The sequence below is a fragment of the Chiloscyllium punctatum genome, chromosome 24 (assembly GCF_047496795.1).
Source record: "Chiloscyllium punctatum isolate Juve2018m chromosome 24, sChiPun1.3, whole genome shotgun sequence".
Classification (NCBI taxonomy): Eukaryota; Metazoa; Chordata; class Chondrichthyes; order Orectolobiformes; family Hemiscylliidae; genus Chiloscyllium; species Chiloscyllium punctatum.
In genome coordinates, this window is record NC_092762.1 from 86804164 (window position 1) to 87075463 (window position 271300).

Consider the following 271300-nt stretch of genomic DNA (forward strand, 5'->3'; position numbering starts at 1 on the left):
GACCAGATCTGGAGTTGTCACACCACACCTGTGTCCTCAGCAAATGGTCTAGCATAGCCCAGTTTGGAATAACATCACCAAGATTATGGTGCAGACTCCCCCAGGGTTGGATTCTGAAAAGAGAAAGATAGAAAGGGAAAGGGTAGGTTGTTGTGAAGTTTCTTTACATTGTGCTGAAGCAGCCAACAACAGTTTGCATTTGTTTAGGTAAATAAAACGAAGAACTGCAGATGCTGGAGATTTGAGTTCAAAACAGAAATTATTGGAGAAACTCAGCAGGTCTGGCAGCATCTATGGAGAGATTAACAGAGTTAACGTTTTGAGTCCAGTGTCCCTTCTTCCTAATAGTAAATATTCTAACAGGAATATACAGGGTTACTGCAGAAGGGATGTTCCCAATGACTGGGCAGTCCAGAACCAGAATATAATGTAGGCCAGTTAAGACTGAGAGGAGAAGTGTGCTCACCCAGGCTGTGATGAACCTGTGGAATTCTCTGCCACAGAAAGGGGTTACGGACAAAACACTGAATGTTTTTAAGGGGGAGGTGGAAATAGTTCTTAGGTGTAAAGGGATCAAAGGGTATGGGGGAGAAAGTGGAACCGGGGTACTGAGTTGGATGATAATGTTGAATGATAGAGCAGGCTTTAAGGGCCGAATGGCCACCTTCTGCTCCTATTTTCTAGATTTTCTGTATCTATCCATCTTAAGCCTTTTTTCAAATCAAAACATTGATGGAGTGGAAGCTAACGTCGGTAAGTTAACACTGGAAGTGATGGGTGAATAGTATTTGTTGCAAATTAGGAGATGAGCAGCAGAATTTCAGATAGATTAGTTTTAGGGAGATTTCAAATTGGGAGGGCAGCCACGAAATGCATGTAGAATAGTCAAGGGGAAACCAAGGCAGAGGTGAAGTTTTCAGCAGTTGAAGAGCTGAGGCCAGTGTAGAGTTGGCCACTGTGAGGGAGATGGGAATTAGTAGTCCAGGGGATAGAGAGGGTGTGGGGTAGGAGGCTGAGCTCTGAGTTGTTTAGGACACCTAGATGTCAAACAATCTGGTTCAGCCTGAGACATTTGCCAGGGAGAGGGGGTGGAAGTGATTAGTTTGTAGTGGAACCATTCCTTACATTACAATAAGCACTAGTCTCTAGTTTCTAATCACTTTGGGAGTGGCCAGTGCTGTGACATCATTGTTGGACTGATAGAGAAGCTAAGTTCAAATTAAATCAGGATCACTGAATTCAATCAAAAAAGTGAAATTTGGAAATGGACAGCTGGTCTTTGTAAAAATGACCGTGATGCTGTCAGATTGTCTTAAGAACCCAACTCATTCACTTTGGAGAAGGAAATCTGCCATCCTTTCCTACTCTGAGATTTTATGTAACTTTCCAGGTCCACAGAAACAGAGTTGGCACTGGACTACCTTCTGAAGGGGTGTACTATCAGACCCATATAATCAGAACTAGTCAGCCACCCGTAAAAGTGAATAACTTAAAAAAAGGATTCATTTTCAAACTAGATAATTCCCTGAAAACCAAGGTCCTCATATCAAGTCCCCTTGTGCATAATCTTCCAACAATTTTTATTATCCCACTGTCATAGTGGCAGGTAAGTGGTTAAAGCCACAACAATTAACATTGGTTTAGCTTTTAATTGTAAAATCACTAGAGGTTCGGAGAGTGACTGGCGTTGAGACCTCTGAAAGTGGTGTCCATGCACTGTGTAAAAATTGTGAAATTACCATTGAATGTACATTTTTTAATTGTTTGCTTGTTTTCTTGAGTTTTAACAAAGTTCAAAATAAAAATCTTTTTTTTTACTTATTTTCTTCAAAACGAACTGGGATCTTTGATGGATACAACATTTCTTCTTGAATATTCCAAGATAAATCCTGAAAATCTTGCCTTTTAAATTAGCAATAACATTAGCCATCCTTTATTTACTCATCTTACAGAATTTATCTTGCACCAAAAATCAAAAAAATGTTTCTCGGATTTTTACAAAACAGCAGCTAGACAGGGGTTGTGTGAAATATTAGCATCTGTTCATGAATTCCACCTTCCAGTCTATAACTTTCTCTGTTCAAGATTCATCTTATTTTATCTACATTCTTTTTCATTGTAGCCCTCTTGAATGTTCCTGCTCCATCTGAGTTTGAAAGCCTTTTCTGGGACTGGTTGGATTTATATTACAACCTTTAAACTGAGGAAAACATTTCATGGTTTTTCATGCAAGCTTTTACCAGACACGATTTCACACTGAGACAATTATCATTGCAGAGTTTAGTCAAGGAGCTAGGTTTTAAGATAAGGCTCACAGTAGGGCAAGGTTAAGGGAGACATTTATTTATTTCGTTCATGGATTTTGACGTGGCCGGCTCAGCATTTGTTACCCATTCCTAATTTCCCTAGATGTAATGGCGGAGAGCTGCCTCTTGAACAGCTGAAGTTCCTGTGGGTGTAGGTAAACACGCAATGCTCCAACGAAGGAAATTTCAGGCTGAAAGGAATGGTGATTATATTTCCAAGTCACAACAGTGAGTGGCTTGGAAGGCATCCTGTGGGGAATGTGTTCCCATATATCTACTGCCCTTGTCCTTCCAGATTGTTTTTATTCCCTCGTGGGATGTGGGTGTCTCTGTTTGAACCAGTGTTTATTAGCCCTCTCTAGTTGCCCTTGAGAAGGTGGGGGTGAGCTGCCTTCTTGAACCCACTGCTGTCCATGAACTGTAGGTAGACCCACAATGCCCTGAGGGAGAGAATTGCAGAATGAAGACCAGGTGACTGTGTAGTCGAGGTTGTGGGTTTGGATACTGTCCTAGTTTTCCTTAGAAAAGTTGCCTAAAACTATTCAGGCTCCTGTAGCTGTGGTCTGACTAGTACCCTTGTATAGTCTTAACCAGACTGTTCCATCATCATTGTCCATGCCCTTTGAAATAAAGACCAACATTCCATTTGCCTTCACTTTTACCTGCTCAACTTGAACGCGAGCTTTCAACATTCAAAGCCAAGTGCTTGGAAGTATGATTAGTGTGGATAGGGCAGCGCAGTCTCAATGAGCTGAGGGGCTCTATGACCTATGTCCCTATATACCCAGGCAGATGGTGAAGTTTGGAATAATGAAATCTGGATTTAAAAGCTAGACCGTGTAACCACTGTTGATTGTTATAGAAACGCATCTGGCTGCCTGTGTCTTTTCAGGAAGAAAATCTGCTCTCCTTACCTAGTCTGGCTGATGTGACTCCAGACATTATAGCAACATTCTTAGCTCTTAACTGCCCTCTTAACTGGCCTAGCCAGCCACTCAGTAGCATCAAATCTCGATAAATTCCAAGTAAAGAAATTTAACAACAATAGCAAAACCCAACCTGCCTACACCACCATTAGCTCCATCCCACCGGCAGGTCAGACCCAGCAGAGGGGGTGGCACAGTGGGATACAGTCAGGAGGGAGTTGCTCTGGGTGTCCTAAATATTGACTCTGGACCCCATGAAGCCTCATGGCTCCAGGACAAGAAAACCTCCTGTGGATTACCGCATGCTGAGCTGATGAACCAGTCTCTCCCTGTTGAGCATCTCTCGGAGGGAAGCACTGAAGATGGTAGAGGTGTAGTATGTATTGTCTGGGTGAAGGATTCAAATGTCCATCACCAAGAGTGGCTCGGCAGCAGCACTACTGATTGAGCTGGTCAAATCCCAAAGGACATTTCTGCTAGATTGGGTCTGAACTGATGGTAAGAGAACTAACAAGAGGGAAAAATATACTTAACCTCATCTTCACCAATCTCCCAGCTGCAGAAGCATCTGTCCATGACAGTATCAGTAAGAGTGATCACCGCACAGTCCTTATGGAGACAAAGTGTCAGCTCTGCACTGAGGATACCTTCCTTCTGTCTCAGTATATGCCCCACTCTATTATTACCAACAAACCAGGAGATCAATCCTAGCTCATTGAAATGTCAGGAGTTTATGATAGGGCAGCACCAAGCAAAAATAAAAACCTGGTGAAGCTACCAAACAGGACTGCTCATCAATCAGCATAAGCTGTAAGTGATAGACAGAGCTAAGCAATCCCAAAACCAATAGATTAGATCAAATCCCTGCAGTCCTGACACATCCATTATGAAAGGTGCTCTAGGTTTACAAGTTATTTTTTCATTTCCTGCCTGGGTTTCTAAATTGATCAGAATAGTTAGTGTTTAGCACAACCTTCTGATATACTGGGCCTTATCCTTCACTCAATCCAAATGGGACAGTGTAGAGAGAACTTTACTCTGTATCTAACCCTGTGCTGTTCCTGCCCTGGGATAATTTTCAAATGCTGCACTGGGTAATTCCTTCCACTATAGCCCCCACTCCACCTCTCACAGCATCTAACTGCAAGTTACTTGCCTCTCTCTTCCCCTTTTCCCACTTGTGTCCCCACCCCCACCCCAGGACCTCCCACCCACACTGCCCTCAATCACCTCACTGAGCGCACCTGCGCATATTCATTGGGTCATTCATTCTTTGAGAGTAGGAGATTTCTCAAGATGTCTGATTGCTCAGGGGAAATGAGGAGATTAATGGAAGCCATTGAAAAGCCATTTGCAAACAGACGTGTGCTAAATGGCTTTCTGCTCCAGCCTCTAATTCATAGCCTCTGTTCTTCAAAGAAGCTGTACAAGCAGAAAATTTCCTGACACTGCTTAATTTTCTGTGTGTGTGTGTCTGTCTGTCTGTCTGTGCAAAACAGTGTGTGTATGTGAGTATCTTGGAATGTAAATAGGTATCTGTGAGTCTGTGTGTGTACATATGAGTGACAGCGTGTGAGTGTGTGCCCTGTGAGTAAACGAGTGTATGTGTGTGTGTATATATACATGTGAGACCTTCCTTTGGCAGCCTGTGGACCAGCAGCTATACCCACTTAGGGGGATAATGGGAGAATACAAGAGAAACTATTTGAAGAAACATTCTCAGTGGGAGAGAGTGGGAAGTCTAGTTGTTGGGTTTACTCTGCAGTTCCATGGTATTAACGTGCACCCTTCACTACTCACAGCTGCTCAGAAATATTTTGGGCCAACTCCCCCTCTCTGCAATTTCTCTCTGTGTGAGTTAACCTGGTTTCTCCTAATTCTGTTACTTCTTAACATGTCAGGCTTGGCTTAAGCATACGCAATGCACTGGTCTCGATCAGAAGATTGTAACTCCAAACTTTAAGATGTGGAGCAGCACAGTGGCTTACAGCGCCAGGGACCTGGGTTTGATTGTAGCCTCAGGTGTCTGTTTGTGTAGAGGTGGTACATTCTCCCCTTCTCTGTGTGGGTTTTCACTGGGCACTCCAGTTTCCTCTTACAGACCAAAGTTCTGGTCTCCTTCCTATAGGAAGGATGTTGTGAAACTTGAAAGGGTTCAGAAAAGCTTTACAAGGATGTTGCCAGGGTTGGAGAGTTTGAGCTATAGGGAGAGGTTGAATAGGCTGGGGCTGTTTTCCTTGGAGTGTCAGAGGCTAAGGGGTGACCATATAGAGGTTTATAAAATCATGAGGGGCATGGATAGGGTAAATAGACAAAGTCTTTTCCCTGATTTGGAGGAGTCTAGAACTAGAGGGCATAGGTTTAGGGTGAGAGGGGAAAGATATAAATGAGTCCCAAGGGGCAACTTTTTCACACAGAGGGTGGTACGTGTATGGAATGAGCTGCCAGAGGAAGTGGTGGAGGCTGGTACAATTGCAATATTTAAAAGGCATTTGGATGGGTATATGAATAGGAAGGGTTTGGAAGGATATGGGCCGGGTGCTGGCAGGTGGGACTAGATTGGGTTGGGATATCTGGTCGGCATGGACAGCTTGGACCGAAGGATTTGTTTCTGTCCTGTCCACCTCTGTGACTCTGTGTGCAGGTTAAGTCGATTGACCATGCTAAATTATCCATAGCCTTCAGAGATATGTGTAGGCAGATTAGTCGTGGGAAATGCAAGATTACAGGTAAGGGGTGGGCCTGAGTGGGATGTTGTTTGGAGGGTCGGTGTGGACTCAGTGTACCAATTGGCCTGCTTCCACACTGTAGGGATTCTGTTCTGTGAGTGCACAGGAATGGAGGAATTGTGAAACAAAAAAAAACCACCAGGGTCCATTTTGTTTAGCTTGTACATTGGTCATCATCACATGATCCAGAAAGGGTCGGAAGTCACACGATACCAGCTTATAGTCCAACAGGTTTATTTGAAACCACAAGCTGCTCCTTCATCAGGTGAAGTGCACCTCCACATCATGATCCTGATATAACAGCGATATTGACATGGTAAGCTATTCAACCTCAGCTCATCTGATGCTGGATCCTCACCTGTATCTTTTTTACATTTATCAAGGCTTGACTATTTTAATACATTCTAGGATGATCTCCCTCCATAACTCTGAGGTCATCAAAAACTCTACTTTCTGTCTTCTATTCACAGTAAACCCTTGTACCTGTTAGCTCAGTGTGGACTGGCCAACAATGCCTGCATGGGAAACAATGCCTCAATGTTAACATTCCCATCCTTGCTTTCAAACTCCTGCATGACCCCACCCTCCTGTCTTATGTCGTCTCCTCCAGGCCTACAACACTATGTGATAACTGAGCTCCTCCAATTCTAGAAGCTTGTACAAAGCTGGTTTTAATTTTACCAACATCTGGAAGCTGTGCATTCAGCTGCCTGGATCCTAGGCAGTAGAATTCCCTTTGTAAATCTCTCGTCCTTTAAGACGCCCCTTCAAACCAAGCTTGAGTCAAGGTTTTGGTCCTAATTTCTGCTTTCATAGCTTGGTATCAAAATTTTGCTTTATAATCACTTTTGTGAAATGGGGCATTACATTTTAGTTTTAATTGTGGTCAGTCTCTATCAATTGGTCCTTATCAGTTGCAGACCAAGCCTCCAAGTGGGGGAGAACTTTGGGAAACATAAGGTCTAGAGTGACATGTTCCTTCCAAGCTCACCATACTGACAACATGTCATCTCACAAATTACTCACAAAGGTTAAACTGAGGCTTTGTGTTCCCTGTTGAATTCAAGTGTTCCTGTGTTACTATGATAAAGAGCTGCTGAACTCCACCCAGAGTGCTGGCCAATATTTATCTGTTGGTGAAGGCCACCAAAAGTGGATTATTTGAAACTTGTTGTATTGTTGATTGTGGGAGCTGGCTGTGTGCACATTGGCTTTCATGTTTGCTTACAACTATGAGGACCCTTTACAATCACAGAGTGCTCGGGAGAAACTCAGTAGGTCTGGTAGTGTCTGTGAGTGAGAAACTGAGTTAATGATTCGAGTCCAGTCTCACTCATCAGCAGTTGGGAGATGGTGTTAGATCAGTGTGGGTTGTCAATTCTGGACAAATTGGAGGGGAGGGCTGGTGCAGATGAGGTGAGGATTCAGTAAAATATCTACCCAGGAGCTTGAGCAGGATTTTAAAGCTCTTACCTTTTCTGGATAACTATTAAGCTTATGTGGGTCAGAACCTTTTGAAATCTCTGACTCCATCACAAGTTGGAGACTTTTTTGGAGGATTTCAGATGCTGGATAAGGTTCCCCAGGAGTCATTCTCACAAAGTAAACTGCACCAGGACTTTGACATGGTCCCAGCTCCAGGTTATGTGACTGCAACAACAGCCATCCTGTTGGAAAATCTGGACTTACACCTTGTTTACTATAAGAGGCTTCTTCTGGTTAGACCAGGTGTGGTTGCTAGCCCTCATCTGCACTAGACCAACTAAACCACAGGGAGATACTAGAAGGTCTAAGTCATCGAGTCATGAGTCATACATCATGGAAACAGACCTTCGGTCCAACTCGTCTATGCCTATCAGGTTCCCCAAAGTAAACTAGTTCCACTTGCCTGCATTGGCCACTGGCCCTCTAAACCTTTCCTCTCCATGTAACTGTCCAAATGTTTATTAAATGTTGTAACTCTACCTGCATCCATCACATCCTCTGGTAGTTCATTCCCTACACATACCACCCTCTGCATGAAGAGGTTATCCCTCAGGTCCCTTTAAAATCTTTCCCTCTCACCTTAAACCTAAGACCTCTAGTTTGGAACCCCCCTACCCTGGGGAAAAGATGTTGGCTATTCACCTTATCTATGCCCCTCATGATTTTATTAACCTCTTTAAGATCATCCCTCAGCCTCCTAGGCTCCAGGAAAAAAGGACCCAGCCTGTCCAGCCTCTCCTTAGATCTCAAACCACCAGTCTCAGTAAAATCCTTGTAAATCTTTCTGCACCTTTTCCAGTTTAATAAAATCCTTCGTGTAGAAGGATGACCGGAACTGTTTGCAGCGCTCCAAAAGTGGCCTCACCAATTGTGCAGCATAATCAGCAGGGTATTTGGCCTAACCATGCAACAGTGATCTCCCGTACCGTTTACTCTTTCCTGTCCAACACTACCTCTCTCCACGCTTTCTTTTTTATTTGCAATCTCTTTCAGAACTACAGAAAACCTGGAACAGGAGAACGCTATTCAGTCCCTTGATCCTATTCCACTAATGAGTTTGATCAAGATCGACCTGTATCTTAATTCCATTTTAACTCCCTTTGTTTCATATTCCTTAATCCCTTCATCCAACAAAAAACTCTAGCAAAAGTCTGGCTAGTTCTGAAGAAGGATCACTAGACTCAAAATGCTAACTCTGTTTTTCTCCTTCCACAGTTGCTGCCAGACTTGCTGAGTTTCTCCAGCAATTTCTGTTTTTGTTTCGGGTTTCCAGCATCCACAGTCCTTTGTTTTATTTTCAAGGTCGAGCAATCACAGTTTTGAAAATCTCCAGTGGTCCTGCTACAGATATTTCAGGGAGAGAGTTCCAGATTTCCACTCCTTTCTCTGTGAGGGTCTGCTTCCTGATACCATTCCTGAAAGGTCTGGCTCCAATTTTAAAGTTTTGCCCCATTGTCCTCAACTCTCCATCCCACTATAGAGAGAACATTTTTTCTTTGACAAAGGGTCAGTTAGACTTGAAACGTCAGCTCTTTTCTCTCCTTACAGATGCTGCCAGACCTGCTGAGGTTTTCCAGCATTTTCTGTTTTGGTTTCAGATTCCAGCGTCCGCAGTAATTTGCTTTTATTTTGAACATTTTTTCTGTCTATTGATCTTATCGGATTCTATTATCATTACCAACAGCGCAATCTTCCAAACTCAAGGACATGCATGATGGGTTTATGCATGCTGCACTTCTAATTTAACCCTTTCAGCCCTGAAATCATTCTGGTTTATCTGCACTGCACCCCTTTCCAAAGCCAAACTCTTTCCTAAGATGTGGCGTCCAGAACTGAACACTCCAGGTGGGAGTCTGAACAAGGTACTACACATCTGAAGCATTTGTAAGATGTTGACATTGTGATTCTGCTTGGAAACCTAATGAATGAAAACGCACATTAGCCCCCTCCCACTTGCCCCACAAACCTCCCGACCACCACCCTCACCCCCACCTTCAATGAGAAGCTTGTTAGAAACAGAAACAGTGGAATGAGAAATCGCAAAACAGGTGTTTGAGAGTTGAGACCTGATCACTAATGATGGGTTCATCATTCTTCATCTATCACTGGGAATGAAATAATTTAAAACTCTTTAAAAATTCATTATTTCAATAATGTCATGATCTTTTTAAGGCTGCACAGGCAAGGATCAAAATATCCATAGCAGGTAATTTTTGTTAATTCCAATTTTTCTCTCAAATTCCATGAAGTCATTGACTTTCTCTGGAGGATAATTTTGGTTCTCTGCTTCATAATTTAACCCTTTTGAATCCAGTTTCACCGAGTGACTCTGTTCTGCACTCTCTCCAAGAAGGGGTCCAGAACTGAATCCAGTTCCTCCAGGCAGTGTCTAACCAGAGCTCTGAACAATCTTAACCTTCTTGTGGTAAAGTCCAATATTCCACTCACCTCCTTATATAATTTCTATAGCTGTCCAATAGCGTTTAGTATTTCGAAACTTGCATTCATCAAATCTCTCTGCTCCTGACCTCTCCTAAGTCAGGACTCTCTGAGGACTAAGCTGGGTTTTTGCACATTTTCCATCATTGAATTTCATCTCCCAAAGTTCTGCACACACATTTTATCCATTGATGTCCTTAAGCAACTTGCAGCTCCCACCAACCCTACTTACTCATTTATCAAGATTTTGGGATCTCTATCCCTTTCCCCTTCTCACTGATAAATATGGTGAAAAGAAACTCCTGGGGAGCACCAAATTCTAGAGACATATAAGATGATCAGAGGATTTGATAGGGTAGACAGTGAAGGTCTTTTTCCTAGGATGATGACGTCAGTGTGTATGAGGGGGCATAACTACAGATTGAGGGGTGCTAGATTTAAGACAGTTGTCAGAGGCAAGTTCTTTACTCAGAGAGTGGTAAGGGCGTGGAATGCCCTACCTACCAATGTAGTTAACTCAGACACATTAGGGAGATTTAAACAAAACTTGGATAAGCACATGGATGATGATGGGATAATGTAGTGGGACGAGCTGACAGGTCGGCACAACATCGAGGGCCGAAGGGCCTGTTCTGCTCTGTATTGTTCTATGTTCTATGTTCTAAGCCATCAATGAGATGGTACGTGAGAAGAATGATTAAAATCAAATAACATACAGTACTGAAGTGGCCCTACAGCTTATAAAGTCAGTACTACCAAAAATACATAGCTATCTGCCCTAGTCCTACTTTCCTGCGTTATGACATTTCAAGTGCTCATCCAAGTACTTTTTAAACATAGTGAGGTTTCCTTTCTCAACTAGCCTCCGAGGCAGTACCTTCCAGACCCCCACCACTCTCTGGTTGAAAAGGGTTTTCCTTCAATCCTCTCTAAGCTGACTGACCTTCACCTTAAACATTTGCTCTCTTGTCAAAGGGGAAGAGTTGCTTTCTATTGGTTATCTTACTTGACTACTCATCCAGATATCAGAACAGAAAATATTGGCAGGTCTGACAGTATATGTGGTGAGAGAATCAGAATTAACTTTTTAGGTCTGAGACATTTTGTCCAATAGTAGGAGTCCAGAGCCCTGGGTGACTGCTTCAGAAACATGGGACTGAATTTGATCGCAGGGTTTGGGATCCTGAATTTGGGTGGAAAGTGGTTACTAAACCCACAGGTGCTGACAGGTTTGGCAATATTACCATAAACAGCACCCTCACTATTGCTGACTGGCCCATTATACAATTTAAAAAAAACAGAGAGGGCTGGAGAAGCTCAGCAGGTCTGGCAGCATCTGTGGAGAGAGGAACAGAGTTAATGATTAAAATCCAGTATGCCTCTTCTTCAGATGAAGAACCTGACTCAGAATGTTAACTCTTTTTCTCCACAGATACTGCTGAGTTTTTCCAGCATTCATAAAATCACTACAGTGTGAAAGCTGGCCGTTCAACCCATCAAGCCCACACTAACCTTCTGAAGACTATCCCACTCTAACCCCATCCCTGTAAACCTGCATTGCTCATCCACACAGCTACACATCCCGAAACACTATGGACAATTTCCCATGGCCAATCCACCCTAACCTGCATGTCTTTGGACTGTAGGACGAAACCCACACAGACACAGGGAGAATGTACAAACTCCACACAGACAGGCGCCCAAGGGTGGAATCTAACCTGAGTCCCTGGCGCTGTGAGGCAGCAGTGCTAACCCACTGATCCACAGGGCTGTCCAGGGCTCTGGGCTTGTTTCAGATTTTGCAGCATCCTCAGTATTTGGCATTTATTTCTCCAGTTAAAGACGCAGTCTGGCTCTGTGCAAAATCCAAGACAATCACAGGCTCTACAGTGACAATGAGCCGAGCTGAGAGACCAGAAACAAATCAGAGAACTAGTCAGGATGGGTTTGGCAATGGGGTGGGGTTGGGTTTGGGGTGAGGTGGAGTTGGGCTTTGGTATAGGGCTAGGAGTGGGGCTAGGGTGGTGGTGGGATGGGGGTGTAGGTGAGGGTGGGTGTTGGGATAGGGATGAGGTTGGGTGTGGGTTTCAAGGGTGGGATGGGAGTGTGGGTGAGGGTTGGAATACGGGGATGGTGTGGGTGAGGGTGAAAATTGGGATGGGGAGGGTGTGGGAGTTGGTGAGCTTGGGGATGGGGAGGGTGGGGTGTGGGTGGGTGGGTGAGGGTGAGGGTTGGGAGTGTGTGGGTGTGGGTGAGGGTGTGGGTGGGCATGTCGATGGTGGGGGTGTGGGTAGGGTTGAGGGTGAGGGTTGGGAGTGTGTGGGTGTAGGTGAGGGTGTGGGTGGGATGGAGATGGTGGGAGTGTGGGTAGGGTTGAGGGTGAGGGTTGGGAATGTGTGGGTGTGGGTGAGGGTGAGGGTGGGGATGGGGGTGAGGGTTGGGAGTGGGTGAGGGTCAGTGTGAGAGTTGGGATGGGAGGGTGGGAGTGTGGGTGTAGGTGAGGGTTGGGTGGGTGGGGATGGGATGGGTTGTGGGTTGAGATGGGAGGTGGTGGGTGTGTTAGGGAGGGTTGGGATGGGGTTGTGGGGTAGACTCAGACACCTATTTGCATGGAACATTCCGGGAGCTGTGGAGCAATTGCCTCTGCAAATGGAAAAGCCCCTCTGGGGGTCTTCTTGAAGCAGTTTTTATTCAGTGGGGTCTAGATGTGATGAGGTTCCCTGTGTGAGGTTCCCTGTGATGAGGTTCCCTGTGTGAGGTTCCCTGTGATGAGGTTCCCTGTGATGAGGTTCCCTGTGTGAGGTTCCCTGTGATGAGGTTCCCTGTGTGAGGTTCCCTGTGATGAGGTTCCCTGTGATGAGGTTCCCTGTGATGAGGTTCCCTGTGTGAGGTTCCCTGTGATGAGGTTCCCTGTGTGTATGGGAGCCCATACCCCATTGTAGGCCCATAGTCATATTCAAAAAGACAACTTACCCCCCATCATTCTCAGGGGGCATTGGGGGATCGGAAATAAATGCTGGCCTTACCAAGAAAATTGCCCATTCTCTGACACCGAGGGGTTAATTGATGACCCTATCCTGTCTATTAACTGGGCTATTGCTGAAGTCCAAGGGCAGATCTTCCAAAGTGACGATGAGCTTAATGTAGGACACCAGTTATTTTGATGAGATTAATCAGGAGTGAGGAAAGTAATCTGAAATTGAAATAAAGATTGAAGCCGGGGACTCGCAGTGTGAAACGTGAAGCAGGTCAGAGACTAATTTCAACACAGAAATGAGAAACCCATTTTCACTTTTACTCTGAAGTCCCCAGTCTGTTATTGACTCCGCTCCACCACAGCGCTGTTCCTGCATTCTCGCAGTCCCTGCTCACTATCTCCATGACCACAGATTTCTGGGTCAAATACCGACTTTGACAAGGGCAATTTCCTGCTTCATTATTCCAGCAGAATTCCCAAGGTAATAAAACAGCTATTTTGCCTCCTTTCCTCTGGGTGTTCGACTGAACTGTTCCATCTGCACTCATTTCGCTCTTCGTGAAATATTTTAATTTTGTCCTTGAAGCAAAACTGCAGAAATATCCACTTATTCTAATATTATATTTGACCAATGAATATTGCCCCCAACTGCCTGATTCAGAGGAATCAATTACACTGCAGAGGTATATGAAGCTCCCAACCCAGTCAGAGTCAGTATGTGTATAGGAGCCCATACCCCATTGAGAGTCAGTGTGTGTGTGTGGGACTGTCCCCCAGTGAGAGTCAGTCTGTGTGTGTGTGTGTGTGAGAGAGACCCTGTACCCCAGTGTGAGTCAGTGTGTGTGTGTGTGTGTGTGTGAGAGAGAGAGACCCTGTACCCCAGTGTGAGTCAGTGTGTGTGTGGACTTGTACCCCAGTGAGGGTCAGCATGTGTGGGACTGTGCCCCAGTGAGAGTCAGTGTGTGTGTGGGACTGTCCCCCAGTGAGGGTCGGTATGTGTGGGACTGTGCCCCAGTGAGAGTCAGTGTGCATGGGTCTGTACCCCACTGAATGCGGAGTAAATGAAAATCAGAGAGGAATACATTTTCCAGCATAATTGCCCAGGGTTCAATTAGAAGTCTCCTGAGGGGAGTCTGATTTTAAACTCTGTGATTTTATTTGGTGGGATTGAGCTTTGTGTGTTTGATGATGTTCTCAATCCCAGTTGTGTTTGCACACTGAGAAACACCGAGCTCTCAATGGGACTGTCACTGGGGAATCCCATCACTGGGATACACAATCTCCTCAGGAAATGAACCTTTGGATATTTTGTCCAAAAGTCACACCGGTGTGTGAGTGCCTCGGAGTTTATTGAAGTGAATCTGTTAATTCTCCGTGCTGTGAAGTAATAGGTTATCAACATTATTCAGGTACTTCTGCTGAGTCAGTGAAACAGGCAAGTAACAACTAATCAGCAGGGTAGTGAGAAACAGGAATACCAACACAGAAAGCAATCTCTGTGACACATGGAATTGGCTATCTAGAAGGTCCTCAGTGAGAAGAGGAGGCTCTGCCAGGAATTCTCTTACACTCCACACTTTTCCTTAGCCTATCCCTGAGGCTGCACTCACTGGTCACAATGCTGTCTCGCAGTCTGATGCTAAATTGAACTCCCCACCCTTTAGCAGCTCTATCACTAAGACTGACATTGTCACTATTGGAAGCACTAAAACAGTGATCACACTTTCAAAATCTCTTTATTGACTGTCAAGTGTTAGGGGATGTGGTGAGGCAGTGCAGAGTGCCATTGGAACGGTTGCTGTATGTCTGATTGAAGAGCACATGATGATATAACTCCCAGCGAGTCAATCCCACCAAGAGTTGGATCCTGGGCCAGAGGAGACCAATCCAGTAACGATTCAATAATTTTGAGACCTACAGGAAATCTTAGGCTCTTCCTGGTCTGGGTATTCTCACCATCAAACCCCTCCCCGGCACCATCAGGTTTATTCTTCTCTCTATTCAACTCGAAGAAGCTGGGAAAGGCCATTCAGCCTCGCTATCCTGTTCTCTAATTCAATTACATCACAGCTGATCTATATGTATCTGCATCTATCCTCCACATTTCCGAAACCCTTCATATCCTCCTAACATAAACAAAAACCAAAATAAAAACTGAAAGAACTGCAGATGTTGTAAATCAAAAACAAAATCAGAAATTGCTGGAAAACTCAGCAGGTCTGGCAGCATCCGTGGAGAGAAATCAGAGTTAATGTTTGGGTCGAGTGACCCTTGCTCAGAATCTAGCAATCGCAGTTTCTACAGTTTGAACTGTCCGATGTCAGTTTACTGTCATTGGGGTGTTTCCTGATGTCAGTTTACTGTCAGTGGGGTGTTTCCTGATGTCAGTTTCCTGTCATTGGGGTGTTTCCTGATGTCAGTTTACTGTCAGTGAGCTGTTTCCTGATGTCAGTTTACTGTCAGTGGGGTGTTTCCTGATGTCAGTTTCCTGTCATTGGGGTGTTTCCTGATGTCAGTTTACTGTCAGTGGGGTGTTTCCTGATGTCAGTTTCCTGTCATTGGGGTGTTTCCTGATGTTAGTTTACTGTCAGTGGGATGTTTCCTGATGTCAGTTTACTGTCAGTGGGGTGTTTCCTGATGTCAGTTTACTGTCAGTGAGCTGTTTCCTGATGTCAGTTTCCTGTCATTGGGGTGTTTCCTGATGTCAGTTTACTGTCAGTGGGCTGTTTCCTGATGTCAGTTTCCTGTCAGTGAACTGTTTCCTGATGTCAGTTTCCTGTCATTGGGGTGTTTCCTGATGTCAGTTTACTGTCATTGGGGTGTTTCCTGATGTCAGTTTCCTGTCATTGGGGTGTTTCCTGATGTCAGTTTACTGTCATTGGGGTGTTTCCTGATGTCAGTTTCCTGTCATTGGGGTGTTTCCTGATGTCAGTTTACTGTCAGTGGGCTGTTTCCTGATGTCAGTTTACTGTCAGTGGGCTGTTTCCTGATATCAGTTTACTGTCAGCGGGATGTTTCCTGATGTCAGTTTACTGTCAGCGGGATGTTTCCTGATGTCAGTTTACTGTCAGCGGGATGTTTCCTGATGTCAGTTTCCTGTCAGTGGGCTGTTTCCTGATGTCACTTTCCTGTCATTGGGGTGTTTCCTGATGTCAGTTTACTGTCAGTGGGCTTTTCCTGATGTCAGTTTACTGTCATTGGGCTGTTTCCTGATGTCAGTTTACTGTCAGTGGGGTGTTTCCTGATGTCAGTTTACTGTCAGTGGGATGTTGCCTGATGTTGGTTTACTGTCAGCGGGATGTTTCCTGATGTCAGTTTACTGTCAGCGGGATGTTGCCTGATGTCGGTTTACTGTCAGTGAGCTGTTTCCTGATGTCAGTTTACTGTCAGCGGGATGTTGCCTGATGTCAGTTTACTGTCAGTGGGATGTTGCCTGATGTCAGTTTACTGTCAGTGGGGTGTTTCCTGATGTCAGTTTACTGTCAGCGGGCTCTTTCCTGATGTCAGTTTACTGTCAGTGGGATGTTGCCTGATGTCGGTTTACTGTCAGCGGGATGTTTCCTGATGTCAGTTTACTGTCAGCGGGATGTTGCCTGATGTCGGTTTACTGTCAGTGAGCTGTTTCCTGATGTCAGTTTACTGTCAGCGGGATGTTTCCTGATGTCAGTTTACTGTCAGCGGGATGTTGCCTGATGTCGGTTTACTGTCAGTGAGCTGTTTCCTGATGTCAGTTTACTGTCAGCGGGATGTTTCCTGATGTCAGTTTACTGTCAGTGGGGTGTTTCCTGATGTCAGTTTACTGTCATTGGGGTGTTTCCTGATGTCAGTTTCCTGTCATTGGGGTGTTTCCTGATGTCAGTTTACTGTCAGTGGGCTGTTTCCTGATGTCAGTTTACTGTCAGCGAGGTGTTGCCTGATGTCAGTTTCCTGTCACTGGGGTGTTTCCTGATGTCACTTTCCTGTCATTGGGGTGTTTCCTGATGTCAGTTTACTGTCAGTGGGGTGTTTCCCGATGTCAGTTTACTGTCAGTGGGATGTTTTCTGATGTCAGTTTCCTGTCATTGGGGTGTTTCCTGATGTCAGTTTCCTGTCAGTGGGGTGTTTCCTGATGTCAGGATGCTCATGGCATCTCTCTAAGACAAGAGACTAGATTTCATTCCCATAGCATTCCAGACTCTGGCAGGTATTTATTACAGCAAGCTATCATCTACAATCGCATTACTCAGGCACATTAGTGTCTGAGCTCATATTAACAGAGGAGCATGCTTCCAATAGAGTGGCATGTCTGAAGTGATCTGACATAAGATGGAGTGTGAGACCTTGGGTTACCTGCTTTATTTATGATAATACTTTGCTAAAGTTTCTTAATGATGCAATAACTTACTGCCTATGATGCCTATCACAACATCCCATTTATTTAAAAGTTTAAAATTCTGCCAAACATATATACACAGTTGTATTAATTCAGTAATTACAAATTGTCTGTTTTGTAAGCCTTTTTTTACCTGCTTGTAATTGACGCATCTACATATCTGCCTGCGGTCATTATTTATCTTTGTAATAGGCAAACATTGTGTTATGTATCGCGCTTGTAATGTGTGGTGCTGGAAAAGCACAGCAGGTCAGGCAGTGTCTGAGGAGCAGGACAGTTGACATTTCGGACATAAACCCTTCACGATCAGGACTCAGTATCTGCATCATAAGATAGCATCTGACTTGAGGGTGCAAAGGTCAGAGACTTCTTACCGGAGATCACTTGAAGCATAGTTCTCTACTGGAAGTTTGTTCATCTGTTACAGTTTAACATTAGCCCAGACACTTCTGTGCCTGTAAATGTGCCCCGGCTGGGGGGTGGGGGGGGGGGGGGGGGGGGGGGGGGGGGTTGGGGGCAAGAGCTTTTCACTCTCCTGCCCCATGCTCTTTTTGCCTCACGCATGTACCCACGGCTTCTCTTAAATACACCAATGCTCTCTGCTCCAGCTGCTACAAGTGGCAATAAATTCCAGATTCTCACCTATTTCTTCACAGTCTCATTCTTTGTCCATTTTTAAAATTGGATCTCTAAACTCCTTGTTTTTTATCTCTTCTTTTTCTGCCTTAACCTGTTTGGTTCTTTCTCACTCTTGTCTCCTCCCATCTCACTATCTTTCTCTTATTTTCTGTCTCTATTTGTCTCTCTTCCTTTCTTTATCTTTCTCCTTTCACACTCTTTCTTCACTGTTGTCTGCTTTTCTCACTTTCTCTATGTCTATCTTTCTCCCTCCCTCTTGAATCTCTTTGTCTCATTCTATCTCTTATCTCGTTCTACCATTCACTCTTGTCTCTCTCTGTCTCATTGGTTTTTCCCACCTCTTCATCCTCTCTCTCTGATCACTCTTATCTTTCTCCCTCCCTCACTCTTGTCAGTTTCCCTCTCCTCTCTCTCTCTCTCTCTCTGCCACCTCCTCTCTGCCCCTATCTCTTCCTATCTTTCTCTATGTCTCTTATCTGTTCTTCTGTTAGTCTCATTCTTTTTGCTTTCTCTCTCCATCACTCTATCTTTCTGTTTTTCTCTCCATCTCATTTTCTCCCTCTATCATCTTTCTTTCTGTCTCTCTTCCTCCCTCTGTATGTCTCTCTCTCTGTCTTATTTTCTCTCTGTCTCTTTGTCCTTCTTGCACTTTCTAGTCAATTACATTTTTCCTATTCATCCATTATTTTTATCCCTCCATAAATTTTCCAGATTCAGAAATAACTGCTTCAATTTTATGGCCAATCTGCTGAAAGTGGTTTGTGAAATAAAGCGGAAAGTTCCTTAATGAAGAGATGAACTCTTCCTGATGCAGCCTGGCGGGATGGGAGTGGGAGTGTGGGCAGATACGCACTGTCAGCTCTGAGGGATGGCAGCTGGCAAACCATTCAACATCATGTGACAGCATCAACGGGTGATGGGAGGAGACTCCAGAGTGACAGACAGAGGAGAGAAACAAGCAAATAGAAACTGCACAATGCACAAAGGGACAGAGAGAAATATACAGGAATACATGGGGAGCATGGTAGATTCAGTGAGAAATAGTCAGGAAAAAGAGATCAAGGATAGAGAGAGCGATAGAGAGGTCATGGACAGAGAGAGACAGGATCAGAGTGAAACAGGATCAGAGAGAAAACGGGACAGAGAGAGACCGGAACAGAGAGAGAGACAGGGACAGAGTGAGACAGGGACGGAGTGAGAGGGACAGAGTGAGACAGGGACAGAGTGAGACAGGGACAGAGTGAGAAGGGACAGAGTGAGAGGGACAGAGTGAGCCAGGGACAGAGTGAGACAGGGACAGAGTGAGACAGGGACAGAGTGAGATAGGGACAGAGAGAGAGGGACAGAGTGAGAGGGACAGAGTGAGCCAGGGACAGAGTGAGACAGGGACAGAGTGAGACAGGGACAGAGAGAGAAGGGACAGAGAGACAGGGACAGAGTGAGCCAGGGACAGAGTGAGACAGGGACAGAGTGAGACAGGGACAGAGTGAGAGGGACAGAGTGAGACAGGGACAGAGAGACAGGGACAGAGTGAGACAGGGACAGAGTGAGAGGGACAGAGTGAGACAGGGACAGAGTGAGACAGGGTCAGAGACACAGGGCTGAAGATGTGTTGCTGGAAAAGCGCAGCAGGTCAGGCAGCATCCAAGGAGCAGGAGAATCGATGTTTTGGGCATGAGCCCTTCAGGACAGAGTGAGACAGGGACAGATTGAGACAGGCACAGAGTGAAACAGGGACAGAGAGACAGGGACAGAGAAAGACAGAGACAGGGACAGAGAGAGACAGAGACAGGGACAGAGAGAGACAGGGACAGAGTGAGACAAGGAGAGTGAGACAAGGACAGAGTGAAACAGGGACAGAGAGACAGGGACAGAGAGAGACAGAGACAGGGACAGAGAGAGACAGAGACAGGGACAGAGAGAGACAGGGACAGAGTGAGACAAGGAGAGTGAGACAAGGACAGAGTGAAACAGGGACAGAGAGACAGGGACAGAGACAGGGACAGAGAGAGACAGAGACAGGGACAGAGAGAGACAGAGACAGGGACAGAGAGAGACAGGGACAGAGTGAGACAAGGAGAGTGAGACAAGGACAGAGTGAAACAGGGACAGAGAGAGACAGGGACAGAGAGAGAGGGGCAGAGTGAGAAAGGACAGATTGAGACAGGGACAAACAGATAGGGACAGATTGATACAGGGACAGAGAGAGACAGGGACAGAGTGAGACAGGAACAGAGAGAGACAGGGTAAAAACAATAACTGCAGATGCTGGAAACCAAATACTGGATTAGTGGTGCTGGAAGAGCACAGCAGTTCAGGCAGCATCCAAGAATGATGAAGGGCTGCTCGTTGGATGCTGCCTGAATTGCTGTGCTCTTCCAGCACCACTAATCCAGTAGAGAGAGACAGGGACAGAGTGAGACAGGAACAGGGAGAGACAGGAACAGAGTGAGAAGGGACAGATTGAGACAGGGATAGAGTGAGAAGTGACAGAGAAAGACAGGGGCAGACGAGACAGTGACAGAGAGAAACAGGGGCTGTGAAAGACAGAGACAGAGAGGATCAGGGCAGAGAGAAACGAGGATAGAGAAAGATAGGAATGGGGAAATAGGGACACAGAGATTAGATTACTTACAGTGTGGAAACAGGTCCTTCACCCCAACAAGTCCACACCAACCCACCAAAGCTCAACCTACCAATTCCCCTACATTTACCCCTTTACCTAACACTATGGGCAATTTCCCATGGCCAATGCACCTAACCTGCACATCTTTGGACTGTGGGAGGAAACCGGAGCACCCGGAGGAAACCCACGCAGACACAGGGAGAACGTGCAAACTCCACACAGTCAGTCGCCTGAGTCAGGAATTGAACCCGGGTCTCTGGTGCTGTGAGGCAGCAGTGCTAACCACTGTGCCGCCATGCCACCCACAAAGAGATTGAGACACAGAAGAACAGGAACAGAGAGTCCGAGGGATGGATGGATACAAGGGTGGAAAGATACACAAGGGTAGAGAGAGAAGAATGAAGTGAGATATAGGGTTAGAGACTGCTACTGAAAGGTGAGGTGCAGGATGGATTCCTGCCTGCAGATAGATTCTCTAATGCTGTCATTTTTTCACTCTTGTGTAGGACAACTGCAGAAGCTGACCAATCATGAGTAAACATATGACACCAGCCAATTATGTGGAAGATTGGATGCGAGGGCTCACATCACTTCCAGTGTTGGCTCATTGGGAAGGAACTTCCTTCAAATCCAGTAGGTTGTGGGTTCAAGTCTCGGTCCAGATATCTGAGCACAAACTAAAGGCAGATGCTCCGAGGTGCTGCTTTCTGATGAATGAGGAGCCTGCTTTTTCTTGTGGATTTAAAGAATCCTACTGTGACTGTTTTGAAGAAGAGTAGGAGAATTCCCTCCAGTGTTCTGGTGAACAGTTATCCCTCAGACAAGATACACAATGTTTGTTTGTTTATTATTGATTATGGGATATTGTTGTGTTTAAATCAGTTGTACATTTCCTACATTGACTGCACTTCAAACACATTGCATTGGTTGTTGAACACTTGGGGATTTGTTGTTCCATTGTTAAAGCTGAAGGAGGTGAGTAGCTGGAGTGATCCAGTCACAGGGGTTGTGAGTGTGGTTATGAGCCAGTATAGGAGTTTTCCATCTGGTGCAGGCTCCTCAGATTCATCAACTCGGTGTTATCCAAAGGGGCTGAGGTAGTCAGGCCTCCTTCATCCAAACATGGTCCGGTGACATCAGCATTCATTGGGACTGGTTTCAGATCAGAACGGAACTTTTCTATGAGGCTTCCCTGGCGGCATATCCTGCTCAAACTAATCATGAACAAGGAACAGCCTCTGAAGAGCAACATCAGTGAGAGTATGGCATTCATTGAACTCTACCACAAGGATTAGCTTCAGGAGAAATTCCTCCTCATCTCAGTTCCAAAGGGTCATGCCTTCGGTCTGCAGCAGTGCCCTCGGGTCCTAGTCTCCCCTACTGATAGAAACATCTTCTCCACATCCACTCTATCCAGGCCTCTCAGTATTCTGTAAGCTTCAATCAGATCTCCCCTCATCCATCAAATGCAGACCCAGTGTCCTTAACCACTCCTCATATGAGGGAGCAGATTAATAAGGGCAGAAATCAACAAGCACTGAGTTTCATTTCTGAAAATCAGAGAAGTTATGTTAAACTTAAATCTTCCTGAAACCATACTTGGAGTGCTGGAGAACAATTGCGGGTGGCACAGTGGTTAGCACTGCTGCCTCACACCGCCAGAGACCCGGGTTCAATTCCTGCCTCAAGCGACTGACTGTGCAGAGTTTGCACATTCTCCCCGTGTCTGTGTGGGTTTACTCCGGTTTCCTCCCGCAATCCAAAAAAGTGCAGGTGAATTGGCCATGCTAAATTGCCCGTAGTGTTAGGTGAAGGGGTAAAATGTAGGGGGTCTGAGTGGGTTGCGCTTCAGTGGATCGGTGTGGACTTGTTGGGCCGAAGGGCCTGTTTCCACACCGTAAGTAATCTAATCTAATCAATTGTAGTCTCCATTTTCTAAAAAGGATACAGAGAAAAGATTGTCAAGGATGATTCCAGAGCTGTGAGATGATCAATATCAGGAAGGGATAACAGTCAGGGACTCTAAAATAAACAAAGAACAGCAGATGCTGAACATGTGAACCAAAATAAATCAGAAGGTGTTGGAGAAACTCAGCAAGTCTAACTGCCTCTGTGGAGAAAGAAACTGAGTTCATGTTGTGTGTCCACTGATCCTTTCTCAGAACGGTTCTGAAAAACAGTCATACTGGACTCAAAACGTTAACTTTGTTTCTCTCTCCACAGATGCTGGCAGACCTGCTGAATTTCTCCAGCACTTTCTGTGTATTGTTTGTTTCAGACTGGGACTTCCTTGTCTAGAAACTAGTGAGGTGGCGACCTGATAGAGATATTTCAAATTATGAAGGTATTTTTGAAATGGTACAGGTAAGGAAGATGGAAACATTCAAACTTCAGAGCCAAAACCAGAAATCGCTGGAAACAGTCAGCAGGTCTAGCAGCACCTGAGGAGAGAAATCAGAGATAATGTTTCAGTGACCTTTCTTCAGAACTGATGGTAGCTTGGAAAATGTTGTGTTTTATACAGAAGTTAGGGTGTTGGGGGGGGGATGGGGGGGGGGGGAAGAAGGAGTAAATGATGGGTGGAGATAGAGCCCAAAGAGAGGGAAGGACAGTAGGACAGACAAAGGTCTGGATAACAATGAGTCTGACTGGATGCGAATGGAGATTATTGGTGGCCTACGCTGGGTGGTGTGTGTAATAGCAGAGCATATCATAACGAGGCCTGGAGTGTGGGGGTTGGTTTAAGGCCATAGGAGAAGGTGCTTCAAGCCCTAAAATTATTGAATGCGATACTGAGTCTGGAAGGCAGGAGGGTTCCCAAGCGGAAAGTGAGATGTTGTTCTTCCAGCTTGTGCTGAGCTTTTCCTGGAGCACTGCAGCAAGCCGGAGACAGAGATGTTGGCCAGGGGACAGGGGGGTATGTTACCAACTGTCCTTCACTCTCTTTGGGCTCTATCCCCACCTATTGTTTACTCCTTATCCCTTCCCCTCATCCTACCTTCTGCACAAAAAAACAACTTTTTCCGAGCTACCGTCAGTTCTGAGGAAGGCTCACTGAACCCGAAACGTTAACTCTGATTTCTCTCCAAGGGTGCTGCCAGACCTGCTGAGCCTTTCCAGCATTTTCTAACTTTGTTTCTGATTTCCTGCATCTGCAGCTCTTTCAGTTTTTATTCAAAGTTAAGAGCATCAGTATAAGACAGCCCCTCAGAAATCTGATCGGGATGTCAGGGAAACTTTTGTATCCAGCTTGGTGAGAATGTGAAACTGGCTCCCACAGAGAGAGTTTGAGGTAAATGATGTAGATACGTTTAAGGTGAAGCTGGATAAGCACACAAAGGGGAAAGGATAAAGGGGCTTTGCTGAACAAGGCCGGTGCGGAGGATAAACACAGATAAGGAGACAGGCTGAATGACCTGTTTCTGTACATTCTATGTAACACCGGTGCAACAACTTGGGGAAATGAAGTAATTGCTGTTTCAAAGTGTGACTTGGCAAAGAGCTAGCATCACAAAAGCTTTCGGAAATAGTACCACTAATTATGTTTCAGGCCTGAAGGACTGAGCTCTGAGTGCAGTGAGCTGCAGGTCCAATTAATCAAAGTAACAGCAGGAACAAAGCTGCTGGACCCTGCTGAATGAGCAAGACCTCCCTCCATCTGTCACAAACAGAGGGCAATGCAACAAACTCACTGCAGAGGAGGACACGGCAGGAGTTTAATTGTTTACTCAAATTAGTGGATCAGTGAGAAATAATCAGTGTCACTACCTCAATCTGCTGCTAAAACTCTCAGCCATCCCTGCGATGCTGCCATTCTCAAATGCCCCAATGCTATCCCCCATTTACCACTTCCCTCTGTAAATATATCCAATCCTCTGGCCATGCCCTCACAAACACCACCCGCTGCTCCCCCATCTCTCTCGCCCTGTTCACTGACTGCCTGTCCAGCAGCTCCTCCATTTTAAAGTTCTTGCTCTAGTGTTACTCTCTATTACCCCGAACCCACCCACCACGTTCCTGTAGCCCATCACAAATCTCCAGGATTTCTAAACCGCTGCTCCCCCAACCCCATCAATTCCAGCCTCTTGCACATCCCCGATTTTAATGGCTGCACCATTGACAGCAATGCTATCAGCTCTGTCATCCCTTCCCTAAACCTGTCAGGCTCTCCCTTTAACTTTAAGATATACTTTGAGCAAGCTCGGAACCATGTTATATTGATTACTGTTAGTGAGTTTTGAGAAGATTTGTAGCTCAGGTTGAGGTTCTGGATGTAAGTTTGCTCACTGAGCTGGAAGGTTCATTTTCAAACGTTTCGTCACCATACTAGGTAACATCTTCAGTGAGCCTCCGGACAAAGCACTGATGATTACTGCTTTATATGTTTGGGTTTCTTTGGGCTGGTGATGTCATTTCCTGTGGTGAAGTCATTTCCTGTGGTGAAGTCATTTCCTGTTCTTTTTCTCAGGGAATGGTAAATGGGATCCAAGTCAATGTGTTTGTTGATAGAATTCCGGATGGAATGCCATGCTTCTAGGAATTCTTGTGCATGTATCTGTTTGGTTTGTTCTCGGATGGATGTGTTGTCCCAGTCAAAGTGGTGTCCTTCCTTATCTGTACGTAAGGATGCTAATGAGAGAGGGTCATGTCGTTTTGTGACTAGTTGATGTTCATGTATCCTGGTGGTTAGTTTTCTGCCTGTTTGCCCAATGTAGTGTTTATTATAGTCCTTGCACAGTATTTTGTAAATGACATTAGTTTTGCTTGTTGTTGCAATTTAGTATTTCATTTTGAAGTCAATTGGTGCTTCCTGTTGCTCTGGAGAAGAACCTGAGGGCAGTTTGAAGATGTTGAAGGTGCGATACACATGTATGTTTCTGTTGTTGTGCTGAACAGAACAACAGATTCTTTCTTGATCCCACTCCTAATACTGTACCAAGCTCACAGGATGTGACCCTCATTGGTCGGGCCAGCATTTTCTGCCTGTCCCCAATTGCAGAGAAAGTGGTGGTGATTTGCCTTCTTGAACTGCTGCAGGTCATATGATGTGCCACCCATAGTGCTGTTTGGGAAGGGAGTTCCAGGATTTTATCCTATAACACTGAAGGAACAACGACATATTTCTAAGCCAGGACCGTATGAGACTCAGTGGTAGTGTTTTGTGTATCATTTGCTCTCTCCTTCTAAGTGGAAGTGCTCATGGGTTTGTACAGTGCTAATGAATTTTGGTGAATTTCTGCAGAACATCTTGTGTGTTGCTGTAGAAGGAAGTGAAATTGAAAGTGATGGATGGGGTGCTAATCAAATGGCCTTGTGCCTTATCGATGATGGACAGGCTTTGGGGATTCAGGAGTTGAAGGAATAACTGCAGGATTCCTCGCCGTTGAGCCTTTGTTGTAGCCAAAGTCTTATATGACTAGTCCAGTTCAATTCCTGGTCAATTGACAGGGGGGGGATTCAGTGATAGCAATGCTATTGAATGTCAAGAGGTGGTGTTTAGTTTATATCTGTTGGATATGATCACTGCCTGGCATTTGTGTGGTACAAATGTTGTTTGAAATTTGTCATCCCAGCCTAGATATTGACCAGGATTTTCTGCATTTGAGCACAGACTGCTTCAGTACCTGAGGAGTCATGAATGGTGCTGAACATTGTGTAATCATCAGCAAATATCCCCACTTCTGACCTTATGATGGAGGGAAGGTCATTGATGAAGCAGCTGAAGATGGTTGCACCATGGACACTGCTCTGAGGGACTCCTGCAGAGATGTTCTGGAGCTGAGATGACTGACTTTCACAACCACAACCCTCTTCCTACAGATTGAAAATGACTCCAATTATCAGAGAGTGTTCCCCAATTTCATTGACTCCAGTTTTGTTAGGGCTCCTTGATGTCCCACTTGGTTGAATGTGGACTCAATGTCAAGGGCTGTCCCTCTCCACTCCCCTCTGGAATTCAGCTCCTTTGTCCATATTTGAACCAAGGATGTAATAAGGTCAGGAGCTGAGTGGTCCTGGCGGAACCCAAACTGGTCATTATTGGGGGGGTGATGACTGAGAAAGTTTTGTCTACATAAAGATAAACTGAATAAAATTAGCCAATCCAAATGCTTGTCCTGTAGCAGGCGATTCTCTGTAATTATAAACTGTAATGACTGGTCTGGGACGAGAGTATTCAGATCGTTGAGGGGGTTCAGAGCAGTGGTTGCTTGATTTATATAATCATCATTGGGCGAATGATAAGATTCTTGGTAGTATAGATGAGCAGAGAGATCTTGGTGTCCACGTACATAGATCCTTCAAAGTTGCCACCCAGGTTGATAGGGCTGTTAAGGCATACGGTGTGTTAGCTTTTATTGGTAGAGGGATTGAGTTTTGGAACCATGAGGTCATGATGCAGCTATACAAAACTCTGGTGCGGCCGCACATGGAGTATTGAGTACAGTTCTGGTCACTGCATTATAGGAAGGATGTGGAAGCTTTGGAAATGGTTCGAGGCAATTTATTAGGATGTTGCCTGGTATGGAGGAAAGATCTTACGAGGAAAGGTTGAGGGACTTGAGGCTGTTTTTGTTAGAGAGAAGAAGGTTGAGAGGCGACGTAACTGAGACATATAAGATAATCAGAGGGTTAGATCGGGTGGACAGGGAGAGCCTTTTCCCTCAGCTGATGATTGCTAACACGAGGGGACATAGCTTTAAATTGAGGGGTGATAAATATAGGACAGATGTCAGAGGTAGGTTCTTTACTCAGAGTAGTAGGGACATAGAATGCCCTGCCTGCAACAATAGTAGACTCGCCAACTTCAAGGGCATTTAAATGGTCATTGGATAAACATATGGAAGAGAATGGAACAGTATAGTTTAGATGGGCTTCAGATTGATTCCATGGCTCACGCAACATCGAGGGCCGAAGAGCTTGTACTGCGCTGTAATGTTCTATGTTCTATCACATTTCTGGTTAATTGTTGGAGCTTGGTGAACTGTCTGTGTCAGCTGTTCATTAATTACATGCTGAGCAATGATAATCCTGCACATTTACATTTGTTTGCTTTCATAGTTGAAAGCAGTTAAATCAAAGGTAAGACTAACCCCAAACTGGAACTAAAGGAACCAGCATCTGGTTCTGACACCTCCAGAACACCAAGCTCCCTAACTCCTGTTCCACTCTTCAATATCCTTACAGCATCAGACTCTGGTCAGCCACTGTTGGTGTCAAGTTTTGTTTTAAGAGCAATTTGGAAATAAAATCCTGACAACCTCATCAATCAAATCATGAACGGAAAAGCCCAGGAACACACTTTCCCCTCCACTGGGACATTAGTAAACAAAACAAAAGAGGTGGCGATTAATTTCAAGAATCTGTGCAACTGAGAGTCTCACACTGATGGTCAGTCTGACAGAGAGAGAGTGAGAGAGAGAGAGAGGGTGTTATAATGGAGAGTCTCACACTGATGGTCAGTGTGACAGAGAGAGAGAGAGGGTGTTATAATGGAGAGTCTCACACTGACGGTCAGTGTGACAGAGAGAGAGAGAAGGTGTTATAATGGAGAGTCTCACACTGACGGTCAGTGTGACAGAGAGAGAGAGAGGGTGTTATAATGGAGAGTCTCACACTGACGGTCAGTGTGACAGAGAGAGAGAGAGGGTGTTATAATGGAGAGTCTCACACTGACGGTCAGTGTGACAGAGAGAGAGAGAGGGTGTTATAATGGAGAGTCTCACACTGACGGTCAGTGTGACAGAGAGAGAGAGAGGGTGTTATAATGGAGAGTCTCACACTGACGGTCAGTGTGACAGAGAGAGAGAGAGGGTGTTATAATGGAGAGTCTCACACTGACGGTCAGTGTGACAGAGAGAGAGAGAGGGTGTTATAATGGAGAGTCTCACACTGACGGTCAGTGTGACAGACAGGGAGAGTGTTATAACGGAGACTCTCATACTAATGGTCAGTGTGACACAGAGACCGAGTGGTATAATGGAGCATCTCACACTGATGGTCAGTATGACAGAGAGAGAGTGTTACAACTGAGAGTCTCACTAATGTCCTTCAGGGAAGAAAATCTGCCATCCTTATCCAGTCTGGTCTACATGTGACTCCAGACCCACAGCAATGTGAATGACTCTCAACTGCTCTCTGAAATGGCCTGGCAAGGGACTCAGTTGTATCAATTGTTATGACATCTCAAGAAAGAAATGAACCCAGGTGGGTCGCATTGCATCAACCTAGACACCGGAAAAGACAATGGCAGAAACAGCCCTGTCGACCCTGCAAAGTCCTCCTTCCTAACATCTGGGGGTTAGTGCCAAAATTGGGAGAGCTGTCTGACAGACTGGTCAAGCAGCAGCCTGGCACAGTCATGCTCACATACCTTACTGATAATGTCCCAGACACCACCATCACTATCTCTGGATATCTCCTGTCCCACCAGCAGGACAGACCCAGCAGAGGTGGTGAAGCAATGGGATACAGTCAGGAGGGAGTTGCCCTGGGAGACTTCATGAAGTCTCATGGCTTCAGGGTTAAACATGACCAATGAAACCTCCTGCTGATTACCACGTCCCATCCTCCCTCGGCTGATAAATCAGTATCCCTCCATGTTGACCAACACTTGGAGGAAACACTGAGGGTTGCAAGGGCACAGAGTATACTCTGGGTGGGGGATTTCACTGTCTACCACCAAGAGTGGCTCAGCACCAGTACTACTGATCGAGCTAGTCGGGTCCGAAAGGATGTAGCTGCTAGATTGGGTCTGTGATAGGTCATGAGGGAACCAACAAGAGGGAAAAACATACTTAACCTCACCCTCACCAATTTACTGGCAGCAGATGTATCTGTCCATGACAGCATCAGAAAGAGTGACCACCGCATAGTTCCTGTGGAGACAAAGTCCCACCTTCACATTGAGAATACTCTCCATTGTGTTGTGTTGCACTATCATTATGTTAAATGGGACAGATGTCAAACAGATCTAACAGCTCAAGACTGGGCATCCATGAGGTGCTGTGGGCCATGACAGCAGCTGAATCACTGCACAAATATCCCCATCCTCAATGATGGAAATGTCAGTGCAAAAGATAAGGCTGAAATTTCACAGCAATCTTCAGCCAGAAGCACCAAGTGGATGATCCACCTTTGCCTCCTCCACTGATCCTCAGCCCCACAGACACCAGCCTTCAGCCAATTTGATTTACTCCAAGTGATATCAAGAAATGGTCGGAGACACTAGATGCTGCAAATGCTATGGGCCCTGACAATATTCCAGCAATTGTACTGAAGAGTTGTGCTCCAGAACTTGCTGCTCCCCCAACCAAGCTCTTCCAGTACAACATTGGCATCTACCCGACAATGTGGACAATTGCCCAGGTATGTCCTGTAAATAAAAAGCAGGACAAATCCAATCTGGTCAATTACCACAACATTAGTCTATTCATGATCGTCAGTAAAATGTTGGAAGGGGTCATCGACAATGCTATCAAGCAGCACCTGCTCAGCAATAACCTGCATTGTGACACCCCATTGGGTTTTGCCAGGGTCACTCAGATCCTGATCTCATTCCAGCCTTGGTTCAAACATGAACAAAAGAGTTGAATTCCAGAGGGAAGGGGAGAGTGACAGCCTTTGACATCAAGGCAGCATTAGATCAATGCCATGACATTAAGAAGCCCAAGAAAAACTGGAACCAAAGGGTATCAGAGGCAAACTCTCCACTGGTTGGAGTCATACCTGACACATCGGAAGATGGCTGTGGTTGTGGAGGGTCAGTCAGCTCAGCTCCAGGACATCTCTGCAGGAATTCTTCACAGTAGTGTCTTTGGCCCAACAATCTTCAGCTGCTTCATCAATGACCTTCCCTCCATCGTAAGGTCAGAAGTGGGGATGCTCATTGATGCTCACCGGTGATTGGACAATGTTCAGCACCATTCACAACTCCTCAGATACTGAAGCAGTCCATGTTCAAATGCAACAAATGTATAATATCAAGCCTTGTGATGCAAGCCACACAAATGCCAGGCTATGACCATCATCAATAAGAGACAATTTAACCACTGCCACTTGACATTCAATGGTGTTACCATCACTGAATTCCCCACTATCAACATCCGAGGGATTATTATTGATCAGAAACTCAACTGGACTCTCCACATAAACACAGTGACCACAAGAGCAGATCAGAGGCTAAAAATACTGCAGCGAGTAACTCACCACCTGACTCCCCGAAGCCTGTCCCCTATCTACAAGGCACAAGTCAGGAGTGGGATGGAATACTCCCCACTTGTCTGGATGGGTTCAGCTCCAACAACACTCAAGAAGCTTGATACCATTCAGGGCAAAGCAGCTGCTTGATTGGTACCACATCCACAAGTATCCACTCCCTCCAGCAGCGGTGCTCAGTAGCAGCAATGTGTACTATCTACAAGGCTCACTGCAGAAATTTACCAAACATCTTCTAAACCCACATCCACTTCTATCTAGAAGGACAAGGGCAGCAGATACATGAGAACACCACTCCACCTTCAAGTCCCCTCCAAGCCACTCACTATCCGGAAAAATATCACCATTCCTTCACTGTCACTGGGTCAAAATCCTGGAATTTCCACCCTGGGGCATTGTGGGTCTACCCACAGCACATGGACTGCAGCGGTTCAAGAAGGCAGCTCACCCCCACCTTCTCAAGGGGCAACTAGGGACAGGCAGTAAATGCTGCCCCAGCCAGTGATGCCCAAGTCCCACAAATGAATTTTAAACATCTATCACACTGGGGGTCAGTGTGACAGAGGGAGTGGGCTTTTCTTTTTGTGTGGCATCTTGCTCTGCCCAAAATGGCTGCCCCATTTCCTGTATCACAACAGTGATTACATTTGAAGATATTTTTTGCAAGCTATCCCAGCTCTATTATAATGTATTGTAGGGTATAATATCCAGAATTTGGATTGGTGGTGCTGGAAGAGCACAGCAGTTCGGGCAGCATCCGAGGAGCAGCAAAATCGACATTTCGGGCAAAAGCCCTTCATCAGGCTTTATCTAATATCCAGAAGACCTACACTGGACTGGGTTATCAACACATTCTTCCTCCGTCCCCAGTGATTACATTGCCCTCCTCTCTGTCTCAGGTTGCACCTCAGTGTCCTCTTTGTCCCTGACTTCTGACCCCATAACCTCCTTCGTACATCCATGAACATATACATCCACCTCCATAACATTGCCTCTCTGTCTCACTTCCTCAGCTTATCCACTGCAGAAACCCTCACCCTTACATTCCTGACCTTAGAATGAGACTGTGGCCTCTCATCTTCCACACTCTGCAGATTTGGGCTCATCTGAAATTCTGTTTCCCATTTCCTCACGCACACCAGCCCATTCACCAGTGTCCACTCCACCCCTACACCACTCACCCCCCTGCCCCAGCCACAGCCCTGCTCACTAACCTACAGTCCTGCACTGCTTCCATTTTTAAATTCTTATTATTGTTTTTTAACCCTTTATGGCCTCACCCCTCCCTGTCTCTGTTACCTCCTCCAGCCCCCTACACCCCCATCCTATCTCTGTCACCTCCTCCAGCCCCTACACCTCCTCCCTATCTCTGTCACCTCCTCCAACCCCTACACCCCTCTCTATCTCTGTCACCTCCTCCAGCCCCTATACCCCTCCCTATCTCTGTCACCTCCTCCAGCCCCCACACCTTCTCCCTATCTCTGTCACCTCCTCCAGCCCCTACACCCCCTCCCTATCTCTGTAACCCCCTCCAGCCTCCTACACCCCCTCTCTATCTCTGTCACCTCCTCCAGCCTCAATAACCCTCTAAGATTTCTCCCTCCTGTAGTTGTCTGAAGCATCACCATTTCAATGGCTGTACTCTGGGTGGCTGTAGCTGCCTGAAATCTGACCTTGGGAATTCCCTTGGGAATTCCCTCCCTTTGACTCTGGTCCTCACTCATTTTTTAAGATGCTGCTGAAACCTGACATCTGAGCCACTGGGAGATGGTGGCAACATTTCTCTGGGTCTTGCTGGGAAACCCCTGCCTGATCGCTCAGTGTGAATGGCCTGGCTGCATTAAAGGCACTACATAAATGCAAACTTAAGTCCATAACTTGTGCTTTATCAGTGTGTTGGTGGCTAGTGGATTGCTCAGCTGAAGGGACCATAAGAGAACTAACTCTGAGAGTTTAAACTGATCAATAACAGAATATCGATAACCTGGCCAACGCCATTCCAGCACCAGAGTGACAGGTACTCAATCTGCTGCGCACCAACTTCCCCTTTATCAGGCGAGTGACAAATGTAGAATGCTCCCTGGACAGGGGCAGAATCTTCAAAGAAAGTCTCAGATTTACCAAGAGATTAAAGGCCCCAAATCCTCAGGCCACAAAGTCGAGGAGATAGAGTCACAATTCGGCTCTGTGATACAGACGGATCTCAGTCACAGAAAGAGATGCAATGATACAGGGTGAGGGGTTGATGGGGAGGGATCAGTGAGAGGGAGGGTGCAGTGAGAGGGAGGGGGCAGTGATGGGAAGGGGGCGGTGTGTGGGAGGGGGTGTGAGAGGGAGGGGGCAGTGAGTGAGAGGGGGCGGTGATGGGGAGGGGACAGTGAGAGGGAGGAGCAAGTGAGTGAGGGGGCAGTGAGAGGGAAAGGGCGGTGATGGGGAGGGGCAGTGAGCGGGAGGGGACGGTGAAGGGGTGGGGTCAGTGATGGGAAGGGGGCGGTGTGTAGGAGGGGGTGTGAGAGGGAGGGGGCAGTGAGTGAGAGGGGGCGGTGATGGGGAGGGGACAGTGAGTGGGAGGAGGCAGTGAGAGGGAGGGGGCAGTGATGGGGAGGGGCGATGATGGGGTGTGGTCAGTGAGTCGGAGGGAGCAGTGAAAGGGAGAGGGCGGTGATGGGGAGGGGATGGTGATGGGGTGGGGTCAGTGAGGGGAGGGGGCAGTGAGTGGGAGGGAGCAGCGAGAGGGTGAGGGCGGTGATAGAGGAGGGGGCAGTGAGTTGGAGGGGACAGTGAGTGGGAGGTGTCGGTGACGGGGTGGGGGCAGTGAGAGGGAGGGGGCAGTGAGTGGGAGGGGGCAGTGATGGGCAGGGGCAGTGAGGGGGAGGGGGCAGTGAGCGGGTGGGGGCAGTGAGGGGGAGGGGGCAGTGAGCGGGTGGGGGCAGTGAGTGGGAGGGGCAGTGATGGGGAGGGGGCAGTGATGGGGAGAGGGCAGTGATGGGGAGAGGGCAGTGAGAGGGAGGGGGCAGTGAGTGGCGGGGGTGTGAGAGGTAGGGGGGCGGTGAGAGGGAGGGGCAGTGATGGGGAGGGGATGGTGATGGGAATGGGGCAGTGAGAGGGAGGGGGCAGTGAGAGGGAGGGGGCAGTGAGAGGGAGGGGGCAGTGAGAGGGAGGGGGCAGTGAGGGGGAGGGGGTGCGAGGGGGAGCGAGTTCAAAGACGCTGAGGGAAATTGCTGATGGAGGAGAGGGTCATACGTAGAGAGAGCTAACATCTAGGGACAGGGTGAGGAAATTTGTTATAATGGCATCACTAACTAGTTCCTGAGATTGAATGGAGTGGGAGTGACTGTCCAACAGCCCCATTCCCTCACACAATCCTCATCACTCCTTTTGTATTCCTCCAGTTCCTGTCGTTTTTAATTCCTCTATATTTCTTCTGCCATCACCTGATCATTCAGTCACCTTTTCTGGTTTTACTCCTCTACCTTTTCCCCCTTTCCCCAGCTGTATTCCCCACTCATTCGATTCTGATCTCTGCTTCCTTCCGTTTCTCTGTATTCCTTTCTCTGCCTCCTACTTTGCCAATCATTTTTTCAAATCTCCTTCTCTACATTTTTCTCTTCCTCTCAGGTTAGTTTTCAGCTAATGATTCTTAGCTCTTTCTGATTTATATCTTTATATCATGCATAATTTCCTCTCTCCATTACTCAAGCTGCTGTCTCATCTCCCATCGCTTCAACTTCTCTTTGCAATGGCTTAACGGTGTGTTTCTGCTCTCTCCTTCAGGCCTGTAAACTGACACCTCAGCACATTCAATCATTCCAGCTTTTGTCAAGGTGACTCCTTTAGTTCGTACCAAACAGCTTGTAGTGCCAGCTATGCCTCTCCTTCTCCCACATCACCCCAGCACCGTCTGTGCCATCATTAGTTGGTGCACACTGCCCTCTGGTGAGCACTACAGAGATGCCTGCCACATAATCCCAGGGTAACCCTCACTGAAGGGAGTGCAGCACTGTTGAAGGAGCCAATATGCATGATTGAGATTTTAAACTGGGGCCATGCGTGCCCTCTGATGTGACAGGGAAATATACCAGAACTATTTCGAAGAATAATCAGTGATTTCTCCACAATATCCTGGGCTAGTATTTATAGAGACTAGGAGAAAGTGAGGACTGCAGATGCTGGAGATCAGAGTCAAAATGTGTGGTGCTGGAAAAGCAGGACAAGTCAGGCAGCATCCGAGGAGCAGGAGAATTGATATTTCAGGCATAAGCCCTTTATCAGGAATGTAGGGATGGGAGGTGGAAGGGGGCTGAGAGATAAATAGGAGGCAGGTGGGACTGTGGGGAAGGTAGCTGGGAAGACGATAGATAGATGCAGGTGGGGGTGATGGTGATGGGCCAGAGCAGAGGGTGGAGTGGATAGATGGGAAGGAAGATGAGTGCAAGGATATGTGGGTAGGGCAGTTCGAGAGTGCAGTGCTGAGTTGGAGGATTGGGAAAAGGTGGGGGGAGAGGAGATGAGGAAATTGGTGAAATCGACATTGATTCCGTGTGGTCAGAGTGTCTCAAGGCAGAAAATGAGGCATTCTTCCTGCAGGTGTTTGATAGCAGAGGAGGTCCAGGGCCTGCATGTCCTTGGTGGAGTGGGAGGGGGAGTTGAAAAGTGGGGTTGTTTAATGTGTCCCAGAGATGTTCCCAGAAACATTCCGCAAGTTGGCATCCTATCTTCCCAAATGTAGAGGAGACCAAATAGAGAGGTACAGATAGTGTAGATTAGGTGTTTGGATATGCAGGAAAATCTCTGCCTGATGTGGAAGGATTCTTTGGGGTCTTAGATGGAGGTGACAGGGGAATCGTGGGTGCAGGTTTTACACCTCTTGTGGTTATGAAGGGCTATGCCCGAAATGTCAACTCTATTGTGGTTCTGTTCGCCGAGCTGGGAATTTGTGTTGCAGACATTTCGTCCCCTGTCTAGGTGACATCCTCAGTGCTTGGGAGCCTCCTGTGAAGTGCTTCTGTGATGTTTCCTCCGGCATTTATAGTGGTTTGAATCTGCTGCTTCCGGTTGTCAGTTCCAGCTGTCTGCTGCAGTGGCCAGACAGTAATATTGGGTCCAGGTCGATGTGCTTATTGATTGAATCTGTGGATGAGTGCCATGCCTCTAGGAATTCCCTGGCTGTTCTCTGTTTGGCTTGTCCTGTAATAGTAGTGTTGTCCCAGTCGGATTCATGTTGCTTCTCACAAATTTTGATGTCAACTTTCCTACTTCTCAAATGCTGCCTGACCTGCTGTACTTTCCCAGCACCACATTTTTCAACACTAGTATTTATAGAGTCGTAGAGATATACAGCATGGAAACAGCCCTTTTGATCCAACTTATCCATGTCGATCAGATATCCTAAATTAATCTCATCCTATTTGTCGGCATTTGGCCCATATCCTCAATCAATGTCATTGGGAGAGAAAAGATGACCTGGTAATGTCATATTGTTGTATTCCCTTCCTTACAACAATAGTTGATCCAGTGAGAGAGTCTTTCACAGGATGTAACACACTCTGGAAGGTGCTGAGGTGGAAATCAGGAATGCAAGTGCTTCTTTCCAGTTGTTGCTATTGTATTTATCTGTCATTGACCGATTTGTAAACTGTTTCTGATGGAAAATCAGCCAAACACATAGCAGCAAAATCACTATTATTTTACACCCTCTAAATAAATACAAGTCTGAAAATTGCTGGTTTATTTTACTGGACTAATATTGCAGTTCAAGTTCCATCAACTGTTTCTCCTTTATCACTCAATAATTAATTAGAAGCCAACCGACTGTTAATCAAGACATTGGAGTCAGATTGTAATTATGCTAGCAAAGAGCTAGCACCAACAAAGGGGCTGAGGGGCCTCTTTCGGCAATGTCAATTTTATAGTTCTCTAACTCAGGGTTGCCCAATAAAGTTTTGACACTTGCCAAACCCAGATCGCTATATTCACCACTGGATATAAAATGTCTGGGATTTGGGTGAACCAAAAGCACAATTTTTTGGTTGAATTTTAAGTTGTCAGCAATCGGGCTTCATTCTCATTTCCAGATCCAGGAAAACAACATCAATAGGGTTTTTACTATTGAACAGCTCTTGCTCTGCACCCTTTCTGGGTGGTGACAAACTACCTGAACTGCTCGTTTTCCAACAGGTTAGGTATTTTCTAATCAACCTGCTGAGTTATCACACACTATGGGGGAGGTGAGGCTTGAATGTAGACAGTGATGGGAAATAAAGGGCAACTGCATTGGGATAGCTCCCTGACATCAAAGGATTAGTACAAGGGGCATGTGGGACAGAGCTCCAGTTGGCCACATAACAGTGGCCAGGAACCAGTTACCATCAATGTGACTCCAAACAGAGGCTGTTTCACAGCTTCCTGGCATTTTATCCCACCCATCCCAGCTTAATGGAGCCAGGTTCCCGACAATAGTCTTGAGGGCACTTGTGTGTAGTGTCCCTACCTCTGATCCAGGAAGCCTAGCTTCAGATGCCACCTGCTCCAGAGGTGTGCAGTAACATCTCTAATCAGGTTGATTGGGAAATATGTTTCTGTTTTAGCAAAAATACATCTTATTCCTAAAAAAAAAATCCTTCCATACATTTAGTTACTGAAGCAGTTCTGTACAGTCTTTGCACATGAAGTAAATGAACACTGGAATTTGGCACTATGCGCAGGTTCCACAAAAACCCCAGGCATTTCCTACTGATATCAGACAACATTTACAAACATTGGGGGCACTGGGAGAGTCCAATAACTGAATGGACTCCCCATTATACTTTGACAGGAAGACCTCAGACAGCAGTCTTTCCCCAGTGTCCCCTAGCAATAGCTGCCCCAGGCTTTACTGCATCCCTCAGCATGTAGTCCTGGACCTTGGAATGAGCCAGTCTGCAACACTCGGTTGAGGTCAACTCCTTGCTCTGGAAGACCAACAAGTTTTGGGAGGACCAAATGGCATCTGTCACCAAGTTGATGGTCCTCCAGATGCAGTCGATGTTTGTCTCAATGTGTGTCCCAGGGAACAGACCATAGAGCACAGAATCCCGCATCCCGGAGCTGCTCAGGATGAACCTTGACACGAACCACTTCCAGACTCCTTTTCTAAAGGCACATTCCAGCAGGAGATGTCTAACAGTCTCTACATCCTCTTCACTGCTTCAAGGGCAGTGTCCAGTGGTGCAGACCGAGCTGTTGTACATGAAGGATCTGACAGGTAGTGCCCTTCTCACCAACAGCCGAGCGGTGTCTCAGAGCTTGTTGGAAAGTTCTGGTGATGGGGCATTCTGCCAAATGACTTGCTCAGGGACCCACGCAACAGGATCTGTCCTCTCCTTTCCCCGAAATTCTGCGTGTCAGATTTGAGAGATCAAACCAGAGCTGATCACAGCTTGAGTCATGTACTTGCAACGTACATTATCCCAGCTCCTTGTCAACCAAACTCTTTTCAAGTATTAAGGCTGGACAGCTGGTGAATTATAGTCACAATATCGGACATGTCAACCCCTCCAAATCCACTTAAAAGTGCTTCACAAAGTATTCCCAATGTATTAGCCTCCAGCCTGACCCTGTATGAGGAACCACTGATTGAGCCATTAACATGAATCTGCTTGTTATTGAGATTAATCCTCCTGTTCACCTTGCAGAGTGACACCTGGTCGATCAGTGAGTGTGTCTGAATGGGTAGCTGGTGTACCTGGAGAAACCTCCCCTGTTCCTCTTCACCTTGGCATACCTACTGTGTCACCGTGAGTGTGGCTGGGCATCTTGTCCACATCTCAACTGAAACCAGGAGCACTGCCACACTGGGACAGTCAGCCTGGACAGGGTAGGCCTTTCAGCCACTACTGTGGGGCTTTGAAAATAACCAGTGACAATGTTAATAATACTTTGGCCTCAGATTCCATCTGAATTCTTTCAATTCCCTTTGCTCCTCTCAAACACTCTGAAAACCTACCTCTGTTCCCAAGCTTTGAAAAGCCTGACCTAATATCTCCTTATGAGACTCATGGTCAAAATTTCTTCATCAATCACTTCTTAGTGCAATGGAGGAGGGGTTGGAGGGGGGGGGAGGAGTTGTTAAAGGCACTACAAAAATGCATGCCGTTCTTGTAGTTAATGTACCATTCCTCCTTCCTCCTCTCTATCATCTAACTCTCTTTATTTGATGTTGCTCTCTCTCTCTCTCTCTCTCTGGATAATAATCAGTTGGTTCTCGCCCTAGTTAATATCTAACTTGGTTTAACCGATGTTCTTGTGTCAGAGTTTCTCTCAGATTCTGCCGTCTGGAGTCAGAGCTGGGAGGAACAGACTCAAATCCCAACCAAGAGCCTTGAACTGGCCTGGGAAATCCAAGCACTCCAGATTCACATGGAGGGTAAATATTTCTCGGTCATTCATTAACAGTTCTCCGGGCACTGCTGGAAGGGCAGCACTGACGGACTCAGTTTAGTTTGGTTCTGTATAATTCTCTTTGAGCTTTCCTTATTTAAACTGAACGATCGGTTTAAATCCAGGTTTTTGTGGTTCCTAATTTTTCTCTGCCTTAACATTCTGTTTGGAAGCTGTGGATGTGAGACTGTCAGTGCATTCAGAACCACCCGGTTTGGGAAGGAGGGGTAATAACAGACTCCGGGATGAAATCGGAACATCAGCACTTACTGCAGTTACAGCATTAAACTGGGTAGGACTGAGAGCTGTAAGGGAAGGATGCAAGGAGGCTTCAAGGTGATTTAGCCAGGCCGAGTGAGTGGATAAACACATGGCAGATGCAGTAGGTCATGGATGGATGGGAAGTTCTACATTTTGGTGTGAAAAACAGAAAGGCAGAGTATGATTGAAATGGTGATCCATTGGGAACTGGGATGCACAAAGGGATCTTTTCACACCAGTCTATAAAAGTACAGGCAGGTGCAGCAAGCAATTAGCAAGGCAATTGGTACAATGGCCTTCATGGCAAGAGGATGAGAATTCAGAAGTAGGGAATTGGAGACACTAAGGACTGCAGATGCTGGAAGTCAGAGTCAATAGATGTGAAGCTGGAAAAACACAGCAGGTCAGACAGCATCCAAGGAGCGGGAAAGGCAATGTTTCAGGCCGATTCAGGTGCTACCTGACCTTGCTGTGTCTTCCCAGCTTCACATCCATTGTCTGAGAAGTAGGGAAGTCTTGCTGCAGTTGCACAGGGCCTTGGTGAGACCACACCTAGAGTACTGTGTATTGCTTTGGGTTTCCCTACCTAAGAAAGGGTGTATGTACCACAGAAGGAGCACAATGAAGGCTCACTCAGCTGATACCAGGCATGACAGGACTGTCCTGTGAAGGGAGATCGCTTTGACTGGGCTTGTATTCACTAGAATTTAGAAAGATGAGAGGGGAATCTGATTGAAAGCTGTAAAATTCAAACAGGTCTAGGCAGACGAGATGCAGGGAAGTTGTTTCCCCTTGGAGGGGGGAGTCTAGAACCAGGGGTCACAGTCTCAGGACTGAGATGAGGAAACCTTTTTTCACTCAAAGGGGAGTGTACCTGTGCAATTCTCTACCACAGAACGCTGTTGTGATCAACTCACTGGCTACATTCGAGAAAGACTCCGAGAACAGCGTTGCTGTTAAATGGGGAGGAAGCAGGAATAAGACACTGACATGGAGGGTCAGCCCTCATCATATTGAATGGCTCAAAGGGAAAAATGGCCTACTCCTGTTCCTAGTTTCTATGTGCAGTCAGAGACCATTCTGCCCATTGGTGCTATGCCAGAAGAGTTTCCAACAGTGGGAAGAATTGTATGGATCCAATGGGGTCTAAGACTGTATCCAACTAAACAATGGATTTGGACCAAGGTGGATTTGCGTCGAGATTTCAGTCATTGGATGGACTAACCCCAAAAGCCTCGAGGTTGCTAACCCTCTGGGATTGTCATCTTTGAGGCTTAACCTCCAGGGCACAGCTGTGAGTGACACAGAAGCAAACTCATAAGAGTGTGAACAAAACTGAGCTTTTTGCACTTTACTTGGCTATTATTTGACTGGGTTGGGCAGTTCAAAGAGGGGATCATGTGATGGAGCTGGCAGAAATCTGTTCAACTACTGATGGCTACAGGAACTGAGACTGTGATGCATTAAGGGAGAAGGCAAATGACCATCTGTAAACATTCCTGCAATGTGATTTAAACTGAGGCATCAGAAGTGGATTCACCAGGCGTTGGTGTAGGAATGCTAGGCTTGCTCAAAAGGCAAGCATTTATTAACCATTGTCAGTGACTCTTATCCAAACTGGACCCAATTTGCACACAGCAACCTCCAACAAACAGTAATGTGATAATGGCTAGATCATCATCCATTTTTATGGATGTTATTGATGGATAAATATTGGTCCCAGGACACTGGAGAGAAATCCCTGACCCTTAATCTTCTACTGACTGTGGAGGGTGTTTTGCATTTATCCAATAGGGGAGAAATTACTCTTAAGATACTCATGTGTGAAATTCTCAACAATAAATCCCTCCTTTCCAAAGCAGCCCTCACCATTCCAGTGTTCTCCACGTTCCCGCTCCATACCACTTCCACCGTGTTGAAAATTTTCATTAGGAGTCAGTGACTTATTCCTTATGGTCCCCACCAGTGACCCCACCAATGGCAAATATAGCCTTGTCCCATAACCCCTTGTTTAGCAACTACTGTTTTCAGGCCCTGGGTAGTAGCAGTGCAGAGAGGTGAGTGTGTGTGGGTGTGTGTGTGTATGCGGGGGGAGGGGAGGGGATTGTGTGTGTGTGAGTGTATGTTGGTGGATGGATGGGTGTTTGTGTGCGGGTCTGTGTGTGTGTGCGGTGTGTGTGTGTGTATGTGGGCGGGTGTGTGCACGTCTTGGTGCAGGGGCTGTATGATAGGGGCTTGATGTGTGTAATCTATGTGAATGGGTCTGTTGTGTATATGTTCAGGGCTGTATGTGTATTTTTTAATATAATATATTGTTCACAGAATGAAGACATTACTGGCAAGATTAACATTGCTTATCACTAATTGCCATTGAGATGGATGGTGTATTGTTTATAGGGGCTGTATGTGGCTGTGTTTGAAAGGGCCGTTTGTGTTTGGAGGGTACATCAGGATGAATAGTAGAATCCTCAAATCCCTTGAGAAATACCAGCCGTAATACCTCCCCACCATCTTGCAAATGCACCAGCAGGATAGGTGTTTGAATATCAGTGTTCTCTTTCAGGTCAACATCCCCAGTACTGGTTCTTGTCCATCAGCTGCGATGGGTGGGCCTCATTATCCCAATGCCTGACTCAGGAACATGGCAGGAAGTTATAAGGAGGGCGGAGGAAATGTTCCAAGGACTTCTTCAAGCCTCCCTTAAGAAATACAACATCCCACTGACTCCTGGGAATGTCTCACCAAACACCGCCCAAACTGGAGACAAGTCTACAAAAGTGCTGACAATCTCCGACAGGCACAGATGGAATCCTAGAGCAAAGAGGAACAAGCAATAACACGAATGTGCAACCACTGTCTCTTCAAACTCCACCTTCCAGCAGGGTTTGAAGAGCCAGCATCAAGCCAGTCAGCTCAGAGCCCACCATTCTGCAGGAGAAAGAAGCTGCTCTTTGTGTCAGGAGACCAATCAAAGAAAGCAGGAGTTTGCTTGGTGTGTCTCTGTGTTTATTGAGGGGGGGTTCTTTATCTGGGGAGGGAGAAGGAGCTGTTTTTATTATTCAGACTGTATGTATGTGCAAGTGTTTATTGGAGAGAGAGTGTGTGTATGTGAGAAAGAAGGTGGGTGTGTGTCTGTGAGAGTGTGTATGAGTGTGTCTGGGTGTATCTGTGAGAGTGTGTTTGGGTGTGTGTCTGTGAGAGTGTGTGTGAGTGTGAGAGTGTGTGGGGGTGTGTGTGGGTGTATCTGTGAGAGTGTGTTTGGGTGTGTGTCTGTGAGAGTGTGTGTGAGTGTGAGAGTGTGTGGGGGTGTGTGTGGGTGTATCTGTGAGAGTGTGTGTGGGTGTGTGTGTGTCTGTGAGAGTGTCTGTGTGTGGGGATGGTGTGTGAGTGTGGGTGAGTGGGTGAGTGGGTGTGTGTGTGTGTGTGTGTGTGTGTGTGGGTGGGTGGATGTGTGTGAGTGGGTGTGTGTGAGTACGGGTGGGTGGATTTGTTAGGGGGGTGTGTGTAGTGCACAGGGGGAAAGGGCAGGGGGTTGTGACATGTGCCTGTCTATCCTGTGAGGGGGTCAAGTGAAAGAAAAATAATCTGAAAAGTTTAAAAATGAAAGGAATGTTACCCTGCTTCTGTTTTGTTCAGGATTGTCGGTGGATTTCTGACACAGCACAATGGAACTGAAGTCATTGAGGGCATTGTGCCAACTTCAGTCTCAGGCCCAGCGTCAACGAAGTGGCGATTTACCGAGGTGACGTACTGAAGTGATAGAAGCCCCAGGAGATTTGTAAAACTCCAGGTGCTAAAGGGCGTACTTGAAGGTTTTATACTGAACTAACACTCACTGCCTTCAGTCAAAGTCTGTCCAATCTGGTTCAGCTGGAGCAGTCAAGCAGGGAGGTGAGGAATGATGTCTTTGGATTGGAGGACTGTAACCAACGGTTACGGCAGGGGCTGGATGGCAGCCAATGACCAAGAGACTGAGCATTCTGACCCAGAGAGGCAGACACTGCCCATGCATTCCAAGTCCAGCTCAGGGATTGGGCCCAGTAAGGAGGAGGAGAATATATTCACAGTATTGGATGAGCCACCCCCATTGCCCCTGCAGCCGCCAGTGGGTGAAGCAGAACTAGAGATGCCAGTGCCTGACATCAAACCAAAGAGAAAATTCATCCCTGACTCTTGGAAGAATTTCCTAAGGGGCCACCGTGGGCGTTCAAGACAGATATCCAACTTGTACCCAGTGTGGGGAGCAGAGCAGTGCTCACCTCCAGTGTCACCCCTTCTGAGCCGGCAGCGGACTGCATCTCTAGGCAGTGACAGCTCAGAGGAGGGCTCTCAGCAAACAGTCAAAGGTCCGCACCCAGGTATGGCAGACTGGGGAGCGAGACAGGGATCGGCAACCATATCTCAGAGTGATCCCACAGAGAAACAGCTCGAGTCAGCCCAGAGTTACACGGAGATGATCCACGTCTACCAACTCAAACACGCATACATGAAGTCTTGGCCAGGATTGCTGCGAGTACTGGGGGTGATGGAGCTGCTCTTTGGAGCAATGGTGTTCGCTTGTGTATGTGCATACATTCAGAAAGATAACCAATGGTACAATGTCCTTGGGGGATCTTTCCCCAGCCTTGGGCTTGGGGACAATTATTACTACAGTGGACCCAAAACCCCTTTTGTCCTGGTCATGGCTGGTCTCGCCTGGGTAGTGACAGTGGGCCTCCTCATCCTGGGACTCACACTGTATTACAGAACCATTCTCCTTGACTCCCATTGGTGGCCACTGACTGAATTCATTATAAACACTTGCCTTTTCTTTTTGTACATGGCAGCTGGCCTGGTCTACGTCACTGGTTTCAGTCTCGGGGGTCTGTGCTACACCATGATAGCCAACAGCCCCCTGTATTACCAGCTGTGCCGTGTGGAGAGCGGGCAAATTGCAGCAGCTGGCTTCCTGTTCATCGACATGCTCCTGTACCTGGTCAGCGCAGTCATATGTCTAAAGGTGTGGCGTCATGAACTGAGGAGAAAGGCAAGAGAAGCCTTTAGGAACAAGGTACACTCTGTAACATCAGCGGCTGAGTTGACACACACTCCATTAGTCATCGACAATATTGTAGAGGGACACTGTTAGATCTGAGCAGCTGGCTCTCGTAAAATGAACCAAACCTTTACAATAGTTTATTGGCAAAAGTGAAGATAAATATAGATACATGTTTGACACAGAAATGAAATCATTATTACCAAAGTCACAAATGAGTTTTTAAAAATATTGTAACTATGGTAAATGCTTCTCCTTATCCTTCTCAACTTGTCTGTTACCCTGCACATGGTGACAACACCCCCCTCTCTAATTTCACCCAACGCCAACCTCCTCCAATGTCACCCTCCTCCAACACCACCTTTCTCTAACACCACACTCCTCCAATACTGACTGCCTCCAACACCACCCTCCTCCAATGGCAGCCTAGTCCAATGCCAGCTTCCTCCAAAACCACCGTCTTCCAACACCACCCTCCTCCGAGGTCTCTCCGCTGTCAGCTAGCTGAGTATGACAGCTCTCTCCTTGTCCTGTTCTTATCCGTCCAATGGTAGGCAGAGAATCACCTGCAACAGCTTCTCTTCCTGCTCCCACACTATTACCTCTGGTGTCCCCAGTTTCCTTGTCCCTTCTCACTATCCCTCAGTGGTTTCATCTGAAAGCCCTGTTAGTTTTCATTGTAACCTGGTGTGGAGGAGCTCCCCTCATTTCCATCTCTCCAATCTGTCACATCAAAAATTATTGCATACAGCTATAATTTTCTCCAATTAAAATGTCATACCTTAGTCCAAAATCCAAGTCTTCTGGTGTTTTACAGTAAAGCTCCTTGAAATACAACCTGTTTATGTATTCTGTCTGTTGGCGATGTTTCAGTTCCAACATGTGAAGATTCTCCCAATGGTGAAAATCAGATAAAGGACGGGGTCTTTCTCTGGAGTTGAGATTTTGAGTGGTTTCATTGACTTGAGAAAAAAATGTTAATTTTAGTTCTGGACGTCTGTAGGTTAGTCTCATAGTGGTTTCATAAAACTTGGCCAAACTGTGTGGTCAGGTGATGTCTAAGGTCATTTTAGTTCTGTCTTTTCATCCATTTTAAAACCATTCAATTCATGAAGGTCCCAGGTATTAAATTGGACAAAAAGTGTTTCTGGAACATTAGCCAATATTTTATGTCATTATGACAATACTGATGACACCCAGCTCTAACTCAGCACCATCTCTCTCAGCTCCTCCAATGTTACTAAGTTATCAGGCAATTTATCCAACAATCATTACTGGATCAGTAGAAACTTCTTTCAATTAAATATTGGGAAAGTGAAACTATTACAATCAGACATCACTACAGATTCCATTCCATACCAAATCTACCTCTCGCTGGAAACGGTCTCTGAAACAGATTCATCACATGCTATTTTATTTGACCCAGAGCTGAGATTTTTTTTATCCATCCATAGGAGGTGGGTGTTGCTGTCTGGCCAGTGTTGGTAGCTGCATTACTGAACTGCTGCCAGTTCACTTCCATATCTTCCAAGTCACCTTCACCACTGCAATGTGCCCCAGCTGAACCCTTCACCAAGGCTTGTGTTATGGCCAGATTCAACCTCAGTGTTTATCCAGACACTCCCCAAAACACCCTCTTCACCCCTTAACTCCACAACCCCAGCACCCTTCCCTGCAACACCCTTCCTACGACACCCTCGCCCCCACACCCTTCTCCCCAGCACCTTCTCCACCAACACCCTCCCACAACCCTTCCCCATCACTCTTCCCCCATACACCCCCTACACCCTTCCCCCCCACATCCTTCCCCCAATACCTTCCTGCCCAATAACCCCCTCCCACACCTTCCCCAAACTCCCCCGCAACACCCCCTCCCAACACCCTCACCCCCAACACCCTTCCTACAATACCCTCCCCCCACACACTTCTCCCCAGCACCCTTTCCCCAACACTCTTCCCCCATACACCCCCAACACCGTCTCCCAAACACCCTCGCCCCCCAACACCCACCCCCCAAACTGTTCGCACCAAGACCCACTCCCCAACTCCCTGTCCACCAACACCCAACCCCCCCAATATCTCTTCCACATTCCTAATTCGGACAAAACCTCATTTCCTCATCATCTCCTGTGCTGACCCCCACTGTGCCTTAGCTCCCTTTCCAGCAGTACTCCTGTTTAAGATTCCTTACAGTTGTTTGGTCATACAGAACTGGAGTACTGCTAAATGAAAAAGTACATAGCGTTGATATTTTCCATCTCATATTCATCAAGACAATCTACAAACATACCAATTCCAGGGAAAGATCAATATTTATGCTGCAAGAGAGGAAAGTGCAGATGGGTTGGCAGGTGGACTCTGATTGTTACAGGAGTTGCCATGGAGAATTGTTGGCTTTCCCCTCGAATTGGTTTGCTTGCGAATTGTCGTGACAAGTGCAAGACAACAAGCTTTTCCAAAATGTATCTTTTATTCTTCAGAGCTCCTCTGATCCTTGTTTCAGACTCCCTGTGTGACATCACCACCTCCCTGTTGTATGTGTACCTCACCTTTAAGAGATCTCACTGTTAAGGGCTCCGTGTGCAGTGAGTATACAGTGTTTTGACTCTGTCTGTGGGTCTGCAAGCATGCTCACAGGAATCAGCTGACTGTGGTCAAGTCTGTTTGTAACTTGTAATGTGTTCCACTGTTTAAATCAACCAACCCATGATATGAATCAATCCGTGAGGAGGATTCAATTATTGGGCCATTAGTAAGACCATTCCCACATCCCTCCTCTAATTCTGACCTCGGTACATCCTTGATTTTCATCCTTGCACCATTGGTAACTTCATCTGCTTTGATCACATGCTGGAGAGTTTTTTCTCTAAATCTCTTCCACCCTGTCTGTTTCTGTAAGATTTTCCTTAAAAACTGTTTTCAGTTGTCTTATATTAGTCTACTTTTACCTGCGAGCTCTCCTATGAAGCACCTCAGAGTGCTTGTTCCATTAAAAGTGTTACATGAAGGCACACTGTGACTGTGTTTAAGGACAGTGAAGGATTTTGAGATAGAGTAGGTGAGGCAGTATGAGCCGAGCTTCCTCTTCCCAATCAGTCTCCAGAGACATGATGTGAGGATGAAACTCGTCAACACTTTGTTCGAATGAAGTTTAGGTTTTAGGTTTATTCAGCCTATCCAGCCCCCGAATCTCCTGTCTAATGTAAAACACAAGCTCGGCACTGTCAGCAGTGACTGGTCCGTCTAATTTGATGTTTTCTCTTGTAGTGTAAGACAGCTACAGTGATGATGGAACAGAAGCGGCCATTCTCATTCAAGCACATGCCTTTCAGGAGGAACACACCTCAGCCCCAGGAGGAGATGGCCATCAGAAATATCCAGCTCCGCTCCGGTGGTCCAGGGACCCTCAACAAATCCATTCCAGCTGGACATGTCCCAAAGCCCCTCATCATTCCTGATTATGTAACGTAAGGATATTTATTTGCATTTGGTACAATAGAGTTTGAGGGTTGCTGAAAAAAGACACTTTACATCAGGACAATTCACAAGAATACCAATTCAAGGCAGCTGCCAAAATCATAGAGTATAGAACATTACAGCGCAGTACATGCCCTTCGGCCCTCAATGCTGCACTGACCTGTGGAACCAATCTGAAGCCCATCTGATCTACACTATTCCATTCTCATCCATATGTTTATCCAATAACCATTTAAATGCCCTTAATGTTGGTGAGTTCACTACCATTGTAGGTAGTGCGTTCCATGCCCCTACTGCTCTTTGAGTAATCAAACTACCTCTGACATCTGTCCTATATCTTTCACCCCTCAATTTATAGTTATGTCCCTTCATGTTAGTCATCACCATCTAAGGAAAAAGGCTTTCACTGTCCACCCTATCTAACTCTCTGATTATCTTATTTGCCTCAATTAAGTTACCTCTCAACCTTCTTTCGTCTAACAAAAACAGCCTCAGGTCCCTCAGCCTTTCCTCATAAGACCTTCCCTCCATACCATCCTGGTAAATCTCCTCTCAACCCTTTCCGTAGCTTCCGCATCCTTCCTATAATGCAGTGACCAACCTGGGTGGCAACATGGACACCAAGATCCCGCTGCTCATCTACACTACCAAGAATCTTACCATTAGCCCAGAACTCTTTATTCCTATTACTCCTTCCAAAGTGAATCACCTCACACTTTTCTGCATTAAACTCCATTTGCCATCTCTCAGCCCAGCTCTGCAGGTCCCTCTGTAACCTGCAACCTCCTTCAGCACTATCCACAACTCTACCGACCTTAGCGTAGTCTACAAATTTACTAACCCATCCTTCTACATCCTCATCCAGGTCATTTATAAAAATCGCAAACAGCAGTGCCCTCAAAACAGATCCTTGCGGTACACCACTGGTAACTGCACTCCAGGATGAACATTTCCCATCAACCACTACCCTCTGTCTTCTTACAGCTAGCCAATTTCTGATCCAAAACACTAAATCACCCTCAATCCCACTACTCCATATTTTCTGCAAGTGCCTACCATAATGAACTTTATCAAATGCTTTACTGAAATCCATATACACCACATCAACCGCTTTACCCACATCCACCTGTTTGGTCACCTTCTCAATGAACTCAATAAAGTTTGAGGCACGACCTACCCTTCACAAAACCATGTTGACTATCCCTAATCAACCTATTCTTCTCTAGATGATTATAAATCCTATCTCTTATAACCCTTTCCAGTAATTTACTCACAACTGCAGCAAGGCTCACTGGTCTATAATTAAATCGATTTTATATGAGAGGAGAATGCTGATTGGTTAGTAAGGGGACTCTGGTAGAGACAATGCTGTGGTGAATGGAACAGTTACTGATGGTTGACAGTTAACTGCCAGGTTTGAATTTTATTTTAGCCTAAGCAGATTAATGCTGTTATATAAATACAAGTTGCTGTTGTTGATTATAACTGATCAATGCCTTCATCATTAATCATACAGAATCATTAATAATACCGTGAGATGTCACAGCACAATTGAGAGTGAGCTCACGCACTGATCATCGGTAAACTGCTCTTTGTTCTTGTGTAGCAAGTACCCAAAGATTGAGTCTGCAGAAGAACGGGAGCGATATAAAGGAGTGTTTAATGACCAATATGCAGAATACAGGGAACTACACACTGAGATACACTTGGCCAACAAGAAGTTCCAAGAGCTGAAGGTTCTCATTGAAAAACTGCCTCGCTACACCGAGAGTTCAGAGGTCAGTAAGTAACTGGGTCAGTAGTGGCACAGCAAAGTCACAGGTCAGCGGGTCAGTTCAAACACAAGCCACTTCCCTTTCCGGGTTCGGGTTACCAACCTTCCAGGTTTATCCTGAAGTTTCTACAAATCAGGGATCAATCTCGAGGACACGACAATGATCAGTAAGGGAGAAAAATCAGAGAGGTTACAATTGAATGTTTTCATTTCCTTTGATCACCTCTGCTTATTTGTTCTTTAAGAAAAAGATGTTTGATGAAACCTCCATGAAATGTGCTTAACCAGAGTTCAAATTCCAGGATGATTACGCCACAGAGAAAGGCCATTCAGCCCATTCTAACTGTGCTAGCTTCATCAAGGCGCAATTCGCCACATGCTACGCCCCAGTGTGCTCCTTAAGGCCCTGCACTCACAGTCACAGAGATATACAGCAGGGAAACAGACCGTTCAGTCAAACTCATTCATGTCGACCAGATAACCCAATCTAGTCTAGTCCCATTTGCCAGCACTTGGCCCATATACCTCCAAACCCTTCCTATTTATATACCCATCAAACGCCTTTTAAATGTTGTAATTGTACCAGCCTCCACCACATCCTCTGGCAGCTCATTCCATATACATACCACTCTCTGTGTGAAAAAGCTGCCCCTTAGGTCTCTTTTATACCTTCCCCCTCTCACCCGAAACCTATGCCCTCTAGTTGTGGACTGCCCCACCACAGGGAAAAGACCTGTCTATTTATCCTATCTGTGCCCATCATGATTTTATAAACCTCTATAACGTTACCCCTCAGCCTCTGGCGCTCCAGGGAAAACAGCCCCATTCAGCCTCTGCCTATAGCTCAAAACCATCTAACCTGGCAACATCCTTGTAAATCTTTTCTGAACCCTTTCAGGTTTCACAAAATATTCCCTTTTATGCTAATAATCCAATTCTCTCTTAAAAGCACTGACTGAATCTGCCTCAGGCGATACATTTCAGGCCCGAACCACTCACTTTCTGAAACAGTTCCTCCTCAAGTCTCCGTTGTTTCTTTTGCCACTATCTTAATTCTGTGCCCTTTGTTTCCAACCTTCCAGCAGTAGGAGCAGTCTTACCCTGACTATTCTATCCACACTCCCTCATGAACACCTCAATCAAATCTCTTCTCAACCTTCTCTACTCCAGAATGTCCCAAATTCTTCAGTCTGTCCATATAACTGAAGGTCAACCCTGTGAATCTTTTCTGCACTGTCCCTAGTGGCTTCACACCATTCTTAAAGTCTTGTCCCCAGTACTCTAGTTGCGATCAAATCAGTGGTTTATAAAATGTTAACATAACTCCCTTGTTATTGTATTCTATTTCCCAGGATGCTTAACACCACTATTCTGGAACAGAGCATAAACAACTAATTTTGATAGTTTCAATGACATACATTGTCTCATTTGTGCTTTGTCCATTGACTTACTTTTTCCTCTCCCTCCCCCTTTTTATTGCACTCTCCCTTTCTCTCTATCTTTCTCAGTCCCTTTCCCTTGTGCCAAGATCAGAGATCAATCAAATTCCAGTAAATGTGCTCTGACCTGACAGAATTGATCTTAAGATCAGAAAACAATAACTGCTATAGAGTCATAGAGATGTACAGCACGGAAACAGACCCTTCGGTCCAACTTGTTCATGCTGACCAGATATCCCAACCCAATCTAGTCCCACATGCCAGCACCTGGCACATATCCCTCCAAACCCTTCCTATTCACATACCCATCCAAATGCCTCTTAAATGTTGCAATTGTACCAGCCTCCACCACTTCCTCTGGCAGCTCATTCCTCACACGTACCACTCTCTTAGGTCTCTTTTATATCTTTCCCCTCTCACCCCAAACCTATGCCCTCTAGTTCTGGACTCCACCACTCCAGTGAAAAGATTTTGTCTATTTATCCTATCCATGCCCCTCATAATTTTGTAAACCTCTATAATGTCACCCCTCAGCCTCCAACGCTCCAGGGAAAACAGCCCTAGCCTTTTCAAACTCTCCCTATAGCTCAAATCATCCAACCCTGGCAACTTCCTTGTAAATCTTTTCTGAATCCTTTCAAGTTTCACAATATCTTTCCAATAGGAAGGAGACCAGAATTGCATGCATTATTCCAACAGTGGCCTAACCTTTGTCCTGTACAACTGCAATATGACCTCCCAACTCCTGTACTCAATACTCTGACCAATAAAGGAAAGCATACCAAACGCCTTCTTCACTATCCTATCTACCTGCGGCTCCACTTTCAAGGATCTATGAACCCGCACTCCAAGGTCTCCTTGTTCAGCAACACTCCTCAGGACCTTACCATTAAGTGTATAAGTCCTGCTAACATTTGCTTTCCCAAAATGCAGCACCTCGCATTTATCTGAATTAATCTCCATCTGCCACTTCTCAGCCCATTGGCCCATCTGATCAAGATCCTGTTGTAATCGGAGGTAACCTTCTTCGCTGTCCACTACAACTCCAATTTTGATGTCATCTGCAAACTTACTAACTATACCTCTTATATAAATGATTTGAATGCGAGCATAAATGATGAAAAGTAGAGGACCCAGCCCTGATCCTTGTGGGACTCCACTGGTCACAGGCCTCCAGTCTGAAAAACAACCCTCCACCACCACCCTCTGTCTTCTACTTTTGAGCCAGTTCTGTATCCAAATGGCTAGTTATCCCTATATTCCATGAGATCTAACCTTGCTCACCAGTGTCCCATGGGGAACATTGTCAAACACCTTACTGAAGTCCAGATAGATCACATCTACTGCTCTGCCCTCATCAATCCTCTTAATTACTTCTTCAAAAAACTCAGTCAAGTTTGTGAGACATGATTTCCTACGCATAAAGCCATGTTGACTATCCTGAATCAGTCCTTGCCTTTCCAAACATATGTACATCCTGTCCCTCAGAAATCCCCCCAACAACCTGCCCACCACCGACATCAGGCTCACTGTTCTATAGTTCCCGGACTTGTCCTTACCACCTTTCTTAAACAGTGGCACCAGGTTAGCCAACCACCAGTCTTCCAGCACCTCACCCGTGACTATCAATGATACAAATATCTCAGCAAGAAGCCCAGCAATCCCTTCCATAGCTTCCCTAGCTACCCTAGTTCTGGGGTACACCTGATCAGGTCCTGCAGATTTATCCACTTTTATGTGTTTCAAGACATCCAGCACTTCCTCCTCTGTTATATGGATATTTTTCAAGGTGTCACCATCTATTTCCCTCCATTCCATATCTTCCATGTCCTTTTCCACAGCAAATACTGATGCAAAATATTTGTTTAGTATCTGCCCCATCTCCTGCGGCCTTGATGATCTTTGAGGGGCCCTATTCTCTCCCTAGTTACCCTTTAATCCTTAATGTATTTGTAAAAACCCTTTTGGATTCTCCTTAACTCTATTTGCCAAAGCTATCTCATGTCCCCTTTTTGCCCTCCTGATTTCTCTCTTAAGATACCACACCAAGTTCAGTGAATTAATCATAATTTTGATCCTGCCATTATGTTCAGTGCATGTGGGGAATAGTAACAGCTCACCTGGTATCGATAGCCCTTCTCAACTCCCAGTGTCTGTGTGTAGAATCTGTGCATAACACCAAATTGCTGCATCACGTAAGCCAGATTTGTTGCACAGACACTTTCACTGAGCTGTAATCTCCAACAGGCTATCTGGAATTCCTCGTCACTCACATGATGGAGATATTGCAGGACCAACTGTTGAAAAGTCTGTGACTGTTTCAGATCAGTATTGTTGTTTTTAAACGTCTAAGTGTTGGGTGTAACTCATCAGAAGCCAGCAGTCCTGGAAGTTGTAAGAATAGATTGACTACAACAGCCTAGCCCTCGGACCTGCATCTCGTCCTGAGGGAAGCCTCCCATTCTAATTAGTTTCTTATTGTCTCAGTAGTTTGAAAACAAGAAAGTCTACAATTGGCCTCAGAATCGTGAGATACAGGGGGAAAGAATAATCTGGGGTTCCTGTTCCCAAAGCCAGCCACTAACACTGTCTGGAAATTATGGACAATTGTTAGGAGAGAGCAAAAAAGAAATTTGCATTTTGATCAATTTAGATTTAGGTTCTCTTGTCACGTGTCCTCAAATGCAAGATGCAAAGGTAAAGGTACAGTGAAATGTATATAATGGCACCACATGCAGCGCCATCTTAGGTACAAAGTACCCTGGTACAAAATCTTAGTTACTGAAGAGGAAAAATAAAAAATCAGTTTAAAAGTTCAGCACTACAGTCTTCTCAGTGTGAACATAGAAAAGTAAAGAAATAAAGTTAAAAAGTCAAACAGGACAGTGCCTTTCATGACCTTAGAGCATCCCAAAGCTCTTTACTACACATCAGGTCTAATCACCAGTGAACTCCAGGGAAATGCAGCAAACAATTAGTGCACAGAGAACTCCCACAATCAGCAAAAAATAACCAGATAACCTGTTGGTCAAGGGGTAAATACTGATAAGTGCAGTGGGGAAAATATTGATCAGGGCAGTGGGGAAATATTGATTGAGGTAAATACAGATTAGGGTGGCGGGATAACTATTGATCGGGATAGTGGGGAAAATATTGATCAGGGCAGTGGGGAAAATATTGATCGGGGCAGTGGGGTAAATATTGATCGGTGTATTGGGGAAAATATTGATCTGGGCAGTGGAGTAAATATTGATCAGGGCAGTGGTGTAAATATTGATCAGGGCATTGGGGAAAATATTGATGGGGCAGTGGGGAAAATATTGATCAATGCAGTGGGAAAGTATTGATCGATGCAGTGGGGAAAATATTGATCGGTGAATTGGGGAAAATATTGATTGGTGCATTGGGGAAAGTATTGATCGGGGCAGTGGGATAAATATTGATCGGGGCAATGGGGAAAATATTGATCGAGGCAATGGGGAAAATATTGATCGGGGTAAATATTGATCGGTGCATTGGGGAAAATATTGATCGGTGCATTGGGGAAAGTATTGATCGGTGCATTGGGGAAAATATTGATCGGGGCAGTGGGATAAATATTGATCGGGGCAGTGGGATAAATATTGATCGAGGCAATGGGATAAATATTGATCGAGGCTGTGGGGAAAATATTGATCAGGGCTGTGGGGAAACCTTGCTGCCCTTCTTCAAATAATGAACTTGGATTGTTTGCTTCCAAGATCCAGGTTGATACTTGAGGGCAGTCAGAGGTATTGAACTGAGGTGAGATGCTCAACGCAGTCTGTCTGCTTCAGGTAGATGTACATGATCTGTGGGCTTTAGTTTTGTGGACAAGCAGAGAGTTTCCCTCAGTTGCTGGCCAATGTTTATCCTTTGACCAGATGACATTATCTCTTGTCTATTCATGGGATTGGGTCTGTAATTAATTGGTTGTCATGTCTTTTGCTTAGTGTCAGTGGTGATATTTCCCAGGGTACCCCATTAGCTGTAAAGCACTTTGAGATTTTCCAAGGTTGTGTAATTCAGGATAGAACACACAGGACTCCTCTCGCCTTTCTGCTGTGTGCGCCAGAGAAAGACCCATGATGAGTCAGGACCTAATGTTTGTGCATCGAGCATGGGACTCACCCATACCATCTGTTAGCAGCAAATATTTAACAACTCTCTGCTTCTGTTTCTTGGTCTCGAAGCTGCTGATAAAGAGCTGATAAGGATTGAAAAATATTCCACTGGTTACCAAAAGCTCACAGTTGCTGTGAGTTTGAGAGTTTATTGAAGAATGCTGAGGAAGGGCTTTACTTAGCAGACTGCACAGTCCATGCCACAGCTGGTAGTGCCAATTCCTATTGAAGTGGAGTACCCAAACAGTGCCAACAATCACTTACAGCATCAATTGAAGCTGTGATTAATGGAACAATACTTGGTCTCAGATTACTGCCAGATTTAGCATCTGACATTTTGTTTAAAAATCAGTCATGGGATAGGCTAGGCCAACTCTAATTGCCCATTCTGAAATAGACAGAAGGCAGTTAAGAGTCAGTCACCATTATCATGGGCCTGGAGTCAGACCTGGTAAACATAGAACATAAAACATAGAACAATACAACACAGCCACAGGCCCCTCGGTCCACCATGTCTGTGCCAACCATGATGCCATTTTAAACTAATTCCCATCTGCCTGTATATGGTCTATCTCCATCTATTCCCTGCCTGTTCATGTTTCTGTCTAAATGCTTCTTAAACATTGCTATTGTATCTGCCTCTCCCATGTCCCCTGGCAGCATTCTAGGCACCTATCACCCTCTGTGTAAAATACTTTCCTCACACATCTCCTTTAAACTTTACGCCTCTCACCTTAAATCTATATCCCCAGTAATTGATATTTCACCCTGGGAAACAGATTTCAGTATCTCCCCCTATCCATTATTTTATCCATTTCTATCAGGTAGCTCCTCAACCTCCAGTGATTTAGTGAAACAATCCAGGTTAGTCTAACCTCCCCTTATATCTAATACATTCCAATCCAGGTAACATCTTGGTAAAACTCTTCTGCTCCCTCTCCAAAGCCTTCACATTCTTCCTAAGGTGTGGCGACCAGAACTATGCATAGTACTCCAAATGTGGCCTAGCTAAAGTCTTATACAGTTGTAACATGATTTACCAACTTTTATACTCAATGCCCCATCTGATGAAGACAAGTAAGCTATATGCCTTCTCTACCACCTTAATCACTTGCATTGCCACTTTCAGGGAGCTATGGACTTACAAAGGATGGAAATTTCCTTCCCTAAAGGGCATTGGTGAACTGGGTGTTTTTTTTAATAACAGCGGTTATATGGTCACTATTAGCATATTACATTCCAATTTCACCATTTATCACATGGCCCGGGTAGATTTGAAACCCTGCCTCCTGAGAATTAATGCAAATTCTGGATCACCAATCAAGTGTCATTACCACTATGCCACCACTTACCCCACAGCATCTGGAAAGGTTAACTGGATTAGAGCTCCTTGACTAACTCCTCTTCTGCTTCCTTGCTCCATCTCCAATCTGGGCCCTGAGGCCAAGGGCTGCTAACATCAATTATAACAGACCTACTAATATCCAGTCAGAGATCAACTGGCCTTCATCCCTAAATAACTTGTGAGGTATTGCATTTACCCACTGAACCCTCCCAGACAGTATTCTGATGGACAACAAAGAGAGAGAATACAATATCTATGCTGGAGAGAGAGAGAAACGATAAAGGGGCCGAAAAAAGGAGAAATCAAAAGGGCTTTCTCTCCAAATAAAAACTGCAAAAGCTGCTGTTAGTCAGAAACAAAAACTGAAATTGCTGGAAAAGCTCAGCAGGTCTGGCAGCATCTGTGGAGAGAAATCAAAGTTATCATTTCGGATTGAGTGACCCTTCCTCAGGTTTTCTCCCCAAGTATCCCACAGTGACAGGAATTAACTAAGAGAGTTAAAGTCACAGGGACACCCAGGCAGTTACACTCTGAGTACAGTTCAGGTTCACAAATGTGACTGAACCAAAGAATTATCCAGTGACACACCAGGTCGTGCTGTTAAAGGCCGATGCTGCCACCAACATATGAACCTTCTCATATTCTAACCCTATCCTCTCCCTTTCCAGGAACACAAACGAATAATGAAGATCCTTAAAGAATACAAGGAGAAAATCAATGTAAGCATTCACCGTCATACCAGCATGTTCACAAGATGGACAGAGAGTAATAACAGTAACAAATAGGACTGAGAATCTAGCTCCTCAGCCTGTTCCACCATTCAGTTATCTCATGGCCGATCTGTATCTAAACTCATTTTAGACTCAGCAGAAAATCAGATTCAAGAAGGTGATTAAAAAATGGAATGATGACGCCTTCTGTATTTGGATGTCTGGAATTGATTCTTATCTGATTGGTCACTGCTGGCAGTGTAGGCAATGATGTCAGTGATTTTTTTACTTTCATTAATGGGGTGTGGGCATTGATGGACTGATTCTATTGTTGTCACATGCATCGAGATACAGTGAAAAGTGTTGTTTTGTGTGCTATACAGGCAGATCATATCGTACAAATTGCGTCAGTGTAGCAAAACAGTGCAGAATACAGTGTTAGAGAGAGAGAGTGAGAGAGATTAATATATGAGAGGTCTGTTCAAAAGTCTGATAACAATGGGAAAGAAGATGAATTTGTTTATATGTGCATTCAAACTTTTATATCTTCTGCCCAACAGAAGAGGCTGTAAAAGAGTATAACTGGGGTGGGAGGGCTCTTTGATGATATTGGCTGCTTTCCTGAGACAGTGGGAAGGGTAGATGGAGTCAGTGGATGGAAGGCTGGTTTGTCTGATGGGCTGGGCTGTGTTCACAACTCTCTGTAGTTTCTTGTGGTCGTGGGTAGAGCAGTTGCCAAACCACGCTGTAATGCACCAGATAGGATGCTTTCAATCGTGCATTGATATAAATCGGTAATATTCCATGTAGATGTGCTGAATTTCCTTAGCCTTCTGAGGACGTTGAGACGTTGTTCTGCTTTCTTAACCATTGCATCGATGTCAGTGGGCCAGGACAGATTGTGGGTGATCATCACTCCCAGGAAGTTGTTGCTCTCGACCATCCCCACCTCAGCCCCATTGATACAGACAGGGCTGTGCCCTCCACCTTGCTTCCTGACATCAATGACCAGCTCTTTCCTTTTGCTGACATTAAGGGAGAGATTGTTATCTTTACACCACACCACCAGGCACTCACTCTCTTTCCTGTATTCTGTCTCACCTAATAAATGCTAGACAGCATTTCTTACCCATCCCTAATGGCCCAGAAGGCATTTGAAAGTCAACCACATTGCTGTGGATCTGAAGTCACATGTAGGCCAGACCAGGTAAAGATGGCAGTTCCCTTCCTTAAAGGACATTAATGAACCAGATTTTTTTTGCAACAATCAACAATAGTTTTCTGATCATCATTAGGCCTTTCTTTGCAGATTTTTATTGAATTCAAATTCCATCTGCCATGGTGAGATTCAAACTTGGACCTCCAGAACATTACCTGGGTCAGGGACTGATCAACCAGAAATTGTGCACTAGCTTTGTGTATTGGCCAGATCAAGGCTAAGAGAGACACATTATTAATCAGTAAGAGGAAGGCAGGATTTTGGAGAAAAGGCAGGAAAGTGAGGTGAGAATGATCAGATCAGCTGTCAGCCTCAGTGAATGGTAGGGCAGACTCAATGGGCTGAATGGTCTACTGCTGCTCCTAAGACCCAGCAGCCACTCTGCCCTTAGACAGAAGCTTTAAATTAATTGGAAAATACAAATGATTCAGGAACATTTGAGAGCTCAGGTTGTCTGTTGACTCTATCAGACAGTGAGCTATCTCTATCCCCTGCATTTGGGTTCATCCAGTTTGTGTTGTATCAGAGTTTCTTGGAAACATTGAAAATTTATAGAAACATAGAAGATAGGAGCAGGAGGAGGCCATTTGGCCCTTTGAGCCTGCTCCACCATTCATCACTATCATGGCTGATCGTCCAACTCAATAGCCTCATCCTGCATCCTCCCCATTACCTACGATCCCATTCACACCAGGTCCTATATGTTGAATACATATGGCACAGAGGAGGCCATTCAACCCATCACACTTCTGTAGGTCCAATCCAATACTTGCTCAGGACTGTGCTGACAGTGTTGACGATGGATTAGGATCTGAGACTAGGCTGCCCTGACACTCAGGAGAAAGTGAGGACTGCAGATGCTGGAGATCAGAGTCCAGAGTGTGGTGCTGGAAAAGCACAGCAGGTCAGGCAGCATCCGAGGAGCAAGAGAATTGACATTTCAGGCATAAGTCCTTCTTCAGGAATGAGGCTTGTGGGGCAAGGGGGCTGAGAGATAAATGGGAGGAGGTTGGAGCTGTGGGCCAAGGGGGCTGAGAGTGCAATAGGTAGATGAAGGTGGGGGTGAAGGTGATAAGTTGGAGAGGAGGGTGGAGTGGATAGATGGGAAGGAGTATGAACAGGTAGGACTGGTCAAGAAGGTGGTGCCAAGTTGGAAGGTTGGATCTAGAATATGGTGGGGGGAGGTGAAGTGAGGAAACTGGTGAAATCCACATTGATCCCGTGTGGTTGGAGGGTTCCAAGGCAGAAGATGAGGAGTTCCTCCTCCAGGTGTCAGGTGTTAATGGTTTGCCGGTGGAAGAGGCCCAGGATTTGCATGTCCTTGGCGGCGTGGGAGGGGGAGTTAAGGTGTTTAGCCATGGGGTGGTGGGGTTGTTTTGTGTGTGTCCCAAAGGTGTTCTCTGAAACTTTCCACAAGTAGTGTCCTGTCTCCCCAATGTAGAGAAGACCTTACACAGAAGTGAGAAAGTGTTGGCTACAGCTGACTCCATTTCTAATTCTAATTCCCTGTCTGAAAACGTTCACTGAGGCAGAAAGACTTATTTGAGCTGACTTCCCAATCCATTTGATAACTTTCCTTTCCTCTAACGAAAGTTTATTTTATGAAACAGGACCCTGCTTTTGTGGAGAAAAAAGACCGATGTACGTATTTGAAGAATAAACTCTCCTACATCAAACAGCGAATCCAAGAATATGATTCTGAATGGAGCTTCAAAGGCAATTACTGAAAGTCCAACTCAAAAACGTACAGAGGAAAATGGGAACATTTGCATTTAGACATCAATTTTTAGAACCACAAGCAATTATGAAGGGCTGAATGGCCTCTTCCTGCCCCATAACAATTCTGTGATTCCTGTGATTTTACTTTTAGTGGGTGTGATGTGCACAAACTCTGGGTTGCTACCAGAATCCCACTCAGTGGAGGCAGCTAGAGTGTTGATGAGCTGTCTCCGTAAGAAGGGAATGTGTGAGGTCCCCCTCGACTGCACTCCCACCCTCTCCAAAAACAGCAAGGACCATGTTCAGGAGTGTGTCTTGCAATTTCTGGCTACATGTTTTGGTAATTCTCCCATGGGATGTGAGCATCACTGACTGGACAAACATGTATTGCTCCTCTATTTTTCCTGCAGAGGGTGGGCTGTCTTCTTGATCTGCTGCAGTCCATGTGCTGGGTGGAGTCTACAATCCATGACCCGGCCACACTGAAGGAACAGTGATATATTTCCAAGTCAGGAATATGAATGACACTTTCAGCATCTAGCTTGCTGCTCCCAGTTATCCTGGAAATCTGAGCTGTAGTTTTTTTTCCATTCATTCACTGGATGAGGGTGTCGCTGGCTAGGCCAGTATTTATTGCCCATCCCTAATTGCCCAGAGAGCAGTTGAGAGTCAACCATATTGCTGTGGGTCTGGAGTCACATGTGGGCCAGACCAGGTAAGGATGGCAGTTTCCTTCCCTAAAGGAACATTAATGAACCAGACGGGTTTTTACAACAATCGACAATGGGTTCATGGTTATCATTAGTCTCTTATTTCCAGATTTTATTGAATTCAAATTCCATGGCAGGATTCAAACCCGTGTTCCTAGAACATTACCTTGGTCTCTTGATTAAAAGTCCAGCAATAACACACAAGTAGGCCATCACGTGCTATTAGTTCAGTGCATTCTGGATAACGTAAGTATGGTACAAGTCTTGGTCCAACAGTACTGGCCCATAACTCTTACTGAGATTCCCAGTGGCAGTACTGAGAAAGTGCGACACTGGGATATCAGGCTGGGGTCCAATCTGTACTCCATGGCATGACTTTGAAGAAGAATAGAGAGGCCCTCCTGGCACACCGGCCTACATTTTAATCCTTAACCATAGTCACAACAAAAAGATTATCTCCTCAGTGATGCCATTGCAGTCTATTGGATCTTGCTGTGCAAAGAAAAGGTCGCCACATTCCCCCCACTCCCCCACCATGTTACTACAGTGACTGCATTACAAACAGAACTTCATACTTACTATGAAACTCAGTGGGATGTCCTGTAATTATAAAAACTGTAATAGAAATGCAAGTTTTGCTTCTGTTTCTATAATATGCACATTGAAAATAAACTTTTTTGGAGATAAAGTTTCTTTGGAAATGATCTAGAAAATACTTTCTAATAAAAAAATCAAGTAATGTTACAGCAAGTACAGCACAGGGTTAGATACAGAACTTCTTCTTCTCTCTTAACTGAAAGTAAAGCTCCCTCTACTGTGTCCCCACCAAACACTCCCAGAACAGGGACAGCACAGGGTTAGATACAGAGTAAAGCTTCCTCTACACTGTCCCCATCAAACACTCCCAGGACAGGGACAGCACGGGGTTAGATACAGAGTAAAGCTTCCTCTGCACTGTCCCCATCAAACCCTCCCAGGGACAGAGATAGCACGGGGTTAGATACAGAGTAAAGCTTCCTCTACACTGTCCCCATCAAACACTCCCAGGACAGGGACAGCACAGGGTTAGATACAGAGTAAAGCTTCCTCTGCACTGTCCCCATCAAACCCTCCCAGGGACAGAGATAGCACGGGGTTAGATACAGAGTAAAGCTCCCTTAGCAATGAAAACAACAGGAGCAGAAACAGCTCTGTCAGGTCCGCAAGATCCTCCTCACTAACATTTGGGGGCTAGTGCCAAAATTTGGAAAGCTAAATCACAGATTATTCAAGCAAAAAGCTGACACAGTCATGCTCACAGAATCATACCTTATTGACAATGTCCCAGACACCATCATCACCATCCCTGGATATGTCCTGTCCTAGCAGCATGACAGATCCAGCAGAGGGGTACAGTTTGGGGGAGGGAGTCTTCAACATTGACTCAGAGCTCCCTGATCCCTCATGGCACCAGGTTTAAACATGGGCAAGGAAACCTCCTGCTGATTACCATGTACTGCATTCCCTTGGCTAATTAATTCATATATGCTCTGGTTGGGAATATCAATGACCACCACCAAGAGTGGCTTGGCAGCAGTACTACAGATCGAGCTGATCGGGTCCTGAAGGACATTGCTGCTAGACCAGGTCTGCGGCAGGTGGGGAGGGAATCAAAAAGAGGGAAAAACATCCAAAGATGTGCAGATTAGGTGAATTGGCCATGCTAAATTGCCCATAGTGTTTGGGAATGTGTATGTTAGGTGTATTTGTCAGCAGCAAATGTAGTGTAATAAGGTAGGGGAATGGGTCTGGGTGGGTTACTCTTCGGAGGGTCGGTGTGGACCTGTTAGACTGAATGGCCTGTTTCCACATTGTAGGGATTCTATGATGCTATGATAGAACTTCTTCCTCATCAATTTGCCGGCTGCAGATATATCTGACCATAACAGTATCGGTAAGAGTGACCATCACATAATCCTAGTGGAGACAAAGTCCCACCTTCACACTGAGCAAACCCTCCATCGTGTTGTGTGGCACTATCACCGTGCTAAATGGGACAGACTTCAAACAGTCCAGCAACTCAGGACTGAGCATCCATGAGGCACTGTGGGCCATCAACAGCAGCAGAATTGTACTCCAGCACAATCTGTAACCTCATGGCCCGGAATTTCCCCCACTTAACCATTACCAACCCTGGTCCAATGGAGAGTGCAGGAGGGCATGCCAGGAGCAGCACAAGGCATACCTGAAAATGAGGCGTTAACCTGGTGAAGCACCAAACAGGACCACTTGTGTGCCAAACAGTATAAACAAGTGATAGATAGAGGTAAGTGATCACCATAACCAATAGTTCAGATTTAAGCTCTGCAGTCCTGCCACTTCCAGTGAATGGTGGTGGATAATTAAGCAGCTCGCAAGAGGAGGTGGTTCAATAAATATTCCCGTCCTCAATGGTGGAACAGCCCCACCTCAGTATAAAAAGATAAGGCTGAAGCATTTGTAGCAATCTTCAGCCAAAAGTGCCAAGTGGTTGATCCATCTCAGTCTCCTCCAGTGGTATCCAACTTCACAGATACCAATTTGATTCCATGTGATATCAAGAAATGATTTGAAGCACTGGATACTGCAAAGGCTATAGGCCCTGACAACATCCCAGCAATGGTATTGAAGATGTGTGCTCCAGAACTAGCCACACCCCTAGCCAAGCTGTTCCAGTACAGTTACAAAACGGGCATCTACCTGACAATGTGGAAAATTGCCCAGTTATGTCCCATACATAAAAAAGCAGGACAAATCCAACCAACTAGTTGCCGCCCCATCAGTCTACTCTTCATCAGTAAAGTATTGGAAGGGCTCATTAACAGTGCTATCAAGCAGCACCTGCTCAGCAATAACCTGCTCAATGACGCCCAGTTTGGGTTCTGCCAGGGCCACTCAGCTCCTGACCTCATTACAGCCTTGTTTTAGACATTGATAAAAGAGCTGAATTCCAGAGGGGAACGTGACAGCCCTTGCTGTGTTCTTCCAGCCTCCTGCTTGTCTACCTTGACATCAAAGCCACTTTTGAAAGTGGCATGGAAGGAGCTCAAGCAAAACTGGAACCAATAGGTATCGGGGGTAAACTTTCCCCTGGTTGGAGTCATACCTGACTCATAGGAAGATGATTGTTGTTGTTGGAGGTCAATCATCTCAATGTCAGCAAAACAAATGAGCTGGTCATTGACTTCAGGAAGTGGAGTGGAGGACATGCCCCTGTGTGTATCAATGGAACTGATGGGGAGGTGGTCAAGAGCTTCAAATTCCTGGGAGTTAATATCACCAACAATTTGCCCTGGTCCATCCCCATTGAAGAAACCACATCAATTTATCTACTTCATCAGAAGGCTAGGGAAATTCGGCATTTCCACAATGACTCTCACTAATTTTCATAGATGCACCACAGAAAGCATTTTATCACAATATCACAGCTCAGTATGGCAACTGCTCTGCCCAAAACCACTAGAAATTTCAGAAGGTTTTGAATACTGCCGTGTCCATCACATAAACCAGCCTTCCATCCATCTGTACTTCCTGCTGCCTTGGGAAAGCAGCTAACATGGGCAGCATGGTGGCTCACTGCTGCCTCCCAGCACCAGGGACCTGGGTTCGATTCCAGCCTTGGACGACTGTCTGTGTGGAGTTTGCACATTCTCCCCACATCTGCGTGGGTTTCCTTTGGGTGCTCTGGTTTCCTCCCACAATCCAAAGATATACAGGTCAGATGAATCGGTCATGCCGAATTGCCCATAGTGTTAGATGCATTTGTCAAAGGGGAAATAGGTCTGGGTGGGTTACTCTTCAGAGGGTCAGTGTGGACTTGTTAGGCTGAACAGCCTGTTTCCACACTGTAGGGAATCTGATCTCAACATAATCAAAGACCTCTCCCATCTTCTTCCATCAGGCAGAACATATAGAAGTTTGAAACACCTGCCAACAGATTCAGGAACAGCTTCTTCCCAGCTGTTATCAGACTTTTGAACGAACCTCTCATATACTAGAGTTGATCTTTCTCTGCGTCTTCTCTGTAGCTGTGACACTATATTCTGCATTCTGTTCTATTACCCTGATACTTATATAAGGTATGATTTGCCTGGATCGTACACAAAACAATGTTTTTCACTGTTTTTGGTACACACAAACAATAATAAATCAAATCAAATCAAATCAGCTCCAGGACACTCTGCAAGAATTCCTTAGGGTCCTCAGCCCAACCACCTTCAGCTGCTTCATCAATGACCTTCCCTCCATCATAAGGCCTAATGTGGACACATTCACTGATGATTTTACAATGCTCAGACCTGTTGTGATTCCTCAAATGCTGAAATAATCCAAGGCCAAATGTAGCAAAGTTTGGTCAAGGTTAAGCTTGAGGTGACAAGTTCAAACAATATCCACACCATGCAATTATCAGGTAATGACCATCTCCAACAAGAGAAAATCTAACCATCCCCCCTTAACATTCAATGACATTACTATCACTGAATCCCCCACTATCAATATCCTGTGGTTTACCATTGATCAAAATTTGAATGGACTCACCATATATAGTAAATACAGTGACTACGAAAGCAGATAAAAGATGAGGAATACTGCAAGTAACTCACCTCTTGACTCCCCACAGCCTGTCCACCATCTACAAGACACAAGTCAGGACTGGGATGGAATACTCCCCACTTGCTTGGATGGGGGCAGCTCCAACAACACTCAAGAAGCTTGACAGCATCCTGACAAAACAGCCCACTTGATTAACAATGCATTCACAAGCATCTATTCCCTCTACCAACAATACTCAGTAGCAGCACACATGGGTGGTACGGTGGCTCAGTGGTTAGCACTGCTGCCTCACAGCACCAGGGTCGGGCGACTGGTTGTGTGGAGTTTGCACATTCTCCCCGTGTCTGCCTGGGTTTCCTCAGTTTTCTCTGGCTTCCTCCCACAGTCCAAAGATGTGCAAGTCAGCTAAATTGCCCATAGTGTTAGATGCATTAGTCAGAGGGAAGTGGGTCTGGGTGGGTAACTCTTAGGAGGGTCGGTGTGGACTGGTTGGGCCGAATGGCCTGTTTCCACACTGTAGGGAATCTAATCTAACCTAAGGTTCTAACTACAAGATGCAATGCCAAAATTCACTCATGCTCCCTAATCAGCGTGTTCCAAATCCATGGCCACTTCCATCCCGAAGGCCAAGTATAGCAGATACGTGGGAACACCACCTCCTGCATGTTCCCCTCCAAGTCATTCACCATCCTGAATTGGAAATATATTGCCATTCCATCAGTATTACTGGGTCAAAACCCAGGAATTCACTCCCTAAAGGTGCTGTGCTCTAATAGTTGAAGAAGACATCTCATCCTTATCTTCTCAAGGGCACTTAGGGACAGGCAATAAATGCTGGAGTAGCCAGTGATGCCCTTGTTCCACAAGGGAACAAAAAAAACAAAGAAAATTGCTTTCTTTCAAGGTTTCCTTTTCCATTGACATTCAAATTCACAAACTGGAAATTTGATGGAATTGTGAACTCACACTTTTTTGATTCTTACTCCACAAATACTCTCCCACCCTTGGAGACGGTTTCTGCAAATGCTTCCAATACAAATATGGTCAGATGCATTTTAATGGAACCAATTCTGAGCTGATTTAAATCTATCTTAGCGGGCAGAGGGTCTGTTATTGTACTCCACCCTGGAACCTTATGACCAGATTTATGAGATTGTCATTAAAGCAGTAATTACTTTAAAGGACAATTAAATAAACAATACAAAACATGTCTCTATTTGCACAAGGACTTCATCAAACATATTGACAATGCTGTGTATTTACCAGAGAGAGTGGCCTTGGGAAGGGTTCAGGAAAAGTCCTTGAAGTTCATTTTTTTCAATTAAAGGTCCTCAGCTATCAGGATTTGCCTAGCGCCGATGCTTTTTAGAGAAGGGGTGAAAAGGACAAAGCTAAGTTAATGAAATTCAATGAGGAACTTGGTCGCTGTCATAATACCCCAATAGCAGCTCTGGGACCATAGCAACTTTACACTTGACAGCACAAGAACTAAATTGCACACAGCAAGATTCCAAAACAGGAAATGGTGGGGGAGTCAGTACCTGAAGGAGAACTCCTCCGATCTTTCTCAAAACCGTGCCATAGAGTTTGTACATCCACCTGAGAGTCAGGCGGGACTTCAGGAGAAAATGAGGACTGCAGATGCTGGAGATCAGAGCCCAGAGTGTGCTGCTGGTAAAGCACAGCATCAAAGGAGCAGGAGAGTTCACGTTTCGGTCATCACCTCTTATGGGGTATGCCTGACCTGTTGTACTTTTCCAGCACCACACTCTCAGATCTCACTTTAGCACCTCAATGAAAAACCCAGCAGCTCCCATTGCAGTGGGAACACCTGGGTAGTATTGGGTTAAATAGCGATCAATAACTTCCTGCACCCAGGCGGAGACACATAGCTCACAGCCTCCCCCCCCCCCCCCCCCCCCCCAAATTCTGTCCATTTGCAGGAGAACAGTTTGTAAAATAATCATTTGATTTTGTTAGTTGTGGACATTAATTGCAGTTCTGAGGAAGCGCCACTGGACCCCAAACGTTAACTGGTTTCTCTCCACAGATGCTGGTCCAGTCATTTCTGCTTTTGTTTCTGATTTACGGTATCTTTCGGACTGTCCTACAAAGCCAAGTTGTCCTCAATAATCGAAACAGAAACTGCTGGAGAAACTCAGCAGGTCCGCCAGCATCTGTAGAGAGATGGAGAGAGTGTGTTGAGGCTTTGAGTCAAATGACTTCTTCTGAACTGAATAACCAATGCGGCTTTCTCTAGTTTGGCTTCTGTGTTTACTTTTGATTGAGTACTCCCTGGGTCAGTGAAGCCTCCCGGAATGTAGCTGTGGGCGAGGCTGCTCGATCCAGTGTTACAGGTGGAAGGATTTGGGTTTAAATTTCATTTCTGGCGGATTTACAGCACTTCACTCTGGATTCTTATCAATGAGTTACCGCTGGGAGGGGAAAGGAGTTCCGAATCCACCGATTCCCTGCAGGAAAGGCTGTTTGTAGCTGGGGGGGGCGGGGGGTTATTAAGTGAACCTGAACTTTCGCCTCCTCTCTGGCTGCAGTGTGTTTTTCTTGGGTCAATGATTAATCTCTTGTCGCTGCCATTTTCCTTTGCAGTAACAGATTGAACCTCTCGGAGTCGGAACGAGTCCCAGAGAGAGAGAGAGACAGCGACAGCCAGAAGTATAATCTTCGGGTGCCGACAATAAACTTCAGTCTTGGCTACAGCGGGAGGAGATTTACAAATTCCTTTCCGACTCAGGGAGAGCAAAAAGCTCCCCCTCCCCTCCTCCTTCAGTGGGATCAAAGGATACCAGTGGATGCTTTCATCAACCCCCCTCCCCCATCTCCAGAGGGACACTGGCTGAGAGTGGACAAGGTAAGGGCTAGAGGGAAATTACAAGCCGGAACTTCTGATATTTCAGCTTTCTGTCTTTTTTTTTGTCGCATGTTTGTGAGTGAAGATACAGTGAGACTAAGAGGAGGCGGCTGAACAGGTGAGTAACTGCGGGAGGAGGGAAAGTTGGGAACTGTAGTAATATGGGAATTTACAGAAACAGACTGAGTCCTATTCACTGGGAGTTGGCTAACTGTGATTGTCCGGGTTCCAAGTGCGTGCTGAAAGGATTGGACATTGTACTGAGAACCCTGGGAGGAAAGTTTATTCCGGTTTCTGGCGATTTGTGTCAATCCTGAGTACAGAAATTGAATTCTATTTAGTTACAGGCTTTTGGAGATTTGCTGTAGATTTGTGTGGTTTAATTAAATATGTCAAATGTAGTCTTTAAGAATTGAAGTCAGCTTGTGCATCATTCTGGGAAGGTTCGGATGAATAGTCCTGAGTAAGAGCCATAGTGTGTTTCAGTTATATGTTGGCTTTCCCTGCCTTCTCCCAGTTGCCCTGTAAACGGTTTCCATTTAAATCCATTTAGTTACCTCTTGAGAGACACAATTGAACCATTAGTCCTCAGACAGTGCGTTCCAGCCCCTCCCCACTCACTGTGTGAAATGGTTCCTTCTCACATCACGCTTTACTATTTTGCAGATCACTTTCAATCTGTGCCTTCCTGATCGAGATCCGAGAGTGTGTTCCTTTCAGTCCCGTTATCTCCAGACCCCTCGGGAATTTGGAGGTCTTAGCTCCGAAGAGCTGGGACGATTCTCCTTGATCTCCAAAGTTGACAATAACTCTCTGGGGGGAAAAAAAGTTACTACCAGTGGTTTCGGTCAGTTTCCAGTCCAGAATCAGGATCTGTTCTGGAGTACATAGATTGTGCAGTCCAGATTCCCAGAGCAGCCCCTGAGTGAGGGATCAGTATATGATTGAACCATCTCCTGTGTCAATGCAGTCAGGAATTTAACAGATTGGCATCTGACTAATTACCCTCACCAAGAGTTTTCCAAACTCATTCCCCAACCCCATCAGACAAATTGGGAATTCCTGTTTTTATTTGCTAACTGGATCTGGAGTCTGTCAGTCATTCTTGTTTCAGGTTAGGTTCTGGGCAGTTGGGGTGGGGTGTGGAATCAGCCCTGGCTTGGGTGGGGGGGGGGGGGTGCCAGAGCCTTTCTCTCTGTGAGTCCTGGGTTCAAACTCCTATCCTGGAGACTTGAGCCAACTGACAGCTTTTTGAAATCGGTTATGGCTGGATTTATTGTCGAGAGAGTGGTGCTGGAAAAGCATAGCAGGTCAGGCAGCATCCGAGAAGCAGGAGAATTGACATTCCGGGCATAAGCCCTTCATCTCCTGCTCCTCAGATGCTGCCTGATGTTTTCAGCACCACACTCTGGACTCTGAACTCCAGTATCTGCACTCCCCACTTTCTCCTGGCTGGATTTATTGCCTGTCTCTAGTCACCTTGAGAAGCTGTCCTCTAGAATGACGTGCAGCAACTCAGGGACTTGCTGTGCTTCTCAGAGGAGATCACCTCTGTGTTGGTTTGTGACTAGAGGCACATCTAAGTCTGGACTGGATAAGGGGTTCCTTACCTCAGCAAAATCATTGCAGGATAGATGAAAAAATATCACATTTTTCAACACCTTCAGCAGAAAGTAAAATTAACATAATGGATTCCAGTTTGATTATTCCCATACATTTAAAGGAAGATCCCAATGAATAATGTAGCTTTACTTTCAAATGGGGCTGCAGCATTAAAACTAAGGTTTAGGAAATAACTAACACATCTTTCTGCACAGATGCTGACTGATTGATTGGGTGAGTATTTTCAGCACTTTCTGATTCAACACAGCTAGGCTTGTAAGTAAGTAACAAGACTTGCAGTGCACTCGATGTAGCTGCTACTGATTTAAATCAAAGAACAGTACAGCACTGGAATAGGCCCTTTGGCCCATCAAGGCTGTGCTGATGCATGATGCCTTTCTAAACTAAGCACCTCTTGCCTCTATGCAGTCTCCATCCCTCTATTCCCTGTCTATTCATGTCTCTGTCAAGTTGCCTCTTAAACATTGTTATTGTATTTGCCTCCACCACCACCTCTGACTTGACTTGATTTATTGTCACATGTACCTAAGTACAGTGAAAAGCTTTGTCTGCAAGCAGTACAGGCAGATCATAGTAGGCAAGATGTACAGATCATATGGTGAAAAAAAAACTTGGACAGACTAAGGCATACAGGTTACATAGTGCAGTAGACAAGGTCACGTTAGCAAGATCAGTATTATTTGAACAAAAAGAGTCCATTTAGCAGTCTAATAACAGCAGGGAAGAAGCTGTTCCTGAACCTGCTGGAGTGTGTGTGTTTGTATGTGTGTGTGTTCAAACTTCTGTATCTTCTGCCTGACAGGAGAGGTTGTAGGAGAGCTTTACTGGGGTATGAAGAGTGTTTGAGGTTGGCAGTCTTTCCGTGGCAACGAAATGTATAAATTGGGTCCACAGATGGAGGTTTGGCTTCTGTGTTGGTCTAAGCTGTCCTCAAAACCTTCTGTACTTTCTTATGGTCAGAGCAATTGTCATACCAGGCCATTGTGCACCTGGACAGTATGCTCTCAACAGTGCATCTGTCGAAGTTGGTGAGGTAGCATTCCAGGCACTTACCAACCTTTTTTATTTTAAAAAAAAGCCTCTCACATTCTCCTTGAAACTCACTCCCTTTTACCTTCAACCCATGTGCCCCCTAATTGACATTTTTACCTTGGGAGAAAGACTCTGACTATCCATTCTATCCACGCCTCTCATAATTTTGTAAACCTCTATCAGGTTGCCCCTCCTCCTCCATTCAAGTGAAAACAAACCAAGTTTGTCTAATATCTCCTCAGAGCTAATACCCTCCAAACCAGGAAACATTTCTGGTAAGCTGTTTCTGCACCCTTCTCCAAAGCCTTCACATCCCTCTGGTAGTGTGGCAACCAGAACTGTACACCGTATTTCCTAATGTGTGACCTAACTAAAGTTCTATACAGCTGCAACATGATGACAATTTTTATAATTTACGCCGCGGACAACAAAGGCAAGGATTCTGAAAGGCTTCTTGACCGCCTTTATCTACTTGTGTTACCACTTTCAGGGAACTGAGGGTCTGAACACACAGATTCATCTGTAAGTTAATGTTTCTAAGAGTTCTGCCATTTACAGTTGGGGGTGGGGGGTGCAGTGTGGGGTGGCTTAGTGGTTAGACCTGCTGCCTCACAGCGCCAGGGACCCAGGATCGATTCCAGCCTAGGCTGACTGTCCGTACAGAGTTTGCACATTCTGTCTGTGTCTGCGTGTGTTCCAGTTTCCTCACATTGCCAATGCACCCAACCTGCACGTCTTTAGACAGTGCTAAATTGCCTAGGGATGTGTTGGTTGAGTGTACTAGCCTTGGGAAATGTGGGATGGGGAGGGGGAGAAATGCGGTGTGGGTCTGGGTCTGTGTGGGGTTCTATTTGAGGGTCTGTTTGGATGCAATTGGCTGAATGGCCTGCTTCCACACAATAGGAATTCTATGATTTATTTTATACTTCCCTCCTGCATTGGATCTTGCATTTGTCCAAATTAAACTCCATCTGCCATTTCTCCGCCCAACTCTCCAGCTATCTATATCCTACTGTATCCTCTGGCAATCCTTCTCACCACAAACTTTGTCATCTGAAACCTTACTAATCAGGCCACCTGCACTCTCCTCCAAATCATATATAAAATCATATACCTGTATATAACAAACAACAGGGGCCCCTGCACTAAACCCTGTGGAACACCACTGGTCACAGATCTCCGGTCAGAAAAACACCCTTCCACCGCTATTCTGTCTTTTATGACCAAGGCAGTTCTGTATCTAGCTCACCATGAATCCCATCTGATTTCACCTTCATTAGCCTGCCATGAGGGGCCTTGTTAAAGTCCACATCAACAACATCTCTGTCCTGTTGGCATCTATCATCTTTGTCACTTACTCAAAAATCTCAGTAAAGCTTGTGAGACACAACCTTCTCCACACAAAGCCATGCTGCTTATTAATAATAAGTCCATATTTTTCCAAGTGTGAATACATCCTATCTTTAAGAATCTTTTTCAATAATTTCCCCACCACAGATGTAAGACTCATCAGCCTGAAATTTTCCAGATTGTCCTTATTGTCATCTTAAAGAAAGGAACAGTGTCAGCTATTCTCCAGTCCTCTGGCACCTTGCCTGTGACTGAAGAGGAGATAAAGATTTTAAACAAGGCCCAAGAATTTCCTCATCTGCCTCCCTCAGCATTCTGGGATAGATCAGATTAACTAATTCAAATAAACTGGAACTTTAATTTTGACAGGTAATTAATCAGGGCTAAGTTAACAAGTTATTTTGGAAGGCACATAACAATACTAAACTCACTAAATAAGGTGGATAACCAGCTAAGCTAATACTAAGTTAAATTTGAAGAATTTAATCTTGATAAAATTTATTGTTACTCTATGACTAGTTTGTAAGGTGATGGAGGAAAAGTAGGTAAATGGAACTAATTTTGTAGTTTTGTTTTTTCAAAGTGCGAGCACAGACCCAAATGAGTTGAATTACCTCTTTCACTGCAAATGTTTCTATAATTCTCATCGGAAGCCAACTTACTCCTACCCAGTTTGAAAGTTCCTGATTGTTAATTGGTTAATTTTAAAGACATTTCACATTTGACTAATGTTGCTCTGGTCTGATCTCTTACCTAAGACCATAAGACATAGGAGTGGAAGTAAGGCCATTCGGCCCATCGAGTCCACTCCACCATTCAATCATGGCTGATGCGCATTTCAGCTCCACTTACCCGCATTCTCCCCGTAGCCCTTAATTCCTCTAGACAACAAGAATCTATCAATCTCGGCCTTGAAGACATTTAGCGTCCCGGCTTCCACTGCACTCCGTGGCAATGAATTCCACAGGCCCACCACTCTCTGGCTGAAGAAATGTCTCCGCATTTCTGTTCTGAAATGACCCCCTCTAATTCTAAGGCTGTGTCCACGGGTCCTAGTCTCCTCATCTAACGGAAACAATTTCCTAGCATCCACCTTTTCCAAGCCATGTATTATCTTGTATGTCTCTATTAAGTCTCCCCTTAATCTTCTAAACTCCAGTGAATACAATCCCAGTATCCTCAGCAGTTCCTCATGTGCTAGACCTGTCATTCCAGGGATCATCCGTGTGAATCTCCGCTGGACACGTTCTAGTGCCAGTATGTCCTTCCTGAGATGTGGGGACCAAAACTGGACACAGTACTCCAAATGGGGCCTAACCAGAGCTTTATAAAGTCTTAGTAGTACATCTCTGCTTTTATATTCCAACCCTCTTGAGATAAGAGACAACATTGCATTCGCTTTCTTAATCACAGACTCAACCTGCATGTTTACCTTTAGAGAATCCTCGACTAGCACTCCCAGATCCCTTTGTGCTTTGGCTTTATTAATTTTCTCACCATTTAGAAAGTAGTCCATGCTTTTATTCTTTTTGCCAAAGTGCAAGACCTCGCACTTGCTCACGTTAAATTCCATCAGCCATTTCCTGGACCACTCTCCCAACCTGTCTAGATCCTTCTGTAGCCTCCCCACTTCCTCAGTACTACCTGCCTGTCCACCTAACTTCGTATCATCGGCAAACTTCGCTAGAATGCCCCCGGTTCCCTCATCCAAATCATTAATATATAATGCGAATAGCTGTGGCCCCAGCACCGAACCCTGCGGGACACCGCTCGTCACCGGCTGCCATTCTGAACCTTTTATCCCAACTCTCTGCCTTCTGTTAGACAGCCAATCCTCAATTCATCCCAGCAGCTCACCTCGAACACCATGGGCCCTCACCTTGCTCAGCAGCCTCCCGTGTGGCACCTTATCAAAGGCCTTTTGAAAGTCTAGATAGACCACATCCACTGGGTTTCCCTGGTCTAACCTACTTGTTACCTCTTCAAAAAATTCCAACAGGTTTGTCAGGCATGACCTCCCTTTACTAAATCCATGTTGACTTGTTCTAATCAGACTCTGCTCTTCCAAGAATTTAGAAACCTCATCCTTAATGATGGATTCTAGAATTTTACCAACAACCGAGGTTAAGCTGATTGGCCTATAATTTTCCATCTTTTGCCTTGATCCTTTCTTGAACAAGGGGGTTACAACAGCCATCTTCCAATCATCCGGGACCTTTCCTGACTCCAGTGACTCTTGAAAGATCTCAACCAATGCCTCTGCTATTTCCTCAGCCACCTCTCTCAGAACTCTAGGGTGTATCCCATCGGGGCCAGGAGATTTATCAATTTTAAGACTTTTTAACTTTTCTAGCACTATCTCTTTCGTAATGGCAACCATACTCAACTCAGCCCCGTGACACCCTTTAATTTTTGGGATATTACTCATGTCTTCCACTGTGAAAACTGACGCAAAGTACTTATTAAGTTCTCCTGCTATTTCCTTATCTCCCATCACTAGGCTTCCTGCATCAGTTTGAAGTGGCCCAATGTCTACTTTTGCCTGTCGTTTGTTTCTTATGTACTGAAAGAAACTTTTACTATTATTTCTAATATTACTGGCTAGCCTACCTTCATATTTGATCCTCTCATTTCTTATTACACTCTTTGTTATCCTCTGTTTGCTTTTGTATCCTTCCCAATCTTCTGATTTCCCACTGTTCTTAGCCACTTTATAGGATCTCTCTTTTTCTTTAATACATTTCCTGACTTCCTTTGTCAGCCAAGGTTGTCTAATCCCTCCCCGGTTAATCTTTCTTTTCTTGGGAATGAACCTCTGTACAGTAACCTCTTCGGTATTAGCACAAAGCTGTCTACTAGTGTTCACTTGAGGCCATTCGCTCCCATTATTTGGGATAACTCCAAATCAAAATGTGGATCAAGTTGAAAGGGTGTGAGTGGCTGAGGAGTTTCAGTCCAAGCTGCTTGTTGAGTGTTTTGGTGTATGTTACACTGTCAATTATCTTTGAATGCAAGGAATCAGTCTCAGCCATTGCTCAAAACAGAGTTGTTAACTTGACTTACTGGTGAATGTTCCTTTTTTTTTTGTTTGTTTGATTCCAGGTCTTATCAACCACTGTGAAGTATTTGCCTGAGACATTCCATCACCATGTATGAGAACCGGCCCCTTGGGAGCCCCCCTGCCTACAGCCCGAGTAATTTCACCCAACCTTTCCCACACAGAGCCTCCGTGGGGACTTATGAATATGACATGCAATCCCCTCCACCAGGCTCATATTACATTGAGGACAAGCCGCAACACTTCTACAAATGGAGCTCCCCACCAGGAATCATCCGTATTTTAGAGGGCATTGTCATAATCCTTTGTCTGGTTATCTTTGCCTGCGTGGCATCAACGTTGCAATGGCAATATGGCTATGGTTATGGCATGAGTGGCATAGGAGGTGGGTACTACCCAGGAATGGGAGGAGGATATTTCCCCGGCATGGGGGGTAGTAGCTATTACCCAGGAATGGGAGGGTATGGCACTGGAGGCCACACTGACCCCAGAGCTGCCACTGGCTTCATGATTGCAATGGCGGCCATTTCCTTTATCGCTGTCTTGGCCTTCTTCATCGCCAGTGTCAGCAAGTCCCAAAACTCCAGAACTCGTAAGTTTTATCTGTTGTTACTGATATTCAGCGCTATCTTGGGAGGCTTGGAGCTGATTGCCAGTGTTGTATACATCATGGGAGTTAATCCAACAGCCGGGAGTGGAGGATCCTTGTACTATACCCAGATGAGAATGTTATGCGCCCAGTTTTATTCATCTGGAGCTGGCATGATGTTGACGAACGAGTATCTATATCACTATTGTATTGTGGATCCTCAAGAGGTGAGTCGTATTTTATTATTGCTGTGTTGTCTCAGGTTTTGATAAAGTGGAGATTCATTCTACCTTTGTGCAAGTTTATTGCTAAAATGTGACAGATTTTATGATTTCACAATGGCTCAATGTTTAAAACAAATCCTATGTTGTAAACTTCATGAATTGTTTTGGGTTCACCCAACTTGAAAAGATTTACAACAACGCTGCCAGGCTTGGAGGGTGTGATCTATAGAGAGAGGCTGAACAGGCTGGGGCTGTTTTCCCTGGGGTGTCTGAGGCTGAGGGGTGACCTCATAGAGGTTTATAAAATCATGAGGGGCACTGGTAAATAGACAAGGTCTTTTCCCTGGGGTGGGGGAGTCCAGATTTAGAGGGCATAGGTTTAGGGTGAGAGAGGAAAAATTTAAAAGGGACCAAAGGGGCAACATTTTTACGCAGAGGGTGGTTGTGTGTATGGAATGAGCTGCCAGAGAAGTGGTGGAGGCTGGCACAATTACAGCATTTAAAAGGCATCTGGATGGGTATATGACTAGGAAGGGTTTAGAGGGATATGGGCCAAGTGGTGGCAAATGGGATTAGATTGGGTTAGGATATCTAGTCGGTATGGGCGAGTTCGACCGAAGGGTCTGTTTCCATGCTGTACAACTGAATCTATTCTCTACATTAGCCAACTCAATGCTAGGAACAGAATATAAGCCAATGGCCAGTCTCTAATCTCTCCTATTGTTCATTTTTGTCCTGGCTGACCTGTGCCCTACTTACCCACCCATGCTCCATATTGTTTCTACTCTTACATAACAGTAGTGTATTGGACAGTCTACACACTTTTCAATCATCTTAGCTTTTTTTAGGCGAGAGTCTGAGATTGCCACTCCTCTTTGTTTCAGGAAGTGTCCTGAGCTCACCCCTGACTCCTCTTGTTCCAGACATTTTCCCCCACTTTCTCTACCCACCAACAATATAAAAACATAAGAAATAGTTTCTCTTCATCTACTGTATTAAATGTAGGTAAAGTTGCTATTGTTCCAGACAACAATATGGCTGCTCTCTGCTGGGGGAGAGAGAGATGACTAGTGATGGCTGAGGGTCACCATGCCTCAGGCAAAGGGAGAGATTGAGAAGGAGAGTCTTTCATAGTAACTGCAGCCAGTGTGACAGTTGAACCAGCACTGCTGCTGATATTCTCCAGTGCAAACCAGGCATTCAGCCAACTGAGCTAACCAACTTCAATGATCATAAATATCCCAATTACATCACTCCTTAACCATGAATACTGCAATCTACATAATTAGTCGTCATCATTTAACCCTTCTAACCCTGCTCTCACCAAGATGATCCTTGGGATGGAGGGATTGTCTTTTGAGCAAAGGCTGAACAGGTTGGGACCCAACTCATTTGGAGTTTAGAGGAATGAGAGGTGATCTCATTTAAACATATCAGGTATTTAAGGGGCTTGATAGGGTCAATGCTGAGAAGATGTTTATCTTCATGGGAGAGTCTAAGGCCAGAGGGTGCAGTCTGAGAATAAAGGGGCACCAATTTCAGACTGAGATGAGGAGTTTCTTCCCAGAGGGTTGTGGGTCTTTGGAGCTCCTTCTTACGGAGAGCCGTGAGAGACGGAAAAAACTGGAGACACTAGAATCCAAAATAGACAGGCAGGAGGCTGGAAGAACACAGCGAGCCAGGCAGCAGCAGGAGGTGGAGAAGTCAATGGTTTGGATGTAACCCTTCAGGAGGGTTACACTAGAGAGCTGTGAGGGCAGAGACCTTGTGTATATTCAAGTCTGAGAGAGAGAGATCCTTGATCAGTTGAGAATCAAGGAGTTATGGGGAAAAGGCAGGAAAGTGAATGTGAGGAATATTGGATCAATCATGATCCCATTGAGTGGTAGTGCAGGCTCAAGGGGCTGAATGCCTACTCTTGTTCCTATTTCTTCTGGTCTTATATTGGAGATGGGAAGAAATGCAGGTTGGCCAGTTCTTGACTCACCCTTTCCAATTGACTGAGGGAAGGTGGAGGATCATAGGCTAGCCTGTATCATGTGACCAATGGGTGGGGGCAGGGCATTTGGAGGCATGAGATCAAGTGATGAACCCAGCAGAAAACGACCAGCCTGAGTTGGTAACCCCATGCTGGGCTAATCGACAATGAAAATTGTGAAGAGGTGCAAAGGTATTCATCTTCAACGGGGACAGAAGTACATGATTAGATTACCTACAGCATGGAAACAGGTCCTTCGGCCCAACCAGTCCACCCCGACCCTCCAAACAGTAACCTACCCAGGCACATTTCCCTCTGACTAAGGCACCTAACACTATGGGCAATTTAGCATGGCCAATTCACCTGACTGCACACCTTCGGATTGTGGGAAGAGACCAGACCCAGAGGAAACCCACACAGACACAGGGAGAATGTGCAAACCCCACATGTAGTCGCCTAAGGCTGGAATCGAACCTGGGACCCTGGTGCTGTGAGGCAATAGTGCTAACCACTGAGCCACCGCACTGCTCCTATGGCTTGTGGATGCTCTTTGGTGGAAATGTAACTGGTCAGCCTTAAACGGTACCAAATCAGGGCTGACCTTTGAACTCTTAGATCCTAACACAATCCAGCCCAGGGAGATGACCTCTGTGATCTCAGTGGAATGATTGTTGATAGTCATCAACCAATGAACGTTCATTGGCTGAAGAGAGTATGAGCAGAATGTTCAGACACTGGTCAATGTAATTCCCTGAGGTGCTTTTGCTCATGTTACGGAGCACTTCAAACTCTTTAAGATAACTGAGGAAAGCAGCGAAGGCCTTAGTGATTTTTTTACATCAACATACAAGGCGAAAGTGAGTACTGTAGATACTGGAGGTTAGAAAAGCACAGTAGGTAGAGGAGGAGAACTTCTTCAAGGTAGGCACTGACATACGTCTGGAGCAGGTGGGACTTGAGCCTGGACCTTCGAACCCAGAGGTAGGGACACAACCCCTGCACCAAAAACACTTCGAGGTGATCACTTGACATACCGTGGTTTTCAGCCCAGATAGATAAAACTCAATTTTTAAAGTTCTGATCCTTAATTTCAAATCCCACCATGGACACATCATTCCCATTACTGTAAACACAGCCCTTTGAGGTCTCTGCCAATGTCTTCCTCGATTTTAATCACTTCATATCGGTGGCTTTCCTTTACCTGAGCTCAAGACTCTGGAGTTCCATCTGTAAACCTCTCTTTCCTCTTTAAACCCTTTCCACTTTAATTTACTCTGGGATGGTCAATGTGTTTCTATAGTGCTTTTCACCACCACCAGATGTGGACTTTTAAAGTATAGTCACTGTTGTACAGTAGGAAATATGGCATCCAATTTGTACACAGCAACTCTCTATTCTATAGTGACAAGAAAATCTGTTTTTCTGTATGTGTTACATACTGATTGTGGCATAACTATTGACCAAAACATTCCTGGATAACTTGCCTGTTCTTTGAAGTAGCACCATGGGATGATTTTCTCCAACCAAGCAGCTTTACGACAGAGTCAAGGCTACTCAGAATGTTAACTGTTTACCTCTCCATGGTTCCTGCCAGATCTGCTGAGTTTCTCCAGCACTTTTTATTTTAGATAGATGAGGCCTTAGTTCAGAGTCTCACCTGAAAGGCTATACCTTTGCAGCACTGCATGTATTTCTGTGATCAAACTCTGGAGTGGGGCTTGAATCTGGAACTTAACTATCCCCTGGGCAATTTCGGGATGAGCCCAGCCAGTGATACCAATATGCTGTGGGGAAAAGTGTTTGATCAGCTGTGCTAATATCTCCTTGTCACATTTGAATTAGGAGCCCCTTGTGAATAATTTTAAAATGCTTTGAAAGTACCATATAAATGCGCAAGGTGTTGTTGTCTCCTATTCATTTGAAAGTAATGAAAAAGAATGGTGGGGAAACTCTGAGAGGTAGAGCATAGAAAAAAGGAATAGGAAAAGATAAAGACTGGGAACAGAGAGGTGCAGATAGAGAGAACCAGGGTGAGATAAAAACAGACACAAGCAAAACAAGGTGGAGAGATGCAGAGAAAGGACCAAATAGAGAGCAATGGAGAGAAAATAACAAATTAAGAATGGACACACATCCACCAAACATACAGGCACCTAGAGAGAGAGGGAGAAACTGACTGAGGAAGAAGCAAAGATACCCAAAAATAAAGGGGACAGAGAGAGAGAGAGAGAGAGAGAAACCAAAAGGCACTGACCGACGGAGGGTACGAGTGAAAAGACGACAATGGTACTTGACTACAAACAGCGAGAGGGAGATGGAGACAGAAAAATGGACAGATGTACAGGACATGGAGAGGTATTGACAGAAGGATAGAGTTGGATATAGATATTAGAAGGAAAGAACTTCCAACACGTTTTACAAGTAAGAAAGTGACATGGACATAATTAAACAGAGAATTACAGGAAGTGCAAAGCAGCTGCAGCAGTGTTGTTAACCGTGTTGTGTGATGTGGAGTTGGTGTTTATCCCCCCCCTCCTGCTCTCTGCTGCTGCAGGCTGTGGCGATTGTCTGCGGATTCCTGGCGGCGCTGACGTTTTGTATCATTGCTTTCTTCGCTCAAAGAGTGCGGCAGAAAATCTGGAAATATGGGAAACCGAATATCCTGTGGGAAAAGGGCTTCGCTGATGAAGAGGTGGGGCCCAACGTGGAGGAATGGGTAAGTGAGTGTGTGGAGAGTTCCTGGTTCGATCCGCGGTCACTCCTGAGTTTCAGTGGAACCGTTTCAATTCACTCAGGGCAAACCCCATTTAAAAAAATTCACATGAGAGCCAAGTCCGTTTGAACTGGGTGTGTTGGTCAGCGCAGTCACACCAACACAGCACTGAATAAATATTCATGACAAATAAATGAACTGCGGATGCTGGAAATCAGAAACAAGGACAGAAATCCGGTCTAGCAGCATCTATGGAGAGACAGACAGAGTTACATGTTGCGTCCCTTCTGCAGAACTCAAATTGGACCTGAAACGTGAACTCTGATTTCTCTCTGCAGATGCTGCCAGACCTGCTGAGTTTTTCCAGCAATTTCTGTTTTTGTTTCACCTATTGAGGGTGGTTGGTGGAGACACCGATCAGCTGGTCTAAAGGATCACAATTTGAAGATTGTCAGCAGGAGAGATGAGGAGAAGCTTTATTGGGAGTTGTTAGGATTTGGAATGCACTGAGAGAGTGATGAGGGCGAATTCCATTTGAAGGTTTCAAAGGAGAGCTGGATATTAGTTGAAAGGGATGAAATAGAGGGATACTATTGGAAGCAAGGAGCAGAAAAGGGATGATCTTTGAGGGGAGGATTCACTATTACACAATTGGTAAATTTCTCCAGCCCCTCTTTAACCCTTTGAGAATCATAGATTACTTAGAATCATTGAAGTTTGCAGTATAGAAGGCCATTCGACCCATTGTGTATGTACTGGCTCCCAAAAAGCGATCAGCTAGTCCCATTCTCGAGTCTGATCTCCATTGCCCTCTAACTTCATCCCTTTTGAATATATATCCAGCTCTCCTTTTGAAACCACCAATGGAATCCGCCACTCGATGCATTCCAAATCCTAACAGCTCCGAATAAAGTTTCTCTTCATCTCATTCCTAGCTGTCCTGACAATCTTGAGGTTGTGACCCCCTAGTTACTGATGTACCAACCAGTGGAAACAAAATATCCTGCTTAACCTGGTCAAAATTGTTCATCACTTTGAACACCTCAATAAGGTCACCTCAATAAGGTCACCTCTTCATCTTCTCTGCTCCAAGAAGAATAAGCCCAATCTCTCTAATCTTTCCTTGTATCTAAAATCCTTCATTCCTGGCTACCTAGTATCATTCTAGTAAATCTCTTTTGAACTCACTCCCGGCTGTAACATCCTTTCTTAAGGTGCCCAGAACTGAACACCATGCTCTAAATGTGGTCTGACCAATGATTTGTAGAGGTGGAGCATCACTTCCTTGCTTTTAAACTGTATGCTTCTCTTTATAAACCCAGAGATCCTATACACAACCTTTAACAACAGTTTCAACTTGTCTGGCCACCTTCAGAGAATCATTCACATTAGCCCCAAGGTCCCTCTGCTCCTGTACTCCCCTAAGAGTTGTCCCATTGGGCCTGGATTGTCTCTCTGTGGTACTCAGCCAAAATGTATTCCCTCACATTTCTCTGCATTGAAATCCAACTGCCAGGTGTCTGTCCATTTGGCCAACCTGTCAAAGTCCCTCAGCATCATCTTCACAATCCCCTTTTTTTTTCTCCTTAGCTTAGTGTCACCTGCAAATTTAGAGCTTTTGCCCTCCACATCCATCTCCAAATATCATATAAATTAGTAAAAGCAAGGGTCCCAACACCAATCCCTGTGGAATACCTCTTTCAACTCCCCTCCATTCTGAAAAATGCCCATCTGACCTCAAACATTGTCCACCCAGCCATCTCTCCTCTGAAACAGAGTGAAGATGGGCTTTGGATGGAAGGGGATCGATAAGCCAATCGGACCTTTCTCAGTCCATGCTTTCTAAAGTTTTGTGAGGATTTATTGCCAGGAATGGATTGAGACCAACTCGTTCATTATTTAGATACCACACAATGGACAGGAGGAGGCAAACTCCACCTTGACCTTGTGATAAATTCTGAGTCAGGTCCAACTGAAAGAAGTGGCCCGCCCTTCACAATGGAATCGACTATACACAAGCAGAGACTCTTTATTGGTGCCCAGGCCTGCCTTGTCTCATGAAGACCCAGCAGAAATTGTCACTTGAGAACGTGCAGGAAGGTCAATAAACAAGATGATAGGAATCACTATCTGACTGTACACACAGACCGGTAGATTTAAATCTTACACAAGGACATGGTATCGTTTAGATAAAGCTTCACCTGACAGATTCCATTGCCAATGGGTTACAAAATAGGTTTGCACTTTTGAAGGTGGCCCATCCCTGAAACTGTACCTTTCCTTATAGTGTCTTTATAAAACAATGACTCATCGAAGGTGGACTCATTCGCAACATTTCATTGCCTAATATTTCTAAAGTCACTGAGGGACTATTCCACAGTCTGCAGCTGAACTCTCTGTATTTCACTGAGACGTCCCAGTGTGAGCCTAGCACCTAAGAGTATCTAACCCCCACCACAACTACAATCTACATCTCTATTAGCATGCTATGTTTAACACAGCAAAATCATAATAAGAGATGGAACAAAATTAGGCCATTCAGCCCATCGAGTCTGCTCTGCCATTCAACGTGAGCATGGCTGATCTGATCATTCTCAACTCCAGTTTCCTGCCTTTTCTTCAAAATCTTTGATTTCCCCTTACTGATTATAAATCTGTCCATCTTGGCCTTCAATATACTTAATGTTCCAGTCCAAACAGTCTTCTGCAGTAAAGAATTCCACAGATTCACTCTCCTTTTTAAGAGAAGAAATTCCTCCTCATCTCTGAGAGGAGACACCTTTTCCACCTCTACCTTGTCAAACCTGATAAGAACCTTGCGTGTTTCAATAAGATTGCCTGTCAATCTTCTAAACTCCAGTGAGTGGATTAGTGGTGCTGGAAGAGCACAGCAGTTCAGGCAGCATCCAACGAGCAGCGAAATCGACGTTTCGGGCAAAAGCCGAAGGGCTTTTGCCCGAAATGTCGATTTCGCTGCTCGTTGGATGCTGCCTGAACTGCTGTGCTCTTCCAGCACCACTAATCCAGTATTTGGTTTCCAGCATCTGCAGTCATTGGAGTTTAAAAGAGGTAAAAACAATGAGTACAGGCTCAACCTCTCCTCATTAGACAGTCTTTCCATACCCAGGATCAGCTGAGTGAACTTTCTCAGGACTGTCTGGGTTTTACAACCGCTTCAGTCACAGGTTCAGACATGAGGAAAAATAAAAAATATTGCAATTACTCAGCAGGTCAGTCAGACTCTGGGGGAGAGAAATTGAGTTAATCTTTCAGGTCAATGATGACCCTTCAATGGAAGGATTGAGGTACTGAGCCACATAAATAGGTGTTATGTCAGGTGACCAACATCTAGGTCAAAAAGACAGGTCTTAAGGAAGAGAGTGAGCCTGAGAGGTTTCAGGTGGGGAATTCTGCCCATCAATGCTATATATGTACATATTGTCTTCAGGAGCCAGCAGTGGGGGAAGTCCTGGACTGCTGAGATTAGTTGGAACAGTTAGAAGTGTCCATAATACCACCCAGTTTAACCAGGGTCTTCCCAGTCTCTCAGAAAACACTCAGGATGTGTCACTATCTCCTGGAGTAATTTTCCAAAATCTACCCCTCTATCCCCATCCCTGTTCACTGGGAAGAACCCAGTCAGAGCTAAACAGCACAATGCAGACGGGAATATTACCCACAAAAAGTGAAAAGGCGAGAGCAAGGGCCCCAACCCCACCACCACCATCGATACCAACGTCTTCCTGTTTACTGATTGGTGCCAGAGATGTTGAACAAGACCCGTGTTGGTGGAGTTTGTTCTTAGCGCTCAGCCTTATCAGGTTGTGGTGGTATGCCTGATGATTGCCTCATTACAAAGCAGAATTCTCTTTGCTTTTTGATAAGTTTGGTTTCAGTTGAATTACTCATTAACTCGATTGTTGTTTGGTTTCACTCACTGGGACTGATTACATCAATGCCTGCTCAGAAACCGAGCTGAACGGCAACTGAGCTTCAAGGCTTGACACGTGCTGTTGAAAAAGGTTGTGTCCAGGCCAACTTTGACCATAGGAGCTGTCTTTGTTACAAATGGTTAAGGCACATGAGACATTCAAGGGGTTGAACGGCAGGAGATTAATTACCTTGGGAAGTACTGATTTGGTGAAAAGTTTTGAAATGGGAAAGATTCAAGGAAGTGAAGAATGCTAAAGTTGAGAGAATTGTTGATTGGTCATAGCAGAGGGACCGGTTGTGTATAACCAGCTCTCTGCTGAAGCCCAATGCCACTCCCCATCCAGTTATGTTGTAAAACTCATTGACAACAATTTGCATTCGTAGGACACCTGTCGCTTTGTAAAATGCTGTGAAGTACTTGACAGGATCCATTGCCAAACAGAATTTGACATTGACTCCCATGGGGAGCTATCAAGGCAAGTGACAAACAGCTTGGTCAAAGTGGTTGGTTTTTAAGCAGTGTCATGAAGTAGGACAGAGGCAGAGGTTCAGGGAGGGAAATCCAGACCCTGGAGTTCAGGCAGCTGAAGGTGCAGTGGCCAGTGGTGGAGAGATTAAAATCAGAGTTGCTCAAAAATTGAGTTGGAGAAGCACTGAGATCTCCGAGCTCTGGGCTAGGGGAAGTTACAATGAAAGTAATAGGTAGGGCCGTGGACAGATTTTAACTTGGAAATATGAGAATTTAAAAATCAAACATTGTCGGACCAAGAGCCAGTGTAGGAGAAAGGTGTTTGGGGGTGGGGTGTGGCATGATGGGAGTTAGGACGCAGACAGCAGAGTTTTGGGTGATCTGGGAGTTAAGAAGCTGGAAGACGAGAGGCTGACCAGGAGAACATTGCACTAGTGGAGTTTAGCGAGAAGTGAAGCATGGATCAACATCCTGGTGGTTACTATTGACCAAGAACAGAATGGGACTCACCATGTGAATATAGTGGTGACAGAAGCACATCTGAGGTTCAGAAGACTAGAGGAGGAGGCAGCAACATTGAACTGCTAGTTGATGTTTTATTATATTAAAGTTGCTGTAATTATTGTTGTAGCATCCAATGGCCAATTAGGTGATGAACTAGAAAGAGATTGGATCATGTCCATCAATTCCTGGGACAGAAGAAAACCAGCAGCAGATCTGAGATTTTCTTGCTCCATTCAGTGTGTGTGAAGCTGTGAGCTCGGATAGTTCATGTTGAGATGTTCTATTTCAGTCTCTCTTCCTGTTTTGGTTTGGGCAGTCTAGCACCTCCCAGTTCATTTGGATCCCTCCAGCCCTTTCAAAAGCAAGCTAATGTTTTGAGGCCTAGATGGTTCTTCATCAGACTCATATCATTCTTGTAAACCTCTTCTGAACCCCTTCCAAAGCCAGCGCACACTTTCTTAAATACAGAGCCCAAAACTGCTCACAATATTCCAAATTCTGCCTGACCAGAATCTTATACAGCCTCAGCTATAAATCTCTACTCTTGTATTCTAGCCCTCTTGAAATGAATGCTATCATTGCATTTGCCTTTCTAGCTCCTAACTGAACCTGCTTGTTAACCTTAAGAGAATCCTGAACTAGGACTCCCGAGTCCCTTGTGCTTTAGATTTCTAAAGCCTTCTCCATTTAGAAAATTGTCTATGCCTCTTCCTACCAAAGTGCATAACTTCACACTTTTCCATTTTTTTAGATTAGATTCCCTACAGTGTGGAAACAGGCATTTCAGCCCAACAAATCCACACTGACCCTCTGAAGAGTAACCCACCCAGACCCATTTCCCTCTGACTAATGTATGTAACACTGTAGGCAATTTAGCACGGCCAATTCACCTCACGTTGTATTCCATCTGCTGCGTCTTTGCTCAATTTCCTGTCCAACTCCTTCTGCTCCCTCCTTCCCATCTCGTCAATGCTACCTGTCCCTCCACCTATGTTTCTCTCAGCTGCACAATTATCAACCATGCCTCAGTTCCTTTGTCCACATCGTTAGTGAATAAAATGAATAGTTGACTCAACACTGACTTCTGCGGAACTCCACTAGTGATAGGCTGCTGTCCTGAAAAAGATCATTTTATCCCCACTCTGCTTTCTGCCAGTCAGCCAATTCTTTATCAAAGTGTCCTAAACTCTCCAAAGTTTCTACCTTTCTATTCAGTTCTAATTCACTGCTCTCAATTATTTGTATTATCCACATTTAAGGATTCAGTTGCTCAAGTTTAAGATTCTGACCATGACTCAGTGAGTAATACCCTTGCCTCAGATTTGAAGATTCTGGGTTCACTTCAAAGACTTGAAAACTTTGCCCAGGCTAACACTCACAGTGTAGTACTGAGAGGAGGCTGCACTGTGGGAGATGTTGACTGTCGGTATGAGATGTGACATAAGACCTCACCCACACTGTTTGATAGTTGGTTGCATGGCTGGTTTGTAAATGCAGAGCAGCACCATCAGCGCAGATTCGATTCTCTCACTACCTGAGGTTACCTTCTCAACCACTCCCCTTCCCCTCCCCCTTGCCTGAGACATGATGATCCTCAGGTTTAACTCCACTTTACCTTTTACCTCAGTAGTGTGTGTAAGCATCCCATAGCACAGTTTTGAAGTAGTGCAGGGGAGCTTTCTCCTGTGTCCTGGCCAAGATTTATGTCCCTCAACTGCCATCATGAAAACTGGATTATCTGGTCATTATCACATTGCTGCTTGTGGGATCTTGCTTTGTGTAAAATGGCTGCACTACAGCAAAGACTACTCTCCAGAGTGTACGTCATTCCCATGTTATGCCTTCAGAGGCAGTATAGAAATGAAACTCCCATCAATCAGGACAATCGTTCACAATTCAAATTTGCCATCTTATAACCTCTTTAGTTCTAATCTAGCCCACACTGCTCAATTCTTTCTGAATTACTGCCACCCTATAAAACAACTAAATGTAATGACATTCAAGTTCACCTTGCTTTGAGCGACAGAGGCTGGCTGAGAGTTGGAAAGCTACTTTGTCTATCTTTCTAGCCACTCTCCGTGTGCTGGGGTGTTGACTTGTCTCTAGAATAACTATTTGCTTTGTTGAAGTGTGTCAACTCTTTTTGTATTGTTGAACACTACAGTGAAGAATTGGAATCTCACAGCTTCACATCCCAGACATTGAGGGCATAAAGGAGAAGCTTTCACATTAATTGTAGCTTAAACATGTGGAATTCACAAATTTAAAAGCTTGGAGCAGAAGGATATAAGATTGTGGGATATGGAGTGTTGTGGGAAGTAGGGTGATGTGGGGATTGCTGGGCTAGCGCAATATGAGGTGGGTGGATTGGTTTGTGTTAAGGGATATGGGGAACACTAATGCAAAATATTGCAGATATCAAAATGAAAATAAAACCTGCTGGAAAAATTCAACAGGATAGGCAAGAAGTGCAGCGAGAGAAACAAAGTTAAAATTTCAGGTTGAGTTGGCCTTTCATTGGGTCATCGTAACCTGAAACATTAAGTCCACTTCTGTCCACAGATGCTGCCTGATGTGCTGAGGAGTTGGGTGGAGATGAAGGATGTGATCAGAAGCCAGCTGTGGGTTAATGGGATCAGAAGATCAATATTGATCAAAATCTCAGAAAAAGCCAGTTTTGTTTTGACTCTCACAAAATAAAAACATATTACAGAATTCACTGAGTATCAACCATTCCCAGAACGGACCTAGATCCACACACCAATAAATAACACTATTATTCTAAATGAAGCCTGTGCAGTTCCTGTCAGCTCTGACTTTGATTAATGTTGGGACAGTCCCAGGTTAAACTGACTCATCTTGTATCAGCCATTGGGAGTTCATTCTGTAAACTGAGAAAGGACTGGCAGGTTTCCTGCTCCTGATTACCCACAGTGGCACTATGTCAACAGGTACGTGACCAATCACTCAGAATGTGCTGTATGTAATCAATTGCTGCTATCTCCCAGTATCACTGTGATTAAATTATTGTGGTTGACTGAGGGAAAAGTCTTGAACTGATTGCAGGACAGAGTCAGAAAGAGAGGAGAAGGAATTTGGCTTGAGGAGGTTAATATCTTGCCTTCAAATCCCTCCGTGGCCCATCCTTCCCCTTCTCTGTCACCCCTTCCAGTCCAATAAACATCTGCAATCTCCCATTACTCACCTCTTGTACAACCCCAATTCCCATTGCTGCACCATTGACTGCTGTGCCTTTTGCTGCCTGAGGTCTGACATTCTGTCCTAAACCTCTCTGCCCCTCTACCCCTCAATCCTTCTTTAAAACCTTCCTCATTAGCCAAGCATGATCCTAAATGACCTTTGTAGTTGGTGTGAAGGAATAATCTCCTAAAGGAGCTACTTTAATGCAAGGCGATGATTTCATTCAACATTTACTTTGTTCTGTTGACTGCAGTTCCCACTGTGAATTGGAAGGGTTTGGGGTTAAGCTTCAGTCCAGAGAATGGAGTCTATAATCCAGACCAACACTGAGTGCAGTGTCCAGTGAGTGCTACACTGTCAGAGGTGCCATCTTTTTAATTAAGTACCAAATTGGAGCTCCCTCTGCTTTTTCCAATGTCACCATCATTAAGTGATTCAGAGATACAGGAGAGACAAACAGCAGCACAGTCTCCTAGAATCTGGTCAATATCTAACCTGGTCATGGCAACGCTATTATAAACACATATACTGATCACTCCCGCTGTGTAAATTCTGGGTGCGGTCTGTATTGAGATGTGATGAGTTACTCTATAAATACAACAGACTTTCTGCAGATTAAAGGTTGCTTTGGATTAGAGAATGTTTCAGAACAACTAGAAACATGGTGCTTAGCTCACCTAATGAGTGCTGCTGCTGTTCTTCACAACCCACCCAGTCTATACTCGCTGTCCCTGGTGGTCTCCCTCCATAACTAGCCCACACTCTCTCACAATCCTCTTCCCCACTCCCCTCGACCAAACCTACGGTGGGTCAATTCTAAAGGCGCCATCATGAGGAATCAGTCTGTGGTAAAATGCTTTCCCATGTCACTCACTCCTTGCATCTTTCTGGTCTTTCAGGTGAAGACTGTTCCTGAAGGGGATCATGATGAAATCGATACAGTTCAATACTTTGATAAACCAGCCAATGGCATCAATACAATGAATACTAATGAGTATAATTCGCAGCCAATTGCGTACAGTGTGGAGAGTCACAATCAGTAAGTGACAATGTGACGAAATGATACAATTGATAATCCCAGAAGAAGGCCATTCATTCCATCAGGCCTGTGCTAGCTCTTTGCTCAAGCTGCTGAGTTAGTAACGCTGCATTGCACTTTTCTTGTACGTGATCTCTTCTCGGGTATATCTATCCAACTCCTCTTTCAAAAATATTATTGAAAATATTTTCACCTTCTTTGAAAATTGTAGCATTCACTGCAGAAAGAAAGTCCTCTGGTTTTGTCATTAGCTATTACAATTGAGTGGTATGGATGATGAGGGCAAGACTTTGTTATAAGGATGGAATTTTAACCTTTGCCATAACTGAAGGGGGTTACTTCTGTACCTGCTGCATTTTACTCTCCTACTGGAACACTTCATCCATGTTCACTCAATTGAAATTCCTCTTAATTTTGAGTGTCTTGATTTAAATCTTCTTCTTATCCTCATTGCTCCGGGAGCCATCCTAGTTTCTCCAGTCACCACTGAAGTCACTTGTCTCTGAACTATTGTAAAACGGCACCCCACCCTTCCTGGAGCCTTGGCATTTGTTTTTTTAAGAATGTGGGATCCTGAATTGTCCACACTATTCCAGCTGAAGCCCAGCACCTATGTGTTACAAAGGTTTAGCACAACTTGCTGCCCTTTGTACTTTACTCCTTCTTATTAATAAAGCCAAGGGTTCAGTGAGTTTGTTTTAACAGCCTTCTCAACCTTCTTTCCAGTTTCAAAGATCTATCAACGTACATGCCCAGGCTGTCTTTTAATTTTAAAAATATACTTTATTCATAAAAAAAATCTTTTATGTAATAGTCACAACTGCAGTTTGATTCTGTAGCGTGGTGTGCCAAGGAAACAAACACTGGAGTTTGACTCGTTCCAAACAAACTGAAGGCATCTCTTGTATAAGACTATATTTACATCGTTTTGAGGGCTGGAAGGGGTGGATGGGGTAGATGGGAAGGCATCTAACCAGCCTGCATGTAGCCTCCCAAAGTCTGTTACTAGCTTCCACATTGTTTACTACAATTCCCAGTTTTCTGAAAACTTTGAACTGAAGTCATTTTTAACTGAAGTCCAAATCATCATTAAACATGAGCAGGGAGCACAACACTGCCCCCTTGGGGGAGGTGTGGGCAGTTCACCAGACCCAGTTACAACTGATTCAATGCCTGGCATCTTCAAGTCTCTGAATGATCAGAGATCTGAAATACGGGATAAGATAGACATGCGGATCCATGGAAATCCAAGAATGCTGACCTCTGCGGGAATCACCCGGGAAGTTTGAACCTCTGGACAATTCCCCTCCTCCCTGCCACCTTCTGTAAAACTCTAACTTTGAACTAGAGTTGAAAAATTTGAACAGTTCCAGTTTACTTACCTGACTAATTACCCAAGAAACGTTAGACAGAAAAAATCCTTGTCTAACTCCCAGGGGACTACATAACTGACCTTTACACAAGTGTTATTGCCATGTAGGAGGCTATTTATAGACAATAGACAATAGACAATAGATGCAGGAGTAGGCCATTCTGCCCTTCGAGCCTGCACCGCCATTCAATATGATCATGGCTGATCATTCCTAATTAGTATCCTGTTCCAGCCTTATCTCCATACCCCTTGACTCCACTATCTTTAAGAGCTCTATCCAATTCTTTCTTAAAAGAATCCAGAGACTGGGCCTCCACTGCCCTCTGGGGCAGAGCATTCCACACAGCCACCACTCTCTGTGTGAAGTAGTTTCTCCTCATCTCTGTCCTAAATGGTCTACCCCGTATTTTTAAGTTGTGTCCTCTGGTTCGGCACTCCCCCATCAACGGAAATATGTTCCCTCCTGCCAGAGTGTCCAATCCTTTCATAAGCCTATACGTTTCAATCAGATCCCCTCTCAGTCTTCTAAACTCAAGGGTATACAAGCCCAGTCGCTTCAGTCTTTCCGTGTAAGGCAATCCTGCCATTCCAGGAATTGACCTCGTGAACCTACGCTGCACTCCCTCAATAGCCAGAATGTCTTTCCTCAAATTTGGAGACCATCCCCTATTTGTTCCATCACGCCTGTACTTACTCCTGAAATGAACATCATTACCCTAGTGCTTTCTCCCTGTATCCTCTCGCATTATTTCTGTTCAAATAATCATGTGGTGCCCCTCATGAATGCCTCGGTTGAACCAGCCTCGACCATGTTTCCAGGCTGTGCTATTCCACACCATGACCGTTCGTTTGTGAAAAAGGTTTTTCCTCACACTTGCTGCTTTTTGTGCCACAGTTTAAATCTATCCCCCTCTCCCCATCTACTCCATTCACACTTTCTATCCAGCCCTCAAGATTACTCACTGATGTCCCTTTGAACCCCCCCATCTATTCCCCCTAATTTCACCTAACTGGCCTCCCAATACAACCTGAATACCCTGTGACTACAGGAATCCTACCACATGCCTACCCTCCCAAACCCACCTGACCAGCCCCCAATCTGATCTGATTACCTCACCCCCTGACCTGCTTAATTTCTCACTCCGTCACCTCACCCCATCCTAGCCACTGACCCAATCAGCTGACCCTCATTTACCCATTCAATAGCATCGACACTGGATATTTAAACTCTCTCTAACAGCAGTCAGCACTTTGTGAAAAGGGGATAAGTCTGTCTTCCCCATGAAACTGGGAGTTGTCTGATGAATGCCATGTATTTCTTGAGAGGTTGGGCTCAGGAGACTGGGCAAGAAATGTAGATTGGCATTGAGGAGTTGAGTGGCAATTCAACGATGATTGCCACTCTGTGGGAGACCAAGACCATTGGCATCCCATTTGAGTGACACAATTTTGGATACATTATAGACAGCAATTCCAAGATACATTTTCCCCACTAGCTTCACCTCTTGCTGACCACAACAGGACACACAACGTAGAGGGAATGTTTTACATGTTTTGAGTTTGTGACTTAACATGAGGCAGACTTTCAGCTCTGTTTAAATCAGAAAGAAACAAAAATGTGTGCTTGTACAACACAGAGATGTAAATACAAACACACACTAATAGTTTTCTTGAGATGAAACGTATACTTTGGTCATGAACACAAGAAGCACATCACCTGTTTGAATTTATACCTTTAGGATATACGTGTGCAGCCTGACTGAGTTTTCTCTAAAGGCTCTTTGCATGGAAGTTGGAAGTCTGTGGGTTTCCAATGGTCATGGCTGAATTTCTATAAATTTCATCCACCTGCCACCCCTCCAATTTCAAAAGTCTGCATTCCATAAAATTTGTATCTTGAAAGTTGGAAACATGATATATTTACTGGATGTGGCAGATACAGAGAGATTCAAGGGCTCCTGGTGACCTCTGATCTAGTCTTATTGAGGTTTGAGTAAGCAGTCGAAATGACACAGCTGTAACCTCTGGAAAGAGTCCTTGCTATGTTAGTTTATTGGTGCCACTTCCTATGATATATTTAATAGAAGAGTTTACATTTTGTTATCTCATTGACTTAATGAAAATGACTAGACAGATGTAAAGGAAAGAAGTCTTTTCACCTGAGAGAGTGGTGGGAATTTGTAACTGTCCACCTGTCAGAGGGGTATAGGCAATACATTGGAGAAGTATCCAAATGCAATGCCAAAGCATACAAGACTATGGCGAACGTGAGGACTGCAGATGCTGGAGATCAGATTAGAGAGTGTGGTATTGGAAAAGCAGGTCAGGCAGCATCAGAGGAGCAGGAAAATCAATGTTTTGGGAAAAAGCACTTCATCAGGAAGGGAATTGGATTAGATTGGTTAGGTTTTTTTGACCAGTGCAGAATTGATGGGTCGAAGGGCCTTTTACCTGTGCTGTAGATCTGTAATTCTACAAGATGTGACAATGTTTGACATAATCTAGTTACAGAATATATAACGGTATCCCCTAATAACATCATCCAGGACAATGAGGATATAAGACAACTTTCAATACTTTCCTAACCAGCAATGGGACCCCACATTCAGGAGAGCAGAGCACTAGCAAGAGAATCTCTGTGATGGAACCTTTTCTGTAGAGTCTCAAAATAGGTATTATTAGATAGGACCAGCTAGGCAATGTTTCCACATAAAGATTCTACATTAAGATGATCGATGCCCATACTTTGTGTTTATTGCCAGGTACCTTTCCTCCTCTTACCCCTTGAGGAACATTAACTCAACTCCATCTGAAGATACAGCAAGGAAGCCTCCAGCTGGTCGAAAGAAGAAGTGGAGGAGACGTGGCAGATCAGAGGTGGAGGAATCTCAATATGAGACTGATTATACGACTGGGGCCGAATCTGGTGATGACATGGATGATGAGGAATGGGACAGGTTGGTATTCTCTCCACCTTTCCACTTGTTTAGGTATCCCAAAAATGGACTCTGAACCTGATCCATCACACAAATGCCAGGCAGTGACCGTCCCCAGCAAGTGAGAATCTAACCATCACTCCTTGATGTTCAATGGTATTACCAACACTAAATCCCCCACCATCAACAGCCTGGAATTACTATTGACCAGAATCCAAGTTGGTCTAGCTATATAAATGCTGTGGCTACAAGAACAGGTCAGAAGCTAGGAATCTTGCAATGAGAAACTCACCTCCTGACTCCCCAAAGTCATTTATGAGGCACTAGTCAGAAGTTATTTGGAATAGTCCTCCATTGCATCTCCAACAACACTCAAGAAGCTTTACACCATCCTGGACAAAGCAGCCCACTTGATTGGCATCATATCCATTACCTTCTACAGTAACTTACTAAGGGTCCTTAGACAGCACCTTCCAAACTTGTTACCTCTACAAGAGCAGCAGATATGTGGGAACACCACCCCCTGCAAGTTCCCCTCCAAACCACTCACCATTCCTTCACTGTCACTGGGTCAAAATCCTGGAATTCTCTCCCGAAGGGAATTGTGGGTCTACAGTGGTTCAAGAAGGCACCTCCATGCCATCTTGTCTACTGCAGTTGGGGGAATGGAGGGGTGGGATGTGGCAGAGACAGTCTCAGCAATGTCTCGATGGAACATATTCTAACCCCCATCTCTTGTCTTATCAGTTTGTACCCTCCCATAACCTCCGACCCCATTCGGCAGGAGTACAAGCGGGAGTTTGACAATGACCATCGGGAATATAAACAGCTTTGTGCTGAAATGGATGAAATTAACAATCAGATCAATTTCCTGAGCAAGCGGTTGGACGTCTTGACTGAGGATGACCCCAGCTATGAGGTAGGAACATTCCTGTCATTCTTGCATATCCAGAGCAAGTTGAGAGAAGGGAGCAGCAAGAACTCTAGTATTTTATTGATCAGTTGTACATCTCTGTAATTCAATCCCAATCCTGAAACAACCATCCCAATAGTATCCTGTGTTCCTTTCCTGGTGTTTCCTCCTTGTGGAATTTGTGGGTTTGGAAAAGGGATAATCTGAGGAGTTCTTTCAAAATGAGGTCATGGAGAAGTCCTCATTGTCAGCACCTGGGATCGAAGAATCACAGAATAGTTACAGCACAGGAGGAGACCATTCAGCCCATTGTGACTGCACTAGCTCTTCAAACAAATACCATTCCCTGATGCCAATCTCCTGCCTTTGCTCATACTTCTGCACATTATTTTTATTCAAGTACTCATTTGCTGTCCCTTTTAAATGTCTGTCTCAATTGAATCTGCCTCCCCCACATTTCTAGCCAGTGCATTTTAGACTCTAACTACTCACTGTCTGAAAAAGTTATTTTCTCACATCAAGTTTGTTCCTTTTACATTCACTTTCGATCTGTTTCCTCTCATTTTTGTTTCTGTAATGAGCAGGAACAGCTTCTCTCTATCTACTGTATGCAATCTAATAATGATTCTGATTTCCAATCTCCTCTCAGCCTCCTTCTCTCCAAGGAGAACCATACCAACTTCTTCAACCTCTCCCCACCATTGAAGTTTCTCGTTCTGGTAAATCGCCTCAGCACTCTCTCCAATTGATAAATACCGATCACTAGAGATTTCATCAGGCAATCCTCCAAGCCCATCATCTGATGGTCACCCCAGATCCCAGGCCTCTGGATCATTAGTACATCAACAGATTAATTGCATCATCTGCGTGTAATTCAATAATAGTCATTTTTTTGGGCATGTTTTAGGATTTGTTTTGCTTTGTTTTAGGGAGTTGCTGAGGAATACAACAGACTGAAAAACTACAAGAAGGTGAGTATGATTCCATTCAAGTCAGAACACAGAACATCAGGAAGGGCAGTGCTTGGTAATGGTTTATCACTGGACTAGTAACCCAGGGAGTGGGTTTGAGTGCCATCATGGTGAAATTTGAGTCAATGAAGATTTGGAATAAGAAGCTGGTCTGATTATGACCATTGTTGTAAAAGCGCCTCTAGTTCAGTAATATCTGCCATCCCTATCTGGTCTGGCCTACATGCGACTCCAACTGACTCTTAACTGCCCTCTGAAATGGTCAATTAAGACATTCTGTTCAAGGGCAATTATACAAAACAAAATATTACAGATGCTGAAAATCTGAACAAAAGTTGCTGAAAATACTCAGATCAGGCAGCATCTGTTGGGGGGAGAAACTGAATTAATTTTTCAGAAGGATTTAAATTTACCTGAAATGAGAATGGCTTTCTGAGGATAGGTTACTGATCTGAAATATTGAGCAGACTCTCATGGTGTCAGGGGTCTCACTGGCAGACAGAGAGCTGGTGTGCGACTGGTGCTGCCTCTTCTCAGGAGTCCCTGGGAACTAGTCAGCTGTGAGGCCTGGGGGGTGCCACACAGAAGGTGTTGGCTGCAGCTGAAAAGGACCCCATAGCACACGAGGTTTAAAGTGCGCCACAACAAATGTGGATGATGTGGGGTCAGTTCTCAGCATAGGGGTTACAAGCAGAAGGTAGCCAGTGGGGTCAGGGCAAGGGCAGGTGGGTTGTCTCCCAGCACGCACCCCTGCTGCACCTGAACCCACCCCCACCCCCCCAACTGATAAATGGTTCCTCTGCCCTCCCCACTTCTTAATCACATTCTACCCATTCAGTAGAAATAATGGAAACTGACATAAGTGTTCAAAGTGTCTTTGGTGTCCAAACCAATGTAACTATCCCTGAAAGTTTGGGTTCAGTGTATAGGAAGCTTTACTCTGTTCCTAATCCTGTCTGTGCCTGTCCTGGGGGTGTTTGATTGGGATAGTGTAGAGGAAGCTTTACTTTCAGTTTAAAAGAGTAGAGAAAGCTTTACTCTGTATCTAACCCTGTGCAATCACCATTGTAGGAGTGTTTGATAAGGTCACTACAAGCCACAAATAGAAAGATTCCATTTTCTGTCACTGACATTTCTTGAATGAATATTATGCCTCCTGTGTTCTCAAGGAAAGAGAAATATTGATAAGGAAACGTAAAGCTTTACACTTTTTGTTTGCTGTTTTCTCTGATTATTTCCAGACGTCCGAGTATCAGAGTAAACGACTGCAGAGCAAGCGCCTGAAGAGGAAGCTGTCCCACATTAAGAGGATGGTCAGCGAGTATGACCGCCAGCGAGATTGAGATTCAGAGAGGACACATCATTCTTCAACCCTTTCTGTCTTTTCTCCTTCTCCAATCTCCCAACCCCTATCCACAGCCTACAATGTGAAAACTCGGAAAATCCTGCACAGCTTGGTGTATATTCCAAACTCCCACCAGATACTGTTGGGGGAAAATGATCAGGACTGGGATGTGACAGTATTCACAGTGAGACAGAGCCAACACCAAACGTGCAGCAGGGGAAGGCTGATTAACACTGACTCCACTCCTACATCTTGTTTCTAGACAGCTTTGCTCTGAGTGGCTGAGAATCTATAATCTATAATCTATATCCAATACCTGGTCAATCGAAGAACTGGCAGTTGACATAAGACTGAAAGGAAACATGAAAGGGGCCTCCGGCAGCTTTAACCAGAGTGTTCAATCCAATGGAAGAAACAGCACATGGGCTATTCAATCCTTGCTGTGCAACAAGCATCAAAAAATTAAATTATGTTACATCTCTCCCCATCTGCACAACAACAGTATGCATTTATATAGTGCCTTTAACATCATAAACTGTCTTTGGTGGCCTCGCCAGACCACAGAAGGAGATATTTAAGAAGGGGGACGAAAAGCTCAGTCAAAGGGAGAGTTTTTAAGAGTTTTGTTTTTAAAGGTGGGGAGAGAGAGAGAGAGAGAGAGAGAGAGAGAGAGAGAGAGAGAGAGCACGAGCGAGCAGAATGGCATTTCAGAGCTTAGGCCCAGAGCAATGGAGCCTGGCCATGGATGGGGAAGTGGTGGGATTCGGGGATTGTCAGGGAACCAGAATTAAAGCAGTGAGAAACCTCAAAGGATTGTTGTGTTGGTGAGGTCAGGATGGAATTCAGAAATTAGTGAGACTTTTCAATTCAGATCATTGTTGGAGAAGGAGTCAGTGAATGTCAGAGAGCATGTATGATGGGTGAACAGGACATGCTGTTAAAGGTTAAAGTCATGAGCTCAAGTTTATACAGGGTGGAAGATGGTTATATAGGATAATAGGGTGGGGGGAATGGGTCAGGATGGGTTACCCTTCAGAAGGTTGGTATGGATGAGTTGGGCCAAAGGACCTGTTTCCACACTGTGGAGATTCTATGGGAGAATTTGAACAGTTATATCGAAAGGTGACAGGAGGTAGAAACAACTGCATCAGCAGGAGATGAGCTAAGAAATGTTGAATGTAAGCGATGAGGTGGAAGTTTTGACAATGGAGATTACCTGAGGAGGGGACAATGTGGATGGTCTCCTAGCAGGCGTCATTCAGATGTGGAAGTTCTGAACGACCTGACTTAACCACAGACAGACAGTATGGAAAGGGATGGAATCAGAGGAGAGGGAATGGAGTTTACGACAGGGACCAAGAACCATAGTTTTGGTTTTCCCAGTTGAATAAATGAGTGGTCCATTCCCCAGTGGTCAGGCCAAAGAGTTCCTATAGAAGCTGAACCCAGATGAATCTATGTAGATTGTGGACAGAATGATATCTGACTTGCACTAGAGTATCATCATTGTCCATGTTGGAAGCTGTTCCCTGAATCTTTACAATCAGAATAATTCCATCGATCTCTCGCCAGAGCTTTACTGCTGATGATATGGGACAATTATGTTGCATAGTTTTTATTGATTCTCCAGCTATTTTTTTGCTCTTGTATTATTTGCATTGCAATAAGTAACAAAAGCTAGAATTTTAGAAATAATTATAAATTTAATTCAATAACTGAATTGCATTGAGCTAGAATAAGGCCACCTTGGAGCCAAGACAAGTCAGTCCTTTTTCTATGTTTTTATATATACACTCACTGACTAATTCTGTATAAATCCCATGGAGTCTAAGCGGTTGGAAAGGGCAGTTCTTAGATTGTCTTATTGGTAATAAATCCCAAATCGAAACACTCCAATCATTTTGTGTTAGCAGATGAGCTAAGGAATTAATGGGAACAGGAGATTAAATTACACACATTGCTCCTGAAATTCCACGATATTAGTTTGGAAAATGTGGCCACTACCTAATGATTGATGGACACAAGCCATGCACTACATTTAGACTAAGTGACAGGCTTTCTATGGGGTTTTGCATTGGGATATGTTACAGAACAGAAAGAGTCCTGAGCTCTGTAAAGGCTTTTTTTATGAACAGAGCTAGCAACAATATGTCTCCTTAATCAATCTGACTGAAGAATTGTTAATGAACTGTACAGAGATTGAACCAGGAAGTGTCTGGTAAATTAAAATCTAATGCCATCATCCGTTCTGGAAAGTGAAATAAATAGAGGGAAAGAAAAGTAGGACTAAGAGACTGAAACAGATAAAGATTTTATTTCAAAACATTTTCTTAAAATCACCAAAAAATGATCTAAATCTGAAGGAATGAGACTTCACATGTAAAGTTAGATTTCTCTTTAACAGTAGACAGCACAGATCCTCTTAACTGTTTCGCTGTACAGAATATGACCCAATTTTCAGATGTTAGCCCATTTTAATGCTCAGTTCCATATTTGTTGTGTTGTGAGTTTAAGACTCAAGAACACTTGAAGACATGCCCAATGATTTATTGCAATGCTTTGATTATCTACAACGTTTGTACAGCAAACACTCCCAATTATTGTAAAGTCATGTTTTAATCCATTTCTGCATATTATGAAATTCTTAAGTCTTTTGTATTTTTGAATGAATTGTATCATAAATGTTTTAACACTAATCTCACTCCAAAGCAGTATCTGTGTTTGAGGGTTCAGTCAATTTCTTTAATCAAAAACACAGGAGGAGGTACTTAGCCCATCAAGTCTGTCATAACTCTTTTCAAAAAGAAATCCAAATTTCCCAATCTCTTTTGCTTTGCTCATAGATCTGCAGTTTTCTCCTTTTATGTATTTATATAAATTCCCCTTGGAAAGTTATTATTACACCTCCCTTTAAGGCAGTACACTCTGGATCCCAGCCCAGCATCACGCTGTGTAAAACACAATCCTCCAACATGTGGGCTTTTTTATTGCCACTTACATTAAATCTATGATCTTTGGTCATCAACCTTCTGCCAGTGGAAATATTTTCACTTTATTTATTATATCAAAGCACCTCTTAATTTTAGTAAATCTCTACTTCCACTAAAAAGCACCTTAATCTTTTGAGCTGGATCAAACATCTAATGACACCAGGTTACAGTCCAACAGGTTTATTTGAAATTGCAAACTTTCAGAGTTCAGCGCCTTCCTCAGGCATGGTATGATAGAGAGGAATAAGACACAGCATTTACAAGCAACAAGTTAACAAATTTAAAACTTGCTACCCTTGTTGAATTCTTTAATCAGTTAGGAGGTAGACTGTTGATTTAAAATGTAAAATCCAAATTCCTTTCGTTTGATTTTTTTTTGTCCTTGTCCATCCCAGTACAACTCTGGCATCTCCACATCATGGTCTTTTGAGCTGGGCATAGAACAAACTTAGTTTCTTAATTGTCTCCTTGTAACTGAGATCTCTCACCCCAGAAACCATTCCAGTAAATCTCCTCTCCATTGCAAAGGCCTTTACCTTCCTAAAGTGTCATGCTCAGCATTTGGCACAGTGTTCCAGCTGAGACCTAACCAGTATTGTATAAAAACTAAACTTGAAATAAGTAAAGGACAGTCTCTATTTAGTTCCCAGGATGGACCAACATGCCCATGTACTGTCCTGAAGAGAGATACAGAGGAATCATATTACAGAATTCCCGAACTGTGCAGTCTAGAGGCAAATGGATAACGTCTGGTGGTCTGTACTCCGACACTCTGCATCTGACAACTGCTCCATACAACTGGATGGCATTGTGGTCAGTCCAGAAGGAGGGTTGTATGATTCTAAGGTCTAACCTATTCTGGATGGCTTGATTTTGAATTAATGAAAGCGGACAGGTATTTTAGGTCCAAATTTATTACCTTGTAAAAGAAAATATTACGGAAACTCAATTCCAGTGCTCAGAGCTGGAAATGTCTGATATAAAACAGAACTTAAAACTTTTTTTTAAAGATACACAAGGAAACAACGTGACCCACAGAGCTCACTTTGGCATATCATCATTGTCATATAGACAAGCACAAGGAGAGGTTCATGAACTGGTGGGTGTGTGTGGGGGTTGGTATGTATATAGTGTTTGTGTGAGTATCTGTGTGTGTGGGTGTATGTGTATGGGGTGGGGGAGGCGGGGGGGGGGGGGGGGGGGGGGAAACAGAATCCACCTTGTCAGCGAGCGAATTGTTTGAGAAAATCTCCCCCTTGCTCTCCGGAAGCTTCTTTTAGTGGTTGCCATCTTGAGTTTGGTGTATTCCTGGAGGTTCCATCCTACAATCTCCCAACTCTGACTGCCCCTCCCCCAGAAACCTCCGCTATTAGCTGTCCAACATGCCAACCCTCAGGGCCATACTGTGCCTATAGCCAACTGCGAGTGAAAAGACTCCATGACTGATGGTGAAGAATCCTCTGATTGGTTCCCAAATAGCTTCCTCTGCGGTCCTTGCCCCATTGCCAATTTATTTTTTGACTAATTAACAAAGATGATTAAAGAGAATGAAAAACATAACATTTTAATATGATTCCCCTCCTTGGTGTTGCTCACTGCAGTGTCCTGTGAATTAATTTTAAATCTGAAGAGCCCTGGGCATTTGTGGAGAGTTGGTAACCGTATCCCACTGGAGTACAACTTTCACCGGTGATAGAGAAATGTCCATTACTTCATCCAGGTGTAATTTCTAATCTTGACCACCAGTTGGCACTCTTCAATGAGTTGGTGTAGACCCTTCACCTGCCTTGTCATGGCCTCCACTGTTTGAATCTCATACATGATTTGGATGGATTGAGATGAAGAGCCAGATGTTTCTCTCCCTTCTCGGGCCTTGGTTCAGGGATAGTGAGCCCACTGCAGCAGCGTAGTTACTCTGCCATATGAGCAAGGTCCTATTGACCACGATGATAAGTTTCAATGTTCTGGATTGAATCAGGATCCCATGTGATCTATAGCCAGAAGATAAACAGCTGGATATTTTGGGAATATGTCCATTCTTCATCCCATGACATCCTTAACTCCAAGAATCATAAACCAAATCAGCTCATCAGAAGCACAAAGACACAGTCTCCCTTCATAGGAACAGGAGGAGGCCATTCATTTTCTTCAGGATGTCCCATCATTCAATTAGCTCTTAGCTGCTTTGTACCTTCATATCATCTAGTCATCTTCATTCTGCAATCCTTAATAGAATATAGAATACTACAGTACAGGCCCTTCAGCCCTCGATGTTGTGCCAACCTTTTATTCCACTTTTAAGATCAAACAAATCGATATACCCTTCATTTTTACTATCATCCAAGTGCCCATCTAAGAATTGCTTAAATGTGCCTAATGTATCTGACTCTACTACCATTGTTGGCAGTGCATTCCACTTTGTGTAAAGAACCGACCTCTGACATCTCCCCTAATCCTTCCTCCAATCACCTTAAAATTATGCCCCCTTGTGATAGTCATTTCTGCCCTGGGAAAAAGTCTCTGACTATTCACTCTATGCTTCTTATCATCGTGCTCACTTCTATAAAGTCACAGGGACCCACAGAACCCACGGCCAGTGACATTGAATATCCTAGGTGGGCAATCATACATGTTACCAAATTATTGCCACTGACAACTGTTGGCCTGGAATTACAAATGGCTCAGACCAGGTAAAAGGAATTCAGATAACCGTCCCTTCAAGGACAGTGAAGTGGATGGTATCAATGATAGTTGAAATGGTCACCATTAATGTACAAGCTTTTATGTTGCAAATTTATTAACTGAATTCAAATTCTATCAGCTACTGTAGCAAGATTTGATCCCATATCCTCAGAACATAAGCCTGGATCTCTACTAACTCATTTTTTGACAGTGAGTTTAGGAGAAGGATGACTGGACTTGAAATGTTAACTCTTCTCTCCAAAGTTGTTGCCAAACCTGCTGAGCTTCTTCAGCAAGTTCTGTTTTTGCTCCAGGTTTCTAACATCCACAATTCCTTTTAGTCCAGGAACATTACCATTTAGCCACTGTTTCCCAAAAACTTGTCCATTATCTACAAGGCACCGGTCAGGAGTGTGATGGATACCACCATCTGCGCAATTCTCTCCGCGCAACATTAATACACCAATCCAAACAAAACCTATCAAGCTCAAGTCAGTTTTGAGATTTCCATCCTCTAGCCTTTTGGTCTCAGAGTTCAGATTTTCACTCCCTTCCATGTGATTTACCACTTTCTGACAACATTCCTGAATAGAATACCATACCTTTCAACATTGATTGGAAGTCTTGAGGATTATTCTCCAGAAAACAGTAGCATGCAACACCCGGACAAAATTCATAGTAGTGCTAAAAACATAGTGTTCTTTTTTCAAATTGTTCTTTGAACAAATTCATTCATGAATTATAAAGTTGTTGGAAGTTTGGGAGAAGATTTGTAGCTCGGGTGCTCGTTGTTGTGGTTCTGTTCGCCGAGCTGGGAATTTGTCTTGCAAACGTTTCATCCCCTGTCTAGGTGACATCCTCAGTGCTTGGGAGCCTCCTGTGAAGCGCTTCTGTGCTGTTTCCTCTGGCATTTATAGTGTCCTGTCTCTGCCGCTTCCGGTTGTCAGTTCAAGCTGTCCGCTGTAGTGGCCGGTATATTGGGTCCAGGTCGATGTGTTTGTTGATAGAGTCTGTGGACTCATCTACAGACTCCATCAACAAACACATCGACCTGGACCCAATATACTGGCCACTACAGCGGACAGCTCGAACTGACAACCGGAAGCAGCAGAGACAGGACACTATAAATGCCAAAGGAAACAGCACAGAAGCGCTTCACAGGAGGATCCTAAGCACTGAGGATGTCACCTAGACAGGGGACGAAACGTCTGCAAGACAAATTCCCAGCTCGGCGAACAGAACCACAACAAAGTTGTTGGAGATGAGGAGCAAATCTGGTCTGGCTGCATGCAGGCAATTTGGAGGATGGACAGTGATTTCTCCAAGAATGTCTGCAGCTGGAGCTGCTAACTCAACCCCTGAATGGCCTCACTCTAATGTCAAGGTTGACACTCACTAACCTCTTGTACTGCCCTTCCAAGTCATTCAGGATTCCATCCATCAGGATGTCCAGTAGTTCATTATAGTACAACTCTATCATGAGGTCAAGCCAACAAGAGGTCACAGATGTTTTATGAAAGGGATGGGGTTGGGGTTGGTTTCAGAGAAATAAGAAGTTGTGTGAAATTCAACTTTGGAATACAAAGGCTAATTGAAGTGGGGGAAATTCATTGCACACACACACATGAAACAGAATGGACAACTGGATACAGTGCATAAAATAATCAGATGAAAGATTATCAGGGAATGTCAAGTTGAGGTTGAAATCTGGTCAACCATGGTCTTATTGAATGGCAGAGCAGGGTCAAAGGGCCGAGTGGCCTCCTCTTGTTTCCTGTTTGTATGTAAATGAAAGAACTTGCAATTATGTAGCACCTTGCATAACCACAGAATGTTCCAAAGTACTTTACAGTCAATTAATTTTGTTTTTGACGCATAATCATTGTTGTAATGTGGGAAATGTAACAGCAAATTTATACACAGCACAAAGAACAATGTGATACGACCAAAAAACTATTTTGGTGTTGTCAATTGAGGGGTAACTATTGGTTAGGACACTAGGGATAACTCCCTCACCTTCCTTCAAAAGAGTAATCATGTAATCTTTTCTCTCCACTTGAGGGGGCAGAAAGGGCCTTGGTTGAACAGCTCAACTCCCTCTGCACTGCACAGGAGGGTCTGTCTCCATTATGTGGGGTGTGTCTGCGGTGGGGTTTTGATGCATAACATTCTGGTTCAGAGATGAGGGTGCTATCCAGCAAGTTATGGTTGACACCTCATTTAACATCACTTTAAGGGACCAACTATTACAATTCACTGCCTCTTAATGTGACCCACTTGGCCTGTCCCTTTAGTTGATTTTCTTCTCCAGCTCGTTGATATTTCTGGGTATTTCCCTCAGGAAGAAGCTAGAGAAAGTTATACAGCGAAATGCCAAGAGCTGAGCGCCAACAGCGAAGAGGATGTTGGTGTAGAGGAAGGACGAGATCTCATTCTGGGGTACTCGGTAGATAAGGGAAGTACGAGTGTGTAAGGAAGCGCCAATGTGAGAAAACTGAGCCTGGAGGAGAAGGAAGGAGAGAATGAGAAACAGATTAAAATATGTACAATGTGAAGGCTTTCCTCAGACTGATCAATACCCTGTCTTTTTATAATGGCTTCAACTTAGTTAAAAGTTGAAGTTAGTTCCACGTTATGTTCATGGGGGGGGTGAACAAATAAAATGGACATTGAGTCCCATCGGAAGATAGGACGAGAGTAAACCTAAAGCTTACTCAAAAAAAGTGGTTTTTAGGCATTGGAGGGAAAAGACATTAGGAAGTGGAGAGGTTTATGAAGGCTGTTCCAGAGCTTCGGTCCCAGGTAGCAGAACACACATCCATCAATGGGGTGGCAAAGCAAAATGGGGGGGGGGTTTAGGTACTGGAGGGGGTGTAGGGACTGGAGGGGTGACAGAGAGGGAGGTGTAGGGATTAGAGGAGGTGACAGAGAGAGGGGAGTGTGTAGAGACTGGAGGAGGTGACAGAGAGAGGTGGTGGGTGTAGGGACTGGAGGATGTTACAGCGACATGGAGGGGTGTAGGGGCAGGAGAAGGTGACAGAGATAGGGAGGGATGTAGGGGCTAGAGGAGGTGACAAAAGACGGGGAGGAATGTAGGGACTGGAGGAGGTGACAGAGATAGGGAGGCGGTGTAGGGGTTGGAGGAGGTGACAGAGACGGGGAGGGATATAGGGGCTGGAGGAGGTGACAGAGATAGGGAGGAGGCCAAGCTGTGGAAAGATTTGAAAAAGGAATGGGGATTTTGGAATTGAGGCATTTCCAGATTAGGAGTCAGCGCTGATGAGCTAGCACAAGCTGAGAGATGCTGTGGGGGTGTGATTTATGGAAGTTAGGACATGGTCTCAGTGGACGTTCAGAGCTTAGGTTTCTGTTAGCTGCAGAAGGGAGGCTGGGCAGATGTAGGTGAGTTTTGAGATAACAAAGGGATGAAAAAGGAGATGATCTCGATAATGGATTGGAAGCTCTGCTCAGAGACAATAGGAAATCCCAAGAACTGTTTCAGCAATTTATTAGAAAGGCCCATTTCATCTCTGTTCATCAGCTTGTCTTCAAAATAACAATATTGACTTTCACTTTCTAATTTTATCAGTCAGGGACCAGGTTTTTCTCTCAATTGTTTCTTTCCTAATCAGTCAGAACTAGGCCCTAGATTTCATCCTGTTCTGAAGCTTCACAACGGTGCTGATTAACAGACACAACTCCCGTGACTTACTTGGGCTATGGCTCCTGCAAACACCACGGTCAGATCAGGCATCCATTCACAGCCGGGTTCCAACAGGCCGTAAAGAGCCAGGCCAAAGAATGGCACAAGGTAGAACATGTTGACCAACATCTGAAAGAGAGCAGTCAATGTCAATGCTAAATGTTAACTAACTTCCAGCTAACACGCACACACCACTCCACACCCTCCTCTCCATATACACACACAAAACCATGCCCCACCCCACATACACACAAACACACACACACATGCCACCCCCACACACGCACCCCACCCCATATCCTCCTCCCCATACACACGCACACAATTAAGGTATCAGCAAGGTATGAATGTGAAAGGGTGTGAAACAGAATGAGTGAGAGTGTGTTTGTGTTTGAGTTTGAGTGTGTGTATCTATCAGCATCGGTGTGCATGACAGAGATTGAGAGTGTGAGAGAGGGCTGGAGCATGAATGTGTGTGTGTTCATACATGTGAGAGAGGACATGATGTGTGTGTATGTGTTTATGGATGTGTATTTGACTGTGTGATTGTGTGTGTGCGCACGCGAATGGCACACATGAGTGTGCAAGTGTTTGTGTGTAAGTGCATGAATGTGTGCAAGCGGTTTGTTTTGGTGTACGAGTATGAGTCTGTGAGTGTGCATGTGCTTGTGAGTGTGTGTGTGTGTGTACAATTATGTAAGAGTCCAAATGGTGGAAGTGAGGACTGCAGATGCTGGAGATCAGAGTTGAAAAATGTGTTGCTGGAAAAGCGCAGCAGGTCAGGCAGCATCCAAGGAGCAGGAGAATCGACGTTTCGGGCATGAGCCCTTCTTCAGGAAGGGCTGAAGAAGGGCTCATGCCCGAAACATCGATTCTCCTGCTCCTTGGATGCTGCCATACCTGCTGTGCTTTTCCAGCAACACATTTTCAGCAAATGGTGGAAGTGTCAAATGGACAGTAAGCACAGAGGAGCAGGTATACAACTACAACTAGCATTTATATAACATTTTTAATGTAAGAAAATATCCTGAGGCACTTCACAGGAGGGATTACCAAAGCTCTGATGTGGAGGTGCCAGTGTTGGACTGGGGTGGACAAAGTTAAAAATCACAAAGGAGTAGCGCTCCAAAAGCTCATACTTCCAAATAAACCTGTTGGACTATAACTCAACCAAAGTTCACCATTGAGTCACAGAAGGAGTTACTGGGACAGCTGACCAAAAGCCTCAGAGGTTTTAATGACTGTCTTCAAAGGGGAGATAAAGGAGAAATGGGAGAGGTTTAAGGAGGGAATTAGGGTCCCAGACAGGAAAAGGCAAGACACCAGCAGTAAAGGAGGGTAAAATCAGGGAAACTCAAGAAGCCAGACATAGAGAAACATGAAGACTTTGCTAACCATGGGACTAGAAGATGTTTATAAAGTTTAGGAGGGGTGAGGCCATGGAGGGATTTAAACATTAGAGAAGAAATGTTATAATCGTAGCATTTTAATACTATCAAGTCCACCCAGTTAAAGACTCTACCACCCATTCAGACTTGCCCCACATCCCATGTTCATTCCACCCTGTAGCCACTTACCTGGATCTTGGGATACATCACTGGGTCCAACAGGTAGGGCTCCTGATCGTATGCATACCTTACACAGGTATCAAAGGGACACTCGAGGGCAATCTAGGTCAGACAATTACAGATCACAACCAAGTCCTGAATGCACTAAATATACTCACGTGGTGGGGGAGCTTGAATTTGACTCACTCCTGGGAACACCCGTGAGGCAGGTTTTTCCTTCTGCCCAATATTGCTCTCTGCTGCTTGCAATAGAATGAGATATCACATGGGACATAACACTAGTATTATGTGAATCTGTCAGTTTCCCAGGATCATTTATGATAAAAACAGTTTCTGCAATTTGTCAGAAAATGGGGTGAAATAACTAATGTGTAATATTGTGATGGAAGGCATATGGTTTATATAAATATCATTTTTATTCAGAGTTAAGATGTCAAACTAGTGGCAAATGGATTTCTTTTTGTGAAGGGGTTTGGTATTTAACTAGGTCAGTCTTTGGACAGCCATAAATTTACCCCAGCATGCATCACACAGCAGATGACATCTGGTTTCCTGAAGTGTTAATGGACATTTGTTTGTGTCGTGGGGTTTCACAACAGGAGAGGGAAACAATTGAAACACATTGCTTTCGGGATTAGAACAATCAAGGATTGGTTTCAGAAACGCCAGAGATGGGCAAGCGTTTGGTCAGTTGAAATCAGATGTATGAGTAATTTCTTCGAGAAAATGGAGTTTGTTTGGAGCAGTTGAGACCAGAAGACGTAGAACCAGAAGTAGGCCATTCAGTCCATTGAGTCCTCTCCATCATTCAATGAGGTCATGGCTGTTCTGACAGTCCTAAACTCCATTTTCCCGCCTTCTCTCCATAACCATTTATGGCAACACAGTGGCTCAGTGGTTAACACTGCAACCTCACAGCACCAGGGTCCCAGGTTTGATTCCAGCCTCAGGCGACTGTCTGTGTGGAGTTTGCACATTCTCCACGTCTGTGTGGGTTTCCTCCAGGTGCTCTGGTTTCCTCCAACAGTCCAAAAATGTTCAGATCAGGTGAATTGGCCATGCTAAATTGCCCAAAGTGTTAGGTGCATTAGTCAGAGGGAAATGGGTCTGAGTGGGTTACTCTTCGGCGGGTCGGTGTGGACTGGTTGGGCCAAAGGGCCTGTTTCCACACTGTAGGAAATCTAATCTAATCTTAAAAAAAACCTTGAGTTCCCCCCTTCCTGATTCCCAACCTGTCTGACTCAGTCCTGACCCAGCCTCAACTGCCCTCTTGTGGTAAAGAATTCTACAGATTCACTACCTTCAGAGAGAAGAAATGCATCATCCTTAAATGGGCGACCCCTTACTCTGAGATTATGCCTTCTAGTCCTAGATTCTCCCATAAGGGGAAACAAACTTGTCGTATCTATCTTGTCAAGTTCCCTAAGAACGGTGTATGTTTCAATAAAGTCACCTCTCATTCTTCTAAACTCTAAAGAGCATAAGCCCAACCTGTTCACCCTCTCCTCCTAAAGGAGTCCCTCCATATCTAGGATCAGGATGGTGAACCTTCCCTGCATTGCCTCAGCTGCCAGAATATCTTTCCTTAAAGAGGGAGACCAGAATTGTTCACAGTGGTCCAGCTGTATTCTGACTTTAGCAAAACTTCCCTACTTTTGTACTCCATTCCGTCCAAAATAAAGACCAACGTTCCACTTGCCTTCCCTATTACCCACTGAACTTGGATGCTCGCTTTTTATGATTCATACACGAGGACTCCCCAATCTTTCTGTTCAATAGTTTTCTAGCAATAAGTTACCTTAGTGTAAGGATATCAGTTGTGTGAGAGAAAAAAAAAGATTTCATAGCTCACAGGACAGGAAATGAGGAGGAAAAAACAAGTTAGATCAAGGTTACAGGTTGGGTAGGCAAAGAACATCTCTTCTTTTTGAGAAATTAATTGTAAAGTGATGGTGTTAAAGAGTAAATGAGATTTTGTTTTGCTGTGTGTTTAAATATCTTTTAAACTGTGTTACATGTAAATCGTTTGATTTATTTTATACTATTTTTCTATCTTTTGTATAATAAAGTTCTGTTTTATTGTTAAAACCAAATCTGCCACATTGTGATGTTTATGTTTCAGTGAAAGACCACTGCATTAAATTAGTTTAAAAAGATGATCCATCAAGTCAGACTTCTTTGTGGAATGTGACTTGTCCAGTAGTAGCATCAGCTGGGATCACACTTTAACAACAGGATAATTACTTCAAGAAGCACAAAATAAATTCTGTTTTTAACAATTCGGATGTTTGGGCTAATGCTGTGGGAACATGGGTTTAGATCTCATCACAGCAGCTGGTGGGATTTAAATTCAATTAAATTCAATTCTCAGTGACGGTAACGGCAAAACTGACATCGATTGTCATAAAAACCCATCTGGTTCACTAATGTCCCTTAATGAAGGAAATCTACTATCCTGGCCTGATCTGGCCTACACATGTCTGTAAGCTTAGAGTAATGTGGTTAACACTTATAACGACTCTCTGGAATAGCCTGGAGACCTACTCAGCTCAAGGGGCAATGAGTAGGAGCTTGCTTTGCCAGTGAATCCCACATCCCATCAAAGGTGGATTTAAAAAAAATCAACCACACACCCCACACCCCTCAATCCCACTCCAAGATCCCAATTTTTCCCTTCCTTGCTGATGCTCCCACTTGTTTGTGCAATAATTTTCCACGTGACAGCCTGGAAAGTGAGAATGGCAAATCTGCTGCACGTTCACCAAAATCCATTTCCCAGGAATAGGCATTGGAGAGAGATGAGGAAGAGAAGCTTTCTCTGACTGAGGCTGACAGCTGAAGTCACTCTCAGTGCACTAGCAATGAATCTGATTGGCTTTTTAAAACTATCATTGTCAAAGCCAAGGTAAGTATTTCATTGGAAAATAAATGAGATCACAGAACAATGCATCGAACTAGTCTTAAAGAAAATTATAACATCCTCTCACAACATCAGGTCAGATTCATCATTCTTTGCTGCTAGTGGTTCAGAGGCACAAGGAGATTCAGCACCTATTCTTTCCCCAATAAGATCATAAAACTTTTAAGATCTACCTGGAGGAGTAGATGTGCTTTGGCTGAATTTTGAATCCAAACGATGATACCTCAGACAGTGCAGCACTCACTCAGTATTGACCCTCTGACAGTGCAGCACATCCTCAGCACTGACCCTCCGACAGTGCGGCGCACCCTCAGCACTAACCCTCCAACAATGTGGCACTCCCTCAGCACTGACCCTCCAATAGTGCAGCACACCTTCAGCACCGACCCTCCGATAGTGCTGTACTCCCTCAGCACTGATCCTCCAACTGTTGAGCATCCCCTTAGCACTGACCCTCTGACAGTGTGGTACTTCCTCAGCACTGACCCTCTGTCAGTACGGCACTACCTCAGCACTGACCCTCTGACATTGTGGCATTCTCTCATACTGATCTGGATTCACTAGTTTACAAATTATTCTCAAGCAACCTTAATGGGACTCGGAGCCACCATCCTTTGAATGGATGTGAGGGTGAGAATTGGCCAAGTGAAGAGCTGGATGGACAAAGTGTTCTTTGCCTTTGAGGACACTTCCTGAGAAGCTGAAAACGTGAGATAGCTCTGTGGGAGATTGCAATAGTAACGAGAAGGTGAGCTGTAAAGGGGTGAATTAAACAGTGTCCATCAAATCAGCCAAACATACCCACTCCCCGAGCTGTCAATGGTCAATACTCACAAAGCCCCGGAAGACTGTGTAAGCAGCAGCAAACAGCAGATATATTACAAAGCAGACATCGAGAGGCCTCCGATACAACCACTTTCCCTGTTCTGTGGCAACCTGTGGGAATGGCAGACGCACAGTCGGACAGAACCAAGCAGTTCAGATTAACAACTGATCAATAACCAATCATTTATATCAGACCACAACAAACAGAAAACCTGATCATCAATGGCCAGAAAGGATGAATTGATAACTAACTAATAATCAAATAATAATTAAATTAATAATTAAACTATAACCCTGGCAAATAATAAGCTACAAATCCTCATTAACAGTTTATTTTATGGATTTTCAATATATTATAATTTTGATAGTATACAGAATAAAGTTTTCTCTACGCTGTCTCCATCGATCACTCCCGGAACAAGTACAGCACAGGATTAGATACAGAGTAAAAATCACTTTACTCTTTTAAACAGAAAGTAAAGCTCCTTCTATACTGTCCACCTCAAACACTCCCAGGATAGGGACAACACAGGGTTAGATACAGAGTAAAGCTATTTCTCTGTAAATCGGGCATTATTAACTGTCACAGCAATGACCACTAAGTTATGTCCAGGTTATTGCAAGTGCTTCTTACCTGATCTGCTGTCACCTTTGGCAATGCTCTGGGAATCCCATAGATTTTCTTCCCAGCCCAAATTGGGATCAACACATACGGAAAATTCAGCAGGAAAGCAGGACGGATTTCAGTTCCATATTTACCTTCATGAATTGCGACTAAAATTAGCAGTCGAGATATAGGAAAACACTAAATCTTTCACATTTGATCCTTTTATAAATCATTGCCTAATGTTTTATCGATGAAATATAATGTGCAACATGATGTTACGTGGAGATTTCCACTGTTTTAATCCACTTTGTGAACAGAACACCAGGAAAGGGACAGCATGGGGTTAGATAGAGTAAAGCTTCCTCTACATTATCCTCATCAAACACTCCCAGGACAGGGACAGCACGGGGTTAGACACAGAGTAATTCCCACTCTACACTGTCCCCATCAAACACTTCCAGGACAAGTACAGCAGGGGGTTAGGTACTGAGTAAAGCTCCACCTACTTTGTTTCAGTGAGTAATTTCTGATAGGAATATGCCTTTTCAGGATGAAGATTATCATATATCTCTATCTTTTGCCTTTCTTTTAAGAAGCTCTTAAAAAATCTATCTTTTCGACTGAGATTTTCTATCTGTTGTAATATATTCCTATGTAGCTTCATGTTAAGCCTTACTCCATAAAGTGGGCTTCCGTAAGGCATCTTATGGCATTGTATTTTGTTCAGAATGTTATATATATGCAAAATGTCACTATGATTGTTCCATTATCTCATGCAGCATTGTCCTCCTCCCAGTTCAGTGTAACAGTTTACTGGGAACAACCTCAGTCAGGCCCAGTCACTCACCTAAGACGGTTCCAACTAGAAAGGTCACGAGACTCATGAGAATGGAGCCCAGCCAGTAGAGGCCAACACAGCGGTAACTCCAGCTGTGGGGAGATCACAGGCTTTAGTGATTATGTGAGACTTATATCCTCACTACTTCCATTTCAGTACAAGCCCAGTTCATTCCATCAGTTTAGCTTTGGGCAATCTGCTGAGGAGTCTGAGTTGCCCCCTCCCCAAGGTCAGTACCTCTTTCTAGGCATTTGGTGCCCACAATCGAATGCAAGTGCTTCATGTTGGATCAGTCAATGTGAGCTACTGCTTGATGCCTTACCTCAATGAGATGGCTGTTATCATCAGCAAGTAGAGGGCATAATGGACTGTTCCATCCCAGTAACAGATCAGTATTCCATAGGCACTGCGAAGATACGGCTCCCCCTGCCAAAGGAGCAGAGCATCAGTCCCAACTATTGAGCCCCATTCCAACCACCATCTCTACACTCCTATCATTAGTATGAGTACAACTACATTGCCTTTTCATGGGATGTGTATGTTATCGGCAAGTCCAGCATTTGTTATCCTACTCTAAGTGCTCCTTGGCTTGCTCAGCCATTTCAAAGGGCGGTCAAGACTCTACCATTGCTGTAGGTCTGGAGTTACATCTAGACCAGACCTGGTAAGGACAGGAAATTTCTTTCCCTAAAGGACCAGCCATAATTGATGATGGCTTCATTGTCACCGTCATGGAGGTTAAATTTCAATTCTGGATTTTTAAGAGTTTTTGTTTTATTAATTGAATTAAATACAAGCAGGTGGCATGTTTGGATTTGAACCTGTGTCCCCAGAGCATTAGCCTGAACCTCCAGTGAAATCACCAGCACCCCCACAGGGGCACAAACTTGTTCAACAAAACTGATGAAACAATGGAATGCCATTAGAACACATTCTCAACTCTGGCTCATGGGGATAGCCACTCAGCAAACACACTGTTCAAATGGCAGAGAGCCAGGTAGCACCTCACCCCGTCTCCACTGAGTGGCTGAAGGGAAATGAGGGCTCAACTTTCCTGGATTTGGGAAGGGGAGGTCAGCTGAGTTTCATATTCCCTGTCACTAAGCAGTAACCTTATACCCAGCTCTACAGGGTCAAACAGTCAGTTGTCCCCTCTCACTCTCCCCCCCATTAAACAGGGTGATGGAAACCTTCTCATCAAGAGTCTAGATTAGAGTGGTGCTGGAAAAGCACAGCAGATCAGGCAGCATCCGAGGAGCAGGAAAATCGACCTTTCGGGATAACCTTCTCATCAAGTCAGGCTGCAGTACCCAGGGAAGTCTGCAGAGGCTTGTTTTGTGGTGGGGAGCTGAAATCACCAGGATCAAGGACAGTAAAAAAGGAAATTGCTTTTCTCTGCCTTTCAAAGCCACAGGACATCTCTAACTGTTTGATAGCTTTTATGAAGTGTAGATGCTGTCACAGGGGACAGGTTGCCTCAGTTGAATAGATGGTTAGTGCATGATTTGGAATAATGCTAACCTGCTGGTTTGTTTGTCATTCTGACACTCAGGACATGTCTCCTCACCCTGCCTCTGATAGTGGAAGGCTATGGTAAACACCATTGATAAAACCAGCCAAGAATACAGCTCAGTGTGTTCAAGAGACAATGGATAACTGTGCTGCCTTTAAGCAGAGCGCACGAGTCAATGGGATAGGGTCATTATAACATGGAAAGAGGCTGTTGAGCCCATCAAGTCCACTGTTATAATGTGAGAAACGCAGTTGCCAATTTGTGTACAGCAAGGTGCCATAAACAGTAATGTTCAAATGATCAGTTTTACTGGTGGCTGTTAGAGGTGTAGATGTTGGCCCAGAACTCCCATACTCTTTAAAGATTGCCTATGGTCCCTGTTATTTCCATGTGAGGTCAGACAGTTTAACATTTTTAGATTAGGTTAGATTCCCTTCAGCCCAACCAGATCCTCTGAAGAGTAACCCACCCAGACCCATTTCCCTCTGACTAATGCACCTAATACTATGGGCAATTTAACATGGTCAATTCACTCGACCTGTATATCAGGAAACGCATGCAGACACAGGGAAAATGTGCAAACTCCACACAGACAGTCACCCGAAGCTGGAATTGAACCTAGGACCTTAGCGCTGTGAGGCAGCAGTGCTAACCATTGTGCCACTGTGCCACCCCAACTGATTTCATCTGAAATGACGGCACCCCCAGCAGTACTGCACTGGTGTTAAGGTAGATTATAGTTGCAAATCTCAAGAGAATAGTGAGGTCTATATTATGCACAGGAGTTCATGGGAGATGGTGAAACCACCAAAGAAATGGACAGAGAAATTGGGCAGCATGGTGGCACTGTGGTTAGCACTGCTGCCTCACAGCGCTAGAAACCCGGGTTCAATTCCCGCCTCAGGCGACTGACTGTGTGGAGTTTGCACGTTCTCCCCGTGTCTGCGTGGGTTTCCTCCAGGTGCTCCGGTTTCCTCCCACCGTCCAAAAATGTGCAGGTCAGGTGAATTGGCCGTAGTAAATTGTGATAGGTGCAGGGGAATGGGTCTGGGAGGGTTGTGCTTCGGCAGGTCGGTGTGGACTTGTTGGGCCGAAGGGCCTGTTTCCGCACTGTAAGTAATCTAATCTAAAAAAAATCTCAGGTGCAGATTGAGAGAACACAGGGAATTTCTTCCCAATATCAGCAGTGCAATTTTGAACCTACTTCCTTCAAGTAGAATCCCATGAAGCCTTTGATGTAGCCATCCTGTTCCAGGGAGATAATTAAATCGATGACACTTGTAAAGGAGAACACAGTGAAAGCTGCAATAAGAGATAAGGGTTATTCAATTCTCCCTGTTACCTGATTCCATAAGACAACAAGAAATAGGAACAGCAGTAGGCCATTCAGCCCCTCAAGCCTGCTCTGCCATTCAATGGAATCATGACTGATCCAACATTACTAATAATCACTTTCCTGCTCTTTCCCAATAATCCTTGATTTCTGACCGACCAAGAATCTCTCTCTTTCAGCTTTACATCTACACAAGGACTCCACCCTGACAGCTCTCTGCAGCAAGGAGTTCCAAAGACACTCAACCTTCTGAAAGAAGAAATTCCTCCTCATCTCAGTCTTAAATGGCACCTCTTTATTCTGAGACTATACCCTCTGGTCCTAATCACTCTCCTGAGGTGAATCATCCTCTCAGCATTCACCCTGTCAAGCCTCTTAAGAATCCAATATGTTTCAACGGGATCACCTTTCATTCTTCCAAATTCCAATCAATAGACTCCCAACTTGTTAAACCTTTGCTCATAAGATGTTCCCTCCATATTGGGGATCATCCTAGTATTCTTCTCTGGACTACCCCCATCATGGTCCTCTGTATCACATCACTGATGCTCCACTCTGCTTGTTTCTCATGCCACTCTTATTTAACCACCCCTTCCTGACAGGTTTCTCCTACTCCCCACTCACCCCTTCCCCAACGTCAACATGAAAATCAATGATCATGGAACAATGGCACCATTACACTCACTAATCCCTATATCTATTACTCAATGGGAGTAATACATTACTTAACATTTTTTATGTTCACTGGTTCAGCGACCCTAGTTTAAATTCCACGTTTCATTGTTGATTTCACTGGTTCAAGTTTGGAATCAAGCAATTGTTCCAGATCTGACCTTGCAGCTCGTGATGCTCCTTCAGAAACCAGAGTGATGGATTTGAAAGCCCCACGAAGCTCTGCACTTACCAAAGCTGATAGGGCATTGACTCAATCGCTTACCATAGAACAGGGGGTCTGTGGGGGTTCTTCCGATGACGAGCAGGTACAACACCAACAACAAGCCAAGGAGGACTCCAACACCAGCATAAAACACTGTCATGGGACTTTAGAAGGAACAGGGAGAAAATAATTAGTCACAGAAGGTCCTGGGGAGAAAGGAATTAGTCACAGAAGGTCCTGAGGAGAGAGCAGTAATTATTGGGAAACACTGGACGGACTGATGATTGTCCTAATGAAGGTCTTTAAAATCATGAATAGGTTTGATAGGATAGTGTAGAGAAGATGTTTTAATGGTGGGCAAGATGAAAACGAGGGACCCGCAATATAACACAATCACTAACAAATCCAATTGGGAATTCATGAGGGAGTGGTTTACACAGAGAGCGGGGAGAATGTGGAACATACTTCCATAGGGAGTGAGTGAGGTGAATGATATTGATCTATTTAAGAGGAAGTGAGATAAAAACATGGTGGAAAAAGGAATAGAAGGACTGGAGGAACGATGAGATAAGGAAGGATGGAAGGAGGCTTATGTGGAGCAGAAACTCCAGCCTGGATTTAGGCCAAATGCCTGTTCATGTAAGTGATCCAAATGACAGTGACAACGAGCAAAAGATACAAATACAGAGAACTAAAACTCATCGATCTGGATTCATACTTGCACTTCAAACTGTAACTCCAGATTACAAACAAAACGTCATTTTTTAATATATATATATAAGTTTCAGACTGAGGCCAGTGCTAGTCTCATCCTGGCTGGGGTTAATCCACAGGCAGCTCAATAAAGAGAAGCACCAAAGCTGAGCGCAAGGTTCCAAACCAAGCCTGATCTCAGAGTGCAAGAGTCGAGAGTGACCCTACAGAACCTGATCAATAGAACTGGCTGAACATGGCAATGTACGAAAATAGCAGCCTACTTCTAAATGCTCATGCGATATCATTCTCAACTAACAGATCAATTTTTTTGACAAAAGTATTTTCTTTTGAGTTTCACATGCTGAAATCTGTTAGATTCACCAGTGATATCAAACAGTGGGCTCCCACAGACTCTAACTGCCTACATCAGCTCATTGCAGTAGGATCTCATCCAGATCAGAATTCTAAAGCTTCGAGCACAACTCAGTACAAAGAGGCTTTTACAGTATTTTATGTTCTAAACTCCTCCTGAAGGGGCTGCCCTTAATTGGGTTACGGGGACCCCTGCCCTTCATTGGGGTACAGGGCTGAGGGGGCTTAGTGGTTTGAGCCAGAGGGGTGCAGACAGGAAGCTGGGAGCTCTCTCACCTGTCCATGGCCGACAGGCTGTTGAGCAGGAAGGAGACCGGGATCGCGGTCAGGGATAGCAGGAAGGCTGTAACACCGGCGGACACTCGCATCCTGGAGCTGGAACTGCGAGCCGGACCCCGCGGTCTCTCTGCGGTTAGTTAGAGAAACATTCCGACCCAGGGCAGGGAAGGGTCACGGATTATTAAGACAGAGAGAGAGGGAGGGAGAGAGTCCCAGCAAACCGGAACACAACAGGAGAAACAACCACTCCCAACCCAAAGAAAACATAATACAACCCCACACCCAGACCCAGCGAACACAGCACCCAACCCCACGCCCACTCCCAGGGAACACAGCACCCAGCCCCACGCCCACTCCCAGGGAACACAGCAACCAGCCCCACACCCACTCCCAGGGAACACAGCACCCAGCCCCACACCCACTCCCAGGGGACACAGCACCCAGCCCCACACCCACTCCCAGGGGACACAGCACCCAGCCCCACACCCTCTCCCAGGGAACACAGCACCCAGCCCCACACCCACTCCCAGGGAACACAGCACCCAACCCCATACCCACTCCCAGGGAACACAGCACCCAACCCCACACCCACTCCCAGGGAACACAGCACCCAACCCCACACCCACTCCCAGGGAACACAGCACCCAACCCCACACCCACTCCCAGGGAACATAGCACCCAACCCCACACCCACTCCCAAGGAACATAGCACCCAACCCCATGCCCACTCCCAAGGAACATAGCACCCAATCCCATGCCCATTCACAGGAAACAAAGTAGCCACCCTGCACCCATTTCCAATGAAGCACAGCACCCAACCCCCACACGGACTCCCAGAGAACACTACATCCACCAGGAACCCAGCATTAAATGGGAACATAGCAGCCAACAAAGGGAACACAAACACCTTGTGAACACATTGTGCATTAGGGCACCACTCCGGGTGTGTTGAAAAGGGGGTTTGACTACAGATTCCTTCTGGCAGAGGACTGTCTTACTTTTGGGGTAGTGAACATTTTCAACAAATCTAGATGGGAATGAGAGTTGTGAAGAGGATGCAAAGAGACTTCAGGGGATTTGGGCAAGCTGTGTGAGTGGGCAAGAATATGGCAGATGGAATACAATGCGGATAATGGTAAAGTTACTCGAGAAATGATGTACTGGCACTGGAGGGGATGCAGGAGGTTCACTGATTAATTCTAGAGTTGAGAGGGTTGACTTATGAGAAGAGATTGAATAGACCGTGCCTATACTTTTGGAATTTAGAAGTATGGAGGGGGGATCTTATCGAAACATATAAAATTATGAAGGGAGTAGGTAAGATAGAAGCAGGGAGGTTAGGTGAAACGAAAGCTAGGGGCATAGCCTCAAAATAAAGGGGATCAGAGTTAGGGCTGAGCTGGAGGAACCTCTTCACCCAAAGGGATGTGAATCTGTGGAATTTCCTGCCCAGTGAAGATTTGGAGATGCCGGTGTTGGACTGGGGTGCACAAAGTTAAAAATCACACAACACCAGGTTTAGTCCAACAGGTTTAATTGGAAGGTGATAACCACCTGATGAAGGAGCAGCACTCCAAAAGCTAGTGCTTCCGATTAAACCTGTTGGACTATGACCTGGTGTGCTGTGATTTTTAACTTTGTACTGCCCAGTGAAGCAGTTGAGGCTACTTCATTGAATGTTATGACAAATCTGATAGATTTTTAACAGAAAAGGAATTAAGGGCTATGGTGAGTGGGTAGGTAAGTGGACCGAGTCCACAAAAAAAAATGCTCAGCCATGATCTTATTGAATGGCAGAACATGCCCAGATGTCCTACGCCTGCTCCTAGACAATTTTGGGATAACGTGTGTTTTGGCAGCACGATTCAGTGAGAACATCGCTGAAGAATTAGGGAACGGTATTTTGGAGAACGCCTACCGCCATTGGCAATTGCGCGATTCAGTGGGGATCTGTTCACATGCTTCATTCTGCATATGAGCTAGTGTCCATGCTGTTCTTCTTACTGTTTTGCGTATGCACTGATGTCAGCTGCCAATAGAGCAGCTTTGAGAGAGAGGTACTGTATGGAGAGTAGCTTTCTTACATTTTTTAAATGTACTGTGTTAAATATACTTCTATTATTAAAGATGATTTCAATCTTCATTCAGGCTGTGCTACATGTTTGGGTGATTTTTGAGTGACTGAGTCATTTTATGCTGGTCTGCCCCAACCCCACTTTTCCCATTGGCTCCATTATTTCTATTAAGTGAGGCTTCACTGTAACACAATCACGGTGTTATAGGAGAACTACCTGTAATTCTGATGTTCTGCTGTACAGGAATAAAGTCTTTCTGCTCCTATTGTATAAAACATTGGTTAGTCCACAGCTGGAGGAGTGTGTGTAGTTTTGGTCCCTTATCCAGTAATCACCAAATTCCTGGATGGCAGGACTGAAAGTTAGAGAATGCAGGCATTCTCTACAGTTTAGAAAAATGAGGTGATTGCATTGAAAATTATAAAATTCTTTAAAGGCAAAACAGGGTTGATGCAGAAAGGAGATCTGAAATCATGAGACAACCTCAAAATAGACAAAGTCAGAAGTCACACAACACCAGGTTCGTCACTTTACCCGACGAAGGAGCAGAGCTCTGAAAGCTTGTGATTTCAAATATAACCTGGTGTCATGTGACTTCTGACTTTGTCCAGAGTCTAGATTAGAGTGGTGCTGGAAAAGCACAGCAGTTCAGGCAGCATCTGAGGATGCTGCCTGAACTGCTGTGCTTTTCCAGCACCACTCTAATCTAGAGTCTAGTTTCCAGCATCTGCAGTCATTGTTTTTACCTTTCTGACTTTGTCCAACCCGTTCCAACATTGGTACCTCCACATCATAAGAGTGTACAGCCAAACTGTTTAGGATGGGGGTGAGAAGGAATTCCTTCACACAGAGGATGGTGTGTGCTAACAAATTCTGTAACTTAGAGGGTTTTGGAGGCTGAGTCAGAGTATGTTCAAGACAGATCAATAAATTCCTGGATCATAATCACATCAAGAAATATGTCAACGTAGCAGTAAAATGGCAAAGACAGGTGATCAATCTAGAATAGCTGAACAGGAGCTGAATGGCCTAGTCCTTCTCCATTATTTCCCTCTCTCCAAAAACTGAGAAAAAGATTTCTACCATTCTAACATGTTCCTAACTCAGCAGTTCAGGCAGCATCCAAGGAACAGCGAAATCGATGTTTCGGGCAAAAGTCCACGTTGATTTCGCTGCTCCTTGGATGCTGCCTGAACTGCTGTGCTCTTCCAGCACCACTAATCCAGTATTTGGTTTTCAGCATCTGCAGTTATTGTTTTTACCATGTTCCTAACTCAGTCTAGCTGTTGCTGAAATTCATCTACTTTGTTAAATCTGAACTATGCCTGACTAGTATGCCCACCTTTTAGCAGAAATTTATTTAAAACTCCTGTTGTGTCCAAGCTCAGACGTAGTTTACATTCACACATCATGGCAAAGCCAAGATGTTAAAATGCATGTATTCTAATTGTTTTCGAACCTCTGTATTGCCTGGCCGAGCCTCAGCTCCCTAATCTCCATCACAGCCCTCAGAGATACCTCCAGTCAGCCAATTCTGGCCTCTTAAAATTCCCTATTTTAATTGTTCCACCAGCGTTGACCTTGTACAGTACAGGCTCTTCGACCCTCGATGTTGTGCTAACCTCATCCTCTAAGCTCTGAATTTTCTCCCCCACTTCTCCATTACTCTTTACCCTTTAAACTGAACCTCAAAACTTAATCTTTGCCTATTGGCCATCTGCCCAATTAACTTGCTACCTAGTTCAAAGCCAAATTTGCTGACAGTCTTATACATTTGACCTGTGATAATTTACTAGGTTAGGGGCACACACAAAGGCATTGCTATTATTGAACTGGAAGACAGTTAAGGTTTCTTCCCCAGCTCACTTTGCCTGCACAAAGGGGGGGATTTTCTTCCACCCAGAGGTTGCATACCTTTGGAGGTCCCTACCCCAGAGATTTGTAGATGGCCCATTGTTAAGTATATACATAGTTGGGATAGATGGAGATTTGATCGCTCAGCGAATCAAGGGATTTGGGAGTGGGCAGGAAAGTAGAATTGAAGCCTCAGGTCAGCCACAATTTGTGTTGAATGACAGATAGGCTGAATGGTCTACTCATTTTGCATGCTTTATTTGTCTCAGCTCTATGGCCACACTTGATCTGATAATCTCTTAATATTTTAATGTCTGTAGAAGTAACCAATGACTAAGCATTGATTGAGCCATATATGTAATTAGACGGTCAATTCCTGTGCCTCGCTCTACTGCCGTCCCAGAAATGAGCTAACCCAATGTTGTCCAAAAATGCAATCTGGGACTTGCTCACCTGCAAGACTCAGTTACATCCCCATCCATGAGAGAAAATGTTTAAAAAGAGTAGGACTCCCGTGATGTTTAGAATGATAAAATTTACTTAAGCACAAACATGCAGCAGTTCTACATTTTGCAAGAAAATGTTTGACGATCTTTGAGAAATAAAATGTTACTGAGCGACTATCAGAGATGTCCAAAACAGTTGAGATTTCTCCTGCTGCATGTTGAGAACTCAGTAACACTTCCTCAGGTTTCTCTCAGGGTGTTTAAAGCCATATTGATAGGAAAAGAATTCCTCCCTCATCCCCAAGGTCAAGAAACACAAGAGTACAGCAAGATGCACTGCAGTCTCCTGTTGCACCTGAATCTCTGTAGAGGAGGTATATGTAAGAGATGATTGAACTGCACTCTCCGATGAACTCCATTGTTTTCAGCATTATGGCTTATTCAGAGATTCAGCATGATTACCATCGTATTGAGACCTGAAGGCGGTTTCCTTTTCTCTACATGGTCCACATTTTCTGTGGTGAGGTAAAGGGCTCCTTCGAGTCCATAAACAAAACTGGAGGAATGTGACCCAACAACAACAGAAGATTCTGACGCTGTTTTTAAGGGAAATCCAACTCTTGAGTTCATCTCTCGCAAGCATGGTCGTCTGATTGTTGTGCCATTGAAGAACCAAACTAAACATCACAGCAAAGTAGTGAATGGGAAAGCCTCCTTGCGGCTGTGTGTGGAAATTCAGGAGTCAGTAATAAGGTCTCCTAGGGTTATTCTGAAATAAAGAAAGTCCCATGTTAATTCATAAGGAAAAAGCTGACAGTACAGGAGCAAATGGCACAGTAAACCTGGCCAATAGACAGGAGACTCTGTTGACCACATTAACACACCCCAATCCTTTCCACGTTAACACCCGATCCACAGAGTCATGGAACCTCCTAGAAAAAGCAGAAATTAAAATGGTGAAAACCCCAAGGATAACAAGGGAAAATGAATACTCTAGAAGAAGCTCAAAATCACAGTGTAAGTCACACCCAGACAAATGCAGGCCAATGGCCCAACCATCACCCATGCACAATGGAGAAAGTGTGAATGAACTGCAAGATTCATTGCAACAGCAATGCCTCCTGTGGCTTTCCCAATGGGATGGACAATACCAGCAATATAGTGGGAACACCATCACCCCCTGAGCACACATCACAGCGCAAGCAATTTGTCCCATTGACCAATCCAACTAGTGACACATTAATAATCGGCCATTCGGCCCTCAAGCTTTCTATCATTCAATCAGACCATTCAGTCCCTCAGATGGGTTCCATTAACCAACAGATAAACAGTACATTTTATTTACAAACTTGAGTTCCAAATTACAAAAATCAAGTCTTTATGCAGAAGTAGTTCTCAGATGATCGAAATGCATTCCATACTCTCCACCATGTCTGCATGTTGTGATCACTTACCAGCGGGTTGGGTCTGAATCTATAGGCCAGCATCATCCGTTTACGAAATGCCTCATACTCGTCATCATCCTTATTGAGTTCTGCAGGCCGATCAATACCAAACCCAGCTCCATCGACTGCCGTGGTGCCTCTGTACAGGCAAAAGAGGAGGGGCATAAAGAGACTGTCGGAGCTGAGATTGATCTTCTTAGAGAAAAGAGACAGTTAAAGAGAGATTTAATACCAAAATTACTAGGGGGCTTAAAGGGATAAACTCAGATGGCTTCCAGTGGCAGAAGTGTCAATAACCAGAGAGACACAGATTTCAGACATGTAACAGGAACTGAGGAAGACAGGAGGAGAATTTTTGTTTTTATTTTTAAATACATAAGTCATTAAGATTTGGAATTAGACTGCGATTCAAAAAGAATGGGAACACGGACGTTTGGCAAGCATGAGTGTCTCTGGCTGATCCATTCCTCCAAGGAAGAACCCTGGCTGTAGAATCAGAATCGAGCTCTGGAAATAACCTGCAGCAGTGTGATTTCCCACTCCAGTCTGGTGGCTACCACAACATTCCCATTAGCTTCAGAACGTTCAATTTGGAAAATTAAAATGAGAACGGAGATTAAAATGACCATTACACTGGTAAAGACATCTGAGCAGCTTCTTCAGGTGAGCTTTCCCATACCGTACTCTCACCCCAGTTAAAAACATGGTAAAGCCTAACTGCACGGCAAACTACTGAGAACCTGCTCTTAAGCATGTTAAGGTCTCAATGACAAAAAGAGATAATTGACAAAAATAAATCTTAAAACCAAACTAAAATGACAAAATGAAATTAAAAATGATAGGAAAATCAAACAGAAATTTACAGTGGTTCTACCACATGAGAAGACATCCAATTCAGCTGTCCACTTCACAGCTGGGATTTTCCATCCAGTTTAAAAATGGAAAATCCTGCTGCTGGTGAAGGCAAATCGCACACATTCAGCAGTTATCGGAGCATTAAATAACCTTCAAAACCTGCAGTGGAGGAATCAAACTTGCTGTTCCTACACATGTTGGTCCTTTAGCTTTATAAACTCCTAAGCTTTGAATAAAACTGAGACATTAATTTCTCTGACTTCGGACCTCAGGCTATACTTCAAACATTGGCTTGAGAATCATCACCAGTTAAACAAGTCATGAAGGCCAGGTTGACGAGGTGAGTAGTTTTTTCTTATTCACTCGTGGGACATGGGCATCACTGGCTGGCCAGCATTTATTGGCCATCCCTAGTCACCCTTGAGAAGTTGGCAGTGAGCTGCATTTTTGAACTACTGCAGTCCACATGCTGCAGGTTTACTCACATTGCCAATAGGGAGGGAATTAATCATGTTCTACCAACTCCCGTTAACGAGCGTTGACATTTTGGGCAGTGGGGAGTTGAAAAAGTAAGATTGGAGATTGTTTGAAATGAGGGACACCATAGCCAATTGATACTTACCATCCAAATGTACAAGCACCAAGATCAGCCTCTTAGGCTAGATACAGGAGGGGCACCCCAGTAGCTGGAGAACCAGAAGTTCAGGACATATCAGTCTCTTTGCATGAAGGAGTGGGAGGGATTAAATAACCACCAACATGCTTCTCCTTCAAAATTTACTTCACTGGCACTTTTGGAACAAGGACAAAGATGACGAGAAATGCACTTCGCAGACTGGGGGTGCCGACTCCTTAAAGCTCTCTCCCTTTTCTCCAATTTAGGCAAAAGTATAAGAGTTGATTTCAGATACCAGGCCTTGGTCTATTTCTGTACCTGGGAACAGGAGCTTTGATGCCTTGACCTTCTGAGCCAAGCCCTTCACCTTCTTTCCAGCCCATTTTCATTAGCATCTGGTAACCAATGTTCTCCACTGTAATTTTGAAATCCTTGTAATCGGAGTAATCAGGCTCCCTACCTTCCTGTAAGAGATAGGCGAGAGTGCAAAAGCAGTCAGATATGGTATTGATGGGCGTGAAAGTGTGCATGTATTTACATATACTTTATCCTGGTGCTTAATGACTCTCATCCATTGCTGGTTCAGGAAACCAATGTACATCTCTGACTATGTCTTCATTGCCTCTTTTCCGCTTACAGTCACTATAATATATTCCAGCCCACTCCAAGATCTCTGTGCTCTGTCAATCCTAGCCTAGTGCAATGATGTAAGTGATGTCAGCCATTGTAACTTGAAGACAGTGTCACATGACATCAAGTTATAGTCCAACTTGTTTATTTGAAATCACAAGCTTTCAGAGCGCTGCCCCTTCGTCAGGTGAACTTAAAGAGGCTGACCTGTGTGCAGCTCCCTTAGGAACCTTTAGCTTGCTACTGGCAGCACAGTATTTAGAGGCAATGCCAATGCTACGGGTCAAGTGCTGGAAAATGGGATTAGAATAGTTGAGGAGTTGCTTTGGACCAGTGCAGATTTAATGAGCTGAAGGGTCTTCTTCTATGATATAGACCTCTGACTCTGTGCACAGCTTGGAAAAAACAATGACTGGTCGTGTAGCTTTCAAAATCAACCCTGAAGTGTTGGAATTTCCTCCATAAATCTCTCCATCACTATCTTCTCTTCCTAACCATTTTTTAAATACCAAAATCTTTGACCAAGCTTTTTACTGAACAGTCCTGATACAACTGTCAGTGACTCAGTGTTGGTTGTTGCTTGATGACATTCCCATTAAACACTTAAAAAGGAGATATATAAATGCAAGTTGCTGCTGTTGTAAATTTTATTATGGACCATAAACTGGTGGCACTTTACACGGATTACCATAATTGCAAGGTCTGCGACTTTCTGACATACACTAGCTGTAGTTGAGGTACTACTGGTTGCACAGAACCTCGCAAAACTCACTTTTACAATGACTTTCATGAGTGCTACTGACACACTAAGATAGCAGCCTGGTTCATTAATTAGGGATAGCTTGAGTGAACTAACGTGAGTCACTGTCAGAGTCATACAGCTTGGACACAGACCCTTTGGTGCAACTAGGCCACACCAACCACATTCCCCAACTAAACCAGTCCCACCTGCCTCGTTTGGCCCATGTCCCTCCAAATGTTTCCGATCCATGTACTTATCCAAATGCCTTTTAAATGTTGCAATTGTACTTGCATCCACCACTTCCTCTGACAGTTCATCCCACATATGAACCACTCTCAGTGTAAAAATGTTGCCCATCATCCTTTTTAAAACCCTTTCCTCTCAATGCCCCTCCCTCAGGAAAAGACCCTTGCTATTCACCTTATCTATGTCCCTCATGATTTTATAAACCTCTAAGGTGACCCCTCAATCCCCTATGCTCCAGTGAAAAAAGAGCCAGTCTATCCAGCTTACTTATAATTCATTGTTACCTCCATTCCCGACAACATCCCAGAATTGGAAAAATGCAAGCAATGGACTCCTGCCTTATTTATGGAGTGCAATATTTAGTGAGCTGGCAAGTCTCAATCCAAATATAGCAGATATAAGCTGACAGCATACTCCACTCCTAACCTGCACTGTGAAGGAAGCTTCACTCTTCATCTCACCCCATGCTGCTCCTGCCCTGGCAGCATTTGATGGGAACAGTGTAGAAAGAGCTTTCCATTCAGTGTAAAAGAGTAGAGAGAGCTTCATGCTGTATCTAATCCTGTGCTCCACCTGTCCTGGCAGTGATTAATATGGACAGTATAGATGAGACCTTACTCTCTATCTAATCCATGCTCAACCTGCCCTGGGAGTGTTTGAGAAGGACAGGGTCAGGGAACATTAACTTCCAGTTTAAAAGATAGAGGGAGTTTTACTGTGTACCTGCCTTGATAAATATACAAAAGAGTCACCCAAAGTAGCAACAGCCATATTCCACTCTTTGTAATAGTTCTGGATAAGTTAACTTACCTTCAGAGCTTTGAACGTCTCCATGAATTTCTCCAGTTCATCAGGAGGTAGGAAATCTCCGATGAAATGTTTCCCTCGACCCATCTCAGTCAGTTGTTCCGCCCATTCTATCAAAGATCAGTAGAAATTGTAAGAAAGAAAGAATTGTGTGAACATATTGTTAGTGGTGCGCCCTTCCTAGTGCCAAAGGCATTAGACTTTAGAAGTGGAATAGTCCTCTTGGTTCCTTGAGCATGTTCTGCTGTTTAGTACAGTTAAGCATGACCTTCTCCCTCAAAGTCAAACTTCCCGTACTGTCTCCATAATCTTTGATAACATCAAATCCCCATAAATCCCTGGGTTTAATGTGTTCAGTGACAGACTGCAGAGTTTGCTGGGGTACGGAATTCCAAAGATTAGTAGATTTGTTCGGAGGCCATTTGGCCCAATGTATGTGCATTGTATCTCTGACCATTTCAACTCAGAGCCACTCTGAGGAAGAGTCATACCAAAACTTTAACTGTTTTTCTCTCCACAGATGCTGTCAGACCTGCTGAGTTTTTTCAGTATTTTCTGAATTTATGCCAATTTCTTGCCCTTTCCCTGTAACCCTGTACATTGTATCTACTTAATCATCCAATGCCCTCTTGAATGGCTCAATTGAACGTGTCTCCACCACACTTTCAAGTGGTATACCATCACATACCTTTCAGTGAGAATGCTTGCATTTTAGTTCTAAATGACCAACCCCATTCTGATTTGGTGACTTCTAGATTTGTCAACCAGGGGAAACTGACTCTCAGCACTGACCTTGTCAATTCCTTAAGACATACCGCAGATCATGACCAGGAATTTTCAAATGAGGAGGAACTCAGCCTCTGAATTCAGTCTTTAATCATTTTCCCCAATGTAGTACTGTTAAGGTCCTGAAGGTACACTGATGAACTCAGGATGTTCTAGAGCACTTCAAGCCAATAACACACATTTGAAAATTTCAGGTAAGCTCAGACCATCAGAAGAAATTGAGCACATCTTGACATCACCCACTGTGGATGCCAGCTCGCTGCTTAATGCTTTACAAGCTCCTTGAAATAGATCTACACCACACTCCCCATACTCTGTGTTTACAGCTAACCTCCGCAGAACACTGTTACCCCACATTTACCTCTGGTCTTCTCCATCTCCATATGTCGCAGACGATGTTCCCATGTACCAGCATCGCCGTCAATCTCTTCATCGCTGTCATACTCATGCCTGTGAGCCTGAATGGCTTTTTCCCACATCATCTGCATCTCCTGCATGGCTTGCTTGTGCTTCATGATCATGTCATACATTTGCTGCATCTGCAAACAAGCCAGAGGTTACCTCAGATATTCTGCCAAATACCGCCAGGAAAGTTTATGCTCCTCACACTTATTTAGAATCTCATCTCCTCCTTCCTTTTCCCACTTCAACTCTGGGAATTTCCAACTCAGTCCTGCATTCTATAATACACACAATTCTTTACAAGGCCTTTCGATTCCTCTATAACGATATTACACTCAGTTCTGCTATAACGCGTGTTACTTCAACACAAATTGGCTTTAACACGATTCCAGATCCATTACTTTAAATGGCGTGGCTATTGCACGATTTTCTTATAACGTGTGAAAATACGAGATCGCACATTATATCAGAATCGACTGTATTATCACCTCCACACACTCTCGTTATGCCCCCCCCCCCCCATGGTAGGCTTATGCGGAAAGTCAGGAGGCATGGGATAGAGGGAAATTTGGCCAATTGGATAGAAAACTGGCTAACCGCTCGAAGGCAGAGAGTGGTGGTAGATGGTAAATATTCAGCCTGGAGCCCAGTTACAAGTGGAGTTCCGCAGGGATCAGTTCTGGGTCCTCTGCTGTTTGTAATTTTTATTAATGACTTAGATGAGGGAGTCGAAGGGTGGGTCAGTAAATTTGCAGATGATACGAAGATAAGTGGAGTTGTGGACAGTGAGGAGGGCTGTTGTCGGCTGCAGAGGGACTTAGATATGATGCAGAGCTGGGCTGAGGAGTGGCAGATGGAGTTCAACCCTGCCAAGTGTGAGGTTGTCCATTTTGGAAGAACAAATAAGAATGCGGAATACAGGGTTAATGGTAGGGTTCTTCGTCAGGTGGAGGAACAGAGGGATCTTGGGGTCTATGTACATAGATCTTTGAAGGTTGCCACTCAGGTGGATAGAGTTTGTAAGAAGGCCTATGGAGTATTATCGTTCATTAGCAGAGGGATTGAATTCAAGAGTCGTGAAGTGATGTTGCAGCTGTACAGGACTTTGGTTAGGCCACAGTTGGAGTACTGTGTGCAGTTCTGGTCGCCTCACTTTAGGAAAGATGTGGAAGCTTTGGAGAGGGTGCAGAGAAGATTTACCAGGATGTTGCCTGGAATGGAGAGTAGGTCATACGAGGATAGGTTGAGAGTTCTCGGCCTTTTCTCGTTGGAACGGCGAAGGATGAGGGGTGACTTGATAGAGGTTTATAAGATGATCAGAGGAATAGATAGATTAAACAGTCAGAGACTTTTTCCCCGGTTACAACAGAGTGTTACAAGGGGACATAAATTTAAGGTGAAGGGTGGAAGGTATAGGGGAGATGTCTGGGTTCTTTACCCAGAGGGTGGTGGGGGCATGGAATGCGCTGCCCGTGGGAGTGGCAGAGTCAGAATCATTGGCGACCTTTAAGCGGCATTTGGATAGGTACATGGATGGGTGCTTAATCTAGGTTAGAAGCTCGGCACAACATCGTGGGCCGTAGGGGCCTGTTCTGTGCTGTATTGTTCTATGTTCTATGTTCTATGTTCTATGACAGCTAATCTGCACATACAAATTATCAAGCACAATCAGCACAATCTGCCTTTAATGGTAATGTCTTTCTCTACGATGCTGCCTTGTTCTGCTCAGTTAATGCCCCTATACCGCTGCCTCTTGCACAATGTAAAACAACGTTTTCACTTCTTCTCCAGCTCTCTCAACTCTACTGGGCCATTTCCCTATCCAGACGATACCTGCTGCACACTCCTTCAGTGGCCCTCTAAGTGATTGTCTATGTATTTCCTTTATTCTTTCATGTTTACTGGTAAGGCCAGCGTTTGTTGCCCATCCCTTAAATGGAGTGGCTTGCTAGGTCACTTCAAGGGGCAGGTCTGAGTCAACGACATCGCTGTGAATCTAGAGTGAATACAGGCCAGGCTGGGTAAGAACGACAGAACTCCTACTCTAAAGGATATCAGTTTGGATTTTCCAAAAATCAGCAATTGTTGTGATGTCACTGTTACAGAGATTCCAAAATCAGTGAATTTAATTCCACCAGATGCCATGGTGTATTTTGAACTTGGGTGCCAGACCATTAGCCTGGGCCTTGGATTACTGTTCTAATGATATTACTACCACACCACCATCTTCTCAGATCCTTTTCAATTGATACTGCTCGATTCTCCTTCTTTCGTACCTTCATGGTTCAGTGTTTAATTTTTCTTCATCCTTACTGCTCCTAAATCTTACAGTAGCAGTTGCTGTTTCCCCTCTCTAGACAATTATCACTCACCAATAACTTTATCGTTTTAAAAAAGTTCACTGCCTAAGAATGCTTCCTTCTCTCCCCTCTAAGTATCACAAGTCACAATCCCTACTGAAGTTCATTTTTCTAATCTTACATTAAATCAGTGGTTTCACAATGACAAGTAGGAGATGGATAATAAATACTGGCATTGCTACCGACATATTTTATGAGCAAAGTTTTAAAAAGCTTTACTTTTCAACCAGTGTTTGAGAAGTTGCTATGAAAAGGGTGCGTTTAGACAAGCAGAATAATCTTCAGTTCTTTAAAGCACAATCAAAGGAGTGAGCAAAAGTCAGTGTTCGAGTACAAGAGATTAATCAAAGGTGAATGCCTTTAGCTGGTTAGAAGCAAAGCAGGACACAGCATTAACGCCTAGAAACAGGCTGCCTCCAACCCCTGCTGCTGCAGAAATGGTGGTGTCCTTCGTCACTGCAGGGCTGCACTCCCCTTGGTCACACCCTGCCATTAAAGGTTGTCTTATAAGGATTTACCTCCTGCTGTTCCTTTAACTGTTTCTTCTGTGCATCACTGAGTTCGTTGACTCCCACCAATCCGACCGGCTTACCTTTCTGATAGCCAAGACCCTTCAAATCCTGAGCTGCAATCACACACACATACACACAATTGACATTACTTTCACATGAGTTAATAGGGTAGCATTTACAATTAGACCCCAGGAACCCATGTATCCCTTTAGCTCCATTTAACTCTGGGCATCCAGTCACACAGCATCTAGCCCACAAATGTGATTTCCCTCTGCTCTCCACACCCTCCAAAACAGGGAAGGAAGGAAATGTTGTTCAGAAACTGTGTGATCCCAGGTTTCACACCGTAAGTGAAATGGTTACATAATCATACAGTACAAATGGAAGCCATTCAGCTCCTTGTGCCTGTGTCAATTCGTTTGAGATTAGACCCATTCTTTCTGCTCTTTGCCCACAGCCCTGTGATTGTTTCCCCTTCACAGATTTACAGTTTGCTCACATGTTTGGTCTCAATATTTTGCTGTGTGGGAGAGGAAATCATCAATCTGGGAACTTTTTCACTGTGTGGGGTATCGCTGGGGCCAGTTCCATCTCCCAGATCAGCTCACTGGTCAAAATTTTGCAAACTTTGAGCAATGATCTGTGATACAAACATTAGTGACAGTTCATCAATCTATCTCTAAATACATCATGTGAGATATGGTTTGAATACAAAGTGCAAGAAAATGTACTTGCTACAAACAAATTGAGACCCGGGTGGTGAGGGCTTCAGGCAACAGAGAGACAACCAGTCAGGTTCCCAAGAAGCCTAGTGTTAAAAAGCACAAAGTCCCTACAATCCAATGCACAAAGAGAGTGATCAGCAATGAAGGCCATGTTCCTTTGTACCTCAGTCGAACGCAGAATGGACAGGAATTGTATCCTTGCTACAACAGCTGAAACACCACAACCAATGATAAGAAACTTTTATGTTAGATAAAAATAATTTAGCGTAGCAAGCCTAACCCTTTCCTGACAATCTCAAGTACTCAAGCTCCCACATCCCTCAAATATCTACTTTCTCCCTCCAAAATTCACTTTCTCCATGTATACATTTATATTGTCCATCCTTCTTAGCAACTTACTCCACCACTCCAGGTTGCACCCCTCTCCTGTTCTTATACCCAACTTCCTGTGCCAAATACCCCATGAGACATTACCTCCATTGCAGAACTCACTTGTTAAGCCAGGCACTTGCATCGAAAAAGCCAATTCAGGAGGAGGAAGTTCAATTTTATCGTCTTCTGGGCCCCAACGACTTTTCTTTTTCTTTTTAAGTGAGGATGAGGAAGAGGAAGGCGGAGGTGCTGGCACAGGTTCCTGGGGAGAGTCACTAGAAACAGGCTCAGGAGAGCTCTTCCGTTTCTGTGGGGCGGAAGAGGACATCGCCATTAAACTGGCTTGGACGGCCTTCTGCGCAATGGTCTTCACTTTACAGAAGACTTCAACAGTGTCCCTGTAGTATCGATATGCGTCACTATTTTGATCGTAGAGAAACCTACAGAGATGAAGACAAGTGTTCAGTACTTCCGTGCTAGAGAACTGCATACTTAGATTCACAGAGATTAATATTAAAGAAGGAATAAGATAGTTTTGTCCATTCTGCTAATGCCTAACCTCAGAAAAAAAACTTTGTCCATAACATCCTTTCAACTCACTCTCTCGGCGGAGCAGGTAACGGCTGTCTGATGGTGTTTATTTTAAGTCACGGTATAGTCCAGTTATTGTTTTTTTTAAACGGTTAAAATTTAAAGTTTCTTTTAAGCGCCTAGCGGACCCGGAAGCTGGTGTCGCGCTAGCTGACCTGGGAAGGTTTTTTTTCCTCTATAAAAGCGCGCAGGCGAGGAACCCGAGGCACTACAGGGATAGAGCCTCCCACCCGCCCTCCTCCTCTAACCTAATAATAAGACCCGTTGTGGTAAGCAGGTAAGTGCTGCATTTTGCTTGTTTGTTTCTTTAGATCCAGTTTTCTTTTTAAAGTTTACCTTTGAGGGATGGCAGCGAAGGCAGTGCAATGTTCCTCTTGCAAGATGTTTGAGGTGAGAGAAGCCATTAGCGTCCCTGCTGATTACACTTGCGGGAAGTGCACCCATCTCCAGCTCCTCCAAGACCGTGTTAGGGAACTGGAGCTGGAGTTGGATGAACTACGGATCATTCGGGAGGCAGAGGTGGTCATAGATCAGAGCTTTAGGGAAGTAGTTACTCCGAAAGTTATAGACAGATGGGTGACAGTGAGGGGGACTGGGAGGAAGCAGCCAGTGCAGGGACCCCATGTGGTCGTTCCCCTCAATAACAAGTATACCGTTTTGGATACTTGTGGGGGGGACGACTTACCAGGGGTAAGCAACGAGGTTCAGGCCTCTGGCACGGAGCCTGCCCCCGTTGCTCAGAAGGGAAGGGTGGAGAAAGGTAGAGCGATTGTTATTGGGGACTCAATAGTGAGGGGCACAGATAGTCGGTTTTGCGGGGGCGACAGAGAGTAACGTTTGGTATGTTGCCTCCCAGGTGCAAGGGTACGTGATGTCTCTGATCAAGTTTTCCGGGTCCTCAAGGGGGAGGGGGAGCAGCCCCAGGTCGTGGTCCACATTGGCACCAACGACATAGGTAGGAAGAGGGGTGAGGATGTTAGGCAGGCTTTCAGGGAGCTAGGTTGGAAGCTCAGAGCTAGAACGAACAGAGTTGTTGTCTCTGGTCTGTTACCCGTGCCACGTGTTAGAGAGTCGAGGAATAGGGAGAGAGAACAGTTAAATGCGTGGCTACAGGGATGGTGCAGGAGGGAGGGATTCCAGTTTCTGGACAACTGGGTTTCTTTCTGGGGAAGGTGGGACCTCTATAAACAGGATGGTCTCCACCTGAACCTGAGGGGCACCAGCATCCTTGGGAGGAGGTTTGCGAGTGCTCTTTGGGAGGGTTTAAACTAACTCTGCAGGGGCATGGGAACCTGGACTGTAGCTTTAGGGTACAGGACTTTGAGTGTAGGGAGGTTAGGAACAAGGCATCGATCTCGAAGGAAGGTGGTTTGAAGTGTGTATACTTCAATGCCAGAGGTATAAGAAATAAAGTAGGTGAACTTGCAGCATGGGTTGGTACCTGGGACTTCGATGTTGTGGCCATTACAGAGACGTGGGTAGAACAGGGACAGGAATGGCTATTGCAGGTTCCAGGTTTTAAATGTTTTAGTAGGGTCAGAGGTGGGGGTATAAGAGGGGGAGGTGTGGCATTGCTTGTCAAGGATAGTATTACAGCGGTGGAAAAGACGATGGAGGAAGACTTGCCATCTGAGGTAGCTTGGGCTGAAGTTAGAAATAGGAAAGGTGAGGTCACCCTGTTAGGAGTTTTCTACAGACCTCCTAATAGTCCGAGAGACGTAGAGGAATGTATTGCAAGGATGATTCAGGAGAAGATTGAAAGTAGTAAGGTGGTTGTTATGGGGGACTTTAACTTCCCAGATATTGACTGGGAAAGCTACAGCTCAAGTTCGTTAGATGGGTCGGTGTTTGTCCAATGTGTGCAGGAGGGTTTCCTGACACAATATGTAGACAGGCCAACAAGAGGTGAGGCCATACTGGATTTGGTTCTAGGTAATGAACCAGGCCAGGTGTTAGACTTGGAGGTAGGTGAGCACTTCGGGGACAGTGACCACAACTCGGTGACTTTTACTCTAGTGATGGAGAGGGATAAGTGTGCACTGCAGGGCAGGAGTTATAGCTGGGGGCAGGGAAATTATGATGCGATGAGGCATGACTTAGGATGTGTGGATTGGAAAAATAGGCTTCAAGGGAAGGACACAAATGATATGTGGAGCTTGTTCAAGGAGCAGCTAATGGGTGTCCTTGATAAGTACGTACCTATCAGGCAGGGAGTAAAGGGTCTTGTGAGGGAGCCGTGGTTTAATAAGGAATTGGAATCCCTTGTAAAAGGGAAGAGGGCGGCCTATGTAAAGATGAGGCGTGAAGGTTCAGTTGGGGCGATTGAGAGTTATAAGGTAGCCAGGAAGGATCTAAAGAGAGAGCTAAGAGCAGAGAGAAGGGGACATGAAAAGTCCTTGGTTGGTAGGATTAGGGAAAACCCAAAGGCTTTCTATAGGTATGTCAGGAATAAAAGGATGACTAGGGTAGGTATCGGTCCAGTCAAGGATAGTAGTGGGAAGTTGTGCGTGGAGGCGGAGGAGATTGGAGAGACACTAAATCAATACTTTTCGTCAGTATTCACTCAGGAACAGGACATTGTTGCTGATGTGAATATTGAGTCACAAGTGATTAGAATGGATGGCTTTGAGGTATGTAGGGAAGAGGTCCGGGGAATACTGGAAAGGGTGAAAATAGATAAGTCCCCTGGGCCTGATGGCATGTATCCTAGGATCCTCTGGGAAGCTAGGGAGGAGATAGCAGAGCCATTGGCCTTGATTTTTATGTCGTCGTTGTCTACAGGAATAGTGCCAGAAGACTGGAGGATAGCGAATGTGGTCCCCTTGTTCAAGAAGGGGAGTAGGGACAGCCCTAGTAACTATAGGCCAGTGAGTCTCACTTCTGTTGTGGGCAAAGTCTTAGAGACAATTGTAAGGGATAGGATTTATGAACATCTGGATAGGAATAATGTGATCAAGGATAGTCAGCATGGTTTTGTGAAGGGCAGGTCGCGCCTCACAAACCTTATTGAATTCTTTGAGAAGGTGACCAAGGAAGTGGACGAGGGTAAAGCAGAAGATGTGGTGTATATGGATTTTAGCAAGGCGTTCAATAAGGTACCCCATGGCAGGCTAATGCAAAAACTACGGAGGTATGGCATTGAGGGTGCATTAGAGGTTTGGATTAGGAATTGGCTGGCTGGAAGGAGACAGAGGGTAGTAGTTGATGGTAAAGGTTCATCTTGGAGTGCAGTTACTAGCAGTGTTCCACAAGGATCTGTTTTGAGACCATTGCTGTTTGTCATTTTTATAAATGACCTGGAGGAGGGGCTTGAAGGCTGGGTGAGCAAGTTTGCGGATGATACGAAAGTCGGTGGAGTTGTGGACAGCGAAGAAGGATGTGGCAGGTTACAGTGCGATATAGATAAGTTGCAGAGCTGGGCAGAAAGGTGGCAAATGGAGTTCAGTGTAGCTAAGTGTGAAGTCCTTCACTTTGGTAGGAGTAACAAGAAGATGGATTACTGGGCTAATGGTAGGCTATTTGGTAGTGTGGATGAGCAGAGGGATCTTGGTGTCCATGTACACAGATCTCTGAAGGTTGCCACCCAGGTAAATAGTGCTGTGAAGAAGGCATATGGCATACTGGGCTTTATTGGTAGAGGAATTGAGTTCCGGAGTCCTGAGGTCATGTTGCAGTTGTATAAGACTCTGGTGCGGCCTTATCTGGAGTATTGTGTACAGTTTTGGTCGCCATACTATAGGAAGGATGTGGAGGCACTGGAACGGGTGCAGAGGAGGTTTACCAGGATGTTGCCTAGCATGGTAGGAAGATCGTATGAGGAAAGGCTGAGGCACTTGGGGCTGTTCTCATTGGAGAAAAGAAGGTTTAGGGGATATTTGATAGAGGTGTACAAGATGATTAGGGGTTTAGATAGGGTTGACAGCGAGAACCTTTTTCCGCATATGGAGTCAGCTGTTACTAGGGGACACAGCTTTAAATTAAGGGGAAGTTGGTATAGGACAGATGTTAGGGGTAGATTCTTTACTCAGCGGGTTGTGAGTTCATGGAATGCCCTGCCAGTAGCAGTGGTGGACTCTCCCTCTTTATGGTCATTTAAGCGAGCATTGGATAAGCATATGGAGGTTATTGGGCTAGTGTAGGTTAGGTAGGCTTCGGTCGGCGCAACATCGAGGGCCGAAGGGCCTGTACTGCGATGTATTTTTCTATGTTCTATGTTCTAACTATTAATTGATGTCGGTTCCTGTGCTAAATGCCATTACAAATTCTTCTTTCAATCCTGTTGAGGCTAGGGACTCCTATCCCAGCAATCCTCTACAGAAAAGTAAAAATACTTCTACAGTTCCTGCTATTCTTGTAATTAATGAGACGACCAATGATTTACTGAATCACTAGCTGGCAGTTTTATTTTATTAATACCAGGAATTTTGACCCTCTCCATCAAGTCCATATGCCTTTTCTCTCCTCATAATTAATCACCCACACCACCACTTTCACTTATACCTGGTTTCCAGCATCTGCAGTCATTGTTTTTACCTTTCAACACCTTTCTAGGACAATCCTTTCTCCTAAGCCATTATTGAAAGCTCCTGTTACTCATAAGAACCTAAGAACTAAGAAGCGTAAGCAATTCAGTCCCTCGAGCCTGTTTCACCATTTAATACAATCATGGCTGATCTCAGCTCAGCCTAAATTGTACTTTCCTGCCAACTCTCCATAACCCTTTAACCCATTATTAAACAAACATCTGTCTATCGCCTCCGTAAGTTAACTCAACGTTGCAGCACCCTCCACACTCTGAGGGAATGAATTCCATAGATTCAGAAGGAAACAGAAGGAAATCCTCATCTGTTTTTTAAATCTGCCACTCCTTATCCTAAAACTATGACCTCTCATTCTAGGTTGCTCCACAAGGGAAAAATATCTGCTCGACAACTACTTTATATATTTTAATTAAATATCCTCTCACTCTTCTAAACTCTCGTGAGTATAGGCCTAAACTGCTAAATCTTTCCTCACATGTAAACTTTTCATTTCCGGAATGAATCCTCTCTGAATCACCTCCAGTGCAAATACATCCCTCATCAAGGCCTATTAGTACTCCTAATGCACTCTCACCAATGTCTTTTCCAATCACATACTTTTAAGCTCCATTCCTTTAGCAATAAATGACAAAATTCCATTGACCTTCCTAGTACCTGCTGTACCTGCAAACTAACTTTGTGATTCATGTGTGAAGACACCAAGATACCTCTGCACCAAAGCATTTTGATGCTTCCACTGTTTAGAAACTAAGTTGCAACTTCACACCCAAGTACATCAAACTTAGCAGCCCACTGCCCTTCAGTACCATCTCCATCCTCTTGCAAGTAACCAACTCCACACCAGTTTAGTTTAGATGTTAGAGGTTGGACCTAAAGGGTGCCTGCTGGCTGGTAGGCCAGTGAAAATCCCAAGTTATATATTTTTTAAACAGAGCCCTGCCTGACAGGAGATGCCAGCAAATCAGAAGCCAATAACTCTCCTAAACAGCAGCAGGGAGGCAGTGCTTCCTGCCAAACATGTATCTGTCTGACACTCAAGATCACTACTAGATCCCAAGCCATTGGTGAGTGAGGGCAGGAGGCAGGTTGCAGGTGGTGGTGAGGGTATTTGACAGCAAAGGTATGAGATGGTTTTTAGCAGGAACACTTGCTTCTTGACGCCCGGTCTCCCCTTCAGGTACCAGGTGTCTGTAATGATACACTCATCCGTGACCTTTACTCAGGTTTGCACATCATGTTCCTCACATGGCGAGTTGTCTGCCACTGTGGTAGTCTCAGCAGAGGAGGCTAAAGCCAATTATTGTGCATTAATTGACCACATAATGGCATCAGGTGGCAGTGGAAGTTTTCCGACCACAGACTTAACCAAGATGTACACAGCAATGTTTCAATCACAACCCCTCTTGCCTATTTACGTCACCACCACCTAGCCCCCAGGACCCATAAACCCATCACATGAAAGGTATTACATACATTTGACCCCAGGTGTCTAATGAATCGGTCTTAGTCTTAATCCAGCACTGCATGGAATGGTTTTATATTTTCAGACGAGTGAGAGAAGACGTCATTGGTGTATATATATAAGCCTGCAACAGTGGGTACAGTGTCATAATAAGGGATCAGTCATTAAGGACCAAGAGGAGAAAGCAACATTTACCTCACTCAGGGAGTTGTGCAGCTTTGAAACTCTCTACAGAGAAAATGTTTTGTCAGTGATAGCATTCAAGACTGATAAAGTTTTGGGAAGTAAGAGAATTAAAGAATATGGGGTTAGGGTAGGAAAGTGGAAGTGAGAGGGTAGATCAGCCATGATATCCAGTGATATTGCATGTTGTGTTGGGGTGTGTCACATGATCTACACCAGCCCTTAATTTTTAAATTTCTTATGTTCTATTTGAAACAGTGACTATGCTTCATAAGTACTTGCTGTTGTGAAATTTTTAGGATGCCCCTAAGCACAAGAGCTGCTATACAAATACAAGCCTCTCTTTTGTTTAATTGCCTGTGTTTTTCAAACCAGACAGCATAATAAATTGGTGCTCACCAGAAGGCCGGATTGTCTCGGTTGTCCTGGATGGCCATCTCTTCCACATCTGGACCCCCGTCAGCCACAAACTTTGCCAGCTTCTCAATCACACTCCGGACCTCTGGGTCGTCTGGGGGTGAAACTTTAAGCAGGCTATCAGTACTTGAGTTCAACTCACACACCCAACAGTCAACAGCCAATCAAGGTCTACAAGTTTGGGTGGGTAAGAGTAGGATACAGGGAGAGCATCAATTAAATCACACTCAAGTGGTTAAATGGAGACAGTGTCCCATACAACTTCATCTAGCTCTCAAACGTTGAGTTTTAACTGGCCGTAGGACAGTTAAGCCTAATCCTAGCTCACTCTATAAACAGTTTACTTTGCTGAGGGCACATCTCTTCTCCTCCAATAGAGAAGTGGTGTTGGATAACACTCACTAATAAATCCAATCAGACATTCAGAAATTTCTTTGCCCAGTGAGGGGAACTCACTACAAGGAGTGGTTGAGGCAAGTAGCATTAATGCACTCAACAGTGAAGTCCATGAGGGAGAAAGGACCAGGATATGCTGGCATGGTGAGGTGAAAAATAACGGCAGGAGTCAGTTGAAGAGTATAAACACTGTTATAGATGTTAGCGAGTTTTGCAGCTCAGGTTGGGGTTCTAAATGTAAGTTTGCTCGCTGAGCTGGAAATTTTGTTTTCAGACGTTTCATCACCACACTAGGCAACACCTGCAGTGAGCCTCCGGATGAAGCGATGGTGGCATGGTCCGCTTTCTATTTATATGTCTGGGTTTCCTTGGGTTGGTGATGTCATTTCCAGTGATGACAGCATTTCCTCCAATGATGTCGTTTCCTGTTCTTTTTCTCAGAAGGTGGTAAATGGGATCCGAGTCAGAGTTTGTTGACAGAGTTCCGATTGGAATGTCATGCTTCTAGGAATTCTCATGAGTGTCTCTGTTTGGCTTGTCCTAGGCTGGACATGTTGTCCCAGTCGAAGTGGTGTCCTTCCTCATCCGTATGAAAGAATATTAATGAGAGTGGATCATGTCTTTTTGTGGCTAGTTGATGTTTATGCATTCTGGTGGCTAGTTTTCTGCCTGTTTGTCCAATGTAGTGTTTGTTACAGTTCTTGCAAGGTATTTTGTAAATGACACTAGTTTTGCTTGTTGTCTGTATAGGGTCTTTCAAGTTCATTAGCTACTGTTTTAGTGTGTTGTTTGGTTTCTGGGCTACCACGATGCCAATAGATCCGAGTAGTCTGGATCCGAGTAGTCTGGCAGTCATTTCTGAGATATCTTTGATGTAGGGGAGAGTGGCTGGGGTTTCTGGACCTGTTTTGCCTGCTTGTTGGGGTTTGTTGCTGAGAAATCAGCAGACTGGGTACCCGTTCTTTTTGAATACACTGTATTGGTGATTTTCCTCTGATCTGCGTAGTTCCTCTGTGCTGCATGTGTGGTGCTCGTTGAAATAATGTTCTAATGCAGCTTCGTTTGTGGGTGTTGGGATGATTGCTTCTATAGTTCAGTATTTGGTAGGTCTAACATATGAGGAATGGCTGAGGATCCTGGGATTGTATTCATTGGAGTTTAGAAGATTAAGGGGAGATCTAATAGAAACTTACAAGATAATACATGGCTTGGAGAGGCTGGACACTAGGAAATTGTTTCCGTTAGGTGAGGAGACTAGGACCCGTGGACACAGCCTTAGAATTAAAGGGGGTAAATTCAGAACAGAAATGCGGAGATATTTCTTCAGCCAGAGAGTGGTGGGCCTGTGGAATTCATTGCCGCAGAGTGCAGTGGAGGCTGGGACGCTAAATGTCGTCAAGGCAGAAATTGATAAATTCTTGATGTCACAAGGAATTAAGGGCTACAGGGAGAATGCGGGTGAGTGGAGTTGAAATGCCCATCAACCATGATTGAATGGCGGAGTGGACTCGATGGGCCAAATGGCCTTACTTCCACTCCTATGTCTTATGGTCTTACGTGTTGTATTCCTGTAGACGCTGGTTTGAAGTTCCCCATTGGCTGTTCGCTCGACTGCGACATCTAGGAATGGCAGTTTGTTGTGGTTTTCCTCCTCTTTATTGAATTTTATGCCAGTAAGGGAATTATTGATGGTCTTGTTTCCTCTAATTTGTTTCATTTAGTGATGATGAAGATGTCCCCCCATAGCAGACCCAAAATTTGGGTTCGATGGTTGGCAGAGCTGTTTGTCTGAGTCCCTGCATTACTGCCTCTGCTAAGAAATCTCATATCAGAGATCTCTTGGGTGTTCCATTGGATTGTCTGTAAGTTTTGTTGTTGAAGTAAAGTGGGTGGTAAAGCTTCAACTGGGACAGCACACTCATCCTAGGACAAGCCAAACAGGGACATCCACGAGAATTCCAACCGGATGTCTATCAACAAACACATTGACTTGGACGCCATTTACCATCCCCTGAGAAAAAGAACAGGAAACGACATCCCCACAGGAAATTACACCACCAATCCAAGGAAACCTAAATACAAATAAAAAGCGGGTCATGCCACCAGTGCCTCATCTGGAGGCTCACGGATTATGTTACCTAGAATGGTGACACAACGTCCGAAAATAAACCTTCCAGCTCAGCGAGCAAACCTACATCCAGAACTGTCATAGATGTTGGGTTGACTGCCCTCCTTTGCTTCTCGTATTTGATTAACAGAAGAAAATATCAAAAATAAGAATGGTGAGAAGAATTAATCTCATTGATGGACCTGTCCTGTGTCCCTTCCACTCACTACCTATGACCCCACTATTAATTTTAAACGGCACGGTGGCACAATGGGCAGCACGGTGGCACAGTGGTTAGCACTGCTAACTCACAGCGCCAGAGACCTGGGTTCAATTCCCACCTCAGGCGAATCTCTGTGTGGAGTTTGCACATTCTCCCCGTGTCTGCGTGGGTTTCCTCCGGGTGCTCCAGTTTCCTCCCACAATCCAAAAATGTGCATGTTAGGTGAATTGGCCATGCTAAATTGTCCATAGTGTTAGGTGAAGGGGTAAATGTAGGGGAATGGGTCTGGGGGGTTGCGCTTCAGTGGGTCGGTGTGGACTTGTTGGGCCGAAGGGCCTGTTTCCACACTGTAAGTAATCTAATCTAATCTAATCTAAACAGTGCATTACTACCAGTGTCACATTTTCAGACAACATTAATCTATATCCAAATGTTAATAAGTGATCTCACAGACCATTTTGCCCATTGTGTCAGTGCCAGCTCACCAAATAAAAATCCCACTTAGTGCCATTCTCCATGTAACCCTGCACTTTGTTCCTTTTCAAATAACCATTTAATTCCTTGTGGAAGTGTCAGTTGAACTTGCCTTCACCACACTCAAGACAGTGCATTCCAGATCCTAAATACATATTGCATTAAAATTTTTTCCTCATATCACTTTTGCTACTTATACTAATTACTTTAAATCGGTGTCCTGTTCTTGATCTTTTCACAACTGGGGGCATTTTCTCACTTGCTCTGAATAGACCGCTCATAATTTTGAATAAAATCAATCAATCAGACCATTTCCCATCCTGCCTTCTCAAAGACAAAAAGGCCCAACTTTTCCAAATTTCATGATTAAATTTCTTCAATCCCAGAACCATTTTGCACTCACTCCAATGTGACTGCAAAAACTTTTACTTTGTTGTCGCTTAATCAGGTCAAAATAAAGAACTATTGTACATCCAGTAAATCAAAAATGGTATTATGCTTTCATGGATATACTTGCACTTCCTTAATTTAAATGGTTGATCAGATTCTTTAATCAAGGTCTTCAAAGTAGTACAGACATTAGCGTCAATAGATGCAAATAAACTACTTCCTCTAGTAGCGAATCCAGGAAACTGGATCATGATCTGAAAATGAGGCTTTGCCCATTTCTATTTTAAAGTAGGATTTCTCCAACAGTATCTTGGTACCAACTGACTAGGACCTCGAGTTAAAACCTTCAATTAGAAAGAACAGAATCTTTGAACGTGACAGGATGAATTTTAAAAAGCATTGGAGATCTTTGCCTTTAGAAACAGATGTGTGGAGAATTATTGTGCCAAATGGCAACCTCTATAATTCTACATAACACAAAAACAATAAAGTTATTTTAATTTTTTGTAATAACAGCTTATGCCTCGATTAGGAGTACCGTATCCAATCCTGGCCACCACCCCATGGAATCAAAGTCAATGCTTTGATAAAGGATGCATAGGAAATTTGCTAGAATATTTCCAGGATGATGGATTGTAGTTGAGTGGAGAAGCTGGGTTGTTCTCCAGAGAGTGTTAGGAGGAGAATTACTAGATGTGCTCTAAATGAAGAGAGGTTTTGATAAAAGTCTTCAATGTCAGAAGCCAGAGAATATGTATTTAAGATAATTGGCAGGAGAACCAGGGTCAACATGAGGAACATTTTTCCAGAAAACGCAGTGAGTTATGATCTGGAATGCACTACCCGAAAGGGTGTTAGAAACAGATTCAACAAAACTTGCACTGTATAAGTTTAAAGGGCAATGGAAAAAATAGCAGAGAGTGGGATTAATTAGAAACAGTTGACGGAGAGTTGACATGGACATGATTTACCAAATAAGCCTCCTGGATAATTTAATAATCCGAGCACAGATTAAAGGCAAAAGGATGCTTTGATCCAATTTTGCCTGCATGGTTTCCACTGTTCCAGATAGGAAGGTAGTATAACTATCAAATTAATCAAAGTAACAAATTTCAATTTGTTGCCCAATTAAAGAGGCACAGTACATGTGTATGAGTGTGAGAGAAGGATGGCAGATGGACATGCAAGTGGCCAGGCAAGCATGGAAAGGGGGCACTATACTTCTTCACAGTTCAACCGATGTAACATTGAAATAACACAGGAATCAATCATTCTGAAATCCAAGAGCCAATATCTGTCTGCAGGACTGGACAGATATAGGATTTGGATGCCCTGCAGAGTTTCCTCTTACATTGCCACTGGGGATTCAATCTCAGAAAATACATGCTGATCTGCATGCGTACTGCACCATCTCATAGCTTAGACTCTGTAGAAACTTTTTTCTTCTTGCTGAATTTTTTGAATTAAGATTAAGAACTAAATGCTTTGGCTAGATTTATACCCATGATCAAGAAATGCAAGGTCAATAACAAAACCCACTTGCTGAGTGTTGGCAACTACCCCACCATCTGAACTGTGTGCATTCTTGAACCAACATGTGACAGTCAAATCTTAAAGACTGATTATCCCCATCCAATTCCCTACCTTTTGCCACTGAAGGGGTGGTGGTGGTGGTAGAGGTTGCTACAGGTGCTTTGGGTACTGACAATCCAGACAGTTTCTCTCGTTTGATATCAGCCACCTTTTTCTTGTAATAAAGAAACGCTCGGCTGTTGCGATCATAAAGAAACCTACAAAAAGTAGTGAAAATGCTTCTTAGCGCCTTTCAGCAGGTAAACAAGTTGCACCAAGTGATCCCTGGATATTATATGGAAGATACAAAGTTAGGTTCTTGGAGGAGAGTTATTAACCCACACTCGCAATGGACCATAGCCATCAAATCAAACAAATTTGATCCGTTAATTTGCACTTTCCAACTGTATCTGTAACCAATGGCAAGTAGGTGTAAATATTAGCAATGTCACAGATCCCAGAGGAATTATTTTAGCTCAAAAATAACACGAGATAGATAATACTCACGAGAAGGCAGGGTTATCCCTGTTGTTCTGAATGGCGAGCTTCTCAACCTCATGTCCGCCGTCCGCCACATATTTTGCCAACTTCTCGGCAACACTTCGGACTTCAGGCTCCTCTGGGGGTGAAACTTTAAGCAGGCTATCAGTACTTGAGTTCAACTCACACACCCAACAATTAATAGCCAAACAAGGTCTACTAATATAATTGGAGGAAGAGCAGGATACAGGAAAAGGATGGGTTAAATGAAGGACAAATATTGACAATATTGAGAACATTTACAATGTAAAACATTCCACACTAACACTAGGCTTTAGTAGCAAGAGAAGAATTCAAATTATTTTCTCTCCTAACTTTCACAGCATAGAAATGCTCCCCCAGTGACAGTGTGATCTGATTAAAACAATGTCCCTTTGTATTTTAGACATATGTGGTTCAGAGGTTTTGGAAATGAACTGCAGACTATGTGGTTCACGAGCCTTAATCAGGTTCGTCGGTGGAGGTGATAGAAGTAGCCTTAGAAGATCTTCAGCAGGGGAAAGAACTCATAGAAACATAGGATTTACAAAGAGGAGTAGGCCTTTTGGACCTTTCAGCCTGGTCCACCATTTGATAAGATCATGGTTTTCAGTTGTGGTTTGAGCTCTATATTCCAATCTCGTGCCCAATAACCCTACACTCCCTGATAATTAAAAATCTCTCTCTGAAGTTTAAATAAGCAGCATCTACTAACTTCAGAGAAAGAAAATTCCACACTGTAACTTGTACATATAGAACTCAAAGTATGTAAACAGGCCATTCGGCCCATTAAGTCCACATTAGTCCTCTGAAGAGTATCCTACCTAGACCCATACCTCTACCCTATCCCTGAAATCCTGCATTTCCCATGGCTTTTCCAACTAACTTGCACATCCCTGGACACTTTAGCAATGCTAAATTACCCAATCTACCTAACCTACACATCTTTGGACTGTGGGGGAGAAAGCAAAGCAATCACAGGAAACCCACGCAGACACTGGTAGAATGTGCAAACTCCACACAAAAATCACCAGAGGCTGGAATCGAACTTGGGTCCCTGGCGCACTGCTAACCTGAGCCAAAACAAATTCTCATCACTGATTTAAAAGAGATCCATCTTATTCCTAAACTTTGTCCCTAATTTTAGTCTCTGCCACAAGAGAAAACATAATTCCAGCTATTCAGCCTACCTAGTTGCTGAATATTTTATGTTTGATGAGGTTGTGTCTTATTCTTCTAAACTCTAATGGATAAAGGGCCTAACATATTCAATCTTCCTACATTGCAAAAATGCTGTAATGTCCTCTCTGAGTCATTAACTGTGACCAATGTTAGAAAAAGTACACTTGCTGTGTTGCTCCTAATGTCCTAATACCCTGCTGATACTCACTGGCTGGCATATCCACGTCACATGACCAATACACCAAGGAGCGCCTGCGGGACTGCATCCACAGAAAAAGTCCGGAGAAGAAACTGGGAGCCAAAACAAACACTTCAAGTGCCATGCCTTGAATTTCTCCTGTTCTTGTTGTCTGCCACTGTTGTCTACATGCTGGAAGGGTTAATTGGTCAATGCTCAACCTGTTTGGCTATGTTATGAGCCTATGCTCCCTGACGATCGAGTTCTGGAGTCAGTGCTCTGGCTCAGAGGCAGAGACATTATCCAATGCACCATGACAACCACCCTTCCATCACCAGAAACCACTGAAACCAACCATCCCACATGGAGGCAGCTGTTCCCTTGGCAATGTTCAACTAGCAATGTGCTGGGTAAAAACAATGACTGCAGATGCTGAAAACCAAATACTGGATTAGTGGTGCTGGAAGAGCACAGCAGTTCAGGCAGCATCCAACGAGCAGCGAAATCGACGTTTCGGGCAAAAGCCCTTCATCCGGAATAAGGGCTTTTGCCCGAAACGTCGATTTCGCTGCTCGTTGGATGCTGCCTGAACTGCTGTGCTCTTCCAGCACCACTAATCTAGCAATGTGCTGGCTGAGTCAGTGATTGGGGCACCCAGACCAAAATAATTCTGCCTTGGATTTCCAATGCTGCACGATCACGATAAAATTTCCTAACTTCCTTTTGGCATTACATACACATAACATCATCCACAACTTCAGGATATCCCAAATCATTAACTGCAGCTAACTGAAAAATTCAGAAGTGTAGCTACTGCTGTAATCCAGGAAATGAGGAGCTGATTTGGACACAGCAAGGTCCCACGGTCAGCAATAAGACAGTGAGATCATCTGCTTCAAAGAAGTTGATTGACATAAAGGTTTCAGGACATTATGGAGAACTGCTCTGCTCTTCTATGAACATTTAAATCTTAATCTGTAGGAACAATTCTTAGAATAAAGATTGGGGATACAATTTGAAAATAAAGGGTTTCCCATTTTACATAAAGGTGAGAAGGATTTCCCCCCCCCCCCTCCTATTAGTGGGTCTTTGCCTCCTCCCCAGGGAGCTGAAAAGACTGGGTCTTTGAATACATTTAAGGCAGTGATGGATCACTCCCTTGTTGGTCAAGATCCAAGGTTATCAGGTTAGGACAGTTAGAATTGAGACCACAATCAGATTAGCCATGATCTTACTGAATGGCAGTAGAGGTTAGACAGGCTGATTGGTCTATTAATGTTCTTGTAAGAGAATGTTAATCCTTTTTGAATCTGCGAAAGATTAGCTTTTTTTAAAACAAAAATTAATTCACAGGTTGTGAATGTCACTACGTAGACCAGAATTTATTGCCCAGAGACCAGTGATGAGTCAAACACACTGCCGTGGGTCTGGAGTCACACAAAGGACAGACCAGGTAAAGATAACAAACTTCCTTCCCCAAAGGACTTTCGTGAACCAGACGTTTTTTTTCCTGACAACCAACAATGGTTTATGTTCCTTATTCATTATAATGGATACAGGAGTCTCTTATGCCTTTACTCATCTTGGATTTAGACATTTACAAGCTGAGCAGAAGATTGTGGGATTGTATAACATTCAAGTGACTCAAACTCATAGCGAGGTTTTCAGTGTCGTATTGTGGGCTGCAGCACCACTGGATGCGCTGTCTTCTTGGTCAACACATCAAGCTGAGCCTACATCTACCCTCTCCGGTAGCGTAAAAAGCTGGAGATGAAAAGAGAAGCTCCACTCATGTCCTAGTCATTTTTAAATCACTCAACCAACAGCTTAAAGCAAACGATCTAGTTATCACGTATCACTTTTAGAGAGCTCAGTGTGCACAGATTTTCTGCCACATTTCCTACAGTAGTGTCTATATTTAAAAAACATTAAGTGAAAAGCACTTGGGAGGTTGTGAAGGATATTACATAAATGCAAGTCCTTTCAGTACCAACTTAATTCACTCAAGGAACCCTAAATAATTTTCTACAGCAAATGCTGCTGTTTCCAGACTAGTCACTAGTGACAGACTAATCATTAACCGAGGAGAAAGTGAGGACTGCAGATGCTGGAGATCAGAGTTGAGTGTGTGGTGCTGGAAAAGCTTATGCCCGAAACATCAATTCTCCTGCTCCTTGGATGCTGCCTGACCTGCTGTGCTTTTCCAGCACCACAATCTCAACTCTGATCTTCAGCATCTGCAGTCCTCACTTTCTCCTAATCACTAACCAATTACAAAAGAAGAGTCTTCTCTTCTGCCACAGCTCCCTCCCCTTCGGGATTTTCTCAGGTTACTAGGGAATGCTAGTTCAAAAGTCTCCCAATGTCTTTCTCAAGTGACTGTTATTCAGTCAATTAAACATCTAGTTCACTATGTAATGTGAATAGCAGAGCATCCAATTTGTATGCTCGGGCACCAGAAGGAAAAACATAAGCCATGGAAAAGGAGACTGGATAGCAATCAGACAGGATTTTGACTGATTCTTTTTAATTCAATGCAGGGAGAATTGAGGAATTGAATTTGAGGGCAGTTAGCACCTTGAGAAGGAATTGATTTAAACAAATACCCCCTCTACAAACTTCTCATCACAGCAGCAGCTGTTAGTATGTAGACACAATATCAAAGATTAAGCAAGCAAGTTACCTTTCACTTCAGCCCACTGCTCAAGATCCTCCTCCTCCTCCTCCTCTTCATCATCTGGTGATTGGAAGACACTGGGGCGGGCTGCGATTGGTGTCTGTTTGGCATGAGTATAGTTCTTCATCTGATTTAACGTGCTTCCCAAAGACGCTACTCCCAGACCCGGTCGCTTCCCAATCAGAATTTGCCTCTTCTGTACCTGGGTCCCTGAGGGGCTGGTGGAGTTACTGCTGTTGCTTGTTGGCGTTCCTTCAGAGGGATAGAAAAATGATCAGTGGTCTGAATGTGGCAGTCAAAGTCAAACAAAAGTCAACAACACATATCAGGAAGCTGCATTAAAGTCCCACTCAGCACAACCCGCCCAAACCCTCTGTTCAAGTTGAATGGTAGAGTTACTAATTTGCCTGAATAGCACGACAGGATACTAATACAACTCATTTATCCTTCATTGATCTTTTATGGTTTTCTACTGGCACTAGCAATGAAGACCAAATGCAGTCTTCAAACGAAGCAATTTGAATTAGATATACAGGCCTACTTCAATCTGTATTTACTTCAATAACACTTTTTATTATTTCTATTATACATTCTGTTTACATTTACAATATAAACTCATCTCATTCTAATGAGTCCTTCTACCAGCAGTGAAGCTGCAATACAGGAGCAGGATGGGGCCATTCAATCCCTCAAGCCTTTTCCAACATTAAACCTAGTTTAACCTATTTTCTTAATCCATCTGTTCAGAGATGTTATTATACACCTCGGGTGCAAACGGGACTTGAACACAGGCCTTGTGGTCCAGGGGTAGGGATACTACCATTGTGCTACAAGAGAATATAGATTATGAAACATCTATGTATAATTTCTGTCTAGCTGCAATGGTTCTGTAACCATTAACATCCTTGATAGAGGTGCCAGTGTTGGACTGGGGTGGACAAGGTAACTGGGTTATAGTCTAACAGGTTTATCTGAAATCACAAGCTTTTGGAGCACTGCTTAACTTCACCTGATGAAGGGCCAGTACTCCGAAAGCTTGTGATTTCAGATAAACCTGTTGGACTACAAACTGGTGCCGTGTGACTTCCGACCTTAATATCTTCCCCGAAGAAAAGTTCAAGCACTGTTTTGAAGGTCCTGTGGCTCAGTGGGTAATGTCCAAATTTGAGTCCTGAGGCAGGACTTGTTCACCATGCAAGGTACACTCATGACAGTGCAATAGTTTGATAATTAGTCTGCAAATTCTTCCAACATTTCACAACAATACCCAAAGGAAAAAGGTATGTGTGAGAGAAATTATGAAACAAAACCCCTGTGTTGCAATTTTCAATTGACTCTCAGCCTCCAGTCATTTTTTTTGGTGAGGGGTGTAGGAAAGAGAGAGAGAGAATTCCAGATTTCCATTGTACTTTTGTGAAAAGGTCTTCCTGACATTACACCTGCACGGCTTGCCTCAAATTTTAAGTTTCTACACCCATTATTCTGAACTCCCTGCCAGAGGAATAGACTCACTCATAGATCATCCCCTTAACCTTGAACATTCAAGGGACTACTAGTTTACTGGCAGAGGTGACAAGGTACTATAGGCAGATTCCATTCTAACTGCAAACAGAGGAATTAACTTAAATACAAACTGAAGGGCTCAGATATATCAATGGACTGAATGGCATTCTCCTTCTCCTATCCTGTTACATCTATAGTTTGCTGGTCACTTCATCTGAAGCCACTGATCCACAGGGAGTATATTTAAGATATCAGCTGCGCTCCATAAGATTTTGGGATTGTCTAAAGAAAACAGATGGAGGACACAATCTGTATTCTCGACTGTTTCAAGAAATGACAACAAATGAGAGTAAATCTCAAACTTATAAGATTTTATTGGGTAGATGTAGATAGGACATTCTCCCTGGTTGGTGCATCTAGAGACAATCTCCAGAAAAAGGGTTTAGGACTTTATTTAGCACTGAGATGAGGAAGAATTTTCTCAAAGGATGATAAATCATTGCAATTCTCTATCCCAGAGGACTGTGGAAGCTCAATTCTGGAACCAATAACACCATGGATATGAGGATAGTGTGGAATGATCTAAATGAATGGTAGAACTGGCACAATGGGCTGAATGGCCTACTCCTGCTTTTATGTCTTCAAGTTCTAAACTCAACTGAACATTTAACAGAGCATTTGCTAAATGGATTAGCAAAGTTCAAACATGCACATACATATAGCCATCAGCATATCATATCACAACCAAGAGCAGAGGCAAAGTGGAGTATTCAAACTGTTGGACTTTTGGAAATCTGCTATGTAAGTTATCCTCCAAGTACACCAGACGAGATCTGCATTCTCCTCACCTGTACTTGCCTTCTCCTTCTGCATCTTTAGGAACTGCTGCAGGAAGCTCCCATCATTGGCAAACTTGTTTGATGTATTCTTTTGGTCATCATCTCTGTAGATGAATTAGAATGATGGTGAATTCCAGCAAAAGCAGAGACAGGCACCATACTCATCACCAAATTCAATATGACATCTATGAAAATTGACTTTACACAACAAATGACCTTCCAAAAGCAACTCAATCCAGAAGAAACTTCATGGGAATTATGCTCATATAGGTGCAATATTAGTGTATCAAGACTTATGCTGCAGCTTAAAAATTGGCTTTGGATTCAAGCTGAATCCTGTCAATGAGTTGAAAGTGCTGTCTCAGGGCACATCAAGGGTCCTTTGTGAAATGAGTTTGGTCAGCCATGCCTCGATCTTTATTAGAAATGGGAGAACAGTAACAAATTAAGACATTTAACATCTATTCAACATTCAGGAGGTGGCCCCATACTGTACCTGTCCTGGAGGTGTTTGATGAAGACAGTGTAGTGGGAATTGTACTAGGTATCTAATCCAGTGCTGTACCCACTGTCACTATTGATGTTAATATTAGGAAATCTAACAAGAAATGCATTAATCCAGAGTACTAACCTCCCTAACCTTAATAAACTCTATTTCAAAGTGAAGCTCAAGCTACTTGGGTGACCTTACAAGAAATTTATAAAATCATGAGGGGAATGGACAGGGTAAATAGACAAAGTCTCTTCCCTGGGGTGGGGAGTCCAGAACCAGAGGGCATAGGTTTAGGGTGAGAGGGGAAAGATATAAAAGAGACCTAAGGGGCAACTTTTTCACATAGAGGGTGGTACTTGTATGGAATGAGCTGCCAGAGGAAGTGGTGGAGGCTGGTACAATTGCAACATTTAATAGGCATTTGGATGGATATATGAATAGGAAGGGTTTGGAGAGATATGGGTCAGGTGCTGGCAAGTGGGACAAAATTGGGTTGGGATATCTGGACGGCATGGACTAGTTGGACTGAAGGGTCTGTTTCCATGTTGTACGTCTTTATGACTCTATGACTCTACTTGTCGATAAAGAACAATAATCACACATACTCAGCAGCATTCACTTGCAGCTTTGTGAAACTGTCTTTTTTAGCCTTCGCCATTTTTGCTTCAATTTCTTTCTTCTTCTGTGCTATCAGCTCCTCTTGTTTCATTAGATTCACGTACAATTTATTGGGTCTGTTGGAAGAGCCCAGACGCTCAAGACTGAAGGATCGCTCACTACTGGACTTGGTAGCACCACCAGCCTTACCTGCAATAAAGAAAAATTAAAACATACAGTGTCAACCAAGGAAACATCTATATGAAGGGAAAAAGAGTGCCAATTAGTGTTTTCAAAATATATAAAATGTGCATCGAAATAACTGGATACATCTGTCATGTAAATGTAAAGGACCACTGAAACATTTCAAATGCTTAGAGGTAATGAGATCATCCCTTATTATTCAAATCCCCAATAAATACAAAAACATTAAATTTAATTTCTACTCTTAGGATTATCCTTTCATCTTAGGAAACAATCTTATTAACTTTCGGTGCTTCATTCTCCATGGCAAGTCCAATGACTATGGATAGTCAGTTGGGTGCATAATAAACAGATACCAAGGTGGTTTTGGGGCAAGAGAGGAATCATGGGATTTGAGGATTGGGCTGATGTAGAAAATTACTGAATAGCAGAGTTGGGTCAATGGGCTATACAGCCCATTGCTACTCTTATTTTTAATCATCAGAACTGTCAATGCTATTTTAAGCAACATTCGGGGTCACTGCAAGAATGCATATATCAAATCAATCAGGGACCATAAAGAATAGGGGTGGGATTGGTCATGCATTGATGCAGAGGGAATTTGCTTGCAAATAAGGTACTACTCACCACTGAAGCAAATAACATTTATTCAATTTGGGAGGAGGCAGAAGGGTCAGCTTTGGATGTAGTTTGGCTGAGACGAGAACAGAATGAGAAGGGTAGAGCAACGTTCATCAGTTTCTCACTTAAGAATGTGGGTAATGCACTTAATGTAATTAATGAATACAGTCAAGATTAGAGTGGCGCTGGAAATGTACAGCAGGTCAGGCAGTATCCAAGGAGCAGGAAAATCGACGTTTCGGGCAATTCATTCATTCCTGATGAAGGGCCTTCCCCAAAACATTGATTTTCCTGCTCCTTGGATACTGCCTGACCTGCTGTACTTTTCCAGCACCACTCTTCTCTTGACTCTAATCTCCAGCATCGGCAGTACCCACTTGTGCATAATTAACGAACAGTTTTGCAATACAGACTGAATATTGGAGCATATTACAAGGACATTGAGACATTACAGTCCAAAAATTAACTCCTGCAGGTACAAAAAAGTACTCTGTTAAGGATAGTGAATCACACGTAATGACATTCACAGTCAATTTCGAACTGGTTTCTGAGAGTTACGAGAACATACAAAATATATATGAGTAAACCTTTTAACTTTTCACAGTCATCGATGCATAGTTAAAACAAAGAGAAAACTAAGGCCTTGAATACTGCTCTCTCTCTCTCTCTCTCTGCTCAACAAAAACGTAAAAATACCCATATGGATATTTATGAATATGTATAGGCATTGTCAAGTGAGATTTAAGGCTCTGGAACTGTCCAGATTATTGATATCCCTCTTCCACGTGGTCACAGTTTAGAAAACACCCTGACCTTTGCCACGGCATTGACAAACACCAAAACAAAATTAGAAAGAAGCTAAAAAGACCAGCCACTGACATTTCAGGCATGTAACTCTTCATTAGAGCCTTACATCAATAGAATCATTGTATCATTCCATGTTGCAGCAAATGTCATATTAGCAGCATTCATAACCCTGGCCAACATGTAAACAATAACAAAAGTATTCCAAAAATGCATTACGTGTGCAACTAACATCCAAATCAGTGAATAACAGGATGTAGAAGTGAATACATTTTCCAACTACCTAAGACAGAGCAGAATGTGGGTGTACTTGGAGATACAAAAGCAAAGTGCTTACAGATCAAAAGTGACTTTCTTTTAAAAGATGAAATAAATTGATATCTCCTAAAACATGAACAAAATTACAAGTGAAAATCAGATGCCTCAAGAATGTTTTTGGTTAATGATAGGTTGACAGCTCAAATAGTAAGTGCTACCACACCACCAGATAGTAGTTCCCCATCAGTAACATAACGCATAGTAAGAAGAGGTATGAATAAACATTGAAGACCTCGGTCAAATAGAAAAACTGAAGAACACACGCCACCATAAACAACAGGGTATCTAAATTCCGAGCCCCGTGAGTGGAGCAGGACCCACAACACTCCAAAACATGGGAACTATTCCTGCTCCCTCTTTTATTGATGCGTAGCCTAGTAATAGAACGTGAGTTTGTTGTTTTGAGAGCATTTCCCTTAATTGTGAATATCTCTGGTGGGACAGTACTGATGCCATCCCCCATTCCTCAATCACCCAAAACCAACCTGTATCTCCCTCCATCGCCATGGCTTCAATTCCTAATGCCGTCACTTCCGGACGTTGCGTCATAACCGCCACTCAACGGAAAGCGGTGTACCGTCGCGCAAAGCCTTCTGGGGGTTGTAGTTCAATGCCCCATTGATCTCAATGGCCGGCACGGATGAAAAACTACAAACCTGTTTTTTGTACCTGAATTTCGTCTGTCGCCCCATGGTATTGTAAACATAGATATGGGGACGTGGAATGTCGTGTTTTCTTTCAATTGAACGAAGCGTTCGAAGGAATTCTTTGTTTTTGGTGGATGTGCGCACGATGCTTCCGGTGAGGGGAGGGGAAGTGACGCGCCGGCAGCAATGGAGGAGAGGTTTTGTCCAGGTTTGTGGGGCTCAAGCGGGGCAAGGGAGTGGAGTTGATGGGGTCCGGGGACAGACTGGGGATTGTCCACTGGGTCCGGGGACGTGGCCAGAGGCTGAAACTCGAAAGACCGCGCTCTCGGCGGATCAGAATAAAGTGGGTTCGATGGCCTGGGCCCTGTATGCGGTAACCAGGGGCAACCGTGCTTGGGGTTAGAGACTTGGTCTGATCCTCACCCAGGGGGATGTAACGGGGATGGGGTGGTAAACAAGACCCTTGTTTGGGGGAGAAGGGGCGAGGAGATCCGATAACACTCCCATCCGTCATCCCGGGAATGCTTGCTGACTCTGGTTCCGATGCATTTCTGGAGATTTCACGATTTGAAGCCACCCGACAGCATAGAAACTAGGAGCAGGAGGAGGCCATTTGGCTCATCGAGCCCACTCCACATCCTCTATGATATGATCAAAGCCAATCTACTACTTCTCCGCCATTCTCCCGGGCTCTCCCGCTATGCCTTTATTGTCCAGAAGTCTATTTCTCGTAGCATATGAAGTGACTTCGCTTTCACAGCTTTATGTGAGAGAGTTCCATTCAATTGGAGAAATTTCTCCTCATTTTAATCCTAAATGGCCTACACTTTATCCTCAGACTGCGACCCACCCAATCCTCGTTGATCCCTATTGTAGTCACTGCTTTCCACTCCAACAAAGACCTATATGTTCCTACTTCGTTTTCTATGTTAAACAATTCTAATCCATGCCAATCCTATGTGCTTTACATTTGCACACAACCCTCTTATGTTGCATTTTCACAAAAGTACAGCACCTCTATTGGTTCTTCCTTATTGGTTCTATTAGTTGCATCCTCAAAAAAAAACTCTAGTTGTTTCGTCAAACGTAATTTCCCTTGCAAAAATCCATACTTAACTTGTCTAAACCCATTGATATTTTCTGTCAGCCCTATTATCACATCCTTTCTTATAAGCACCAACATTTTAGTTGTTACTGATGTCAGGCTAACTGGTCTGTGAATTCTTGTTTTCTCCCTCCCACCTTTATTTTGAATGCGATTTTGCATTTGTCATCTTGCAATCTGGCGGGGCTGTTCCAAAATCTACAGACAGTCAGAGGATGACAACCAAAATAACGGCTTCCTTGGCTGCCACCTTTAGTACCATGGTTAGAGACAACAAAAAAACTGCAGATGCTGGAATCCAAGGTAAACAAGCAAGAGGCTGGAAGAACCCAGCAAGCCAAGCAGCAGGCGGAGAAGTCGATTTCTTCACCTCCTGATACTGCCTGGCTTGCTGTGTTCTTCCAGCCTCCTGCTTGCCTACCTTTGGTACCATGACACGTAAATAATCCGATCCAGCATTTTATCCAGTTGTGCTCAGTTTTCCTCATTTCCCATGTTGTTATAATTAAAATAAAAGTTCTAATAATATAATCATAAATGTCAATATTTTAATCTCTTATTGTTTGACCTGGGATGCTTGCAAACGTCTCTTGGAATTTAAGCTTACATTTCTAGAGACTCCAGAATTAACCTGGAGTGCTTTCACCGATACTGTCTCTCCCTGCCCGAGGTAACTGGGACAAAAAGTTGTCTCTGTGTTAGGAAATGGCTTAATAACTCCACCTCAAAATAATAAGATATTGTTTTGCTGACAAGTCTGATGCTTTGTGCATCCAGCCCCAAAGGTAATGAGGTTCTTTGTGGGGAGGGGGTTGATACACCCACCTGGAGTGATGAGGGATTATGGGCCATGCATGGGAAATTGGGAATGTATCTGAAATCCCAAAATTCAGTTAACCTTCTCAAATGCAGCTGTGCTCTGACACTTAAGGATATCCTAACTCTCTTATATAGATTAAGGAAATGCCACAAATGATGGAGATCAAAAACCAAATGCAAAAAACTCTGGGATCACAAAACTATCAGCATTTCATTGATTAACCTTTCAGCTGTGGCATCTCTCACTTTTTTTCTCATGCTGACAATTCTGTAGCGTATATTGAAAATGTTCTGTCACTGTTTCTTGATAAAATTTGTTGTGCATATGTGTGTGGGAGATGTCATTTCTTCTGTTCATGTTTGAGTCTTGCTATGGCTGTGTTTAAAAATTGTCTTACTGATGCAATCTTATAAATTTATACTGCAGTAGAGTTGAGTTATATTACATGTATAAAATCCACGTAATGTCAACTGCATGATCCCTACTGTTGTGAAAAATTTCTTCTGTTAAAATGGTTTCTGTCATACCCCTATCTAATGCTGGTAATAATACCCAGTCCCATATAGCTGTTCTTCAAATTGGTAAACCACATTCCTAACAGGTTTATTTCTTTTGGAACCATTGTATGACATGCATTACTTATTTTAATCTCTTTGAATTACAACCCCTGCCCTGTGATTAACTTCAAAGCACAGACCTGAGGTGTACAGAAATTTCACATTTAAGTCTACTGTATGAATTGTAAGCCTTTTAAAGGCTGGTAAAGATAACAGACTTGTAGGTGTTGCCAGTGCTGTTGATCTGTTCTTCACCACTGTGCTTATACAATTATAAATTGATTTTCTAGGCACAAAACAAGTTGGAACAATAGAATAAATAACTATCCTGGTGAATATCTTTTACAGTTCAAGTAGACAAAGCATTACAATTAGGCTGACATACATTTGCTACCACAGATGAGCAGATGATGTTGCATTTAAGGGGACACTGGGTGAATGCACAGGAAAAAAATATAGGAGATGGTGAATAGGTGAGGGAAGGCTGCTATGGAACTTAAAGTGACATGAATCAGCGGCTGAATTATTTGTTTCTGTGTCATACTTGTTCTGTAAAACTACATATTTAAAAAAACTGTCACTGATATATATGTATCACATAGATTAGACTTGGAAATAGAATATCTAGAGTTATGGCTTTAATCTCAACAAGTAGGAATATAGGAGCAGGAATAGGTCATTCAGCCCCTTGAGCCTGTTCTAACATTCAGTGAGACCAAAGCTGGACTGTGGCTATCCATCCAATGAAATACACCCAAGACCAGCAGGTATTTTCATGGTAGTGGATGTGGTAATGTGGGGACATATGGGAGCTGTTTTGAGTTTAACTGTATTCACATGTTAGCTACCCCAAATGTCAGTTTAATGAAATCATTGATGTCTGTTGGAGCAGGAATAGGCTACCCAGCTGCTTTGCCATTATGGTTGATTTACTTAAGTGCTATTTTCCAGCCATAGTCATTAATTTTTTTTAAATTTTGAAATCTATCCATCTCAATTTTGAACATACTCAAAGATTCAGCCTCCTTGGCTCTCTGGGGTAGAGATTTCAATGATATACCATCCACCAAGTGACATGCACCAAGTTCCTCCTTATCTCAATCCTAATTAGCCTTCCTCGTGTACTGTCTTTTTGACCTAGTTCTAGACCCAAACGAGCCTCTCAGCCATCCTGAAAAACACCCTTTCAGCTTATACCCTGTCATGCTCTTTAAGAATTTTGTGTGCTTTGATGAGATTGCCTTTCATTCTGTGAAACTCTAGAGAATATATACCCAGTCTCCTCAGTCTGTCCTCTTAAGGCAGCTGTCCAGAAATCCGTCTGGTGAATCTTCATTGCACTCCCTCTATTATAAGTATATCCTTGCTTAAATAAGAAAATTAAAAAATACATGATATTCTAAAGTTTTTATAGGTTCCAAGGTTTTATAGAATTCAGCAAGTCTGCTTTACTCCTCCAATGAAATCCTTTTGTAATAAATACTAATACACTATTTGCCTTCCTAAATGCTGCTGCACTTGTAGTCCACCTAGGTGCCTTTGGATACTTTCCAATTTCTCACCATAGAATCAGTTTGGGTGGAACTAAGAAACTAAAAGGGGCAAGAAACATTGAATCATCAAATAGCTGTGATGATGTGAATCATGGAACTAGAAGTACGTGTGAGAATAATAATACAGCAACCATTTAGGATTTCAATGTTAATTTGAACTAGGTAAACCTAATTCATACTAATATTGTGGAGGAAGAATTCTTGAATTGTATATGAGATGAATGGTTTTCCAGAGCAGCATGTTGAGGAAACAACTAGACTATTTGAAATCTAGTGTTGCACAATGAGAAAAAGTGCTCATTAATACTTTCATAGTAAAGGAGTCTTCAGAAAAAAATTATGATGATATAATTTGACATTAAGTTTTAAATCAATAGTTTGATCAGAAGCAAGGGTCTTCAATCTAAACAGAAACTACAAACAGGCAAATTGGCTATGGTGAATTGAAAAACTAAATTAAAAAATACGTAGTAGATAAGCAATGGCTAAGATTTAAAATTAAACTAGTGCACAGTTTACAAGAAAAATATATCCCTTTTACTATATGAAAATCCAGCAAGGAAAGTGTTCTGACTGTGGCTAACAAAATAAGTCATAGATTGTGACACATCAACAAGTGCAGCATATAAAGTTACTGAATAAAATAGTAAATCTGAGACCAGGGAGGATTTTAGAATTCTGCAAAAAGAAGACCAAGAAAAAAAATTGTGATAGGAAAAATAAAATGAGTGTACATGAGTGAGGAACATAAAAATAAATCGTGAAATGTTCTATTGGTTCTAAAAAGGGAAAGATTAGCAAAACCAATTATGGATCAATTACAAGCGGAGTCTGTTTAATTTATAATGGGGAATAAGCAACGTGGCAGAGAAACTAACAACTACTTTGTATTTGGAATGGTTTCCATAGACTAAGATGTGGCAAATGTAACTCCACTGTTAAGAAAGGAGGGAGAGAAGGAACTACAGACCTGTAAGCCTAATGTCAGACCCTTTGATAAGTGATGTTTAATCAACTCCCAATGTTTGCTGACTCTTGCTGTTTCATAGATGCACTCAGACACTTGGGTGTCTTGATCTTTCTTTCTTAACATCCTTGCTGTTTCGTGAACTGTTCTCATTCTTTGTCGAAGAATGTGGTGCTGGAAAAGCACAGCTGGTCAGGCAGCATCTGAGGAGCAGGCAAATCGATGTCCCACCTTCATTTCTGATGCTTTTCCAGCGCCACACTCTTCGACTCTGATCTCCAGTATCTGCAGTGCTCACCTTCTCTCTAGTCTCATTCTTTATTAACAGTTCTACCGATCTCCTTTTCCTTTTTTTCCCCCCACTATCCTTCCTAAGAGTCAAATACCCTTGAACATACAATTCCCAGCCTTGATCACAATATCTTGTTCTGTATGCTCTATGCATTTGGATAGAATGCCTTTAATTTGTATTTTGTTTCCTTCTCCCTGTTTACATCTAGGGGAGGAAATGATTGTTTCAGGATAAATCTGCTTAGTTCAGTGAAAGTTAAGAGGAGATTTGATAGAGGTGTTTAAAATTATGAATGGTGAAGGGTTGATAACTGAAGGCCGTAGACTTTAAGGCGATTCACAAAAAAAAAGGATTATCATGAGGAAAATGTTTTTTTGTGGACTGATTGGTTAGGATTTTAAAGACACAATTTGATACGGAGGAAACGGGTTCAATAATAACTGGATTACCTTTTGAAGGAGCCAAAACATATTTGATTAGCTGAATGGCCTCCTGTGTGTCACTTCTATAATCTAAGGCTGACCACCACTTGCTGTTCCTAATCACTAAACGAAGAGATGGACCAAATAATTTCAATACTTGATTACTAGGGGAAAATGTGAAATTTGTGTCTCAAATACCATTCTTCCTTCTTTCTCCCATTCCCAGTTTAAGAATGTTTCAGGCTGTTTATGCTGTTTCTCGAAGGGTTTATTCTTACTAAATCTTGAATAGAAATGTGACAATAGTATTTGCCTGAAAGCAAAAAAACAAATACTCACTACTGCTTGCATTTTCTGGTACACCTATTCACCACAGAACCTGACTAACTGCTCTTTAACTTTACCAGGTGAGTTGATATAAAGTGGGACAGTGAGGGATAGAGGGGGTAAACCTCACTGGCTCTTTGCTTGACATCAGGAGGTCAAGTCCAAACTTGAGATGTCCTGTTCTGATGCTCTCAACAAGGGTTTTTGGGTGAAGTGATGACAGAATGGAGCCTGCTGTCAATGAACTACAAAGAACTAAGATACTCCCACATTTGAGGTGACCCTGATGCTTTTGAATATCTTGAATTTAAGATTTTTATTTTAAATTCAGAAAACTTGCTTTTCATTTTCAGTTCTGATCCTGGTTATATCCTTACGATCTTAAACAGTTTCACCCAGAGCACTCCTCTTCAGCATCAGGAGGTGGGTCCGTAGTGGTTTCATTTGATTTTTTTTTTATTCCACAGGGATTTCACCACATGTTCTTCCACCTCTCCTCCTGGCTTCTATTTCTTCTTCTTTCCAGACATCACTGCTGATGCAGCAGACACAGTGGCTTTTGGACAGTTACCTCTGCATTGTAATACACTTTCCTTCATGCCCATGTATTAGTAAAGGGATGTGACTTCTTCCTGACATGCAATGTCATACTGTTATCGCTGAACCAAAGTTGATTAGTACTTCCTAAAGTTGAAGTTGTTTTCCTTTCTGATTCAAACAGATTAAGAGGTACATTTGATGTGGTAATTCATTCTTCCTTTATCCTTAAGCATCATTCCTTTCCTCAGATGATCACAGCTTCTCCTTTTGGACATCTTTGAATAATCTTTTTTTCTTATTCATTCATGACTGGGGATATCACTGGCTGGGCCAGTATTAATGCCCATTCCATTTGTCTCGGAGAAGGTGGTGATGAGTTGCCACCTTGAACTGCAGCAGGGTGGAAGGAAAATTCGGAATTTTAATCCAGTGGTAGTGAAGGAGAACAATCTAGCTCCAAGTCAGAATGGCATGTGGCTTGGAGGGGAGCTTGAAGGTGGTGGTGTTCCAATGTATCTGCTGCCATTATATTTCTGGTGGCACAGGTGAAGTTGTTGGAGGAATTTCCTTTGTCAATTTCCTGCTCTTGTTCCAGGCACTTTGCTTCAGGCCTCTGCTTTCTTTCACAGGAAGGCTGAAATTGACTGTTCTCATTCTGCATCATCCAGTTTTCCATATCTAGGAAAGCTGTTCAGCTGCTAGTTCAAAAGACTTGCAGCTTCCAAGTTAGTAGTGTCCTGTGAAACTAGTGGGATTTCTTGGGGCGACGTTAGAAATGTTTCGAACCAAGGAGCTTTATAATTGTGAGACCAGTGCTTGGGATTGCACACAAATGGGGATGCAAACAGCAATAATAATAGAAGCCCTTGTGTCGATATCATCATGATGATAGAATTTCAAGGAGATCGCGGTTGTCTATGTGTGCTGTTGATGCTTTACACAAATTGACTGCCACATTTATCCACATTGCAATGACAACTTATTAAAAAATACTTAATTGACTCCATAGCTCTATGGGGCATCCTACGGTCATGAAAGGTACTATTGAAATTATCAGATAAAATGTGTGCAAAACACAACTCATCTTTCATGGTCATCTCTGAGCAGGATAAATTCACTTCTCCACAAATCCTCACTGAACGTTTTACCTGCACATCGCCAGTATATTTTTTTGAAGGACAACATTGTCCACAGAACTATGCTATCAACACAAATTTACCAGCATTAATTTGTGACTTTTAAATAGCAAAATATTATATTCAGATTTTTGTCTTGGTACCAATCAGAATGTGTTGCCAAAGTGATGAAAAGCATTAAAGAAATGCATTTTTTTTCCTTAATTGGTACCTTGCACACAGGATACTTCCTCCGAATTCTTATGTTTCAGCTACTCTGCAAGTTCTTTATACTTGTATGTCACAATTGAAAGCATTTTCTGACTTTTCTTAAGGAGTCAGCAGAGACTCCAAGAAGACTGAAGACATCATTGGGAATGACAAGTTTTGGAATATCTCACAAGATCATTTCCTTGGTTTACCTGCAAGGACTGGTTTAGATGGCAGCCCTTTAGTCATCTACACATTCACCTTTTAGCCAAAGGATAAATTAAGCCACATGAGTGTGTTGGAGATGCTGCCACATGAACTTGCAGCCCACCTTTGACCCTACACAATGCTGCCTTTTGCGAGTTACAAAGGAGAGAATTTGGAATTTGCAATGCTGAATTTGGTGCTGGGTGAGTGGATTGCAAATGGCCAGGGTATCTTGGCTAATATGATCCAGAATACCTTTGTCTAAAATTGGCTTTTTCCAGCTGATACCCTCAACTCAAGCAAATGAGTTTGTGTCAGGGCATTTCATACCTCCATTCACCATACATCGTCAAGCCCAATGTACAAAAGATTTGAGAGTCTCTCATTGTTTAGTATCTTGAAAAGGACATGCATGTCCTTGTTGAAAGGACAAATAGTTCCTGTTTTTCTCACTTGCATTTCTTGGATTATGTTGGATTTACCAAAAGCAGTTAGTCAGGTGCATTTTGTGGTTAAAAACCCATCATGTCTTTCTGATCTTTGTGGCGTTATCAGCATGCCCAAGTGATCTCTAATACATTAGCTTTTACATGAAATATAGATTACAACTATTTATAAAACATTGTTTCAATTTTAATAAAAGAAGAGCTAAACACTTTTTTTCTTCCTTTCTTCCCCTCTCTGCCATTGAAGAAATGCTCAACTATGCACCCAGGCGATATCCCAGGGAATCTTATGAAGAAAATACACAATACGATGGCCTTCCCTATGGTGACTATGAATCTCCATCTCACAGATCGGAGAGATGGAGGAATATGTCCAGTCAGGCAGAAATGCCTTCTGAAGACCATAGAAGATATTATGATGATGCTTCCTATTCATCTTCATCAAGAGAGAATTTCTTGGATCACCATGAGAGAGATGATCGCCGTTCACAGTATAACAATTTAAGGGGCCCTACTGAACCCAGTGGGGATCCAGGGCTGTTTGGAAGATCAGTAAATTCCAATGACAGTCCTTCCATGAGAGGATCTGGAATGTACAGAAGATCAGTGAGCCCCATTGAGTCTAGAGATCGGTCAGGCTCATACAGAAGACAAACAAGCCCAAATAATTGGCAGTCTCAAAGTTCAGTTAATGACTCAAGAGATTACCAATTCTATAGGCGATCCCAAAGCCCCAGTGGCAGAGATGGTCTAAATGTATACAATAGATCCCAAAACCCTGTTGATACAGCGGGACATTCAGAAACACACAGGAGATCCTGGACCCCTGGTAATGAGACCAGAGATCAAGGATCAAACCCCAGATCCAGAAGCCCTGTTAAGGCACCAGATGCAGAGTTATACAAGTTATTAAGTAATGTTATTGATAATGCCCGGCGTATGGCAGCTAGTAAGAATGATCCTTCACACACATCCTGGAGAGACCCATCCAGGGATTGCTCTCAAATGGATTCTTCTATTTATCAGTCCACTACATCCACAGATGGGTTCCATGCAGCTGAGGATTATAACCCTCGTTTGAACCAACGGAGTTCTCTTCGTAAAAACATAGAAGCCTCCAGAAGAGGTCCTTCTTTTCCTAAAGTGCCTCCTAAAAATACAAAAGGACCTTTGCTTAAGCGTCCAAAGGTTCAAGGGCGTCATGGCCTTCTGGGGAGGGCTCCAGGCCTTCTAGGCAGAGCCCCTGGCCTTCTAGGTACAGCTCCTGGTCTTCTCGGGGCTGCCCCTGGTCTTCTAGGGGCTGCTCCTGGTCTTCTGGGGACAGCCCCTGGTCTTCTGGGGACGGCTCCTGGTCTTCTAGGGACGGCCCCAGCTGGTTTAGTGGGTTCTTCTGTGTCCAGCAAGCCAGTGACCACTTACGAAAATGTTTCCTCAGACTCTTCAGTTCATTTGTATTCATTGGGAAATATGTCCACTCTAGGTAGTCAAATGGAACTGGGACAGCAAATCATAAAATGGGCTGATTTTCACAGTGTTGCTGTTGACCATTCCACAAAAAAGAAATTTGATCCCAATACAGATACCTATTCTAAGGTAGCAACAGCTTTCCAATGCTTGATGGCAAAGCAACATCATGATATCTGTGATTCAACATTAGTGGCACACTTAGGCCTCACATACCCTGTGATCGATAACTCTTTTGTATCTCTATTGATAAGGAAGAATGTCATTACAAGTAGGTTAGAGTTGGATGATATTGTTCATCAAGAAGAATCTCTTTTGCAAGAGATACAAAGCAAGCTGCTGGAATGTATAGGTCCGCTTCTTGTAGTAAGCAGTGACCATGAGCAGAGCTCTAAGTCGCAAGGTTCACAGGCCCCTAACGAAATTGCTAGTGAGCTAGAGCATGCAGTTACAGCTTGCCGGCAAGCAATGGTATTCATTGGGCAAATCTTTGCTTTTGTCAGCGAAGAAAGAAGGAAAAATCTGTTGCGCAAGACTGGGCTGATCTCAGTGGCTCCAAAGTATGATTATTTCGTGAACCTGGAAAGCAATCAGCTGTTTGGAAACAAATACACAAATGAGCTGAAGAACCGAGTGGAGCAAATCTACCTCCCCCCATTACATAGCCAGGTTTCTTGTTCCAGTAAGTTTGTGTCAAAAGTGGATGAACAGTCAAAGAAAGATGCAGCAATCAAGCCTTCAAAACGTAAGTACGCCAATTCATCTCTACCAGTTTGTAATATTTTACAATAGGTACACAGCTTGAATTAAATTTGTGAATACAATATATTGTTCATTTACTCGTTCACATGTGCTCTGCCCAAAGACAGGTTCTTGTATCATTGCTGATCCCAAGCCATTTTCTTAGCAGTTTTTGTCACTGGCTGTTTACCATTGCTTTCCCCTGCTGGGGCAAAGTGAGGAGGCTGATTCCTGAATATGAACCCAAATCCCATGCTGTGTTGGTATTATTCTGAAATACATGCAAACCACTTGGGCAACTGGCCCTCACAATATATTGTCAAAAGTCATTGTTTTAAATGTGCCAAAATTACAAGGTTACAAATGAATTTATTAGAATGCCATTGATCAGACAAGACTCTGGAACGATGAACGACAATGAACTAAGGTTTTACTCCTTCTCTGCCCAGTTGTTGGCCTGGCTGGTACCTACTGTCTCCACCAGCTGACTCTATGGACACTCTCTCAGTAAGTACCAGAGAGTGCACTTTGCACTTGCTGCTTTTGTCACAGAAGGCTGAATAACTGAGAAGTGAAATTTATGTTTCAATTTAGCTCCAGTTGCGAGGAAAGCTGGAAAGTTGTGCTTCCAGTTTCTGCCCTCTTATTTTTTGCTGTTTTGAGATTCCAGTGTGGCCTCAAGTTAGCTCGCCTTCTTCCACAGAAATGGTTTGAACTGTTGTGTTTTTTTAAGCTTCATCTTTGGCAGATGCCAAAGCCAGCAAGCAGCCAGAAACAGTTTCTTCAGCGCCAGATAACAGCAATGAACAGAAGACAACAACAACCGACAACATTGACCAGAGCATGGCAGAGAAAGATGCACCATCAACAGCTGATGAGAGTGTCCACCCTCCAGAAGACTCACAGGTCAAGACCATTATTGATAAACTGGCGATGTTTGTAGCAGAGAAGGGTGAAGCAGCAGAGAAAGCAGTCATCCAGCACAAGAAAGAGGACTTCAAATATGGGTAAGGACAACTACAGAACATAAGCCAAAAGCAAAATTCCACAGTGTTAAAATCTGAAATAAAAATAAAAGAAGTATTGGAAATACTCAGCAGGTGAGGCAGCATCTGTGGAGAGTAAAACAAATTTAACTGATATGGATTTGCCTTCAATAGGATATCTTTTCCTGATGTGGCAATGCTCATATTAGTCCTCATAGCATAAAGAACTATGTGTGGATAACATGGTGTCAAAGGATCCAACAGACATTTTATTCCAGTTCACTTATACGTAATATAATATGTATTATATTCGCAGACACATCAGTGTCCAGGCTAGCATTAAGCTACTCAACTACAACTGACAAGCACACTTCTATAAAGGTGCCGTACTTCAGGTAATGTCGCGTAAGATGCTGCCAGAGACTGTTAAACCCTCACGTCATATGCTATGCTATAATAATAATACAATGAGCATGTCTCTTGACTGTGTACTGACAGTGAGACATAAGACAAAGATAAAATCTTTTTTCCAAAAGATAAAAGAATTATGTCAAACACATATATGTGATGTACATAGACATTTGTTGTCAATTCAGTATTTATAAAAGGGTAAAATAAAGTTCATAAGACTAGCATTTCAAAATTAGGTGTTCTGCTTTGGAGGTTTTATATCTCCCTCTGATCTGGTGATTGTATACCAGTCTGGAGATACGTGTTCTCTGTTGCATTGGTTTGATGTCTTGGTTGTCTTGCTGCTTGTTGCTGTCACTCAGTATTGTTGTTGGAGTTTTCTTTCTTGCTGTCTTTGTGCATGAATGGTGTGTCATTCATTTGTCTCAAGAGGCTTTTGTTCTTTACAACATAGAATCGTGATTAGTAAAACTTTGTACAAACTTGGCTGATTGCATATTTTAGAAACATTTGCTGGTATCAGGTATTGGTCTTTCGAATATGCATTCTGTCCAGAGGTCAGTTTTGACAGTTCTCAACCTACTCGTCCTCCATGTATCTCATTCATTCTCCTCAGTCTATGAAGAAGAATGTGTATCGGAATAGTTAGACAATTGGTTGTTAGTAAGGTTGTGTACACTTGCCTTCCAAGCACAGTGCTGGATTGGTGATTCCCTTCTCAACTGGTATTGCACAAAAATGCTGCAATACAATGCAAAAATCTTGTTTTGTTGCCCAATGTTTAATGATCATAGACTTGATGTATTTAGCATACATTCTGTTAAACCGGTTAATCATGTACAGTGGGGTGATAATGGGATAAGGGTCACTCTCATCTTAGTCTTTAAAGAATTTGCCCATTTATTGTGGTCAGTCGTTCAAAATTATTTACTTCAAGACACCATGCACGATGTCAAAGATCATGCTTGTTATGTTGCTAAGTCACCAAAAGTTGGGAAATTTGGAGAAGTGATAAATCACAAGGTTGCAATCCTCCCTATGCACTGAGAATAAGTCTGTTACTGCATTCATTCAAGGACTGGATGGAATATTTAATGGATGTAGCCGCTTTGTCCAGTGCTCAGGTCGGTACATTTTCATGCCTCATGCATTCACGAGGTATTGAATATCCTTTTTCATCCCTGTCCAGGACACAGATTCATATGCCAGCTGTGAGTCCAATACCTATGTGTCCCGAGTGTAATGTGGACATGATATCTTGGCATAATGCTTTTGATATTAGGACTTGTTTGCCCTTGAAAATATCTTGCCATGATATACTAAGTTTATGTTTGTTTCGCAAGAATGAACAAATCTTCTCAGCTACTTCTTTTAAAACTGTCAAGTCACCCTGTCTAGTAGTCTTTTGCATCTCTTGTAGTTGTTTATATTCACCATTTGCCAACTGCTGATACTGTCTCTGGCCGCTGGGGAAAAAAAATCACCCTTGAAAACGTCTTCAACTTCATAACCTAGAGCATCATCTAGATCAAAAAGAAAATCTTGGATTGTGTGTATGTTGGATAATCTGCTTAATCTGTCTGATCCCTGTCTTATGTCTGTCTTCAAAATCAAATGCCTGCATCTCTTCAACTGAAAACCGATGTGGTTGTGCATTCATTAGTGGTTTACAGCCAATTTCTGGTGGTCTATAATCTGTTTCAATGATGAATTTCTTGCTAAGTAAGTATCTCTGAAACCTTTATAATGCCAAATGCTAGAACTAGTATCTTATGCTCCATTTTGCAATAGTTGGCCGGTGCGGAAGACAAGGTTTTCAAATCAAAATAAATAGTTTTCTCACTCTACAGAGTGCACACACCCAGGCCTTTTTGTAATGCATCCACTTCAAGAATTGTGACTTTCTTGGGGTTGAAGAACTGCAGTAGGCAAGATCTTGCTGAAAGAACCTGCTTGAGAGAATCAAAGATGTCTATGTGTCTTGTCTCATGGAGGGGAAGTCTGTCAGTAGAGATGCTTGTTCCACAAAGCTGAGAGGAAGCTGAAAAATCCTGAGGAAACATCACAGATCTTTAACCTGTGGGGTCAGCCTTGGGTAAGCATTCTCAATCTTACCTGGATCAGGATGGATTCCGTGAGTGGAAGTCAATGAATCCAAAGAATCTCGTCTGGCTGCTGATGGTGCTTTTCAATGTCAGTCATGTCATTACACATTCATCAATGGGTGAAGGTTCTGGTTCTGCTATCCCATCTTTGCTATTATGACCATGATTTAAAAAGCAACACAAAGGCAACCAGCTTTATTTTCAGTAATCCTATCTAAGTGCTACTGGAATATGTCTTAACAAACCTAGAGGAGAAAGTGAGGACTGCAGATGCAGGAGATCACTGCTGAAAATGTGTTGCTGGAAAAGCGCATCCTGACCTGCTCTAGGTTAAGAAATCTAGAGCCCAACTAACCATCGGAACCAGTACTATCCAGATGGTGTGCTAAATGTAGTGAGCTCTTTAGATTTTTCTGCTAGATGGCATTGAATTGTGGAGGCAACGAGCTCCTGCAGTAGCTACGCACCCTTGTCTGCGCAAGTTTTGAGAAGATTTGTAGCTCAGGTTGAAATTTTGGATGTAGATTTGCTCGCTGAGCTGAAAGTTTCATTTCCAGACGTTTCGTTACCTTACAAGGTAACATCTTCAGTGTACCTCATGTAAAACAATGCTGAAAATTCCGGCTTTCTATTTATATGTGTGGGTTTCTTTGAGTTGGTGATGTCATTCCCGGTGGTGAAGTCACTTCCTGTCCCTTTTCTCAGGTGGTGGTAGATGGGGTCTAACTCGATGTGTTTGTTGATAGAGTTCTGTTTGGAATGCCATGCTTCTAGGAATTCTCGTGCATGTCTTTGGGCAGAATGGGCACCCAATGAACACAGTCTGCCGATTTCTCAGCAACAAACCCAAACAAGCAGACAAAACACGTCCAGAAACCCCAGCCACTCTCCCCTACATCAAAGACATCTTGGAAATAACTGCCTGACTACTCAGAACCCTTGGCATCATGGTAGCCCACAAACCCACCAACACACTAAAACACCAGCTAATGAACTTGAAAGACCCTGTACAGACAACAAGCAAAACTAATGTAATTTACAAAATACCTTGCAAGAACTGTAACAAACACTACGTTGGACAAACAGGCAGAAATCTAGCCACCAGGATACATGAACACCAACTAACCACAAAAAGACATGACCCTCTCTCACTAGTATCCTCACATACAGATGAGGATGGACACTACTTCGACTGGGACGATACATCCATCCTAGGACAAGCCAAACTAAGACACACACAAGAATTCCTAGAAGCACAGCATTCCAACCGGAACTCTATCAACAAACCCATCGAGTTAGACTCCATCTACCACCCCCGAGAAAAGGAACAGGAAGTGACTTCACCACCGGAAATAACATCACTACAGGAAATGACATCACCAACCCAAAGAAACCCAAACATATAAATAGAAAGCAGGAATTTTCAGCATTGCTTCGCTTGAGGTCCACTGAAGGTGTTACCTAGTAAGGTAACGAAACGTCTAGAAATGAACCTTTCAGCTCAGTGAGCAAACCTACATCCAAAACCCTTGTCTGCCTTATCAGAAGGAAGGTGGCATCCAAGGAGAGCTCCAAGATGCCACAGATGTGAGCGTTTTCAAAAAAAGGAACAAATCCGACTGTGATAACTACAGGGGAATCTTCTTGCAGTCGACCGTTGGAAAAGTCATCGCCACGGTCTACTTCAACTGTCTCCTCCCTGTGGCTGAGAAATCTCACTGCGGCTTCCAGCTATGGAGGGACACAACAGACATGATTTTCACTGCGTGATAGCTGTTCGCAATCTACCTCGTTGCAAAGCTTCACCTCATCACTGATCAGTTCGTAACTGGAGTGGAGCTAACCTACAGAACCACCAGGAAATTGTTCAACCTCAACTGTCTTCAATCCAAAGTCAAAGTAACTTAAACCACTGTCACCGAGCTGCAGTACGTGGATGATGCTTGTGCATGTGCAAATTCAGAAGACAAGTTCCAGACCATCATCAGCACCTTTAGGGAGGCATATGAGAGCATGGATCTCACCCTGAACATCTGCAAGACAAAGATCCTCAACCAACCTGACCTGGCATTGCCAATCATCAAGGTTCACAGGGAGGTCTTAGAGAACGCTGGCCACTTCCAATTCCTTGGGCATGTCCTGCTGACTAAAGCAGTTATGGATGAAGAGATCCATAACTCCAGTGAGCGAGCGCAGCCTTCGCTTGTCTGAGGAAAAGGATATTTGAAGATGACAACATCAGATCCAACACCAAAATCATGGTTTTACAGAGCTGTGGTAGTTCCTGCTCTTGTTTATTGGTCTGAGATGTGGACTGTCTACATCAGACATCTCAAGGTGTCGGAGCAGAATCATCAATGCTGCCTGCTGGGAGGACAGATGCAGCAACACCAGCGTCGTCAACCAGACCAACATCGACAGCATTGAGGTACTGACCACCCTTGATTGGCTAGGCACAATGCCTGCATGAACAACGTGAGACTCCCCAAGCAGCTGCTCTACTCCCAGCTCTGAAACAGCAGGTGAACTCTAGGTGAACGGAGGAAGCACTTCAGTGATACCCTCAAGACTTCATTGCGGGAATGCCACACTTCTCCAGACACCTGGGAATCACAGGCCAAAGGCCGTCCAACATGGAGGAGCATTAAGGAAGGCGTCAAACACCTTGAGACTTTGTCAGGAAAAGGCAGAAGCCAGGCCAAAGCACTACCACACCTATCCCAAGTGCAGCAGAGTCTACAGAAGCCGCATTGGACTGTATAGCTACCTATGGACTCACCCAGCGAGTGGAGGAGAGTCATCTTCATCTCTAAGGGACTGCCAGTGATGATACTAAATATCCATGTTTCAAATCTTGTTTTGAAAAGGATATTACTCTAGCATACAATTAGGAGTAGAAGTAGGCCATTTAGCCCCTTGACCTTGCTCCAACACAATTTCCAATGAACTCTATAAGCAAGAGTGGAGCAACTAACTACAGAGCACTGATCAAGCACAAAAGTCTACAACGTATAGTCCTCACCACGGTTCTGCATGGCACTGAATCATGGGGTGTGTAGACCTTCTCGAGTATTTCCATCAGGGCTGCCTCTGCACTGACCTTATAAAACATTGAAGTTCAGCATTGAGACCATCGTATGAGAAAATTAATTGCATTGAGAGGGTCACATTGCCTGGGTGGATGACCGTCATCTATGCAAGATGGTATGAGAGCTGTACCCTGGTATATATGTGGCAGATCAGCCATTGCCAGTGGCACATATGGGTCATGTGTGGCAATCCCTGGAGATACTATGTAAGGAGTGCTAAGGAGGCCATTGAGACTGAGCAAAGAGCCAGCATGATAGCAAACAAGAGGAGAAGGATAGATCTAATTGTCCCCAGTAGCTACTAAATCTTAAGAATGCGAGGCAACATTATTGAAAGATACAAGATTCTTCTGTGGCTAGACAAGTTAGGTGAGGAAAGATTGTTTCCTCTTGTGGTAGAATCTAGAACCAGAGGGCATAATCTCAAAATACGGGGTTGTCCATTTGAAAAGACGAGGAATTTCTTCTTAAGAGTAGTGAATCTGTGGAATTGTTTACCATGGAGGGTTGTCAAGGCTGGGTTCCTAATTGTATTCAAGAAATATATTAATTAGTAAGGGAATCAAGAGTTATGAGGAAAAGGCAAGAAAGTTGAATTGAGGATTATCAGATCAGCTGTGATCTCATTGAATGGCAGAGCATTCTCAATGGACCAAATGGCCTACTCTGCTCTTATGGTTCACTTGTAACTACTGTTGGAGAGTTTGTTGGACTAACCACCAGAGGGCTGCAACTAATGAGTTCAACCTTCCTAAAATCTTCAATCACTTAAAAATGCCAAGAGAAGAAGAGTAAATTCAGTGGTGGAGTCACTGTATACTTAGTCCACAAGTAAGTGTTTGCCTTCCATTCCTCTGTGGAGGCTTCTGCATCTTTTCCCTAAGTTAAGTGCAGTGCAATTTTTGTTTGTTCCTTTTACTGGTTTTACTTCTCCCTCCTTTTAGTTTTCTACTTTGTGCTTCTGTTGCCTTTCTATTTTTCTAAAATTTTCTCCTTTTTACTGACCTTGGTCTCTTTAAGAACCACACTTGTGGTTTAAAAATTGTAAGCTTTTAGTTTTAGGTTCTGGTGATAAGTTGTGTATGTGTGGAGAGATTATGTCAAGTGGTTTTTCTTCTATCTTTACACTGATTTCAAATGATTTCAAATGTTGGAATCAACCAAGAATCAACAGGTAAGTCTTCTCAGTGTAGAAAGTATTTTAGTAGTGTTTTTAAGTGATAGTTCTTGTAAGAGGGTTGTGTGGCTGTACCTTCGGAATCATTTCAATGCCACCTTTTAAAAATCAGAACTTCAAGCTCTTGATTTTATTTTCAAAGAAAGAGAACTCATTGATAAGGGTCTGTAGCATTTGATGTTGATTGTATTGGTAACTTCAGCCTTTTATGCTTTAAGGAAAAGGACTCCTGGAAATTTCTTGCATTCTGAAGGAACTCTGATTTTATTTAAAATAAACTTGCTCTGTTTTCTAGCTGATCAATGCCATATCTACAGACTTACAGAACTATCTGTCATCTCAGAACTGATGCTAGTTTTAGTCTGATTTCTCTGATGTTTGGAACTGTTGCCTAGTTTGTTTTCAATCAATTTCCAAATATCTGCACTGCTGCTAACTAGGATGTGGGTTTTGCCTCCAGCAGGGTATCTTTACCTGATAGCAATATAGAAAGTAGAAGCAAGTGAAAGCTATTCAGCCCTTCAGACTTGCTTCACTATTCAACTGATCTTCCAACTCAGTACCTTGTTCCCACTTTCTCCCTATACCCTTTGGTCCCTTTAGCCCTAAAGAAAAATATCTAACTCCTTCTCAAAAACATTCAATGTTTTGGCCTCAACCACTTTCTGTGGCAGAGAATTCTATAGACTCACTGCTCTCAGGAAGAAGAAATTTCTTCTCATCTTAATCCGAAAAGTCTCTATATCCTTATATTATGACCAATGTTCTGGATTCCCTGGTCATTCTTCCTGCGATTACCTTGCCTAATCATATTAGAATTTTATAGGTTTATGATGCAGCAATGCTTATGTTATTCCTTGTAACATGAGGAACCAGATGTGGGTTATACAGTTTGACAAATCCAATAGATGTTTAATACACCTCATTAATATCTACAAATGTTACTTTCACAGGCACATCAGTGTCTGGGCTAACAATAAACTGTTAGATTACAACTGAGGCCCTCAGTTCCAGTTTATGCTTCAAATGAAACCATAAGATACAAGATACAGCATCAAGATTAGGCTATCAAGTCTGCTCCGCTTGCTCCCAAGTAAGATGGAGCTTGCAATTTTTTTTCCCTTTGATCAAACCTTGATCCAGTGATAATATGATGATCATGGCTCGTAAAGGTATATTGGCACATTGACTGTGAGACATTACATAATGTTTCCAGTTAAGACATTTACCAGAGTCATGCTAATGTTCTGATGAGGTTTCAGATCTTTTATCCATCAACTGTTTTTCTCTGTACTGACCTTGCTTCACCTGCTGGTTATTTCTAATGTTCCTATTTTAATTTAAGAACACAAAAAAAAAGCAGCAAGAATGACCACCTTGAGTCTGCTTCTAGAATTCAGTAAGATTATAGCTGAACTTTGACATTGGCTCTACATGTATTGAATCCCTTGGTGGTTGAAGGTCTACTGATCTTAATCTTGAATGTACAGCACATAACAAAGCATCCACAGTTATCTTGGATAGAAAATTCAATTATTTAAAACTCTCTGAGCCAAGAGAATCTCACATCTAGAAAGGGTAACTTAACCAAACCATTTTGTTTTCTTTATTTTGTGGAATGTGAGCATTGCTGGTAAAGCCAGCATTGGTTGCTCATGCCTAATTGACTTTGAACCATGGCAGCTTGCTTGGTTATTTCAGAGGGTAATTATGAATCAACCATATTATTGCGATTTTATTGTGATTAAATTGTAGGCCAATTTAAAAGGTAAGGGCAAAAGGTTTCCTTTTCTGAAGGGCATTATTGAACCAGATTTTGTGAATATGGCAATCAATGATCGTTTCATCGCACCATTATTCAGATAAACTTTCAGTTCCAATTTAGTCATTAACTGTAAGTCTGGCCCAGAGTGGGAAAAGTAGAAAAGGAAGATTTATTTGCTAACTTTTTTTTAAAAAATTCTATTTTAAAGATTTTTGCTTGACCCAAAAAGCAACGAGTACAAGTATTATAAGCAAAAAGTGGCACAGTTCTCTAAAGAAAACACCTGCCAGTCAGGCATACCTGCTGCTGTTGAGAATGAAGGGTCAGAATGCAACACATCCACGGACAACACATCCAGTGGTCTCCAAGCTGAGTTCCTGACAGAGGTTGAAAGTTCAGCAACTTGTTCAACTGCAGAAGAAGGTATGGATGACATAACTGTTGTAAGAGAGAGGCTAGTCTGATTGCTATAAAGGAAAGCAAGACTTGCATTTACTTAGTGCCTTTCCGAGCATCCCAGAACACTTTACAGACACATAAGTACATTTGAAGTGCAGTCACTGTTTTAATGTGGGAAACACAGCAACCAATTTGTTCATAGCAAATTACACAGATGACAATGTGATAATGACCAGATAATTTTTGTTTTTAATAATCTTGATTGAAGACTGGATGTCAGCTAGGACACCACAGGGAACATTCTGCTCTTCAAAATAGCACAGTGGGAGCTTTTAAATAATAATGTTTTATCTTCCTCAGTACAGCACTGAAGTTTCAGTGAAGGGTTTATGCTCAAGTCTCTGGAGGGAGACCCAAGTCATAGAGATGCCAGAAGACTGGATGTTGGCTAACGTGGTGCCACTGTTTAAGAAGGGTGATGAGGACAAGCCAGGGAACTATAGACCAGTGAACCTGATGTCGGTAGTGGGCAAGTTGCTGGAGGGAATCATGAGGGACAGGATGTTTATGTATTTGGAAAGCAAGGACTGATTAGGGATAGTCAACATGGTTTCGTGCGTGGGAAATCATGTCTCACAAACTTGATTGAATGTTTTGAGGAAGTAACAAAGAGGATTGATGAGGGCAGAGCAGTACATGTGATCTACATGGACTTCAGTAAGGCGTTCGACAAGGTTCCCCAAGGGAGACTGATTTGCAAGGTTAGATCTCATGGAATACAGGGAGAACTAGCATTTGGATACAGAATTGGCTCAAAGGTAGAAGACAGAGGGTGGTGGTGGAGGGTTGTTTTTCAGACTGGAGGCCTGTGACCAGTGGAGTGCCACAAGGCTCGGTGCTGGGTCCTCTACTTTTTTGTCATTTACATAAATGATTTGGATGCAAGCATAAGAGGTACAGTTAGTAAGTTTGCAGATGACACCAAAATTGGAGGTGTAGTGGACAGCAAAGAAGATTACCTCAGATTACAACAGGATCTTGACCAGATGGGCCAATGGGCTGAGAAGTGGCAGATGGAGTTTAATTCAGATAAATGCAAGGTGCTGCATTTTGGGAAAGCAAATCTTAGCAGGAGTTATTCACTTGATGGTAAGGTCCTAGGGAGTGTTGCTGAACAAAGAGACCTTGGAGTGCAGGTTCATAGCTCCTTGAAAGTGGAGTCACAGGTAGATGGGATAGTGAAGAAGGTGTTTGGTATGCTTTCCTTTATTGGTCAGAGTATACAGTACAGGAGTTGGGAGATCATGTTGCGGCTGTACAGGACATTGGTTAGGCCACTGTTGGAATATTGCGTGCAATTCTGGTCTCCTTCCTATCGGAAAGATGTTGTGAAACTTGAAAGAGTTCAGAAAAGATTTACAAGGATGTTACCAGTGTTGAAGGATCTGAGCTACAGGAAGGGGCTGAACAGGCTGGGGCTGTTTTCCTTGAGCGTCAAAGGCTGAGGGGTGACCTTATAGAGGTTTACAAAATTAAGAGGGGCATGGATAGGGTAAATAGGCAAAGTCTTTCCTGGGGTCGGGGAGTCCAGAACTAGAGGGCATAGGTTTAGGGTGAGAGGGGAAAGATATAAAAGAGACCTACGGGGCAACTTTTTCACACAGAGAGTGGTACATGTATGGAATGAGCTGCCAGAGGAAGTGATGGAGGCTGGTATAATTGCAACATTTAAAAGGCATTTGGATGGGTATATGAATAGGAAGGGTTTGGAGGGATATGGGCCGGGTGCTGGCAAGTGGGACTAGATTGGGTTGGAATATCTGGTCGGCATGGACGGGTTGGACCGAAAGGTCTGTTTCCATGCTGTACATCTGTATGGCTCTATGACTCTATAACTAGGAGCAGTAGTCAGCCATCCTAGCCTGGTCTGCCATTCAATAAGATCATGGCTGATTGTTTTGTGGCCTCAGCTCCACTTACCCGGCCTCTCGCTCTAACCCTTAATTCCTTTACTGTTCAAAAAATTGTCTAAGCTTTACTGAGGAAGCCTCAACCACTTCTCTCGGCAGGAAATTCCATAGATTCACAACCCCCGGTTGAAGAAGTTCCTTCTCAGTTCAGTCCTAAATCTGCTACCCATAATCTTGATGCTATGCCTGCTTGTCCTAGTTTCACCCGCCAGTGGAAAAATCCTCTCTACTTCTATCTTATCTATTCCCTTCATTATTTCATATGTTTCTATAAGATTTCCCCCCCCCCCTTCTAAATTCCAATGAATGTAATCCCATTCTGATCAGTCTCTCCTCATAGGCCTACCCCCTTAACTCCAGATTCAACCTAGTGAACCTCCTGTAGTGTCAGTACATCCTTTCTCAAGTAAGACAGAAACTGCACACAGTACTCCAGGTGTGGCCTCACCAGCACCCTGTACAGCTGCAACATAACCTCCCTGCTTTTAAACTCAATCCCTTTAGCAATGAAGGACCAGTTTCCATTTTGCCTTCTTAATTACCTGTTGCACGTGCAGACCAACCTTCTGTGATTCATGCACACAGACACCCAGGTCAGTCTGCATAGCAGTGTGCTGCTATTTCTTACCATTCAAGTAATATTCCTTTTTACTGTTGTTCCTATTGAAGTGGATGACTTCATATTTATTAACATTTGTACTCCATCTGCCAGACATTTGCCCACTCATTTAAAACTATCTATGTCCCTTTGCAAAGTTTCACGGTCCTCTGCACACTTTGCTCTACTACTCATTTTAGTGTCATCTGCAAATTTTGGCAATCCACAACTCCAAATCCTCTATGTAAATTGTGAATAGTTGTGGTCCCAACACTGATCCCTGAGGCACACCACTAGTCACTGATTCCCAACCAGAATAGCACTCATTTATCCCCGCCCTTTGCTTCCTGTTGGTTCACCAATCCTCTATTCATTGCTAATACAGTGCCCATAACACTTTGCATCTTTGTCTTATGCAGCTGCCTTTTGTGTGGCATCTTGTTGAATCCCTTTTGGAAATCTAGGTACACCACATCCACTGGTTCCCGTTGTCCACTGTGTTCATAATGTCTTCATAGAATTCCAAAAGATTTGTTAAGCATGACCTGCTCTTCATAAACCCACGCTGCATCTACCCAATGGGACAATTTCTATCTAGATGTCTTGCTGTTTCTTCCCTGATAATAGACTCGGGCATTTTCCCCACAACCGAAGTTAAGCTAACTGGTCTATAATTCCCCATCTTTTGTCTACCTTCCTTTTTAAACACTGGTGTCACATTTGCTGTTTTCCAATCTGCTGGAATTGCCCCAGAGTCCAGTGAATTTTGGAAAATTATTAGTGCATTTGCTATCTCGCCCGCCATCTTTTTTAGCACTGTGCCATGCATTCCATCAAGGCCAGGAGACTTGCCTACCCTCAACTCTGTTAGTTTGCCCAACACTACCTCTTTCAAAGTTTGGGGGAAGATTTGTAGCTCGGGTGCTCGTTGTTGTGGTTCTGTTCGCCGAGCTGGGAATTTGTCTTGCAAACATTTCGTCCCCTGTCTAGGTGACATCCTCAGTGCTTGGGAGTCTCCTGTGAAGCGCTTCTGTGCTGTTTCCTCTGGCATTTATAGTGGCCTGTCTCTGCCGCTTCCGGTTGTCAGTTCGAGCTGTCTGCTGTAGTGGCCGGTATATGTGTCAACAAACACATCGACCTGGACCCAATATACCGGCCACTACAGTGGACAGCTCGAACTGACAACCGGAAGCGGCAGAGACAGGCCACTATAAATGCCGGAGGAAACAGCACAGAAGCGCTTCACAGGAGGCTCCCAAGCACTGAGGATGTCACCTAGAGAGGGGACAAAACGTTTGCAAGACAAATTCCCAGCTCGGCGAACAGAACCACAACAACTACCTCTTTCGTGATAATGATTATTTCCTGGTCCTCACCTACCTTCGTCTCTTTGTCAATTACTGATATGTTATTCATGTCCCCCACTGTGAAGACCGACACAAAATACCTATTCAGTGCCTCGGCCATTTCCTCATATCTCATGACTAAATCCACCTTCCCATCCTCTAAAGGACCAATGTTTACTTTAGCCACTTTTTTGTATGTTTATAGAAACTTTGGCTATCTGTCTTTATATTCTTAGCTAGTTTTTTTTCTCATAATCTATGTTACTTCTTATAGCTCTTCTTATGGCTTTCTGTTGACCTTTAAAGCTTTCCCAATCTTCTAGTTTCCAACTGATCTTGGCCACTTTGTATGCTTTCCCTTTCAATTTTGATAGCCTCCCTTATTTTCTTAGATATCCATGGCAAATTACTACTTTTCCTACAGTCCTTCCTTTTCACTGGAATATACTTTTGCTGAGCACTTTGAAAAATTGCTTTGAATGTCCTCCACTGTTCGTCAGTTGTCCCACCATAAAGTCTTTACTTCCAGTCTACTTTAGCCAACTCTTCCCTCATCCTATTGTAGCCTCGCTTGTTTAAGCACAGGATCCTTGCAATATAAGTTATGAAATTTAATTATTCCTGTCGCATTACACAGGACAGGATCGAGGATAACGTGCTCTCTCGTCGGTTGCATTATATACTGTTCAAGATAACTATCACGGATACATTGAATGAAGTCCTAGTCAAGTCTGTCCTTGAATCCTGACTGACCTGGTTCAACCAATCAACATGTAGATTAATATTCCCCGTGATAATTGCCATACAGTTTTAACAGGCATTAGTTATTTCTTTTGTTTATTGCCTGTCCCAATGTATTATTATTTGGTGGCCTATAGACTACAGACTTTTTCTTCTTAGAATTTCTAATTTCCACCCAAATGGATTCAGCTTTATTCTCCATAGAACTTCTTATCATCACTCACCACCGCCCTGATGTCATCCTTAAATAGTAGAGCTACACCATCTCCCTTACCTCCCTGTCTGTCCATCTGTATAGTCTGGGTCCACAACCTTCTGAACCAGGCAAGAGTGCTAAGCATTGAGCCACAACCAACACAAAGTTATGTCACAGTACTGTTGATTTATATTGTGGCAGCATTTGATGTTAGATCCTTCTGAAGGTGTTTGGCTGCATGATTACATGAAAGGTGTTATATAATGCCAGTTATTTGACCTTTAGGTTTTGTCTGTTCAAAGAATTTTAAATTACTTTAAATTATCACTGATCTGTTGCACCAGATCTGACCTGCAACTTGGGTCATTTAGGCACTTAAGTAAATGTAGTTAAACTGCCTCTGCTTACTAATTCATCCATTTAATCAGCTGATTTCAAACCCAGGATAAACAACTAGTTATGCGATGGAGAACATCTGACTTGTATGTCATTCTTAATTAAGGTTTCTGTATAAGCAGGTTATTGACTGGTACTGAATTGAAACCAGACTCATTATTAATCTGTGATAAAAGTAAAGGTATCTATTCAGATTACAAACTAGAGAGGTTTTACTGGGTCTGAGGCAAATTGTTCATGAAAGAAAGCTTAAATTCTTGTTTAGGAGTAAACAATTCCAATTTATATGGTGGCACAGTGGTTAGCACTGCTGCCTCACAGCGCCAGAGACCCGGGTTCAATTCCCGCCTCGGGCAACTGTCTGTGTGGAGTTTGCATATTCTCCTTGTGTCTGCATGGGTTTCCTCTGGGTGCTCCAGTTTTCTCCCACATTCCAAAGATATGCAGGTTAGGTGAACTGGCCATGCTAAACTGCCCATCGTGTTAGGTGAACGGGCAAATGTAGGGGAATGGGTCTGGGTGGGTTGCTCTTCAAAGGGTCGGTGTGGACTTGTTGGGCCGAAGGGCCTGTTTTCACACCGTAAGTAATCTAATCTTTAAAAAAAGAATTGTGTGCATTGTCATATAAAGGGAATAAGACAACTACTTGTTCACAAGGACTATTTAGATTTGTAATTGTCTTAAGGTTCTGAGCTCAGATTTATAACACCTTTTGAGTCCATCATTTTGACCAGAAAAGTGATGTTGATGCAAGTAATGTCTGTAAAGCAGTGCCAGATATGCTGTATGCTGAATACATGTCCATGTTTAAATATCATTGTTTTGCAAAATAAGTTATGAATCAAATCTCAATTCTCTAATGTTATCCTGAAGAACACTAGGATATAAGATTTTGTTTTCCCAGTTGTCTACCATATCCAAAAGGTCTCACTTATCCAAAAGTTTGTTCCTGAAAAAGCAGACCACCTCCACGGCCAGTCTTCCAAGTTTGTGCCTTAACACATGGGTGCTAAACTGAACAGAATTTCATCACCAAGGCTGATCTGTCTGCCTCTGCCAATATGCACATTTTACATTAAAATTACAGCACTGCATAAATATTTACGATTCAGGATACAGCTAGTCTGTGTCTTGGAGTCAGTTAGCCCTCCATGTTACATGTGAATGGTGTGAGGGAGTCCATGATGAATTAGGTGAGGAAGTGTAATTTTAAAAATTTACAGCAAGTCACTGTTGTTCTCACTGAGTGATTAGTGCTTTCTGAAACTAAACTTGCTTTCTCTGTAGGTGATTCTCTCAGTGACACCAAGACAAAAACCACTGCAGAAAAACTGGCCAAGTTTGTGGCTGAATGTGGCCCAGACCTTGAAGAGATTGCAATTGAAAATAACCGGGATAATCCAACCTTCTGGTAAGAGTACAGAGACTGATGTGTCAGAGACCCAAGTGTGTATGACAGGACTTGGCCCTAGTCATAGTTGGGGAGGGGTAACCTTAAACTGACCAACCCAAGAGGGTCAGTGTAACTTGTATGCTGTTATCATCTAGCAAATAGAACAATGGGCCAATTAGTTCATCACAGCTGGTTTGCTTGCTGTTTTTATCTGTTTTTGAAAATGCTGAAGTTGTGAAGAATGATTTCTAATTGATAGAATTTTTTTAGACCAGAGTGAATGATTTTAGTACAGCTCCCCACAATATTTCAAGCAAAGTCCCTGTTGTAATGTAGGAAGTGAAGCAGCCACTATTGACATGGCAGGATCCAATAAATGATCAAATAATCTGGTTGTAAGCAGTTGCTTGAGAGAATGCTGCCCTGTTGTAAATGCCATCTTTCAAATGAAACATTAAACATTATGGAAATAGCCTTCTCTTAGAAGAAGAGAATGTTGGTTACCCTGGTCCAGTAATCACCCCCTTGGTCAGTATACAAAAATAGGATTACCTGGTAGTTAATGCATTGCAGTTGGAGAGATCTTGCAATGTGCAAAATGTCTGCTGAATTGAGTACATTACAACAGTTAAGATAAAACTCTTCAAGGATAATTCACAGCCTGAGGTCAAGATAGACATGATAGGCTGCTGTCCTCCAACAATAGACATGAGAGTACATGATGTCTGCAGCTTTTCACCATCCTCTTGCTCAGAGCAGACATGCTGATTTGTTTTTTTGGAGATGAGGTGATCACAGTGGTTCCTTTTTCTTGTGTGTCTGCAGGTTTCTGTATGATGAGAATAGTTCTTACTACAAATACTATAAGGAGAAGGTGAAGGAATACAGTGGGATGATAGAGAAATCTGATACTTCCATGGATCCTGCACCAGAGGGAGCATCTTTGGGGCGTTCAGTTCTTCCCAGAAAACGGAAAGGCCTGACTTTGAAAGTGGGCATGCTGCCTCCGAAAAAAATCCGCCCAAAGGCTGCATCATCGCCAGGTACACATTGACAAAGTGAAGCCAAATTGTTTTTGTTTCACAAAGAAGTATACATCATAGAGTCATTGATCAGAGATCAACGCAGTAGTTTCTGCATCAAGGGAGGTGATTGCCTTGTGGTATAATTGCAAGACTATTCATCCAGAGACCCAGATAAAGTTCTGGGGATCTGGGTTCAGATCCTTCTGTGGTAAATATTGGAATTTGACTCCCAAAATCATCTGAAATTAACAGCCTCATGATAATAATGAAGCCATTAATGATTCCTAATGAAGGGCTAATGCTCAAAACATCAATTCTCCTGCTCCTCGGATGCTGCCTGACCTGCTGTGCTATTCCAGCACCACACTCTCGACTCTGATCTCCACCATCTACAGTCCTCACTTTCTCCCACTATTACTGATTGTCAGAAAAACCCATCTGATTCACTAATGCACTCCAATGGAGGAAACTGCCTTCCTTACCTGGTCTGGCCTATATGTGACTCCAAACCCACCAAATTTTGTTTTAAATTGTTTATCCGTGGTGGTTTGTAACTTGCAATTGATTTGGAATTCGTTTAATTTTTTTCAACAAGTTGCTGCCTCAGATCCGCAGCTTTTAATGTTAAAAAACAAATTCTGTGAAAGTTCCTGGCAGGTCACTTGCTCATGTTCCAGACTCAAAACCACCTCAATACCATGCTGAAGTGTCAGCCTGTGTTATGTAAGCAAGTTGAGTGGTGTTTGAAACAACTACCTTCTAGCCTAGATGCAATTAAAGTACCTGAATGGAGCTTGACATAGTTGCTCAAATCTGTGTAGCAAATAGGTTTGACATTTCAATATACTTGTGACCCGTTTGGGTCAGTCTTAGTTTAGCAACAGCGATTGCTCTCTATGTTGAGTATCTTTATAGGATTCCCCGCACACTGCCCTATATCAGATAGTGCAATAGTGGCACCCAGAGGTTAAACAAGCAACGTTCCCGAGACATGGACCACATTTTGTCCTTCAAACATCTATTTCCTTATATGCCCCACTAGACATTAGTTCCACACTGAATGAAGTTTCAACAATTTAAGAAGCTTAATTTCACAGTTTTGTGAACATATAGAGCAACAGATATGATTAGATTCGCTTAAGATCAATTAGCAAACCTTTGTTCACCGAATATTTGGAGGGATATGGACCAGGTGGGACTAGATTGGGTTGGGATATCTGGTCGCATGAACGGGTTGGACCGAAGGGTCTGTTTCTATGTTGTACATCTCTATGACTCTATGACTATGACTATTGTAAAGGTAACAAATGTATGACACTGTCAACACCCGAATGATGTTATTTAAACAGTAAACCTTCTCTGCATTCTGTCCTATATTCAAGAGCAGAATCTCTCTTTCTCTCCACTCCCCCCACCCCACCCCCCCTTGATTTTTTTAAGATCTTTTGCTGTTTAGCTTCACATGCAATGTTCTAATTTGGAAATGTTTCTCTGTGCCCCAAAAGTAGGAGGAGGTACTTTGGCCCTTTGAGCCTAGTCTGCCATTCATTACAATCATGACTGATCATTCATCTTAGTATCCTGTTTCTGCTTTCCTCCCTGACCTTTGAATCCTTTTGACCCAAAGTCTAACTCCAACTCCCCCTTGAAATTGTACAATGTGTTGGCCTTAACTGCTTTCGTTGGTAGCAAATTCCATAGGTTCATCAGTTTCTGGGTGAAAAAGTCCCTCTTCGTCTCAATCCTAAATGGTTTACCCCTTTATTGTCAGATGTGACTGCTGGTTCTTGACTCCCCAGTCATTGGGAATATCCTTCATGAATCTACACTGTGTGGGCTGATTAGAATTTTATATATTTGAGAAGTGCATACTGAAACCCAAGATAAGCTTATAAAAAGTTCTTGTTAAATAGTTGGAAGGATGAGTAGCAAGGATGACACGAAGAGACTGCAGAAGGATATAAACAGGTTAAGTGAATGGGCAAAAACTTGGAATATTACGTGGGAAAATGTGAGGTTATACACTTTGGTAAGAAGAATAGAGTAGTTGACTATTATTTAAACAGAGGAAGACTGCAGAAAGTTGTGTGATTTGATGGTCCATGTGAATAAATCACAAAAAGCTAGAATGCAAGTTTAGCAGGCAAGTGGAATGTTTATAACAAAAGGAAAGGAATATCAAAATAGGGAATCTTACTAAAACTATAATGGCACTAGTTAGATCACACCTTGAACACTGTGAACAATTTAGTCACCCCATGTATGGAAAGCTATATTGGCATTGGAGGCAATCCAGAAATGGTTCACTAAATTGATCTCTGACATGGAGGTGAAGGCAAAGTTAAGTAAGTTGGGTCCAACATTCCCCCGAAGCTACCTGGCTCCAATGTTCCATGCATTATTATTGTGGCATTGACTTGTGGTTCCAGAATTCCCTGCTGTGTATGGGCCTTGGAGGCCCACATAGCTAGTTAAACCAAAATTAAAGGAACATTGATTGAGCCTGTACTCGTTGAAGTTTAGAAGAATAAGAGGCAATTTTATTGAACTTTTAAACTCCTGTGGGAGCTTCACCAGGTAGGAGCTGTGAGATTCTTTCTCCTTATTGGAGAGCAGGCATAATCTCAAGATAAGAGATTTCTTTACTGCAGAGGGCTATCGGGGCTGGGTTGATTAAGTTTGTTCAAGGCTGAGACAGGCAGATCCTTAATCAGGAAGGGAATTAAGAGTTATGGGAAAAAGGCAGGAAAGTAGAGTTGAGGATCAGATCTCACACAATGGGCCACGAAAGGGTACCTCAGCACTGACATATTTGTGGTCTTAATGTGGCATCTGTTTGAAAAATTGCTTCTTAACAGTTTGTTAGTCTATCTCCATCCTCCTAACAGGGAACTGTTCTGAAAAATTATCCCCTTTGAAGCGAGCCTAAATTTAAAATCTCTTAATTTTAAATAACTATTATCTAAATCAACAGTGAAAAATTATACAAAAGACATAATAATCTAGAAAGCAAGCTTGTCATTCTGGCTGTGTGACTGTCATTCTCCTTTCATTTGTTGCTATAGTAACAAACGGAAATCACTAATGCGTTTGTGCTGTCATTTCAGTCCGAGAGTTAAAGAGAATTGGTTATGACAAGCCAACGTACAAACCGAAAAAAAAGACGGTAAGGTTGCAGACCATCAAGTATGGTCATCTCTATTACCATTTATCAATTCTCATGTCATGTTCCCAACCAAATATCATCCTGCTATTTTTTTAAGGCATCAATTCATTTATTAATTGTTTTTTCCATGGATGTTGAAGAGATTGCTATTCAAATACAGCAAATAGTTGAAAAAGAAATTACACAATTTTGTCCCACACGCCTGCAAATGTCAGACATGGATTGGTAGGCAGCATTATCTTGCCTCTTCACCGCCATGGTTTAGTTTAGATTAGATTAGATTACTTACAGTGTGGAAACAGGCCCTTCGGCCCAACAAGTCCACACCGACCCTCCAAAGAGCAACCCACCCAGACCCATTCCCCCTACACCTAACACTACGGGCAATTTAGCATGGCCAATTCACCTAACCATTCTTCATTCATTCTAGAAATTCATTCTAGAAATTTGAGCTTCATAATTCACTTGCAGAGGTGCTGTTCTTTGTGTGAGACATTACAATGAGGCCCTGCAGTTCTTCCGGTGAATGTAAAAGATCCCACAGCATTACTTCTACAAAAGAGAAGAAGAGTTCTCCCCAGCATTCAGAGATGTAACAGTTTATAGAGTCATACAGCGCAGGAACAGACCCTTCGGTCCAACCAGTCTATGCTGACCATAATCCCAAACTGAACTAGTCCCATCTGACTGCGCTTGGCCCTTATCCCTCCAAAGATTTCTTATTCATGAACTTGTCCAAATATCTTTTAAACATCATAACTGTACCTCCATCCACCACTTCCTCTGGAAGTTTATTCCACGCAACAAGCCATTTTCTATGCAAAGAAAAATGCCCCTCGTGTCTTTCTCCTGTCACCTTAAAAATATGCCTTGTAGTCTTGAAATCCCCCATCCTATGGAAAGCCACCTACCATTCACCTTATCTATACCTTCATTTTATACATCTCTCAACTTCCTATGCTCCATTGAAAAATGTCCCAGCCTATCCAATCTTTCCTTAGAGTTCAAATCCTCTATTCCAGCAACATCCTGGTAAATCTCTCCTGAAGCTTCTCCAACTAATAATATCCTTCTTATTACTGGGTGACCAGAAGTGGATGCAGTGCTCCAGAAGAAGCCTCACCAATATCCTGTACAACCTCAATATAACTTCCCAACTCCTGCACTCAGAGGACTGAGCAGTGAAGACAAATGTGCTAAATGCCTTCTTAACCACCATATTTATATGTGATGCAAACTTCAAAGAATTATATACCTCAACCCCGAAGTATCTCTGTTGTACAACATTACCCAGAGGCCCTACGTTTAATTGTATAAGTCCTGCCCTTGCTTGTTTTACCAAAATGAAATACCCTGCATTTGTTCAAATTAAACGCAATCCCCCACTCCTCAGTTCACTGACCCAATTGATCTCTGTGTAATCTTAGATAACTTTTTTCACTGTCCACTGTACCAAAAATTTTAGTGTCATCCACAGACTAACTAACCATGCCTTCTATATTGTTATCTAAATCATTTATAAAAATCACAAACAAAAGTGGACCCAGTACCGATCGCTGTGGAACACAGCTGGTCACAGGCCACCAATCCGAAAAACAACCCTCCACCACCATTTTGTCTCCTGCCATTAAGCCAATTTTGTATCCAATTGGCAAGCCTGACTGAATCCCATGTGATCTAACTTTGCTAATTTCTACCATGTGGAATCTTGTCAAAGGCGTTACTAAAGTCCAAGTAAACACTGTCTCCCACTCTGCCCTCATCAATCTTCTTGGTTACTTCCTCAAAAAATTTCAATCAAGTTTGTGAGATAGTTTCCCTCTCACAAAACCATGCTAACTATCCCTAATCATTCCATGCCTCTCCAAATGCATATAAATCCTACCTTTGAGAATCACCATTTGTTTGTTGATCTCATTGCTATTTGCGGGGTCTCACCTTTGAGTTAGAAGTTGTGGGTTCCAATTTCACTCGAGAGATTAGAGCACAGAATCCAAACTGACACTTCCAGTGCTTATACAGGGTGTACCTCCAGTCTCCTGATCAGTATCTATTTGTAAACTAAATCAACTCCCAGTGGACACATCAATAGAGTCAGCAAATGTTGATCAGAAGAAGATAGATTATCTGATTTCCAGACCTGGAAAGCTCTGAGAAATTGTCCACCTATACAAAGATCGGCAAACCCAGAGAACAAACCAGGAGCCTCCTGTCTGACTCCCACTCTGCACTGGTTGGTTTATTTACCCTACTGGACCTTTGAAGGTTGCTGACACTGGGTCAAATTGATTGACTATTCAGGATACAAAAGCATTATTCTAAACAAATACGTTTTTTTTCCAGAAAAGTGAGGATCTAAATTACACTAAAAACAAGCTGGCAGTGGACAATGTTGGGTACAAGATGCTACAGAGAATGGGCTGGAAGGATGGTGAAGGACTCGGCTCAGAAAAGCAAGGAATCAGAGACCCTGTCAACAGGTATGAAACAGAATAGAGAGGGATTGGGCTGTATTGGATATTGCTGCCTATGTTTTATTATGGACTAGGCCAGACCACTCAAAACATTGTTAAGCATGCAACCCTAGACCTAACTCTGCAATTTGTTTCGGTAAGTGTACAGTGAAAATTACCCAGAGTAAGATAGCTAGGATGACTACTAGATTTTAAATCAGACAAAACTTTATTCACAAAGTCGCACAATGAAACACAAAGAACCCCTACAGAACTCAACCTATCCAGCTCGACGTAATTATACTGTTCCGAATATACACAACAGACCTAATAAGCAAACTCCTTTTAAAATCCAGTATAAATGGAACACATGCTTACAGGTTGAAGTTGAAAGGCAGGAAAGAGAGAGAGTTTCCATGCAGCTCCCTGATGAACTTCCCAGTTCAAGACTCAACTAAAAACAACTCCGCTTAGCTCAGCTAGACAGCTGACCACTCCCCTCTCTTTATACAGGTCTCTTCTAAAGCATGACCACTTTGGCCTGAAGTCTCATGTGTTTACATATAAACAAAAGGCCTCTCAAAATCCTTTTCATCTCTGTACCAAACCAGACTGATCGGAGCCCGGCCCAGTTTATTGCCCCTCTGAAAAAAATCAAAGACCAAGTCTCCTTGAGCCAAGGAACAGCTTTTAGGAAAAAAAAGGGACTAGCTTTGTAACAGTTTGACAGGACACGTTGGATGTAGTTTTGTCTCTCTGCTAAACCTAAGAATGAAAATATCATTCTTTTTGATGAGATCAGAGTATTTTTACCTCATTCAGTGAAATGGGAAATCAATATCATTCACTTCAGTAATGCATAATGGTAGGCAGGCCACGTAGACTGGAGCACTTCGCATATTTGTAAAACACATACTGTATTGGTGGGACAGGTCAGTTGCTGTATAACACTGAGGTACAGTACTGGTGGAGACAGGTCTGTCCCTGCATCACACTGGGGTACTGTACTGGTGGGGACAGGTCTGTCCCTGCATAACACTGGGGTACTGTACTGGTGGAGACAGGTCTGTCCCTGTATAACACTGGGTACAGTATTGGTGGGGACAGGTCTGTCCCTGCATAACACTGGGGTACTGTACTGGTGGAGACAGGTCTGTCCCTGTATAACACTGGGTACAGTATTGGTGGGGACAGGTCTGTCGCTGTATAACACTGAGGTACAGTCTTGGGGACAGGTCTGCACTGTATAACACTGAAGTACAGTACTGCTGGAGACAGGTCTGTTACTATAACACTCTGGTATAGTACTAGTGGATGCAGATCTGCCTCCTGAGGTGGTTGAGATGGAAACAACTTTAAAGAGATATATAATATCTTGCACAGCCTTGAATCTATGTTAGCTTCAGCATTTTTTTACACTTGATAATGTATTAGCATCAATGCATTAAGTAAACTCTCTAATATTGCAAGCTTTACAAAGTAAACTTCTTTCCTTCGTAGAGGTGTGACATCGACAGACAGGTCTGGACTAGGAGTTGGCGGCACTGCAGAGAAGGATGAGGTGGATAATGAATTTGCTATTTTCCGTAAACGGATGATGGTGGCGTTCAGATCCAAGCTGCTGTCTAAATCCTAGGTATGCATGTCATTGATTTGCAAGGCAGATCTACTGGGATCTCTATAGAAGCTGGAAAACAATCAAACGTTGTTAGTCGGGTGCTGAGAGTGTAAGAATGAATTGTATTTCTTAAACTTATCCAAAATCTTGGGAAAGTCCCAAAAGTGTTTTACAGGCATTCACCAGATTTACAGCACCGAAACATTCGGCAAGGCAGCAGTATCTCAGTAATGTTCTCGGGGTTGAAATGTACATTCAGTTAATTCTGGAATTAAAAGCTAGTCTAATGGTGAGAGTATGATCATTCTCCATTGTTATAAAACCCTTCAGGTTCACTAACATCCTTCAGGGATGGAAATCTTCACTTGGTCTGGCCTACGTGCGACTGCAGACCCATAACAATGTGGTTGACCTTTAACTGCCCTCTGAAATGACCTCATGAGCCAAACAATTCCAAGGAAACTAAGGATGGGTAACAAACACCAGCATCATACTTATCCCATGCAAGAATTAACAAAAATATTCAGCACAATTGATCCATGGCAAGGTCCAATATAAGTCACCTTTCGCTGTTTCACATATGGCCTAAGGTCTAATGTGGAATGTGGAAACAGGTGTAAATATATTAATTAAGAGTTAATTGGGTTTGAATTGGTTGTACAAATATGGGGAGCTAGTGATCAGCGTGGTGAGAGTTTAATGGAGCATGGCTAATGGGAATAAAGCTCTCACACAAACATATGGACTTGAAATCCATTTAAATACAGTTCTTGTTTGGCGTATAATGCAAAAGCATAATCTATTAATATCTGTCTGTCCCGTGTATATCCGCCTTTCCCCTCAATTAATTTCCTATATTGTTTGCCGAAAGTAGTGCGTTCCACATTCTGACATTTTCTCAGTGAAGTTTCTCTTGAATTTACTGTTGGATTGATTAGAAATCATACTATATTGGCTATGTTAATGATGTAGTAGAGTGAAGACATCTGAACATTATAGCTGTTCAATGGGCTGAGGAAGGTGCAAACTAAAACAGTTTCCATTCCTGACCACCATCCAGCACTTCCCTATATAAAACTCCATTTATGTTTAACTATCAGGTGTACACCAATGGAGCTTCACTGTGGTGTCCTCAGCCATCCAGCTGAGTGAGACACCGGCGACAGGTGGCTCTTCTCACATGGACCCTGTACCCCAGTCAGGAGCAATTCCTTCAGGCGATGAGGGGTCCCCATACCCCAGTCAGGGGCAACCCCTTCAGGCGATGAGGGGTCCCCATACCCCAGTCAGGGGCAACCCCTTCAGGTGATGAGGGGTCCCCATACCCCAGTCAGGGGCAATTAGTTCAGGCGATGAGGGGTCCCCATACCCCAGTCAGGGGCAATTCCTTCAGGCGATGAGGGGTCCCCATACCCCAGTCAGGGGCACCCCTTCAGGTGATGAGGGGTCCCCATACGCCAGTCAGGGGCAACCCCTTCAGGAGAGGAGGGGTCCCAGTACCCCAGTAGGGGGCAGACCCTACAGGAGGGGGAAGGGGACACCGTACCCCAGGGAAGAGGACCCTGTGCCCCAGTGAGAGGACATCCCTTCAGGAGCGGAAGGGGGATCCCATAGCCTAGTGAGGGTCAGCCCCTTCAAGAGAGAAGGGGTCCCTGTACCCCAGTGAGGGTCAGCCCCTTCAGGTGTGGAGGGGGACCCTGTACCCTAGTGAGGGGCAGCCCCTTTAGGAGGGGAAGGGGGGGCCCTGTACCCCAAGGAGAGTTAGCCCCATCAGAAGAGGAGATGAAAGATGTTATTTTCTATAGAAAATTTGCTCAGTGCAACTCTGATGTGACACCTTAATAGCTGAAGACTCATTACCACACTGTGTGGTTGATGAATGGCCACTGGGGACAAAATACTGGGAAAGCAAGGTTGTATCTAAGCTTCATTGAGGGTCAGCACTTTCAGGAGAGGAAGGAAACTAACTGAAACAGTGAGAAGGGTGTGGATTTCTCGAACTCCCAGGAAATAATGCCATCTATTTTATCTTTCAGGTTAATCTTGGGCATGTGATGCTGGGAGTTGCTGAAAGTGGAGAATGGTCTTTGTGGTACAAGCGTAGAGGGTTTGAGGCCATAAGAAGTGAATTGATCTGAAAATGCAGAATATTTAAAATGGAAGCTATCCAGAGGAGGAATGAATGGTGGAGCGCATTATACCTAGTAAACTAGTAATCTAGTAACTCGCTATACTTGGTAACTTACTGTACATGGTAACCTGACCACACATAACAACAAAATCCAGACCTCTGTTTGGATAATTTAGAATATCCAATCGTTTAGCTGGATCCAAATGTTTGTGTATGTGGTTGGCCAACCCAGGTGTATACATTTGATCCCTTTCATGTCGGAGGATGAACAGTTATAGGAAATCAGTAATACACTTGTTTCATTCTCATTTTTTTTTACAATGTGTCTTAACGTATTCTCCATTTTAGGTGTCATTGTTTTCTATAGAAAATTGATGAACCTTTCCGCAGTGCTTGCTCTCTCTCTCTTTTTGCCACCCCCTCAACTCCCAAAGCTCACGCTTTCTCTCCTCTCTCTCTCCCTCCCTCCCCCCTCTCGTTCACCCGCTCACTCTCTCTCTCTCTCTCTTTCTCTCTCTCCCCCCTCTCTGTCTCTCTCTCTCTCTCTCTCTCCCCTCTCTGTCTCTCTCTCTCTCTCTTTCTTTTATACAACCCAGCTTCATGGGTGATACCTTGAATGTTGCTGCACAGGCCTTGGTAATAGGTAAGTATCTGTCATAGTTGCCTCTTCAGTGATTTGCAAGTGGAAGATTTGTGTCTGCCTAAACCACATTCTTCCAGACTGCAAGCAGAAACTCTCCTTGCACCATGACATTTCATCAAATACAGTCAGCCATAACCAAACCAAGTATTAATCTAGGGACAGTCTACATCACTTATTTTTGTTTCTGGGGAAAAATCTCAGAACATCACTGGCTGAAAAATACAAAATGGAGCACGAGGACAGAGAACTATTCATTTGTTCCAACAGCTGGGAGAAGCTGTGTTGAATGAGAGTTTTGACAAGAGATGATTGAGTGTTAGTATTGACATTGCTGGGTGAGATTCATAGGGAAACCATTAACACATTGCTCGAATACACATTTGCAGCATCACCACAGATTGCAGTCGTGCCCTTCCCAATGCCAACAATTCCCCAAGATTGTGTTGACCTTCAAATTGCACTGGCCACATCACTAAAAGGTGTGCCCAGATCCCTTTGGGCAATGGTACAGGCATGCGAGGACAATCCTACTGAGGGTGCACAGTCAGGATATGGAGGGATTCTCATTTAACCAACTGTGTGGGTCTTGATAAGATGGGTGTGGATGAGATGACAGCACTAGACTGAATATGCATCGAGAACCTGGTAGGGAGACACACAGCCCTAATGAAACCCGAATTGTAAAAAGTGTTGTAGCAAAAGTGCTTGTTCAAATTCCTGTGTTTCTGTGCCGTTCTCTTGACTTAGCTGTCGTGTTTGTCGTGTTATTTATATCAGTAGTCAAACCTTGTAAGATTTTGCTGAATTATTTCACGTTGCTTCACTTAATTCAGTCACAGTGCTCGCTGTGGTGGCATTATTCACTGCTGAGTTAACCTACTCTGCACAGCTGTATTGAAGATGTCACCAGAATATTGTCAACTTTTGGATAGTGAATGAGTTAAAGAGAGTGACCATTTCTTACAGATGCAAAATTTATAATCTGGATATACCGAAAAAAAATAAAGCAAGTGTGCTAAAAGCTTCTCTCACCCAAACACTATGATAATTGCATGCCCTTCCTGTACGTGTACTGCCATTTTTTTGTATGACAAAATCATGTCCCCCACACACAAGCACACCGACAAATACATTATACATACAGTGCCCACATTCATACATATCATTCATATATCAGGTAGAAGAATGATCAACTGTTTGGTGTTATGTAAGAATAGAATGTTGATCTGGCCATCGAGTTTATTCTCTGCATCTCTTCCAGCTATGTTTATAATTTGAGAGTCTGTGCAATAGGGTTTCAGGTCAACATGACTTGAACAGAAGGGTCCCCCTGTGATGATGCAGCACTCAGAGCACTGGGAACCTCAGCCAGGATTATGTCCAAAGTCTCTGAAGTGGGCCATCAGTACACAAACAGGACAGAGCTTTGAATGAGAGTTTGGGAAGAGGGATGGGCAGCTGAGAGGCTTGGAATTAGAGATTGGGCAACTTTGTGCCCAGAAGAAAGCATTCTAGCAATGAATCGAGGAGCTGCCAGAGGTACCTGGTGGAGCTCAGCAACCAGAACTCAGGAGAGGCTTGGAGTTGACTCAAGTGTTCCTATTTTTCTTTATTCTTTCCTTGCTGTTTCTAAATTCCTCCCACCCCCATCTTTTTGTCTGTTTGGGTGTTTTTTATGCTCTTTATTTTCTCCCCTTGTTTTGTGCTTTTTTTAATTTCTTTGGAAACATTTACCTTAGAATCTTACCATGAAGATGTTGATTTTACACAGATGTTTTGTATTTTAATTACATTGAACACGCGTTGAAAAAAAGCAGCTTAGTGGAGACACTTCATCCTTAAATGACTTCCTTCTGCCACAGCAGAGAGCTGCACGGGTACACACACGAGTCTAATATCCTAGAACAGGTAAATTTCTTAGTCCCTATATCTAGACTGTTGATGGTTACTGATAAATCATTGGATGAGCTAAGCTGTAACTGCAGTACTGTTGGACGCCAGAGAGTGGTGCTGTTGTATAATAGACCGACCTACCAAATGAGAAGTATTTGCCTTTCCCAGCCTCAGCCCGACAAGTTGTATTTTGATACTGTTTAGAATTATAAAACAAAATTAGAAACAAAACTTTGAGGAAATATTAGGCAGGTGACCAAAAGCTTGTTATACAAGGGAGGAACCTCTTGATGTGGTGTATATGGATTTCAGTAACACGTTTGATGAGGTGCCCCACGGTAGGGTATCATACAAAGTACGGAGGCATGGGATTGAGGGTGATTTGGCAATTTGGATCAGAAGTTGGCTAGCTGAAAGAAGATAGAGGGTGATGGCTGATGGGAAATGTTCAGCTTGGAATTCAGTTACTAGTGTTGTACTACAAGGATCTGTTTTGGAGTCACTGCTGTTTGTCATTTTTATAAATGACCTGGATGAGGGTGTAGAAGGATGAGTTAGTAAATTTGCGGATGACACTAAGGTCAGTGGAGTTGTGGATAGTGCTGAAGGATGTTGCAGGTTACAGAGGGATGTGAATAAACTACACAGCTGACCTGAGAGGTGGCAAATGGAGTTTAATGTGGGAAAGTGTGAGGTGATTCACTTTAGAAGGAGCAACAGGAATATAGAGTACTGGGCTAATGGTAAGATTCTTAGTAGTGTGGATGAGCAGAGGGATCTCCATATCCATGTGCATAGATCCCAGAAAATTGCCACCCGGGCTGTTAGGGTTGTTAAGAAGGCATACAGTGTGTTAGCTTTTATTGGTAGAATGACTGAGTTTCAGAGCCATGAGGTTATGCAGCAGCTGTAATAAAAAAAACTCTAGTGCGGCCACACTCAGAGTATTGTGTACAGTTCTGGTCACCACATTATAGGAAGGATGTGGAAGCTTTGGAAAAGGTTCAAAGGAGATTTACTAGGATATTGCCTGGTATGGAGGGAAGGTTTTATGAGGAATGGCTGAGGGACTTGAGGCAGTTTTCATTGGAGAGAAGAAGGTTGAAAGGTATATAAGATAATATATATATAGATAGATAATATATATAAGGTTGAGACATATAAGATAATCAGAGGGTTAGATAGGGTGGACAGTGAGATGATGATGACTAACACGAGGGGACACATACCTTTAAATTGAGGGCTGATAGATATAGGACAGATGTCAGAGGTAGTTTCTTTACTCAGAGTAGTAGGGGCGTGGAATGCGCTGCCTGCAACAGGAGTAGACTCACCAACTTTAAGGGCATTTAAATGGTCATTGGATAGACATAAGGATGAAAATGGAATAGTGTAGGATAGATGGGCTTCAGATTGGTTCCACAGGTAGGCGCAGCATCGAGGGCCTGTACTGTGTTGTAATGTTCTATGAGCCTCTTAAAGGAGGACATCTGGAGCAGGAATTCTGGAGTTTAGGGCTCAGGCACCTGAAGACACAGCGACCAATGGTGGAACAATTAAATTTATTTGCTAAATAGTCTTGAATTAAATGAGTGTAGACATCATGCAGGGTGGTGGTGTTGGAGGATGTCATTCCTGATGAAGGGCTTATGCCTGAAATGTCGACTCCTGCTCCTCGGATGCTGCCTGACCTGCAGTGCTTCTCGACGACAATGTTACAGAGCTAGCAAGAAGTAAAGCCATGGAGAGACTTGAAAAGAAGGATGAGAGATTTATTATACAGGAATTGCTTAATCAGCCATTGTTGATCTGTGAGCAAAGAGGGGTGATCAGTGAACAATATTTAGCATGAGCTGAGATACAGACAGTTTTGAACGACCTCTGGTTGAGGGAGACTGAGTTGGAATGGTCAAGTCTGGATGTAACAAAGGCAAGGATGAAAGTTTCAGCAGTTGATGAACTGAGATAGACAAGAGTTTGGAGGTGTTAGTACAGAACCAGGCAGTTGTCAGGGTCAGGGAATGAACACAATGGTCGGGGAACAGAGTTTCTGATAGGCACTGATCACAATGGCTTCAACCTTCCTACATTTTAATCAGAGGAACTTTCTACCCTTCCAGTACAGGAGATCACACAGCTCGTTACCATTAATCAAGAACATTTCATAGTGTGATCACTGTTGAAATGGAGCAACCATTCTGCACACAGAAAGATCCCAGGGCAGCAATGTGATTACAACCGGGCCATCAGTGTCTTTTTTTTAAGTAATGTTTGTGGAGGTTGTACAGGAACTCCCTTCTGACCATCTCCCCTGACCAGATCCTACGAGGAGTTGGCTCTTTTACATCTTCCTGAGAGGGCAAAACGTCAGTCCTCAAATTACCATCTTGTCCAAAAGTTAGTACATGCAAAGTACAGCACTCCTTCAGGAATCGCACTGCAGTGGGTCACAGATCACATGAACGAGTCTCTCTGAGAGGACTGTTGAGTATATTTTGTACTTGTGGATCATGGTAAACTAACACTGCTCATATAGAGTCACTCATCAGTTACAATACTCCAGCAGACCATTCAGCCCACTGTGGTTGTGTTGCCTCAGCCAGTCTTATCCCCTTTGCCTTTTCTCTGTAGTCCTGCAAATGCTAATGCTCCTTTTGCCAGTGAGAACAGTTCTCTTGATCAGCCCTTTGTAATCAGAGAAACCTCCTTCAAGTCTTTTCTCAAACTTCTCTGACAGGAGCTGCCTGGACTCTCCAATCGAGCCATGTAATTTTATCACAGCAACCATTCTTGGAAATCTTCTCTCCACCTAGAACTGGTCACAACGCTGCAACTGAGGGCAGTTTGTACAGATTCCACTTTCACTGCCATTTATAAAGCCCAAGATCCTGTTTGAAACATTAACCGGTTTGACAATCAATCCTGCCACTTTCATTAATTTAGATCCCTCTGCTCCTGCACTCACTTTGTATCCTTTACACTGCTTCTCCTTACTCTTTGCACCACAATCAATCACTTTACATTCTCTGCACTGAACTTTATTGTAGGCAAAAGTGAGGACTGCAGATGCTGGAAACCAGAGTTTACATTAGAGTGGTGCTGGAAAAGCACAGCAGGTCAGGCAGCATTCGAGAAGCAGGAAAATCGATGTTTTGGGCAAAAGCCCTTGATCGGAAATTCCTGATGAGGGGCTTTTGCCTGAAACGTCGGTTTTCCTGCTTCTCGGATACTGCCTGACCTGCTGTGCTTTTCAAGCACCACTCTGATCTGAACTTTATTGTACTCATAATGAACAGTGACAGATGCAATACCTTTACAAAAACTGAGTTGGAAACAATGCTGTGTTTACAGATTTCAGTGGCAGCAACACCTTGGTTAGCAAGTGGCAATGCAGCCTGGCTCCTCCCTTGCTCTCTTCTGGTATCTGCAGCTTGGAAAGTGGCTGTGCGGGAGACTCATTTGTAATTAGATCTCCCCTGACACTCTCCGGGCAGAGCTGGAGCTGGTACAAGCCCCATCCTGGCTTTCATCCTCGCTTATATCCTCGCTCTAACAATAGTGGTTCATTTTTCTGATTAATGGAAGAGCCAGGCGTTGGCACACAGCTATCCTCCAATAAATTCAAAAACTGCAAGCTCCAGGGAAATGGGAGTGTTGGACATAGTAACACGTCCCCCACAGATCCCACTGTCACTATTCCTGACCCCTAGAACCCTGAGGGGAACATCATCCCGGCTCATTACTCCATCCCCACTCCCCCTAACACCACGCCCACTCCAGTTACAGGCTCCTCCCCAGTTCCACACCCACATCAGGTCCCAGTTCCCAGCCCTGCTGAGTTTTCACCATCCCTCCAGACCTCCCCCCTCACTGAGGATGAACGATCAGTTCTCAGCAAAGGACTCACCTTTATCACCCTCCGCCCACGCATCAATGAATTTAATATACGCCGTGACATTGAACACGTCTTCCACCTCCGAGCTTACTTTTACAATCAGGACTCCAACCCACCTTCCGAGGACCCCTTCGCCTGTCTCCAGCACACTCCACCTGGACACCCCGCGCTGGCCTATTACCCGCCCTCAATCTCTTCATTTCCAACTGCCGCCGGGACATTAACCGCCTCAACCTATCTACCCCCCTCCCTCACTCCAACCTCTCACCATCACAACACAGCCCTCCACTCCCTCTGCTCCAATCCCAATCTCCCCCTCAAATCAGCAGATAAATGGAGTGCAGTGGTTGTCTGGCGCACTGACCTCTACACCGCTGAAGCCAGACGCTAACTTGAAGACACCTCCTCCTACCCCCCCTCCTCAACCATGACCCCACCCCCCATCACCAAACCATCATCTCCCAGACCATACAGAACCTCATCGCCTCAGGAGATCTCCCACCCACAGCTTCCAACCTCATAGTCCGGGAACCCCGCACTGCCCGGTTCTACCTCCTTCCCAAGATCCACAAGCCTGACCACCCTGGCTGACCCATTGTCTCAGCATGCTCCTGCCCCACTGAACTCATCTCTACCTACCTCGACACTGTCCTATCCCGCCTAGTCCAGGAACTCCCCACATACGTTCGAGACACCACCCACACCCTCCACCTCCTCCAAGACGTCCGTTACCCCGGCCCCCAATGCCTCATCTTCACCATGGATATCCAATCCCTCTACACCTCCATTTGCCATGACCAGGGTCTCCAAGCCCTCCGTTTTTTCCTCTCCAGACGTCCCCAACAGTACCCTTCCACTGACACTCTCATGCGTTTGGCTGAACTGGTCCTCACCCTTAACAATTTCTCCTTCGAATTCTCCCACTTCCTCCAGACCAAAGGGGTAGCCATCGGCACACGTATGGGCCCCAGCTATGCCTGTCTCTTTGTCGGCTACATAGAACAGTCCATCTTCCATAGTTACCCCAGCACCACTCCCCACCTCTTCCTCCGCTACATTGATGACTGCAATGGCACCACCTCGTGCTCCCGCGAGGAGGTTGAGCAATTCATCAACTTCACCAACACATTCCACCCCGACCTTAAATTCACCTGGACCATCTCTGATACCTCCCTCCCCTTCCTGGACCTCTCCATCTCTATTAATGATAACTGACTTGACACTGACATTTTTTACAAACCCACCTCTTCCCACCCTACCTCCTGCAAAAATACCATCCCATATTCCCAATTCCTCCGCCTCTGCTGTATCTGCTCCCAGGAGGACCAGTTCCACCACAGAACACACCAGGGACCGCAATTTCCTTTCCCACGTGGTTAAAGATGCCCTCCAACACATCTCAGCAACATCCCGCTCCTCTGCCCTCAAACCCCACCCCTCCAACTGTAACAACGACAGAATCTCCTGGTGTTCACCTACCACCCTTCGCATAAACCACATTTCCGTCACCTCCAAAAGGACCCCACCACTAGGGATGTATTTCCCTTCCCACCCATTTCCGCTTTCCACAAAGACCATTCCCTCCGTGACTACCTGGTCAGGTCCATGCCCCCACCAACCCACCCTCCCGTCCTGGCACCCTCTCCTGCCACCGCAGAAATTGCAAAATCTGCACCCACACCTCCTCCCTCACCTCTATCCAAGGCCCCAAAGGAGCCTTCCACATCCACCAAAGTTTTACCTGCACATCGACCAATATCATTTATCGTATCTGTTGCTCCTGATGCGGTCTCCTCTACATTGGGGAGACTGAGCGCATCCTAGCAGAGCACTTTAGGGAACATCTCCAGGACACCCGCTCCAATCAACCACACTGCCCCGTGGCCCAACATTTCAACTCCCCCTCCCACTCTGACGAGGACATGCAGGTCCTGGGCCTCCTCCACTGCTGCTCCCTCACCACCTGATGCCTGGAGGAAGAATGCCTCATCTGCTGCCTCAGAACACTTCAACCCCAGGGCATCAATGTGGACTTCACCAGTTTCCTCATTTCCCCTTCCCCCACTTCACCCCAGCTCCAACCATCCAGCTCAGCACCATACCCGTGACCTGTCCTACCTACATACCTTCCTTTCCACCTATCCACTCCACCCTCCTCTCTGACCTATCACCTCCATCCCCACCCCCATTCACCTACTGTACTCTATGCTACTTTCTCCCCACCTCCCTCTCATTTATCTCTCCACTCTGCAGGCACCCTGCCTCTATTCCTGATGAAGGGCTTTTGCCCGAAACATCGATTTTCCTGCTCCTCGGATGCTGCCTGACCTGCTGTGCTTTTCCAGCACCATTGTGATCTCTACCTATAGTTAACGCTTGGTGTCTGTCATGGACGCTGCTGCGATGTACTGATTCGCCAGGAGGTGGCGGTGCTGTAACAATAATGTTAAATGTTCAGTGGCACTATCTGCAGGAGGTGGTTGGTATTGCAGCCACATTGAGCGAGCCAGTCAGCACGTCGCACTGTAAAACCCCAAGGCTAGATGGTCTGCGTTAGGAGATATTCATAAAATTTCTTAGCACTCCTCATAACCTTCTCTATTTACTGAAGATTGTATATTTCACAGCTTGAGAATGATTTGTTTGCATTCAAAGTGTCATAGAGGTTTACAGCATGGAAACAAGCTCTTCAGCCCAATTTGTTCATGCAGCCCAGTTTTCACAATTTAATCTAGTTCCATTTGCCTACATTTGGTCCATATTCCTCCATACATATCCCATCTGTTTACCAGTCCAAATATTTCTTAAATAACAAAATTGTATTCACCTCCACCACTACCTCTGGCAGCCTGTTCCAGACACTCTTTGTGTGGAAAAAGTTGCTCATATCTCTCCCCTCTCACCTTAAACCTATGCCCTTTAGTTTTAGAATGCTGTTGCCTATCTACCTTATCTCTGCCTCTCATGATTTGATGGACTTCTGTTAGGTCACCCCTCAGTCTCCTATGCTCCAGGAAGAAAAGTCCCAGTCTATCCAGCCTCTCCTTATAACTCAAACCTTCCAGTCCAGATAGCATGCTAGTAAACTTGATTACAATGCCTCCTAAATCTCATCCAAATCATTTATATAAATGATGAATAACAGTGAACCCAGCATCGATCCCTGTGGCATACCTCTGGTCAGAGACCTCCAGTTTGAAAAACAAACCTACATCACCACTCTCTGTCTTCTACTTTCAAGCCACTTCTTTTCAGCGTTTATATAAATGATTTGGATGCGAGTATAAGAGATTAGTAAGTTTGCAGAAGACACCAAAATTGGAGGGGTAGTGGACAGCGAAGAAGGTTACCTCAGATTACAACAGGATTTTGATCAGATGGGCCAATGGGCTGAGAAGTGGCAGATGGAGTTTAATTTAGATGCTGCATTTTGGGAAAGCATATCTTAGCAGGACTTATACACTTAATGGTCAGGTCCTAGGGAGTGTTGCTGAACAAAAAGACCTTGGAGTGTAGGTTCATAGCTCCTTGAAAGTGGAGTCGCAGGTAGATAGGATAGTGAAGAAGGTGTTTGGTATGCTTTCCTTTATTGGTCAGAGTATTGAGTACAGGAGTTGGGAGGTCATACTGTGGCTGTACAGGACATTGGTTAGGCCACTGTTGGAATATCGCGTGCAATTCTGGTCTCCTTCCTGTCGAAAGGATATTGTGAAACTTGAAAGGGTTCGGAAAAGATTTACAAGGATTAGTGAGTTTTGAGAAGATTTGTAGCTCAGGTTGAGGTTCTGGATGGAGGTTTGCTCGCTGAGCTGGAAGGTTGATTTTCAGACGTTTTGTCACCGTAGTAGGTAGCATCGTCAGTGAGCCTCTGGACGAAGCTTTAGCTGGAGGCTCACTGAAAATGTTACCTAGTATGGTGACAAAACATCTGAAAATGAAACTTTCTGCTCAGCGAGCAAACCTACATCCATTTACAAGAATGTTGCCAGGGTTGGAGGTTTTGAGCTATCGGGAGAGGCTGAATAGGCTGAGGGCTGTTTTCCCTGGAGCGTCGGAGGCTGAGAGGTGACCTTATAGAGGTTTACAAAATCATGAGGGGCATGGATAGGATAAATAGACAAAGTCTTTTTTCAGGGGTCAGGGAGTCCAGAACTAGATTTAGGGTGAGCCGTGATCTTGCCCCGTCTAATACTGGGATTACAAACACTACCTTTATTCTTTAATTTGCTCTCATTAATGTCCTAAACCTTTTCTTTTGTCTCCCTACTGCTTTGGATCCAACACCCCTCCCCTGCCATCCCCTCAACCCCAGACTAGTTTAATATTTACAGTTTATAAATTATTTTTTAAAAGTAGACATTTTAGTACCTAAGGAGATCAGGGAATCCCAATTCAAAATTAAAAGTGCCACAAACCTGAAGTGGGATGCCTGTTCAGTGAATCTGAATTTGTTTGTTGATTCATGAAGTAAGTACGACACAGAAATAACAATCTGGGCTGGAGGGATATCGATACCAGGACACATTCAGATCGAGCTTGAGGAATTCTCAACTTCCGGGACAGGCAAGTTCAGTTTCAAGCATCATCCGAAAAATGACACATGTAACCTTGAAGCACGCCCTGTGCTGCACTAAAATACCCCTTTCAATTCTGGACTCCAGTCCTGAGTGGAGCTGTAACTCCCAGAACGATATCCATGAGCCAAGCTGCTGTTTTAATCCAGGGTATCGGCTGAAGCTAGGAAACATTTTGACCTTGTCGAATTGATACTGGACTTGTGTCTATAACCTGCAGTTGTTACAAAGACCAGGTTACAGTCAGCAAAGAGGAAAGGACATGGGGTAAATTAAGAAGCTTTGCTTTCAGAAACTTGCAAATTAAGGCAGAGTTCAAAAACTCAGGGTGTCACAAACTACTTGTTTTGATGTGTGGCTGCTGCTGTGATGTGGGAACCAGCATTCTGAGAAAAAGCGGAGAGATTTCTTCATTCCAAATGGACCTGATCCTCCTGCAGCGTTCGGCTACTCACCTTGATAGAAATTGCTGGAACAATAAAAGACCAAGGTCTATCAAAGTCATCATCTACCACCCAGATATATACTGGAATAAGAAAACAATTATTGAGTAACCTCCAGCACTGAGTCTACAACAAGTTCAAAGAGGATGTGAGAATAATCCAAATCAGAGAGAACTTGGTCTAAAATCACTTGCTCCTTCCAAGCGAGTTACATTCCAACACATCTCATGTCTTAAATTACATTAACTATTAATGAAAATTTTATTTTAATTACTATTTTCTTCCACAATAAGATACATCAAAAATCAGGAAAGTTAATTATCTGACAACAAACATTGGCAGTGATTTCAAGGAGCCAATGGCTCAGCAGTGAAGCTCCTGTAGAACCTGTATATGCGGCCCGGGTGTCCTTGGAGAAGGAGCACGCGGGTGTCCACCGACACCCTGGAGTTGTAAAAAAAAAAGAAAAGAGAAAAAAAAAGAACAGTAGTGTCTCCTCTTCCACAGTTACATAAAAAAAAAAGCACCTGTATATGTGATAGGTGAAAGTGGGCACTGCAGATGCTGGAGATTAGAGTCAAGATTAGAGTGGTGCTGGAAAAGCACAGCAGGTCAGGCAGCATCCGAGGAGCAGGAAAATTGACATTTCAGGCAAAAGCCCTTCCTCATTCCTGGAATGTTTCTGGCGGAGAACTGGTTTGAATCTGCCTAACGGAGTGGGTGAAGTGAGGGGGATACTGTATTTCAAAATTTAAGACAAGACAACGGAGTGATGTCAGGGAGCACTTGCTCACAGAGAGGGGGAGCAGAAATCTAACTGTCTCCCACAAAAGGCTGGGGCTCAATGGGAATTTCAGAGATTGGCAGTGTTTTGATGACAAAGGGCTACTGAAAAAAACTGGCAGAAAGGGGAGTGAAAGGGAATGAGGTACAGATCAACCATGATCTTGTTGAGTGCCAGAGCAGGGTCAAAGGCTGAATGGCCTCCTGCTGTTCCTGACACCAATAGACGCTCAGATTGATGAAGGTGCAGGGAATAGACAGGCTGCACATCAGTGAATGACAGACATGTTCAAAAAGCTACTCCTCTGATGGAAAACAATTAGAACATTTTAAAATTGATTCCTGAGATGTGGATATTTCTGGCTGGGCCCAGCCCGTTCCTAGTTGCCCCTTGAGAAGATGGAGCTGAGCTGCCTTCTTGAACTGTTTTAAGTTGACCCACAATGACCTTAGGGAGGGAATTCCAGGATTTTGACCCAGTGACAGTGAAGGAACAGTGACATATTTCCAAGTCAGGGTGGTGAGTGGCTTGGAGGGGAACTTGCAGGGAACTATTCACGAGGTCAATTCCTGGAATGGCGGGACTATCTTACGCTGAAATACTGGAGTGACTGGGCTTGTATATCCTAGAGTTTAGAAGACTGAGAGGGGATCTGATTGAGACATATAAGATTATTAAAGGATTGGACACTCTGGAGGCAGGAAACATGTTTCCGCTGATGGGTGAGTGCCGAACCAGAGGACACAGTTTAAAAATACAGGGTAGACCATTTAGGACAGAGATGAGGAGAAACTTCTTCATCCAGAGAGTGGTGGGTGTGTGGAATGCTCTGCCCCAGAGGGCAGTGGAGACCCAGTCTCTGGATTCATTTAAGAAAGAGTTGGATAGAGCTCTCAAGGATTGTGGAATCAAGGGTTATGGAGATAAGGCAGGAACAGGATACTGATTAAGGATGATCAGCCATGATCATAGTGAATGGTGGTGCAGGCTCGAAGGGCAGAATGGCCTACTCCTGCACCTATTGTCTATTGTCTATTGGGTGGTGTTCCCATGTATCTGCTGCCCTTGTCCTCCTAGTTGGTGAAGATCATGGGTTTGGAAGGAGCTGTATGAGTTTCTGCACTGCATCCTGTAGACAGTACACACTGCTGCTACTGACTGTCAGTGCTAAAGAGAAGGAATATTTGTGGAAGTTGTGCCATCGAGCAGGCTGCTTTAGGTCCTGGATGCTGTCATGCTTTGTTCGAGCTGCACCCATCCAGGCAAACGAGGAATATTCCATCACACTCCTCATTTATGCCTTGTAGATGATGGACAGGCTTTGAGGAATCAAAGGGTGAATTACTTGCTGCAGAATTCCCAGCCTCTCACTTCTTGTAGCCACTGCCTTTCATAGAGTCATAGAGATGTACAGCACAGAAACAGACCCTTCTCTAGTAGGTACATCCACATACTGACTCAGAAAATCTTCTTGTACATGCCTAACAAATTCCTCTCCATCTAAACCCTTAACACTATGGCAGTCCCAGTCTATGTTTGGAAAGTTAAAATCCCCAACCATAACCACCCTATTATTCTTATAGGTAACTGAAATGTCTCTACATATTTGTTTCTCAATTTCCACTGACTATTAGGGGGTCTATAATACAATCCCAATAAGGTAATCATCCCTTTCTTATCTCTCAGTTCCACCCAAATAACTTCCTTGGATATATTTCCGGGAATATCCTCCCTAAGTAAAGCTGTAATGCTATCCCTTATCAAAAGTGCTACTCCCACTCCTCTCTTGCCTCCCTTTCTGTCCTTCCTGTAGCATTTATATCCTGGAACATTAAGCTGCCAGTCCTGTCCATCCCTGAGCCACATTTCTGTAATTGCTATGATATCCCAGTCCCATGTTCCTAACCATATCCTAAGTTCATCTGCTTTCCCTGTTAGGCCTCTTGTATTGAAATAAATGCAGTTTAATTTATCAGTCCTAATTCTCTGCTTTGTCCCTGCCTGCCCTGACTGTTTGACGTGCTTCTTTTCTCAACTGTACTAGTTTCAGATTCATCTCTTTCCTCACTGTCTCCCTGGGCTCCCCCCACCCCACCCCCTTACTAGTTTAAATCCTACTGAGCAGCTGTAGCAAATCTCCCTGCCAGTATATTAGTCCCCTTCCAATTCAGGTGCAATCCATCCTTCTTGTACAGGTCACTTCTACCCCAGAAGAAATTCCAATGGTCCAAAAATGTGAATCCTTCTCCCATACACCAGCTCCTGAGCCAAGCATTCATCTGTTCTATCCTCCTATTCCTGCCCTCACTTGCTCATAGCACTGGGAGTAATCCAGATATTACTACCCTCGAGGACCTCCTTTTTAAATTCCTGCCTAACTCTCTATATTGTTCCTTCAGAACCTCATCCTTTCCCCTTCCTATGTCATTGGTTCCAATGTGTACAATGGCCTCCTGGAGGGCCCTCTCCCCTTTGAGAATATTCTGCATCCTCTCTGAGACATCCTTGATCCTGGCACCAGGAAGGCAACACACCATTCTGATTTTTCACTGCTGGCCGCAGAAATGTCTGTCTGTGCCCCTGACTAGACAGTCTCCTAAGACAATCAATTGCTTGGAGCTTGACGTACCCCTAATTATATTAGAGCCTGTCTTGATACCAGAAACTTGGCTGTTTATGCTACATTCCCCTGAGAATCCATCACTGCCTACATTTTCAAAAACAGCATACTTGTTTGAAATGGGAATAGCCACCAAAGACTCCTGTACTACCTGCCTACCTCTCTTATCTTCCTGGAGTTAACCCATCCATGTAACTATATCTGCAGCTTTTCTCCCTTCCTATAACTGCTATCCATCAGACCCCCTTGCCCTTGTAAATCCCTTATTGCTTCTAACTGTCGCTCCAACTGATCCATTCGATTTGATAGGATTTGCACCCAACGGCATTTATTGCAGATATAATCCTCAGTAACACATAAGTTCAGTTTCTGATCAATGGTAACCTCCAGGATGTTGACAGTGAGGGATTCAGTGATGGTAGCAGCATTGAATGTCAAGGGATGATGGTTAGATTGTCTCTTGTGAAAGATGGTCATTGCCTGGCACTTATGTGGCATGAATATTACTTGCCACTAGAACAGGAAGACACTATTGTGATGAGCAGATGAGTTCATTCCAAGGAGTAATAAGCAGCAGAGAATATTAAACTGTAATTTAATCATTGAAGTTTGGGGATGTTCAATTAAGTAATCAGAAGTTTCCAATGAAGTTAATCTAATGGGGTAACTAATGATTAAAATTTTATTCATTTGGACAGTGATTGGTTTAATCTCTGTAGGGGTTGGGGCAGTGATTGGGTTAATCTCTGGTGGAATGAGTCCTTATCACCCTTCATATCCATTATCCATTATCCATTATCCATTGTCTTACCCCCACCTTCTTAGGAAACTCAGGAGTAGCAGTGAATTCTAGCTTTGTTACTGATGCCCACACCCTGCACATGATTCCTTTCAAAGAAAACTGAATACTCACAGAATGAGTGACACCCACTCCCGTGACTGAATCACACAGTTGCCCACTAACCCAGTTGTTCATCACACTTAAATCACAAATATTTTACAAGCCAAACATTCTGGTCTGTTTGCTCTGAATTTCTCCATCTTGAAACCCAATGCAATTCTACTGAGGGCTTAATATTTCTGTTTAGGGGACTAGTAAATAATAACACTGCAGAAGTTTTTGTAAGAAGAATTACCAAAGATTATCTAAACAGAGCTTTAATGTTACCACAATGGCTCCAGACACTGTCTTCAGAGCTCAGTCTGAAATAATATTACCTTTGGCTTCCAAAATGAAACCTTTCACATTGGAATGTTTGGCTTGTATGGCAATGTTCAGTTAATAACCAGTTGGACTCAAGGAACATCTGTGTGTTCAGCTGCTGTGTAGGTGTTTTCTGACAATGGGACAAAATTCAAAATCGAGGGAATAATGTTAGTACCAAGAATAGCTCCTCCGATATCCTTTACAGTATTAGCGGCATCCAACAACAACTCATTTTCATAAAATGATTTTACATAGTAAATCGCAAAAACATTTCAAAGGAGCGATGATCAGATAGAATTTAACACTGAGCTCCATACAGAGATATCTGGACAGGTGACCAACAGCTTGGCCAAAGAGGGGGATCTTAAGGAACAGGATCTTAAATGTGGAGACAAAGAGATGCAGATGATTAGGGAGGAGTTCCAGAATGCTTGGAGGATCCCAGGCAGCTGAAGTCAGTGCCCTCAGTGGTGCGATGTTCAACAGGCCTGACTGAAGGAGTACAGAAGTGAAAACAAGGAGGGATTTGAACACAACAATTTGAATTTTACAAAGAAGCATTACCAGACCATTAGGCAGGATGGTAGACTATAGGAGCAATAGTTAGCCATTCAGCCCATCAAAACTGCTCCACCATTCAGTACAATTATTGCCGATCATCTACTTCAATGCCTTTTCCCTTTCCATCAGTGGGAATTAGAAATCTATCATATGGGCTGAGAAGTAGCAGATGGAGTTTAATTCAGATAAATGTGAGGTGCTGCATTTTGGGAAAGCAAATCTTAGCAGGACTTACACACTTAATGGTAAGGTCCTTGGGAGTGTTGCTGAACAAAGAGATCTTAGACTGTAGGTTCATAGCTCCTTGAAAGTGGAGTAGCAGGTAGATAGGATAGTGAAGAAGGCATTTGGTATGCTTTCCTTTATTGGTCAGAGTATTGAGTACAGGAGTTGAAAGGTCATGTTGCAGCTGAAAAGGACATTGGTTAGGCCACTGTTGGAATATTGCATGCCGTTCTAGTCTCCTTCCTATTGGAAAGATGTTGTGAAACTTGAAAGGGTTCAGAAAAGATTTACAAGGATGTTGCCAGAGTTGGAGGATTTGAGCTATAGGGAGAGGCTGAACAGGCTGGGGCTTTTTTCCCTGGAGTGTCAGAGGCTGAGGGGTGACCTTATGGAGGTTTACAAAACTATGAGGGGCATGGATAGGGTAAATAGACAAAGTCTTTTCCCTGGGGTCAGGGAGTCCAGAACTAGAGGGCATAGGTTTAGGGTGAGAGGGGAAAGATATAAAAGGGACCTAAGGGGCAACTTTTTCACATGGAGGGTAGTTAGTGTATGGAATGAGCTGCCAGAGGAAGTGGTGGAGGCTGGTACAATTGCAACATTTAAGAGGCATTTGGATGGGTATATGAATAGGAAGGGTTTGGATGGATATGAGCAAGTGGGACTAGATTGGGTTGGGATATCTGGTCAGCATGGACAAGTTGGACAGAAGGGTCTGTTTCCATGCTGTACATCTCTATGACTCTACTTCAAAGAACTTGCACAGACCAAAGATTCACAAACCTCTGAGTTAAAATAACGTTCTCCATTTCATAGACAGAAGTGGCTTCCTCCTTAATTTTGTACTCCCTGGTTCCAGACTCCCCAACCAGGGGAACCTTAGCTGCATTTAGCCTAGCTAACACTTTCAATATTTTGTAAGTTTGAAACTTTTTTTGAAACTCTAGTGGATACAGGCCCAGTTTCCTTAATCTCTCTCCAAAGGACTGTCCTGCTGTCCCAGGAACAAGTCTGGTGAAACTTCACTGTTCTCCCTCTATGACAATATTGTTCCTGAGATAGGGAGACAAAACTGCACACAGTACTCCAGGTGTGGTCTCAGCAAACTCCTGTATGACTGAAACAAGACTTCACTCCTCCTGTAACCTAATCCTACTGTAAAAAAGGTGAACGTTCAATCAAAAACTGCAGATGCTATAAATCAAAAACGAAAACAGAAAATTGCTGGAAAAGCTCAGCAGGTCTGGCAGGCTCTATGAAATCAGAGTTAATGTTTCAGGTCCAGTTACTGGAGTCTTCCCCAACCTCCAAATAGCACTGGATTTCAAATCCTGGGAGATTTCTTATATTTTTCTTACTGAAGACTGACACAAAATTATCATTTAGTTGCTCAGCTATTTTCCATTACAAATTCTCCTGATTCTACCTGTAATCGACTCACAATTGTCTTAGCCAAATGTTTCCTTTTTTCAGACCTGTAAAAGCATTTAGGGTTATTTTAAGATTTTTGCTAGCATACATTCATATTCTATTCACCCTTGCATTACAAATTTCTCAGTCCCCCTTTGCTGTATTATAAAATTATCCTGATCTTCAGGTTTACCGGTATTGCTAGCAACATTTATAGGCCTGTCTTTTCACAATCCTTAACTTGGAGAAAGTGAGGACTGCAGATGCTGGAGAGTCAGAGTTGAAAAGTGTGGCACTGGAAAAGTACAGCAGGTCAGGCAGCTCCACTTCATTCCTGATGAAGTATTTATGCCTGAAATGTTGACTCTCCTGCTCCTCAGATACTGCCTGACCTGATGTGCTTTTCGAACTCAATCTTTAATTTGCTGTGTTTGCCACAGTTGACTGACATTTTGGATGTATTTGTGACTTGAAGAAATGGATATTATGTCATAATTATTTCAGACGTTTTTGCCTATGGACCATCATATCTTTAATTTGTTTTCACAATCCACCTCAACCAATTTGCTCTTATCCTCATAGTTCCTTTCATCTTTGAATTACCTCACTTTTACAGGTAAAATTCTATTGTGTTATGGTCATTCATCCTGAAAAAAATTCTTTTACAACAAGATTATTAATGGCCCCTTTCTTGTTACATAATACTAGAGAGAAGATAGCTTGTTTGAGTTGGATTTTCAATATACAGAAAACCATCTCTACAAACTCCAGAAGCTCATTAGGGTTACATAGTCAAGATGCAGATTGAAATTACCCCCCACCACCTCGCTTGCTCCCCCTCTCGTTTGCCATCCCTCCATCCTCTCTCTCTCTCTCTCTACCTTCCTGCTGTTCCCTCCCTTCCTTTTTCTCCCGTCCCTCTTCCTCCCAGTCTCTCTCTTCCTTCCTTTTCTCTCTCCTATCCTATCTCCCTCCACAACCAGCCCCCACCTCTCTCTCTCTCTCTCTCTCCCCCACCCCCAGGAACCTGGAGTTGCCCGGGTGGGGTGGGGTTAGGAGGGGAGGGGAGGAGACAGGCCGATGATTGGTTGCTGCTCCGCTCCTGCTGCGGATTTACTGACGGCTGGGGAAGGGGCGGTGTCGCCTCCGGGAGCGGGGATGGCGGCGGCGGCGGCGTTAGCGGCCTCCGGGAGCGGGCAGTGCAAAGCCTCGGCCCTGGTGGTACTCGGAGAGGCCGGGAGGCCCGAGCTGTTGTTGCTGCCGGATGTGATCGCGCAGATTCGGCGAGGTGAGAGAGTCAGCGTCGGGGCCCCGGGGGTAGGGAGACCACCCTCACCGCGCCCGGCTCGTGTGGTATCGTAGCCGGTCAGCCCCCACCCCTGGGGCGAGTGTAGATGTTCACTGCCCTTCCCTGGGGTATCCGGGCAGTGGGAGTGTTGAGTACCCGCTCCCGGTGGTGGTCAGGGTGTGCTTTAACGTGGAACCCCTTTCCCTGGGGAATTGGGGGCAATGGGCGTCTAAATACCCCGGGACCGCACTTTGGGCGGGTCGGAGGGATCGCTCGGGACTCTGCCTCTAACGAGGGTAAATGGTGCCCCTTTTTGAAGGGGGCTGTTGGTGTGGAGTGTAAAAGACAGCGGCTCGGTGTCGGATCCCAATGGATCCCGGGGCCAGTGTCTGGGAGAGGAGCTGTGGGTACAGTAGTTCCCAGGCACCGCTTTAACAATCCGCCAGCCTCTGTCATTGTTTAAAATCAAAACCCCAACAGAACAAAGGGTGGTGTGAGGTTATTTTTTTTCGGGGTGTGGGGTAGGGATCCCACACTGCGCCCCCCAGGCGGTTTGTAACACGAGTTTGAATCTTTTGGATGCATTCCCACAGGAGCGCCTCCTTTGCGCGGGATTAGCGGGATATATCCCAGTCCCACACACAAAAAAATGGAAGGCCGGGGAGAGATTACCATCTCCATCCGGATTTCTGTGTGATCAACCCCGCTGCTGTTGAGGAGTCACCGAACTCGATACCTTAACTCTATTCTCCAGCAATGTTGTTATAAACCCTGGTCGGGGCCTGTTTAATATCCGAGAGCTCGGATACAATGTGTCAGTTTCATGTTGGATTTCGAGTCGGGCGGGTACAATGTATCCATTTCCGTATGTGATCGATACAATGTATCAGTCTACAAAGAAACCCACACAATGTCTCCATTTCCTTATGTGGCCAATACAAAGCGTCAGTTTCACCTTCTACCTCGTCTGTATCTGGTCTCCATTTCCTGCTCCTACTGTAATTACTGTCCTTGGGGCTACAGTCCTGCTCGAAACTAAAACAAAGAACCGCGGATGGTAGAAATCTGACACAAAACCGAAATTGCTGGAGAAACTCAGCAGGTCTAGCAGCACCTGTGCAGAGAAAGCAGTTAACATTCAAAACAGTTCTGAAGAGTCACTGAACTCAACGTTAACTGCTTTCTCTGAACAAATCAGACCTGCAGAGTTTCTCCAGCAAATTGTTCTTATAAAACTCAATCTTGTTTACAACAACTCTTTCCCCCTCCCGCCTCCAATTCCTGCTGTCACTCAAAGTTTCCTTGGAACCCCTGCAGAAGAAAACACAATTTTTCCCATTTACTTTTTAGTCACTCGATTTCTGACATCAGGGCAGCACTGTGTCTGTGGTTAGCACCACTGCCTCACCCCATCAGGGACCTGGGTTTGATTCCAGCCTCAGGTGATTGTGTGAAATTTGTATGTTCTCTGTGTCTGCATGGGTTTACTCCCACAGTCCAAGCATTTGCAGGTTAGGGTGGATTGGCCATGCTAAATTGTCCATTGTGTCCAGAGATGTGCAGGCTCGGTGGGTTAGCTATGGGAAATGTGAGGTTACAGGGGTATAGTAGAGGGGTGAGCCTGGGTGGGATGCTGTTAGGAGGGTCATTGTGGGCTTGATGGGCTGAATGGCCTGCTTCCACACTATAGAATTTTCATAGAATCCCAATGAGTGTGTATTTGGTGCAGATCAGTCATGTCATTTCCTCAGTGACAGCAGATACTCCACTTGTAACTGAAATCAGTGCCCAGTGAATTTGTGGAATTGAAAGGGGGGGGTGGGGGAGGAGTGGAATTGTAGGCATCATTCTGCATTTGTGCAGATAGAATCTTACAAGTTAACATTTCAGGACTGAACAGTTCATGTGTCAGGTCAGTCAGTTCTATCATTAGGAGTCCGAAGTGGGTAAAATGCAATAGAAGGTGTTTGAAATGTGAAATAGAGGTGAGCCAATTGTGAATTGTTCATGCTGCCGAGGCTGTGTAGCAACATTGGGATTGAACTGTGCAGGTGCAGTAACAAACTGAAGGCAGGCTGGAAATAATCCAAGGCAAATGGGATGTTGGCTTGTTTTTAACTGGAGTTCGAATGCAGGCAAATGGGATGATGTCAGAATGCTGAAGGGAGGAAGTGATCCTATGAGTCTGGAGGCTATGATGAGTCTTGCCCAAGTAAGTCAGCTGAAGTGGTGACATAAGCTTGTGCTAGATGGGGTTTGATCAACAGAAGCAGTACTTCCTCATCCCAGAAGCCCAACCCCTCCTGTGCTAAAGGCTGACAGTGCCTGAGCTTTCTCATTACTTTCAGCTCTCTGTCCATTAGCTTTGAGGTTTATCTATATTGAACATGCAGAACTGCCGCACCCTCACTGCTGGTGTCTTTTTTTCTCTCCAGGGATCCTCTCCTGGGACATCGATGCTTCTGCCTACAGCCTGGATGAGCAGCTCAAGCTCTTTGTGTCCCGACATTCTGCGACATTTCCCACAGAAGCAAAAGGTAAAAGTTGAATGTTTTTGTTGCTGTGGTTATGTGATGTGTGCAAACCTATCAACTAGGTTTTTCCCAATTCTGTTCGAAGGTTCTTTCCAATTCTTGGTTGCATGGATTTTCTCTAAATTTCGAACACTGGGTGTTTGTTGTTTGGGGGGGGGGGCAGGGGTGTTGGTTTCCTCTGGTAATGTTTTTATTCCACTGTCTGAATGCATGAGATTCTTTTTCTCTACTAGTGGCTCTGGGCTTGGCCTTTGTTTAATGACTTCATCTGTAAGCTGGTTCCTTTGACAGTACAGCACTTTCTCAGTGCCATGTTTTGGAGCATGTGTTGTGTCACGAACAGGAATTACAGTCTGTTTTAATCACAGCTCACTGAACTAGTCTCCTTCATGAGGGAGGCATAAAGATTTCTACAAATAGGTTTGTGAACCCTTGGGGCATTGAGGTGAGGAAATGCGGTGGCGTTGATTTGCAGGGTCAGCTGTGATCTTCTTGAGTTGGCTCCAGCTCCTGGACCTTCTAATCTGAGCTCCATTTTCTTTATCTCCCTGGTTGTGCACAGAATGTGATGGATGTAGGTTCAACTGAAGCATTCAAGAAGGGCATTGGTAGCTCAGTGGTTAGCACTGCTGCCTCACAGCGCCAAGGACCCGGGTTCAATTTCAGCCTCTGGCAACTGTGTAAATTCCACACACACGTTCTCCCCGTGTCTGCGTGGGTTTCCTCCGGGTACTCCAGTATCCTCCTACAATCCAAAGATGTCCAGAGCTAGAGGGCATAGGTTTAGGGTGAGAGGGGAAAGATATAAAAGAGACCTAAGGAGCAATTCTTTCATGCAGAGGGTGGTACGTGTATGGAATGAGCTGCCAGAGCATGTTGTGGAGACTGGTACAATTGCAACATTTAAGAGGCATTTGGATGGGTATATGAATAGGAAGGGTTTGGAGGGATATGGGTCGGGTGCTGGCAGGTGGGACAAGATTGGGTTGGGATATCTGGTCGGCATAGACAGATTGGACCGAAGGGTCTGTTTCCATGCTGTACATCTGACTGTGTGTAGGTGAGATGAATTGGCCATGCTAAATTCCCATAGTATTCAGGGGTGTGCATTAGTCACAAGGTATATGCAGAGTAATAGGTTAGTCGAATGGGTCTGGGTGGTTGTTCTTTGGAGGATCAATGTAGATTTGCTGGGCCGAATGGCCTGTTTCCACATTGTAGGGATTCTTTAAACAAAGCTGAAAAATGTGTTGCTGGAAAAGTGCAGCAGGTAAGGCAGCATCCAATGAGCAAGAGAATTGACGTTTCGGGCATAAGCCCTTCTTCAGGAATGTAGGGAGAGGAAATTGGCACGAGGTAATAGAACCAGTACAGGCATAATGGAGAGAATGGCCTCCTCCTATCCTATAAAAATTGAGTCTACTCTGTGCTTTTGTTGATGAATGTGGACAGAGTGGCACAGTTTGTGTGCAGCTGGACTCTTATTATTTGCCTGGATTACAATCCATTTTGGGTTGTTCCTCCTCTCTCTAGTTTCTAAGATTTTTTTTTCCCCTTGGCCTTGAGTTCAGAGGAATTTGTGTTAAATGCTGCCTGACTGTTGGAGGCAGGTGTGGGGGGTGTTTGTGTGGGAATCTCTGCCATCTGTATCTGTGTGTTTTTGTCTGGTTTCTGGCCCAGCCCCCCCTCTGCTTGATTACCAAACCCAGTCCCTCAGAGCTGTATGTGGTTTGAAGGAACCCATGTGAGGGCTGTACCAACAACTGCACATAGCTCTTTGGCATTTTATAGACACCAGGAGGTTTTGGAAAAGTTAATGCCTTGTAAACAGTTAAAGATATTTACCCTACGTAAAAGATCGTTGCTGATAGTTAGGCCAAATTTAGCAGTAAAAGATATTTTGAACAATCTGTTTGTTTCAATGCATCAATCATTGAAGTGCATGTGAGTCAATCATGCTTTAATCCACCCTAACACTTCTCCTTGATATTCAATGACATTATCATCACTGAATTCCACACTATCCATATCCAGAGGGTTACCATGGCCCAGAAACTGATCTGGGCCAGTCATACCAATACAGAGCAAGCTGGGAATCCTGCAGCAATTAACTCACTTCCTGACTTCCCAAAACCTGTCCACCATCTGCAAGGCGCAGGTCAGGTCTGTAATGGAATGCTTCCTATTTGTCTGGATGGGTGCAGCTCCAATACAACTCAGGAAATTTGACATTATCCAAGACATGAGATTTCAGTTGATATCCACCCCATCCTCCACCATTTTAATCATTGACTCCACTCCCTCTGTTCCTTCCAGCATCCCCCATATAGACAGCAGTTTGCTAAGGCTTCTTTGAAAGCATCCTCCTGAGCCACAACCTCCATCAATCCTGGTTCCTTATTCTAATGTGGTCAGAGTCCTCAAACTCCCTCTGCATTAGCAGTGAAAGTGCCTCCTCCAATTGAACTGCAGAACCCCAAGACAACAGCACCCCATCACCTAGGGGTGACCTCAACATGCTGAGAAATACTTAAAGGGAGAGAAATTGTCACAGTCAATCAAATGTGACTCAGCATCAAAGAAAGCAGCTGCTGGGACTATGGGACTAAATATACTCCCCAGTGAAGTGTTGATTTCCACTAATGCCAGCAGACGATTTGGGGAGTTTGCTCATTGAGCTGTTGAATATTTATTGCTCAAACAGCAAAACAAAAGCAGCCATACCTGTGCACAAATCAACTGCCACACTTGCCATCACAATAGATTAGACTCCCTACAGTGTGGAAGCAGGCCCTTCAGCCTAACCAGTCTGCACCGACCCTCTGAAGAGTAACCCAACCAGACCAATTTCCCCTCTGACTAATGCACCTAACACTACGGGCAATTTAGCATGACCAATTCACCTGACTTGCACATTTTTGGACTGGGAAGAAACCGGAGCTCCCGGAGGAAACCCACGCAGACACGGGGTGAATGTGCAAACTCCACACAGATGGTTACTGAGGCTGGAATTGAACCTGGGACCCTGATGCTGTGAGGCAGCAGTGCTAACCACTGAGCCACTATGCCGTGACATGTTTTTTACTGAAACTTCACTGTGCTCGTCAGGATAAAGGCAAGAATACCAAATATCAAACAAGCACCACAATTTTTACTCCAGGATAGAAGGGCTGTTGATTGTTTTGACAAACAGATGCTGGCTGATCTATTGCCATTGAGAAAGCAGCAGAGATCTACCAGCTTCCCCTGTATCCAGGTCATACAGTCATACAGCCTGGAAACCGCCTTTGGTCCAATCAGTCATAGAGATGTACAGCACAGAAACAGACCCTTCGGTCCAACCCATCCATGCCGACCAGATATCCCAACCCAATCTAGTCCCACCTGCCAGCACCCGACCCATATCCTTCCAAACCCTTCCTATTCATATACCCATCCAGGTGCCTCTTAAATGTTGTAATTGTACCAGCCTCCACCACTTCCTCTGGCAGCTCATTCCATACACATACCACCTTCTGTGTGAAAAAGTTGCCCCTTTGATCTCTTTTATATCTTTCTCCTCTCACCCTAAACCTATACCCTCTAGTTCTGGACGCCTCGACCCCAGGGAAAATACTTTGTCTACCTATCCAATTTATGCCAGTTGTGATTTTGTAAACCTCTATAAGGTCACCCCTCCACCTCCGACGCTCCAGGGAAAACAGCCTGTTCAGCCTCTCCCTATAGCTCAAATCCTCCAACCCTGGCAATATCCTTGTAAATCTTTTCTGAACTCTTTCAAGTTTCACAACATCTTTCCGATAGAAAGACGACTAGAATTGCACGCAATATTCCAAAAATGGCCTAACCAATATCCTGTACAGCCGCAACATGACCTCCCAACTCCTATACTCGATACTCTGACCAATAAAGGAAAGCATACCAAATGCCGCCTTCACGATCCTATCTACCTGTGACTCCATTTTCAAGGAGCTATGAACCTGCACTCCAAGGTCTCTTTGTTCAGCAACACTCCCTAGGATCTTACCATTAAGTGTATAAGTCCTGCTAAGATTTGCGTTTGCAAAATGCAGCACCTCACATTTATCTGAATTAAGCTCCATCTGCCACTTCTCAGCCCATTGGCCCATCTGTTTAAGATCCTGTTGTAATCTGAGGTAACATTCTTTGCTGTTCACTACACCTCCAATTTTGGTGTCATCTGCAAACTTACTAACTGTACCTCTTTTGTGCTCACATTCAAATCATTTACGTAAATGACAAAAAAGTAGAGGACCCAGCACCGATCCTCGTGGCACTCCACTGGTCACAGACCTCCAGTCTGAAAAACAACCCTCTACCACCACCCTCTGTCTTCTACCTTTGAGCCAGTTCTGTATCCAAATAGCGAGCTCTCCCTGTATTCCATGAGATCTAACCTTGCTAATCAGTCTCCCATGGGGAACCTTGTCGAACGCCTTACTGAAGTCCATATAGATCACATCTACTGCTCTGCCCTCCATCAATCTTCTTTGTTACTTCTCAAAAAACTCAATCAAGTTTGTAAGACATGATTTCCCACGCACAAGGCCATGTTGACTATCCCTAATCAGTCCTTGCCTTTCCAAATACATGTACATCCTGTCCCTCAGGATTCCCTCCAACACCTTGCCTACCACCGACATCCGGCTCACTGGTCTATCGTTCCCTGCTGACCATGTCCCCAAACTAAACTAGTCCTGCTTGCCTGGTCCTGCCCCATATCCTTCCAAACCTTTCCTATTCATGTACTTATCCAAATGTGTCTCAAATGTTGTAACTGTACCTGCATCAACCACTTCCAAACAAAACCACTCTTACTACTTTTAAAAAGCTGCCATTCTGTGTGCTAAATCTTTCTCCTCAACTTTTTAAAAAATAAATTCCCCTACTTTTGAACTCCCCCTCTTTTCTCCTCCCCACCCCCCCCCCCCCCCTTTAGGGAATTGGCCCTTGGTATTCAACTTATCTATGCCCCTCATGATTTTCTAAATCTATATAAGGTCACCCCTCAATGTCTAACACTCCAGTGAAAAAAAAGTTCCAGCCTTTTGTTTTGTAATTCAGACTCTCCATGTCTGGCAACATCATGGTAAATATTTTCTGAACCCTCTCCAATTTAATAATATCTTTCCTGTAACAGGTAATTTAATTTTCAAAGTTTTAAAGAGTGCAATGTTTGATAAAAATCCTTTCATTGCAGTGAATGCCCTGCCCCATAAAGATGTGCAGCTTCTAGCAATTGTCACTGAAGCACATTGCAAGTTCCGCTGACCATTGTTGGGTGTTAAGGCTGTAGGTGTATTTGGGATAGTTCAAGTGTTGCCCAATCACATCTAGCCATTGACAGAGTATTCAGGGGTGGCGTGGCCCCATCCAGGTACAAATGACCAGAGCAATGCGTTTTTTTTCATGACACTCAGCCAATTTTGCGGATGTGCAGTCTGCATACCTGATATCATACCAACACTGAGATTTGTGCACGGCATTGCTCAATTGTGTGGTAGGTAGGTGGCAACATCCTTTTTAACAGAAATTACCTTGCACATCTGCCTGAAATAATTTCTTAATCTGTTTCCAATGTTTTGAGATATTTTACCTTTGCAGGGTATTTGGAGTTGACAGGACCTTTTTTTTTGTTGTTGCCAAATTTAACTGTTGTGGCCTTAGATTTATTTGGCATTTGAGATGGTGCGCATTGGTTACCCGCATGTTTCCTCCCCCAAATATCACCATTCCTTCGATGTCACTAGGTCAAAATCCTGGAATTCCCTCCCTGATAGTATTGTAATACACCCCCCAAAACTGCAGTGATTCAAGAAAATAATGCACCTCCACCATCTCCAGGGCAATTGGGCTTGGGCAATCAATACCCCCACAATCCATGGCAGTGTAAGTTTCTAAGAAAAATCAGGATTGTGTTGTACTGCACTACCACTTGGAGCTCTGTTTTGGTCTCTGCTTTCTCATTTGGAAGGCATCATGTGAAGATTGTTCACTTTCAGTTGCTGCTATATCAAATACCTCAGAGCAGCAGCTGATCGAGAGCTGGTGAGTGTTATCCCATACAGTGACATTGTCATGACCTGGTTGGGGAGTGGTGAGGGAATTGAGCTGCACTGAAACATAATACTATTGTAAAGACTTTTAATAGAAAAATACATCGATTTATGGTGAATCGTAGAACACTTTCTGATCTCAGTTGCAATCTGACAGAGCCTGCAGTTTGCACCATATGTTTCTGTTTGGTTTCTTTTCTGCATTTGTTAAACTGTCTGGCTGCTGCCAGGTTGGTTCCTCCGATGGGATGATTCTCTGATCTTTTCCTGATCTGTTTCCGTGCTGTACATCTCTATGACTCTATGTGGAGGCTCAATATGGGCCAGTATGGTGGGATGATAATCTCGAGGCTGTACCAACTTTGCCCCCTCGTTGCTCAGGAAGGGCCTGTGCTTGACTCCAGAATGTGAGCCTCAGTCCCCTCCCACCACCTCCCTCCCGTGAAACTGGATTGTGGGAAGGGGACTTTCCTACTTCCCCTCAGTGTGTGGCTGTTTACTGACATTAGGTCTAGAGGCTTGGAAATAGCACCATGAAGGCTGTCATCCCATCAACCAAGTCACCCTTTATTTATATGTGCACATACACAACACTGAGCCAGCTCTGACTGAATAGACACTCCAGTTTATGTCAGCGAGGACTCCCTGATTGGAGTTGTTAACCTGATGCAATCAGGGAAATTGTATTCAATGGGATCCATCTGGCTGACCTCAGTCCAATCACTACAGCTTTATTCCATCCGCATATAAGTCTATTCCCGTCAACCTGGTGCCTCTAAGGGCTTAGTGTTTGCAAATCCAGGAAATCTGGTTTCCCAGTGGGATCAGCATTCCTTTACAAACTCAATTTGTCTTGTGTGGTGTGCTGAAGGGTTTGCTGTTCTCAGTTGGTACTGTTTTCGGCTGGAGGCAGTGTTGGATCACTGTAAACTTGTCAGAGGATCTGCAGCCCAGTGAGGGTGACCTCATTCCTTGTTGATATTATTTTAATTGGTGAGCGCCCAATTCCAGTCACTTTCGACATTGAGACTTCAGAGAATGTTTGTTTGTTTGTTTGTTCTGAATCAGAAGGTTATTGGTCTGAGTGCTACACCAGAGACTGCTGAGTGGAATCCAGGCTCTTTCTCGCAGTGGGAGAAAGTGAGGACTGCAGATGCTGGAAATCGGAGTCGAGAGTCTGGTGCTGGAAAAGCGCAGCATCCGAGGATCAGGAGAATTGACGTTTTGGGCATAAACCTTTCATCAGGAATGAGGCTTGTGAGCCGGGGGGAGCTGACCAATAAATGGGCTGGGGGGAGGCTGGTGGGAAGGTAGCTGGGAATGTGATCGGTAAATGAAGGTAGGGGTGCTGGTGATAGGTCGGAGAGAGGGTTGGAGTGGATAGATGGGAAAGACGATAGACAGGTCAAGAGGGTGGTGCCAAGTTGGAGGCATGGGACTGGGATAAGGGGGGAGGGAGGGGGGGGGGGACCTTAACCACACGATGCCTGGAGGAAGACCACCTCATCTTTCGCCTTGGAACCCTGCCACCGCATAAGATTAATGTGGATTTCATCAGTTTCCTCATTTCCTCCGCCGCCACCCCCTCCCCAACCTCCCAGTCCCAGTCGCCTCCGATTTATCACTCCGCCTTCTGGCCCACGAGCCTCATTCCTGATGAAGGGCTTATGCCCAAACCATTGATTCTCCTGCTCAGCGGGTGTTGCCTGACCTGCTGTGCTTTTCCAGCACCCCACACACTCTACTCTCACTCCCAGTGCCTGTACTGAGCAAGTGTTGGATAGCTCCTCTTTTAGATGATTGGTTAAGATGAAGGTTTTGTCTGACTTCAGTTTGTTGCACAAGATCCTGTGACCAGCATTGTCAGGCAGAGCAGGGGGGGCTCTACACAAGGCTCAAGACCGTTAAAGACAGAGACTCTCTCAAGGCTATTGTGTAGCAGTTTGTGGGATCTTGCTATGCTGTCATATTTCCAAACCTGTTCCCCTCTATTTTGCCCACACTAATGGTCTGGGTATGAAGTTGTGCTGGTCTGTGATTCTATTTCATTGCTCTCTAGAGGGATGATGTATGTCGGGGCCGATGATGTGACCAATTGTCTAAGTGGAAGGATCTCTGAACTGACGGGCCCTCTCTGAGATATCATTGTTATGGACAGAGCAGAGCTGGAGGTCCTAATCATGATATAATCAAATGGATCCTGAATGGAATCCAGGCAAAGGGTGAGAATGTGGCATTTGTTGCCACAGTATGCTTCAGGTGAATAGCATGCAGCAATTAACTGGAACATGGAGCAACAGCAGATGAAGGATGGGTGAACAGACTGGGAGGGAGCATGTGTGAGACAGGAGCTCTGGTGTAAACCAGCCAGGCTGATTGGCTTGATTTGGGAAATAGTGAGATTTGGTTCCACTTAAGTTGAAGGAGCTGGGTGCCTGGAGTTTCCACATACCTCTGCTCAACCTCTGTTACTGTCGAGATTAAGGACTCTCCCTCGGTTAAATGACCCATTCTCTAGAGGTGTTTTGAGCTCTACCATGATTCATTTATTTTTCATGAGGTGGAGGAGCTGGTGTTGGACTGGTATGAACAAAGTTTAAAAATCACACACCACCAGGTTATAGTCCAACAGGTTTGTTTGGAAGCACTAGCTTTTGGAGCGCTGCTCCTTTTTCAGATTGTGATAAAGGAGCAGCACTCCGAAAGCTAGTGCTTCCAAATAAACCTGTTGGACTATAACCTGGTGGTGTGTGATTTTGAACTTTATTTTCCCTGCCTGTGATTGTTGGTCAGATTTGAGATGTAGCTGCTTGATGTGTATTTACATTCTGATTTTGATACAATTAAACAGTCCCAGAGCAGGGATAGCATGGGTTAGATGCAGAGTAAAGCTCTCTCTACAGTGTCTCCCATCGAACACTTGCAGTAGTAAACAAGTACTTTTTTTTTGGCTTATCCACACAATTTGTCCTGTGAAGTCTTTTTATTTTTAAGGACAGTTGTGTGCTGTGGGGTCCATCATCTTTCTGTTGGATCCTGACCACAGCCAGACACTGGTCAGTATTTCAGGTCAGGGTGTACTCAGGGCACAAGTGAAAAGATATTGCTTCACTCCATCTCAGGCTGGGGGTCTTTTTGTTTATATTTTTGAGCTGGATATTTATCACTGATATTTGTCACTATCTCTCCTCCTAACCCTGCGCCTTTTAAAGTCTTTGCCTTTCCAATTCTGGTATTTTGCATGTTGAGTTTCATCACATCGACTATGCCTTCAGCTGTTTCGTGCTGAGTTCCAAATTTCTTTCCTAAACCCTTTGCCTGCTATTCAACAGGCTGATTGATAATGTTTCAATGAAGCGTAAGACCATAAGAAATGGTAACTGGAATAAACCATTTTGTCCCTTGAGCTTACTCTGTAATTCAACAGGGTTGTGGCTAATCTGATATTTCCCACGTCCACTTTCCAAAGATTTCCCTGTACCACTTAATTCCCTGACAAATCAGGACTTGACCTACCTCCATCTTATGTGTACACAGGTCTCTGCCCCAATTCTGTCTGGAGCAAGGAGTAGCAAAGACACCACTCTGAGAGAAGATATTCCTCACTATTGCAAATTAACTTGGTGACCCTTTTATTCTGAGACTGTGCCCTTTGATCCTAGACTCTCCCACGAAGGGAAACCTTCTCTCGGCATTGACCCTGTCAAACCCCCTAAGGATCCCGAATGTCATAATGAGAGTCCTCTATTTCATCTCTGCATTACGTGAATGCTGCTATATAAGTGCAGCTTGTATTTTGTCTGAGCAGCTTGTCCAATATTTTAATAGTTTACTTTTGCTGTTTCATGCACACTGACCCTGACTAACTGAGTGCAGAGGGGTAGATCAGAGACTCTGCCAAGTTGCGCATGAGGAAGGAAGTGCTGTCCTTGTGTGACTTGATAATCTGTTCCTCATTCAGGCGGGTCAGTTAGCCCGTGATGTTTGTGCTGTCAGATGACCTGAAGGTTCTGGATAAATGGAGGCTTTTCTGGGTGCTCTCCTCAGCTTGTCCGAGTGGATAGAGAGCACTGAGGGGTTCACGTTCCAACCAGAGAACATTTGAGAGTGGGCTGGGCCACACAGTTAATGCTGTTACTCCTTCTGCTCAGTGACTTCTGAGAGAATCTGGGCAGGTCACATGAGCTAGGAGGCTTACTTAGCCAGATCAATTGTTCAGAGCTTCCACTTAACTCAGTGTCTCACTCTTAATGCAGTTCCTTCAATTCATCCTGACTGTGATTTAACCTTACAGTTTGTGTTCTACAAGGATACATCCATCCACCAGTACTGACCCCCAGTGTTATACAGTGACAGACCAATCTGGTCTGCGGAAGTTGTCTGGAATCAGCGGGATTGGTCTTTTATTCAATTTGTCCTTGTTATTTCTGTCTTAGACCAAAAGATTCTCCATCACTGTGGTGAGGCATTGGAAACATTGGTGCTGATAAACCCTTCCGTTGAGTCTCTGTGTGCTGAGGTGAGACATCAAATGTTTTTCTTTAACTTTGAAACCTTTTGATTAAAATCCCCACTGCTCCCTCCTCTTTTCTCACTATCCCAGGCTTTGCCCTTGTTCTCTGATCGATGTCCTGACTTGCTCAGCTAAATGCTGTGCTTTGTGCCTGCCTCAGTTGAATAGGCCAACCTCATGGTGGTGAAGCCTTGCTCTGGCTGCACCCCCCTCCCCTAATGATGGGCGTGATGCAATCTGTGGCCAGTGGGTACTGTTGGCGGGTGCTGGTAATAGTCCATTTTAGGGATACGGTTCATTTGATCGAATTTTCAATGTCTCTGGATTGATCAGCTGTGGCTGAGTGGCTAGCTCTCTGGTCTGAGTCAGGTGGTGTGTGTACTCATAGCCTTTATCTTGGCTGATCCTCCAGTGAGGGAGTGCTACACAGTCCAAGGTCCCACCTTTCTGGTCAGGTTTAGATTGAGGTCCTGAGGTGCTGTTTTGATGTCAAAGCCAGGGAGTTCTCCCCTGTGTAATGGACAATATTTATTTGAACCCATGTCCCTGTAACAGTTTATCTGATCATTTTACTTTGCTATTTGTGGGATCTTGCAATGCTGTTTTCCAGCTTTTACACTCCGGACCAACTTTACAAATAACTCCCTGAAATGTTGGAAGATGTTCTTGCTAATGTCAAGTAAGAAAGAGTGAACTGTTTTCCTGTTTTCTTTTTTATCTTCTCTGGCTTGTGTTCTTTTTAACTAGGGACCATAACTTTCTCCAGTTTTAAAAAGATATGGCTAACTTTTTGTTTTGCTTTGAGCATTAAAGAACCAATCAAAAGATTTTCTTGTTAGTTTATGAACTGCTAATCCAGGGAAGAATAAAAACATCGAGCACATGACCTTCATGCAGTTACTTGCATCATCTCTCGCACAAAGGGTGTCCTTGAGCTATAAAGGTTTAACTTGAGACTACTTGGTTCATAAATGTTGCAGTTATCACAGGTTCTTTGTTCTCTTCCTTTCCCATCAGTGCTGTCACCAAATGCATTTTCTTCAGTTGAGCCTTCTCCACCCATGTTTACTTCTACAGTTTTAAATCACCCACCCTGGTCTGCCAAAACAACACACTTTTTTTTCAAAGTGTTTGGGGCCTATCTCAAAGCATTTCAGTCCCTGAAAGTCCTGTGTATTAATTTAGTTGAAGGAATTGTAAGATCAATAACCTGTATTTTAAGTCTTTCAGTCTTTATTAGTGGATGCCATTAAAGTGGTACTTGATGCCAGTTGACACTGGGGTAGTTTGGTCCCACCCCAGTAGTCTGTTTTAAACTCCGTGCAGTGCAGCAGCTGAGGTCAGGAGGCTGCAATAATCCAGCATCTTTTTCTAAACTTTAACAAGATCGGCTTCTCTGATCTATGTCTGACTTTGATGTTGCTGTTTCCATTCTAGGTACGGACTCTGATCGCTGCACCATCACGACATAAGCTCCTGGTGTTGGCTGGGCCATGTCTGGAAGAATCTGGTGAACTACTTTTACAGAAAGGATCATTCACACTCCAGGATTTCATCCAGATCTTCACAGACAAGGAGGTTGTCTCTGGCAGTGCTGTGTCGTCTTTTTCACTGTTAACTGTTCCTGCTTCACTGTCTAGAAATCATTTGGTTTCAAAACTGAATTGCATCTTGGTTTGTGTAGGTTTCTGATCTCCCTAGCCATGTCCAGCTATAGACTATAACCTCATGCTGCACCTGTCCTGGTGTAAGATCTCTCTGGATATTAATGTAATATTAAAGGGTTAAACTGCACTGTCTTTGGGTGGGGGCGACCATCCGTTATAATTCCCACTTCATTTAGACAGTCATTTGCTATTACTCCTCCTATTGTCAAGTTAAGCTATCATTCAAACTCTTCCATTCAGAAATACTTTCTGGCCATCCCTTGAAGCTAGGTATGCAGCACCTGTATTGTTTTGGGGAATCACGGAGTGAGGAAATCATCTGCATAATGATTTCCCCAAGATTAGGGCATTAGTCTTTACATTATCTGTAAGGATGATCTCATCCTACCATTGCACTTGGGGTCACATGTGACTGGGGGGTTGTCTTGAATGGCATGTGACTGTGGGAGAGTGGCCAGAACATCAGAGGCATGGCCAACTGACCTGGAAAAAGGGAATGTGTTTTCTTTGTTCAGGGCCTCACTTTGACTCACCCTCTCATGCCTGTGAGGGGGAGGGGGCTGTCACCTAGCCTGTACAAGCTTTAATAAACTTTAACTGCTTGCAGAAGTTGTATGCAAATTGCATTTCGTGTGAGAAACCTCAGGAAAAGAACCTAACACTGGGGGTGTTTGATAGGACAGTTATGGGGGGATGTTCACTTTCTGTTTACTCTGTTTGAGGAGAGAGAGATTTCTTCTGCATCTAACCCCACGCTCCCTGGGACAGTGTGTTCGATTGTGACAATGTAGAAAGAGTTTTACATTCAAATTTTATTTTAAAAAAGAGCTTTAATTTCAGTCTAAAAGAATAGAGTTTTGCTGTGTCTAAACTCATTCTGTTACTGTTCTTGGAGTGTTTGATGGGGACAGTGTAAATTGAGGAACAGAAATTTGTCTGCAATCGGGTGATGGGTTAACGGAGGTTTCTGCGAGCTGGCAGGGTTTTTGGATAAGCTGAAGTTTGTGGAAGCAAGAATAAGGTGATGTATTAATGTGATGACATTTTGCTTTCCTCTTAGATTGGAGAGCTGTTGAGCTTCACACCACCTGCTGACAAGGCCAGCCTTACTCTGGCCTGCCCAGATTTGGGAGAATGGAAGAAGTCGAGCCTGGAGAATCACAGTCTCCAGGAGTTCATCAAAATCAGGCTGAACCCTCCAGTCACGCTGTCAGAGATGGAAGGCCTGCAGGAATTCCTGGAGTACCTTTCGGAGACGATGGAGGCATCTTCCCCCTTTGACCTGCTGGAGCCCCCGGTCACTGTGGGCTTCCTGAAGCTCTCTAAACCCTGCTGCTATATATTTCCAGGAGGCCGAGGGGACTCCGCATTCTTTGCAGTCAATGGCTTCAATATTCTGGTGGACGGAGGATCGGATCAGAAATCTTCATTCTGGAAACTGGTTCGTCACCTCGACAGGATTGACTCTGTCCTGCTAACTCACATTGGGACCGACAATCTGCCTGGCATCAACAGTCTACTGCACAGGAAACTGGCAGAACTGGATGACGATCAGTCGCTAGGCTCTGAAATGAACAATGACTGGACAAAACATCTTATTTCTCCTGAGATTGGAGTCATGTTTCTCAATGCACCCAAGAAGTTACAACATATTGAGAGAAGCAATGTGAGGCGAAGTGTTGATGAGGTTAGTGTGATGCTTCAGTATTTGGATCAGTTACATATTAACCCGGTGCCACTCTATAGAACTGGTGGCAATTCTTTAGAACCTCTAATTCTCTTTCAAAAGATGGGAGTTGGACGACTGGAGATGTACATCTTGAATCCAGTTGAAGGGAGTAAGGACCTGAGCAACTTGATGCAACAGTGGGCAGGCAATGGTTGGCCGAAAGGAGGGAATGTTCCACTTCAGTGCCTGGTGTCCGTCTGTGCTCTCATTGTTTGGCACCCAGCAAGTCGGGTGGAAAAGATAATCCGGGTGCTGTTTCCTGGTTGCACTCCTCAGAACAAGATCCTGGAGGGACTGGAGAAGGTGAAGCACCTGGATTTCCTGAAGCAACCCCTGGCCACTCTGAGTGAGCTGGAGACTTTGCAGAAGGGCAAAGGCCCGAAGCCCAAACGGACAGAAAGTCGGGAGAGTCTCCACAGCCTCAGCAAGGGGTCGAGTGGCAGGGGAGGTCGTGACCCAGAGGCCGGGTCGCGGCTGGGGTCAGCCAAATCCCGGGTGGAGAGGAAGGACCAGTCTGGGAAAACGAAAGCTGACACAGCGACACTAAGTGAGGGAATGAAAGAATCTCACCCCAATATGTCAGCAGAGCTGAAGGCCAGAGAACAAGGTGGGGACAAACTGAAAACCAACACCCAGCTGAAACCATCCAAGGAAAAACTGCAAAAGAAAGAGGCAAAGCCGGTGAAACTGGAAGAGAACAAGGATGTGAAAGTCTCTAAAAGGGAAGAGAGAAAGGATGCAGAGGAAAAGAAACAGGTGAGAAAAGAGGTGCCAAAACAAGTTAAAAAGATCGAACCTAAAAAGGATGAAAGGACAGGAGCTAAGGTCCCCACTAAAGTGTCCTCTGTTTCTTCTGAGAGCAGAAGGCCTTCAGCAAAAAGCAACATGCCGAGCAAAGAGATCAAAAAAGATCTAGTTACTTCTGGGAAAGGATCTGTCAAAACCAAACCAAAGCTTCAGAGTAAGGAAACTGCAGATTGCAAACAGACTGCAGGCAGTGTGTCCCTCACTGAGAAGGGCCCTCAGCCAGCTGCTTCCAAGATGTCCACTCCTGAAGACATGACAGCTGATTTTGAACGTCTCCAACAAGCTGAGCAGGAGGTACAGGCACAAGGTGCAGCGACTGGGTCAGCAGGTTATGGGGGGAAGGTGGTCGTCCCAGATGAAACCTCACCTGATGAGGGCTTCACTACAATGGAGAATGAAAGTGAGCTGGAGTCTTCTCCCCAGGATGATGGCCAGCTTGTCGATGCTACCCTCCCTGAAAATGAGGACCCAGTCATCTTGGAATTGGAGCCACGCAAGGGAGGCAAGAGTATAGAAGAGAAACAGGAAGCCAGAGGTGAAGCAGAGGCTGAATCTGATCAAGGTATGATTAGAATTAATCATATTAATGGTCTGATCTGTGATACTGAAAATGAAGATGGTTTTGAGATGGAAAGTCCTGATAAATTCAGGTATTTTGATGAAAAGTTGAGCCCTAGTAGGCATATGGCAGCCCTTTCACCACTTGCTAAAACCCCACGGAGTGATCGTAGTGTTAACTTTGATCTAACACCAACTGAACTTGGGCCACTAGAGGAAATTAAAGGGCAGATGTCAGTCAACAACCAGGAGACTCTGGAGGACCAGTGTGCAAGCTCTGAGGAGAAGACCTTGGAGATGGTCTCTCCTCCAGGATCGGGTCTGGCCAGTGCTGGCCACACTCCATTCCATCAATCACCCATTGATGAGATCATTCCCAGGGGTGAAAATGGTTTAATTGAGAGAGTTTCCAGCCTTCTCGGTGAGGAGACCCGGTTGAACAATGCTTTTAATAAGCCTTTAGATGGTGGACCCCAGTCAAATGCAAGACCACCTTTTGAAAACACCAGTGCTCCACTGGACAGACATACTGGCTTCCTGACCTTAAGTCCATTCAAGGAAGTAGTCCCTGATGTCTCGCCGACCCTGACCACCCCGTCGTTGCCAGCTGAGGTTGGCTCTCCTCATTCCACAGAAGTTGATGAGTCTCTGTCAGTCTCCTTTGAACAGGTTCTGCCACCCCTGAATGAAGCTCTGGCCTCTCCAAGAGAGCATAATCAGAGGGGACCTCTCAATGGTCTTTCTCCTGAACATGAAACCTTCTCGGCGAAGGGTGACCCTCCCAGCATGAGCCTGCCCCTGAAGTCATTGCAAGATCCATTCCGGACTCCGCAGGTGGCCCTGGGCAGTGTCTCGGATGGCGATGGTGCGTTAACTCACGGCGATGGAATTGATGGGCGTTTGCCACATGTGATGGCTTTGCCCTCTGACTCTCCTCATGATGTTGACTTGTGCCTTGTATCACCCTGTGAATTTAAGCACCCAAAGACTGAACTCTCGCCTTCCTTCATCAACCCCAGCCCACGGGAGTTGTCAGATGAGAGTGACCTTTCCCAGGAATTTGCCAAGCCGGTTGGCCAAAGGAGAGGTCACAAGTCTCCCTCCAATCGAAAGGCAGCTCTGGATGAAAGGACCCCAACTTCTGCTAGTGAGTCCCTTCCAACCCTTTCAGGTTCTGACGCCCAGCCTGGGACTGAGGACTGCCCATCCATCACTGCAGATGGTGGCATTGACTCTGAGGAAGACTCTGAGATCATTCCTGCCGACGGGTCTCGTTCACCCGTGTCTTCAATACCATGTGACCCTTTGCCTGCCCCAATGAAAGACCCTCACCCACCCCCTCCCCAACCTGGTATCTGCATGGTAGACCCTGAGGTACTGACACACAACTCTACCAAAGATGCCAGAGAAAAGGCGAAAGGGAAAAAATTAGGTTCAAAGCCAGCTTTGAGCTCTACAGCAAGGAAAACTGAAAACACTAAACAATCAACTCTCTCCAAACCAAAAGGTCACCAACTGATGCCTAAAGAGGTGGATAAGATGGTCACGGGCAGTAAGAGCAACCAACCGGCGAAGGTTTTCCGAGCAAATTCCAACCAGTCAATAAATTCTGAGGAAAAGAAGGGAAGGAATCTTCAAACTACAAGTTCCAAACCGCCTCGCAGTGCAGTGACAGGTCAGTTACGTAAAGCAGGTGAGATTGGCCCCTTCCATCTTACAAGTATACAGAAAGAGAAAGTTAGTACTTTGGAAGAACTCCTTGTAAAAATATTACCGTGAGATTGAGTTGTCCGTAGATTACTAAAATGTCATGGTTTCATACAAAAAAGGCCAATATGATTCTTTTCAGCAAAAAGGTTAACACGAGAAAACTTTGGAGCTTCTGCCTCTTTTGTTAGGGTGGCATGGTGGCTCAGTGGTTAGCACTGCTGCCTCACAGCATCATGTCCCAGGTTCGATACCAGCCTCGGGCAACTGTCTGTGCGGAGTTTGCACATTCTCCCCATGTTTGTGTGGGTTTCTTCCGGGTGCTCTGGTTTCCTACCACAGATGTGCATGTCAGGTGAATTGGCCATGCTAAATTGCCCATCGTATTAGGTGCATTAATCAAAGGAAAATGGGTCTGGGTGGGTTACTCTTCAGAGGGTCAGCATGGACTGGTTGGGCTGAAGGGCCTGTTTTGACACTGTAGCGAATCTAATCTAATCTATCCAGGCTCCTAGTTCGATGAGCCCATAGCCAGAGTTGGCATCTGTTCAGGGTGTCCCCTCATTTGAAAGCTTCCTTTTGGAAGACATGCCATGCAAAGACACTACAATGGTAAAAACGTCAAAGGGTTCGTTTACAAAGAAATACCACATTCAACAAGACTGGGGGTAATATTTGCTGAAGATTTTCCAAGTATCCTGAAAAGGATAAGTTTAACTCGACAAGGAGCATTTTTCTACTGGCATGGGAGTCAAGGATAAAGAGGCAAACCTTTAAGGTCTGACCCACACCATTCCTGAAGGAAGTTACGAAGCATTTAAAAGGAAAGGGCAATAGAATTGTGGAATTGTGGGAAATGCTAGCTCAAATAATCATTTAAACAAGAATCTATTTCTGCTTAATTTAGGGCATAAAGGGAAATGGGATTGTGTTGGTTGAATGGAAGTGGTTTAACCAACGCAAGAAGCCAAATGTCTGCCTACTGTCAGTGCCCTGGGAGTCCCAATTTTTTTTGATCTCTACCTGCCTCAAGGGTATCCATCTGGGTCTGAAGTGTCAAGTTGCGAGGTTTGGAGGGTTTGAGCTATAGAGAGAGGCTGAATAGGCTGGAGCCATTTTCCCTGGAGCATCGGGGGCTGAGAAGTGACTTTGAGAGGTTTATAAAATTATGAAAGGCATGGCTAGGATAAATAGACAAAGTCTTTTCCCTGGGGTGAAGGAGTCCAGAACTAGAGGGCATAGGTTTAAGGTGAGAGGGTAAAAATTTTAAAAGGGAACGAAGGGGCAACGTTTTGTGTGTGTGTGGAATGAGCTGCCAGAAGAAGTGGTGAGGCTGGTACAATTACAATATTTAAAAGGCATCTGGATGGGTATATGAATAGGAAGGGTTTAGAAGGATGTAGGCCAAGTTCTGGCTAATGGGGCTAGATTAGTTTGGGATACTGGTCAGCATGGACAAGTTGGACTGAAGAGTCTGTTTCTGTGCTGTACGTCTGACTTTCTCTGACATGAGCTCATCGACATCACTGCGAGTCCAGCTGTGGCTCTGGTGGCTGTCACTCTGCCTTATTATAAGGTTTTGAAAGTTGACACGCCATCACCAGGTGCTTGTTTGGAAGTGATGTGGTTGAGATTCAAGCACTTGTTTGTTTGCAGGTGAGAAGGTGCCTCTGTCCACCTCGGGGCTACCCCAGGAGGGACAAGTGTCATTTTCCCAAAATAACTGACTAAAATAACCAACCAATCTAGGTTCATTCACAGGAGTGAATTACTATTCCACAATTTTATTGTTGGTTATGGTACTTCCTAAATGATCTGATCAGGGCTCTTGTTGATGGCATCTCCCAGCTCAAGGAGTGAGAGACCCTACCTCATTGTCTGAGTTGTTGCTATTGCAGGTGCAGTGAGCAAGGGTCCTGCGGTGGGACCTCCTGTGTATGTGGATCTTGCCTACATTCCCAACAACCACAGCGCTAGAACAATCGACGCAGACTTTTTTAAACGACTGAGATCTTCAATCTACGTCATCAGTGGAGATGATCCCCAGAAGGAGGGGGCAATGAGGAACATTCTGGATGCTCTCCTGGAAGGCAAAACTGTGTGGGGGGATAATATCCAGGTGAGGGGGGTTTCCTTTGTGCAGTGATCACCAGTTCTTCCACTACCTCACTCCTCCAGACCCTGCCACCCACAGGGAAATCTGCCCTCATTCAAATTGGCTGTCGGTGTGTTACTGATTCACTCTTCCATCGTCAGCCCAAGGTTCTCATTCTCCCCCTAAACCTCTCCCCTCTCTCTTTTTTTTCCCATAAATCTCCTTAGAATCTACCTCTAACCAAACGTTTGATCACTTATCCCTGACTTAATATCTCCTCCTTACTTGGGAAGATGGTAATTGGATAATGGTTGTTGTGTAGTGGTAATGTCATTAGGCTAGTAATCCAAACCTCAGTAATCAGGAGGTTCCAATCCCACCATAGCAACTGGTGGGACTTAAATTCAAAACTAGATCTGAAATCTACAGTTAGTCTTAGTAATGATGACAGTATCATTGTTGTAAAACCCATCCAGTTCACTGCTGTGTCTCAGGAAAGGAAATGTGCTGTCCTTATCCAGTCTGACCTACATGACTCCAGACCCACAGAAATGTGGGTGACTCATAACTACCCTCAAAAATGGCCGAGAGAGCCAATCAGTTCAAGGGCAGCTAGGGATAAGTAAAAAATACTGTTTGTGCCATCAATGCCCATACCCCATGGAGAATTAAAGGGGAGAAATATTGATACTTGTTTGTTTTTCACCTCGACTTCAGTCATATCATGGGGAAAAAAAAAGAATTTTCAGTGGGATGTGGGTAGTTACAGGCAGGGTTGACATTTCTGGGCAGTCTCTAATTGTCCATGTGAAGGTGATAGTGGTGAGCTGCTGCCTGGCTTTAGCAGATTGAGGGAGTAGCTCTGACTGAAGCATTAAACCCATTTCCAGAGTAAATGTAAAATAAAATCCCAGGCTGCTTTAAGAAGAACATGAGAGGTCTTTGCAGATCTGTGGCCAATGTTTATTTCTCCGCATCATTAAAAGACAGATGATCTGATCATTATGTCGCTGTTTGTGGCTTACTCACTACTTAAGCACAGACAACCCTTCCAAAATACTTCACTGGCCGTAAAGGTTCTTTGGGTCATCCTGAGATCATGATGTGCTATACAAATACACGTTCTCTGTTTATGAGGGAGCTTGATATGAGTTCGAAGGAAGGGTCATTCAACCTGAAATGTTAACTCGATTTCTCTCCACAGATGCTGCCAGACCTGCTGAACTTTTCCAACCACTTGGTTTTGTGGTTGTTGGTAACCTTCCACCTTGGCACTTTGAGCCTGGTGTGTTTCTTCCTACTGTGACTTTCTTCTGCTTTTTCCACACTGCTGAGGTTAAGTAACAGGAAGAATTTTTTAAAGCTATCTAGAAGTGGCCATGAAGCCAGACAGACACGTTCCCTTTTTGTGGAATGAGCAGAGTATTGTGTGAGCTGCTTTGACTCAAAATAACCTGCCCATCCTCCCCAACCCCCGCCCCCACCCCCAGGCGGCACCTCGTGGTCTTGAGCCTCACTTTCGTGTCCTTCCCCGAAAACTCCACAGGGTTCTTTGAAATTCTGGACCGTTCCTTGCTGGCTGTCTTAAGTCATGTGATCATGTCCTTTTTTTTGCAGGTCACCATAATCCCGACCTTTGACTCTCCAATCATGCATGAGTGGTACCAGGAGACCCACGAGAAACAGCAGTCACTAAACATTACGGTGCTGGGGAGCAACAGCACTGTTGTCATGCAAGAGGAGACCTTTCCTGCCTGCAAAGTTGAATTCTGATCAGATGTTTGTTCAACACACAGAACTTTTTTGAGCGCTTTTGTGCGCAGGGAGTTGTAACCCATGTTGGATTAATCCCACCCTCTAATAGGCAAAATATCAATCCTTCTATGGAGTGTTTCTAGTTATGTGTCAAGTAATGCACGTTGAACCCCTCCCTCCCACATTTCTCCCAGTTCACGTGATGCTTCAAAAAAAGTTGCACAACCATCTTAGGCCCAGGATTCCCTCGAGCACCAGTGAACTGGGTGAAGGGCTGAGCTGTGCCAATGGGTATATGATGAGGGGACAGTAAGAGCCCACGGGCCAAGAGGTTAGAATGGTATCTGCTGACCACCCCAATACTTTGCAATGAGGGCCACTTGTTTTCCTTTTGTATGCAAATAATAGGGTATTTAATCTTGTTCACCGTGCAAATCAGTTGGCTCAAAGGAGAGCAACGCTCTGGGGTTAAACTGTCATTGGTTGCTCTGAAGCTGGTTTGACTTTCCCCATAGTGTTTAGACTGACAGCTTGGTTCAAGAGCTTTTTAATTCCAGCCTGTGCTCATGGCTAATCTGTCACAAGTTATCATGGTGAATGAAATCTCTGCTGTAGGGTGGGTTTTCTTATGACCAGTCTCCATTTCAATTAAAATTATAATATAGGGGGTAAATAAACTCCTCCCCTAGGTACCCAGGGCCTTTCAGTTGGAGTCTGGGAGTTAACATTCACACCCGCCCCATACTGCTCCCACTGGAACTCTAACCTGCTGGCATATGGGCTCCATCAGCACTGACCTCCGTCTGGCATTTGAACTTTTTGATCCATTTTTGCAAGTATCATGAGTGTCCGTGGCCAAGCTGACCTGGATGACTCCATAATTAGGCTGGTTTAGACACCTGCCCAGTTATTGTCTCCAGGACTGGGCCCTGTAAAACTCTTCCAGTGATTAGACTCCTCTCCATCAGGCTTGTGAGATTTGACAAACTAAACCAAATGCTGGCTACATTCACAAATGAGTTGGTAAGAGCCAAACTGCTTTGCTAATTGTTTTACTCTGCTATCTTTCATTTCCAGGAAGAGTGGTGGCTGAAGGTGGGGTAAATCTTGTCACCTGGTTCTGATGTAATTGTGCAACTATAAAGATCCTGCTCTGGCTGTGCATATCTTGATTTCAGATTTCTTTGATCCAATGTGCTCAGACAAATAACCAATCAACTGAGACCAGCCAAGGACTTAGTCTCATTTAGTGGAAGTTCACAGCGAGTGAGTTCAGTTGAAATCCACATTGAAGAGAGAAGCTACAAAGAGGAGTTGCTTATTGCTGGGCAGGTTGAGTCTGGTTTTTAAGTGACTATATACCACATCGCTTAGACTTGGAGTGAACAAAAAGCAATTCACTGCTTCAACAACGTTCCACTATAAACATGAGGAGCTCTTGATACCTCAATATAAAATATATACTGCATGTTAATCAACTTCAGTTGTATTGTGGGTGAGGATAATATATTTTATTTCTGGGAGGTAAGCATTGTTGGCCCAGCCATCCCTAATTGCCCCTTAGGAGATGGAGGTCATCAGTGAAGGTGGCTAGTATTATATTTTCTCCCTCCTGAATAACTGAAGAGGACAAGGGCAAACACAGGTTTTGCAAACTGCAATGATGTGGGAGTGGAAGAGTTGAGATTGATGTTTCAATCAGTAGGATTTGAATTGGTAACAATAATCACCTAGATTCTCTTGGAATCTATGCTTCAAACCCATCCTTAGTATGATAGGAAGCACAGGAGAGAATTGAATTATTGGCAGTTTGTGGTCTTAGTTATTGCTGTTGAAACACTTGATTTCTGTCCTTGCAACATCGGTCACCTTTCCCCAGTTGACACAGCTGCTGTGACCTGCAAATGTCCCTAATGTCAAATTTGAAAATAACTATTGGTAGGCAATTGAATTACTGCCTTGATGAATAGTTCTGATCAGTAAAAGTTTTATTTCAGTGGTGAGGAAAGGAGAATGAGAGAACAGTTGGCTGGTGAAGCTTTGTTCAGTGTGGATCTCGGCTGTGAGGCTCATTTGGAAAGGGTAGGTGGTGTAGCTGCAGAGTGCAGTGTCTTCATGTTGACTGTCAGAGGGCCATCTCGTTGCTGGCTGGAGATAATATCACTGGCTTAATGTCTCCATCAACCTATTCCTGGTAATGGTAGCTTGGCCATTTAGCCAGACACTGACAGTCAACAGACACCTACTTGTGACTTTAGTGAATGATGGTTTGGGAAAGTAGATAAAAGAACAGACGGATGTATTTAGACGCGTGAGTGCAGAGTGCTATACTGGGAAGGGTTAGAATGATGACTATATTTTAATGATGAGGGGGCACAAACTCCACTTCGAAGATCAGATTGAGGTGTTCAATGCTTTTGAATTGTCTGAACTACAGATTTGGTAAAAGGTCATTTTCTGGTCCAGAAAAAGCAAACAACCTTTAGCTGTTGAGAGAAGGGTGGGTGGAGGGACAAGTGAAATCCGAACCAGGAACCATCAATCCTCCCAAGTTTAACATAGATGTGCCATAAAGAGTATTTTGTCCTTTTTCGCCGCTGGCTCCCCCATCTCCTTGGAGTGTGGGTTACAAGGCCAGACCTGTCCTTGACCCTCCCTATAGGGGCTGCCTTTCACTCTGAGGTGGGAGGGGGAACCTGGGATGTGCTCTTTTTTGTTTACATGGAGAGCAATAGTAGCTGAAAGTTTAATTATCTTGTGCCCTGAATTTGGCTAATTTAATCCTACACACTCCACTGAGAAGCATAAAGAGCTCATGACACATAAGCATGTAACTGAAAAGGCTGCAATTTCAATCCAGTTATTTATTCTCAAAATTAATATATAAGCTTTTGGTTATGGTTTACACTTTTTTTTAAATTGCTGTCTTATCTGAGCAGCACTGTTTTGTCAAACTTTTCATTAAGGTTTTTAAATGTGAGGTTTAATCAGTATTAAACACTAATTGGTGAATTATTTTAAGGTTAATGCGAATGTTTGTCCTGATTTATGCATTTCATTGAGAATTGTACTGTAGTCCTGAACATGTATGTGAAACTTTCCATAACTGCTGTCTGTGCCATACATTGACAGGATATTGTGAATTTTAAAGGGTAGTGTGTTTACACATCAGTAGGTGGGGATAATGCCTATCTCCGAATCAATACGAGGAACTCTCAACCAACCTGGTTAAAAGTGTGGGAGTTTGGTGGATTTTAGTCTAAAATAATCGAGCAATGTTTCTTCCCTGCAGAGGGTTGATTGACTTGATCTTCTATTGGAGATGCTGGTCGAGTTCATCTAGTTTAACTCTAGAGAAGCCCCACCCAATTCCATTTGTAAACACCCATGTTTATACTGTTAATCTGGTTCACTGGTAAGAGGAGGGCTTGCAGGGGCTGGGTGTACTGTTGTTTGGGGAGGGAGTCTCTCTCCAGTGTTTCACTTTAACTGGGGAGGTGTCTGCACGGAATTGCTTACGTCCCTCCCTGTTACTGTGCAGAGGTCCATGCTGCTAATTGTTTCCACTTGCTTCTAAGGATTGTCTGTGTATGTGCACAGACTGATCTATCTGTTGGCACTACTATTTTAAAAAAAGATGTCTGGCTTTATGATGAAATTGAACAATAAAGTTTAATTAAAGGAACTGATTTTCCTCATTGTGCACTTTCTTTTTCCTGATCCCACTCATCCAACCTATTGACCATTGTGACTTCTCAGGAATCGGTTGATCTGTCCATAATCAAATTCTTCCAAAGTCCTCTGACCTTGTGCAGATACACAACTGTTTTCTCGTCCATCCATGGAATGTGGTGTTACCAGTCGGGCTAGCATTTCTCCCCTGGAGAAGGTGGTGGTGAGCTGCCATCTTCAGACACTGTAATTTGCAGATGAACAATTTTTGGGAGTTCCTGGATTTTGACCCAGTGACACTGAGGGGGAAAGCAATGTATTTCCAAGTCAGGATAGTGAGTGGCTTGGAGGGGAACTATCCACGTATCTACTGCCCTTGCCTTCTAGAAAGTAGAGTTTGCAGGTTTGGAAGGTGCCATGGTGAGTTTCTGCAGTGCAGCTCGTAGATGGTATACGCTGCTGCTGCTATGTGGAGGGAGTGGATGGGATGCCAATCAAATGGGATCCTTTTTGCCCTGGAAGGTTTCTGTTTTCTGTCGGAGCTGTACCCATTGAGGCAGGAGGAGAGTAGGAGGATGCCTGGAAACTGGTGCATTTGGGGACAGGAGACTATTCAGCCCCTCGAGCCTTGCCTCCCATCTAACAGCAAACTGGTTTAATTTTAACTAAATCTAAGACAGCATGAAGGGCTTTTGCCCGAAACATCGATTTCGCTGCTCCTTGGATGCTGCCTGAACTGCTGTGCTCTTCCAGCACCACTAATCCAGAATCTGGTTTCCAGCATCTGCAGTCATTGTTTTTACCTCTAAGACAGCATCCACTGCTTTTCAGATTTCCATTCTTTTTTGTTCCCCACCCCCCCCCCCCCCCCCCAAGAGGGCATAGTTCCTGACCAGCCCTGTGAATGGGCTGTCTCAAATCCTAAAGTTTGGGTTTGCTCTGTCACTGTACATGTTTTGCTCTTGCTTTCTCTTCACTTGTTCCTGCTTCTCCCTTACTCCCACCCACAGGAAATGGCTTCTCCCCATGCACCTATAGAATCCTTTTAATCCTGACCACCACCCTCTATTATTGTAAGCTCAATAGAACCCTAGCCTAGAGAGTGTCCCTGTGCTTTCTGATGGAATGGGTTTGACTCTGGGCTCTCCATGTCAGTTCCTAAGGTTGATACCCTGCTTCTGGAGTCCAGCACCGCGCCCCACTGATCTCTGCAGGATCAGGAGCAGTGAGGCTGCACTGGCTGCTGTGTTTGGATCTCTTTCCTGAAGTTAGAAAGAGCAGGATTGGGCTGAAGCTCCAATCCCAGAGGGTGTCAGCTAACTGACAGTACCTCTGATTTGTGAGCTGGTCTTCTCTTGCTGTATTGAGAATAGGGTGAGCTGTTGCTATGGTAATGTGCAGATGATATCTCTTCCTTGTGTTGCATTGAGAATTGCAGTGAAAACACCCTCTGTTAGACTCTACACTTTAATCAGAGCTGATATGAGGGTGGGTTTAATCTCTCAATATGAACAGAAGAGGAGCAGCAGGAGTAGGCCATTAGGCCCCTCAGACTTCCTCTGCCGGTTGACAAGATCGTGGCTGGTCTGACTGTGGCCTCCACTCTTTTTTTTGTCTCTCCTTTGTTGTCCCCCCCCCCCCCCACCTCCGTTTTTTTTAACCCCCCTCCCCTCCCCTCCCCCCCCCCCTGCCGTTCCACATAACCTTGGGTTCCCTCATCAATAGTTGTACAGATTCTCTGACGATCTGACCCAGCTGCTGTCTGAAGAGAATTGCTCAGCATAATAGGTGGTGGGGCAAAGGGGCAATTCTCATTTCCATCTTACCTGACAAATAAGGTGGTTTTCTTCAGTTTCCTTGCTCCAGACCCCTCATTAGGCCAAATGTTGACAGCTATTCAGTTATGTAATGAATAAAATCACATCACCTCCTCAACTCTAATGGGTCAAGGTCAAATCTTTCCAACCTGTCCTTTTAGGATAAAGCCTTTCTTCTGGGAATCATTCACCTGTGCAATCTCTGAACTGGTTACAATTGCATTGGAATTGGATCTTTAAATAAGGAGACCACAAGTGTAGATCACACCAGAGGATAGTTCTGACACACGCTCATGTGGGGTCTCTCGCATGTACATTTTCCCCTGACCCCCTGCCCCCACTCCTTGGGTATGGGTTTTGTGCTATCACTGGTAAGGGGGAGTGTCAGAGCTGAGTAGAGTAACTGATGGAGGTGGCTATCATTAATGAAGGCAAATATTTCAATAAAGCAGCAATTTAACATTGTTTCTTTTCATTGTTTGTTTGCTGTGGTATATTTTCTACTGGGTGGTTCATTTTCAGAGCAATTGGTAGTTGAGAAAGCTAGTTGAAGGCATCCTGGATCATTCTGATGCATTCTGTTGGATTAAATCAAGTTGCTGTTTCCCATAAAGCTCAGAGACACAGAGATGTACAACATGGAAACAGACCCTTCGGTCCAACCCGTCCATGCCGACCAGATATCCCAACCTAAGCTGTTTAAAGAAGAAGAATTGGCTGCACCCACAAAACCGCTGTTTCCTCTCTGGTAAATGTATCCACACTGGAAGTTTCATCACCTGTTCAGTTTTGAGTCATGAAGGAGTGACACAAGCTATAGCTAAGCAGGGGACAGGCTGCTGTTGGTCTGGGGTGACTAATGTAACAGGGTAATTTAATGATCTCATCATAAAGGAGGAGGAGTAGGCCATTAGGCCCCTCAGACTTCCTCTGCCAGTCGACCAGATCGTGGCTGGTCTGACTGTGGCCTCCACTCTCCATACATTTTCCCCTGACTTCAGATCTCATCATAAAGGCGCTTCTCAGTGAGAGTGGTCATAATATGATCAATCTTTACTTTTTCCACAGTATGAAGCGGAGCAATATGGATCTGCAACTAAAGTCTTAAATGCGTATCACTGATATGATGACAAATGTGACCACAGTGGAGTTCTTGAGAAGACTTGTAGCTTGGGTAGTGGATGAGGTCATGGATTCATTCGGCAGGCTGGTGTGTTTTTCTGCAAATGTTTAGTCACCTTACTAGGTGACATCATCAGTGCCACCTCTGTTCCACCTGGTATTTATTTGGCTTTGTTTGTTGGTACACTGGTTCTGTATCTGCGTGGTTTGGATGCAGGGTTCAGTTCAATGTGTTTATTGATTGAGTTCTGGTTGGAGTGTCAGGCTTCAAAGCATTCTCAGGTGTGTCTCTGTTTTGCCTGGGCCAGGATGGTTACATCATCCCAGTTGAATTTATGTTCTTTGTTGTCTGTGTGGTTGGAAATGAGAAAGTGATGGTGGGGTCTGACAGAGTCAAGCTGATGTTCGTGCACTTATATGGTCAGTTTTCTTCCTGTTTGTCCCATGTGGTGTTTCTCACAGTCTTTACAGGGTATCTTGTTGATAACCTTCATCCTATTGGATGTGGATGTTGGGTCTTTAACCTTTGTGAGGAGCTGGTGGAAGGTGTTTACAGGTTTGTGGGCCATTAGGATTCCTGGGGTCTGAGTAGTCAGGTGGTTATCACTGATATGTCATTGATGTACAGTATGGTCACTATCGTGTCAGGTTGTGTAGTGTGTTCTTCTTTGGGTTTGCCCCGTGAGTATGGGAGGATAGTGCTCTTGGGGCAGCTCTTTCCTTAGAATAGGTGTTTCTGTTCTGCCTTTTGGAGTTCTGGGTTGCTGCAGTGTGTCTTTGCCCATTTAAATAATATCCCAATGTAGCTCCGTTTGTAGGTGCTGGGGTGGTAGCTGTTATTATTCAGTATCTGGTCAGTGTGTACAGGAAGAAAGACCAGATGCTGAATTCTAGTTTGCTGTGAACGATGGTTTGTTTAAGGTTTGGCAGTTGTTTGAAGGCGAGTATTGGAGGTATAGGGATGATCTTGGTGAGATGTTCATCATTGATGGCCTGCTGAAGGCTGCAAAGAATATGGCGTAATCTCTCCACTCCAGGGAAGTACTGAACAACAAAGGGTGCTCTGTCAGTGGTACTCAGAACGGGACGTACTTGGATTGGAAGCAGTTCAGAAGTGTTCATTCATCTGATTCCTGTGATGAGAGGTTTGTCTTATCGGGAAAGATTGAGCAGGTTGGGTCTGTATTCCTTCAGTTTAGAAGAATACTGCAGTGTAAACATGACATCCAATGAGTTTCAGTAACTTGTTTCGAAAAAGTATAGTAATTCCTTTCACAATCCATAGCTTTTAAAACAGTCTCTTTTTTTTTCTCATTTTAGACACCGTCTTTAAACCAGAATCTTATTGAATGATTGATTGTGCAGGTTTGTGGTGCCACACATTGGTTGTAATCTTTCAAAAGTCACTGGAGTCAGGGAAAGTCCCAAATGATTGGAAAATCGCTGTTGCTGCCCCCTTGTTCAATAATGGATCAAGACAAAAGATGAAAAATTATAGGCCGGTTAGCCCAACCTCGCTTGTAGTTAAAATTCTAGAATCTATTATTAAGGATGAATTTCTAAATTTTTGGAAGTGCAGGGTCAGATTAGAACAAGTCAACATGGATTTATTAAGGGAGGTCATGCCTGACAAACCTGTTGGAATTCTTTTGAAGAGGTAACAAGTAGGTTAGACCAGGGAAACCCAGTGGATGTTATCTATCCAGACTTCCAAAAGGCCTTTGATAAGGTGTCTCACAGGAGGCTGCTGAGTAAGGTGAGGGCCCATGGTGTTTGAGGTGAACTACTGGCATGGATTGAGGATTGGCTGTCTGACAGAAGCCAGAGAGTTGGGATAAAAGATTCTTTTTCAGAATGGTAGCCAGTGACCAGTGGTGTCCCATAGGGTTCAGTGTTGGGGCTGCAGCTGTTCACTCTATAAATGATCAAGATGAAGAGACTGGAGGCATTCTGGCAAAGTTCACCAATAATACAAAGTGGATAGGCAGGTAGTACTGGGGAGGTGGGGAGGCTGCAGAAAGATTTGGACAGTTTAGGAGAGTGGTCCAGGAAATGGCTGATGAAATTCAATGTGAGCAAATGTGAGGTCTTGCACTTCGGAAAAAAGAACACAGGCATGGACTATTTTATAAATGGTGAGAAAATATAAAGCCAAAGTACAAAGGGATCTGGGAGTGCTAGTCCAGGATTCTCTAAAGGTTAATTTGCAGGTTTGAGTTCATGATTAAGAAAGCAAATGTAATGTTGTCGTTTATCTCAAGAGGGTTGGAATATAAAAGCAGCGACATGCTTCTGAGACTTTATAAAGCTCTAGTTAGGCCCCATTTAGAATACTGCGTCCAGTTTTGGGCCCCACACCTCAGGTAGGACATACTGGCACTGGAGCATGTCCAGCGGCTATTCACACAAATGATCTCTGGAATGGGAGGCCTAACTTATGATGAATGGCTGAGGATCCTGGGATTGTGGTCATTAGAGTTTAGAAGGTTGAGAGGAGATCTAATAGAAACTTCCAAGACAAGGATTTTGCCAGGGTTGGAGGATTGAGCTACAGGGAGAGGCTGAACAGGCTGGGGCTGTTTTCCCTGGAGTGTCGGAGACTGAGGGGTGACCTTATAGAGGTTTACAAAATTATGAGGGGCATAGGTAGGATAAATAGGCAAAGTCTTTTCCCTGGGGTCAGGGAGTCCAGAACTAGGGGTTTAGGGTGAGAGGGGAAAGATATAAAAGAAACCTAAGGGGCAACTTTTTCACGCAGAGGGTGGTACGTGTATAGAATGAGCTGCCAGAGGAAGTGGTGGAGGCTGGTACAATTGCAACATTTAAGAGGCATTTGGATGGGTATATGAATAGGAAAGGTTTGGAGGGATACGGGCCGGGTGCTGGCAGGTGGGACTAGATTGGGTTGGGATATCTGGTCGGCATGGACAGGTTGGACCGAAGGGTCTGTTTCCATGCTGTACAACTTTATGACTCTAGAATGCATGACTTAGAAAGGGTGGACACTGGGAAGTTGTTTCCATCAGGCAGGGATACTAAGTCTGGGGGGCACAGCCTTAGAATTAGAGGGGGTCAATTTAGAATGGAAATGAGACATTTCTTCAGCCAGAGGGTGGCGGGCCTGTGGAATTCATTGCCATGGACCACAGTGGAGGTCGGGGTATTAAGTGTCTTCAAGGCAGAGATTGATAAATTCTTGATCTCGCAAGGAATTAAGGGCTATGGGGAGAGTGCAGGTAAGTGGAGTTGAAATGCCCATCAGCCATGATTGAATGGCAGAGTGGTCTCAATGGGCTGAATGGCCTTACTCCCACTCCTATGTCTTATGGTCTCATGTTCTACTCCTGTTCCTAATTTTTATGATTTTATATGCTGGACCATTTGCCTACATGAACACAGAAATTTTAAAAAACTTTAAAAATCTTGAACTTAAAAAAATTACTCAGGAACTAATGACTCTACCCCTAGTGTAACTGGGCCAATGCTTCTGTGGATTTTTAAGTAATTTCTGTAATTGAGGACTGGGACACCAAGCACAAATGTTTATTTTTATGATAATCTAATTCCCAGCTATAAATAAACTAAAATGTACTGTTACCACACTTAAATATAGAACAAAGAACAAAGAAAATTTACAGCCCAGGAACAGGTCCTTCGGCCCTCCAAGCCTGAGCTGATCCAAACGTACTGTCTAAACCTATCGCCCAACTCCTGAGCATCTGTATCCCTCTGACCCCCCCCACCTACTATGCAGTTATCCAGACGCATCTTAAATGAATCTACCGTGCCTGCCTCTACCACTTCTGCTGGCAACGCGTTCCATACGCCCACCACGCTCTGTGTGAAATACTTATCATGTGTATCCCCCTTAAACTTTCCACCTCCCACCTTGAAAGAGTGACCACTTGTTACTGAATCCTTCACCCTGGGAAAAAGCTTGTCTCTATCCACCCTGTCTATACCCTTCATGATTTTGTAACCTCAATCAGGTTCCCCCCTCAATCTCCTCTTTTCTAGTGAAAACAATCCTAACCTACTCAACCTCTCTTCATATCTAGCACCTTCCATACCAGGCAACATCCTCGTAAACCTTCTCTGCACCCTCTCCAAAGCGTCCACATCCTTTTGGTAATGTGGCAACCAGAACTGTACACAGTATTCTAAATGTGGCCGAACCAATGTTTTGTACAATTTTAACATGACTTGCCAGCTCTTATACTCAATACCCAGACCAATGAAGGCAAGCATACTATATGCCTGCTTGACCACTCTATCCACCTGTGCAGCAACCTTCAGGGTACAATGGACCTGAACTTTCAGATCTCTCTGCCCATCAACTTTTCCCAAGGCTCTTCCATTCATTGTATAATTCGCTCTAGAATTAAACTTGCCTAAATGCATCACCTCACATTTGTCTGGATTGAAAGCCATCTGCCACTTCTCCGCCCAACTCTCCAGTCTATCTACATCCTCCTGTATTCTCTGACAGTCCCTTATGCTTTCTGCTACTCCACCAATCTTTGTGTCATCTGCAAACTTGCTGATCATACCAACAGTGCCCTCTTCCAGATCATTTATGTATATTACGAACAACAGTGGCCCCAACACTGATCCCTGTGGAACACCACTGGTCACCTTTCTCCATTTCGAGAAACTCCCTTCAACTACTACTCTCTGTCTCCTGTTGCTCAAACAGTTCTTTATCCACCTGCTAGAACACCCTGCACACCATGTGACTTCACTTTCTCCATTAGTCTACCATGGGGAACCTTATCAAATGCCTTACTAAAGTCCATGTATATGACATCATTAGCCCTTCCTTCATCTATCAACTTGGTCACTTCCTTGAAGAACTCTACTAAGTTGGTGAGGCACGATCTCCCCCGCACAAAACCATGTTGTCTCTCACTGATAAGCTCATTCTTTTCTAAATATAAATAGATCCTATCTCTCAGTACCCTCTCCAGCAACTTCCCCACCACTGACGTCAGGCTTATTGGTCTGTTGTTACCCGGAATATCCCTACTACCCTTCTTATATAGGGGGACAACATGAGCAACCCTCCAGTCCTCCAGCACCTCACCTGTATTTAAGGATGCCACAAAGATATCTGTCAGGACTCCAGCTATTTCCTCTCTCGCCTCCCTCAGCAACCTGGGATAGATCCCTTCCGGTCCTGGGGATTTGTCCACCTTAATAACCTCTAGCATACCCAACACATCTTCCCTACTTATGCCAACCTGATTCAGACTAATCAAACTTCTATCTCTAATCTCAAGATTCATCATGTTCCTCTCCTCAGTGAACACTGTTGCAAAGTAATCATTCAGAATTTCACCCATTCTCTCAGGTTCAACACACAGCCTTCCTTCATTGTCCTTTAATGGACTAATCCTTTCTCTAGTTACCCGCTTGTTTCTTATATAAGAATAAAATGCTTTGGGATTTTCTTTAATTCTGCTCACTAAAGCTATTTCATGACATCTTGAAGCCCGATTGATTCCTTGTTTAAGACTTGTCCTACTCTTCCGATATTCCTCCAGGGCCGATTCTGTTCTTAGCTGCCTAGACCTTATGTATACTTCCCTTTTCCTCTTGGCTACTCGTACAATTTCTCCTGTCATCCACAGTTCACGTATCTTGCCCTTCCTATCCTTTGTCTTCAACAGGACATGCCTATCCTGCACAATCTTTAACCTATCTTTGAAAGTCTTCCACATCTCAAATGTGGACTTTCCTGCAAATAGCTGTGTCCGATCCACATTTCCGAGCTCCTGCCTAATTTTGATATAATTGGCCTTGGCCCAGTTTAGTACTCGTCCCTTAGGACCACTCTCTTCTTTATCTATGAGTATTCTAAAACTTCCAAAATTGTGGTCACTGTTCCCAAAGAAATCCCCCACCGCAATATGTCAAGGATTTTATTTAGATCAACGTTTTCCAAATGACCTTTTGAACAAATGCCAAATCACAGTGTTGTATGACAAGTTTTCCATTTGATGGTATGCAAATGAGTTTGAGTGAACATGCAAAACAAAATTCTTCTGAAAAGGAGGACAGTTTGAAGGCTGATTTACCACAAATGAAGCTTTGCTCCTGTTCACACATAGCTGTCTTTGTTTGCTGGATGTTGTGCAATTTTGCCACCTGCTGTCAGTTTTGGGTGAGTGTCAGGCAGCTGCTGTGGACCTGAACTGACACTGAGACCTCCTCTGGTCTCCTGCAAACAGCAACCTTACCTCCGGTCAGCAAGAAAAGAGCTTAATTTAGACCAGCAAATTATTACCGTCTTTGCCCTCACCTCATCTGCTGTTGAAAAGCTACTCCATCTTTGTTACCCCTAGATTTGTTTATTCCAGCACATTCCTTGCCCTTTTACCCATCCTCTGTCCTCCATAAACTTCAGCTCATCCAAACCTCTGCTGTTTCTATGTTAAGTTGCCCATTCCATTCACAGCTGAAAAGTGTGGCACTGGAAAAGCACAGCAAGTCAGGCAGCATCTAAGGAGCAGGAGAATTGACGTTTCCCCTTTCACAGGACAGGAGAGAAATGGTCTAGAAACTATACAATTGCTATGTGTCTGTTTTTACAAAGAAAGATAGAGAAAATCTCCCAGAAATATTGGGAAGATAAGGAATTAATATAAATTTGTATTAATAAACAGTTATTACTCAAAAAAAAGCCTGCATTGAATAGATTAGATTTCCTACAGTGTGGAAACAGGCCCTTCGGCCCAACAAGTCCACACCGACCATCCGAAGAGTAACCCACCCAGACCCATTTCCCTCTGCCTAATGCAATTGACGCTATGAGCAATTTAGCATAGCCAATTCACCTGGCCTGCATTTCTTTGTGACTGTGGAAGGAAACCGGAGCACCCGGAGGAAACCCACACAGACACAGGAAGAATGTGCAAACTCCACACAGACAGTTGCCCGTGGCTGGAACAAAACCTGGGACCCTGGCGCTGTGAGGCAGCAGTGCTAGCCACCATGCCACCCCATGTGGGCAAAGCTCCAGGACAGGGGAGCCCTATGTCCCAGAGAGTTGAGGATGTAGCTGTAGAGATAGCTGATACGTTGGTGATTATCTTTCAATATTCTATCGATGCTGGAAAGGGTTCTGTAGACTGCAAAGTAGCAAATGTAATTGGACTATCTAAGAGAGGGAGAGTGGAAATGGAAGTTTACAGACTTGTTAGATAGCATTAATAGTCAGTTAAATTCTAGAATTTATTATTAGGGATGTGGTACAAAATACAGGGGGTAGTTGAAAAATGAGCATCTGACTGGATATTTATGAAGGGAAATCATGTCTGACAAACCTATCGGGAATTCCAAGGATATCAATTGTAGCACAGATAAAGAAGAATTAGTCACTGTAGTTCATTTGGATCCCACACAGAAGGATAGTTTAAAAAAAAGGCTGCACAGGATTGCGGTAATGTACAGTAATGGATTGAGAATTGGTTAATGGACAGAAAGCAGATTGAAGAATTAAATAAAATTATCCTCAGGCCGGAAGGCTGCTTCCAGGGGGGACCACAAGGCTCAGCATCAAACATAGTCACAAACTACATTGTGAATTTAAATATTGGTATGAAAAATAATATTCCCAAATTTACTAATGACAGAAAAGTGGTGAGACAGGTAAATATTTAAGGGATATGTCAGAATATACAGATTAGATACATTCCATTGAGAAACAACAATTCTGGCAGGTTGGGGGAAACCTCAGTACTTAACTAAGAAAGTTAAAGATAGCATCAAACTTATGGAAAGTGCATATAATTGTGCAAATATAATTGGTGGATCAGAAGATTGGAAAGAATATAAAAAGAAGCAAACAATGACTAAAAGATTAATAAGGGAAAAATTAGAGTATAAGGACATGACAGTAGGTCAAATCAGAGCAGGATTTACACACTTAAAGGAGTGCAGGTTCATAATTCCTTGAAAGTGGAGTCGCAGGAGATAGGATAGCGAAGAAGGCATTTGGTATGTTTGCCTGTCCACTAACCTCCTCAATTGGTTCCCATAGAGCACTGAGTATAGGAGTTGGGAGGTCATGTTACAGCTGTTCAGGACACTGGTTAGGTCACTTTCGGAATATTACATTCAGTTCTGGTCTCCCTGCTATAGGAAGGATGTTGTTAAATTTTTATGGGTTCAGAAAAGATTTACAAGAAAGGGACTGGAGGATTTGAACTCCAGCAAGAGGCTGAATAGGCTGTTTTCCCTGGAGCATTGGAGGCTGAGGGGTGACCTTTTAGAGGCGTATAAAATCATTAGGGGCATGGATAGGGTTAATAGCCAAGGTCTTTTCCCCAGAGTATGAGAGTTCAAAACTAGAGGCCATAGGTTTAAGTTGAGAGGGAAAAGATTTAAAAGGGACCTAAGGGGCAACGTTTTCACCAGAAGGTGGTTCGTGTATGGAATGAGCTGCCAGAGGAAATGATTGAGGCAGCAATAATTGCAACATTTAAAAGGCATCTGGATGGGTATATGGATAGGAAGGTTTTGGAGGGACATAGGCCAAATACTGGCAAATGGGACTAGATTAAGACGAGGACTAGGAGAATTTAGGCAGTTAGGACCCAGTTAAAAAGTAGGACCTCAAAGGCAATAATCTCAGGATTGCTACCAGTGCCATATGCTAGTCAGAGTAGGAATATAGAATAATCACGATGAATGAGTGGCTTGAGAGATGGTGCAGGAAGGAGAGATTCAGATTTTTGGGACATTGGGACCGGTTCTGGGGGAGGTGGGACTTTTACAAATCACTCGGTCGACACCTGGACTGGAACCCATGTCCTGGGAGTGCCTTTGCTAACGCTGTTGGAGAGGGTTTAAACTAATGCAGCAGTGGAATGGGAACCAATTGAGGAGGTTAGTGGACAGTAAGGAGCTAGTAACTAAAGCCTGTAAGGAAGTAGATAATGAAGTCAGCGTGACTAACGGGAAGAGTAGGCAGGAAGCGGAGAATAAACGCAGAGGAACTGGCAGTCTGAGGTGCATTTGTTTTAACGTGAGAAGTGTAGTAGGTCAAGCAGGTGAACTTATGGCTTGGATTAGTACCTGGGAGTATGATATTGCTATTACTGAGACTTGGTTGAGGGAAGGGCACAATTAGCATCTCTCCATTCCAGGATATAGATGCTTCCAGTGGATAGAGATGGGGATAAAAGAGGAGCAGGAGTTGCATTACTGGACAGAGGATATAGCAGCTGTGCTGAAAGAGGGCACTATGGAGGACTTGAGCAGTGAGGCAATATAGGCAAAGCTCAGAAATAGGAAGGGTGTGGTAACAATGTTGGAGCTGTACTACAGGCCTCCCAACAGAGAGCATGAGATAGTGGTTCAAATATGGAGATAGATTATGGAAAGATCTAAGAGCAACAGGGTAGTGGTGATAGGAGATCTTAATTTTCCCAACATTGATTGGAATTCAATTAGTGTTAGAGGTTTAGGTAGAGCAGAATTTGTAAGGAGCATTCAGGAGGGTTTTACAGAGCAGTATGTAAATAATCCAACTCGGGAAGGGGCCACACTGAACCTGATGTTGGGGAATGTGCCTGGCCAGGTGGTTGAAATTTCAGGAGGGGATTACTTTGGGAACAGTGATCACAATTCCGTAAGTTTAGAATATTCCTGGACAAAGACGAGAGTTGTCCTAAAGGAAGAGTGCTAAGTTGGGGGAAAGGCCAACTATAGCAAAATTCGGCAGGAGCTGGGGAATGTGGATTGGGAACAGCTGTTTGAAGGGAAATTCATATTTGAAATGTGGGAGACTTTTTTGTGAGAGGTTGGTGAGAGTGCAGGAGAGACATGTCCCAGTGAAAATGAGGGATAGAAATTGTAAGATTAAGGAACTGTGAGTGACAGGTGAAATTGTGAGACTAGCTAAGAGGAAGAAGGATGCGTACATAAAGTCAAAGCTACTGAAGACAGACGAAGCTTTGGACAAATATCAGGAATGTAGGACCAATCTGAAACAAGGAATGAACAGGGCTAAAAGGGGTCATGAAATATCCATAGCGAGTAGGGTTAAGGAAAACACCAAAGCCTTTTATTCATATATAAGGAGCAAGAGGGTAAGGAAGGAAAGGGTTGGCCCACTCAAGGACAAAGGAGGAAAAATATGTGTGGAGTCAGAAAAAATGGGTGAGATTCTTAATGAGTACTGTGCATTGGTATTCACTGAGGAGAGGGACATGACAGATGTTGAGGTTAGGGAAAGATGTTTGAGTACTTTAGGTCAATTTGGCATAAGGAGGGAGGAAGTGTTGTGTATTCTAAAAGGCATTAAGGTGGACAAGTCCCCAAGTCCAGATGAGATCTCTCCCAGGTTACTGAGGGAAGCAAGAGAGGAAATAGCTGAGGCTTTAACAGATATCTTTGCAGCTTTCTTGAACACGGGTGAGGTCCCAATGGACTGGAGAATTGCTAATGTTGTCCCCTTGTTTCAAGGAGGGTAGCAGGGATAATCCTGGTAATTACAGACCTGTGAGCCTGACGTCAGTGGTAGGAAAGCTACTGGAGAAGATACTGAGGGATAGGGTCTATACCCATTTGGAAGAAAATGGGCTTATCAGTGATAGGCAGCATGGTTTTATGCAGGGAAGGTCATGTCTTACAAACCTAATAGAAGTCTTCGAAGAGGTGACAAAGTTGATTGATGAGGGAAGGGATGTGTGAAGGGGACTGTCAGAGAATGCAGCAGAATATAGATAGATTGGAGCTTTGGGCAGGGAAATTGCAAATGGAGTTCAATCCGGACAAATGTGAAGTGATGCATTTTGGACGATGCAATTCCAGAGCGAACTATACAATAAATAGAAAAGTCCTGGGGAAAATTAATGTACAGCAAGGTCTGGGTGTTCAGGTCCATTGTTCCCTGAAGGTAGCAACGCAGTACAGTAGAGTTTAAGGGAGATATACGTGGAAAGTTCTTCACGCAGAGGGTAGTGGTAACCTGGAATGCATTGCCAGCGGAGGTGGTAGGGGCAGGAATGATAGTGTCATTTAAGATGTATCGAGACAGATGCATGAATGGGCAGGGAGCAGAGGGATACAGATCCTTAGAAAATAGGCGGCAGATTTAGATAGAGGATCTGGATCGGCACAGGTTTGGAGGGCCGAAGGGCCTGTTCCTGTGTTGTAATGTTCTTTGATCTTTGTATTAATTTGGGAAATCTGATCGTCCTGGATGAATCGAAGCAAAAGATTTGTTTTTGTGCTGTACATCTCTATAACTCAATGATTCAATGGCTAGCAGCATAAAAGTCTCTATATATTTTTTCTAAGAAAGAGTTGATGAAATGAAAGTTGGTTCTACAGAAAGTGAGTTTGGAGAATTAATAATGGGTAAATAAGGAAATGGGAGATGGATTGAACAGGTATTTTGCATAATTTTCACCATCAATAATACAGGAAACAATATAGAAATCACTGTAAGTAGAAAAGAAGGAGAACTCAGAAGAAGTTTAATCACCAGAGGAAGTGGGGTTAAGCAAATTGTTGGAGCTGTTGTCAAACACATCTTCACTTTCTGATGGATGTCTCCTAAGAGTTTTAAAAGGAGTGTCTGGTGAGATGGTTATTGCATGATGGGTGACTTCAATTTACATGTAAACTGGATAAATCAGATTGGCAATGGTCGCGCAGATGAGAGGTCTGTAGAATGTTTTTGAGAGAGTATCTGAAAGCAGCATGTTCTGGAACCATCCAGAGAATGCTTCATACGGATTTGATACTATGTGATGAGACAGGATTCATTAATGAGTAAAGGAATCTAGGTCTTTTCCATCCAATTCAAAAGGGAGAAGAGAGGGTCTGTCTTGAACTTAATAAGGAGCATCTATGTGACCATGAAAGCTGAGCTAGCTGAAGTGATCTGGCAGACCAGGCTAAGGGCTGTTTGAGTTTTTATTAATTTGAACGAATTTGTTTTTTGTTTTTGCCAAAAGTGTATTTAAATGAAAAGACCTTTCTCATACGTCTTTTTTTCCATTCACTCACAGGATGAGGGCATTGCTGGCCAGGCCAGCATTTACTACCCACCCCTAATTGCCCAGAGGGCAGTTAAGAGTCAACCACACAGCTGTGGGTCTGGAGTCACATGTAGGCCAGACCAGGTAAGGATGGCAGTTTTCTCCCCTGAAGTTTTTCTGACAATTGACAACAAATTCATAGTCATATTAGACTCTTCATTCCAGACTTTTTTACACCAACCTTATAATCTCCCAACCCAAGACCGTCCATTTCTACCTCCTTCCCTGGTAGACCTATCATATCAGCCTATTCCTGTCCCACTGAGCTCATTTCCTCCTACCTTGACTCCATCCTCTGTCCCTTTGTCCAGACCTTGTCCACCTACATCCGCGATTCCTTTGAAGCCTTCCCCCATAGTGACAATTCCTAGCTCCCTGGCCCTAACTGCCTCCTGTTCACCATGGCTGTCCAATCCCTCCATACCTCCATCCTCCACCAGGACAGTCTGAGAGCTCTTGGCTTCTTCCTCGATCAAAGCCGAACAATCTCCATCCACCACCCTCCTCCACCTGTCTGAACTTGTCCTCTCACTGAATAATTTCTCCTTTAATTTATCTCACTTCTGCCAAGTCAGACGAGAGGCTGTGGACACCTGTATAGGCCCCGGTTATGCCTGCCTCATCATGGGGTATGTAGAACAATCCTTGCTTCAGTCCTACACTGGCCCCTCCCACACCTCCTTTCTCAGTACATCAACCACTGTTTCTGTACTACTTCATGCTCCTACCTGGATCTTGAAAAATGTGTTCATTTTGCCTCCAATTCCTACCCCTCAATAACTTTCACTTGGTCCATTTCTGACTCTTCCCTTCCTTTCCTTGACCTCTTTGTCTCCATTTCAGGGAATAAGCTATAAACTGCAATCCACTACAAAGCCATGGACTCCCTTGGCTACCTTCACTACAGCTCTTCACACCCCACATCCTGCAAGGACTCCATCCCATTCTCCCAGTTCCTTCACCTATGTCATATCTGTTCGGATGATGCCACCTTCCAAAACACCGCTGCTGACATGGCTTGCTTCTTCCATAACCATGATTTCCCAACCACTGTGGTTGACAGGGCCCTCAACTGCATCCGACCCATGCTTCCACCCTTGCCTCTTCCCATTGCTCACAACGGTATGATCAGGTTCCCCTTCTCCCACTTTCCCTCCCACCAGCCTCCACATTCAAACGATCATTTTCCGTCATTTCAGACAACTCCAACAGGACACTACCACCAGACACATCTTTCCCTCATTCCCAGTTTGCATTTTGCAGGGATTGTTTCCTTGGGATACCCTAGTCCATTCCACGACCACCAACACCATCCTCCATTCCCATAGCACCTTCCCATGTAACCGCTGAAGGTGCAACACCCGTCCCTTCCCCTGCTCCCTGCTCACCATCCAAGGGCTGAAACAGTCTTTCCAGGTGAAGCAGCGTGTCACCTGTACCTCCTCCAATCTTGTGTTTTGAATACGCTGCACTCAATGTGGCCTACTCTACATTGGAGAAACCAAATGCAGACTGGGTGATTGCTTTGCCTTCACAAGTAGGACCCTCCCATTGCCGAACATTTTAACACAGTGTCCTGCTCACATACCCATCTGTCCTCGGCATGCTGAAGTGTTCCAGTGAATCCCAGCACAAACTGGAGGAACAACATCCCATCATCAGACTGGGCACTTTATAGCTTTCTGGACTTAATATTAAGTACAACACCTTCAAACTGTGAACCCAGTCCCATTCCTTCCCTTTCCTTTAGCTTTACTTGTTACATTCTGTCATCCTTTCTCCCCTCCTCTCTCCACCCCAGAGGGACTGTGTTCTTTCTAGTCTGACTGTTAGACACACCATTGTTCTGTCTTTCTCACATTCCAATCACTTAATCTGAACCATCAACATCCTTTCTCCCTCAGCAGTCCCTGAGCCCCAGAATAGCATAAATGCTGCCCTCTCCACGCTTCACTTCAACTCTGATGAAGAGTCTATAGATTAGATTAGATTACTTACAGTGCGGAAACAGGCCCTTCGGGCCAACAAGTCCACACCGCCCTGCCAAAGTGCAACCCACCCATACCCCTACATTTACCCCTTACCTAACACTACGGGCAATCTAGCATGGCCAATTCACCTGACCTGCACATCTTTGGACTGTGGGAGGAAACCGGAGTACCCGGAGGAAACCCACACAGACACGGGGAGAACGTGCAAACTCCACACAGTTAGTCGCCTGAGGCGGGAATTGAACCCGGATCTCTGGCGCTGTGAGGCAACAGTGCTAACCACTGTGCCACTGTGCCGCCCACTAAGACTAGACTCAAAACATGAGCTTGCTCTCTCTCTCCATGGATACTGCCTGACCCACTGTGATCTCCAGCATTTGTTGCTTTCAGTAAAGATTCCAGCATCTACAGTAATTTGGTCCTCCCAAAATATTGCTTGGATCTCTGGCCAATATTAACAGTTCAACATTAATGTCACTAGGCCATCACCTCCTCTGGTCCTGGCTAAAGTAGCTGTTAATAAATCCAGACAGGGAGTGATGGAAGGGACTGACTGCCCTTTCTCTAAGATTAGATATGTATCCAGGTGTCCTCAGAGACAGAGCACACACTGGTCATTAACACATGCAGAGGTTTTAGAGGTTGCTGCCATGGTGGGGCGAGGGGGTGCTAAGTGTCTTATTTTACCCCACCTTTTAATATTAAAAATGATTTCCCGGGTTGTTTAATGTCCTGTTGAGCTGTTTGTTTACCCCCTAAGTGGCCTTTGCAATGTATGTCAGGAAGCGTCAGTTTTGCAGGAGGCTGCAGGGTTTGATGGTGTGGATTGGGTGAAGTAAAACTCCAACAGGAAAGTGTGTGCCTGGAGTTTGTCTAAAAGCATTTCGCTTCAAGTCAACAAAAATCATTACCCAGAAACTGAACTGGATGCACAATATGAATATAAAGAGCAGGTTAGAAGCTGGGAACCCTGCAGTGAGTAACTCCCCTCCTGACCGCCCAAAGCCTGTCCACCATTGACAAGGCACAAGGCAGGAGTGGGATGGAATATTCTCCATTTGTCTGGATGGATGCACCACCAACAACCCTCAAGAACTTGACACCATCCAGGACAAAGCAGCTGCTTGATTGGCACCACATCCCCAAACATCCACTCCCTCCACCATCAACGCTCAGTAGCAGCAGTGTGTACCATGTACAAGATGCACTGCAGAAATTCACCAAAGATCCTCAGACTGTACCTTCCAAACCTACAACCACTTCCATCTAAAAGGTCAAGGGCAGCAGATACATGAAAACACTACCCCTGGCAAGTTCCCTCCAAGTCATCCTGACTCAGAAAAATATCACCATTCCTTCAGTGTCACTGGGTTAAAATCCTGGAATTCCCTCTCGAACGATATTGTAGGTATCCTTCTCTCAAGTGGGATTGCAGATGTTCAAAACAGCAGCTCACTCCCAACCTCTCCAGGGAAATTAGGGAATGGCAACAAACCTTAGCCCAACCAGTAAAATCCACATCCCAAGGAAGAATAGAAATGAAAGTCTTAAGAAATAAGAATGAACCCGTTCAGAGTTATTATGACGCACCTTGGAAGCAGGTGATACTTGAACCCAGGCCTCCTGGCGCAGAGGTAGGGACATTGCCACAGTACAACGCAGACCCCTGAGATATCAGTGCAATTAAATAGCCTCATTCACTTTGTTACCTTTATCTCCCAAATATTTAGCATCTCATTAACAGATTTGTCCCTTTAAATTTGGCCCTTTGTCCCATCAAATGTGTCCCTTTAAAAACAAAAATAATGCTTAAAAGATATACAAATATACAAATATGTTATATTCTTGTAGAATCTCCAACAAATTATGTTACATTCCATCTTGAACAAAATTCAATAACTCTACAACATGAATATTTCTTTGTTCTCAATTCGTTATAACAACACAAGACAACATAATTGTTGGAACAAGGCATCCCTTGTTATAATGAGAGCAATCCTCAATCTCTTTTCCGCAACACTTTTCATCGAGTGGATAGTGTCCCACAATGATCAAGGCAGTAACATAGTGGGAATGACTGCAGGCTGCTGTTTTGTGAATGTGCATTCAAATCCCCTTGTGGCAGATGATGAAGTTTGAAGTCAAGTGTTAGAAGTTTGGAGTTAAAGCTAACCTAATAGCAAATACGTAAGGATGGAAGGAAATCTGCCATCTTTATCTGGTCTGGTCTACATGGCACTCTAGACCAGTAACAATATGTTGACAGTTAACTGCCCTCTAGGCAATAAAAGCTAGCTAAGTCCACAATGGCCAGATAGAGTCATAGAGTCATAGACATGTACAGAACAGAAACAGACCCTTCGGTCCAACTCATCCATGCCAACCAGATATCCCAACCCAATCTAGTCCCACCTGCCAGCACCCGGCCCATATCCCTCCAAATGCTTCCTATTCATATACCCATCCAGATGCCTTTTAAATGTTGTAATTGTACCAGCCTCCACCACTTCCTCTGGCAGCTCATTCCATACACGAACTACCCTCCACGTGAAAAAGTTGCCCCTTAGGTCTCTTTTATATCTTTCCCCTCTCACCCTAAACCTATGCCCTCTAGTTTTGGACTCCCTGACCCCAACGAAAAGACTTTGTCTATTTACCCTATCCATGCCCCTCATGATTTTATAAATCTCTGTAAGATCACCCCTCAGCTTCTGGCCCTCCAGGGAAAACAGCCCCAGCCTCTTCAACCTCTCCCTATTGCTCAAATCCTCCAACCCAGGCAACATCCTTGAAAGTCTTTTCTGAACCTACATGACATGCAACAGATTTTCTAAACTACATAATTTCAATACTTGGTCCATAATGTTAAAAATCACACAACATCTCCAAATCATGCTCAATAATGGATTACCATTTACAAATAAACCTTGTCCAGTCTTTAAAATGTATGGTTGCTTCAACTAAAGGACCAAGCATTTACACACTGCAGTGAGTTAGAAACAGAATCTCATGAACAAATGAAATAAATCATTTCATAAGCATATTTTTCATGATTGGTCCTTACTTAGGAGTTACTTTCAAATTTAAGATAAATAAATATTTGTTCCTTTTACCGATGCTTGTGTCTCTGCTGTTAAAGTGCTTTAGCTGATTTTTTTTTCAATTCCTCAGCTAATGGGCTATATTTATCATTTCTTCTGATGAATGAATTGTGCTGAAAAATCATCAGGAAGATTAGCATGTGAGATGTGAATAAAAATGACTAATTCCATTCCCTTTGGGTGACCCAGAACTGGAAATCGGAGAGCACACTTTTCTAAACTGTGTTTGTTTTGCAGTCTCTTTCAGAGGATAATGAAACATTTGCCTCTTGAGCTGGTCCCTCTGCAGAGAGACAGCTTTCATATCACTTGATCTACATTCCCAAGCATTTGTTGGTAATGAAGTCAAAACTAAATCAGAATTGCTTTTCCTGCCATTGGTGAATCTACCCTTATATTTTGATTGCCAGGTTTTATTTCAGAATATTGTGCACTGACCTTGCTTTAACGATCAAGTCCCACCAGGGACACCTTCTTGGTCCCAATCCATCTCCTGTGGGAGGTCTGGCACCTCCCTGTACACAGTAAAAACAAGGACTGCAGATGCCTCTATTCCTGATGAAGGGCTTTTGCCCAAAACATCAATTTTCCTGCTCCTCGGAAGCTGCCTGACCTGCTGTGCTTTTCCAGCACCACTCTAATCTAGACCCTCCCTGTACACCCCAAGTTGTCTTCTGCTTTGCAATTCTTGTTCTTTGGTATCACTATGAGTTTGTTCATGGCCACCAAGAGTTGCTGTTCACTTGAGTTTCAGCTTCTGATGGTATTCCTGATTTGTACTATATTTCTTGTCCTCGTTAAACCATACTCCTGTCTTCTGTCTCTACCTAGAGTGTTACCGTTTGACCTCTTCCTCCTATTAATAAGATTTAATCCAAAGGTTTGTGATCTCTTTTCTCAGGGCATGTTCACTCCCTGACCCGCTATCTGAGCTTATACTGCATTTTCTTTCTTTCCATCTTTGTATTTCCAATCCATGAGCCTAACCATTCAATCTGTACATTCTTCGTTAATATATTTTCCAGTGTCTTTCCCCATTCTACTTACTTTTGATGCATTTCTCTATTGACCAGCTCCTTATGGTAAAGATACAGCTTTCATATCCACTTTTGGTGGTCGTTCTGTGGAATCAATGGTCTCATTTTGATTGTTAGAACTTATATGTCCTTTATATTGGCCTAAGGATACTTAGGACTGAAGTGACGAGAAATGTTTTCACCCAGAGAGGTATGAGCCTGTGGAATGCAGTTGAGGCCAAAACCCTGTATAATTTCAAGAAAGAGTTGGATGTTACACTTGGGGCGAAAGGGGCGAAAAGATATGGAGGCAAAGCAGGAACAGGTCATTCAGTTGGATGATCAACCATGATCATAGTGACTGGCAAAACAGGCCTGAAGGGCTAAATGGCTTACTCCTGCTTTTATTTTCTGTATTTCCCTCTCTCCCTGATTGAAGCTGGTTTCTCATTACCTTAAATTATATCTGAAGGGGCAATGAATTCTTTTGAAGATTTGATTTTAACAAAAGCCTTTCTGCCTGCATGCAGTGCATTCAAATTTCCTGATAAAATAGAATGAATTGTCATTTGTACCCAAGCTGAGGACTGAAAACTTCTTACTACAGAACTTTAGGATTTCTACCAAAGTCTAATTAATACAGACTACAACGCCAATAATCTACAGCAAATGTTTTTGCATGGACAGTCCATGTTAGCGCAGATAATAAATTATAGTTTGGCTGATTGGAAAACAGTGATGAACCATTTTATCTGTTATTGCATGGTTCCTTACACACAACCCATTGATAAGAGGGTTTTCTGCTGCCATATGCACAACTATTATGCTCATATTTGCACACACATCTCTAAATACATCATTTGCAAACCACAACCCCAGAGCGCGAGACCATGCTGCCTCCATGTGCCAGATTCCTTCCAGGACTCACTCTGCCGCTACTCTGGGAATCCCATTCACTCCCCTCCTCTGTACTACTGCCAATTGGAAAAATGTATTTGCTAGACAGACAAACTTTAAAATAACAATGTCATTCTCTTTATCCCACACCTTTAAATCTATGGCCAACACTTCCTTGAAATCCCTTGCTGTAATACTGTAATTGTGTCCTTCAATATTTCTTACAAAACACACAACTATCTCTTTCCTTTTCTATAAGATTATCATACTCTGCATCCTTGCTAAATATGTACTGAATTATTTTTAAAAATTGGAGAATGGGAAGCAAATTACTGATACAGTTTTGACACAATTGATTTTAGTCTTCTAAATTTCTGTTTCCCTGATGTTAATAACAACTCATTAATTAGTAGAGAAATTATGTTTCATTACATCTCACAGCGCCAGGGACCCGGATTCAATTCCAGCCTCAGGCAACTGTCTGTGTGGATTTGGAACATTCTCCCCATGTCTGCATTTCCTCTGGGTGCTCCGGTTTTCTCCCACAATACAGAGATATGCAGGTTAAGGTGACTTTGCCATGCTGAATTGCCTTGTAATGTTCAGAGATGTAAGGGCTAGGTGGATTAGCCATGGAAGATGTGTAGTTACAGGGATATGCTATAAGGCAGGGGCTGGGTGGTGCAGTCTCAACGAGCCAAAAGGCTTCCTTCTGTACTGTCGGGATTCTATGATTCGAAAAGAATACAGTAGTGTGTCCCAATTATGTAAACTGCAAAGTCAAAGATTTTCCAAATACAATTGCTTTGTCATTTTCTGTATGCAGTTTTATCTGTGCTTTCTTCATTGATAAATTACTTTATAATGCTTTATAATACCAGTCCTTCACTGGATACTACATGTGAGCTGCCAAAATGATTGATTTGGGCTATTTTACACAGAATTACTACTCAATGTCCCCAAATCTGAAATTGGGATAACTTGAAAATTCTTTAACTATGTTCTGATTTTAATTACTTAGCATCAAGCTAGCATTTTAGCCAGTCTATTCTGCAGACAGATCCACAGTCCGATACTGCACAATTGAAAGGTTCTGCCACCAATACCTTCATCACTGGACTGAAGCTTCTTGTGAACAATGCAATGCCCTTTCTTTGATCCATATCATCATGCTCTTTCTTGGTTTCATATTTAGTTTCAAATATATTATTACAGCATTTGGGAGAATTTATGGCATCATGTGTTATGGACCAGGCCAGACCCCCTCAAAACATTTCAAGAAGGTAGCCCAGACCCTAACCTTTTGCGTTGTTTTAAGCAGTTATAAAGCAGAAATTCCAGGAGTGATACAACCACTCAGTTTTAAACAAAACAATTCATTTACGGACTACTGAATGAAACACAAACAAAAGAAAACAGAATATAGAAAAACTTAAACTCTCTGAAAACCCAAGTGACTCTATCACAACCTAATGATGCTGTTCCAATTTCCAATTTCCTGCAACATCCCATAAACACCCCCTTTTATTCATTCATTTATGGGATTTGGGCATTGCTGGCTGGCCAGCATTGATAGTCCATCCCCATTTGCCCTTGAGAAGGTGGTGGTGAGCTGCCTTCTTGAATCACTGCAGTCCACTTACTGTGGGTTGACCCACAATGCCAGTAGGGAGGGAATTCCAGGATTTTGACCCAACGACTGTGAAGGAACAGCGGTTTATTTCCAAGTCAGGGTGGTGAGTGGCTTGGAGTGGAACTTGCAGATGGTGGTGTTCCTAAGTACCTGCTACCCTTATTCTTCCAGATGGAAGTGGTTGTGGGTTTGGAAGGTGCTGTCTAAGGATCTTTAGTGAATTTCTGTAGTGCATCGTGTAGATAATACACAGTGCTACTCTCCATCAGTGGTGGAGGGATTGAATGTGTGTAGATGTAGTGCCAATCAACCAAGTTGCTTTGGCCTGGATGGTGTCAAGTTTCTTGAGTATTGTTGGAGCTGCCCCCCTCTAAGCAAGTGGGGAGTATTCCATCACAATCCTGACTTGTGCCTTGTGGATGGTGGATAGACTTTGGGGTGTCAGGAGGGGAGTTACTCGCCTCAGTATCCCTAGTCTCTGGCCTGCTCTTGTAGCTATTATGTTTATCTGGTGAGTCCAGCTGAGTTTCTGGTCAAAGGTAATGCCAAGGATGTTGACATTGGGGGATTCAGTGATAGTAATACCGTTGAATGTCAAGGGGCGGTTGTTAGAGTGTCTGTTATTGGTGATGGTCATTGTCTGGCACTTCTGTGGCGCACATTTTACTTGGCACTTATTGGCCCAAGCCTGGATATTGTCCAGATCTTGTTGCAATTGAGCACGGACTACTTCAGTATCTGAGGAGACGTGAATGGTGCTGAACATTGTGCAATCATTGGCGAACACCCCCACTTCTGATCTTATGATGGAGGGAGTGTCATTGATGAAGCAGCTGAAGATGGACACTACCCTGAGGAATTCCTGCAGAGATGTCCTGGAGCTGAGATGACTGACCCTCCACAACCACAATCATCTTCATTTGTGCCAGGTATGACTCTAACCAGCAGTGTATTTGCCCACATGATACCTGTTGATTCCAGTTTTGCCAGGGCTCCTTGATGCTACACTCGGTCAAATGCGGCCTTGATGTCAAGGACTGCCACTCTCCCCTCCCCTCTGGAATTCGGCTCCTTTGTCCATGTTTGTAATGAGGTCAGGAGCTGAGTGGCCCTGACAGAACCCAAATTGGGCATCACTGAGCAGGCTATTGCTGAGCAGGTGTACTGGATAGCACTGTTGATGACACCTTCCATCATGTTACTGATGATCGAGAGTAGACCGATTGGGCAGTAATTGGCTGGGTTGAAGTTGTCCTGCTTTTTGTGTACAGGACATACCTGGGCAATTTTCCACATTGTCGGGTAGATGCCAGTGTTGTACCTTACTGGAAGAGCTTGGCTAAGGGAGTAGCAGGTTCTGGAGCACATGTCTTCAGTCCTATTGCTGGCATGTTATCAGAACCCATTGCCTTTGCATTATCCAGTGCCTCCAGCCATTTTTTGATGTCATGTGGAGTGAATCGAATTGGTTAGAGACTGGTATCCGTGATGCTGGGGACCACTGGAGGAGCCCGTGATGGATCATCCACTCAATGTTTCTGACTGAAGATTGTTCCAAATGCATCAGCCTTATCTTTTGCACTGATGTGCTGGTCTCCACCATCATTGAGGATGGGAATATTTGTGGAGCCTCTTCCTCTACTGAGTTGTTTAATAGTCCACCACCATTCACAACTGTATATGGAAGGACTGCAGAGCTTAGATCTGATCTATTGGTTAAGGGATCACTTAGCTCTGTCTATCACTTGCTGTTTATGCTTTTTGGCACACAAGTAATCCTGTTCCATAGCTTCACCAGGTTGATGCCCTATTTTCAGGTCTGTCTGGTACTGCTCCTGGAATACCCTCCTGCACTCTCCATTGAACCAGGGTTGGTAATGGTTAAGTGGGAGATATGCCAGGCCATGAGGTTGCAGATTGTGCTGGAGTACAATTCCCCTGCTCTTGATGCCCCACAGCACCTCATGGACACCCAGTCTTGAGCTGCTAGATCGGTTCAAAGTCTATCCCATTTAGCATGGCAATAGTGCCACACAACAGGATGGAGGTAATTCTCAATGTGAAGGCAGAACTACATCTCCACAAGGACAGTGTGGTGATCACTTTGACCAATACTGTCACCGACAGATGCTTCTGTAGCCGGCAGATTAGGAAGGATGAGGTTAAGTATGGGTTTTCTTCCTCTTGTTGGTTCTTTCACCAGTTGTTGCAGATCCACGTCTAGCAGTTATATCCTTTCGGACCCGACCAGCTCGATCACTAATGTTACTGCCAAGCCACTCTTGGTGGTGGACATTGAAATCCCCCACCCAGAGCACATTCTGTGCCCTTGCCACCCTCAGTGCTTTTCCAAGTGCTGTTCAACATGGAGGAGTTTGGATTCATCAGCTGAAGAAGGATGGTACACGGTAACCAGTAAGAGGTTTCCTTGCCCATGTTTAACCTCATGGGGTCTGGAGGAGATGTCAAGGACTCCCAGGGCAACTCCCTCCCAACTGTATCCCGCTGTGCCACGTCTTGCCGGTGGGACAGGACCTATCCAGGGATGGTAATGGTGGTGTGTCTGGGGTGTCACCTGCAAGGTATGATTCCATAAGAATGACAATGTCAGGCTGTTGCTTGACTAGTTTGTGAGACAGCTCCCCCAGCTTCGGCCCTAGTCACTGAATGTTGGTAAGAAGGACTTTGCATGATTGACAGGGCTGTTTGTGGTTTTGCCGTTGTCTTTTCCAGTTCCAAGGTCGATGCCAGGTGGTCCGTCCGGTTTCATTTCTTTGTTGTGACTTTCTAGCAGTTGATACAACGAGTGGCTTGCTGGGCCATTTCAGACGGCAGCTGGGAGCCAACCACATTGCTGTGGGTCTGGAGTCACATGTAGGCCAGACCAGGTAAGGATGGCAGATTTCCTTCCCTAAAGGACGTTAGTGAACCAGATGGGTTTTTCAGACAATTTGCAATGGTTTCATGGTCATCAGTGACTTTTAATTCCAGATTTTTTAAAAATTGAATTTAAATTCCACCATCTGCCCATTGCAAGATTCAAACCCAGGTCCTCAGAACACTATTCTGGATTTCTGGATTAATAGACGAGCGATAATATCACTAGGCCATTGCCTCGCTGTGACAAAAAGGTAAATTCAGATACAGGTTCTTACAAGAGAGATGTCACAGGGAGAGTCAGCCAGAAAATCGCTGTTGAATCCGGGAATCTTTCTCCCCAGCAGATTTCTTTGACCAGCAGTTTCAAACTAAAAGACTAGAAAAAAAATCCTGAACTAGGAGAACTGGCCACTCGCCTTTCATTGTACAACTATATCTAAAAAAAGCCCAGAAGGCCTAAACTTATTGTTGACTTAGGCAGTATCTGTTAGTCATTATTAAAGTAGCCAGTTCAGACATATTATGACACCTCTTGGGAAAAAAAGGACAAAATAACATTGTTAAAGGGGCAGCATCATCACAAATGGTACTTTGGGTTGCACCTGAAACAGCAAATCATTACATCCTGGACATTTTGGGGTTTGATCTTTTATTGCAAATCACAAATTCTCTTCATTTCTAAAAATTACCAAACACATTTCTGTCTTTATTTCTGTCAGTTGCTCATTTTGTACTGCCACCTGCTACCTGTATCTAGACAACCTCAACAATTCAAAGAGTGATATTCAACATGGCAGAGTACTGATTCACCAACAAAAGACACGGTGGTAGGTAGTGATCAGCAGGAGGTTTCCTTGCCCATGTTTGCTCTATTGTCATGAGACTTCATGGGCTCTGGAGTCAATGTTGATAGCTCCCAGGGCTGCAGGCCAACTGTCCCAATTTTAACACAAGACCCAATCTCAAACATTTGGCAGGAAACTAAAGAAGAAATAAAAGAAGCAAAGATGTGAGTGTGACAAGATAAGAGGAATATGAGAAGTCTTGTATAGACATATACATAGGAACTGGATAGAAAAGATGGAGTAGAGTGCATTAGAGACCATAAAGGGATTTACACATTGAGGCTGAGGATTATAGTTAAATTACAAAAGGAATATTAAGCTCCTATCTTCACCAAGGAAGAAGATGCTGCCAAAGTCGTAATGAAAGAGAAGTAGTTAAGATACTGCATGGGCTCAAATTTGATAAAGATGACATATTAGAAAGGTTAGGAGAAAATGAGGACTGCAGATATTGGAGATCAGAGTCAAGAGTGTGGTGCTGGAAAAGCACAGCAGGTCAGGCAGCATCCGAGGAGCAGGAGAATTGACATTTCGGGTATAAGCTCTTCACTTACAGTTAATATGTCACAAAAATCAAATGAAGAGCAGCCAAACTCATGAAGGGCTTATGCCCGAAACATCAACTCTCCTGCTCCTCGGATGCTGCCTGACCTGCTGTGCTTTTCCAGCACCACACTCTTGACTCTGATCTCCAACATCTGCAGTCCTCACTTTGTCCCAACACCCAAGGAGACTCAGGGAAGGAAGTGTAGAAATTGTGGAGGCACTGGCCATAAGATTCCATACTCCTTAAATACAGAGAATTGCAAATGTTACATTCTTGTTCAAAAAAGGTGGCTAAGCCCAATAACTATGGGCCAGCTAGTTGAATCTTAGTGGTGCGAATTTTTTTTAGAATTAATGATCTGGGAAAAAAATGAACAGTGACTTTGACAAATATGGTTTTATTAAGGTGTTGGCATGATTTGGACAAGTTAAGGGCAATTTGTGCTCAATACATTTGGCTGAATGTTTTGATAACATAATAGAGAGAGTTGGAAAGGTGCTGAGCACGTGGAATTCCATTAGGTGCTTGGCAAAGTGCCTCACATAACAGGGCTGAGGTCCATGGAATGGAAGGGTCAATAGCAGCATGGAGGCAAAGTTCACTGAGAGACAGGAAATGAAAAGTATTGAATAGAGGGACCCTGGAGATAAATGTATTCGAGCAGGTTGAGAGCAATGCACAAGATCCTGGATTTTATATGTAGAATAAACAGGATGGAAGCTATGAACCCCATTATAGATTCAAAGTTGAGAGGAGATTTGATAGAGGTGTTCAATATCACAGTCGAGTCACAGTTCTCACTAATGGAAGGATTAAGAACCAGAGGGCACTGGTTTAAGATGATTGGCAAATGATCTGGAGGGGACTTGAAGAAAATCATTGTTACACAGCGAACAGTTCACACCTGGTAAACACTGCCTAATGGTGTTTGGGAGACAGATTCCATTATGTCTTTGAAAAGGGAATTTGGAAGAGGAAAAAGAAGTCAGGGCTATGGGAAAAAGGTAGGACAGTAGATTTTCTCACAAAGAGCTGGCACAGGTACTGTAGGCTGAATGGCCTTTGACTGTACAGTAACCGTGGTATGGTTTTATGATTCCCTGATTCCCATGTAACTCAGACAGTGTCTGTAAACCTTGAGCTGTTGATCCCATTGTTCAACAAGGTGCTAGATGCTGCATTGCCATGCCTTCACCAACTTGCATTCCCAGAAACGTGTGGAACAAACATTTTTTTTTGAGTTGGTACTTCAGAAGATATTGATATTGGTGGGAAGTGAGATAGCCCAACTCAGAAAATTCTGATGTGGAAGTGTTGCTCCAAAAACTTGAGATTTTAAATAAACTGTTGGACTATAACCTGGTGTTGTGTGATTCTTTTTCCAGCATTTGTGGTTTTTTTGTCTCTAACCAGGTTTGTTCCACTGCAAAGTCTCTTCAAAGGATGCCCGTTTTGAAGAAGTTCTCTGCCTCCCTCAGACATGCAATCAGTGAATCCCCTTCTCACTGCCACAACACCGTGACCTCCTCAGCCCTCCAGCTCTTTGTGTACCCTCTACTGTCTTCAGCTTATCTCCACTTCACCACCCTGCCACCACCACCCCCTTTACCTGCAACCCTTTCTACACCCACCCCCAGTCCTGAAGGAGGGGTACACCTGAAATGTTGATTTCTCCTTCTCCTGATGCTGCCTGGTTTGCTGTGTTCTTCCAGCCTCCTGCCTGTCTATTTCAGAAAATTCTGGGCTGACAAATCTTTATTACAGGCCATTCAGCCCAAAAAGTTTCTGCTAGCGCTTATGCTGTGCCAGAACCTCCCCCCAACCTGCCTTATCTTAGCCGAAAACAGTTCCTCCCATTCGTTTCTCCCTCGTGTGGTTCTCGAGCTTCCCCTTATATATTCACACCCTTTGCCGGTTCCAGCAGAAGCGAGTTCCACATTCTCACCAGGTTGTGGCTAAAGAGAATATTATTTGAATTTTTGTTATTTCTTTTATATGTTGATGGAAACCTCTCGCAAACATTTTCTCTATGTCTGCTTTACTAAAACCTCGCATAGTATTTGAAAACGCTTTCTCTTCGCTTTCTCAGGAACAGTAACAGTTCCAATATCCGACAGGTCTCTTCATTGATTGTGGATTAGTGGTGCTGGAAGAGCACAGCAGTTCAGGCAGCATCCGAGGAGGATGTGCTGTGCTCTTCCAGCACCACTAATCCAGAATCTGGTTTCCAGCATCTGCAGTCATTGTTTTTACCTCTTCATTGATTGTACTGTCTCTCGGTTGTAAATTAGTCAACTTCACTCAGAGAATTGTGCTCTATTTTCAACAGGAAAGGTAGGAGA

General features: G+C 44.0%; 5 protein-coding genes across 7 annotated transcripts; 3 read left to right on the top strand and 2 right to left on the bottom strand.

The window, feature by feature from the left end:
• Nucleotides 1-39033: 39033 nt before the first annotated feature.
• Nucleotides 39034-100447, top strand: LOC140494435 (uncharacterized). The gene is made up of 14 exons (XM_072593619.1): nucleotides 39034-39118; nucleotides 41957-42385; nucleotides 43030-44443; nucleotides 47696-47895; nucleotides 49512-49683; nucleotides 57274-57324; nucleotides 60145-60250; nucleotides 75529-76283; nucleotides 80813-80974; nucleotides 89978-90117; nucleotides 94252-94446; nucleotides 95173-95344; nucleotides 96268-96309; nucleotides 97551-100447. Exons 3-14 carry the CDS (start codon nucleotides 43292-43294, stop codon nucleotides 97650-97652), a joined length of 3249 nt encoding a protein of 1082 aa, XP_072449720.1. The 5' UTR covers nucleotides 39034-39118; nucleotides 41957-42385; nucleotides 43030-43291; the 3' UTR covers nucleotides 97653-100447.
• Nucleotides 100448-104522: 4075 nt separating this feature from the next.
• Nucleotides 104523-119078, bottom strand: tm6sf2b (transmembrane 6 superfamily member 2b). The gene is made up of 10 exons (XM_072594415.1): nucleotides 118855-119078; nucleotides 117571-117674; nucleotides 116505-116602; nucleotides 114110-114213; nucleotides 113797-113879; nucleotides 112977-113101; nucleotides 112352-112453; nucleotides 108607-108699; nucleotides 107039-107158; nucleotides 104523-105826 (listed from the first exon to the last, which is right to left on the bottom strand). Exons 1-10 carry the CDS (start codon nucleotides 118944-118946, stop codon nucleotides 105617-105619), a joined length of 1131 nt encoding a protein of 376 aa, XP_072450516.1. The 5' UTR covers nucleotides 118947-119078; the 3' UTR covers nucleotides 104523-105616.
• A 4226-nt stretch (nucleotides 119079-123304) lies between these two features.
• Nucleotides 123305-156546, bottom strand: sugp1 (SURP and G patch domain containing 1). Its single transcript, XM_072594416.1, has 14 exons — nucleotides 156507-156546; nucleotides 154083-154284; nucleotides 152994-153088; nucleotides 150649-150894; nucleotides 146594-146717; nucleotides 146159-146304; nucleotides 140907-141030; nucleotides 133851-134170; nucleotides 132640-132746; nucleotides 129721-129898; nucleotides 128577-128683; nucleotides 126467-126612; nucleotides 124687-124816; nucleotides 123305-124001 (listed from the first exon to the last, which is right to left on the bottom strand). Exons 1-14 carry the CDS (start codon nucleotides 156526-156528, stop codon nucleotides 123975-123977), a joined length of 1974 nt encoding a protein of 657 aa, XP_072450517.1. The 5' UTR covers nucleotides 156529-156546; the 3' UTR covers nucleotides 123305-123974.
• Nucleotides 156547-156723: 177 nt separating this feature from the next.
• Nucleotides 156724-196079, top strand: LOC140494804 (SURP and G-patch domain-containing protein 2-like). The gene is made up of 10 exons (XM_072594417.1): nucleotides 156724-156876; nucleotides 165477-167438; nucleotides 168168-168441; nucleotides 177176-177390; nucleotides 183901-184024; nucleotides 184832-185049; nucleotides 188139-188197; nucleotides 190541-190677; nucleotides 192151-192286; nucleotides 194305-196079. Exons 1-9 carry the CDS (start codon nucleotides 156855-156857, stop codon nucleotides 192284-192286), a joined length of 3147 nt encoding a protein of 1048 aa, XP_072450518.1. The 5' UTR covers nucleotides 156724-156854; the 3' UTR covers nucleotides 194305-196079.
• A 17481-nt stretch (nucleotides 196080-213560) lies between these two features.
• Nucleotides 213561-241069, top strand: map1sa (microtubule-associated protein 1Sa). 3 transcript variants are annotated; one of them, XM_072594421.1, is made up of 8 exons: nucleotides 213564-213942; nucleotides 216378-216479; nucleotides 226990-227072; nucleotides 228504-228644; nucleotides 229794-231831; nucleotides 233335-233520; nucleotides 235433-235653; nucleotides 237247-241069. In XM_072594421.1, the coding sequence occupies exons 1-8, from the start codon at nucleotides 213735-213737 to the stop codon at nucleotides 237400-237402; spliced, it is 3135 nt and encodes a 1044-aa protein (XP_072450522.1). In that variant the 5' UTR covers nucleotides 213564-213734; the 3' UTR covers nucleotides 237403-241069. The 3 variants fall into 3 exon arrangements, with proteins under 3 accessions (XP_072450520.1, XP_072450521.1, XP_072450522.1); XM_072594419.1 differs by having other exon boundaries at nucleotides 213561-213942; nucleotides 229794-233520; XM_072594420.1 differs by having other exon boundaries at nucleotides 213563-213942; nucleotides 229794-233502.
• Nucleotides 241070-271300: the final 30231 nt, after the last annotated feature.

Bases quoted from the DNA above. Each gene is read 5' to 3' on its own strand.
- LOC140494435 (XM_072593619.1), top strand. From the start codon at position 43,292: ATGATGTCTTTGGATTGGAGGACTGTAACCAACGGTTACGGCAGGGGC. The intron at 57,325-60,144 runs GTAAGCATTCAC...TTTATGAAACAG, and splicing joins AATACAAGGAGAAAATCAAT to GACCCTGCTTTTGTGGAGAA. The intron at 90,118-94,251 runs GTAAGTGACAAT...GTTTATTGCCAG, and splicing joins AGTGTGGAGAGTCACAATCA to GTACCTTTCCTCCTCTTACC.
- tm6sf2b (XM_072594415.1), bottom strand. From the start codon at position 118,946: ATGCGAGTGTCCGCCGGTGTTACAGCCTTCCTGCTATCCCTGACCGCG. The intron at 114,214-116,504 runs GTAGGTTCAAAA...CTCCTTTGGCAG, and splicing joins TGGGATTCTACTTGAAGGAA to GGGGAGCCGTATCTTCGCAG. The intron at 107,159-108,606 runs GTAAGTGGCTAC...GCTCTCTTTCAG, and splicing joins TGATGTATCCCAAGATCCAG to ATGTTGGTCAACATGTTCTA.
- sugp1 (XM_072594416.1), bottom strand. From the start codon at position 156,528: ATGGCGATGGAGGGAGATACAG. The intron at 124,817-126,466 runs GTACAGAAATAG...TTGCCTGTACAG, and splicing joins ATCAAAGCTCCTGTTCCCAG to AGGCACCACGGCAGTCGATG. The intron at 124,002-124,686 runs GTAAGTGATCAC...TCTTTATTTCAG, and splicing joins GATTCAGACCCAACCCGCTG to AATAACCCTAGGAGACCTTA.
- LOC140494804 (XM_072594417.1), top strand. From the start codon at position 156,855: ATGGAGGAGAGGTTTTGTCCAG. The intron at 168,442-177,175 runs GTAAGGACAACT...TCTATTTTAAAG, and splicing joins AAAGAGGACTTCAAATATGG to ATTTTTGCTTGACCCAAAAA. The intron at 184,025-184,831 runs GTAAGAGTACAG...GTGTGTCTGCAG, and splicing joins CGGGATAATCCAACCTTCTG to GTTTCTGTATGATGAGAATA.
- map1sa (XM_072594419.1), top strand. From the start codon at position 213,735: ATGATTGGTTGCTGCTCCGCTCCTGCTGCGGATTTACTGACGGCTGGG. The intron at 227,073-228,503 runs GTGAGACATCAA...TTTCCATTCTAG, and splicing joins TTGAGTCTCTGTGTGCTGAG to GTACGGACTCTGATCGCTGC. The intron at 235,654-237,246 runs GTGAGGGGGGTT...TTTTTTTTGCAG, and splicing joins TGTGGGGGGATAATATCCAG to GTCACCATAATCCCGACCTT.